This window comes from Cervus canadensis, chromosome 1 (genome assembly GCF_019320065.1).
Source record: "Cervus canadensis isolate Bull #8, Minnesota chromosome 1, ASM1932006v1, whole genome shotgun sequence".
Classification (NCBI taxonomy): domain Eukaryota; kingdom Metazoa; phylum Chordata; class Mammalia; order Artiodactyla; family Cervidae; genus Cervus; species Cervus canadensis.
In genome coordinates this window covers 7,280,738-7,489,977 of record NC_057386.1, presented here as the reverse complement: position 1 = coordinate 7,489,977, position 209,240 = coordinate 7,280,738, and the positions used below count along the sequence as shown (strand labels likewise).

General features: G+C 51.6%; 12 protein-coding genes, 2 non-coding genes and 1 pseudogene across 30 annotated transcripts; 10 read left to right on the top strand and 5 right to left on the bottom strand.

Annotated features, from left to right (window-relative positions):
* Positions 1–10,705: 10,705 nt before the first annotated feature.
* Positions 10,706–31,375, top strand: EXOC7 (exocyst complex component 7). Of its 5 annotated transcripts, XR_006268160.1 has the most exons (21): positions 10,745–10,881; positions 11,075–11,140; positions 12,284–12,468; positions 12,659–12,764; positions 15,141–15,363; positions 17,877–18,044; positions 20,887–20,979; positions 21,895–21,963; positions 22,944–23,089; positions 23,339–23,491; positions 23,716–23,814; positions 24,201–24,263; positions 24,516–24,582; positions 26,083–26,148; positions 26,442–26,562; positions 26,761–26,856; positions 27,643–27,706; positions 27,926–27,967; positions 28,075–28,208; positions 28,456–28,617; positions 29,465–31,375. XR_006268160.1 is itself a non-coding variant. In XM_043461397.1 (20 exons), exons 1-20 carry the CDS (start codon positions 10,822–10,824, stop codon positions 28,556–28,558), a joined length of 2,124 nt encoding a protein of 707 aa, XP_043317332.1. In that variant the 5' UTR covers positions 10,706–10,821; the 3' UTR covers positions 28,559–28,635. The 5 variants fall into 5 exon arrangements, 4 of the variants coding, with proteins under 4 accessions (XP_043317332.1, XP_043317352.1, XP_043317345.1 ...); XM_043461397.1 differs by lacking the exon at positions 29,465–31,375 and having other exon boundaries at positions 10,706–10,881; positions 28,456–28,635; XM_043461417.1 differs by lacking the exons at positions 20,887–20,979; positions 29,465–31,375 and having other exon boundaries at positions 28,456–28,635.
* On the bottom strand, positions 13,395–13,501 carry LOC122425038. The gene has a single exon (XR_006264661.1). It is a non-coding gene; the product is annotated as a U6 spliceosomal RNA (small nuclear RNA).
* On the bottom strand, positions 28,631–33,040 carry ZACN (zinc activated ion channel). The gene is made up of 9 exons (XM_043461440.1): positions 32,947–33,040; positions 32,744–32,868; positions 32,554–32,598; positions 32,304–32,410; positions 31,890–32,059; positions 30,983–31,107; positions 30,663–30,870; positions 30,397–30,561; positions 28,631–29,777 (listed from the first exon to the last, which is right to left on the bottom strand). The coding sequence occupies exons 1-9, from the start codon at positions 33,038–33,040 to the stop codon at positions 29,587–29,589; spliced, it is 1,230 nt and encodes a 409-aa protein (XP_043317375.1). The 3' UTR covers positions 28,631–29,586.
* Positions 33,041–34,252: 1,212 nt separating this feature from the next.
* Positions 34,253–36,919, bottom strand: GALR2 (galanin receptor 2). The gene is given in 3 exon segments (XM_043469453.1): positions 34,253–34,434; positions 34,437–35,116; positions 36,453–36,919. Coding segments are annotated over 3 exon segments (1,152 nt in total). The 5' UTR covers positions 36,821–36,919; the 3' UTR covers positions 34,253–34,330.
* A 6,085-nt stretch (positions 36,920–43,004) lies between these two features.
* On the top strand, positions 43,005–66,822 carry SRP68 (signal recognition particle 68). Its single transcript, XM_043461312.1, has 16 exons — positions 43,005–43,208; positions 44,776–44,842; positions 46,825–46,938; positions 49,884–50,079; positions 50,675–50,757; positions 51,003–51,112; positions 51,451–51,533; positions 51,837–51,977; positions 58,410–58,508; positions 59,442–59,506; positions 61,719–61,875; positions 62,752–62,846; positions 63,317–63,446; positions 65,041–65,116; positions 65,555–65,607; positions 66,026–66,822. Exons 1-16 carry the CDS (start codon positions 43,034–43,036, stop codon positions 66,251–66,253), a joined length of 1,872 nt encoding a protein of 623 aa, XP_043317247.1. The 5' UTR covers positions 43,005–43,033; the 3' UTR covers positions 66,254–66,822.
* Positions 66,823–75,943: 9,121 nt separating this feature from the next.
* Positions 75,944–94,413, top strand: EVPL (envoplakin). The gene is made up of 22 exons (XM_043461268.1): positions 75,944–76,338; positions 78,676–78,775; positions 79,363–79,517; positions 79,634–79,760; positions 80,710–80,835; positions 81,037–81,075; positions 81,176–81,337; positions 81,423–81,530; positions 81,708–81,803; positions 83,231–83,356; positions 84,238–84,384; positions 84,695–84,849; positions 85,015–85,112; positions 85,411–85,583; positions 86,958–87,136; positions 87,232–87,370; positions 87,499–87,692; positions 88,033–88,183; positions 89,296–89,379; positions 89,503–89,613; positions 89,713–89,805; positions 90,722–94,413. Exons 1-22 carry the CDS (start codon positions 76,241–76,243, stop codon positions 94,160–94,162), a joined length of 6,102 nt encoding a protein of 2,033 aa, XP_043317203.1. The 5' UTR covers positions 75,944–76,240; the 3' UTR covers positions 94,163–94,413.
* Positions 94,414–94,945: 532 nt separating this feature from the next.
* Positions 94,946–99,337, bottom strand: CDK3 (cyclin dependent kinase 3). Of its 4 annotated transcripts, none has more exons than XM_043461344.1 (8): positions 99,200–99,337; positions 98,438–98,568; positions 98,031–98,108; positions 97,830–97,950; positions 97,558–97,728; positions 97,373–97,474; positions 96,897–97,100; positions 94,946–95,668 (listed from the first exon to the last, which is right to left on the bottom strand). In XM_043461344.1, exons 2-8 carry the CDS (start codon positions 98,551–98,553, stop codon positions 95,543–95,545), a joined length of 918 nt encoding a protein of 305 aa, XP_043317279.1. In that variant the 5' UTR covers positions 98,554–98,568; positions 99,200–99,337; the 3' UTR covers positions 94,946–95,542. The 4 variants fall into 4 exon arrangements, with proteins under 4 accessions (XP_043317279.1, XP_043317287.1, XP_043317262.1 ...); XM_043461352.1 differs by lacking the exon at positions 99,200–99,337 and adding an exon at positions 98,784–99,161; XM_043461327.1 differs by lacking the exon at positions 99,200–99,337 and having other exon boundaries at positions 98,438–99,161.
* On the bottom strand, positions 99,301–125,470 carry TEN1 (TEN1 subunit of CST complex). 3 transcript variants are annotated; one of them, XM_043461383.1, is made up of 5 exons: positions 125,323–125,454; positions 120,536–120,590; positions 116,700–116,796; positions 112,860–113,017; positions 99,301–99,645 (listed from the first exon to the last, which is right to left on the bottom strand). In XM_043461383.1, exons 3-5 carry the CDS (start codon positions 116,786–116,788, stop codon positions 99,524–99,526), a joined length of 369 nt encoding a protein of 122 aa, XP_043317318.1. In that variant the 5' UTR covers positions 116,789–116,796; positions 120,536–120,590; positions 125,323–125,454; the 3' UTR covers positions 99,301–99,523. The 3 variants fall into 3 exon arrangements, with proteins under 3 accessions (XP_043317318.1, XP_043317300.1, XP_043317308.1); XM_043461365.1 differs by lacking the exon at positions 120,536–120,590 and having other exon boundaries at positions 125,323–125,470; XM_043461373.1 differs by lacking the exon at positions 120,536–120,590 and having other exon boundaries at positions 125,306–125,442.
* Positions 125,471–125,477: 7 nt separating this feature from the next.
* On the top strand, positions 125,478–149,051 carry ACOX1 (acyl-CoA oxidase 1). Of its 3 annotated transcripts, none has more exons than XM_043461283.1 (14): positions 125,478–125,757; positions 126,048–126,207; positions 136,173–136,333; positions 138,633–138,740; positions 140,048–140,167; positions 140,311–140,426; positions 140,834–141,003; positions 141,973–142,135; positions 142,698–142,888; positions 143,155–143,334; positions 143,469–143,574; positions 143,710–143,853; positions 144,028–144,234; positions 145,094–149,051. In XM_043461283.1, exons 1-14 carry the CDS (start codon positions 125,649–125,651, stop codon positions 145,139–145,141), a joined length of 1,983 nt encoding a protein of 660 aa, XP_043317218.1. In that variant the 5' UTR covers positions 125,478–125,648; the 3' UTR covers positions 145,142–149,051. The 3 variants fall into 3 exon arrangements, with proteins under 3 accessions (XP_043317218.1, XP_043317227.1, XP_043317235.1); XM_043461292.1 differs by lacking the exon at positions 136,173–136,333 and adding an exon at positions 129,991–130,151; XM_043461300.1 differs by lacking the exon at positions 125,478–125,757 and adding an exon at positions 129,991–130,151 and having other exon boundaries at positions 126,069–126,207.
* A 1,240-nt stretch (positions 149,052–150,291) lies between these two features.
* On the top strand, positions 150,292–171,009 carry FBF1 (Fas binding factor 1). Of its 3 annotated transcripts, none has more exons than XM_043461245.1 (30): positions 150,292–150,364; positions 150,881–150,963; positions 151,995–152,022; positions 152,626–152,667; positions 154,635–154,728; positions 155,355–155,415; positions 155,971–156,021; positions 156,599–156,740; positions 157,255–157,332; positions 157,895–158,014; positions 158,332–158,470; positions 158,588–158,721; positions 159,428–159,524; positions 160,695–161,141; positions 162,099–162,197; positions 162,541–162,629; positions 162,794–162,852; positions 163,530–163,781; positions 163,911–164,011; positions 164,137–164,343; positions 165,066–165,173; positions 165,272–165,411; positions 165,499–165,617; positions 166,579–166,701; positions 166,786–166,971; positions 167,394–167,570; positions 167,648–167,785; positions 167,986–168,103; positions 169,351–169,460; positions 169,991–171,009. In XM_043461245.1, exons 2-30 carry the CDS (start codon positions 150,961–150,963, stop codon positions 170,072–170,074), a joined length of 3,546 nt encoding a protein of 1,181 aa, XP_043317180.1. In that variant the 5' UTR covers positions 150,292–150,364; positions 150,881–150,960; the 3' UTR covers positions 170,075–171,009. The 3 variants fall into 3 exon arrangements, with proteins under 3 accessions (XP_043317180.1, XP_043317190.1, XP_043317170.1); XM_043461255.1 differs by having other exon boundaries at positions 160,692–161,141; positions 163,626–163,781; XM_043461235.1 differs by having other exon boundaries at positions 160,692–161,141.
* Positions 165,927–166,029, top strand: LOC122425382. The gene has a single exon (XR_006264829.1). It is a non-coding gene; the product is annotated as a U6 spliceosomal RNA (small nuclear RNA).
* A 4,698-nt stretch (positions 171,010–175,707) lies between the features above and the next one.
* On the top strand, positions 175,708–180,225 carry MRPL38 (mitochondrial ribosomal protein L38). The gene is made up of 9 exons (XM_043461220.1): positions 175,708–175,868; positions 175,998–176,177; positions 177,061–177,195; positions 177,275–177,483; positions 177,958–178,030; positions 178,199–178,244; positions 179,133–179,291; positions 179,533–179,669; positions 179,880–180,225. Exons 1-9 carry the CDS (start codon positions 175,802–175,804, stop codon positions 180,014–180,016), a joined length of 1,143 nt encoding a protein of 380 aa, XP_043317155.1. The 5' UTR covers positions 175,708–175,801; the 3' UTR covers positions 180,017–180,225.
* Positions 180,226–181,598: 1,373 nt separating this feature from the next.
* Positions 181,599–186,312, top strand: TRIM65 (tripartite motif containing 65). Of its 3 annotated transcripts, XM_043461187.1 has the most exons (6): positions 181,599–182,071; positions 183,061–183,156; positions 183,403–183,636; positions 183,722–183,896; positions 184,034–184,099; positions 184,812–186,311. In XM_043461187.1, exons 1-6 carry the CDS (start codon positions 181,676–181,678, stop codon positions 185,384–185,386), a joined length of 1,542 nt encoding a protein of 513 aa, XP_043317122.1. In that variant the 5' UTR covers positions 181,599–181,675; the 3' UTR covers positions 185,387–186,311. The 3 variants fall into 3 exon arrangements, with proteins under 3 accessions (XP_043317122.1, XP_043317141.1, XP_043317133.1); XM_043461206.1 differs by lacking the exon at positions 183,061–183,156 and having other exon boundaries at positions 184,812–186,312; XM_043461198.1 differs by lacking the exon at positions 184,034–184,099 and having other exon boundaries at positions 184,812–186,312.
* Positions 186,313–186,933: 621 nt separating this feature from the next.
* LOC122442030 lies at positions 186,934–188,980 on the top strand (annotated as a pseudogene).
* Positions 188,981–193,020: 4,040 nt separating this feature from the next.
* Positions 193,021–197,555, top strand: TRIM47 (tripartite motif containing 47). 2 transcript variants are annotated; one of them, XM_043461169.1, is made up of 6 exons: positions 193,021–193,813; positions 194,765–194,860; positions 195,168–195,398; positions 195,552–195,750; positions 196,227–196,301; positions 196,587–197,555. In XM_043461169.1, the coding sequence occupies exons 1-6, from the start codon at positions 193,124–193,126 to the stop codon at positions 197,225–197,227; spliced, it is 1,932 nt and encodes a 643-aa protein (XP_043317104.1). In that variant the 5' UTR covers positions 193,021–193,123; the 3' UTR covers positions 197,228–197,555. The 2 variants fall into 2 exon arrangements, with proteins under 2 accessions (XP_043317104.1, XP_043317112.1); XM_043461177.1 differs by having other exon boundaries at positions 193,023–193,813; positions 196,230–196,301.
* Positions 197,556–209,240: the final 11,685 nt, after the last annotated feature.

Here is a 209,240-nt window from a genome sequence, read left to right as displayed (position 1 = left end):
TCTAGGCACACGGGCTTCAGTGGTTGCAGCTCCTGGGCTCTAGAGCACAGGCTCGGTTGTCGTGGCTCACGGCTTTAACTGCTCTTTGGCAGGCGGATTCCTCCTGAATCAGGCGTCGAACCCATGTCTCCTGCCTTGGCAGGCAGATTCTGTACCACTGAGCCACCAGAGAAGCCCTGATCCCCACTTTTGAGGTAAGAATGCCCCAGGTCACTTCATTCTCAGGTGTTAGGAACAGTCCCTTCTCAAAGCAAGAGGCCACCCTTCTGTCTCCCAACTTGCCACCTTTTCCCTATCTTCTCTTCCCCATGGATCCCCGAGCCAGGAAAGTGATGAAGGGGGAAAGGGCAGGAGCTCAGGCTTTGGGGGTCATCCCCCATCTGTCCAGAGCACATCCCATTCCACAGGACCGGCCACTCCTGGCTCCCGTGACTCTCAGGATGTCTGGAGGGGTCCCCCCGGGATGGGGTCCCATGCTGTCCTGGAGCAAATGGGTCAGGCCTCCTGCAGAGCTGGGCCCAGCTCCTGCCCATCACGCCCCACCCACCCAGGTGCTCTGGGCACCCAGACCTGCAGAAGGAAGAGTGAGAGGAGGGTGGGAAGGGAGGCCTGGGAGGACCGGTGGGGGCCGGTGGGGGCCGGTGGTCAAGAGTCAGGCGAGCTTCCGTCCCCATCCCTGGCTGAGGCCCAAAGGTAAACAGGTGTATTTGGACTCCCGGCAGGGGACAGGGGGCTGGCCCCGCGGGGCAGGCCTGGGCCTGCCAGAGGTGGGGATGTGGAGAGAAGCCTGCTTTAACAATGGGTGGCAGAGTGGCCCCGGGTCCTGCTGACACATTCTTGTGTGCTGAAGAGGAAAACACAGGTCACAGGGAGGGAAGGCATTGGCACCGGGGAGGGGGCTTTGGGAGGCCACCCAGGCGGGGCCTGCATAGGCCAGTGTCAGCCAAGGAGGTGCCTGGAAGCCCCGGGGGGTCACCTTCCTCCTCGGGCCCCAGTGTCCAGCCCACTCCGAGGCTCCTGGGTGGGGACAGGCCGGAGGCATCGTGACTGGCTTGCTGGGGCCTGAACTTTCCCTCTGTCACGGGCGGGCAGGGACCAGCTGGAGGGTACTGTCCCCCAGAAGCCAACCGGACGGTACAGCAGGGCAGGGAGCGGCAGGGTACACGTTCACCAAGCCAGGAGGCTGGGCTGCAGGTCTGGCTGTCCCCCACTCCAGCCCCCAGATGCCACTCTGAGGACAGGACGGCGGGGTCTGAAACCCAGACCCTCTTTTCCCTGGAAGGAAGCAGCTTGCTGAGTTCCCAGGAATGCAAGCGCTCCAGGAAGTGGGGAAGCCTGGCGCCTTGCCCGCGGCCCACACCACCCACGGTCCCTGAGGCCCTTTGAAGCCGCAGTGGATTGCCAGCAGTGCTCCCAGTGCTGCTGTTTGCCCAGGGAATTAAGTTGAGGCTGAGAGGATGCCAATCTTTCTCCACCCCTCACCCAGCTGCCCACCAGCTCTGTCAGTGGCTCGTCCCTGCCCCCACGCTGCGCACCAAGCCCTGTCCCCAACCCTAGGGGCACCCGATTCCCTCCAACTTGCCTAAAGTGAACCATGGACAGGGGGTCGAGGGCTGCGGCAGGGTGGCATACAGACCCCACCTCTGAGAGTTTTCATTCTCAGGAGCCCATGGGCCTGTAGACCCCTGCGGGCTGATAACCTGAAGCTTTCCTATATCTGCAGCATCAAGGACAGGCCCCAGCTTCTGAAGCACTGAAGGAATGAATGCACAAATGAATGAACGAATGAAGGAGCCAGCTGAGCAGATAGACAAAAGGTAGAAAAACAGCCAAGTCGCTTCGACAAAATGTGACCGAAGACAGTAAACACTAGCGGGGTCATGGTCACTGGGCCCAGGGTGCTTCCTGATGCCCTCAGGGGTGCAGAGCATTCTGTCCTGGGGGGGCCTTTGAGGAAAGCCCCATGCTGCCCTTTGCTGATCCTGTGGGTCTGGGTGGGGTAATAAAAGAGGGAGGGGGGCCCTGATGCCCACTGAAGCTGAGTGGGATGTGTGGCAGGTGTGAGCCAGGTGAGGGGGGAGGGGGAGGGGATACCGGAGGAGCGACTGGAGGGGAGGGATGGAGAGAGGTGGGAGAGGCCTGGCCTTTCTCATTCTTATCTGCTCCTCCAGTCCCCAGCTCCCCTGGGGCTGAGACCCTGGGAATAAGGACCACAGAGGCCCAAGAGGCAGGGCTGGTACAGTGGAACGGGCATTCAAGCCCCCTCTCTCCCATCTTTTCTTACCCCACCCAAATCCACAGGATCAGCAAATGGCCTTTGACCTGCCTGCACCTGGCTACAAGGTCACCAGGTCAGAGGGGTGCCCAGCTCATCTGTCCCTGCGGGCCCCACCCCGAGGGGCACCAGGATGGGCCACTGAGCTTGACGGCCTTGGAGCCCAGCTACCCAGAGTCTAAGCTCAGGCTGGGAGCTCAGTGAGGGGCCTGAGAGTCCCCCGTGCCTGCTGTGTGGCTAAAGATTAAGCCTGGCCTGGCAGAGACTGCCTGGGAGGCTGGGCCTGCGCTGAAACTGTGCCACAGGGCCGGGCGCGCTTGGGCCCGCCAGTTCAAGGGCAGTTTTGGAGAGAGGCGTGGGGCGGGAGGACCTCACAGAGGGCCAGGACTCAACCCCCAACCACATTCCCCCGGCCTCCCTAGGCTCCCTACTCCACCTGTGGGTTCTGTTGGGAGGGGGACACTGAAGGTCTCCCAAGCAAAGAGGAGGAAAATCACCAACTAGGCCCACAGGAGGTGGCGACCCCCACCCTGGCCCCCCACCTGAATGGTCAGCTCATAAGCTCTGCTGTCCTGGGGCTCAGAAAGCTCTTCTCTGAAGGACAAGTCACCTGCCAGACTCCTCCACGTAGATGGCCCACGGTGACCTCCAAAGGGACTCGGGAAGAGACAGGTATGAGTGACAATCAAAGATGTGGCTACACAATGAAATGACCCCCCACCCCGGGGAAAATGGAGGGTGGTTTGAAGGAGTGGAGAGCGACAGACACCTGTGGAATTCCCAGGGCGTGGGTAACCATGTGAATTAGGAAATGAAGGAGAGCCGCCTGGGAGAGGGGAGAGGTGACCCTGGCTTTAGCCCTGTCCTGGGGAGGTCACCCCAAGTCCTTCAGTGGAGAGAGCGGAGTCTGTCGGTTAACCAGTATGGTGCTCCAAACCGGAAGGAGACAGAGCCAAGACTAAGACGCAGTCCCCCGGGAGCTCACGAAGGTAAAAGCTGTCGCCCAGGTACATGGACTCTTCCAGAAGTAGGATCGAAGAGGAGAGCAGAGGGTGAGGACAGAGCCTGGAGAAGGGCCACCCTTGGGGCAGGAGGGAGCCTCTTACCTCACCCCCGCCCTCCCGGCCCCCTAGACACACCTACACAGACACTCCTGTTCCTGGAGGCGGGCCGCCCCACGGAGCCCGCAGTGAGAGTCAACAGGTCAGGGTGGGCTCGGAAGGAAGCCAGCGTTTGCCCCGGAGGGCTCCCGGCCTCCCACGGGGCATCTCATTAGCACCATGGGGGTAGAGCCCAGAGTCTAAGAGCAGGTGGCAAACTCCAGAGCTCAGAACAGGGCAGAAGGGAGGAGAGGGTCAGCTGTGGTGAACACAGGCCCAAGGGAAGCTGTTTTAAGATGAGGTGACTTGCGTGTGCCTGCAAGAGAGACGGGGCTAGCCCGGGGAGAGGGTGGATCGCAGATGCTGGGAGAGCAAAGGAAGGGCCCCTCTGGTGGGAACAGGAGGAGGTAGGAAGGGTGAGCCCTGCCCCAGCCCAGCGGAGCAGTCACTCTGCAGCGCCTCTTGCTTCGAGAGGGAAGATGGTGATGGTGGGGAGTGGGGTGGGGAGTCAGGGGCGGGGGAAGGGGACTATGCTGGGGTGCTGAGAGGACTGTGGGGACCTCTGATTCCAGCTCCAGCTAGTGTAGAGTGCAATGGGTGTAAGGAGGAAGGAGCAATCTGGAGTGACGTGGTAGGGCACTCAGGAACCCGGAGACAGAAAAAAAGGAAACAGGAGGGACTTCCCTGGTGGTCCAGAGGGTAAGACTCCAGGCTCCCAATGCAGGGGTCCGGGTTCTATCCCTGGTCAGGGAACTAGATCCCACATCCATCCCGGCGACTAAGAGTTCACATGCCACACGCAACAAAGATCCCGGCAACTAAGACCCAGTGCCGCCAAAATAACTAAGTAAATAAACAGAAAGGAGCAAGTACACGGGGTAGCCAGCCATGGCCTCCTTGAGACTCTGCAACCAACGTATCAGGTCCACAAGATCTCCTGCCTCCAGCTGGCAGGACTCCAGGGGATTTCCCACCTGCAGGGAGGACGCCCCGGTCCCAGGTGCTAGAAACCCCGGTCAGACATCACCTGGTTGCCTGGTCAATGTTTCCTTACACCTGTGGACCAGAGTCTGCATGGGCACAAATATGGGCAAGACCTGGTCTTAGAGAGATTTCCTGACCCCCGGAGTTGGGCAGCGAGGTGGTCTTGCCAGGATAACTCTCCAGTTTCACTCCCAGGATCGGGCAGAGTGGTCTTCTCAGGCCTGGGAGGCCACAGGGAGAGGCCACTCACTGTCCTCTGAGACCGGTGGGCGGTGGTTGTCACTGTTGGCTGAGTGGGGAATGCAGCATGAAAGGGAAGGGAAGGGGGAGTCAGGCTGGGGGTACAGAGAGTTTGAGGCACACAGTTGAGGGACGGCTGGGAGGCTTCTGGGTATCGACGGATGATTCTAGGAGACTTAGCTTTGGAAAGGCACCCCAGTGTGTGAGCAGACCCCAGGCAACCCCTCCTGCCCCTGCCCCCACTTCCCAAGCAACAACCACTCGTTTGACTTCTACCACCACAAGTCAGTTTTTCCTATTCTAGAATTTCGTATAAATGGCATCAAACACTTTGTACTCTGTGTTTGGCTTCCTTCACTCAACATATCAATTTTGAAATTTAACTACCTTGTCACATGCAGCAGCAGTTTGTTCCTTTTCACGGCTGGGTAGTATTCTACCAGTCAACTACAGCAGTTTGTTTATCCATTCTCTACTTGATAGATATTTGGGCTGCTTCCAGTTTGGGGCTATTGTGACTAAAGCTTCTGTGAACATTCTTGTACAAAGCATTTTGGATTTTTTTGGTTTTTTGGTTTTTTTTTTTTGGTCTGAACCATGCAGCATGAGGGATCTTAGTTCCCCAACCAAGGCTCGACCCCAAGCTCCCTGCAGTGGAAGCCTAGAGTCTTAACCACTGGACCACTAGGTGAGTCCTAGGGTGTTTTTTGTTTTTTTAAATCCTTTTCAGGACTTCCCTGTTGTTCTGAAATTAAGAATCCAGTCTGCCAGTGCAGGGGACATGGGTTCTGTCCTCTTCCCATCTGATGCTCATGCCCTTCCTCTGCTGCCAGCACAGACTGCCCACCTCGGGGCTCCTGACTGCTGCCCGGAGTTCACGTTAGTTGGGGAAGGTCGTGAGCTGAGACCTGAGCTCCAGGAACCGTGGTGGGTTGGCTGGGCCCCTGGCAGATCCCAGGATCTACAAGCCTAGGCTCTGGGGCAATGCTGGTCTGTTTGCCCCCTTTGCAGGAGGCAGGGGGCACGTGGAATGGTTCTCAGTCATAGAGGCATAGATGTTTAGTCTGCAGGAAATGTTGAGAACCTTCCAGTGTCACCTGCAGAAGAGGAAACTGAGGCACAGAGAGAGGACAGGGCTCTGAGGGTGTCAGCACAGATGGGTTGGCTTCTCCTGGGCACTACTGCCTGGGGGACCCACCTGGACCTCTGCCACCTCTCCACTCACTGCCATCCTCCAGTGCCCTTGATTTCACCATGTTGGCATTGCGGGCCTCACCTGCCGGATGGGGAGCTCCAGGAAGGCAGAGGCAGTGCCTGGTTCTCCATGGCACCTGCCAGGAGCTGGGAGTGGCACATGGTGTGAGCTCAACAGAGCACTGCGGAACGGATGGAGGGGGTGGGAGCGCAAGCCCCATTTCTCAGTGACTTAGAGCCAGAAGCCAGCGCTCTGAGCTGGGCAGACTGGAGAGCCAGGGGAAAGACGGCTCGGTCTGCCCTCCCTGCCCTCAGGGACCCCAGGCCTTGCCTCCCAGCTCACCCCTCCTCCTTGGCCTTATTAAAAAAGCCCCTGTTGAAGATGTGATTGTGTGTGTTGCCCCGCAGGTGGTATACATGGAGAACTGCATATGCTGATCACTGGTCTCTCTGCTCATTCATTCATTCAATGAATACCTGAGGGATGGGAGGACCTTTCCATGGGAGTGGTGGGCACACACACAACAGAAGACCAAAATCACAGAGCAAGTGGGTCCCAAGAGTGCACTTGGGGAATTTCCTGGTGGACCAGTGGTTAGGACTCCACACTGCAGGGGGGGGCACAGGTTTGATCCCTCGAGCAGTGTGTTCAAAATAAGAAAAGAGAAGAAAAAGACACTTGAATGAGCTCACTTACATTTGGCATTCAGAAAAACCACCAAACTCATAGAAAAAGAGATCATATTTGTAATTACCAGAAGCAGGGGTGGGCCAAGGGGGAAGTGGAGAAAGGTGGTTAAAATGGTACAAACTTCCAGTTATCAGATGAACAAGAAAGAGAGATGTAATTTACAACACAACGACTCCAGTTAACACTGCTTTGTGATAGAAAAGTTGTTAACCCAGTAGATCCTGAGTTCTCCTCACAAGGAGAACTATTTTTTTCTTTACTTTGGATTCTATCTGAGATGACAGATGACAACTAAACCTATTGTGGTAATCATTTCACAATACAGTTGACCTTTGAACAGCAGGGGTTAGAGGCACTGATCCTAGGGCAGTGGAAAATTCCCATATAACTTTACAGTTGGCCCTTTCAATCCACTGTTCTATTGCGTACTATCCTAGTGTATATTCACTGGAAAAAGTCCAGGTGGACTCCCATAGTTCAAACCCATGCTTGCTGTTCGAGGATTAGCTGTATATATAACTCAGCCACCATGCTGTACACCTTATGCACTGATGTATGTCAATTACTTTTCAGTAAAACTGGAGACAATAAATTAATTTTAAAAAGCCAGCAGAAGGGGTCCAGGGCACCCTGCTCAGGCTGTGAGCCCCTTAAAGAAGGCTCCCCTCCCTTTCTCTCTCCTTGCCTACAGGAACCCTGAGGCTAATGAACAAACGATTTAACCTGCCCCCTCCCCACAAAGATCCACCTGCCTCGCAGGAGGGCCTGGGTGGGGGTGCTTCCAGGCCCCTGCCCGAAGGCAGAGGGAGGCCGTAGGTCTATCCATCCGGCTGGGGTCTCCACTCCCCCAGGGGTCTCCACTCCCCCAAGTCCAAGGCCGGCCGAGCTGGGGGCGCTCGGAGGCTCAGAGAAAGCGCTGAGTCACGTTCAGGGCACACGGCCCCCAGAGAGCCGCGCCTTTGGGGCGCGGGGCTGCGGGAGCGCGCGGGCGCGCCCGAGGCTGCAGAGCGCGGGGGCGCGGAGGCGGGGCTGCGGGGGCGCGCGGGCATCCCCCTTTGCCAACCGCCCGGCCGCTGGCGTCCTCGGTTGCTAGGAGTTTCGGGCCGAAGTGCAGTGGGTGCCAGCGCCTGACGTCACCGCTGCCCGCCGGTTCGGGGTATAGGGGGAGGGGGCACCCGCAGAAAGGCCCGGAACGCCCCCCAGCCCCCGGTTTGTGCCCGTCTTCCTGCACGTTCTCTCCTCCGTGCCCTCTCGAGTTTTCCTCATTTATTTGCTGCCCGCGTTCCTCTCCTTTTCAGGGCCCCATTTGCCACCCCCCCCCACCTCCTCCTTTTCTGTTTCTACCCATCCATCCACCTGTCTTCGGCCTTTCTCCTCTTTTTCTTGCACCCGCTGGACATTCTCGGAGGTTCCAGGGGGCGCGGTGGAAAGGTACCGATGGGCATCGGGCGCCCCCTCGTGTCCCACTTGGCCCAGCCTGGCCTCGGGCCTGGGAGAGGGCGGACATTCGCCGCAGCACCTTGATTCAAACCAGTTTACTCAGAGGACATTCAGCTTACAGTGTGAAAATAATGTTAAAGCTCACCTGAAAAAAAATAAACAACGCATCTTTTCATTCTTTTCCTATCTACTCTTTACTAGATATGGCTGCTATAAATATAATAATGGATTCACATTTCACAATGGATTTTCTTGAAAGTCAGACTGACAGCTTTGCATAACAGCATGCAGAACTCCCAAGCTACCCAGCCTGGGGAGGCAGAAGGCAGCAGTCTCCTGGCCGGCTGTGTTGACTCAGCGCAGCTGTGACCTCTCTGGGCCCGACCTTCCTCCTCTGCAGAAGGGAGATGAACAGCTGTGCCTGACTTGTAAGTTTATTGTGAAGATCAGACAAGCTAATGCAAGGTGGTGCCTGTAACAGAGCTCGGCAAACAGAAGGCTCTCAAATCATGGGAGTTGGCTACCAAACTGCACTTTGTTGTTCAGTCGCTAAGTCGTGTCCGACTCCTTCTGACCCCGTGGACTGCATCACACCAGGCTGCCCGACTTTCACTATCACCCAGAGTTTGCTCAGATTCATGTCCATTCAGTCAGTGATGCCATCTAACCGTCTCATCCTCCGCTGTCCCCTTATTTCGCCTTCAGTCCTTCCCAGTGTCAGATCTTTTCCAATGAGTCAGCTCTTCACATCAGGTAGCCAAAGTATTGGAGCTTCAGCATCAGTTCTGCCGATGAATAATCAAGATTGATTTCCTTTGGGATTGACTGGTTTGATCTTGCTGTCCGAGGGACTCTCAAGAATCTTCTCCAGCAACACAGTTTGGAAGCATCAATTCTTCCATGCTCCGCCTCCTTTATGGTCCAAATCTCATATCTTTACATGACCACTGGAAAAATCACATGTCTGACTATACGGACCTTTGTCTACAAAGTGCTATGTCTGCTTTTTAATACATTGTCTAGGTTTGTCATAGCTTTCCTCACAAGGAGCAAGCAAATTGCCCTTAGAGAAGGATATTTGAGAAAATACAAAACACACATGTATATAGTTTACAAAATTGCAATGAGAAATAAAAAGCTCAAAGTATTTGTTCACAGCCATAAAGGATTTCTTCTTGAGATGAAGTTATTCATATTTTCTGGAGCTTCTACTGTGGGCTGGGTGCTGTTCAGAGGGGTTAAGTGTTGAATGAAGCTGTCAGGGCTGGTCCACCTGAGCCCAAAGTCCTTTCCACCAAAGCTGTCTAGTCCACTTTTCTTTTCACTGGCTGATAACAATTTAAACTTTTCCTTTCACTTAGTTCTCATGACTTCACAAGGACCACCTCAATGGAGTCATCCTAGGTGTCCTTACACAAGGATTCTGCGTTTTTATCTCCCTCATCTGCAACAGGGGTGCGCCTCCCAGATATTTCCTTCATCCGTACTTTCACGGCCATCAACCAGATCTGAAACTGTCCTCCCGCCCCAACAGAAAGCTGCCCAATCCCCCTCCAGGTGCTCAATCCCACCTCCTTTTTGTGGAACTGGGCCCTGGGAGAGCCTTGGGAACCCTATAACTTGGCGCCCCCCAAACCGTCTCACCCACAAGCATATGCTTCATTGTCTGTCTTCCTGTACCTGGATGCCTCAACAAAGCTGCGCAGCCACTCACCACCCCAGGGTGGGACCAGAGGCAGGGTGAGCCTCTGCAATGGAGGAGGGAGTAACACTAGGTTTTGCAGCAGCTGTGTCTGTGGTGAATCCAGAACATTCATCCCCGCAGGAACCCTGATCCAGCGTCACCTCCCTACCCCTGGCTGGCCCGGAACTAATTAGAGGAGACTCTGGGCAAAGGAGCTGAGACATTCTGGCACCTTGCAGGAGGGTCCCTACCAGCCCTCCAAGCCTTTCTGATTTCCCCGGAGGCCCTGTGAGAAACGCTCCCATGTGTCTGAGTACCCGCAGACAGGCCTCAACGTCTCCATCACTGAGAACACCACCTGGGTCCCAACCCCTCGGACAGGTCTGGGCTTTTTCAGCCTTCCCTTTGCACTGTTTCCAGACCTGGGAAAACACACCGCTGAAGCCACTCTCTACCCCCAGCCCCGTCCTTGCCCCCAGCAAATAAAACCATACATCTCTCTCCAAAACAGACACCTTAGTGTGGAGCTTGGAGCTTCTCTGTGGCCCCATCCCAGTGCCCGGGAAGAGTGCCCCTAGAACCCCTCCTACCCCAGGAATCTGGCCGAGCCCCTCACAAGTCGGGATTGTAGTTGTGGATGCCGCTGGGGCCATGGGCGACCATTCCTTGCCCGGGCCAGGACTTGCACACAGGGCCCATTCCATGAGAGCATTTAGGGCCGAAGAGGGACAGGCCCCTTGGTCATTAAATGAACACACATTAGGCGCCTGCTGTGTGACAAGTTCTGTGCTGTGCTTTGCGGGGGGGACGCGACATCTGTGCCTGCATCCGGACTTCGATCTAGAGAAACGAATTCGTTATTGATCTTTGTGAAAAGAGTCGGCCTTCCCACGAAGACGGCAAGTGAGCTGTAACTGTTGTGCCAGCTGCGGGACAAAACACCGCTAGAGAACCTTCTCTGATGAGGGTGGCAACACGCATCAAGATGAAACCCAGCCGCAAATCCCCGACACACCCAAGATGGCCACCTGTCGGGTCCCCCGTCCCTGAGTTCCACGAGGGCGCACTTCCGCCTGCCACTCCCAACATGGCGGCAAGCGCGACCCGGGGAGGGGCCACGGGCGGAAGTGGGTGTGACAGGGACGGGAGCCGAGAGGGCCATCTGAAGGGAGACACTGGGCTGTGGGAGCCACACGCAGGGAGGGTCGAAGTCATGATCCCCCCGCAGGAGGCGTCCGCTCGGCGGCGGGAGATCGAGGACAAGCTGAAACAGGTCGGGCTGGGGAGGTGGGGGAGGAGGTGAGGGAAGGGGCCGAGATCCGGGCCGGGCGTCTACTCAGGGAGGTAGCAGGAGTGGAAGGGGGCCGGGTACCAGGAAATCGGGTCGGGGCGAGGCTGTGGAGCCGGGATGCGGTGGTCTCTAGCTTCTGGTGATGTCCTCCCCTCCCCCCCCCACCCCCCCGCAGGAGGAGGAGACGCTGTCCTTCATCCGAGACAGCCTGGAGAAGAGCGACCAGCTCACCAAGAACATGGTGAGTAACCCCTCAGCTGGGAGGGCCTCCAGACGCTGGAGCGAGAACACTGCGACTCAGTGGTTTTGGTACCTAAAGCCTGAGGGTTCTAGTCTGGGTGGTGATGGGTGGTAACGTCTGGGTTTCTCTAGCAACAGTGTTACACTTCTCTTACACTCTTCCCCTCGCCCGCCCCTTCTCTGAGGATGCTGCAGCCCTCCACTGGCCTGGACTTTCTGCTTTCTGCCTAAGTTCTCCATTCTAATCTCTCTCCTTCCGCAAACATTTAGTGAGACTTACTTAAGTGGGCTGGGTACTGTCCATGCGTCACCCTCAATTCAAGTGTGGGTATCACCGGTGGGGTTACCACTTCTGAGATTACTGAGGGCAGGAGACTCAGCTGTCACTCTGGGGAGCTGGAGGGGTAAAATGAGCCAGAAATCAAACAGATGTGGAATCTAGTCCTTGCCCCTCCACTTATTTGTGTGTGGCTCCTGACAGGTAACTCTGAGCCTCAGTTACCTCCTCTGCTAAAATAGACGATGCCAATCTCCAATGTAGCTGTGAAGGTCATGGAAGCTAATGCATGGAAATGCCTCTTGCACAGTATCTGGTATACAATAGGTACTCAATAAATATGAACTTCCTTTCTTATTCCTAAAAGAGACTGGAAAACCCAAACTGAGTAGCAGATAGAAATGTGGGTATGTATTCAGTAACACAGTCCTCAAGTGCTAGTCCTTACTTAATGAGATTTAGCCTTAGAGAGAGGGGGTTTGAAGGTACCAGGAATGCATTTGAGGCTACTCTGTATGAAACGAGTTCCTGTGTAGTCTAGGAAAGCATCAGAGAGAACAGAAATTGAAATCTGGCTTTAAGGGGTGGAAGGGAAGCTATCCTGAGGTGATTTTCTAAGGAGTTAATGTAATGCTTGCCTTACCTTCAAATCAAACTTCAGCCAATTTATTTGGGCCACCTCTGATGTATCAAGATGTGGTAGGTCCTGGGGATACAGTGGGGAATAGGTATACCTTGTCCCTCTCCTCTTGGAGCCTACTGTCTAGAAAACCAGAGAAAAGGTAGCAAATGCTGAAGACCTGGCAGGTGGCAGAAGCAGTGCTGGGACAACCCTGAGGCCTGAGAGCAGGGGGCTTCCCCCCGCAGGTGTCTATCCTGTCATCCTTTGAGAGTCGCCTTATGAAGCTGGAGAACTCCATCATCCCTGTGCACAAGCAGACGGAGAACCTGCAGCGGCTGCAGGAGAATGTCGAGAAGACCCTGTCCTGCCTGGATCACGTCATCAGCTACTATCACGTGGCCAGTGACACTGAGAAGATCATCAGGGAGGGGTGAGCTTGGGCCAGAGGGTCACATTCCTAACGCCTCTTGGACCAGTGGGCTTTGGAAGAGGGGGTAGAATATATATGAGCCTGGAGTCCCCTGTGTTAATTCTGTTCTCCCATTTCCAAATACCATTCCCTTAGTCCTTCCTCTTCATCTTCCATCTGCCCAGGCTAATATGGCTCTTCTCCTTTCCAGGCCCACAGGTAGGCTAGAGGAGTACCTGGGAAGCATGGCCAAGGTTCAGAAGGCTGTGGAGTATTTCCAGGACAATAGTCCAGACAGCCCAGAGCTCAACAAAGTGGTAAGGGGCCAGCAGAGTGACGTGTGAGGTTGGGAGACACCAATCCCTGCCCGGGTCTCGTGAGTGACACCTGAAGCAGCTGAAAGATAATATAGTAGAATAAACAGAAGTATATAGTACTATGCACATACTACAGACATTAAAATCTCTGTTTCAGGAATTACAGGTATACATTTTGATTGCATTTTAATAATGTAACTAAATTATAAGTTGTTGTTTAGTTGCTGAGTTGTGTCTGACTCTTTTGCAACCCCATGGACTGTAGCCTGCCAGGCTCCTCTGTCCATGGAATTTCCCACGCAAGAATACTGGAGTGGGTTGCCATTTCCTTCTCCAGAGGATCTTCTCAAACCCAGAGATCTCCTGCATAGGCAGGCAGGTTCTTTTTTTTTTTTTTTTTTTAACCTTTTAATTAATTTTTTTCATTTGTGTTTATTAGTTGGAGGCTAATTACTTTACAATATTGTAGTGGTTTTTGCGATACATTGACATGAATCAGCCATGGATTTACATGTATTCCCCATCCTGATCCCCCCTCCCACCTCCCTCCCCACCCCATCCCTCTGGGTCTTCCCAGTGCACCAGCCCTGAGCACTTGTCTCATGCATCCAACCTGGGCTGGTGATCTGTAAAAATATGGAACTCTTCACGAATTTGCATGTCATCCTTGTGCAGGGGCCATGCTAATCTTCTCGGTATCGTTGCAATTTTAGTACATGTGCTGCCGAAGCGAGCACCGGGCAGGTTCTTTAACACTGAGCCACCAGAGAACACACATTACAAGTTACCTATGAAATATACATTTAACATTTGATTTTTTATAAATGCATGGTTTTTTTTTTTATTGTAGTGAAAAATGCATAATATAAAACATACCATTTTTAACCACCTTTAAGGGAACAGTTCAGTGACATTCATGTTGTTGTATAACCATTGCCACCTGGCTACACAGAAGACTGACAGGATCAGTACATTGTCATGCCAGTAACCCAGAGGGGACACACCAGTATAACCAGTATACTGCAACCCATCAGTGGGCAGCCTGGACTCAGAGATTGGAATGTCAGGGGTTGGAGAACTTTGTTCTTGAGGGTCTCTACCAAGTTCAGATCACAGAGTGATGAGCTCTGTGCTAGAACTTGGGCATGGGAGTGGGCTAGAGAAGGAGAAGACAAAAAATCTATAACTCCGGGTTTACCCTAGAGGACTTACTTTTCAAGTAAGCAGAAACACTCCAACTCCTCTATTTTAAAGCATCTTTATTGAGATATAGTTCACATACCAACAAAATTTTACCCATTTAAAGTATAAAACTTAGTAGTTTTAGTAATCAGTAATTTAGTAATTTTAATAATCACTGAGTCATGCAACATCCCTGGAATAAATTTCATAACATATTCATCCCCTGTAAAAAGAAACATATTGGCAGTCACTCTTCTTCCCTCACCTCCGCCATTCACCCTGCCACTAGTACTCACTCATCTGTTTTCTTTGTACATTTGTGTATTCTGGACTTCTGTAAATGGAATCACACAGTATGTGACCTTTTGAATCTAGCTTCTCTCAAATAGTCTGTTTACAAGGTTCATCTGTGTGGTAACATGTGTCAGCACTTTGTTCCACTGTGGGGCAGAATAGTATTGCATTCTTTGGATCTACCACAGTTTGTTTGTCCATCCATCACTTGATGATCACTCCACTTTTTGGTGGTTATGAACAGAGTTGCTATGAACGCTTGTGTACATACTTTTGTGTGGGCATGTTTTTGATTCTCTTATCTGCTCTGAATACCTGTCACTTATCAGATACATGATTTGCAAATATTTCCTCTCGTTCTATGGATTGTCTTTTCACTTTTTTTTGGGGGGGGGAGGGCAGTGCTCACAACATGGCATGCAGGATCTCAATTCCTTGGCCAGGGATTGAACCCTCACCTCCCTCAGTGGAAGTATGGAGTCTTAAGCCTTGGACAGTCTGGGAAGACCCCTCTTTTCGCTTTTTTGATGGCATCATTTTCAGCACAAAAGTTTTTGACATACAATTTAACTATGTATTTTTTCTTTTGCAAACGCTTTTCTAACAACATAAATTAATGGTGGAATGAGAAAATAATCAGCTGATGTCTGTAAGCACCTACTTCTTGTAAAACTCTGGGTTTCACCTGCAAGCATACATTTTAAGAGAACACAAGGGAAAGAAATAATCAGGGAAGGCTCCCGAGCGTTTCTTCTCTGGGAAAAAGGAAGTGAAGGCGGAGGAGGCGCGAGCCCCAGAAGCAGGAAGGGAAAGGAAGGGTATGGGGAGGCGAGGGCTGGCTGAGTGCTGGAGCGGCTGAGGACCCTCATCTTTCCCTCCTTGCCTCCCTTCGCCCCACAGAAGCTGCTATTTGAGCGGGGGAAGGAGTCGCTGGAGTCCGAGTTCCGCAGCCTGATGACCCGGCACAGCAAGGTGGTGTCCCCAGTGCTCATCCTGGATCTGATCGGTGGTGAGGAGGACCTGGAGCTCCAGGAGGAGGTGCCCCTGGAGCACCTGCCCGAGAGCGTGCTGCACGACGTGGTCCGCATCTCCCGCTGGCTGGTGGAGTACGGCCGCAACCAAGGTGAGGCGGTCCGGGCGCTGGCGGCAGGCCAGAGGGAGTGGGCCTCCCCTTGGTTTAATCCACTTGCATGTCTTTGATAAGGAGTTTAGTAGGAAGCAGTGTGAGCCGTAAATCCCTAGCGTATGTGTCAAATTGTGAATCTAGCAAATCCAAGCGTTTCTTTATATACCTTCCTTTCCTGTTTCTTTCCTTTTTTTTTTTTTTTCAATTAATTATACAAATTTCAAATGGCACAGAAAGGTTTAGGTGAAAAACAGAAGTTCACCTGCCCACTTCCCTGATGCCTACAGCATAACCCAAAGATGAATACTGTTAAGGTTATTTACACCCTTCCAAAAAAAACCTTTGTTTGTATGTGAGAGAGAGAGTAAATATGTGGCTGTCTCCCCCTCATTCCCAGGCGGAAGGAAGCACGCTAAACACTCTCCAAAAATTGTTTTCTGGTTTTTGTTTTTAACTTAGTGACATGCCTTGAGAGCATTCCATATCAGTACATGTATATCTGCTTCATTCTTTTTGACAGCTGCGTAATATTCTGTGGTGTGTTGGTCCCATCATTTCTTTGACCTGTTCCAGGAATTTTTTAAAAAACTCCTGAGTTAAGCAAAAATTTAGAAAAACTGATGAATATTCAGTTTTAAGCTACTTAGTCCTCCACATTCTTCTTCCCTTTGGTAATGCATACACGTACCAAGCTGTCAGTGTGCCTTATCACTGTCCCCCTCCTTCTCGAGGACTGGGTCTCAGGGCTGCCTGTACCAACCACACAGGCTTGTCTGTGGCTCACGAACTGCACTCTGGGAGCCGAGGGGTTGGCAGGAGCGATCCAGGGTCTCCCTTGGGATAAGGGAGGCCAGTGGATGCCTCCAGACCCCTCTGCCTCCTTCAGCCAGAGCCTCTGTACTTTGGTCCATTTTTAATGCTGGTGACACATTGGTTCAGAGCTACCATGGCATCTGTATCTTTTTTCCTCACTCATTTGAACTTTTTTTATTTTCTAATTTTCCAGTGTTGATAAAGTGCCAGAGTGAACATGCTTGTCCTGCTTGCTCTTCTTATTTAGGAAGTACTTTGGGTTATTTTCTCAAAGGTACAGTTATCAGGTAGAGCTGTCTGAACAGATCTGTAACCTTGCCATCTTATGTTCCTCTCCGGGCAGATGGGGCCAGTGGACTGACCGGTGGACAATCCTCCAGCTTTTTGTTCTTCCTTAACTTCATTTATCTTAGCTATTTGACTGGGCTATCATGATCCTCTAGTTTTTTAAAATTTTCACTTCATTCACAGCTAAAGAATGATCTGTTTTTTTCATTTACTGACATTTATTGTCTCTTTACTGCCTATACATTGCTCACATCCTTTGCATGCTCAGTCACTGAAGTCATGTACAACTCTTTGCAACCCCATGGACTTTACCTCACCAGGCCCCTCTGTCCATGGGATTATCTAGGCAGGAATACTGGAGTAGGCTGCCATTTCCATCTCCAGGGAGGACTTCCTGATTCAGGGATCAAACCCCGGTCTCCCACATTACAGGAAGATCCTTTACTGACTGAGCCACCAGGGAAGCCCAAGAATACTGGAGTAGCCTATCCCTTCTCCAGGGGATCTTCCTGACCCAGAAATCACATCCTTTGACCTCTTACGAAGTTGAAGCTGGGTGTTAAGTTTGTATTTTTTTTAATCTAAAAAAAATTTCCCTGGAGAAGGAAATGGCAACCCACTCCAGTATTCTTGCCTAGAGAACCCCATGGACAAAAGGGCCTGGGGGTCTATGACCCATGGGGTCACAACTTAGTGACTACACCACAACAACCATAACAACAAACACACAATCAGGCAGATTATGATTCAGGGAAATACCTTTTCATGAAAACGTGGCATAAAATGGAGAATGAAGAGACCTAGCAATGTGGAATGTAGAGTTTTGTAAGAAATTAAAATGTGAGTATAGAATAATAGTTGTTAATATTCAAACAATAAAGTCCATGGCTAAAGGGGAAAAAAAAAAAATTTAACCAGGAATTCCCTAGCAGTCCGGTGTGTTAGGACTCTGCTTTCACTTCTGGGGGCCTGGGTTCAATCCCTGGTCTGGGAACTAAGATCCCACAAGCCTCGAGGTGTCGCCAAAAATGAACAAATAAAATAAAAAATAAAAAAACCTTACTTTCAAAGGGAGCTCTCTGGCGGTCCAGTGGTTAGGACCCTGCTTCCACTGTAGGGAGCACGAATTCCATCCTTGGTCAGGGAACCAAGAACCACATGCTGGGTGGCACAGCAGAAAAAAAAAAAACAACAACAGAAAACAAAACTCACAGCTAACTAACTGTTGGTTCTGTTGGGGGATAGTTTCCCTCATAAGACTTTGCCTGATTTGGGACGAGGACGCATTGGGGGCTGCTAGGAAGAGGTTCACAGGTAGCAATAGCAGGTACCCACTGCTGCCCTGAGGAGCTGTGTCCGGAGGGGAGAGGGAGGGTCAGGGACCTCATCTGTCTCCCGTCTCCCCTCAGATTTCATGAACGTCTACTACCAGATCCGCTCTAGCCAGCTGGACCGCTCCATCAAAGGCCTGAAGGAGCATTTCCGGAAGAGCAGTTCTTCCTCCGGGGTCCCCTACTCCCCCGCCATCCCCAACAAGAGGAAAGACACACCCACCAAGAAGCCAGTCAAGCGGCCAGGTGAGCCCCCACCCGGCCCACCTCAGAACCATCCAGAGGGCCACATGGGACCTGGGTTGCCCAGGCCCCCCCTGGGGTGAGCAGCGTCGGCCCCTCTAGAGCTTGTCCTCACAGTACCCCTGACTGTAGGTACACGGGACAGAAGCAGGTGTCTGCCCACCCAGCAAGGCCTGGTCCAGGGAGCTCCTTTCTCGCGAGTCTGGGGGCTGCCTAAGTGTCCTTGGAGCGGAGGGTCTCAGGCCTGGAGAGGTGGGCTGATGGGCGTGCGGGGGCAGCCACTCGCTGGGCGCCCTGGGCCTCCCTCCGTCATCTTGTGGAAAGGCCAGGCCTGCCGCCACCACCAAAACCGTGGAATGGGCCACGGGCAGGCACGGCGGCCTTTACCTTCCAGGAAGCCCAGACCGCTTGACGTGCGTGACACGTAGTTAAAAAGTGGAGAGGGGAGAGTGTACTCTTTCATCCATCCAGAAAAAAAAAAAAAAACCCAGGCCATCCTCGCTGAAGGACACAATCGGGCTTTTGGGTTCTGCTCGAAGCTCATGTCCAGCCGTGGGGAGTCGGGGGAGGGTCGCTGAGGTGCGAGAGGCCTGGGCTGCGGGTGTCCTGGGCGAACAGCTCACTGTCTGGCCTTCTTCCCGGCATCGTGTGCCCCGTAGTCTGTGCTCTAGGTAAACAGTGTCCCCGTGTGTCATCTTCCGCCTGGCAAGCCTGGCTGTGTCTAGCTGCTGAGAGGTGTTGCCCCTGAGAGCCTGGGGTCTTCCGGGGTGAGGGACCGCTGCAGACCCCAGGGAGAGAGAGAGCATGAGCGAGGCCAGGGTCTGCTCCCGCCTCGGCCCACCCAGTCCAGCTGCTGTTGCCGGCACATGCCCCGAGGCACGGTGGGACCGTCCTTCGTGACAGCGCTTTCCTTCCTTGCCCCTCAGAGAGCAGGGTTGCCTGTTCACGGTAGCCCTGAAAACCCACTCCTCCTCAGGCCTTTGTTCAGGGTTTGGAGATGCGGCAGAGAAGAGGCTGCCCGCAGGCAGGGTACCAGTGGGCAGGGCATGAGGGAAGCCGGGGGCCCTTCCCCTCCAGCGTGGATGTCCTGACCGCCCCCCGGGAGAACCGACTGCAAACTCTGCTAAGGCTGCCTGCGTGGCCACAGCTGCCCGCCACACGGGCCTGTCTGTCTCTCTGCCTCGGCTTAGTGAAGCTGTGGGGCTCCTCGGGCCTCGGCAGGCCTGCGCTCTCCTCCCCTCTCTTTCTTCTCCGACGGGCACCCCAGGACCCGGACTGCATCCAGGAGCACTGCTGGCCCTGTAGGGGAACTCCCACTGGACCTAAAGCAGCCTTGGCTTCGAGCCTCCCGAGAGGACGACCGTAGCTGTGAGGGTCCCTCTGGTTTCCGTGGGGTTTCAAGAGTTGTCAGGAGCTGGGGGTGGGGGGGCTCAGAACTGATGTCGGAAACTAGGGAGGCAGCCCCCTGGGACGTGATTCCCAGCTCTTGAGGAGCGAAGCTGGGAGGCGCAGTGGGTAATGAGACACCGACCTCGGCATTGTCCGAGGTTACTTGGGCACCTGATGGGCTTGGCGGCTGCCAGATCAATGTCCCCAGCCCACATCCACACAGACATGCTGGCGAGGCTCCTGAAGGCCGCGCAGGCCCATCTGTTCCCTCTCGGCTGTGGGGTCAGGAAACCGATTGGTTCATTAGTGGGGCCGCTTACTGCAGACGGAGAACGCGGCGAGACAGATGCTGAACCGGAGCCTCAGACTCGTGTGTTAGTAGCTAATTGTGGTTGGTGCGCATAGAGAGAAATGTCCCACCTCCCCCAGCCTTTTGGGGAGCTGCCAGGACCCAAGCAGCCTCACTGTGTTCAGAGATGCCGGGGTGGGGGAGCATCCAGGAGTCCCCAGGGGAGAGGGACCCGAGTTACCCTCACGGGTGCCTCCCCTGCCCCCAGCTTTGTTAACGAGGCAGTTGCACAGATCTGTTTTGAATGCTGTTTTATTTCCCCCCACGTGTTCTGCCCTGAGCTGTCTCGCTCCCGTAGAGGCAGCTGACCCGAGAGGCTGTGGGCACCGCAGCGTTGTTTTCATTGTTCTCACGTGTGATACTAACTGTTGGTTTTTTCCCCCCATGCCAAGAGCATGCCCCTTTTCCTGCGGCTCTCCCCCTCCAGCTCTCTGTGTGGTGGCCTCTGTTAACTTCTCCTTGGCTTTTGAGCCATTCCCAAGAGCTCTGATGGTTCGGGTCCCTCCCCTGGTGTATGGGCCACTCTGCCTCTGGATCTCCAAGCCTCCCACTGCTGTCCCTGGAAGCCCAGTCCCATTTCACCACCTCCTGGGCTTCCTGCTTCCGGTGGGCTACTGTTTGGCCGCTTCTGGCACTGAGCATGCCCGGAGAACTCGGCCTGCCCTTTGGAGAGGAACCGAGGGCCTCGAGGTGCCCCAGGATCTCCCTTTCTGGGTTCGAGAGCTCCATGACTTGCTCCTCTGTCCCAGGGCCTATAATCTAAGTGCCACTCAGTACTGTTGTTTTTTTTTAAATTTTTGGCTTCTCCTGGTGGGTCTTTGCCCATCTCATCTCCTTCACCCGCTGCACTTCCTCAAATGAATGCAGACCCAGAACCATGAGGGTCACTGGGAGAACCAGGAGCTCCCCTGGGGGAACAAAACATCTCCTCCGGCAGGGCCTCTAGCGGTCCCGGGAGGGGCCCACTGGGAGCGATGGCCACCGGGTGTGCTCACTGCTGGGGGTGGGCGCGGGCCTGGGGGAAGGGGCCGGTGGAGGGCTGCTGCTGTTTTCTCTTGCTCATTTCCTAGGTCTTCTTGTCTCCTCTCTGTGTGGCTCTGGTGACAGGGACGATCCGTAAGGCTCAGAACCTTCTGAAACAATATTCCCAGCATGGTCTAGATGGGAAAAAGGGGGGCTCTAACCTCATTCCTCTGGAAGGTAATCACCCCGTGTTCCTCTCTAGTTCCCTCCTCCTTACCGTGTGTCCACTCCCGTGGCAGGGCAGAGCCTCCACCCGCCCCCCGAGGGCCTCTGGCGCAAGCCTGAGAGGGGCGGGGGGCAGGGGGGTAACTGAGGTCCCTAGGGCCGCCGACCCCGCTGGCTGGCTCGGGAGCTGCCTTTGTGGTCTCGGCCCAGTCCTGTCTGGCTGACAAGGCTCTGCCCCACCCCCGGAGGCTTCCCGCCCCCTCCCCATCCTGTCTCTGTCTTTCTTGTCTCCTGTATGAACTCTGAGACAGAAAGTTCTCTGTCATGGGCAGCCCTTTCACGCTCAGACCAGCAGTGGCAAGACCAAGCCGGCTGCCCTCTGCCACCCCCCGCCTTCAGAAAGGGGACCATGTGCTGTGGGAGATGGGCAGCCTGTGTCCCCCCTGTCTCCCATCAGAGGGGGACAGCCCTGCCCCGGTGGACCAGGTCCGCCTTCAAAAGAATGACCCTGGGGGACAAAAGGAGCCTGTCCCCATTCATTGGGCAGTGACATTTCTCTAACTGGACCTCTCCTCAAATACGGTGAGACACAGCTCCTGGGGCTGAGCATCAGACTTTCTGCGGCTGCCGGAAACTCTTCAGAAACCCTCTGTGGTCCTCACAGCTTTCTCAGCCTCCGGGTTTGGGGAAACCGGCTCCCAAGGGTGGTCCAGGCACTGCAAGTCAGGCTTGAAACGGCTGTTCCCGAGTTGGTCTGAGGCAGAGGAGGAGCTCAGAGCCCTCTCCAGTACCCCCCACTACACCCCATCTCATATCCCCCCATGGAGATTGAGGGCTTCTTCTCAGCAACCCCCCCCCGCAACCCGAGAGGCAGCCGCCCCACCCCTGGATAAACGCTGCTTGTGTTTGCGGCCGACGTCTCGCTAGGTCACGAGCATGATTTCCGAGTTAAGCACCTGTCCGAGGCCCTGAACGACAAGGCCGGGCCGTTGGCTGGTGAGTACCGCAGCCCAGCCCGCGGGCCGCCGCCGCCACACTCCCGGCCACCCCCTGGAGGGCCCGCTCCCGCTGCCCAGCTGGCCTCCGCTCCGAGGACGAGCCAGGCCTACTCGCCTCTCTCTGTCTCCCCGGTCTCTCCCTTTCTCGGGCACTAAATCTCCCTGCCTCTCTCCAGACGGGAGTGCAGGCTGGGCTCTCGGGTCCTGGGCCGAGGGCAGAAGCTGCAGGCGGCCCCCTTGGAGGGTAGCGAGCACCCGCACCTGACTCCAGCAGCAGCTCCAAGGCTCTGACCCCCTCAGAGCCCGTCCCTTGGCACGTAGCATCCGGTCACCCGCAGACACCACTGCCCCAGCCTCCAGTACCGTGGAGAGACCCCCCGCTCCTCCAGGGGCAGCTGACAACCAAGCAACCCTCCCTCTGGGGCTCACGTGGCCTGCTCTCCAACTTTGATTCCATGTCAGCTAGCCTCAGAGACCAGGGCCCACCGCCTTTTCATACATTCCAGAAGGCCTGGCCAGGCCGGTGTCTGCCTTCAGAGGCCCAGCATCTTCTGAGATGGCGCCCGCCTCCTTGGGGTGGACATTGCCACTTGCCCATCCCTGGGTATCATCTCCCCAGTACAGTTCAGAATCCCCCGTTCTGGGGTCAGACGTGTCTTCTCATAGGAAGTCGACTGAAGGGTCTTCTTGTCCTTGAATCCATCTCCCCAACACCTCCTGTACCTGACACTCTGGGACGGTAATACTGCCCACAGCAGAGCAGAAAATGAAGCTCAGACAAAGGCTGGACTCAGCCCCTGTTTTTCCCCCTCCAACCCTGGCGGCTCTGCTGGAGTCCTCTCAGCTTTCTGCCAGCAGTCTCCCCATCTGCTGCCAGTCTGGCTGCAGCCAAGGAGCTGGAGAGATTCGCGGCCCGCATCCCAGCAGGGAGAGGGGCTACCCCAAACCAGTAGCTCAGGGGCCCTACTGTCCCCCCAGGGAGAGACGACATGCTGGACGTGGAAACCGATGCCTACATTCACTGCGTCAGTGCCTTTGTCAAGCTGGCCCAGAGCGAGTACCAGCTGCTGACGGACGTCATCCCTGAGCACCATCAGAAAAAGACCTTCGACTCTTTGATACAGGTCTGGCCCCGCCCCGCCCCGACCGGACGCCCCGAGTGAGAGCTATCCCTGCAGAAGCTTGAGTCTGGGCCAGGTTCATAGCCCTTAACTCCAACCACTGCCTCCACCCCGATCCTGGGGCCTCTGAACTGGGTGGTGTGTCCTGATTGGAGGTACACTGCCCCCATCACCCTTCCAGGTGCCCTCACCGGCTGTGGGAGCCGGCTGGCTGCCCCTCCCCTGAGCCCTGCCCCTGCCCCCCTCTCTCAGGACGCTCTGGACGGGCTCATGCTCGAAGGCGAGAACATTGTGGTGGCTGCCCGCAAGGCCATCATCCGACACGACTTCTCGGCTGTGCTCACCGTCTTCCCCATTCTGCGGCACCTCAAGCAGACCAAGCCTGAGTTTGACCAGGTGCTCCAGGTACGTGGGGGCAGGGGAACCCTTGGGGACGCTGCCTAGCAGGGCCTCCCAGAAGAACTGCATTCTTGGCCTCAGCCTTTGCTCAGAGGGGGAGCAGCGGCAGCTTCCCCGGAGCCCTGGGTGGGAGGTGCTCTCGGGGGAGTGAGAAGAGACAGTCCCCAGGGCGGGGGCTGGGAAGGCACAGGGCTCTGGAATCCTGTGCAGCCACGTGGCTACATCCGCAGGGCACGGCCGCCAGCACCAAGAACAAGCTGCCCAGCCTCATCACCTCCATGGAGACCGTGGGAGCCAAAGCGCTGGAGGACTTCGCCGACAACATCAAGGTGCCCCTCCTCTGTCCACGCCACCCAGGCCGGCTGGCGGGGCTGTGGGCAGGGCCACTGGGGACCGGGCTCAGGAACTGCTTCTGAGAGCAGGCCTCCAAGCGGGGCGGGCCTGCCCTGCAGGGAAGCCGGCCGGCCATGCTGCCAGTCGCCTGTCAGTACCCACGGGCCTCCCTTTCTTTCCCAGGGGGCCCACGGGCCTCCGTTTCTTTCCCAGGGGCTCCAGAGGCCCCACCGGAGGCATCAAGCTCCTGTAGGTCCGTCTTGTTCGCTTTTGTGCCCGTTGGGGTGTCCTGACACCTGTCTGCCAGGAGGTGGCGCTGTGGGCCCACAGGCTGGGGCCTGCTTAGGCGCTGTTTCAGGGACTCAGGCTGTCTCTCCCACAGAACGACCCAGACAAGGAATACAACATGCCCAAGGACGGCACCGTGCACGAGCTCACGAGCAACGTAGGTGCTGCCGGGGGCTCCTGGGGTGCGGATGGCAGGTGGGCTGGGAGGTGCTGCGTGCCCCTGCAGACAGGGCGTTTCCCCAGAGGCCAGACCCACAGGGTGAAGCAGGAAGCTTGCTGACACCCGTTTCACCAGGCAGCCGCCTGCCCTCACCTGTCCTGGAACGGTCAGAGGGGATGCACCGTGGGGGCTGATCCAGCCTTTGGGTCCTGCCCTTGACCTACTTGGCCCCGCTTTCTCCCCACGCAGGCCATCCTCTTCCTGCAGCAGCTCCTGGACTTCCAGGAGACAGCGGGTGCCATGCTGGCCTCCCAAGGTACTTGACATCTGCCAGCGGGGACCCCCCCACCCCATTCCTCCCTCCGGGCTGGAGACTTGGGGTTAGCCCCCCAGGGGGCAGTGGCCCTCTCTGGAAGAGGAGATTCCCCTCGCCCTGGGGGTTGGAAAGGAGATGTGACCTGTGGCGGGACCCCGCCTCCCAAGCCTCTTGGGCCATCAGACCCAGCATCAGGAGAGCGGGGGTCTGACCACCTGCCCTGGCCTCCGTCCCCTCCCGGCTCCCTCTGCTGTCCTCGCCCTGGAGCGCAGAGCCCACTTGTCTGAAAGTGTCTTTCCTGCCCTGCTGCCCCCTCCTTCTGCATTTCCCCACCTCCTCTTGTGTTGCCTGTCCTCCTACCTGGTCTCACATGGCTGAGCCTTTGAGCGGGCTTGGCTGGCATCTCAGGGCCAGCCTGGTATCTTCCGTGATGGGGTTGGGAAGTCAGCACGTGGGGAGGCGCGCGCTGAGACCAGCCCTGGGCCTTCCCGTACCCCGCATCCGGGGGGCAGCCTCTGGCCTGTCATTCTCCCGATGTCCACTTTCCAGTGTGTCCCTAACCTGCAGGGGTCCAGCCTGGGCTGTCCTGCTGTCTCTGTCCCGGCGTTGAGGGGCGTGGGCTGCTTGGCTCGGGTGTGGTGGCCGTCTCTAACCTGTTTTGCACTTTGCATCTTTCTCCCTCCTTTGTCTCCCCCCTTCCCCTCTGTGCGCACTGCCTCTCACTGCGTAGTTCTTGGGGACACATACAATATTCCTTTAGACCCCCGAGGTAAGCAGCAGGGCTTGGCAGCCCCATCCTCCCCCTCTGAAGCCCCGTGGGTGAGGTTCCCTGGGGACAGAGGCCCCTGGACAGGCTCAGGGCCCCAGTCGGAGCGGGGTCAGAGGGGCACGGTTCCTTCAGGGTGCTCCTGACCCTCTCAGCTCCCTGACCACCAGTTTCTGTCTCTGGGCTTCTGCAGACAGCATCCTGCTGTGCCCAGCACCCTGACTACACCCTTTGGGCTGGTCCAGCACCTCCCTGTCCCCTTCTTCCACTCCCCACCTCCTTGGCTGCCTGCTCTCTGTGGGTAGGACACCTCTGGTCTAGTAGAGGAGGTTATGGGCAGTAGGGGAGAAGGTGGAGAGGCAATCAGGAGCCTATTCTAAAACTCTGCTGCTAACAAATTGGATACGTGGGCCTTGTAGGTACCATCCAGCATGGGTCAGGGACAGGGGCTGTCCCACGCCCATCCTGCCCATCTTTCTGCTGGTCCTTGGGGGTCAGCTCATTAACCCCACCACCCAAGACCATGGAAGGGCCTCCCTGGATTCCAGGAAGAGTCCTGGGAAGCTCTCCCCTCGGTTGGAAGGGAGCCCCGTAGCACAGGATATACATAGCTCTGTCCGAGGAAGCCTCGGGCCCCTCCCAGGGTTTCCCCAGCTGCTCCCCGGGCCGAAGGGAGGCCAGAGAGGGTCTTGGCCGCTGCCACCGCTGCGGTAACAGGACTTCTCCTCTCACAGAGACCAGTTCCTCCGCCACCAGCTACAGCTCTGAGTTCAGCAAGCGTCTGCTGAGCACCTACATCTGTGAGTGCTCCCCACCGGCCAGTAGCCCCGGCGCCCGCCCTCCCTGCCTTTTCCCTCCCTTTTCCTCTGTGTGTGCTCCTGCTAGTCCTGGTCCTACTCCTGAGGGCCCCCCACCCCACCCCGACCTTTAGAATTGCAACCTAGCCTCTGGTTGGGGGGCTGTGGGTGCTGGGCCAAGGGCTCCCAAGTCTGGCAGAGTCTTGGGTCCGGGAGGGACAAGGCTCGACAAGTGAGAGTTGGCTTGCGGATCAGACTGCCATGGTTGGTAGGTGACCACATCCTTCCCTGTGCAGGTAAAGTCCTGGGCAACCTGCAGTTGAACCTGCTGAGCAAGTCCAAGGTGTATGAGGACCCGGCTCTGAGCGCCATCTTCCTGCACAACAACTACAACTACATCCTCAAGGCCCTGGAGAAGTACGTGGCCACGGGGGCTGCTCTGCGGCTCTCACCTGCCTCTGCCCGGCCTCCTGGGGATGGCCGTGCCCCCTGGTGTCCCGGTGGGGAGGGCACCCCTTTACTCTTGGTGGGCCCAAGGCCCAGGGAGGTGGGAGGCAGGCCCCGCCGGCAGCCTGTTGGACCTCCTCTCTCCTCTCCCCGCTGCTCCCACCCCAGGTCCGAGCTGATCCAGCTGGTGGCTGTGACCCAGAAGACTGCTGAGCGCTCCTACCGGGAGCACATAGAGCAACAGATCCAGACCTACCAGCGCAGGTGGGGAACCCCCCCCCCCGACCCCGACCCCCGACCTGTGTATCCACCACTCACGTTCCTTCCCAGAGCCTGGGGACGCCGGCCCGGTCAGAGTGGCATCAATGTTAGGGAACTGCTGCCCCATGGACCCCAATCCTCTGCTTTTTAATCACATTTGTGGGGGGGTGGGAAGCCCCCTCCCACTCCCTACTCCTTGGTGGGGAGGGGCGCTTTGCCAGCCTGTTGAAGGGTCGTCTGCCAAGGGTGATGGCTCAGAATGGTTGACTGTCAGAGATGTGGGTAACATCTTGGCCAAGCAAAGAGCAAGGTCGCAAGGGCCCTTGGACTTGGCTGAGCCTCGCTCTCCGGGGCTGTCTCTGGTCCTCTCCTCCTGTTTCCTAGTTTGTGTGTCTCTTTCCCTTTGGGTGTTTCTTCCCTGTGACTGTATCTCCTTCTTCCTTCCTGTTTATCTGTTCTCTGCGCCTCCTTTGTCATCTGCTTCTCCATCTTAATTGGCCGTGATACCGACGTGAAGTGCAGTTGGTAGTGCTTGATCAATTTATTGAGTGCTCTGTTTCCTGTCCTTAATTTTAAAAGCGAGCAGCTTGAACATTTTTATTCCCAAGGTGGGGAAAAAAAATCTCAGCTGTGTTCTGCTTAGTTTTGACCCGGACTGATCCTTGCCCTCACCACCTATCCCAGTAGATCAAGAGATTTTTTAAAAACAAAACCATCCAGCCCCAGGAAAGGGAGCAGGCGCCTGAGGCTGTCCATTTTCTGCCCTGTGCTTCCCTCCCTGCCTGGCAGTTGGTTAAAGGTGACTGACTACATTGCCGAGAAGAATCTACCTGTGGTCCAACCTGGAGTCAAGGTGGGCTGAAGGCCTGGGCTGGGATGGGGAGGGATGGCTAGTGCTTTGTGTTGTCTCTCTGGGAAAAAAAATAAACAGCCAGGATGAGAAAGCAAGGATGCCTGTGGCCCCGAGGGCAGAAGGGAAGGAGGCTGGGTGTGGGTGTCGGGGGAAGGAGCCAGGGGCAGGGCGCCTCTGCTCTGAGCTCCACTTTGTCTGCCATCTCCCCTCACCCCCCAGCTTCGGGACAAGGAGCGGCAGATGATCAAGGAGCGTTTTAAGGTAAGTCAGGATCTTCTCCCCTCTGTCAATTGATGCCGCTCCTGTAGCAACACAGACCCAAACATTTGTCTCTGGGTCACTGCTATTTCCCCCTGTTTGGTGGCCAGGGTTTCAACGATGGCCTTGAGGAGTTGTGCAAGATCCAGAAGGCCTGGGCGATTCCCGACACGGAGCAGAGGGACAAGATCCGCCAAGCCCAGAAGAGCATCGTTAAGGAGGCCTACGGGGCCTTTCTAAGCAGGTGAGCTCTCCACCTCTGCCTTCCCAGCCCCACGCGCCCCCTCTGCCCCAGCCAGACCTCTGGGCTCTTTTCCTTGAGAAAACATGGAGAAAGGGTGGTGGGTTCGGGTGGCAGACCCAGTGCCCATGGCTTTGGTGTGGGGCCAGACCAAAACATGACTGAGGGGCACCCCGTTAGGAGGGCCTTAGGCTGAGGCAGAGCTGGGGAGGGGCTCGGACTGCCCCCGCTGACCTCAGCGCCTGGGCAGGTATGGCAGCGTGCCCTTCACCAAGAACCCGGAGAAGTACATCAAGTACCGCGTGGAGCAGGTGGGGGACATGATCGATCGCCTCTTTGACACCTCGGCCTGAGCGGCCGCTGCCCCTGCCTGGCTCTGCCAGAGCAGCTGTGTCACTGGACAGATAAACAGGTGTGGACTTGCCTCTGGGCCGGGTGAGTGTGGCGTCCTTTGCGACAGGGGCCTTTCTCTGCCACCCGGCCAGGGGCCCCGCCCCCAAGTCCTGGTCTGCCCTTCCTCTCGCAGCCCCCATTCCCTACCCAGGCAGCGCTCTCCCAGGACTTTGGGGTTCCTCCACACCTTGGGGTTCATGACCCTGACCACAGCCTGCAGCAGCCATGGGATGGCTTCAAGAAGAGAAGGACAGAGAAGGGAGACGGAGGTCTGTGCCCACAGCTGCCTCACGGGACGGGAGGAGGAGGGCTGCTGAGTAGCCCTGCCTCGGGCCAGCTCGGGACTGGGGTGGAGAACGCCCTTCAGCCCAGGCCTGAGGGTCGGGCTCAGAGGAGCAGGCCACACCACAGCCCCAGGCCCTGCAGAAAAGCAAGGGGGTTGACCTGCTCTCAGACTCAGCGCAGAAAATGCCTGCCCCATCCCCACAGTCCTGCCGCCTGGGGGGTTCTGCCCCCGAGGTGAGTCCCGGTGTCTGGAGTAGAAGTGCTCTCCCTGCCCTCTGAGCACTTGGCCGGAATTCACAGAAGGGGTCCTGACCATCCCGGGCCTGTCTCTGGGGCTCCAGTGCTCCTGGCCCGGGGCCAAGCAGCAGCGGTTGCAGGAGCAGTTAGGTGGTGTGTGGGGACGGGGTGACCAGCAGACAGTGGTGAGACGGTCTGGAGCAGAGCAGGGCTCGGGGACGTGAGATGGGGCCCCACCTACTCCAACAAGAGTGAACAGCTGAGTGCAATGAAGCCAGACTCCAGAGGCGCCCTTGCCCTGGGCTGATGTGTTTATTCCACACTCCTTGCTTATGTGCTAACAGGAAGGAGAGGTCGGGGTGGCCTGGGGTCCTCCAGGCTGAGGGGAGAGAGTCCACTTCCCTCCCCCTCCAGAGGCCCCGTCACAGCCCTCGCCCCCCACGTCTGCAGCCCCGGACCCTGCCTGTTACAGCCTGGGCTGCCCGCCATGGGGTGCAGCCGCTCCAGGGGCTGGGTCGGACTTGCACGTCGCCCACATCCAGAGCACAATGAAGATGAACTGGCTACACGCCACCCCCACCACATACACCTGGAAGAAGATGTGGTCAGCAGCCTCAGCCCAGCTCCTCCTGGACCCCTTCCCTGCTCCGGGGGCTTCTGTGTGGACAGGAAGAGTAAAAGAAGACATACTGCACGCTCTGCATGTGCACAAGGGTGAACCCCAGAGAGTGCTAGTCTGTGTCCCCCTGCATCAGAGTCACAGCTAATGAACATTCGGGTCTGGCCCCTTCTAGATCATTGTGAGTTGAAGAAATGCCCTCTGAGACAGGCTGTACAAGGCACAGGGTTATCCTGTGCTAAGTCACTTCAGTCGTGTCTGACTCTGTGTGACCCCACGGACTGTATCCCACCAGGCTCCTCTGTCCATGGGATTCTCCAGGCAGGAATACTGGAGTGGGTTGCCATGCCCTCCTTCCCGACCCAGGGATGGAACTCACGTCTCATGTTTCCTGCATTGGCAGGCGGGCTCTATACCCCTAGTGCCACCTGGGAAGCCCAGGGAGTCTGAAGTCACTGGGCCTTAGGGAGGCTGATTCTGCTCCCTGGTCCACACCTGCTGCTTCCAAGCGCAGCCACGGTGGAGTCCGGTCAGCGGAGCCGGCAGAGATGGGTGCAGGAACCTCTAAAGAGCCCGGTGACCTGCAGCCCCAGTCTGCCAGCTCTGCCCCTAGGCCTGCGCCTCCACCCACCAGGAAGGGGCCCCAGCCCTGCCCACCTTCAGGGTTAGGCCCTGGCTTCCCATGGTCTTGCTGCTCCCCATTCAGCACTGGATTGCAGCTGTCCTCTGCCCTGAGGTTGCCCCGGGCCAGGAGCCCGGCCAATAGCACAGTCTCGGTGGTGCTGACAAAGAGCAGCAGCAGCAGGACGGTGAAGTAGTAAACTGGAGAGGGGGTGGAAAAGAGAGGTCAGGAGCCAGGCCTGGCCTCGCGGGCCCCGGGACCTGAGCAGAGGCCCCGGGCCGAGCGAGGGCAGGGGCCTTACCTAGCAGCGGGTTGCAGGAGGAGGAGCTGGGCAGGGCCTGCATCATGGAGGAGTGGAAGACAAGGTAGCTCAGAAGCAGGGTCACCTTGTAGGCGATGCGCTCAGTCTGGAGGGGCAGCAGCCCCCCACACAGGTCAGCCAACAGCAGCGCCTCCCCGGGGACCAGGAGCGTTAAGATGGCCTTTAGCGCTGTGTTCTGCAGGCGCAACTGGAAGGAAGACAGGGCGTTCCCGGGGTGGGGATAGAACAGTGAGCTCATGGCCTCTGGCTGTGCATCCCCAACACCCTCCTCGGCCCTCGGTAGCCACCTCCCAACTCACCGTCACCTGGAAGCAGGGTACCAGCTGCTGGGATGGGATTTGGATTTTCAGATCCTGAACCATGAACTCCCTCTTGACACTCACAATCTCGTTCACCGCGTGGACTTGGAACTCCAGCTCCGTCACTGAAGCGGGAGGGGTGAGAATGGTGAACTCAGAAAGAAATACCCTGTGCCTCCATGTCTCTTGGGAGTAGGGGCAGGGATGGACTGGAGCCCGGGGATGATGGAGCCCTCAGATGGTTGCTGGGGGCAGACTTGGAAGCTGGTCTGTCCAAGGGCTTTCCAAACTGATTTTGCAATACCCCAAGTTTTCTCCACTTAGAGGAAGGGCCATCTCAGAGTCCTAAAATGAATTTTCATTGTAAAAATAAACGCACTTTGCACCACTTCACAGAGGGGCAGGGGACATGGTCACATACTCACTCACCGGTATATCATCTCACACCTGAAATACTCGGATTCATGGGGTGGCAGCTGTGGTATTTCCCAGAGGGGAGGGATGGAAGGGAAGGTGGGACTACGCTGCCGAGATGAACATCACCTGCTGAGTTTGTGGGATATTCAGTGGGTGGCTCCACCTTCAGGATGTTTCCAGGAGCGAGGCTGCAGCAGCCTGCGGCTCTGGGCTGGACACAAATGTGCAGTTTGGCCCTGGCTGCTGGGAGCTGTTGCTTTGGGGGTGAGGGAAGAAGATGAGGGGCCCACAACCTACAGCAGGGGAGGACCGGGAGATGCGGCCGCTATTCCAGTGGGAAGTATGGAGTGAAAGAAGCGTGCCCAGGCCCCCTAAGCCGGGGGGTGGATGGGTGTGAACACAGGCCCGGTCCCCCAGGTCAGGCGTTAGCTGGGGGCCAGAGGCTTCCCCTCCCCTCTCCCCTCATCCCCCAGCTCCGTCCTGTCAGCACCAGTGCTGCTGAAAGCGAAGAAGCTGAGGTGGCAGTCGCTCTGGTCCCTGGGGAAGTGGAAGAGCTCAAAGTCGCAGTTGGTCTCCGTGGTGAGGGCCAGGTGGAACTCGATGCGGCCGTCCCTGTCTACTCGGGCCTGCGGGTTCTTGTCCTGCCAGTTCACCCAGAGGCTGCAGAGGGACGGGCACCCCCTCAGAAGGGGGAGGAGGGGGGACCCCAGCATGTTCCCAGCTGCCATCCACTGCCCTTGGGGTTCTAGAAGGTAGGGCCCCACAGGGCCCGGGAGTCGTGCCAGTGGTCCGGCGGGGCCACCAGGAGGGGGCTGTTCAGTAAGAGGACCTCCCAGCTCCAAAGGAGTAATAGCGAAGACTGCGCCTGGCCCGTGCTGGGGAAAACACCCCCCGCCTCACTTACGCCTCCCGAACAGTGAGTCTCGGCATCCAGAGCACGTCCCAGGGCAGCGTGACTGTGTTCTGCTGGTGCCCAGTTGAGTTCAAGGCCAGGCGTGTGTCCAGCCAGGACTGGGGACACAAGGATGCTACTAAGGCTCCCTCTCTCCGTGTATATGTGCCCCTGGGCTTAGCAGGTTGACAAAGGCCAGTACTTCCGTGCTGGACGCACAGGGGTCTCTCCCTTCCTCAGCCCCCCCACCATGGATGCTCACCAGCCGAAGCAGCAACGTGGAGGACACTGTGTACCGGAGGATGTCCTAGGGGGGGAGGGGGGAGCAGTGTGTCACCTCGGGGGTGGGCGCCATGTGGCAAGAAGGCAGGAGACCCGGGCGTTCACTAGGCTGAGTCCTGTTCCATCTCCAGCTCAGTACTTGGGGGCCCCCGGGTCCTCAGGACACTCACCACGTTAAACACGTTGGACACGAACACATGCACATCCACCACCAGGGGCTTGCTTCCGTTGCTCGGAATCTGGATGGGATCCGGAACCTCCTGGGGCGAGTTGAGGTTGGAGAAGGATGGCCAGTCTGAAGGATGGAGGTCGAGGTCACCCTGTGCCTTGGGACCCAAATCCCAAAGCTCAAGGCCTTATGCTATCTACCTACCAAACGCTGGTGCGCTAAAGCCCTGCTGATGAGCCAAAGGCTGAGTGGTTCCCAGCCCGAGGAAGGCGAGATGGAGCAGGAGCCGCAGGGCCATCATGAGAGGCTACGCGGAGGGGCTGGATGGAGCAGCAGCGCCTAGGCTACAAGCTCTATTTCAGTCACTTCTCTGGGGGACTGGGCAGTCGGTTGGAGGCAGTTGTTCTGTGCAACGACCCTGGAGCCTCGGACTCGGCACACCTGCACCCCAGGTTCCGCAAACACCCAAAGACAAAGCTCAGGACCCAGCCCTGCCCAGCTTGCATCTGCCCAGGCTTCCAGGTCCCTGCTCCATTTCCACCACCTGGAACCAGTGTTCACATTCAAGACGCCAAGCAGATGAGGCAAGCATGGGGCCCCTGCCTAAACACACACACACCTTTCCCTGACAAGGTCCTGCCAATCTGGGCAGGTGCAGCCTGGGTTTCCACAGCAGGCACCTGCCTGGCTAAGTACCCAAACCCTTACCACAGTGCTCTGTGTCCAACCATGTGAAGGTGGCACACCCTTGAGGGTTTCCCTGCCTCTCCTCAAACAACTCATTTCATGTAAAAGGCCTTGGCTCAAGGACTCCAGAAGTGGGGCAAACCTGGGGACAGGTAGAGGCTAGCTTCTGACCAAAGCCCCTGGGGTATTTCTGTTTCCCGCGGGATTCTCAGGCTGCCCCAGGCCAGCAGTGCCTTAGAAACGCCACTGTGCACCCTGGAGCAGGACCAATCGCTGTGGGGGTGACTTTCCTAACCTAAGGATAAACCTGCCTCGGAGACCAGGTCCCAGACAGCTGCAAGGAGGGAAGGAAACTCAAGGGCTGAAGGTGGTTAGGTTGGCGTGACTCCATAGGGCCTCAGAGAGCTGGCAACAGGCGAGGACCCGCCACACGCCTGTACACAAACGCTAATGAGAACACATAGTGTCCAAGTCTGCCAAGCCTGTCATCAGCTGACTTGTCCAGCGCGCTCCAACAGTCAGCTTGCTTTTGTGCCGCTCACTGGCAGCTGGTGTTTCCTCGGTCTATATACACCTGGCGCGTCCAGATGACCACGTGCAAAGAGCCTCAGGTCATCTTAGGTCGTCCCACGCTCCCCAGCATCCATTAGGGATTTCTACGCGGATTTTAACTCTGCTGCCTTAGGTGCAGGCCCCTCTCTTGCACTCATCCATCCAGAGCTCCCCTGGGAAGTCCCAGAGGCTTCTCACCGGGGAGCCTGGGGCCCCTGAGACAGGCAGAGACAGCGTGCCGCAGCATGTGGAATGGTTCACGCGTTTTATTAACAAATGAAATTCCCTCCACAATCCCCCAACCTCTGACTCCAATCTTTCAACACCCAAGCGTACCCCCTAAGTGCCCTCAGGTCAAATTAACTGTCAAGATGCCTCTGGGTCCCTCCAGGACAGGTCGGGGACGGGGCTGGATGACTGGCCGCGGGGAGGCGCCGGCACAGGGGCAGAGGGCCCAGCGGCCTCGCTCACGTGCGTCAGGTCAGTGGACTCGCGCTCCAGCACGCTGCCGCCGTGGGGGCCCCGGGGCGCGACGCACACGCGGCCCGAGGCTCTGCGTGGGGCGCGGCGCAGTAGGCCCGCGCAGATCTCTCGGAAACCCCTGCGGAAGTGCTTGGAGACGAGAGCGTAGACGATGGGGTTGACGCAGGAGTTGGCGTAGGAGACCAGGTGCGAGAGGATACGCAGCGCGTAAGTGGCGCGCGTAAGAGGGAAGCGGCCGAACCACACGCAGAGGATCAGCGCGTGGTGAGGCATCCAGCAGAGGCAGAAGAGTGCGGCCACGATGATGATCATACGTGTCACTTTACGCTTGGCGCGCCGGGCCCCCGAGCCGGCAGCCACCGGGTCGACGGCGCGCCAGAGGTAGCGCAAGGTGCGCGCGTAGGTCAGGCCGAGCACCAGGACCGGCAGCAGATAGCTGAAGACAAAGGTGCAGAGGTCCATGGCGCGGCGGCGCGGCGCGCTCCACGCCGGGTGGCACACGGTCAGGTTGGCTAACCGGGACTGGCGGTAGTAACTCAGGTACGGCCCGGAGAAGAGCAGTGAGAGCCCCCAGATGAGACCGATGGCCGCCATCGCGTTGCGAGGCGTGCGCAACTCGCGGGAGTGCAGTGGATAGCGGATGGCCAGATACCTGCGGGTCAGGCCAGAAAGCGAGACGTCGGGTGAGCCGGCGGGATTCGCGGGAGCAGGGCCGGACGCCTCCACCTCGAGTCCCACACTCACCATCCGGGAAGTTCTCTAGCGCAGCGTAACGCCGCACAGGCCCGGAGGGCGCCACAGCATCCCATCCCGGACACCCTCAGCCGTGCCCAAACGTGGGGCCGGACTCGGCAGCAGGAAAGGCTACTCATTTGTTCTTTCTGAGACTACGATCACTGTCAGACTCCACCCGGGCGGGCACCCGCAAGATTAAACCTACTTCGGGGCTCTGGCAGGCTGTGATGACTCACCAGTGATGTTGCCCCCAGAGGTAGGACCCAGGCGCACTGACGCTCTAAGAGACAGCCTGGAGACGCCTCAGGCAAGGTACAGAGGGGATTTCTTGGAGAACCCGATGCTCTGTAGATCCCACTAGCGCTATGGGGACTGACACACTTGGCCCTCAGTGGAACTGGGGGGCGGGGGGAGGGTGTCCGTGCATGGGAAATGTGGCTTCACCTCGCTGCCTGTCCAGTGAAGGAATGTGAGGACGGAGGGGGTCAGGGAGATAGCAGAGTCAGACCAGGATTCATCCCGGTGTCCTTCCAAGCTTCAGCATTCAGGGGGACCCTTGGGCCCACTCCTCTCCTGCCCTTGACTCCAGGCCTGTTGGTAGGGCGCAGAGGTGGGGTGGGGTAGGGTGGGACCAACCTAGGGTCCCTCGGGTGGGCTTGCTTGGAGTTTGGCGTGGGCCCTCACCAAGGGCCCAGATTCTGCAGTCGGGGCCAGAGTAGTCTGTGCCGAGCAAACTGTGGTTTGGAGGCCAGAGACTGTGGTTTGGCGGCCAGAGAGATGGAGGTACCTGAGCTTGACGAGAGGAGTCAGACTGCTGGCTTCAGGCACGGGGTTACAGGACAGGCCACTCTGAGCAAATCACTTCTAAGCCCAGTTTGGTCTCTGAACTGGGTACAGCAATCCCTCCTGTCCCAGCCTCCCAGGGGCCTTGACCCTCAAAAGAAACTCAGCATGGGAAAACGCTTCATACCCGGAAATGCTATGCTTTTTCAGACAATGATGGGCTGAAAAGCTGAGGTGCTGAGTTCCTGAGGAGCCTGGAGTCCCTGAGGAGGCACCTAACAGACACCAAGGTCCCCCATTCTCCTTCCTCATTTTCCTCCAACACACCTGCTTGTCTTTCACTCCCTCCTGGTGCCCCTCCCTTCCTAGCCTTCTTTCTCTCCTCTCTGCACATCTCTCCTTGACCCTCAAGTCCAGCCCCCTTCCTCAGCCCCAGCCTGCGTGCCCGACCCCCTGGGATGCCAGCTCACCGGTCCAGGGAGACGGCGGCCAGCGTGAAGCTGCTGGCGTGCATGGTGAGGAAGATGAGGAAGTGCACCGCCTTGCAAAGCAGCGACCCAAACACCCAGTCGTCCAGGGTGTAGATGGTGGCCTGGAAGGGCACGCAGCATAGGATGAAACAGAGGTCGGCCACGCCCAGATTGAGGATGAACAGGTTGGTGGTGCTGACCGCCTGGCCACCGCGAAGCAGCACGGCCAGCACCAGTGCGTTGCCTACGGTGCCCACGAGGAAGATGAGCGCAAAGAGCGTGGGCACGATGACCGCCTCAGGCTGCCCGCTGCCCCCGCCTCCCGCCTCGCTCGTGTCCTCGGTGTCCAGGCCACCCGAGCCATTCATGGTGCCGCCGGCCCCGGGGCTGCCTGGGCTCTGGCAGCCGTCTGGGTCCTGGCGAGCGCGCCGCTCCGGGGGCTCCAGCCGCCGCAGCGCCCGGCGCGACTCGGCGGAGCTGCGGGCGGAGTGAGCCTCGCAGCGGCTGGGGCAGGAGAAGGGGGTGCGCTGGGATCAAGGGGAGGAGCGAGCCGCCGAAGTGGGGGATGATCCCGCTGGCGGCCGACCGCGCCGGGGGAAGGGCTGCCCAGGGGCCCCGGTGCGCCCTGGCCAAGGCACAGGCAGCCCACCCCGGGGTCGAGGGCCGAGCGCGTTTCTGCTCCCCGGCCCTCCGGCGTCGTCGGCGCGCTCCAGCCTCCGGCTGCGGGCTGTACCGAGCTGAGCAGCGAAACGACCTCCCGGGCAGACGCCGGAGGGACCGACCGCAGGGACCTGCGGGTGCGCCTGCCGTCTACACGGCGCGCTTCTGTGCTTCCCTGCAGCCTGGCGGGCGCGCCGGACCTCCCGGGGCAGGCTGGGGGGCGTCCTCCAGAGAGTTCCAGGTGCCCCCTAAAGTGTGGAGGTGGGGGTGACGAAGAGTGGGGGCGGATTGGGCGGGGGGGCTGCAGTTTTCCCGACCTGGCGAGTGGGATGCCATTGGCGCGTGCTCCACGCCTCTTCCCGCTTTTAATTCCCAGGAGCATCGCGCCTCACAGGAACCCCAGGGAACAGAGGAGGGAAAGGTGGAAGGATTTCGTTCCCTTCTCCCCCCTCCTGAGCGTTTCCCACTTCAGGTCAGTCCAGTAAAAGTTTACTGAGCATCTTCTGTCTGTCAGGCTCCGTTCCTGGCGCCCTGCCTCCGTTTCCTCAATATTACAATATGGGCTAATAACACCTTCTAGAGGGCTCTGATGAGACTGGGAGGAGATGTATGTGTGAAACCTGAGGCCAGTTGGTAGAATCTGAATGAATCAAACTCTTCTCTTTTTCCTTACTCTGTTCAGATATCCAACAAGGTGAAATAAAAAGGAAACACAAACCAGCAGAACTGAGACTTCCCCAGTGGTCCAATAGTTAAGACTCCACACTGCCAGTGCAGGCGGCCAGGGTCATGGAACTCAGATCCCGCAGGCCACATCTAAGACAGGCACAGCCACATTAAACAAACAAACTGCAGCAGAGCTATTGATATGCATCAGCAGCATTTTCTGAGATAGCCAGGAGGGTGTTTAGGTTGCAAAAACACTTAAATATTTATTTATGATGTTGATATGTTGGTGGTTTAGTCGCTCAGTCGTGTCCAACTCTTTGTGACCCCGTGGACTGTAGCCTGGCCAGGCTCCTCTGTCCATGGGATTCTCCAGGCAAGAATACTGGAGTGGGTTGCCATTTCCTTCTCCAGTCCTGTTCCTGGGGTCCTAGTCAAAAACTTCCTTTTTCCACTCCCCCTAACCCAGAACCTCAGCCTCAGGAGCCCAGCTGCTTGCTCCTCTCAGTAAGGAAAGCTTATTCACACCTCTACCCTGCCTGCTTATTCCTGGATTAGGAAGATAATAACCATTCATTTTTCTGAGATGCTTGCCATTCATTTATTCAATACACATTTATAGAGCACCTACTCATTTCCAGGCACTGTTCTGGGTCCTTGGGACTTACCAGTGAGCTCTACAAAGATCAAGGCCCTTTGTGAGCTTCCTTTCTAGCAGGGGAGAGAGACAATAAATGTAACTCAAGTTATTAATCAGTTGATAAGTACTTGCAGGAAAAGTAAATTATAGAGTGAGGGAACTAGGAGTACTGGAGTGGTGGTGATGGTGCAATTGAAAATGTGGTGGTCAAGCAGACCTCATTAAGAAGGTAACATTTGAGCAAAGACTTGAATGAGGAGAGGGAGCTAGCCTAGCTGATATCTAAGGGACTTGAATTCCAGATAGAAGAGCCAGTGCACAGGCCCTAAAGCAGGAGTGTGTTTGTGTCCCTAAGCAAGGAGGAGGTATGGCTTGAGTTGAATGAACAAGGAGATTGGTAGGAGAGACCGTGAGAGGCACAGCATGCAGGATTTTTTTCCATTGTGAGGAAGGCTTCTAGTCGGAGTAAAAAGAGAAGCCATGGCAGAGTTTTGACTAGAGGACTAAACATGATCTTACTTTAAAACAAAAAAAAAAGGCTTTATTGCAATATAATTCACACACCATGCAGTTTACTCATATACAGTGTTTATTTGCTTTTTAGTATAGTCACTAAGTTGTGCAAACATCACCACAATCAATCTTAAGACATTTTTGTTCCTGCCAAAAGAAATCACCTTTTAACCGGAGTCCACCACTCTTTCTGTCTCTATGTATACAATCTCTTTTCCAGCCACCCACAGGATTTTCCAGGCCATTTTCTCTTCCAGGGGCTCTTGCCTACCCAGGGATCGAACCCAAGTCTCTTGGGTCTCCAGCTTTGCAGGCAGACTGTTTACCACTTGAGCCTTTAGGGAAGCTCTAAAAGGTTCTTGCTGTCAGTTAATTACAGGTTGGAGTTTCCAGAAGGGCATTTTCTTTTCTTGATAAGCACTCCTACACTAGCCCCGAACTTTCCCCGGGCTCCTCTTCCCCACTTGAATCTATAGCTTTGCCTGCTCCATACATTTTATATGAATGGAATCACACAAGTGACCTTTTGTGTATAACTTCTTTCACTTAGCCTATAGTTTTCAAGATTCATCTGCAATGTTATCAGTAAGTACTTCATTCCTTTTTATGGCCAAATAATGTTCCATTGTGTAATAATTACATTTTGTTTATCCAATTCATTTGTTGATAGACATTTAGGAGACTTTTTTTTTCCCCCTTCTCCCCACCACCCCCCCTTGCCATCACCCCGGGCCATGTAGGATCTCAGTTCCCTAACCAGACAAGATTGAACCAGTGCCCCCTGCTGGTTCAGAGCAGGAAGTTTGGAGTCTTAATCACAACTACCGGGGAAGTCCCACACTTACTTTTTTTTTTTTTTCCATACTTACTTTTTTAAAAAAACTATTATTTTTTTTACTTTGCCAACAAAGGTCAGTCTAGTCAAAGCTATGGTTTTTTCAGTAGTCATGTATGGATGTGAAAGTTGGACTATAAAGAAAGCTGAGTGCCAAAGAATTGATGCTTTTGAACTGTGGTGTTGGAGAAGACTCGTGAAGAGTCCCTTGGACTGCAAGGAGATCAAACCAGTCCATCCTAAAGGAAATCAATCCTGAATACTCATTGGAAGGACTGATGCTGAAGCTGAAACTCCAATACTTTGGCCACTTGATTCGAAGAACTGACTCACTGGAAAAGACCCTGATGCTGGGAAAGACTGAAGGCGAGAGAAGGGAAGAACAGAGGATGAGATAGATGTATGGCATCACCAACTCGATGGACATGAATTTGAGCAAGCTCCGGGAGTTGGTGATGGACAGGGAAACCTGGCGTGCTTCAGTCCATGGGGTCGCAGAGTCGGACATGACTGAGCAACTGAACTGATAATTTTTTAATTTTTTAAAAAAAACTTTGGCCATATTGTATGGCTTGTGGGATCTTTAGTTCTCCAACCAAGGACTGAACCCGCGCTCTTGGCAGTGAAAGTGTAGAGTCCTAACCACTGGACTACTAGGGAATTCCCTAGAAATTATTTTTAGTCATGGTAAAATATAAAAAGTTTGCCACCTTAAACATTTTGTGTGCAGTTCAGTAGTGTTAAGAATATTCACATTGGTGTGCAACCAATCTCCAGAACTTTTTGATCTTGTAAAACTGAGACTCTATACACATTAAACACTATCTCGCCATTGCCCCTTCCTCCAGCCCCTGGCAACCACCATTCTACTTTCTATGAATTTCACTATACTACATACCTCATATAAGTGGAATCCTACCATGTCTGTCTTTGGATGACTGGCTTACTTAGCACAATATTTTCAAACTTCAATCATGTTGTAGCAGTGTCAGAATTTCCTTCCTTTTTAAGGCTGAATAATATTCCATTGTAGGGATTAGACCATATTTTGCTTATTCCTTGAGGGCCACTGAGTTGCTTCCATCTGCTGGCTATTGTTAATGCTGGTATAAACGTTGGTGTACAAATATCTCAAGACCCTGCCTTTAGTTCTTTTGCACATACACCCAGAAGTGGAATGGCTGGAGCATATCGTAATTCTTTTAATTTCCTGAAGAGCTGCCACACTGTCTTCCACTGTGGATGTACCACTTTATATTTCCACCAAACGTGCTGCAGTTATAATTTCTCCATATCCTCACCAATACATGTTATTTTCTAGTACTGTTATTTTAACAATAGTAGCCCTTCTAATGGATGTGAAGTGATGGCTCATGGTGGTTTTGATTTGCATTTCCCTAATGATTCATTCAGAAAACTAAGATCATGGCATCTGGTCCCATCACTTCATGTCAAATAGGTGGGGAAACAGTGCAAACAGTGTCAGACTTTATTTTTTTGGGCTCCAAAATCACTGCAGATGGTGATTGCAGCCATGAAATTAAAAGACGCTTACTCCTTGGAAGGAAAGCTATGACCAACCTAGATAGCATCTTAAAAAGCAGAGACATTACTTCGCCAACAAAAGTCCGTCTAGTCAAGGCTATGGTTTTTCCAGTGGTCATGTACGGATGTGAGAGTTGGGCTGTGAAGAAAGCTGAGCACCAAAGGATTGATGCTTTTCAACTGTGGTGTTGGAGAAGACTCTTGAGGGCCCCTTGCACTGCAAGGAGATCCAACCAGTCCATCCTAAGGCACATCAGTCCTGGGTGTTCATTGAAAGGACTGATGCTGAAGCTGAAACTCCAATACTTTGGCCACCTCATGCGAAGAGTTGACTCATTGGAAAAGACCCTGATGCTGGGGGGGACTGGGGGCAGGAGGAGAAGGGGACGACAGAGGATGAGACAGCTGGATGGCATCACTGACTCGATGGACATGTGTTTGAGTAAACTCCAGGGAGTTTGTGATGGACAGGGAGGCCTGGCGTGCTGTGATTCATGGGGTCACAAAGAGTCGGACACGACTGAGCCACTGAACTGAACTGAATGATTAGTGCCTATCACCTGGTGGCTCAGATGGTAAAGAATCTGCCTGCAGTGCAGGAGACCCAGGTTCAATCCCTGGGTCGGGAACATCCCCTGGAGAAAGGAATGGCAACCCACTCCAGTATTCTTGCCTGGGAAATCCCATGGGCAGAGGAACCTGGCGGGCTACAGTCCATGGGGTCACAAAGAGTTGGACATGACTGACTGACTAACACTCTCCTTTCTAATGATTACTGCAGACTTACTTCAAAAATGCACCATTTCATTTAGTCTTCATAACAGTCCTAATTGGAGCTTCTCTGGTAGCTCAGTCGGTAAAGAATCTGATGGCAATGCGGGATCTGTGTTCCATCCCCGGGTCAGGCAGATGCCCTGGAGAAGGGAACAGCTACCCACTCCACTCCCACATTCTGGCCTGGAGAATTCTATGGACAGAGGAGCTTGGCGGGCTACAGTCCATAGGGTCACCAAGAGTCAGACACGACTGTGCCACTTTCACACATTCACAGATGCGGGAAGAAAGGTTTAGAGAGAGATTCGGCTATTTGCCCAACATCTCCCAGTCGTGACGACAGAGCCAGAATTAGAGCTCGCAGTGCCATATTGCAGAGCAAAGGTTCATAGTCTTCCAAAATTCAACACTTTTTGCTCGGACTGCTCAAGCGCGCCCCAAAGTCCAAAGAAGGGCACAGATCCCCATGCAGCTGAGAGTTCCTGCATTACGGCCGGCTCCAGAGGACGGCGCAGACAGAGGCTGTCCCCTCCCAGGCGGGGTGTTTCCTTCCTTAGGGTGGGAATCCCATCTCCCAGGTTCCCAGGGAGGAAGACACTCCGGGAAGCAAAGGTCTTATCCAACGGGGTCTCCCGTGCAGGGATGCAGGAGGTGGGGGCGGGGGGAGCGTCTCAGGGCCCTCCATCCAAGGAAGGCTGCCTCCAGGAGACCTTAACAGCTACAGCGTCCTCGCGCCTAGAGGGCCCCCAGCCCTAATCCCGCCACCGCTGCTGACCCAGAATCGCCGTCCACGCGCAGGCGCGCTGCCGCAAGTGGCCGTTGCCTGCGGGCAGGGCCGTCGGCGGCGGAGTCCGCCGCTATCCCGTCAGCCAGTCCGAGCCGGCCGGGCTCTCCACCCGCGTCGTCTCGCCTCCTCTATCCCGTCCTGCTCTGCGGCGCAGGGGCAAGATGGCTGCTGAGAAGCAGGTTCCCGGAGGCGGCGGCGGAGGCGGCAGTAGCGGCGGGGGCAGCGGCGGTAGTGGTGGTGGACGTACCGCCGGAGGAGAGGAAAATAAGGAAAACGAGCGGCCTTCGGCTGGCTCGAAGGCACACAAAGAATTCGGGGATAGCCTGAGTTTGGAGAGTATCCTACAGTAGTCGGGCCTAACTCGGCAATGACTACGTGTCGATCTGGCGGGCGGGAGAGGCGGCGGGTCCGGCGCATCCTGGGCAGGAGAGGCCGAGGACTGCACTTCTTCTCGCCCCTACTTTTGGGCACTTAACAGTTCCAGGGTCTGCTCTTCGACTGGCTTTTCTTCGCATCTCCTCTGCCCTCCGCGCTGGGGAACGTTCTCTTTCAGGCGGCACCAGAAAATGGGGCAGTTTTCGGCAGTTTCCCCGCAGTTGCCCAGTTTGGGGGGTCTGGTGGTGGGGCTGACACTGACCACTGTGATGAACTTGGCACCTGGGGCCGCTGAAGTGGGGAGAAGGAAACTGCAGTCTCGACGTTTTGGCTTGATAGTTCTGTCTGACAGCCGTCGGAGAGTGCATAGTAAAAAGTACAGTTTGATGCTCTGCAAGTGGAGGCGAAGGTTGACTGTTCCAAGGAAAAAGCTTATTGCCCATTTTGAATATAAATCATAGAAGATTGTTAAGGTTACTTGTGTAGTTCTCTTAATATATCTCGTAGGCATTTTGTCTTGTCGAGAGGCATTCAGATGAGCTGTTGAGGAATCGGTTTCTAGTTTGCATCAGAGTGTATCACAGTTGAGTGTTTCTGATATTAGTTTGTGGCTTTTTGAAATGAAAACGTAAGCAAATTTCTGAAATAGTACGTTTAGCTTGACTTTTTAACATACTAAAGTTTTTCAGCAGATTGAAGTTTTACTTTTTGAACTGGTGATATCCTTCCAAATGGATGTTAGAATGCTCTGATTTTACTATAGATCTTGTACATGCTGGTCTCTTTTTAGTTGTTGAAATAGCCTTTTCATTGTTCAGTGTTTTAAAATATACCTATAAAGAAGCATTGAGGAAACTTTAAAAGAAAACTAAAATGGTAGGCAAAGGTCATTGGACTTCCCAAAGTTTGGGACAGAATCTTAAAATATTTTAAAATTCTTAGAGAGGAGAATTTGGTCAATGCTTTTTCTTTGAAGAGAAAAACTGGTATTTTAATACCAACTGTGGCCTGCTGTGGTTGGCATGTGCTCACCTTAGGCGCAGACAGCGTCACAGCTGTTAAGCAAAGTCAGGTTTGGCAGGTGTAGAAGGTTATGCAAATAGAGTAGTAGTACACGTCATTTATAACCTGAATCTGCTTAAATGAGTAAAAACACTAGGCCCAGGTGTAAATCACTGGGAACCACCCCAAATGTAGTCAGCATTTATCAGTAGAATCCAGCAGCTTTATATTTAAACTGTTGGGTCTCATTAATCCTCAATGACTAAGGATGCCCTCCTTTTTTAGTTTGAAGTAGTAAATGAAAGTTCAGGCTATCAGGTTTTTTACATGCTTAGCCCTGTCCTCTGACAAGGCAGCTATTGAAAATGGTCACTAGAGATTTCACTAGTTAATGTACTAAGCATTTTAGAAATGTTTAATGAGCTGTGATTTGATACAAATATAGATTACTGGTACTAATACGGGTGAATGTTTTGGATTATTTGGATTCTTGGCACTGTAAGCTTTTCCTTAATCTGGACTCTAGTTCTTCAGATTATAAAGGAATCTCAGCAGCAGCATGGCTTACGGCATGGAGACTTTCAGAGGTACAGGTTAGTATCACTTGCAAGGTGTATAGACATCTCTGGCTTTTTCAAATTTGGTTTGCCTTTGTTACTACCCTCCCTACTGTGCCTTACCAGAAAGTATACCTGGAAAGTCTAATTCTTATATTAAATCCTCAAAAAGATACTTGATTTTCAAATTTAAAAAGAGCTAATCTTTTTATCCATTTTGCCTTAAGATGTTGCAGATACATGGAAGCTTCGGGCAAAAATAAGGAATTATGGTGATCTTTTTTTTTTTTAAATATAACCATGTTACAGAATCTGGGTTATATCCCAGCTCTTGGCATTTGCTATTCTGATTCCTGTCTTTGTAGTTTTTTTGCTTTTTCCGGAACATGATCTTTCGTGTCCAGATTCTCTCACCTAACATATTACTCAGTGGTATTCCATTGCAGGGGTGAACCATAGTCTGCTTTTATCCCCCAGTTGAATGGCTGTTGGGACTCCAATTTTGGATTTTCTTTTTTCCTAGTTATTATTAATATTTTTAATGTTGGGTTTTCAATTAGATTTTTTGGTAGTAAAATATAACATAAAAATGACTTTGTGTACATTTTAGTCTATATTTCTGTCTTTCAGTACATAAATATATTTGTGTATGTGTGCCTACCAAATAGTATTTTTGTTCTTCTAGTCTCTTCCTACGCGTTTTTCCCATAAATTTGCTCACATTGTGTACACATCTTTGTATCCTACTCTTTTGCCAAACATCATGTATTAAGTATTTCTCCATGCTTGTAAAAATGTTCTGTACATGTGATTTTTATTAGTTGTGTTATAACCTGATATATATCTATATCAACTATATAGACATACCATAGTTTATTTACCTGTTCCCCTGAGTTGGTTATTTATATGGTAGCCAGTTTTGTAGGCTTAAAAATTCTGTTCCCTTGAATCTCTGATCATTCCTCTTTGTATTTCTGATTATTTCTTTAGTGTAAAAGTAGACTGTCAGTTCAGGAAGAATGAACATTTTTAAGGATCTTGATAAATGGATTGCCAGAAAATTTTTACCAGTTTACATTTCTAGCCATAATGTGTGTGTTCCATTTGATTTTTATGTAAAAGGGTAAGTGATAATTAAAGCATGATTATGAATTGAGGAAAAAGACCTATAGTTCATAGAGTCAGTCATACTTTTTTTTTTAGTAACCTGTTCCTTGGTAGCTTTAAGACTGAGATGTTGAAGTTACCGTTTAAATATCATTTTATATTGTAAATTTTATGCTGTTTTGAGTAAGAGTGGTAAAATTTTGCATGTATTTTTACGCTAGCTTAGTCAAGATACTTTTATTGCGCATATATATGTTAGACACTATGCCAAGACACTGGGAGAGATTTGAAAATAGAATCATCTTTGTACTCAAGGAGTTTATATTAGTGAGAGATTAAGAACATGATTATATTCTCAGACTATAGTAGAAGTAAGAATTAAAAACTGCATGAGTACAGAGAGGCTTGGCATAAGAGGTGATGTTTATCGTATTTCTTGGTGATATCCTCGTTCACCTCATTTTTCTTCAGATACTCTTGTAGTTCCTTTTTCCATGTCTTCCTTGTCATCACAGTCTCCGTCAGGATGCCGCTTCTTCCCTTTCACATCCATCAGAATCCTACTCATTCTTTCAAAGCCCACCATAAGTCCACACCAGGGAAGGGGGTTAACAAGAAGGGAAAGGTTACTCGGGTCACTTTCAGTTTGCCATTTTCTCTTCATGATTCTCTCCAACTTGAGTGTGGTTCTTTGAGAATGGGTACCGTGTCCTCTGTCTCTTCATGTTTTCTGTAACACCAGTCATACTGCCTTGCATGTTTCCATTCAGTAAACATTTGCAAGAGGGTGGTGGTATCTATAGCAACCATAAATAGAATATCCCAAACTTTTGACCTTGCCTTATTATAGAACTTACTGTTGAAAGTACTGTCAGCTTAGCTGAATGGTTTTTGGTTGTGGTTTTTTACAGGGGCTACTGTTCACGTAGACAAAGACGTCTTCGGAAAACACTCAACTTTAAGATGGGGAACAGGCACAAATTCACAGGGAAAAAAGTAACTGAAGATCTTCTGACTGATAACAGGTATTGACTGCTCAGTGCTGAGTACATCTTGTTAATGCATTTATTGAACAATTACAGTGTGACAGATGTCGTGCCACACACGAGTTATTTCATGTGGTTTTTGTACCAGCTCTGTGGAATAGGCATCTTTACTACTCCTCCATTATGAGGAAACTGGGACTTCCCTGGCGGTCCAGTGGTTAAGACCCTGCACTCCCAATGCAGGGGATACAGGTTCAATCCCTGGTCAGGAAATTGGGATCCCACATGCTGCACGGCATGGCCCAAAAAACAAAACAAACAGAAAGCAGGCTCAGAGAGACTCTGCAACATGTTCAGAAATAACTGTGGTGGAATGGTAAATGTGGAAGTCAGTGATTAGACTAATAACCTAATTGGTTATTAGGTAAGGGTTCCAGAATGCAAATTTCAGTGTCTGTTCAGTTCAGTTCAGACGCTCAGTCGTGTCTGACTCTCTGCAACTCCTTGGACTGCAGCACGCCAGGCCTCCCTGTTCATCACAAACTCCCGGAGTTTACTCGAACACATGTGCATCGAGTCGGCGATGCCATCCAGCCATCTCATCCTCTGTCGTCCCCTTCTCCTCCTGCCCCCAGTCCCCCCCAGCATCAGGGTCTTTTCCAATGAGTCAACTCTTCGCATGAGATGGCCAAAATATTGGAGTTTCAGCTTCAGCATCAGTCCTTTCAATGAACACTCAGGACTGATGTGCCTTAGGATGGACTGGTTGGATCTCCTTGCAGTGCAAGGGGCCCTCAAGAGTCTTCTCCAACACCACAGTTCAAAAGCATCAGTCCTTCAGTGCTCAGCTTTCTTCACAGCCCAACTCTCACATCCGTACATGACCACTGGAAAAACCATAGCCTTGACTAGACGGACTTTTGTTGGCGAAGTAATGTCTCTGCTTTTTAAGATGCTATCTAGGTTGGTCATAACTTTCCTTCCAAGGAGTAAGCGTCTTTTAATTTCATGGCTGCAATCACCATCTGCAGTGATTTTGGAGCCCAAAAAAATAAAGTCTGACACTGTTTGCACTGTTTCCCCATCTATTTGACATGAAGTGATGGGACCAGATGCCATGATCTTAGTTTTCTGAATGTTGAGCTTTAAGCCAACTTTTTCACTCTCCTCTTTCACTTTCATCAAGAGGCTCTTTAGTTCTTCACTTTCTGCCATAAGGGTGGTGTCGTCTGCATATCTGAGGTTATTGATGTTTCTCCCGGCAATCTTGATTCCAACTTGTGCTTCCTCCAGCCCAGCATTTCTCATGATGTACTCTGCATATAAGTTAAATAAGCAGGGTAACAATGTACAACCTTGACGTACTCCTTTCCCGATTTGGAACCAGTCTGTTGTTCCATGTCCAGTTCTAACTGTTGCTTCCTGACCTGCATACAGATTTCTCAGGAGGCAGGTCAGGTGGTCTGGTATTCCCATCTCTTTCAGAATTTTCCACAGTTTATTGTGATCCACACAGTCAAAGGCTTTGGCAAAGTCAATAAAGCAGAAATAGATGTTTTTCTGGAACTCTCTTGCTTTTTCGATGATCCAGCAGATGTTGGCAGTTTGATCTCTGGTCCTCTGCCTTTTCTAAAACCAGCTTGAACATCTGGAAGTTCACGGTTCACATACTGTTGAAGCCTGGCTTGGAGAATTTTGAGCACTACTTTACTAGCGTGTGAGATGATGAGTGCAATTGTGCACTAGTTTGAGCATTCTTTGGCATTGCCTTTGGGATTGGAATGAAAACTGACCTTTTCCAGTCCTGTGGCTTTAAATCTGTATATCTCAAGTGAAATCTGGCCATGTGTAAATTACTGCATAAGAGTTTTGTGTTTCATTGCTGAATGTATACATGGTTGTTAGTATGACAGGATTACCCTATCAAGCAATATGTATGAATAGTCTGTGGGTCATTTTCTCAGACTTACTTATTTGGCTGCACCAGGTATTAGTTGCGGCATGCACGATCTGCTTCCCTGATAAGGATGGAACCTGGGCCCCCTGCATTGGGAGCGTGAAGTCTTAGCCATTGTACCACCAGGGACGTCCCTCTGTCTGTATTTAAACCAAGAGCTCAAAAACAAGAGATGCCAACTTCACCTTTTAAAAGCAAGATCATTTACATATGTGTAACTCAGCCATAAAGAGGAGTGAGATCTTGCCATTTGCCACAACATGGATGAACTTGGAGAGTATCATGTTAAGTGAAGTTAGAATACCGTGCATTCTCAAGTCTATGTGGAATCTAAAAAACAACTGAACAAATAAAACAGACTCATAGAGAACAAGTTGGTGGTTGCCAGAGGCAATGGAAGTAGGAAGGAGTCGGTAAAATAGGGGAAGGGGATTAAGAGGTAAAAACTTCCAGTCATGAAATAAATGATTCATCGGGATGTAATGCACAACATAGGGAATATAGTCAGTAATACCTCATACCCTGCACCTGAAACTAATGCAGAATTTTAAGTCAGTTATACTTCAGTAAGGGCTTTCCAGGTGGCACGGTGGTAAAGAATCTGCCTGCAATGCAGGAGATGTAGGTTCGATCCTTATGTCAGGAAGATCCCCTGGGGAAGGGAACGGCTACCCACTCCAGTATTCTCATGGAAAATCTCATGGACAGAGGAACCTGGTGGGCTACAGTCGATGGGGTCACAAAGAGTCAAACACAGCTGAGCAACTAACAACAGCAAGTCTGGGTTTGCCAAGTTTGAGGTGGTAGCAGGTTTTTCCATGAGATGTGTCTGGTAGGTGGTTAGAGACCTCCTGGAGATGCTGATTTTGGAACCATGGTTGATACTGTGAGAAGAGCAACTCCGAGGAGGAAAGCAAAGGAGGGCCTAGGGAAAAGTTGAGAGACCGAAGATTGTTCCTCAGACGATATCTGAGTCTGGTGCTCCTGGCCTTTGCTGTTCAGTCGGCCTGTTCTGTCTTTGATTTAGATACTTGCTTCTGGTTCTGATGGATGCTGAGAGAGCCTGGAGCTATGCTATGCAGCTCAAGCAGGAAGCCAACACCGAGCCCCGAAAACGGTTCCACTTGTTGTCTCGCCTACGCAAAGCTGTGAAGCATGCCGAGGAGTTGGAACGCCTGTGTGAGAGCAATCGTGTGGATGCCAAGACCAAGCTGGAGGCTCAGGTTAGTGTCATAACATCAGCTTTGCTTTATTGTGGAGATTAGAGATGTGACTTTAAAAATAATACAGTTAAACAGAACAGAGTCTATTCCATTGTATGTTGGTAATCAGGAGAGGAAAAAACCTAATCTTGCTTTTAAACGGTGAAGTTGGCTCTTGTTTTTGTTTTTGAGCTCCTGGATTTTAAGAATTGGCTCTAACTTTTAAGAAAGCCCTTGCTTCTTTTGACGTGTATGTGAAAGACTTGTATCTGGGAAGTTCACAAAGTAAGAATTTTGTTCTTAATGAGTATTTGAAAAGGAATGGAAGAGATTTCAAGTTTACATTCAATTTATGATGCTAATGGTATAGCCCAGAAGTGGGTTGTTAAGTAAAATAAAGAGAGCAAATTTTCTTTATTTTGAAGTTCTCTCCTGGGAAGTAAATGAATCATAAATTACCCATGGGTCACATTTTATTAGTGAGACACATTTTTTTATTTTTTTAGAATCAACCTGAATATCTATTCTTGATATCAGAGTTTGAAGCAAGTAGAGGTTGGGCTGTACCCTGGTTCCTGGGCATTGAAGCAGTGTCTCTTTTCCCGTCACCTCACAGGCTTACACAGCTTACCTCTCAGGAATGCTGCGGTTCGAACATCAAGAGTGGAAAGCCGCCATTGAGGCTTTTAATAAATGCAAGTAAGTTCTGGCCCAAAGGCTGTGGCCAGTTTTGATAATAGTCACATGCAAGCTGCAAATCAGCCAACGATTGCTTCTGTGAAAGTAATTGCAGTTTCTTTCTTTTTGCCTTCTCTTGAGAAATGTGGATTGTTCTCTTTCAGCCTCAGAATTTGCCAGTAGTTCTGGTAGTTGATCTGTGTTCCTTTTGAGTTTATTTTCTTAAAGCGAGGCCGCTGTGACCTGTGATGTTCCTTGCCTGGCAGGACTATCTACGAGAAGCTGGCCAGCGCCTTCACAGAAGAGCAGGCTGTGCTGTACAACCAGCGGGTGGAGGAGATCTCGCCCAACATCCGCTACTGCGCCTACAACATCGGTGAGCGGGGCTGTGCGGGGCGGCGACAGGCGGCCTGCGGAACCTGGAGGACGGTTTTAACTGTCCTCCCTTTCCCCCGCGTCCATCTTTGGTGTGGGTTTGTGTTGATGAAAAGAGCACAGTTATTGGAGTCAGCTCTGCTCGACATCCAGAAGGCAGTTCCCTAGCTTCAGTTTTGGTCCCGCCGTATCTGTGCTCACCCAGAGCCTTGTGAAAGGACTTAGGATTCATTGAAACGTGCTGGTGATGGGGAGAAGCTTGGAGTTGAATCTGAGAGTTCTTGAGGAAACAACCAAGACCCTTGAGGATTTTCCACTCAGTCTCTCTCTCTTTCTCAGGGGACCAGTCGGCTATCAATGAACTCATGCAGATGAGATTGAGGTCTGGGGGTACTGAGGGTCTCCTGGCTGAAAAATTGGAGGTAATCTAGTGTGCACATTCTGTGAAAGGTCTTCAGTTTGAAAAAAGTCCAGTAAAAGAAGTAACACACAATCCCCTCATCCAGAGATAATTGCCATTAATATATGCATATTTATATCTGTATTTTTAATGAAAACTTTTTGTCACCTTTTTTTTTGCCGTGTCTTGTGGGATCTTAGTTCCCCTGCCCAGGGATATGTAATATGTTAGTTACAGGGAGAGACAAACAATAGTTCCCAGTGAACTTCACCTTGATCACTCACATCCACAGTTGAAGCTTTAACATTTTATAACTGCTTTCTAGGCATTGATCACTCAGACTCGAGCCAAGCAGGCAGCCACCATGAGTGAAGTGGAATGGAGGGGCAGGACGGTTCCCGTGAAGATCGACAAAGTGAGGATCTTTTTACTGGGTTTGGCTGACAACGAGGCCGCCATCGTCCAGGTACGGAGCCGGGCCCTGTTCTGTTCTCTCCGTGTGTCTCCAGGTTGTCCTTGTGTGTTAAGATGTGATACTTTGTTGCTGTTTAGGATTTGGGTGACTATCTCAAGATGCATGCTCTTGAATAGAATTCTTTTGAAAGCTGAGTTTATTGAGGAGTTTTTCTGTGTAGAGGCCAAAGAAATTGAGAGTGACACTCTCAGTGAAAATGGGGGCAGCGAAGGGCTGCTTCGAGTCAGGGGTGGCATTTGGCCCAGCAGGTGGAGCAGCAGCGTGGTATTGTGTCTGGTGTCTCTCTGACCTCTCATCCTCTCCTTCCAGCCCTGAAGGGTCACCTCTTGTCCCTGAGACTGCCTAGCTAAACCCGATCAGCTTGTTTTACGTGTGGTGTTTATGCAGTATTCATGCCGAGCCGTACGGCCCGATGCTCCTGCTGACATAATTATTACCTGATTGTGGGTGTGAACAACCAGATGAGTTCCAGAAGAGAAGAGGTTTTGGTGATCCTGGCTTGTATGGAGTAGGCAGTGATGGAGGCGTTTTTAGAGCTCCTTCTCTGTATCAGGCGAAGAACATCTGAAAAAGAGACCACACCTCCCTGTGTCTCCAGCCTCAACAGGGGCCAGCGGCATTTCATTGGACTTCACAGCAGGCTGCTGTCCCCAGAGGGATATGTGTGTGAGGCGCTTTGCTAGTTGTACTGGTTGGTTGTGTTGAGTATCCAGGCCTTTCAGTGACTTGTTCCAAAGTGGCTCGTTTGGTTGGGGGCAGCTTTCAACAACTGAAGGATTTCTTTGTGCCTTTTGTCTGTATTGCATATGGCCCCTCACCTCCCCCTTTATTTGCTTACAGGACAGAAGATTAGAACAGTACCGGAAAGTTGAGTTTTCTTTCATCTAAAAGACTAAACTTTTTCTGAGAGCATTTCATTGGCACTTAACAGTAGAGGTCTCTCTTCTTGACTAGGGCTGATAACAACCATTTAGATTATGCAACTGGGTTTTCCCTTTAAAGTGATACATATTGGAAGGAGGAAACTGCCACAGTTCTGTGCCGGGCACTAGTGACAATGGGGTAGGAATTCTGGATAGAATGGGGTGGGGGGTCAATGGGGGCAAATAAAATAGAGACACCTTAGGAACAGGGCCACAGACATAGATTAGGTAAAGGACAGGACAAGTTAACATTTACTAAGTAACTTTAAAAGTTATTCATGTTTACCATTTATACAATACAAGTGTTTATTAGATCAACATACAGTCTGAATTCACATATTACCTGGTAGTCACTTGGACAGAGACACCACAGAGAAAAGCAGGGAGTGTAATGATCCTCCTCTATGTCCTGGATACACTACTTAATGGTCTCATGTATTTCTCTCTCCCACCCTGTGAGGTGGGTGATACTCATTTTACAGATGGGAAAACTCACCTGTCCATAACCATATGTCTGATAGAAGGGAGTGCCTGCATTTAAAACCGTGCCCTTTTGATTCCAAAGCTCATGTTCCTTGAAGTTTTCCACATAGTCTTAGATTCATCAGGAAGGTTAGTAACAGGATCGTTTTACTTGGCTTTGGTGAAGAGCTAAATTTAATTTCACTTAATAGAAAAGCAGAGTCCTGGGCCCCTGACTGAAAAAGCTGAATCTTAATAGAAAAAAGTAGTCCTTCACAGGAGAATCCTCTTTAGAAGGTTACTGGGGGGAGGGGTTTCCCACGTGGGAGGAGAAGATACAGTCATGTTTTATCTGAATTTGTCTTTCCTTTGCTTTTTTAACAAATAGAGAATAATAATCTAAATGGGGGAGGTATTTTTGCTTTATTCATAAAGTAATTCAGTTTGGGATAAATTAGACTAGGTGAAAAACATTTCATAATTGCACATGAAGCTGTTGCCTTTAAAATTGAAGATCACCTCAATCGCATGGTGACTAGTTGAGCTTTGTGCACATACTAAAACGATTACTCTCAAACTCGGGTTTTAGTGTAGGTGAAGGGCTGACTTCCGGACCTCCAGGTCATAGTCCCCCTTACAAAGCAGTTCAAAGAAATCCCCTAGTGGTACAGTGCTCGGGAGTCTGCCTTGCAATGCAGGGGATACCAGTTCAGTCTTTGGTCGGGGAACTGGGATCCCACACACCGCAGAGCAACTGAGCTCGCACACCTAGAGACTGGTGTGCCAAAATGAGAGATCCCGCATGCCCCAACTAAAACCTGATGCAGCCAAATAAATAAATACTAAAAAAAAGTTCAAGATTGGCTAACATTTTCATAATATTGGCAAGAAAAAGCAGTGACATCATTCCAGCCTTGAATAGATGAAGATACTCATGGTCAGTCATCTCATCGCAACTGCTGTTAGTTCTGTGTTCCCACCTCTCCTTCAGTATGCGTGTTTATGTTGTTAAATATATTCTTTTTAAGTCCTTCTTTATACAGATAATGGCAGATGTCTTTTTTAGGGTGGGTGTCAGGGTTACACATACCTTGTAAAACAAGTTTGGAGATGTTCCCTCCTGTTTTCTGAAAGAGTATGTAACTTTTTGTTTTCTCCTTAAATGTTTGTTATAATTCACTAGTGATACTATTGGGCCTGGAGTTTTCTTGGTGGGAAGATTTTTATAATTTGTTTTTGCTTGTTTTAAAAAAAATATAATTCCTTTACGAGTTGGAGGGCTATTCAGATTTTCTGTTTCATCTTGTGTCAGTGTGGATTTTATTTTTTAAAGTAATGTATTGATTTCATGTAAATTGTTGGTTTTATTGACAGTTTATAATATTTTATCATTTTAGTGTTCGTAGAATCTGTAGTGTTATCTTCTATTCAGTGCCTGGTTAATGTGCTGGTTGAGGTGAATACAATTAATTGTGGTCTTTAAGGATCTTACGGTGAATAAGGATCACTTGAATATGCGAGACCTTTAAATAATTTGGTTGAGCAAAAAAAAATAATAATAATTTGGTTGAGCAAACAAAATGTGTATTAATCCCAGGAATCCCATTAAGGTTTTAACCTTAAAAACAGTTACATGCCTAATATGCTGTATCACACATATACCAGGTCAAGCCAGTGAGAAAATTAAGTACAGCATCCAATGAAGTTTGGTTAAACCCTTAGGTTTCAGGTGTAGCTCTGTGGCTGATTATCTGTGAATTGAATTGAAATGAATGCTGGGTTATTACGCATGGAAAAGGCCCTTTGGCTATTCGGGGCTAATCTCCAGAAGAACTGCTTGCTCATTGGTGCACTTGGCAGGTGATTTGCCAGTTCTCCATGTTGTATCGAGTTTTTTGCCCAGGAGACGGGGCTTTTCATTGCAGTGTTTCCCACCCTCTGGGAACTCTGTTGGAGGAATCTGGTAGACCTCCACTTCTTGGTTGCTTGTAGAGGTTTTTGTGACCTTTAAATACTAAAACAACAGTTTACTGAAAAGCAAGAAGAAAGAAAGAATTCAAGGAGATAATACTAAACTGCAAAGACTGGAGCTGAGGCTTAATCAGCTGCCAAAATCCAGCTGCCACAGCCTCCTTTTCTTTAGCCAAGTTTTAGGTCTGCATGTCTCTAATGTTGTCTTACTTTCTCATTTGTTTTTATTTTGCTTTGTTAATACTTGATCACACCTGAATTGTCTTGGTAGTGATTTGAGGATATCAGGTGGCTGGGGGCGGGGGCAGGTTAAAAATGTATAGGTTTGATGATTCTTATCCTCAGGTTATGACTAACACTTTAATATTTGACTGGAAGGAGATCATATCTTCTTTTTGTTAAAAAAAAAAAAAATCTATTTTTACCTGAGGTTTGTGTCCTTTACTCAATTTCTGTTTTTTCCTAGACCTCACTGCCGAGTGAGGCTGGGCTGCCATCCCCTTGGTTCTCCTACCGGTGTGGCGGAGAATGTGTTGGACTCGCCTCTCAGTCACACCAAGTAGAGAAGTGAAAACAGCCTGGGAGCTCTGTCTTTAAGAGCCAGGGGTCTCACCTCAGGACACGTACAGCTGGTTTTCCTCAGCCTAGAGATGTGCCTTGGGGCTGTGGAAAAGCACTTCTGAGAGTGTTTGAAGTTTTATAAAGATTGACCTCAAGCTTGTTTATTAGGACTGAGTAACGCGTTACTTCGGGGCTGCGGGATTCTCCCTGTCACGGGTGCACCCGGGAAGGTCCAGGCCGCCCACACGTCCTGCAGGGGGTTTGCCCGTGTGTGCAGGAGCCGGTTCTCGTTGGTTCGCCGGCAGACCTGAGCCATTTGCACGTGGGTTCTGAGGGAGCCCCCCTCTGCATAGACGTGGAGAGGTGTTTCTTGTTCCACTGTCCCTTCAGAATTATCTTTGCCTCCGAGACAGGTTTACAGAGTAAGAGTGTAAGTAGCAAAATGTGTTTCAGGCTCCCTGTGTGGACGTTTTGCCCAGCCCAGGGAGAACCGTGAGAGCTTCTGCTCCAGAGATGAGTGGTCTCCGTCCCTGTGCAGTGTGGCTGCATACGAACAACACGGCCGACTGACAGCCCCTGATCCGGGTCGGCCTCTCCCTTCATTGTGCTTTAAGACCTTTGTAAGATTCCCAGGGGAAGCGGAGGGGAGACTTGCTGCTCCTCAGTACCTTGATGCAGAGGTTTCCTTGTTCAGAGGGAGCGAAGGCAAAGGCAGTAAAGACGTACAGCGTTTCTGCGTCGTATTAATTTTTTTCACTTGAGCCATTCCTTCCCTAGGAAAGGAGGCAGGTCCCACGTAGCTGGTAAAACCAGTTGGCTCTTTTCTTGTACTTAAACACTCACTGCCCCAACTGCTGAACCCCTCCAGTGTTCAAAGGGTGTTGGTGGCATGCTTGCTGGATTGCACGGTACCAGGCTGGTGCTGGAGTTCATCTTGCCTGCTCACGGCGCGGCTCTGGTTTGTGTGTGGCTGGTCCAGGTCTGTTTTCATGTCTTATTCCAGTTGTCAACTCTGCAGCTGCCCCGTTCCACAGGATTTGTACTTTGAAAAATTTGGCTAGTTTGATTAAATGAGTACGAAGAGTCTTACTGACTTGAGATCCTAACGGTGTTTCATGTGAAGTGTGTTTCTCCAGATCCAGGCTTTCTGGTACGGTAGCCACCTGAACACATACGGCTGTTTAAATTGATTAAACTTCCAGGTGCTCAGCAGCCACCTGTATCTAATGACGCTACACTGGACCTTGCAGGGACATCACCGTCACAGAAAGTTCTAGTGGACAGCCCCGCTGTAGCCTGCAGTGTGTTAATGGAGTCTGGGTTTGCCTTTATAAATTTATAGAATAGCCATGCCCATGATTTGTTCCTAAGTTACTGAACAACAAGAAAGTCAAGTAACTTATAAAAGTGTGTTTGATTTATATTGGGTAATTTACAAGGAAGTTTTGTTGTTTTTTTTTTCTTCCCACACTGGAAACTAGGAAAAACATGAGAGTTCTTAAGAGAAGAAAAGGTTTTTCTGAAGGCCCCTCCCAACCATATCTTAAAGGAGTGGGCAGTACTGGGTTTTCTTTTGAGCTTTTCTGGAGGTCAGTTGAATGTCAAGAGATCAGATTGGATGTTAGTTTCTGTGGAAAGTCAAATATAATCATGGGAATGTTGAAGTTCTAATGTCAGAGTGGGTCTGCCAGTAACACAAGTTCATCTCCTTTCTGCTTTTTGTCCATTCCCACCTGCTTAGTCAGATTCTTTAGAATGATAATGTGGTTTGGCAGGTATTCAGTTAGTGAATCACTTTTTGCCTTATCCCGGTTGCCTAGCAGAGGGGCAACACCCTGTGCTTTGCAGAGACTGTTATTAAATGCTTGTCAACTTCATCTGCCCTGAGATGTTCTCAGCGTAGCCGTATGGAATACCTCCTATATGCAGGAAAACCTCATATGGCATTTAGGAGAGAGAGATATCTTTGGTTGGTTATTGACTAGTAATGTCACTCATCTAGTTGGGGCTTAGAAGAAATCCGGTATCTACAACCCTGTTGGGTTACGTTTGCAAGGGAAAGGAACTTGCGCTGTGCTTCAGTGTGAGGGGGCAGTGCCCCAAATCCAGTCCATAAGGCTCCCCTGAGATGCCAGGTACTGGTCCTGAGCACAGGTGGAGCATCGAAGGAAAACAGTGGGAGGTTCTATGGTAGGGGAGAGATGAAAGCCTCTGTTGGTTGACAGTTTAGATCAGTTGTATCAATGCTTTTTCGGTATGTTCACTTTACATCTATATATACTCGCATCTCATTTCTGTACAAATTAATGAATAAAACCATAAGAGAAATTGTATATGATGAAGAATATTAACAGTTGAAATGATCTCTGATCCAGGCTGTTTTTTGGTTGGATGTGTGTATTCGTGTCTAATGGGAGGAATCAAAGCGCTATCATGCCCTCCTCCCATCAGAATACCATGACTTACTCAAAAAGAAACTCTTTCACCACCTTCTGCCTTTGTTTAGGCTGAGAGTGAAGAAACCAAGGAGCGTCTGTTTGAATCCATGCTCAGTGAGTGTCGGGACGCCATCCAGGCCGTGCGGGAAGAGCTCAAGTCAGATCAGGTAGGACTCTCAGCTGAGCCCCCAGCTCTTGCTCTGAGCTGAGGTCCTCTTTGGTCTGTGTGTCGTCTTCCCAGAGCAGGGACTCTCAGCTGCCATTGTATTTAGATGTGACGATTGGCTGACCAACAACAGAAGCCTCTGGGCTCCACCAGGTTGAGAAACTCTTTTCCCTCTGTCCTGCTTCTAATGGCTTCATGTTTTACCTGTTGAGCCTTTGGTCTCAAATCCATATCTCCAGGTGGATTTCTCCAGTGCTCCCTTTTTCTAATAATATCACTGTGATTCATTCAGGCATCTAGGCTGAAAACTTCAGAACAATTTTTGTCTTTCTTCCCTGTTGCCAAAAACTTTGTTTATTCTCCCTTTGTAATTTCCCTCTCCCTTTGTCCATTCCGCCTGTCTCTAATGAGCTTTCTTCTATTATGTCTGGACTCTTAGAGAAGTCTCCTGATTTTTCTATCCAGGCTAATCAAGAGATCCTTAACTTCACCACATCTGTAAGGTCTCCTACCGTGTAAGGTCACATCTTCACAGGTTCCTCCCTTTAGGGGCCATTATTCAGTCAACCACAAAGGCAAGAGCTGACAGCACAAGGCATAGAACTTGGGTCTAAGACACGGGTCCTAAAATGGAGCCATGGACTGTGGACTGTCTGCTTTAATGCTTTGAGTGTAAACACTGGACACAGTGGACTAGAGGCCTTACTGGCCATTACTCTGAATTCTCGTTCAAGTCTGGTTTTTCTTTGTCAGTGGAAACTGCGTGACCTTGTCGTTGTAGAAAAGCCCAGGAGTTCTCTGATATTTGAGGACCTCAACTTACTAGAGTCTGTGCCTGTGTCCCAGCGCACTTTGAGGTCCACACCATTGAATGAGGTGGTCAGAGCCAAGGACGTAATCAGCCATTTTATCTCTACCTTTTCACTTTCTGCAGAAACAGAGAGATTATACCCTAGATGTGGAGTCGGGGAAGGTATCTAATCTTCAGTACCTGCACAGGTAAGAGATGTGACATTTTTACTTTTTAACCTTACATGATATATCATTGGAACAAAAGAGTATGCACAGTGTTTATGTACATTGTAATTTATTGATGCATATTAAAATGTGAATGCATCTGCACATTTTTGCATATGTGATTTGCACATGTATATTATTCTAATATCCATATAATTTCCCGTTTTTGTACAACAGAAGAGCTAGAATGTAACCAATAACCTTGAAGCTCCCTGTGCTCCCCTTGTTGAGTCCTCCCCCTCTTCTAGAGCTCACTGCTCTCCTTCTAGGAGCTCCAGGCTCCTAGAGTGACTCTTCTCTGTGTTCTGAATGTTTTACGTTGTCCACATTTAAGTTCAAGTTCAACTGAACTTTAATTCCTTTTTTTTTTTGATTTTTTTTTTTTTTTGAACTTTAATTCCATCTAGAGTTTATTTTTGAGCGCGGTAAGGATCCGTGTCACCTTTTTCCACGAGGGTGACGGATTGTTGCAGTGTGTGATTTATGACCAGTCTGTCCTTCCCCGCTGGTGTGTGGGCGGACATTCCACCCTCCTTGCATGCTCGCTTTCTGGACTCTCTTCTGCTCTGCTGATTTGTTTGTCTGTACTGACACCAGCGTAGTGATTTACTGTAACTTTATCATGGGTCTTGGTGTCTGGTCCACCCCCACCAGGTTTCTCAGGCACATCTTGACTGTGTTTCTCCCTTTGCTCTTTCATATGCATTTTCAAATCGCCTTGTCAAGTTTAAGTTTTTTAAGATAGATCATTTTGTTTCACAGAAGAAAAGAGGAAGGAAGAGTGACATTTTTGAAACTTACTGGGAGAAATAAAATTCCACTTCTCCTCAGGTGCTCTTTCCATGTGACCTTGAAATTCTTAATGTCTTAGTCACTGCTTACAACTTTTTAGTGAACCTGGCAATATTTTCAGTCATTCCCAACCGTCTCCCCCCCCCCCCGCCCATTTTAATAAAAACAAAACCAAAAAAAACTCCTCTCCCTGCCTTAATTTCCGTTCTTAGAGAATTTGGTATTATGTCACATTGACTGCCTTATGGTTCAGATGCACAGAGTATTAGCGGGAACAGCCCTTATCTCCCTTTTGTTTCAACAAGCCCATGAGAAAAACAAGACTTTAGGAGGTTAGGGGACGTATTGGTAGTTAACAGCCACAAAGAGGTAAAGGCAGTTGTCAGCCTCCAGCCTTGAAAAACCGAGAGAGCTTCAGCAGGGCTCAGGACACTTACAAATTGTGAAGCCCCATTGCCCTGGGATCTATCTTCCCGCCTCCACATGTAGCTGGTATAGGGATGGTGATCAGTTAGGACCAGAGGCCAGCTTTGGGGTAGATTAAAGTCAGGAATCCAGTAGCTCTTGTATTTTAATAAAGCCCTGGTATCTTAATAAAGACGTATCTAGATTCCTGTTCCACTCAGTGAATAACAGTTATGTGTTTTGAGAGTCTGATTTTTCTGCAGAGCTCTAGGAAAGCCCATCTCATGACTTTCCCTCGTACTTCTCAGATGCAGCCACTTTTGGGGATTCCCTGGTGGCCCAGTGGTTAGGACTCTGCACTCTCAATGAAGGGGGCACAGGTTCAGTCCATGGTCAGGAACTAAGTTCCCACAAGCCTCTCGGTGCAGCAGCAAGAAGAAGGGGCCAGTTTTAATTCTTTAACAAACTCTTTGGTATTTACCTCCATGTCTCTAAATGGCATGTGTATGCTGCTACTTCTTGATTTTTGGCTTTTAGCATTTATTACTGCTTTCTTCTACAGCCCTCTCACCAGTTCTACTTCCGCTCTCCACCCTGACCCCTCTGGCCTTCCACCTGACTCCTACTCAAGTGCTCTCATTTCCAATGCTATTTTATTTATTTAGTCCTTATTTCAGTAACTAGCTTGCTGTCCATCTCTCGTCTTAAGGACCAGCAATGTCCTCTGAAATTAGTAACTCTCAAAAGATACAAAAGATATAATTCAAGTTAAAATCAAATTTTGTCATAAGGTCTCATACGGGTCCCCTGCAAGTTCGCCACGGAACAGCAGCCAGAGTCGAAGGCCCTTGGAGGTTGAGGCCCAGGCCTTGCAGCCCTGCCGTGGTCACCCCTCACCCCCGCAGCTCCCCAGGGCAGCCCAGCTTGTGGTCCAGTGCTCTTCCCAGCACATCCGCTTCCCTGAGCATCACCTGAGCTGACATGTGGTCCATTCCAGCTACCTGACTTACATCAAGCTGTCAACAGCGATTAAGCGGAACGAGAACATGGCTAAAGGGCTGCAGAAGGCCCTGCTGCAGCAGCAGCCGGACGATGACAGCAAGCGCGCCCCTCGGCCCCAGGACCTGATCCGGCTCTATGACATCATTCTGCAGGTGACCCCGGAGGACTGGGAAAGCCTGTCCTGTGTGTGGGTTGGATACAAAATGACATGGTAAAAGGGTTGTGAGAGCCAGGAGCTGTTGGTGACTCAGTGAAAGACAGAAGTTCTTATTTTCATACCAGTTCAGCTGTCCATGAGCGTGATATCCAGACATATTGATGTGTTTTGTTGTTGTTTAGACCCTTAGTCATGTCCGACTCTTTTGTGACCCCGTGGATTATAGCTCACCAGGCTCCTCTGTCCATGGGATTTCCCATGGACAGAATACTGGAGTGGGTTGCCATTCCCGTCTCCAGGGGATCTTCCCAGCCCAAGGATCGAACCCATGTGTCCTGCATTGGCAGTTGGGCTCTTTACCACTGAGCCACCAGGGAAGCCCGTGTGGATGTGTAGACATTCGTAAACCCCTGGTATTCCTTCACGGAGCACTTCCCTCTGCAAGCTGGTCGCCCACATGCCTTGAGTGTCCTGGGGCCTGAGGCCATGCTGCCTCGGCTCCCTGGGAGCTCATCGGTGAGGGAGTTTGAGACCCCTGCCCACAGTCAAGGTGTCTGTATAGGTGCCACACAAGTGGGCTATCCGACATGAGAGTTCAGAACCAGAGGGATCCCCTCCAGCCAAGAGAGTCCAGGGAGTCTCTGAAGAAGGTGAATCGTGACAGAGAGAAAGAGGCCACGTGGGCTTTCAGTGTCAGGAGGGCAGAGGTGACGCCAGATGTGGCTGCAGCCGAGTCACTCATCACAGACGTCCCCGTTATCTGAAGCCCAGGCTCGCTCTGTCTGCCCACGTCTGTTCTTCCAAACCTTCTGTCAAACACTCAGTGTGGGTCCCCCTCTTCATGAGTTTTCCTGTTACATCTGTTGTGCAGAATCTGGTGGAATTGCTCCAGCTTCCTGGCTTAGAGGAGGACAGAGCCTTCCAGAAAGAAATAGGCCTCAAAACTCTGGTCTTCAAGGCTTACAGGTAACTTTCCCTGGGGTGGGCAGGGTTCCTCTCAACCATTGGAAGGTTCTAGAAGCCTTGGGAGCATGTCCCTGGAAGGTTGGGTTTTGGTTTTTGAAAGACATGAGCAGAGATGAACGGTTATGACCTAGATGTGTGGGCAGTGTAGGTAGCATTTGCAACGTCCCTCCTTCCTACCTGTCTTCAGCTTCTTCCCTGTGCCTTTTGGGAATCGCAGCTTTTTTGCAGAGTTAGCAGTAAGTAAAAGACAGTGGGTCAGCTTTGGACCTACACTGTCAGCTCCAATTTCAGGGAGGAGTCTGTGGGTTAGCCTGGCAAACTGGAACAGTGAGAATGGTGAAATCTCCCACCCCAAGGAGTGAGCCTGACGTTAAGAGACTTGACAGTTTATTTAGCCTAAACAGCAAGGAAAGCCTTGATCTTGGGTGATTGTTGCTTAAGAATACTGTGGCTCTTTCCTTCCCCATCAGGTGTTTCTTCATTGCTCAGTCCTACGTGCTGGTGAAGAAGTGGAGTGAAGCCCTTGTCCTATATGACAGGGTCCTGAAATACGCAGATGAAGTGAATTCCGACGCCGGGGCCTTCAAGAACAGCCTCAAGGTAAGCCAGTGGCCTCTTCTGTTTCTAAGCCCTGAGCAGTTGGCCGTGAGGCCGTGGTGCCTTCTCAGGCGGGTCCTGCTTGGTCAGCCATGGGATGTGGTGAGCCCGAGTGCCCGGGAGCTGTGGGTGTAGCTCATGGCAGCGTTCCAGGCCTGAAGAGGACCCGGGCACCAAGACAGCCTCCGCCCGGTACACTGCCCCAAAGCACTGTTCTCAGGCTCGGCTCCCTGCTGGAACTGCTTCCAAGGTGGATGTCTGGCTCTACTTGATGTGGGATGAGAATTGGGGTTTTTATTATATTTATTTACTTTTTTGCACTGGGGCTTTTTTAAGCCCATCAATGATTCTACTCTGCAGCCAAGTGGAGAACCACTTGGCTCTCCACACGAGTGCGTGGGGACCGCCAGCAGCAGCATTTGGGAGTTTGCTAGAAATGCAGATTCTCGGGCCAGGGTCCAGGTCTACCAAGTCTAAAAGTGTATTTTACTTTAGCAAGACTGCCAGGTGATGGAGTATATGTCAAAGCTTACGTGCCGATCTGGTTTATTTTACTGATTTTTGAATGACAACTAGAGTTTTAAGCTTATGGACTGCTGTGAGGTCACAAGAGAATCTTAAAGCACTGGCCCAGGGGACACATGTGTATTTTACAAGTAGAAACTATTCAGAAAAGTGGGGCTAAGGTTACTGTTACCAACGTTACAGCCAGTGTGGGAGTGTCTGCCTGGAGCGGCCCTGGGCTCAGCAGTAGAGAAAACTCTGGTTTCTGCCTTCAGAGAGCTTGTGGTTTTGCTGCAGCCACAAGACTTGCCTAGGGCCCACCTCCGAATAGAAAAGAAGGAAGCGAAATAGGAGTGGGTGGGAGCCGGGCGTGGGCAGTGGGAGGGGTGACCAGTGTGGCGGCAGCATCGGGTGGGGTGTTGTTGGAATGTGATGACAAACCAGTGTGGACGGTCTATCTCCAGAGAGAAGTAAGAGGGGTTTCACGAAAGCCCATCTGCCCTAACATGCCGGGGTTTAGGTTAGGGGGGAACTAACAGGAAACAGGCGTGAGGGGTGCGGCAGTATCCAGACCTGACCGATCATTCCAGATTCTGCCGAGTGAGAGGCTGAGGCAAGAGAAGGGCCGTGGTTAGGGGCTGAGGTCCTCGAGCTGGGCGGCCGAGCTCTGGGTCCTGCCCCGCGGCCACCGGGGATGTGACTGGACACGTTCTTTGGCTTCTCTGTGCTTTGTCTTCTCACCTGTAAAATGCAGGTACAGACTGTCTCGGGATTATCATGAAGATGAAATTGACAGTTGTGTGGACTGCTTAGGGCAGTGCCTGGCACATAATGCATTTACTGTATGATAAATGTGTTAATGTTATCTTTGTCATTATTATTATTTCCAGGCAGTATTACTTAAGACATGGCATAGATTTCTCTCCTTGAAACAGGCTAGTTTCTATGTATTGTTTTTTTTTTTAATAGGGAAAATGTTCAAATTACCTGAAATCCCTGAAAACACCAGTGGGGTTACTTAGCTCAGGTTAGTTTGGTGCCCCTCTCTGGCCCGGCCTCGGCTCATGGGTCCACGTTTTCCTCGTTGTTACAGGACCTGCCGGACGTGCAGGAGCTCATCACACAAGTGAGGTCGGAGAAGTGCTCCCTGCAGGCAGCCGCGATCCTGGGTGAGCCATGCGCCTCTTCCCCGCGGCCTGTGTCCCCAGACTCCCCTTCTCTGCTGCTCCTCTTCTCTCCCACTCCCTCCGCCACTGGCGTGAGACTGAAAGGGGTTGTTTCTGTTCATCTGTGAGATTTTAGTTTTTTCCTGCCATTTCCTCTGCCCCAGTGAGGCATCGGGTTATGTGGAAGAATCTAGAGGAGCCCTGGCGTGCGGTCCCCCTGCCTGTCCCAGGGAGCCGTGCCCGCTGCGCTGGGCTGAGCACGTTGGTTCTGGGTGTGTGGTCTGTTATCGGCACAACTTGTCTGCTTCGGGTTGAATAGGGCTGACTCCCTGCAGACGGGCTGCCTTTACCCCCAGGGTTTAGAATCCAGGTGGGTGACAGGTATCATTCCAGCCTGTTGCATTAAGCCCATGTTCTCACTGAATCCTGTGAAACTTTCAGATGCAAATGATGCCCACCAAACAGAAACCTCTTCCCAAGTCAAGGACAATAAGGTAAGTCTGGGCTGTGGGTTTTGAAGAATAAAGAGGGTTTCGTGACTCCCTAGGATTGTGTACTCATCTATAGAGCAGAGGACCCTTCATTTCTCAGGGAACACCCTCCCTTCCCCGCTTCTTTTACTAAGGACCTGAAAGCTGCCTGTGTGAGGTGTGTTAGGTGTCATGTAAATGGTCCCAAATTAAGTTAGGAACCTGCTTTGCGCTCTGGCTAGGAGCTCTGGCTCTGACTCAGACATTGGACAGGCTTGTAACCCACTCCAGCCCACCACTGTCAGCCTCTCTAGATTTCAGTGACTCTCAGCTGTAAAGAAAGTGAGGACATAACCACCCCTCACAGGAGGTTTGTGGGGATTGAATGTTCCGCCGATGGGCTGCGATTCACTCTGGGTTCCTGCTTTGGTTTGACTTCCAGCCCCTGGTTGAACGGTTTGAGACCTTCTGCCTGGACCCTTCCCTTGTCACCAAGCAAGCCAGCCTGGTGCACTTCCCGCCGGGATTCCAGCCCATCCCCTGCAAACCTTTGTTCTTTGACCTGGCCCTCAACCATGTGGCTTTCCCACCCCTTGAGGACAAGTTGGAGCAGAAGACCAAGAGTGGCCTCACCGGATACATCAAGGGCATCTTTGGATTCAGGAGCTAACCAGGCTCTTCCCTGGGGCAGGGGGCGAGTCTGGCTCTCAGTCTGTGTTGTGAGAAACCCCGGCAGGTCCAGGCCCGCGTTGGCCCAGGGCAGGAGTACAGCATCCTCACCTGCCTTCCCGTGTCTCGTGTGTTTGTACACTTCGCTCCCACCCCGTGTGCTAGGAGGACGCCCTGCCGTCCTCTGGTGGACGTGTGCAGGGTCCTGTGTCCTCCTCCCCGGGGGAGGGGCCCCTGCCTCCTGGTCTCGTCTGAGCCACGGTCAGGAGTGGTCTCGTGGGGTCCACAGCCGGCACGGATGGGGGCTCGCATGCTTAGTCGTGTTTCTTCACTACCATGGATTTGAATGAACTCACCCTTGCTGTGAGCACCCAGGAGCCCTTCAAGAGCTGGTCTGAGACGAGGAGACATTGGCAGCGTCACCCCAGGGTTACAGTCAGCCTTATTCCCCTCCACCTCCGAGCGAAAGTTAAGAAGTTTCAGAACAAGCAAAGAGCTCTATTTTTAGAAGAAATATGTTATCCTCAGAAATGATGAAAACAAATCTTCTATTAAAAGGCAAAGATGCTGGCTGCTCTGCCCGTTCTTTACACTCCCTCTTTCCCGTCTGGCCCCGGCTCTCTCCTTGGGAGCCTTGTTGCAAAATCCTGTCCTGTCACGTGCTTCCTGACTTCCTGGCAGCATGGGTCTGTCTGATGCCTGATAAGAGTGTAGAGGCCCTACAGGATTTTCCCACCTGTGATTTTTATATGCCATCATATTTTAGTCAGTTTCCTTCCGCACGCTTGTTTTTCCTTAGTCACTTTTTTATCTCTATTACAGCATCAACAATAGAATTCCCGAAAGCAAGGTCAGACAGCAAGGAATAAAAGTGACTTAAACATGAGATGCATGAAGCTCTGTGGGCTCAGTGGTGCTGCTGCCTTCCCGGTGGACTGCGGAGGGGCTTGCCGGAAGTGGTGGGAGGGGGAGCAGCTGTGTCGTCAGACCTGAGCGTTGGCTTTGCAGGCGCTTGGGGAGACACGCTCCTCCCTCTGGGGTTTGCTTTGGGTCAGTCAGCCTGAAGAAGCAGATTTTTTTCTTCTAATTGGAAGTTTCATCGTCTGTGCTGTACACGTTAGGGATATCCTTTCCTCTGTCTCTGCCTCCTGAAGGTACAGCGCAGATGATCTTAGGTCAAGGTCCTGGATCTGGGTCCCGAAGACCCAGCCAGTGTTCCTGACGGGCAGTGGGCAGAGCGCCGGGGACCGTCCTCTCTCAGCCCCATCCTGCTCCCCAGCGCCCTTGGCAGTCCCAGGCCTGGGGTCTAAGGTTCTGCACCTCCCTCGCCTCTTCTCAGCGCTGACCTGGGCCGCAGCCACAGCTGGGGTGTCCTGCAGCCTTGGGAACGCAGTTCGGGGCCCGCTCTGTGGGCAGCCCTCCAGCCAACTTGGGCCAGTGTCTGTGGCGCTGTTTGTGTGGGGGGGTATCCTATGATAAGGATAGAAAATCTTGTTCTCATCTGGGAAGGTGTCCGTTTGTCTTGCTCAGAGTGGGTCCTTCCAGGTTTTCCTACTCGAGTGCTGGCAGTGAGGGGGAGCCAGAACCCTGGGTTGGTCATTTAGACTGAGCCTTTTCTAAGCTTTCTCATGAAAAAAAAAACACACCGTGAACTCTCCACATAGTGTCCCTGCCAGCTGCTCTTCAGCTTCTGAGGCCGTGACCAGACGTGTTTAGCATTAAAAGCACATATTTACCTGAGAAGACAGACCTGGCAGGGCCGAGGTCACACTTAGCTCTCACGTCCCTTCACCTGGAATAGCCGGACATTGAACAGGCTGTGTAACTGGGGGGCAGAATCCCATCCTGTCTCAGGCCCGGGAGCGGCTGACACGTCTCACGGGAACAGGTTCAGAGTCGGGAACAGGTTCAGAATCAGGCCCGGGGAGTAGCCGTCTTCGCTGGGTGGGTTCACAGGATGAATCCGCAGAGGCCACCCGGTCCTGCCTTCCCGGGGAGTGGAGGTGGGAGGTTGCGGGTGTGAGAGAGGGAAGTGGACACACTGCCTTGGGCGGGTCTGTCCTGCTGCTTCGGCTCCCGTCCCTCCCGCAGGATGGGCAGCGGTCCGGTCAGCAGGATGTGGTCATGGAAGAGTTGTCTGTCTCCCCAGATCCGAGAGGGCGAGGGGAGGCTCCGCTGAGCCTACACTTTGAGAATGTGCCTGAGGGCCGCTGTGTTCCTGCTTTTTATTTTCTTACCTGTGAGGTGGTGACGGTCTCAATCTGCAGAAACATTAGAGGTCAAAGCTCACATGCAACCAAGAGGAATAAATGCTGAACCTTGGATAGGAAAGACATGATTTGGCCAAGTTTGTCATCCTTAACTGTGTTGGCTTTGTTGGGGTAAAAAGGTAGTTGGGGATGGACAGGCCCTCCGCTGCTCAGTCTCCTGGCTCTTTCCGTTTCGCATGCACTGTTTTGCTGTACTGTCCAGTTTTCCATTAAACTAGGTGAGAATTCTTGGAGTCCCTGTTTGAAATGAAACACTGACAGACTTGGTTCCACCTCTTTCCTCCGGTTGCAGCCTGAGCCTTTCATCATGGCCAAGAAGTGACGGCCTGCGGGGCAGTGCACCCATCCACCCTCAGTGGCCCGGACCCTCACTGGTCTTTCTTCCCACAGCTGAGGCAATGGCTCCTCCGAGCCCCCCGGAACGGATGCTGGCTCCAGGGCAGGACCTGTTCACTGTCGTCGCTGTGGTGATGCTGGTCTTTCCCACACTCGGCATCAATTATACACAAAAGCTAGTTGATCACATGATTCTGAACAGCACGCGGCTGTCTACAGCTTTGAGAAACTTGGAACCTTCAGAGGTCTTAGGAAAATGTCCAAAGATAGCAAAAATATGTGTGAGTTCTAATTTTTTTTTTCTTTACTGTTTTGGAAGACACTTGTTGCTACATAGGAGATGGAAACCAGATTTAGCTATAAAATTTATTGATGTTCCAAAGCAAAGAGATAAATTGGAAACTGTCTCCATCCTGACGACACCAACTGGAAGAGTTCCGGCCTGTGGTTCTGTGAGATGCTGGGGACCCTCTGCGTGGGCGCGAGATCACAAATGACCGGCATGGCCTCTTGCTGCCCAGGGGGCTCCCCTCCCTGTAAGCACCGTAAAGGCTCTGCGGACATTCTCCAGCAGTACTGTTAGCTGGTACAAGTTAAAATATAACCTCAGCTGATGAATACTGATGGAGCGCTGTGGGAAACGTTTATCTGACCTTTTGAAGCCGCTAAGGGACTGTGATCAGAGTCACGGTTTGGTTTTGTTCTTTCTGTTTTCAGGGCAGGATCCTGGCGACTGTTCGGAGGCCCTGTGGCCCTGGGTCCGAGCCCTGCAGAGCTTCAAGGCGGTGGCTCTGCTTTCCTTCCTCTGCCACGGCCACTGTCGTCATCTTCATTGTGTTGGAAAGGGGAGCCTTGCTTCTCTGTGGTCCCCATTTTCAGCAGATGGTTTTGTTCACCTCCATTAGCTGTATCCTTCAACCATGTATCCTCACGCTCAGTCTGGAGTTAATCGACCCCTTTTGAAAAGAACCACATCCTTTCTGTTAGGCTGGGCTTTTCCCAGGGACCTTCTGGCAGGAGTAAGTGCAGTTACAACGGGCAGGTAACTGTTCCCTGAAAGCTAGTGATGTTTGGAAGCTCTCACCTTGGAATGGAAGAGGGGTGGGGGTCGTCCCCTGGAAGCCGGGGGCATCTAATTCTCTGACATGCAGAGGCCTTAGTACCTAGTAGGCAGGCCTTGACAAATAAAGTTCCTTCCCTTTGCTCCCCCATGGATGGACCTGGCATTAGAACACCATGCGTGGGGACTTCCCTGGTGGTCCAGTGGCTAAGACTCCTTCCTCCCAGTGTAGGGGGCCCAGGTTCAATCCCTGGTTAGGGAACTAGATCCCACATGCCACAACTAAAGACCCCGCGTGCTGCAGCAAAGATCGAAGATCTCTCATCCCGCAACTAAGACCCAGCACAGCCAAGTCAGTATTTATATATTAAAAACCAACACCATGCTTCTCCCTCCACTGCTGTCCATAGGCGCCCTTCACACCTGAGCCCTGTCCTGGCCCTGACCTGGGCCTCGCGTGAGGAGCCCCTGCCTAGCTGGGACTCAGTCTAGAACAGTCTTTTCTCACTGTAGCCATACCGTCTAAGCCCAGGGTCCAGGCTCCTGTGCACAGAGTTGGTGGGGCCCGCACAGGTGAGAGGTGAGGGACACTCGTGTTCACAGCCGCCTTCTCTGCTCTCGGCAGGGACCGCCTTCTTCCTCTTCCCTCTCCGGGGCTGAGTCTTGCAAGGTCTCAGCAACATCATTAGGACAACAGATGAGTCTAATGAGCCGCCCTGTGTGCTTTTCCATTTCCTGACAATAAGGACTGATTAGGAAGGCTTACCCCTCAGCTCTGAAGACTTAATAGTTCTTCCTTTTTTTTTTTTTTTTTGTTTGTTTTATAAATCTTTCTTCCTGAGACCACTGAGATGGGGCTTGGTGCATCTGAACCCCTGCTGCTTTAGTTCAGACAGTATAACTATCCCCAGCTGCTGGACTGGGCTATTGACCTTTCTAGAGAGAGAGTGTGTGTGTGTGTGCGTGCCCATGTGTGCACACTGTTGACCTTGCAAGTGTGTGTGTATTTGCCACCCAGTCGTGTCCGACTCTGTGACCTCATGGACTCTAGCCCACCAGGCTCCTCTGTCCGTGGAATAATTCTCCATTCCAGAGAATACTGGAGTGGGTTGATATTCCCTTCTCCAGGGGATCTTCCTGACCTGGGGATCAAACCCGGGTCTCCCACACCGCAGGCAGATTCTGAGCCATCAAGGAACTTGTGAGGGACATGGCTAAGCCGCCTCCATTAAACCTGAACTTCACGATAGGGCTGCATTTCCCCAGACCAGGCTGTTAAGGCTCCTCACTGTCTTCAGGGTGACGGGCCCAGAGCCCCTCGGCAGCTTGGGGAGACCTAGAGGCCCCGCGGTGAGTGTGGGCAGGCTGTAGACTTCTAGAAGGCGGGCACGGCGTGTGCAGCAGGCTGCTGTGTGGCCGGGAAGTGTGGGCTGTACCAGCACGGGTCCCACGGGGGAACTGGGGCCTCTGTGACCCGAGGCTGGGGAAAGGGAACCGTTCCCAGGGAGGGGCAGACAGCCAAGGCCTCCTTGGCCTTGCCCTCCCAGCCAACTCGGGACCTGAGGACTCCCGAAGTCCTTTCTGTGTTCTCTGTCTCGCCACCTAGTATGGGGAACCTTGTTCTCTTGACATGGGCAGGACTGGGTTTGTTGGAGTTGCTTCCTCTAGACTCTCCCTATGAGAGGCCCAGAAGGAATAGCCAGCTCCTTTTTCTGCCCTCCCTGTTCTAGTTGGGCAAGCCATGGTCACTTGCTTCTCTCTAGGCCAGTCTTCGGCATTTCTTTTTATCAGACTTGCTGGGCAGACTTGCAGCCAAGAGAGCCTCCTCCAAATGGCCTGGTGGATTCCTGGGGCCGCAGCCTCTACCTCCCCCGCCTCCTGCGGACAGAAGGAGGCCCAGGACTGCGCCCCACCCCCCAGCCCTCGTCCCCTCTGCCCAGTCGGTGAAGGCGCCTCGGCTCCTCAGCTGGCCAAGGAAGTGTTACCAGCCAGCTCGGCTCCAAGGGTCTGCTAGCAGAACTTTGTACAAACACAGAGGGCCATTTCCTGAGATGGCCAAGCTTGTCCTGATCCGGGAGATATGGGAGCCTGACAGGTTATGGCTCCCAGGGCAAAGTCGGCAAGTTGCTTCCGCAAGGAGCAGCAGGGAGCAGACTGCCCCTCCCTGCAGGACCCCTAGAGCGGGAGGAGAGAGTGGGCAGCCTAAGCCAGCCACCCTGGCACAGTATCCAGGCTGCCACCCTGTTGCCTAGCTGCGTGCACACGTGGCAGATTCCCAGCTGGGAGCCACAGCGCTTTCAGCTCTGATCACCCTGCGGCTTCGGCCTTGGGCCCCACGAGCTGTGAGTGGCCCACATGGCTTGCCCGGAAGCACCAGGCTGGGGCGTGTGAGTAAGCTGCCCCTCAGAGTCACAGCGCTGAAGGGCCTTCCCTGGTGGTCCGCTGGCTGAGACTCCGCACTCCCAATGCTGACTTTGATCCCTGGTTGGGGAACTAGATCCCACACTGCGCAACTAAAGATCCCCCCATGCCCCAGTGGAGACCAAAGATCCTGCTTGCCTCAACTAAGACCTGCCTAACCAAATAAATCAATAAACTTCAGGGGGGAAGAAAAAGTCACAGGGCTGGAGGGAGGTTGGGGACCCTCAAACACCTGAGGGTGTTTGGGGATCTTAAACATCTCAGTCCGCAGAGGGAGAAGATCGTGCCGGGTGAGGGGAAGGGCCTCAGGGGCAGGACGGGAAGCCAGGTCCTGGGTCTCCTTCCTGGTTCCAAAGAAGATGCGGTAGAAGTGAGGCCCGGGAAGGCTGAAACAGGGCACCAGTCCGGCTTCTGGGTCAGAGCTGTCTGATACAATTATAATGTCAGCCACAAATGCAAGTCTTATCTGTAATTTTCCATTTTCTAGTAGCCATGTTAAATAAAAATAGCAACACCCCTTCCCCCAAGTGAGGAAAGCATGAGAATCCGTGACCCTGAAGAGCGCCCTCAGTGACCACACCGGCGCTCCAGACCTCAGACGTCCCACCTGCAGAGCTGGAAGCAGTAAACTTCAGCTGTTTGTAAACCAAGAAATAAAAACAATAGGTAAAATCAGTTTTTTAAAATAATGTTTCATTTAACACAATATATCCAAAAGATCACTTTGGCATGTAATCAATATGAAACTCCGCTTTCCTGGGGGCTCAGGCAGTAAAGAATCTGCCTGCAATGCAGGAGACGCAGGTTCGATCCCTGGGTCGGGAAGATCCTCTGGAGGAGGGCATGGCAACTCACTCCAGTACTCTTGCCTGGAGAATTCCACGGACAGAGGAGCCTGGTGGGCTACAGTCCATGGGGTCACAAAGAGTCGGACACTAACACTTTCACAACCTAAAACAGTATTGAGATATTTTACATCCTCTTTTCATACTAAGTCTTTGAAGTCTGGGGTGAATTTTGCACTTACAGCATCTCTCAGTTCAGACTGGGCACATTTCAAGGGCTGAAGAGTGACAAGGGCTGGGACGGTGCAGATGGCCACCGAGGCTGTCAGTCCCCTCCCAGCCTTCTAATTTTTTTTCTCAGATATTGAAGAGCTTACATCTTTCTTCGCCCCCATCCTTTCTCCTATGCCCTAGTCTTGGAGGCCAGGGCTCCTCTGAAGAGGAGCATCCCGCAGTGATAGCCTCCTCGGAAACCTGTCTGTTTCTGCCTCCTGCACGCCAGCTGCATCTGGGAGCTATGGTCTGATTTGATCTGATGTTAGACGGTCACGCCGGGAATTCAGCTCTTGGTTTTCTTGCAGTGAATCAGTTCGTCTTAATCTCAGGCGTGTGAGGGCCCTCTGGGATACTTATTTATTTCTGGGGCTGGGGGTGGGGGGTGCTTCTGCAGAGAGGAGGCAAAACTCTAAGGTTCCAGAACTCAGCCTCCCTCCTGTCTTCCACCTGGGGCGGGGTAGGGGGAGGGAAGCACAACTCAGCGGGGCCTCCCCTGGATGCTTCCATTCTTGGAACTGGAGTCTAGACATTCTCCCCCGGGGAATCCAATGACCACCTGCTCCCAAGAAGGGGCCTAGAGTTCTCGGGGAAACAGGCGAGTGGGCTGAGGGCTGCTGTCTTTTGTCTTCGCTCTCCTGGGACATTGCTGTCACTTGCCTGACCTCAGAGATAAGGACGTGAGCCGACTCTTGGGTTTGCTATGAGAAGCCAGTCATTGGACAGGCTCCTGAGCCAGGAAGTCATTTCAACAAATGGGCCCCTTTCTGAGAACAGAAAATGACAGGTATGCCATGAATGGTTAGAAGACAATTGTCACCCGGGACTAACATGGAGAGAGGGGCTAGGGCAGAGGGTGAGTGGCCTCTGGGCCCCGCCTGCCTTCTCTGGCTCCATCTCACCATCACACTCAGCTGGGAGAAGAACCCTGGAAACCACTCTGCTTCCCCGTAGCTATGTCCCTGTTCTGTTAGGTTGGCCAAAAATTCATTCAGATTTTTCCATAAGATAGTATGGAAAAACCCAAATGAATGTTTTGGCCAGCCCAATACTTCCCTGTTGGGTCAAGGCCTCCTGCTCCCCTCCCCACCCCCACCACCACTGTCAGCAGCACCCCCCCACCCCACCCCCAGGATGGGTGACTCCTGTGTCCCTTCTCCAGGGCCAAATTCAAAGGCTTGTTCACAAGATGCAGCCAAGAGACTCAGGCCTTTTCTGCCCCCGGGGGGCATGTGGCCGGTCTCGGGCCTCTGTCCCTGGTCTCCCCAGTCTGCTGGGACCCTTATCTGTTCTCCAGATGTCTTCTGCCCTCAGCTGGGCCTGCTAGGACGTCCCAGTGCTCCTAACCCAGCCTGACTGCATCCTTCCCCTCCCCTTGCTCCCCCTCAAACCCTCTCCTTCCACCAGAACTGCAATGGTTCCAAGGAATGTCTCCAGATCTATTAGGAGGGACTTGAGCTGGGCCAGTGAAATGAGCTCCTGGAGACGAGGAACCCACGCCTTTCTTGAAGATCCTGGGGGCCACTGCGGGAGAAGGCAGCTACCAAGATGACCTCCCTGGCTGGCCCTCAGTGTGAGGAAAAGAGCAGTAAACGGGTACTGCTGTTCGACACTCCATCGGACTCCAGAAAAGCCACCAGGGGCCACTTTGGGGAGGGAGGAGAGGCAGGTCGGAAACCCAAGTAACAGTGGGTTCCCAGGGCTTCCCTGGTGGCTCAGTGGTGCAGAGTCCGCTGGCAGGAGACACACACCCCACCCCTAGTCCGGGAAGATCCACATGCCTCAGAGCAACGAGCGCACCACTACAGAGGAGCCCCCGCTCGCTGCAACTAGAGAAAAGTCCGGGTGGCAACGAAGACCAGCACAGTCAAAAATAAACAAAATAATTTTTTTAATGAAACAAAAAACAGTGGGCTCCCAGGAGGCTCCACCAGACCCTGGACTCAGCAGCACCCGAAGGCTAGTGCTTGGGACCCCTGGGGGAGTCCCGGCCCCTCTAGAGCTGGTCTGCAGCTCTGAGGATCCCAGCAACGCACGTGTGACTGCATCTAGCCCCGGAGCCACAGACAGATGGGAGAGCCAGCCGGCCAGGAAAAGCGTTCTGCGGCACCGTGGGGTGGGGCTCCAGGGAGCGGGCTGGGTGGTGTCCACTGTTAAAAGGTACCTTGTGCCAGTTGTCCGGGGAGAATGCCCCCTGGCAGCCCCACCCTGTCGGTGGAGGACATGGAGCAGAGACCCGGACGCCCTGGGGGTGAGCAGAGAGCCCGGGGTCCCTCCGCCCACCCTGAACTGGTAGGGAGCAGCCCCTGGCAGAGAGTCCTGGGTGAAGAGGTGTGCCTGATAGCAGGGTGTTGGCTCAAGGTGTTTATTAACCCCAAGTTCTACGGCCGGGCCTCCATCTCTGAGCCTGCGTGTGCACACGCGCGTCCGTCTGTCTGGAGCCCTGTCTCCCCTGGGCCGAGCTATTTCCCAGTCTGGGCGTGATCACGTTGGCTCCCTCTGGCTCTGGGCATTGGGTGTAACAAGTCCAAACCTTCTCTGAGACTCAGGCAGGGCCGGGCGCCCCGCCCTTTGGGCTGTTCCCTTTCCTCCCAAACTGGTTGTGCAGGAGCAGGACGAGTGTGGTGCGGGGAGTCGGGGTGCATGCGCGCAGCCCCGGCCCCCTCACCGCCTCACCTGCAGGGAGGACCCGCCCAGAAACTGCCTGCCTGGTGCCTGGCTGCCCCACCTCGCCAGAGCCCAGCTGAGCAGCCAGCGAGGACACACGCCCGCTGCCCGCTGCCCGCTGCCTGCCCACCCTCGCCGGCCGAGCCCAGCCCGAGCCCACACCTGCCTTCAGGACCATGTTCAAGGGGCTGAGCAAAAGCTCCCAGGGGAAGGGGTCCCCCAAGGGCTCCCCAGCCAAAGGCTCCCCCAAGGGGTCCCCCAACAAGCACAGCAGGTGAGCGTGGCCGGGGGTGGGGGCCGGGGCCAGGATGGCTCCAGACCCAGGGGCTCCAGCCACCTGGAGGCAGCAGGCCAGAGCCGGGGACCAGCCCAGTGTTGGCATTTGGTGTCCTGAGGCTAAAGACCCTTGGGGTGGACTCTCTTCCCAGCCCAGGCCCAGCTCCAGCCCTGGCAGGGGCCCAGGCATGGCCTGGAGCTCCCCCAATTCTGGGGGTTGCGGCCTGAGGGCTCTGCAGACAGGCTGGACAGGGACCTGAGCTTTGCTCCTCTGCTGGGAGGTGAGGAGGCTGGAGAGCACGGCCCTCCATCCACTGCTCTGCCCTCTAGGCTCCACTTGCCCCGGGATGACCCGTGGGACCTGGGCACAAGATGGGCAGAAGGACTGGGGCCAGAGAAGCCGAGGGGTGGGCAGCAGAGTGCCCAGAGGCAGGGAGGCGGGGCTGTGCTGCTCCAGGTCCAGGCTGCCGCTTTCCCCACCGGCTGGCACCTTGGGCCTCAAGAGCTTTGTCATGGAGTTGAGATGATTCCTTCACCGGGTGGGTGTGCGGACGGGTGCTGCGGGGAAGCGGGAGGGGCCCATGGACCTGGGACGTCTCAGAGCCTTCCTCAGCTCACCCAGCTCTCTGCGGGGGCCCCAGCCCGGCCCCCCCCCAGAGCCCCACACTCTGCAGACAGACTCGGGCAGCCTTCTTCCGCTCATTGGCCATCAGCCCCCTCTGCTGGGTGGAGGCGGCAGCTCGCCTGGGGTCCCGGGTGTGGAGGTGGGGGCCGAGATGAAGGGCCCAGCACCCGATAGGAATCAGGGCGAGGACACGGAGGCTGGGCTTCTGGGCGGACAGGAAAGACGGTGGTTAAGACTCTCACTGGCGCGACCTGTCCCCCTTGGGGCTCTGGGCCCTGCCCAGGGTGGGATGGGCTCCTCCTGGCGGGAGCAGCCCTCCCAGGATTCCGGACCTGGAGCTCCCGTCCCCAGGGCGGCTCCCAGTCATCTCCTTCCCCTCGGCCCTGTCCTCCGGCGGCAGCCGCCCCAGGAGGGCACATCAGTCCCCTTCCCTGCAGTCCGTTTGTTCAGCGCATATTTATGGAGCACCTACTGTGTGCCTATTTATGGAGCACCTGCTGTGTGCTGGGACTGCTCTAGGCCCTGGGGATGCCATCATAAGCAGAATTGACAGGTCCCTGCTTTCAAATCCCTTTAGAGGAGTAAAAACTAACACTTACCGGGTGCTGACTCTGCACAGGACCCACACAGTAACACGGGGAGGAGGTGGATATTAGTAGAGCCTTGATGTATAGGTGAGGCGCCTCAGGCCCAGAGAGGTTAAGTAACTTGCCCGAGACCACACAGCTGCAGTGACAGAGGAAGATAAAAACCAAGCTGTTGGTCAGAGTTCTTTCAGACTGTCTCTTTGTGGCACGGCCCTTCTGCTTGGAGGGGGCTTCTCCTTGGACCCCTGGGTCAAGGCCCAGCCCGTGTTGCCATCCCTCCCCGGGGACGGTGACCCCACAGGGTGCTGTGCTCCTGAGGCTTAGACCACGCTCTTATTAGGTCTGCTTGACCCTCTAGGTCCCAGAGAGTGAGCTGGAGCCCCCCGCTGGCGCCCTGTAGAGGCTGGGAGAGGGCCCTGGGAAAGGACCCCGGTCTAGGCTCATCCTCTGCTCCTCCTGGCTGTGCTACCTGGAGCCAGTCAGGTCCCAGCTTGGGCTCTGAACCTCCGAATCTGGAAAGTGTTGGGGTTCCCTGGCAATCTCGTGGCCCACCTCCCCCACCGGGTGCTGTGTGTCTCCTCTGGAAGCTTGCTAACCCCAGGCTCGGCAGAGCCTGGGGCAGCGGTGGGGAGACAGGGCTGGGGTGGGAGGGAGCTGAGCTGGGGGACTTGCTGCTGCTCCTCTGCCCCCAGCCAGCTCACCCTCCCCAGGATCCAGCTGTCACGTCTCAGGGATGAGGGGCTGAGCCAGTGATTCATTTGCTCCTCTGCGGGCTGCCTGCCCTCCTGCCCGAAGAAGCGGCAGAGAGCAGGGTGGGGTCGGGAGGCACTTCTTTGACGGGGAGATGGCAGCTCCACAGTGCCACCCACACCCAGGACCCTCATTTTCTGAACCCTCACTGAAGGCAGCACTCCCCTGCCCAGGACTGTATCTCACAGAGATTCCTACCAAGAGGCCAGGGCTCCCCAGGTTTTGACTCCACACCCGCAGGGCAGTGAACTCAGCTGTAGGGCAGGACGGGGTGGGTGCAGGCAGGGGACCCCACCCGGGTGGGCAGACCACTGCCCAAGGGAAACAGGAAACTTTGCCAACCACCCTGCCCTCTGTCTCCACCCCTCATCAGAGCTGCCACTCAGGAGCTGGCCCTGCTGATCTCCCGCATGCAGGCCAATGCCGACCAGGTGGAGAGGGACATTCTAGAGACCCAGAAGAAGCTGCAGCAGGTGAAGCTGGGGGCAGATGGCAGGGCGCGGAGGCATGGGGGACTCATTGCCATGCCTGGTGGTCCCAGAGGTGCCCACTTGCCTTGGTAAAGATGCACAGACGGTCCTGTCCTTCCCTGGTCACTCCCCAAACACAGCGGGAGCCAGGGCTTGGCACGCCTTCTCTGGGGGGCTCCCAACGCCATGCCCTCCCGTGTCCCTTCATTGTCATCGCAGCACCCCTTCTATAGTGACATCAAAGCACAGCTCTTCACCTGATGTTCGGGGGCCCTTGACCTGGTTCTGCACTACCTGCTCAGAAAAACCCCATTTTCCATTGCACCCAAGGCTTCCTCTAGGCAGGAGCGTCTGTTCCTTTTTTCTGAAATGTGCTCTCCTCACCACTTCACCCCATCCCCCAAAGCCCTCCGCCTGCAGGAAGCCCTCCCTGATTGCTTCCTACACGGGAGTCAAAGGGCCTCCCCTGTGTCCCTGAGTCCAACTCACTGGTGCTCACACCTCTCCCTCTCCCGGTGTGGGCCAGGCTTGGCCAGGGTCCCTGGGGGAGCAGGGGGCCTCAGGCAGCAAGGACGCTTTCCCTGCCTCAGGACCGACAGCACAGTGAGCAGCGCCAGGCCCTGCAGCACCGGCAGGAGGTGGGCCGCAGCCTGAAGGAGGCCGAGGTGCTGCTGAAGGACCTCTTCCTGGATGTGGACAAGGCCCAGCGGCTCAAGCACCCGCAGGCCGAGGAGATCGAGAAGGAGTGAGTGTGGGGCAGGGGGGTGGCAGCAGCAGGAGCTGGGGGCCCAGGATGGAGGCACTGGGGGTCCCGGGGGAGCCTCAGACCCGGCTCCGACCTGCTGACCACTTCCTTGGCAGCATCAAGCAGCTGCACGCCCGGGTGACCCAGGAGTGCGCCGAGTACCGCGCCCTGTATGAGAAGATGGTGTTGCCGCCCGACGTGGGGCCCAGGGTCGACTGGGCGAGGGTGCTGGAGCAGAAACAGGTCAGGGGTCACCCAGCAGCCATCAGAGGGCGACACAGGGCTGCGTTTCGTCAGGGGCTGATGCATGCTTGGACCTGGGTGGGGGCTGGGTCTCTGAAAAGGGAGGGGGCAGAAGAGACCGTGCAATCTTGGAGGGCTTCCTGTAGGTGGGAGAGCTCGATTGGGATGGGGTGAAGTGGTGAGGAAAGGATATTTCAGAACAAAGGAACAGAGGCTCCTGCCTGGAGGAAGCCTGGGGCACGATGGTACAAGGGCTTTTCTGGGCAAGGAGGGAGAACCAGGTCAAGGGCCCCGGGAACATCAGGTGAGAAATTGTGCTTTGCTTTCATGACAGAAGGGGTGCTGTGATGACAATGAAGGGGCAGGGGAGGGCGTGGACAGGGCAGGGTGTGTGCAGGCTCAGGAGCCAGGCTGGAGGCGTCCAGGCAGGAGGCAGGGCGGAGCAGGGAGATTTTCAGAGCTAAGCCTTGAGACCTGGGGGCCAGTGGGATTCAGGATCCACAATTACGTGACCCGGAGGCCTCAGCCAGAGCCACTGGAGACTAGCATTTTCCCCAGGGTGTCCCATGTGGCGCTAGTGGTAAAGAACCCGCCTGTCAATGCAGGAGACGTAAGAGATGCAGGTTCAATCCCTGGGTTGGGAAGATCCCCTGGAGAAGGAAATGGCGACCCACTCCAGTATTCTTGCCTGGAGAATTCCATGGACAGAGGAGCCTGGCGGGCTACAGTCCCTGGGGTCGCACAGAGTCGGACACGACTGAACGACTTAGCACGTGCCCCAGGGTGAGCTGCAGCCATTCACCCAGGCAGCGTCTGGCCTGTCCACCCTCTGCCCGAATGACCAGCTCCATCCCCTGCTGATGAGGATGCTGGGTGGAGGGGGAGGGTGGGTGTGGGGAATCCCCATCCCAGGCCCCGTGGCAGAGCTGAGCGGCCAGCTCTTCTGCAGAAGCAGGTCTGCGAGGGCCAGTACGGACCGGGCATGGCGGAATTGGAACAGCAGGTTGCTGAGCACAACATCCTGCAGAAGGAGATCGAGGCCTACGGGCAGCAGCTGCGGACCCTCGTAGGGCCGGTGGGTGAGCCCTCGGACACATGCCCCTGTTTGGCCCCAGCCCTGGTTCCCTTTCTCCCATCAGAGCCTGAGCGAGGTCTGGCTGGTCCTCGGGGACTGGGGATGGAGGAGGGGCAGGGGCAGCCCAGGGATGTGGGGTGTGTTCTCCCCTGCACCGCATCTCTCACTGGGCCTGTGTTCTCTCCCCCTCGGTCGAGACAGGACGCGGCCACCATCCGGAGCCAGTACCGGGACCTCCTGGTGAGCCCCAGGGCAGGGCCGGGCCGGCGGGCTGGGTGGGCTGCCTGCACCCTTCCTGGGCGCAGCCTGACGGTGCCTCTCTCCGCGCATCCGAGAGCAGAAGGCGGCCTCGTGGCGAGGGCAGAGCCTGGGCAGCCTGTACACGCACCTGCAGGGCTGCACACGCCAGCTGAACGCCCTGGCCCAGCAGCAGCAGCGCATCCTCCAGCAAGACTGGAGCGACCAGCTGGCCGACCCTGCGGGCGTGCGGAGGGAGTACGAGGTCAGCGGGCGCGGGTAGGGGCGGGGTAGGGGGGCGAGGCCGCCTGGTCCTCACTGCCAGCGCCCCCGCCTCCGTCCTCTCCCAGCACTTCAAGCAGCACGAGCTGCTGAGCCAGGAGCAGAGCGTGAACCAGCTGGAGGACGATGGGGAGCGCATGGTGGAGCTCGGGCATCCGGCTGTGGGGCCCATCCAGGTGCGAGGCCGGACACTCCCTGCTGCCTCGGGGACCCTCGGTCAGGGAGCTTTCCGGGGAGGCTGGGGAGACTGGGCCCAGGCCAGCGGGAGCAGTGGGCAGGGCCGGCCGAGTGGGCGGGCGGGTGGACGGACCGGGTCGGGGCGCGGTCCGAGGGCTCTGCACTGCTGCCCCCAGGCCCACCAGGAGGCCCTGAAGTTGGAGTGGCAGAACTTCCTGAACCTTTGCATCTGCCAGGAGAGCCAGCTGCAGCACGTGGAGGACTACCGCCGGGTGAGCCGGGGCGGGGCCGGGCGGGGGCCACGACACGCACCTCGGGGGCGAGGCGCCTCATAAAAATGACAGAGCTAAAAAAAACACAAAAACAAAACACACAAACAAAAATGACGGAGCTCCGTCATTGTGACTGGGTCCCAGGGGAAAACAACGTCACCCGTGAATTCTCGACAGGGTGATGTCACTCCTTGGGGGGGTGAAGGTTGTTTCTTGAAAGTGGAAAAAAAAAGAACTTTTTTTTTTCATTAAAAAATAAATCACAGATATGCATACGTAAATGATATACAACATATCTGATAGTAAAGTTTCATGGCAATGATGGGGAAAGTAAAGGACAAAAATGTCTAAAAAAACTACTTAGAGGTACGTCTCTGGTGACCCAGCAGTTAAGACTCTGCACTCCCAATGCAGGGGGCCCGGGGTTCACTTCCTGATCAGGGAACTAGGTCTCAAGCAACTAAGAGTTCTGACGCCACAACTAAAGATCCCACACGGACAACCAAGAACCGGCGCAGCCAAATAAGTAAATTAATTTAAAAAAATTTTTTTTAAAAAAAAGCTCCTTAGAAGGTGCAATAATGAAGCAAGAGTTGAGAAACATTGATATAATAGACTACAATAGACAACAGTCCTGTCTATAAAAATGACAATTTTTGTTTTCTGAAAACCAAAAAATAAAAAATATACATCCACAATGGGGACTTGTTTTTCTTTTTTTTGGCTGTACCACACAGCTTGTGAGATCTTAGTTCCCCCAACAGGGATTGAATCCAGGTCCATGGCAGTGAAAGGGACCTAAGCTGAGACCTAAGCACTAGACGACCAGGGAATGCCCAATAGGGACTTTTTTTTTTTTTTTGGTAGTTTCCAATTAAAATGGTTTATATATTTGAGAGAAAAAAGAAAGCAAAAGTTTTCCCTTTTTCTTTTTTTTTAAAAGGCATTTTGCACTTGGATAATATTATTATATATATATGTATAATATATATAGTGGAGATATATATATATATCTCTCTCTCCACCATGCATTAGCACATCCACTGACGAGAATTCTGTAGTATCACCCAACTGTGGGCTGTCCCTTTAAAGCACACGCCTAGCTTCTGCTCAGAGGCGCCCTGGGCACCCACCCCTGGATCCCAGCCAGGACTCCAGGTGTTGGAGTGAGTCCTCCAGGACGGGCACCGCCCTTCATCCGAGCAGGAAGGACGAAAAACAACGTGTTCTACGACACTAAAAGAAATTAAGTTCAGTGACCCCAAAATGCCTGATTTGCCGAGCACTTCAGTTAGAAGGTCCCCTCGCCTGGATAGAAAGGCCGACGGCAAGTGGCACTCTGGTTCAGCCAGTTTGGGTTTAGCTGGTTTGCAGGGTGGCAGGCGGTAGGTGCCCCAGCTCTGCTCCTGACCGCCCACCGACCTCAGTTCCAGGAGGAGGCCGACTCCGTCAGCCAGACCCTGGCAAAGCTCAGCTCCAGCCTGGACAGCTGGTACAGCCCTGCCCCGGGGGGCCCGCCTGGCGCCCTAACAGAGATGCTGCGGCAGCTGGAGGTGAGATGGCCCCCGGCCCCTCCCCGTACCCACTCCTGGGCACCGGGCCTGCATGGGTGTCTGGGTTTCACGCCTCCAGGGTGCTTAGTCCTGCCTGGATCCCCTGCCCTGAGGGCGGAAGGAGGGGGTTCACTCCAGCCAGAGGAGACTCGTCTGTCAGCTGCAAGCCCTTCCCACCTCTGGACCTCACTTTCCTCACCTGTAACGTGACAGGGCTTCCCAGGTAGTGCTAGCGGTAAAGAAAGTGAAAGTCGCTCAGTCCTGTCTGACTCTTCGTGACCCCATGGACTCTACAGTCCATGGAATTCTCCAGGCCAGAATAGTGGAGTGGGTAGACTTTCCCTTCTCCAGGGGATCTTCCCAATCCAGGGATGGAACCCAGGTCTCCCGTATTGCAGGCAGATCATTTACCAGCTGAGCCATCAGGGAAGCCCTCCTGCTTGCCAATGCAGGAGACATGAGAGACATGGGTTCGATCCCTGGGATGATCCCTTGGAGGAGGGCATGGCAACCCACTCCAGTATTCTTGCCTGGAGAATCCCATGGACAGAGGAGCCTGGCAGGCTACAGTCCATGGGGTCGCAGAGTTGGACACAATTTGAAGTGACTTAGCACACATGCACTCACAATGTAACAGGGACTGCCCTGAAAAGCTCCGAGACCCCTCCGGCTCCCACTCTGGAGGCCTGGGGCTTGGTTGCTGGGCAACCCCCTACCCCACCCCAACCAGCAGACTCTAGGATCATGGGTGCCCAGGGAGGGGCTCGTTTTACATTGCTGACTAAGAGACCCTGTCTTCATGATGTCCAGGACCCCTTCCTGGCCCTCCTGGGGGGCACGGGTGGGGTTGGCCTGAGCCCCCATTGCCTGGGTCACTGCAGGCAGAGGAGAAGCAGCTGACCATGGCTGAGAAGACTGTCAAGGACCTGCAGCTGCAGAGCCAGGGGGTGGCCCCTCTGCCCCAGCGAAGGAACCTGCCCCCACAGCTCCTGCGCGTGGATAGCATCTGTGACTGGGACTCAGGAGAAGTACAGTCTCCACCCGCCCGGCTCCTCAGGGGCCCTACCCACCCCCAGTCCCTCCCCTGCCCCCTCCTACCCACTCCTGCCAATGCCCCGCCCCACCCCCACCCCACCCCTGCCCCAGCATCACCCACTCCAAGCCCTGTCCAGCCCCTGGCCGGTTGCTGTCCTGACCCCGGCACTTCCTGCTCCTCCCTGGCCCCATCCCTAACCTCTACTCTACTGGCCTCTACTGGGCCTCTATCCCTTCTCCAGCCTTGCCCCTAAGCCTGCATGGGCCCCTCCCCACCTCCCCGCCCCCTCCGCGCCCCAACAGGTGCAGCTGCTGCGGGGTGAGCAGTATACACTGGTGGACAACACTGACCCGCACACCTGGGTGGTCCAGGGCCAGGCAGGCGAGACCAAGCGGGCCCCAGCCGCCTGCCTCTGCATCCCAGCTCCGGACCCTGAAGCCGTGGCCAGGGCCTCCGGGTGGGTCCCCCTGGGGACCCAGAGGGGCAGGAGGCAGGCTGTGGACCCACCCACACCAGGCCCTGTAGTTTGAGGCCGTTGCCTGCCCTTTGCCTAAATGTGTGACCGCGGGGGCTGGGGGACAGCATGGGGGAAGGTCCTTCACTGACCGCCCCCTTTTTGCAGGCTCACCTCGGAGCTGCAGGCCCTGAAGCAGAAACTGACCACAGTCCAGAGCCGCCTGAAGGCCAGCGCCAAGGAGCCCTTACAGCCCAGCCAGCAGGGTACCGAGGGCTGGCTGGGGAAAGAGGGAGGCGTTGTTGAAATAGGAGTAGATGCCTACTCTGGGTTTAGTGGGGGGCTTAGTCTAGCCGGGGGCTGCCACGGGCAGGGGTTGACCCTGAATTAAAGGCTCTGCTCTGGGGGTTCCATTCCCTGGGTTGGCAAGCCTGATGTCCCTCCCTCAGGCCCACCACCCTCCCCAACATGGGACCCTCTGCGGGCACTCATGGAGGGGCCCAGCAGGCAGGCAGGCAGACACGAGGCAGGCTCTGGACCCTCAGAGGCACTCTCCACCCCCAGCTCCAACCAGCTCGGGCCCAGCCGACCCGCAGGCCCAGAAGCTCCTGACACAGATGACCCGGCTGGAGGAGGACCTGGGGCAGATAGAGAAGCAGGTGCTGGCCTGGGCCCGGGCCCCGCTGAGCCGCACCTCACCACTCGAGGACCTCGAGGGCCGCATCCAGAACCACCAGGTGGGTGAACCAGGGCAGCTGGGATAAAAAACGGTCCAGCCCTGGGGAGGCGGGCGAGGGGGCAGCTGCAGGCCCCCGAGGTGGAAGAAGCAAGCAGGCAGTCCAGGGCTCCCTCAGGCTCCTTCCCATCCTGGCTCTTCCCCTGGCCTGCTCTGTGACTTTGGGCAATTCACTTAACCTCTCTGGGCCTTGGTTTCCTCATCCCTGAAAATGGGCTTGTGGCATCTTAGGGGTGGTTTCTCTGGAGCAGCTGGTGGGGAGCCTCCCTGGAGAGTGTGCAGGGGTGTAAACATAGTCACAGAGGACTCAGAAGTGCTAATGGTGAAAGTCATCCCTTCCCACACCCGGGGGTGGGGGGGGTTGGGGGGAGAAGTTTGGGTTGTATCCTTCCAAACCGGTTTCTACTCAAATATATTGTTTGGATTTAGTTTTTTAAAAATGTGAAGCATGTTGTTCACATGATTGTGCAACTCGGGTTTTTTTTCACTGCGCCACATTCTGCAGCGTTTCAGCTCGGTCAGAGGGCCGACTAGGGGAGGCAGGGCTCCAGAGATGGGAGAGGTATTTCAGATGGGGTCCTGGGGGGCCAGGCGAGGAAGGAGAAGTGGCAGAAGCAGGTACTGTGGGGCGACAGCCTGGACAATACCTCTGCCCATGCCAGGCCCAGTTACCACTGCCCTGGCAGGGCACCTGGCAGATCTCTATCTCCAAATAGGTACTTAGTTTGGGGGTTTTGGGGGGGGCGGTGTTTTTTCTATTTATCGGCCGAGTGCAGCATGTGGGATCTTAGTTCCCCGACCAGGGATCAAACCTATGCCTCCTGCAGTGGAAGGGCAGGGTCTTAACCACTGGTCTGCCAGGGAAGTCCCCGGTCCTTGGGTTTGGAAGGTCCTCTTCCGCATCAGGGGTGTTGGGGGTCCAGTTAGCCTGGAAGGTGGGCAATATGTGGTGTGGAGCCAGCACTAATGGATTACGGAATCGATGAGTGAATAACTGATAAAAGAATCAACAAAATCATAATCCCAAGTGGATGGAGCTAGGGCTTTGCTGCTTGACTGGGGGGAAGGGGCAGGGAACTGAAGGTTTCATGAACAGGGACAGTGATGTGAAGACCAAGGTGGGTGAGAGCTCCTGACTCACAGGGTCTCATTTCATCCTCCCATCAAGCATTTTGTAGATGAGGAGGCCAAGGGTCAGAGAGGTTGACCTGCCTACAGTCATCTACCTGCAAGCTGAGCCCGAGCATGTCCACCCCACATTCTGGTGGCCTCACAAGCAGAGTTAGGTTGGCAGAGTTAGGTTGACATAACAGGAGAGCTGGGTGGAAGCCACTTGCCCAGAACCAGAGATCCTGAGATCCCCGCTGCCCCGCAGGGCACAGCCCAGCGGCTGCAGAGCCTGGGAGCAGAGAAGGAGGCGGCCCAGCAGAAGTGTGAGGCGTTTCTGTCGGGGCAGCCCTCAGGGCCTGCTGCCCTGCACCTGCCCGTGGTCCTCAACAACGTCAAGAACAAGTACAGGGACGTGAAGGTTCTCTGCGGCCTCTACGGGGAGAAGTGAGTGCCCGGGGGGTGGGGGCCGCTGGGCGAGGCCTCGGGGGTGCGGCCAAGGCCAAGGCCTGCGTCTCACCCTGGGCCTCCTCTTGCGACAGAGCCAAGGCCGCCCTAGGTCTGGAGCGGCAGATCCGGGATGCAGACACGGTCATCCGAGGCTTTGAGTCCGCCCTGGCACAGGAGGCCCCCATCCCCGCGGGCCCGGGCGCGCTGCAGGAGAGGGTCAGCGAGCTGAAGGTGAGGGGCCGGGCGGCCTCCTGGCAGGAGGTGGGTGGTGCGTGCTGACCCAGGAACGGGGGGGCAAGTGGAGGGTGGGCCTGGCATCCACTGAACCACAGGGTACGTTGTGTCCCCTCCTGCCCCAGCGCCGGCGGAGGGAGCTGCTGGAGCAGCAGGCCTCTGTGCTCGGGCTGCACCGCCAGCTGAAGGCCGTCGAGCACTCGTGCGGTGCGCTGCAGAACAATTTCCACGAGTTCTGCAAAGACCTGCCGCATCAGCAGCGACAGGTGCGGGCCCTCACCGACCGCTACCACGCCGTGGGGGACCAGTTGGACCTGCGGTGAGTGGCCGGGCCGCTGGGGCTCACGAGTGCGTGGTGGCCACGGCTGACGAGCTGTGGGGCCTTGGACGGGTGAGCGCACCTCTCTGAGGCTCAGGTTCCTCTCCTCTAAAATGGGATGATAACAGCATCAGCCTCCCAGGTGGTGCCTGGCAGAAAGTGTCCGGTCCCTCTCTGAATGCCCAGCTCCAGCCACTGGGCCAGAGTTAGAGAGGATCAGCATGGCGAGTCAGTCAGGCCTCCTGACCTGTCCTGGGGACGGAGGAACCCACCAGCCTCCTCCGCGCACCCCTCGCCTGCCCCCCGAGGGCTGCTGTCACCTGTGCTCCTCCTCCTGCAGGGAGAAGATGGTGCAGGATGCCGGCCTCACTTACCAGCAGTTCAAGAACTGCACAGACAACCTGAATGCCTGGCTGGAGCGCCTGCCCCACAATCAGGTGCGGCCCAGCGACGGGCCCAGCCAGATCGCCTACAAGCTGCAGGCACAGAAGGTGAGGAGCTGGGGCTGCAGGTGGTGTAGGCCGCCCGCCTCTCTTACCCAGAGCTGGATCCTCAGGATAGGCCCAGTTCCCTGGCCGCCTTCCTAACAGGGAGAGCAGCCTGTGCGCGTGTGACCCGCCCTCTGGTGGCCGGTGTTTTAATGACCTCAAACCTCAGACCCCAGAGGCCAAAATGCTACACTCTGTCCAGGGTGGCTCAGACGGGAAAGGGTATGCCTACAATGTGGGAGAACTGGGTTCAATCCCTGGGTTGGGAAGATCTCCTGGAGAAGGAAATGGCAACCCAGTCCAGTATTCTTGCCTGGAAAATCCCATGGACCGAGGAGCCTGGTAGGCTACAGTCCATGGGGTCGCAAAGAGTCAGACACGACTTCACTTTCACTTTGTCCATGGAAACGGCCAGCCCTTCTCTGTCTGGCCCGAGGTGGGCAGTGGGCTTTGTGTTCCTGGAGGTACAAACTCCTACTTCATCCTCTTCCTCGTATCCTACTAATGTTGCTGTCGTTCAGTCGCTAAGTCATGTCCGACTCTTTGTGAGCTCGTGGACTGCAGCACGCCAGGCTTCCCTGTCCTTCTCTATCTCCTGGAGTTTGCTCAAACTCATGTCCATTGAGTCGGTGATGCCATCCAACCATCTTGTCCTCTGTCGTCCCCTTCTCCTCCTGCCTTCAGTCTTTCCCAGCCTCATACATGCTAGTAATGAAAAGGGGCTGGATACAGCCTGGCCCTCAGGCAGCCTGCAGTTTTGGGGGGAGGCCAGTGCATCTCAGGCCATGACGCTGATAAGTGCTTCAGTGGAGAAGCCAGAGTGCTGTGTGGGAGCCCTTTGTAAGGACACCCATGGGGTCAGGGCAGGTGTTCTGGAAGGAACTGACACCCAGCCTAAAGCCTGAGGAATAAGCAGTATGACCAGTATGTGTGTGTTGAGGGGTGAGATGTTTTGAGCAGAGGCCCTGGTGGGTCATGGCCGGGGGTGGGGTGGGGTGGTGGAAGGTAGCTTCCCTCAGAGCGCTTGCTGCCCCTGGGTGTTGCTGGCTGCCCGTGGGCCTGGAGGTGAGTCCAGGTGCGCGGGGGTCCCCTGACCCTCCCTCCTGCCCTGGCAGAGATTGCTGCAGGAGATCCAGGGCCGCGAGCCGGACAGGGCCATGGCATCCCGCCTCTCCCAGCACCTGCAGGCGGCGCTCCAGGTAAGCAGTCCATTCAGCTCCTCCCTCTTTATCTCCCCCTCCCCCCTTCCACCAGTCCCCTTCTCCCCCTCCCCCAGCTCTCCCCACTGACAGCCAGTCTGTGTCCTTCCCCGCCATGCTCAGGACTACGAGCTGCAGGCAGACACCTACCGCGGTTCCCTGGAGCCCACCCAGGGAGGGTCGGCCCCCAAGAGACCCCGAGTGGCTCCCCTGCAGGACAGCATCCAGGCCCAGGTGAGCCGGGCTCTGTGTTCCTCATTCCCGGGATGCCAGCTCTGCAGCCTCTGAGGGAGGAGCTGACGCTGGCCCACCCCCTCCCTTTGGCCTCTCCAGGAGAAGAACCTGACGAAGGCCTACACTGAGGTGGCAGCTGCCCACCAGCAGCAACTGCACCAGCTGGAATTTGCCAAAAAGATTCTGGAGAAGGTATGGGGGTGATGTCCACCCTAGGCAGCCTGGGTGGGTGGTCGACCGGGCAGACTTCCCTACCTGCTCATGCTGCAGCCCCGGGACAGGCTCAGCGGCCTGAAGGAGGGCTGGCTCTCTGCCTCCCCCAGCAGCTCCTCCAGGCTGGTTTCCTTCTCAGAATGTAGTACCAGGAGATGTCACTTGGTACAGTCACGGCTTGGTCACTGGGTAGCACCCCGGTGGGGACAGGAGAAAATCCCGCAGTCTTCATCCTCAGGACCCAGCCCCAGTGGGCAAGAGGCCACCCAGGTCTCCATCCCCGGGAGACCATGAGCCGGGAGCTCTCCATGACTCTCGGTGACTGGCCAAGGAACTGGCCAGCCTCCTCCCACCCAGAGGTGTATCCCAGGATCCCCCAGAGGAGCACAGGCCCATTTCTGGGAGCCTGGGTGGAAGGGGAGCAGGGAAAGGTTGGGAAGGGAGGACCTTCTTGCTTTCACATTCTAGTGCAAATGCAGCCTGACCACTGCCTTACATCCTAGCACACTGGGCTTTGATGAAACCTCTTAAAATCCTACCTTCAAACACCTCAGATCTTCAGTTCCACCTCCCAGGACCTCCTGGGAAGTCTCAGAAAGCAGGGAAGGGTCCTGATCTCAGGAGGGTGGGGTGTTGTTGTTCAGTTGTTCAGCCGCTTATTTATATCGGACTCTTGGTGACCCTACGGACTGTAGCATGCCAGATTTCTCTGTCCTTCACCATCTCCTGGAGTTGGCTCAAACTCAAGTCCATTGAATCAATGATGCCATCCAGCCATCTCATCTTTTGTCGCCCCTTCTCCTCGTGCCCTCAATCTTTCCCAGCATCAGGGTCTTTGGCCAGGGGCTTATCCCTTTCCTCCCCTTACCCAGGATTCTCCCCTCTTCCTCTGCAGAAAGAGCTCAATGAGGACATCCAGGTGATCCCTAATGCCCAGCAGGGGTCCGAGAGCCCAGCCCGAGTGGGCAGGGAGTCAGAGGCCCTGAGGTCCCAGCTGGAGGAAGAGAGGAAGCGGGTGGCCCAGGTGCAGCGTGAGCTGGAGGAGCAGAGGAGCCAGCTGCTGCAGCTGAAGACCCAGCGGCCTGTGGAGAAACTGGAGGAGAAGGAAGTGGTGGAGTTCTACCGGGATCCCCAGCTGGAGAGCAACCTGTCCAGGGTGAAGTCCCAGGTGGAGGATGAGGGCAAGAAGCGGGCTGGCCTGCAGGCAGACCTGGAGGCGGTGGCCCAGAAGATCATGCAGCTGGAGAGCCAGAGGAAGGCCACGGAGCCTCACCTGCTGACCAAAGAGGTCACCCAGATCGAGAGGGACCCCGGCCTGGACAGCCAGGCGGCCCAGCTCCGCGGTGAACTCCAGCTCCTGCAAGAGGAGAACACGGCCGTCTCGGCCCGGCTGGAGGCGCTGAAGGCGGAACTGCTGGCCCTTGAGCAGAAGGAGGTGAACGTGAAGGAGACAGTTGTAGTAAAAGAAGTGGTCAAGGTGGAGAAAGACCTGGAGATGCTCCAGGCAGCCCAGGCCCTGAGGCTGCAGATTCAGGAGGATGCGGCCCAGCGGAAGGGGGCAGAGGATGCCGTGGCCAAGCTGCAGGCTCGAGTTGTGGAGCTGGAGGCGGCAATCCGCGCCGTGGAGCCCAAGGTGATCGTGAAGGAGGTGAAGAAGGTGGAACAGGACCCCGGCCTCCTCCAGGAGGCATCCAGGCTGAGGAGCCTCCTGGAGGCACAGAGGAATGAGAACGAGGTGCTGGCCAGGGAGCTGAAGGAGCTGTATAGCAAGCACAGCGCGGTGGAGAAGCAGAAGCCCCGGGTGGACCTGCAGGAGCGCGTGCAGGAGACCTTCCAGGTGGACCCGGAGACGGAGCGGGAGATTGCGCGGCTCCGGGCGGAGCTGCAGGAGACCGCCCGCAAGAGGAGCGGGGTGGAGCAGGAGGTGGAGGGGCTGCTGCCCGAGCTGGCGGTGCTGCGGGCGCAGAAGCCCACCGTGGAGTACAAGCAGGTGACGCAGGAGCTGGTGCGGCACGAGAGGAGCCCCGAGGTGCTGCGGGAGATCGACCGCCTGAAGGCCCAGCTCAACGAGCTGGTCAACGGCAGCGGGCGGGCCCAGGAGCAGCTCATCCGGCTGCAGGGGGAGCGCGATGAGTGGAGGCGAGAGCGCTCCAAGGTGGAGACCAAGACTGTGAACAAGGAGGTGGTGCGCCGTGAGAAGGACCCCGTCCTGGAGCAGGAAGCCCAGCGGCTGCGCCAGGAGGTGCAGGAGGCCACCCAGAAGCGGCGGGCGGCTGAGGACGCGGTCCATGAGCTGCAGAACAAGTACCTGCTGCTGGAGAGGCGACGGCCCGAGGAGAGGGTGGTGGTGCAGGAGGTGGTGGTCACCCAGAAGGACCCGAAGCTCCGCCAGGAGCACAGCCGGCTGAGCCGGAGCCTGGATGAGGAGGCTGGCCGGCGGCGGCAGCTGGAGCGGGAGGTGCAGCAGTTGCGGGCCACCGTGCAGGAGGACGAGGGCCGGCTCAGCTTCCAGGAGGACCGCAGCAAGAAGCTGGCCGTGGAGAGGGAGCTGCGGCAGCTGACCCTGAGGCTCCAGGAGCTGGAGAAGCGGCCTCCGGCGGTGCAGGAGAAAATCATCATGGAGGAGGTAGTCCAGCTGGAGAAGGACCCGGACCTGGAGAAGTCCACGGCAGCCCTCCGGCAAGACCTGGCCCAGGAGAAGACCCAGGCGACCGAGGTGCATCGGGAGTGCAAGAACCTGCAGGTGCAGATCGATGTGCTCCAGAAGACCAAGGCGCAGGAGAAGACCATCTACAAGGAAGTGATCAGGGTGGAGAAGGACCCGGTGCTGGAGGGAGAGCGTGCCCGGGTATGGGAGGCGCTCAACCGGGAGCGCGGGGCCCGGGAGAGCCGGGAGGAGGAGGTGAGGCGCCTGCGGGAGCGGGTGGAGAGGGCCGAGGCGCTGGGGAGGACCTGGGCGCGGGAGGAGGCCGAGCTCCAGAAGACCCGGGACCGGGCGAGCCAGGAGTGCAGGCGGCTGCAGCAGGAGCTGCGGGAACTGGAGAGGCAGAAGCAGCAGAGGGTGCTGCGCCTGCAGGAGGAGTCCAAGCTGCTCAGCCAGAAGACGGAGAGCGAGCGGCAGAGGGCAGCCCAGCGGGGCCAGGAGCTCTCGCAGCTCGAGTCGGCCATCCTCCGTGAGAAGGACCAGATCTACGAGAAGGAGCGGACCCTCCGGGAACTCCACACCCAAGTGAGCCGGGAGGAGCTCAACCAGGAGACCCAGACGCGGGAGACCAACCTCTCCACCAAGATCTCCATCCTGGAGCCCGAGACGGGGAAGGACATGTCCCCGTACGAGGCCTACAAGAGGGGCGTCATCGACCGAAGCCAGTACCTCCAGCTGCAGGATCTCGAGTGTGACTGGGAGGAGGTCACCACCTCGGGCCCCCATGGGGAGGAGTCTGTGCTCCTGGACCGCAAGAGCGGGAAGCAGTACTCCATTGAGGCCGCCCTGCGCAGCCGGCGCATCTCCAAGGAGGAGTACCATCTCTACAAGGACGGCCAGCTCCCCATCAGCGAATTCGCCCTGCTTGTGGCCGGGGAGACCAAGCCCTGCCCCTCCCTCTCCATTGGCGCCATCATCTCCAAGTCCCCGCTTGCATCTCCGGCCCCCCAGAGCACCAATCTCTTCTCTCCTGGCTTCTCTCTCGGGCTCGGCGAGGACAGCTTCCCCATTGCCGGCATCTACGACACGACCACGGACAACAAGTGCACCATCAAGACCGCCGTGGCCAAGAACATGCTGGACCCCATCACCGGGCAGAAGCTGTTGGAGGCGCAGGCGGCCACGGGAGGCATCGTGGACCTCCTGAGCCGGGAGCGCTACTCCGTGCACAAGGCGATGGAGCGGGGGCTGATCGAGAGCGGCTCAACTCAGAGGCTGCTCAACGCCCAGAAGGCCTTCACCGGCATTGAGGACCCCGTGACCAAGAAGAGGCTGTCGGTGGGCGAGGCCGTCCAGAAGGGCTGGATGCCCCAGGAAAGCGTGCTCCCGCACCTGCGGGTGCAACACCTGACCGGGGGGCTCATCGACCCCAAGAGGACCGGCCGCATCCCTGTGGCGCAGGCCGTGCTCTCCGGCATGATCAGCGAGGAGCTGGCCCAGCTCCTGCAGGACGAGGCCAGTTACGAGAAGGACTTGACAGATCCCATCTCCAAGGAGCGACTGAGCTACAAGGAGGCCATGGGGCGCTGCCGGAAGGACCCCCTGAGCGGCCTGTTGCTCCTCCCAGCCTCGCTAGAGGGGTACCGGTGCTACCGCTCAGGCTCCCCCACTGTCCCGCGCTCCCTGCGTTGATGGGGGCCGAGCAGTCACAGGGAGTGATTGGGGATGGGGAGGGGAGGATGCACGCACCCCGGGCCCCTGGAGCAGCTTAACCCAGGGGAGTGGGTCTTCCCTCTGACTCCTCGATGTTCTGTTTCTCACGCGTTCTCGGTGTTGGACTCCCTCCCATGACTTTGGTAGCCCCCGACCCATCCCCTGCGCCAGCAGCTCTGCTTCCCCGGCTCCTCCCTCACCCTGTGCTTCCAATAAACGAATTCTCCTGGTGTCTTTTTTTTTTTTCTTTTACAATAGTAAAAGATGTTTATCAGTTTTCACGATCAATAGCCAGATCAAAAAAAGATAATTCCAACCGCAAGCCATCATGGAAATATGGTTAACCTAACAGTATAAAATAATTACATACAGTTTGAGGGGGTTGAATGAGGTGGTAAGTGGAAGTACACATTTTCATCTGCCCGGCTAGTCTACATCTTTTTGCTGGTTTCTCCTGGTGTCTTGTTCACGTTTCAGAACAGAGTCGATATTTCTGGAGCGTGGGCAGGAGGGACGGCACTCCTACGTGAGGAGAGGACACACCCAACTGGCCCTGCTGGGAACGGGGACTTTTAGAGGACAGCGGCTCCTTTCACTCCGGGAAGGACCTGACAGGAGCAGGTCATGGAGGATCAGGCCTTCCCCGCAGCCAGCTCAGGGCCATGAAGTTCAGGGCAGAAGCTGTCTCCAGCCCTCTGTCAACCTCCCCCTTGTTGGCACGTCCCTGGCGTCCCCCGAGAGCAGACAGAAACACTAGAAAACTCAGGAATACATCACTTTTACTTTCTGTTCTTAAAGCCAGAGGCATACAAACGTAAGCATATCTGCAGTGATGAGACAGCTACTTAGAACATCCGACCGCCTCCTGAGATCAGGAAAATGGCCTCTCCCCCTTGCTCTGCCTCCTGTTTTAACGTGGGACTCTTAACTGGAACTCAACTCTTCCCTCAAAACATTTTAAATCCAAAAAGACCAGCTGGGGGGGGGCGACCCCTTCCTTGGGGGTCTTGCTCTGCAGCTGAGGGCGGGGCAGCTGAGGGGTGCTAGGAGAGCCTTCCTGGCGGCCCAGGCAGGCTTTCTGCTCTCCTTGGCACCTGCTCTCCTTGGCACCAGGGACCGCGCCTCTAACCGACCTCCTCGGGCAGGGGGCTTCTGTGCCCCCATCTTAAAAAAGCAAACCCAGCAAACAACACAGGAACTTGCTAGCCTGTTGGCAGGACTAACCCAAACTCAGTCCTCGGACAGCTAATGCCAAATTGCTCGCTCCTCAAGTGTGTCCCCTTTCTTGGGGAGTGAGTGGGGAGGCGGCGCAGGACAGCAGCTGCAGAGGGGCTTTGAGGCGGTAGGCCTCGCATGTTCTCAGCGGCAGAAACGCTCCAGCACACACTGGTGGGGCGCCGAGGCGGTCCCGGTGGACGAGAAGTACGGGTGGGCCAGGGCGGCCTTGGCTGAGATCCTCCGGCTGGGGTCGTACTGCAGGAGTTGCTGTGGAGAGAGGAGAGACCGACTGGGCCCCGGGTGTGGCCAGGGCCCCATAGCCCCAAAGCAGCTCCCTTCAAACCCAGAACCGCCCAAAGCCACTATCTCCCAGCTGGAAAACCAGTTCCAGACACTCCTGAAATCGGGGGACAAAGACTTTGTTCTAGTCCAGCCCTGTTGAGTCACCCCCTGTCTCCTTCATGCTACTGAGGCTGAGTCAGTCGCTCCTCTTCCTTAGAGAGCTTTCCAGGCTCCAGCCCACTTCTAGTCGAGACAGACCTAAGTATCAGGAAGAGGGGCCAAGCATGTCCAGGGAGCATGCTTGAGAGTGGGGCAGAAACAAAAATCCCTAAACCCAGCTGGAGGGCAGAAGGACCTCCCCACCTTAAAGCAACCAGGATGCACGGTGAGGAGGCTTGGTAGGAAGTCCACGCCGCCCCCCCAGCACTGGGTTGGGAGACGCACACAGCCATCGGGAAAGCGGGGCACACAGCATGAAGATGAACTTGCTACCCTGCCTTCCTGTGACCCAACATCAGACTCAAGAGAAAAACATGCTCCGAGTCTTTGGGGGCAAGAATGGATGCCTGGACCCCTCTGGGCATCCAGGCTGGGCCAGCCCAAGCGGTCAAGAGGATATACCTGGAGTGGTGACTTAAGACTGGCGGGGGCTGAGGAAGTGGGGGAGGGGCAGCCTGCTCTGAATAACAACCACAAGAAAAAATTACCGAAACACAGGACAACCAAGAGAAAGGGCACCTATCACAGTATAGGGCTTCAATCTGCCTGCCAGTGCAGGAAATGCAAGAGACCTGGGTTCAATCTCTGCATTGGGAAGATTCCCTGGAGTAGGAAATGGCCACCCACTCCAACATTCCTGCCTGAAAAATCCCATGGACACAGAAGCCTGGTGGCTACAATCCATAGGGTCACAGAGAGTTGGACACGACTGAGTGAGCACACACATACATCACAGCGTAAAAACAAAGGTAACTAGAAGAGAGAAGTTTTAAAAAGGGTGACAAACATTGGACTTATTGTGGGAGAGGCCTCCAGGTGCAACTGATACATGCAGGGACAAGCCAACTGTGTACAGAGGTCAGAAAAGAGACCGGTTTTGCCCCAGAAGGAGCCGGGCTTACATAAGAGGCTGGATGACAAAGCAGACACTCCTAGCGAGAGCAGCAGCTGGCAGGAGGAGGCCCTGGCCTCCCTGCCGCCTACCTGTACCTACCAAGAGCAGGTCCTGGCCCTCTGGCTCCAGGTTTGGCACAATCTCCTCCAGCCCCTTACTGGTCCACTTGGGGAAACTGCCCTTATAGTCAGGCAGCTGGGTGACTCCTGGCCACATGGCCTCACTGGGTGTCCCCAGGGTCCGAAAGATACGGAAGAGTTGGTCAATCTCAGAGTCGCCCGGAAACAGGGCTCTGCGGGTCACCTGGAATGGGGAAGGGAAGAAAGCGTGGGGTCTATTCCCTTGTCATACAGAACCCAGTACCAGACGAGAAGCCAGACCAGGGAGACACCTTCCAGACATCTTTCCCAGGACTGTGCTAAAAATCCTGACCTTTTCTGGAAAAAGACCTTTAGCCCAATCCCAAACATCCCTTAATCTACTTTTAACAGGAGAATCAGAGCCCCCACGTCCCCCCTACCCCAGGAGGACCCTGCCTGTAGCCTCCCTATGGCCATGTTTATCCCTCTGTCTACCATCTCTGCAAAAATGCAACCGATGCTCCAGATATCCACAGCTGTGGAGTAGAACTTGCAGCCCAAGAGGATCTCGGGGGCACGATACCAGAGTGTCACCACCTGGGGGAGCAAGAAAACAGCATCATTCAGGGCGGCTGGGTGCACAGGTGACGTCCCTTCTCTCCCCCTCTGTCCCCTGGTACCTCATGGGTGTAGGTGCGCAGGGGCACCCCAAAGGCTCGAGCCAGTCCAAAATCAGCCAGCTTGATGGCCCCCAACTCATTGATGAGCAGATTCTGGGGCTTCAAGTCTCGATGGATGACCCGATGCGAGTGGCAGAAGTTCACCCCCTGCAGCAGCTGGAAGAGGTAACTCTGGAACAGTGGGCAAGAGAAAGAAGGAGCTGGCAGAGCGGAGGTGGGGTGGAGGCTGACTGAGGGCGCCCTTGCTGGTCAGCCCGTCCTTCTCCCCGTACCTTGACTAGGTGCAGGGGGAGCTCAGAGGCCGGGGTGGAGTCCATGTACTTCTTCAGGTCTTGGCTGAGGAACTCAAACACCAGGTAAAGCTTCTTCTCGCTGTGAATCACGTCCAGCAGCCTGGCCGGGTGGCACCAGTCAACACGTGGCTCCCAGTCGTGCTGGGACAGGTGAACCGCCCCATCCCCTGCCCGCCTCACCTGACGATGTTGGGGTGCTTAAGCTCTTTGAGCAGGGAGATCTCCCTGATGGCAGTGCTTGGGACCCCCTCGGTCTCCCTGGAAAGGAGAATGCAGCAGTGCAGTGAGAAGCTGGGCAGGGTGCTTCTGCCAGCGGGGTGGGGAGGGTTGGGGGGTGTTTCATATATAACATTACATAAGGATGGCCACCTCCTAGCAATGGGACCCTCCTGGGCACATAATTATCACCCCCAAAGGCCCAGGGCGAAGACTGGTCAGGATGAGGATGAGGGCTGCACCTGTGTGGCCCCCCTACATGAATGAGCAGCAGCAGAAAAGGAGTCGAATACAAAACTCTGAGATGAGGGTCAGGCGAATAGCTGGGTCACTCCAAACCAGGGGGTCTCAGAGGCTACCCTGGCACTCACAAATCCAGCCTGATCTTCTTGAGGGCCACGAGCTGCCCAGTCTCCTTGTTCTTGGCCTTGTACACCACCCCATAGGTGCCCTCTCCAATCTTCTCCACCTTCTGGAACACGTCCATGTCCGCTGAGCTGCCCTGGAAACAGACGGCGCCTGGGGCGTTCCCCCTAATGCCCAGAACCCCTGCTGCCCCTTCAGCCTCCAGGGCACACCCTGCCGGGCCCCCACCCAGGCCCCCAGGGCTCCTGAAGACTGTGGCTCCCAGGGAGCCACCCTGCTCTGCCGGCCAGGCGGACCAGGCCCAGGCCCAGCTCCCACCCTCCACCCCAGCCCCAGCCCATCCCCAAGAACCTATCATGGAGGGAGGCTGCAGCCCAGGCCGGGCAGTGACCCCCAGGCCCCAGGAAGCAGCTGCTCCAGAGCCGGGCTACGGAGCGCAGGAGGGTCCAAACTTCCCCAGCCCAGCACCCGCCCCTGCCCGGGTCCCGGCCCCAGGGTGGGAGGCTGCCCAGAGGGGCCTGCCCTGGGGGGGCCCAGGGTCAACTCGGGATGGAGGTTAGGGGTCAGGAAGGGCTTCAGAAGTCACAAAGCCGCACTAGGCCGCGTGGCCAGGGAGAGGGGCTGGGCCCGGCCTGTTTGGAGATGCTCGGCCTCCTGAGGGCAAAACCTTGGCAGGAGCGGCCCCCGCTGCGTCCTGGGCCCCTCCACCCGGTCCTGGGCCACCCACCGCCAGCAGCCTCCCCTCAGGCCCTCAGCCCAGAATTCACCAGAAACCCTGTGATCCTGCGGCCTCTCTGCCAGGCAGGCTGCCTGCTCCGAGGCTCCCCCTCCTGGCCCCGGCCAGCACTGCACCACGTGGACGCGCTGCTCAGTCACACCACCAGGCTTTATTCACGGGGACGTTCTGGAACTCTCCAGGATCCACACGAGGCCCAGGGCCCCAGCGCCCGGCCTCGGAGCGCTAGGCTGCCCTCCCCTCGTCTCTCCAGACAAAGGCTGTCAGTCGGGGGATGCTCCTGCATCTTCTCTGCAGCAGCTCCAGCGTCTGGCCGGCGGGAAAGCAGCATTGCCAGGAGCTCCTGGCTTGCTCCCTACTGGCCGCTATCCCTCTCTTGCTGGTACAGCCTCTGCTCCCGGATGGCTTGTTCTAACAAGGGGAGGTTCATTCCTTCCACACACGTCAGCACCCGGGCCTTCACCACGCAGCTTCCGTCTGAAACACACAGACACCAAGGCCCCGGCAGGGTCAGCAACGCACCCTTCAGAGGCGTTCTAACTGTTTCTCCTCAATTTATCCTGAGTCCTGAGTTTGGACAGAGAGTCTGACAGGGCAGAGGTGAGAAGGATGGTTTACGGATGCTGGCAATTTGTATACTTGGGCCTCAGAACTGTTGGGCCCGCCACACACTACAGACATGGAACTTAGGGGGATAGCCTGAAAAGTCCACTTCTCCTGGGAGAAGGCCCAGAAAGATGTGGCCTCTGCTCCCCTCTTTCGTCATCCTAACTCCCGCCAGCTTCTCTGTAGGGCTCAAAGGCCCAGAGTTGAGGAATGGTCTCTATCACATCCTAGTTCTCCATTTGTACCAGAGGGCCCCTTGGCATCATGGGAATTGAGGCAAAGAGAACCCCACATTGAAAAACAAATTTATTTATTTATTCGGCTGTGCCAGGTCTTAGTTTCAGCACATGGGATCTTCTGTCTTCTTTGCGGCATGTAAACTCTTAGCTGCAGCATGTGGGATCTAGTTCCCTGACCAGGGATCGAACCCAGGCTCCCTGCATGGGGAGCATGAAGTCTTAGCCACTGGACCACCAAAGAAGTAACCCCCTATTTCTTTTTTTTAATGAATACAGTTCCCAACAAACACAGAAGACTTTTAATGATATTAATAAAGCTCCTTAATTGTTTCCCCCCCACCCCCAGCCATGTTGCAAAGCATGTGGGATCTTAGTTCCCTGATCACGGATCAAACCTCTGCCCCCTGCACTGGGAGCATGGAGTCTTAACCACTGGACTTGCAGGGAAGTCCTGAGAACCCCATATTTAATCAATCCAAGGGGAGAGTCTAGCCTAATAGGGGCAGATTACCCCACCCTGGACAAGCGGCTGCGGGTGCTTCTAGCAGATGCTGTGGTTTCCCAATGCAAAGGTTTGTTAATGTCCAGGTGACACCAAACAGGAAGGACATCTGGAGTTTGTCCTCCTAACTGTTTTTGTTTCCACTACGTTCTCTCTGCTCTCTGAGCACGTCAATGAATACAATAAATGTTCTAGAACATTATCCTGTCCTCTTTGATGCCGTTTTGAGATAGAGGCATCCTGTGGTTAGAGTCTATGCCTAACCTTCCTTCTAGTCTAGGCCACTATATTGATTTAACACAGCCCGACAGCAGAATTCAGAGGCTTGGACTGTATAAATTTCAAACTTTAATATAGGAAGATGAACTCATTTGAAACAAGAGGTTGTCTGTGTGTCGTCAGCTTCTGTTGCCCCAGCACTTGGACTGCAAAGGCTGCTATGCCTAGATCAGGGGGGCATGGGGCTGTCCATCTTTGAAAGGTCTACATAAATGGAATAAAAGAAGAACATCTGAAGAGCAGGGGCGAGAGAAAGGAGTTGATGAGGTCATTTAAGGTAATTTCTTCTTGCAAAGATAAAAAGAACCTGCAGCAAAGGAAAAGGGGCTGATAAAAGAGCAAACAGAAGCCAGTGGGTTGAGGTGTGAGCCTGAGATAAGGAAGGGATGATATGGAAAAAACAGACCTTTTAGGAAGTTTGACTGTGGAGGCAGGAGGGTCATAGCCAGGTAGATATAAGGCCGAACTTGACAGCTTATTGTTGCTATTATTTTAATACAGAAGAGACTTGAGTGCTTTATATTCTGGGAGGGAAGAACCACTGGTAATAGGTTAAGGGTTCAGCTGAAAAAGCAAAGCCCCGGTAGGAGGGCAGGCGTTCATAACAGCACCGGCGCTGCGCCCCAGGCAGGAGGGAGCCTCCTCTCTCCCAGACTGGAGGGAAGGAGCTACTGATGGGCGTGGTTGTTGTCCTTCAGTCACTAAGGCTCCTGGCGACCCCATGGCCTGCAGCACACCAGGCTCCTCTGTCCTCCACTGTCTTCCAAAGTTTGCTCATGTCGGTGATGCCATCTAACCATCTCAACCTCATGGACGCTGATGCACATAATTATAGGGAAGACTGCTGCTGTGGCCTCAGTTTAACGTGGGATGTAGGAGGTGAAGGAGATGTACTGGAAAGGACAGGGGAGGTGACGATGTAGGGGTTCCTGTATGATAGGTGAATGTCTAAAGTAGCTGTGGCAGCTTGGGGGCTGGGTGGGGGGGCGGGAAGGGGACTGATGAGGACACGTAGAAGGAACTCTAGGCAGGTCCCCGGAAAGACAAGGGCCCACAGGAGATAACAGACCTTGAAACCAGGGGAATCCCTGGAGCTTTGTGAACTTTCTACATCAACAGTTAGGTGGGACCTGGGACCTGGCAATCAAATTGCCAACATCCGTTGGATCATCAAAAAAGCAAGAGAGCTCCAGAAAAACATCTACTTCTGCTTTATGCTAAAGCCTCTGACTGTGTGGATCACAACAAACTGTGGAAAATTCTTAAAGAGATGGGAATACCAGACCACCTGACCTGCCTCCTGAGAAATCTGTATGCAGGTCAGGAAACAACAGTTAGAACTGGACATGGAACAACAGACTGGTTCCAAATCGGGAAAGGAGTACGTCAAGGCTGTATATTGTCACCCTGCTTATTTAACTCATATGCAGAGTACATCATGAGAAACGCTGGGCTGGAGGAAGCACAAGTTGGAATCAAGATTGCCAGGATATCAATATCAATAATCTCAGATATGCAGATGACACCACCCTTATGGCAGAAAGCAAACAATAACTAAAGAGCCTCTTGATGAAAGTGAAAAAGGAGAGTGAAAAAGCTGGCTTAAAACTCAACATTCAGAAAACTAAGATCATGGCATCCGGTCCCATCACTTCATGGCAAATAGATGGGGAAACAGTGGAAAAACAGTGTCAGACTTTATTTTTTTGGGCTGCAAAATCACTGCAGATGGTGATTGCAGCCATGAAATTAAAAGACGCTTACTCCTTGGAAGGAAAGTTATGACCAACCTAGATAGCATATTAAAAAGCAGAGACATTACTTTGCCAACAAAAGTCCATCTAGTCAAGGCTACAGTTTTTCCAGTGGTCACGTATGGATGTGAGAGTTGGACTGTGAAGAAAGCGGAGCACCGAAAAATTGATGCTTTTGAACTGTGGTGTTGGAGAAGACTCTTGAGAGTTCCTTGGACTGCAAGGAGATCCAACCAGTCCAGGTGACTCACTGGAAAAGACACTGATGCTGGGAGGGATTGGGGGCAGGAGGAGAAGGGGATGACAGAGGATGAGATGGCTGGATGGCATCACCGACTCGATGGACATGAGTTTGAGTAAACTTCGGGAGTTGGTGATGGCCAGGGAGGCCTGGCATGCTGCGATTCATGGGGTTGCAATGAGTCGGACACGGCTGAGCTGAACTGAACTGTTGAGAGAAGTCTCTTGAGTCCCTTGGGCTGCAAGGAGATCCAACCAGTCCATCCTAAAGGAGATCAGTCCCGGGTGTTCATTGGAAGGACTGATGCTGAAGCTGAAACTCCAAAACTTTGGCCACCTGATGCAAAGAACTCATTTGAAAAGACCCTGATGCTGGGAAAGATTGAAGGTGGGAGGAGAAGGGGACAACAGAGGATGAGATGGTTGGATGGCATCACAGACTCAATGGACATGAGTTTGAGTAAACTTCGGGCATTGGTGATGGACAAGGCCTGGCACGCTGTGGTTCATGGAGTTGCAAAGAGTCAGACACGACTGAGCAACTGAACTGAACCGAATTGAGAGGGCGGAGACTGGGGCTTAATCAGGAATGAGCAATGGAAGGTGGGGTTGGAACTTCTGCTAGGAAAGCGATTGAAATGATAGCAAGATCCAGCTGGAAGGGAGAGGAGGTGGGAGAAAATGGAGTCCAAAGTCTTCAGGTCCCCAGTGGTGACGAGGCAGAGGGCAGAAAGATACTGAGGGTGGAACCCAGTTTCAGATGGCAGAGGCAGGTGGTTTTGGGTGTGGAGGAAGCATGGGGTAGAGGTGCTTGGAGGCAGAACTGGTTACTGCAGAGGTGGAGGGGGAAGGTGAGGGGGACAAACTTGAAGAGCCGGCTAGATTTCCAGCCCCGCCTCTGGGTTCTGGGACTTGCGTGACCTGAGAGGCTCCGTGTGGGAGGGCAGGGGGGGAAGTGCTGTCGGGGACAAAAGCTACGTTTCAGGCAAGTCCCAGAGAAGGCTAGAGCATAGGAAAGGGGCTTGAAATAAAATAGTGACAAAAAGTAGCAAAATATAAAAACAAAACAAAAATAGTGAACTATAAAAACAAATGCTTTACAGACTGGGAAAAAGAATTTTCAGCAAAGTACAAACCTTGAAAGCATTCCTCTCTTTAATTTGGTAACTCTTTACTGTGGAAGAGCTCAGAATGTCACTTCTGTTTTAAATAACAGAACTGGGGAACTGTGCAAGGAAATGTCATTTGGATTATAACATTAGGAAGGTTTGAGAGGACACACGGAAGGCCTCCAAGGGGCAGGAAGCAGCAGTCAGGTGAGTGGAAACCAGAAGAGGTGGGACTTCTGATGAGAGCCCCAGGGCAGCCTGCCGCTGTCGCCGAGCAACGGAGCAGATGGGAGGCCGCGTCCTCACCCCGTAATCACTGGATCAGAAGCCCTGAGCCCTGCAGGGTGTCCTGGCCTGCTGGAAGGGACATGGCACTGGCATTTTCTCTCCTTTGCCTACAAACATTTCAGAAAGATGACCAGGCAGCCTCTTATCTCTGCTCAGAACTGCAGACCTTGCCATGGGGCAGGGCCTGTGTCTGGTTGACCTTTGTGTCCCCAGAGGACTTTGGACCCGGCTGGGGGCCAGGCATGCCACCCCAGGCCGGAGGTCAGCAGCCACTGCAAAGCTCAGCTCACACTCTGCCCTCCCTCCTCACGGCTGTCTTTCTTTCCTGCGTCAGTCTCGAATGATGAGTATGTATGCCTCAGAAATTAGAAATTGAGGGAAAATTTTTTTTAGGAAAGAAAAAAAAGTACAGATGGCAATGAAAAATAATGAGAAATGGGAAACTATTTGGGGCCTAGGAAAAATGCTGCTGGGTTATTGATTATAATAATAATATTGATTATTAGTCAAGCTGCTGGCTTGACTATTAAGCTTCCTGGGTTGGTTGGTTTGTTTTTTTGTCAAGCATACCTCCTAGCAGGGGACTTCCCTGGCAGTCCAGCAGTTAAGATTCCTCACTTTCAATGCAGCGGGCGGGGTTTAATCCCTGGCTGGGGAACTAAGGTCTCACATGCCACATGGCATGGACAAAAAAATTTTTAGAAAGTTAAAAAAGAAAAAAAAAAAGAATACATCAGAGCGGTACTGTCTGTGTTCTCCTGGTGCGTTACATCAGAGGCCCACAGTTGATGGGTCAGCTATTTGTAATGTTTGATCAACAGGGCAGGCCTGACTCCAGTGCTACAGTCCCCACAAACTTCCACTTAAATATTTGAGCAGCCAGTGATACCGATCTTCACCTGGGTTTATTCTTGCCTCTGGGCTAGAATTTTATCGTTTCTCCTATGCTTATTCACCGTGATTCTTCTCTAAAGAACTTTTCCTGAAATAAAATCCATTCAGAAAAAGGCAGGATAAAATCAAAGGGAGGAGAGGCAGGTTTAATGCAAGGAGGAGGAAGCCAACAACTCATTCCAGACCCATGGTCTCCAATAAATGGCATTTAAAAAAAAAAGAAAGGAAGACAGAACTGTTACAAAGACTTGGGATATGTAACCCAAAGGCAAGGCGTGGATTTTGTTCACCTCCTGCTTTTCAACTTAATTTTTTCTAAAAAGCCATTTTGGGGCCGAGGAAGGGAATGAACAGGGACAAGCTATGTCCTAGAGTATATCAAGGACTAGCTATTGATTTTGTTGGGTGCTTTCGTGATTTTGTTAGAGATACACATTGAAGTATTTATGGATAAATGAAACAATGTCAGATTTGCTTTAAAATACATCAGCAACATAAGTAGGTAAGGGACTTCCCTGGTGGTCCAGTGGTCACGCTCCCAATGCAGGGGGCGAGGGCTCGATCTCTGGTTGGGGAGCTAAGATCCTACATGCATCACAACGCAGAAAAAGAAAAATTAAGTAAGTGCATGTGGGCGATGAAGACACACATCAGTGGAATACAGATCTCTGCTGAATCTGGGTGACAGGTATGTGGAGGGTCATTCTACTTTTGTGTGTATGTTTGATTTGAAAATGTTAAATTTTAAAGAGTTATTTGGATTGAACTTTATTCAATAACTTTATTCAAAAGTTATTGGACTTTACAGTTTTTTCCATTTTTCTTTCCACAAATAATTCTACATGTCCACTCTAGGCCCTGGTCCCACCTTTGTTTCAACCTCTATCTCTGTATCTGCGATCAGACCTTTGAGTTCCAGATACTCAGCACTCAACTCCTAAGAGCTCCCAGGACTTCCTGCCAGAGCCAGGAGTACAGGAGGGAGCCTCGGGTGATGTGGGCTGAGGTCAAAGTGGAAATCATTTATTCCAGGTCCTTTGTCCTCAATTCCACCCCTTCTCCTGATACTTCTTTCAAATCAATTAAGAGGGAAAGGACTCTGAGCTCAAAGGCTTAAGCCTGAATAAAGATTAACTTTTATTAAACCAAACATAATTAAAGTAAGCTCCATTTAATTGCTTTCTTCTAGTGCATTTCATCCAGAGTTAAAAACTACTGAAACTTCTAGAAAGTAAGTTGGTACTGTAAATCAAGAGATATATCCTTTAATGGAGCAATTCCACTTTTAGGAAACTACCCTGAAGAAATAATCAGAAAATGAACAAAGATTAGAACACAAGGCTATTAACTGTAGTGTTTTTAATATACATCGAGATAGATTTTTTAAAACTGGGTTCTATCAATGTATGACAAAACCCACTGAAATGTTGTGAAGTAATTAGCCTCCAACTAATAAAAAAAAAAAAAAAAAGATAAAAAAAAAACCCAAAAAACTGGGTTCTGCTCCCTGCCCCGGGCTATAAAGCAATATATTTTCATTGTAAAATGCTAATAAAAGTACAGGGAATCCTATAGTTCTACCACCCAGACATAATTACTCTTAACATTTTGGTAAATAATATTTCAAACTTTTGTATGTATAAAAATGTCCATCTAACAAAAGTGAGATCAAATGATACACATTGTTTTATAAACTGCTTTTTCTTTAGTGAAATACTATGAACATCTTTTCATGTCAATAGATATAGATTTATAACACCATTTTTGATGGTTGTATAATATTCTCCAACTGAATATCACATAGTTTTTTAATGAACTAATGTACAGTGAACTTATAAGAGCAAGAAATGGAAACAACACAAATGTCTAATGCTTGTGTGAATTAGTGCATGTCAGGAAGTATTTAACAAAAGGCTTTCTGTGTGCTGTTTTGGATCTGTCAGGAACCCTCTGGCCCTTATTGATTCCTGAACATTCAGGAATTAAGAGGAGAGACACGCCTTTCCCGGGGCTGAGGAATCCAGGCATTTCTCATTACGGTGGTAAGTACCCTCTTCCTTTTTATGAGCCATACGGTGAAAGGTGATTGTTTGCAACTCTCTCTCTTTGATAGGGATCGTCTTACGTTTTGTAAGTCTGGAATTTTAATCTTTGTCTTTGCTGAGAAGAACCACCTTGTAAGACAGTATATATGCCCACGCCATGTTGATTAAAACACCTTTGCTCCATCAGAGCTTTGGTCCCCGTGTCTGTCTTTCTTTCTTTCTATTCCTTCTTTTTGCCTTTCTCTCTCTCTATTTCTGGCTAATTCCTTGGAGCGTGGAGGCCCGCTGACCTCCCTTTCTTGCCCGGGCTTCTAAGACCCTCTCGAGAAGGCGCACTGTGCCTTCACCCACTCGAGAGGGCGCCTGGTGCCTACGTGCAGCAGCGCGAGCCCTGAGAACACGGCTCTATTGGCTTTCCGCGTAAACCAGGGGATACCAGCCTCTTTCTCTCTCTTACTCTCGGAACCACTAGGTTCCGGCCCATTAAAGGACCAACAAGCGCTGTCAGCCTCTTCCTCTCTCTTACTTTCTTATCTTTGACTCCGGACCACCAGGTTCCTGTCCATTAAAGGACCAACAAGTGGCACCCGAACAGGGACTCTGGTACACGTGGCTTCGGACGGAGTGACCCCCAAGGCCTATTGAGGCCGGTAAGTACTAAGACACGGGGCAATCGGCTGGAAAGCCCCCTCACTTTTCTACTTTACTTTATTACTTATTTAAAGTCCAGGGATTTTCGGTTTCACACCAGAGAACAGAGGCTTGCCTTCAGACAGCAGTTGAATGTAACCCTTGGTTCCCTAATGAAGGTAGTTCCTATAGATTTCTGGCCCCTATGGGCTCTCATCGAAACTGTGATTCTGCCATCTCAAGGTAATTCTAGCCCTCCTGATATTCGGCAACAGGCAGAACACTTATTACATGAATATAAATTAGACGATGATACCTTACAAAAGGCGCAATTAGAACAACAAAAGATACTTCAAGATTTTCCTACTAACCCTGCCCTGGTTGCTCCAAGGGCTCCTCCCCTGCCAGAGGGCACATATCCCAATGTCCCTCCCTCTATAAAACCTAATGATTTTGACACTCCCCTAAGACACCTTTTAACATTAAAACTGACAACACCTTTCTGAATAACAATAATCTACCCGCTTCCCAACAGAGGCTTTCCGAGTTGCCGGCTTTGCAGTTGCAAGTCTCTGAAGCTGAAGGTTTCTCTGCCTTTCCAGTTTTAAGAAATGTTGATGCTCAGAGGGGCAAATAACACCTCAATATAAAGGTATTAACTTTTTTCACATGCAACAAATGAAAAAGGCTGTAACTATGTATGGCCCACATTCACCTTTTACTAGAGAGATTCTAAATGCTCTGGCGTCTAATATTGGAAACTTTATTCCCCATGATTGGCGAATTTTAATAAAAGCTCTCCTTAAACCAGGAGAGTATCTTCAATGGACAAAGTGGTTTCAAGACATAGCCAGAGATCATGCTAACAGAAATGCTCGAGCCGGTGCTCCCCAAAACGAAATTACTTTTGAAATGCTAACTGGCACCGGACAATTTGACACTATAGAAGCTCAAATACGATGCCCTCCTTTGTTGCATGACCAATTAAAAACAGTGGCCCTTGAAGCTTGGGATCGAATTACTCCTCAAGGGGAGCCTACAGGTAGCTACACTAAAATATTGCAGGAACCTAATGAAAAGTATGCCAATTTCTTAGCTAGATTAGAAACTGCTATTTCCTGTACAATAATTAGAGAAAAAGCTAAAAAGCAGCTAGAGAAGTTACTTGCTTATGATAATGCAAATCAGGAATGTCAAAGGGCTATAGCCCCAATTTGTGATACAGGGACTATTTTGATTATTTGAAGGCTTGTCACAATATAAGATCAGAAACTCAAAAGATGCAAATGCTAACTGAAACAAAAAAGAAAAATACCTTAAGAAAGGGAAATGAAGGATGCTTTACATGTAGAGATAAGAACCATTTTAAAAAAAAGACTGCCCTAAAAAAGTAAAACAAACAAACAAACAAACAAAAACCTCCAAAAATCTGCCCTCGCTGCTGTAGAGGAATGCATTGGGCCAAAGAGTATAAATCTAAATTTGATATTAAAGAAAAACCTATTCCGGGAAACTCCAAGCAAGAGACCTCCCAGGTCCCCTTCAACAAAAATCAGGGGCAAATTCCATCTTTTCCTTCAAACCCTCAACATCCGGCAGTGTTGCCCTCGATATACCAGCCCTAAACTCCTTTACCCTCAAGCAGTCCTCTCTAAAATACCTACTGGACTTTTTGGGCCCCTGCCCCCACAAACCTTCAGTCTTTTATTGGCCAATCTAGTTTGACTTAACAGGCAAAAAGGACAGGGGTCTCCAAAAAAAAAAGGCTGCAAGTGTCAGACATTTTTCTCTCTCTTAAGCAGCAGGAAAAAACAAATGAGAGATAGATATATATATATATATATATTTTTTTTTTTCTTCTCTATACAAATTTAAAAAGAGATTTCTCTTAAAATACTGTGTTGCCATAATGACACCTGGTTTCACTTAAAGTTAACTATTCTCAAACCCTGAGTTAACCAATGCATTTTTCTTATGGGAATGTTTGTCTTAAGCTATGTTAATGTGCTATACATTTACCCCAGACTCTGTCTTCAAGTTGGTTCTGCCTAAGACTCAGAACAGACTTGACAAACTGGTATGTTTTACTCATGCAAATGTTCCCTTAAGCTATGTTAATAAAAGTATATTTGCTTGAAAACCTGCCTTTCTTCAAGATTCATGTCAATCATTTTGTGGCCTGAGACAACTCACCTGGTGCTATAAGGTTATGTCAAAGTGCATGTTGTGGGTGAGGGGCCTGGTGCTATTCTCTTCAGTTTTGAGACATTTCCTTTCTCTAATTAACAGACTGCTGGTAGTTATATGACACCTGGCTAAAGACGAACAGGGGGGCACTCTTTCTGCCCCCTTCTGATGCCTATGTCAGAGGCTTTCTCTATCTCCTTTATACTTTATTTATTTATTTTTTTTTATTATTTTTTTTTTTGTTTTTCTCCTTTATACTTTAATAAAACTTTATTACAAATAAGTCTCAATTTGAGAACACATTACAAACATATACTGATTTCCAAATAGCTTTTCTGGAATGTTTTGGAAAATTTTCATTTCATTATCCTTCTGGTAAGCTGTGGAATTTCTTCAAAAATACTGAATTTATTATTTCTCGCATTATCAGCTCACAGCCTATACCACAAGCTGAGGTTTTTTATATAGATGAGACTAAAATCACTCCATATTTTTGTTGTGACAAGACACAGAACCGAGGAGCATACCCTCGCGTGACAAAGTCCTTTCATTGCCTGGGCCCAGGAAAATTACACATAAACGTCGGCCAACAAACTTGGGCTTTCGTCCTGCCTCCAAAAGAAGACTTTCGGACATTGCTGCCCTTTTTCTGTCTGTGAACCATGTTTACTACTGAAACTTTAGGGAAAGAGTTAGGGAAAGAACAAAAAACATTATGTAAAAGGTTACTAACACAACCTGGGAACATTACCATGACAAAGAACTTCTTGGCTGACACCCTCCTCCTCCTCCTCAAATCATCCTCGATAAACAAATTGGGCCTGAACTAGAGACATATAAAACATATGGAAACTTGCTGCCAGCACCAAAGAACTTGGGACTCGGACCGGACATTTCACAGAGACCAGTCGTGGTCATAGTAACTATTTCTTTTTCTATAATCAGTCATATTTTATACAGGCCTGTGTCCCACTTCCTTTTGTTATAGCCATAAGAAATTTACAACTTGATCTGTAACTTGTATTAATTACCAATTTTGTGTTACTCCTGTTCATTTCAATCATAGTACCTACAGCTGGGAACAAATCAAATTTCATTTACTTGATAATGCCTCTCTGAATGTACAATTACTGCAGAAAGGAAATCTTTAAAACTTTTTCTAAACATCTGCCCTCTTCCACTAATTTGGAAACTTTACCTGAACAAATTATCCGGGCTAGACCCACAAAGATGGTTTCAAAGCATCACCCACAACATCGGGTCTAAAACTGTAACTTTGGTAATTGTCTTGATAGTTGTATTTGTTGTTTATCGTCTCCTTTCTATATGGTTGGTTAATATTAACCAAACTCATTTGGTCAGGACCTCTTTTTTTTTTTACAAATATAATAAAATAGGGGGAATTGTCAGGAAGCATTTAACAAAAGGCTTTCTGTGTGCTGTTTTGGATCTGTCAGGAACCCTCTGGCCCTTATTGATTCCTGAACATTCAGGAATTAAGAGGAGAGACACGCCTTTCCCGGGGCTGAGGAATCCAGGCATTTCTCATTACGGTGGTAAGTACCCTCTTCCTTTTTATGAGCCATACGGTGAAAGGTGATTGTTTGCAACTCTCTCTCTTTGATAGGGATCGTCTTACGTTTTGTAAGTCTGGAATTTTAATCTTTGTCTTTGCTGAGAAGAACCACCTTGTAAGACAGTATATATGCCCACGCCATGTTGATTAAAACACCTTTGCTCCATCAGAGCTTTGGTCCCCGTGTCTGTCTTTCTTTCTATTCCTTCTTTTTGTCTTTCTCTCTCTCTATTTCTGGCTAATTCCTTGGAGCGCGGAGGCCCGCTGACCTCCCTTTCTTGCCCGGGCTTCTAAGACCCTCTCGAGAAGGCGCACTGTGCCTTCACCCACTCGAGAGGGCGCCTGGTGCCTACGTGCAGCAGCGCGAGCCCTGAGAACACGGCTCTATTGGCTTTCCGCGTAAACCAGGGGATGTCAGCCTCTTTCTCTCTTACTCTCGGAACCACTAGGTTCCGGCCCATTAAAGGACCAACAAGTGCATGTGTGTGTGTGTGCATGCTCAGTTGTGTCCGACTCTTTGCAACCCCATGGACTATGGCCCACCAGGCTCCTCTGTCCATGGGATTTCCCTGGCAAGAGTACGGGAACGGGTTGCCCTTTCCTCCTCCGGGGGATCTTCCTGATCCAGGGGTCGAACCCAAGTCTCCTGTGTCTCCTGCATTGGCTGGCAGATTCGTTACCACTGAGCCACCTGGGAAGCCCTGTGTGAATTAGTATATACATCTAATCTATAAAATATTATATAGCCATTAAATACTTAAGAAAAAATTTCAAGACACAGAGGAATCCTTATGAAATAATGTTAAACTAGAATAACCAGATACAAGATGTTCTAGTTATATAAACCATAGGACAAAAATGGTGCAGGGATGGCCAGAGAGGGAGGCAAAGAATCCAAGTGTCCAGGTTTTAAAGTTTTGCAACCTTCTACTCCCGATGCCACAGAGATTCTCCCAGGTTGCTTCTTTTTTATTTCTCTCACCCTGACTTCCTGGCCTCTGACTCTAGCCCCTCTTACTTCTTGGCCTCTTACTCCAACCTCTCTGGGTCTTGGTTTTCTCATCTATGAAATAGCCATAAGATAACTAAGATTAAGGGCTGGTGAGTAGATTAAAAAATTTTTAAGCAAACCACAAGCCTGGCACATTCTAGACCTTCAGAAATGAAGGATTTCTCTCCCCACTTTCTCGCTCCCCTATGGCAGGTCCATTGGGAAGGCGGTCACATCTCTTTCCCTTGAGTCCCTACTGATCTGGAAGGAGTGTTAACCCCAATGAGGGACCCATGCTGGGTTAGAAGCCAGGCCCAAGCACCCAAAAGACTATGTGAGGGCAAGACTTACCCTTCTGGTGCTCCAGTTCCCCAAGGACGGTGTAGAGGGAGCCCAGCTGGGCTTGGAACGGTTCCACCAACTTGGTACAAACGAGGATCGGGTACTGGTCAGATCTGAGTTGAGCCATCAGGGTTACTTGGGACTGGGTCATGTCGTAGCTGCACAACCTGAAAGTCAGGGTACATGGGATCATTCCCATCCATTGACAGAATCACCCCAAGGCTCAAAAGGTTCTGGGAGACCAGGATGTCCATGGGAAAATGTTCAGCCCCACTCAGATCAGAAAAATTAAAGTGGTAGCAACAGAAAACATTGTTTTGGTCTATATAATTGAAGTATAAATTACATGCATTAAAAAACATCTATTTGAGACTTTCCTGGTGGTCTGGTGGGTAAGACTCTGAGTTCCCAATGCAGGGGCCCAGGTTCGATCCCTGGTCAGGAAACTAGATCCTACATGCTTCGACCAAGAGTTTGCATGCCATAACTAAAGATCCCGAGAGTCGCAACTAAGACTCAGTGCAGCCAAATACGTAAAAATTATTTTAAAAAATTTTTTAATGGACTTGTTCATTGACTTGACAAAAGTATCCACTGTGCAAGCGAGAATCCCAATCAAGCTTTGGCACATTTCCATCACCCCCCAAAACCCCCTTGTGCCCCTTTGAACTCAGTCTTCCCACCTCCCACCTCAGGCAATCACTGATCTGCTCTTGGTCTCCATAGGTGAGTTTTCCTGCTTAAACATCTCATGTGAATGGAACCTTATAAGCATGTATCCTTCTGTGTCTAGCTTCTTTGCTTCAGCATAATGGTTCTGAGACCCATTTATGTTTCATGAATAAGTAGCTTGCTCCTTTTTGTATTGCTTGTTAGCACTCTGTTGAATGGACTAATACATTATTATTATCCATTTACCAGCTGATTTAGTTTGCTTCTGAACTTGTGCTGAACACGTTTTCGTTTCTCGTGGGGAAATATCCAAGTGGGATTTTTGGGTCGCATGGTCAATCTGTCTGTTTAAAGGAAACTGCCAAATTATTTTTCAAAGTGGTGGAGTCACTTTGAAAGTCACTTACTTACTTTCCCCCCAGCAATGTATGAGGGCTTTAGTTACTCCAAATCCTTGTCGGCACTTGATATGGTCAGTCTTTCAGCCACTTTAGTGGGCATGAGATACCATATCATTGTGGTTTTAATTTGCATTTCCTTAATGACGCATGACGTTGACAAATTTTCATGTGTTTATCTGCGATCTGGATAGCTTCTCTGACAGTGTTTGTTGAAATCTTTTACCTATTTAAAAATTAAGTTCTTTATTAGGAATTTCTTGGTGGTCCAACTGTTAGGACTCCGCACTTCCACTGCTGAGGGACTGGGTTCAGTCCCTTGTCAGGGAAAAAAGACCCCATAAGCCATACGGTGTGGCCAACAAAAATAAAAAATATATAAATAAAAATTAAGTTCTTTATGTTCTTATTATTGGATTGTATGAGTTCTTCATATATTCTAAATACAAATCATCTGTTGAATATATACAATATACATACACACATCACTCCCAAACATCTCCCAGTTTGTGGTTTGCCTTTTAATCTTCTTGATGGTATCTTTTGATGAGAAGCTTTTAATTTTGTTGAAGTCCAAATTTATTCATTATTTCTCTTTTATGGCTTTTGTTTTCTGAGTCCAAGAAATCTTTGCCTACCTCAAGGTGTATCTGAAGATCTTCTATTTTCTTCTAAACAATTTTATGGTTTTAGCTCGTACACTGATGATCCAGTTAGAATAATTCATGTGTGTGTGTGCTGTGGGGTAGGGATCAAGGTGTTTTTTAACCTCCATAAGAATAACCACTGGACCCGCCAGAGAAGTCCCATTAATAAGTTTTATATCCATGCTCCTAAACATCACTCTTCTTTGGGGCCACCCAGCCCCCAAAGTACTTCATGCAGTCAAGCTCTTGGAGGTGGAGGCAGGGGGGAGGGTAGACTCCCACTGCCACACACCTGCTCTGATTCCATGCTGTTAGAGAAGGTTTTTGAGAGTCCCTTGACTGCAAAGAGATCCAACCAGTCCATCCTAAAGGAAATCAGTCCTGAATATTCATTGGAAGGACTGATGCTGAAGTTGAAACTCCAATACTTTGGCCACCTGATGGGAAGAACTGACTCACTGAAATAGACCCTGGTGCTGGGAAAGATTGAAGGTGGGAGAAGGGAAAGACAGAGAATGAGATGGTTGGATGGCATCACTGACTCAATGGACATAAGCTTGGGTAAACTCCAGGAGTTGGTGATGGACAGGGAGGCCTGGCGTGCGGCAGTCCATGGGGTTGCAAAGAGTCGGACATGACTAAGCGACTGAACTGAATTGATATGTCTCCAAGACAGGCCCCAATGATTCTATTTTTTTTGTTTGTTTGTTTGCACTGGGTCTTTGTTTTGGCATGTGGGCTCTTCCTTGTGGTTCTCAGGCTTAGTTGCCCTGCAATATGTGAGATCTTAGTTCCCCGACCAGGGATGAAACCTGGGTCCCTGCACTGAAAAGTGGATTCTTAGCCACTGTACCACCAGGGAAATCCCTCCAGTAATTCTTATATCCTGGCATGCACATCCCTGTGTAATCTCCTATCACCCAAACTAGTGCTGACTTATTTTTTCTTTTTTGGCTGCTCTGTGTCTTAGTTGCTGCATATGGGATCTAGTTCCCTGACCAGGGATCAAACCTGGGCCCCCTGCATCAGGAGCTCAGAGTCTTAACCACCGGACCACCGAGGAAATCCCTAGTGCTGACTTATGTAACCAACAAAACATTGCAGAGATGATCTAGAGTGATTTCTGAGATGAGGTCATTGACACTGTGGCTTTATCTTTGCTGGCTCTGTTGAGTCACTCCTTCTGGAGAAAGTCAGCTGCCAGATTATGAAGACCTTCAAGCAGCCATATACTGAAATCCATATTTTGAGAAAGTGAGCCTGTGTGACGAGAGGCAGCATAAAACTGCCCAACATGTGAGTAAGTCCCTGTAGAATCAGATCCTCTAGCTGCACACCAGCCTTCAGATGCTAGCAGCCCTGGCCAACATCTCAATTACAATCTTCAAAGCCAATCTGAACCAGAAGCACCCAGCAAAGCCATTTCCTAATTCCTGACCCATGGTACATATGAAAAAAATAAACTTTTGTGGTCATTTGAAGCCACTAAACTTGGGGGCGATTTGTTACCCAGCAATATGTGACTAGGGGCTTCCCTGGTGGCTCAGAAGGTAAAGAATCCGCCTGCAATGCAGGAGACCGAGGTTCAATCCCTGGGTTGGGAAGATGCCTTGGAGAAGGGAATAGCTAACCAGACTAGTATTCTTGCCTGGAGAATTCCATGGACGTAGGAGCCTGGCGGGCTACAGTCCATTGGGTCACAAAGAGTCAGACATGAGTGAGTCACTAACACTGCACTGGAATATGTATACTAACACAGTATATATGTTTATACACATATTGTGTGTATACACACCCATGTATACATATAAACACACATGAAAAAGCATGTATTCAAGAAAAGGTTAATGGTCGGTGATTTTTGCTGGCTTTCTTTACACATTTACAGATTATCAACATTTTTTACAATGAATATACATTGATTTTTTAAATATTCTTTAAATAATTAGATAAAATTGTAAGACTTTTGTTTTTTAAAACAATTTTGAAAATATAGTAAGTTTAAAATAAAAATAAATCATTTAAAATAATTAAAAACATATAATTTAAAAATAATTTTTAAAATATATTAAAAGACTCAATTTTATTTTAAACACTCCCCCCCCGCACCACGTGAAGAAAAACATTCTCACCTGCCAAATGTCCTCAGTGTGTTCCCATCAGGAACTTGGCCAGCACTGACCTCCCAGGGGAAGAAATAGATCCCAGGTTTGGGCAGCATTATTGCTCCTGTAACCAAATAGTTGACACAGATTTTTGAAGATAATGACAAACCAAGCCAACCATGAGATGGAGATTAACAGATGTGAGACCAGCAACACCTGAAAAGCTAGTTCCAGGGGGAGGTGTTTTAAAATTTAAAAAGATTTTTTGATAGATCTATGTGGAAAGTGTTATTTGTTGTTGTTTAGTCGCTAAGTTGAGTATGACTCTTTTGTCACCCCACCGACTATAGCCAATCAGGCTCCTCTGTCCATGAGATTTCCCCGGTAAGCATACTGGAATGAGTTGCCACTTCCTTCTCCAAGGGATCTTCCCGACCCAGGGATAGACAGAACCTGTCTCCTGCATTGGCAGGAGGATTCTTTACCACTGAGCCACTTGGGAATCCAGAAAGTGTATTATTCCCACTCTAATTCCTATGCAACCATTTCCCTCCTCAAGCCCCTAAAAGGGTCCGTAAAAGGCAGATAACAATATGACTTCTGTCACCCTAGTATGAAAACTCTCATAGCCAATACATAACGAATGAGTATACTTTATTTCCTTTCAACTTTATTTACAAAAACATGCATGCAATGAGTTGGCTTGGCCCATGCTGATGTTTGCCAATCCCTGCCAAGGTGAACCTGTTTTCATAAAATATTTATCTTTTTATTATGCAAATAAAGACAAAGATGAGTATATCTTTATTTTCCATCTATATTATAGTATACAAGCTGTTCTTGATTTTTTTTTCACTTCATATATTTTGACACTTTCATAGTTGTACATAAAAGATGTCTTCACATTTTTAAAATAAACTTTATGGAGAAGGAAATGGCAACCCACTCCAGTACTATTGCCTGGAAAATCCCATGGATGGCGGAGCCTGGTAGGCTACAGTCCATGGGGTCGCAAAGAGTCAGACACTCCACAGACTATACCAGAAGGCTCTGGCGTCCTGCTGTTTATCTTCCATGCAAACTTTCTGGGTAAAGAGGTCATTGCTTGCCTCTGTGGACCATGTAGTGTACAAGCTGTTGTTTTAAATGACAAATTTCAACTTCCTGTTTTTCTGGGCAGTCATTTTGTTTACTGGTTCAGCCCTGTAGCAGGCCTCAATAAAATGTTCATAAGGCTGACGGAAGCACCTTCTACTGAGGTTAAGTTGCTAATAGGTGCGTACAGAGTACAGCTACAGTGACCAGAAAGAATTGCAAGAGTTACTCTTAAGACCTATTTCTAAATACTCTGTGAAGCAGTTTGGATTTCTGGCACAGCTAACATTTCCAAATTTAAAGTTTCTTCTGTAGGCCTCTTGCATTGAAGGCCAGTCATCTGTTACAGTCCCTTAAGATGGGACACAGCGGGTCTAACATAAAACGCAGATGTAAGTACTTGTGCAAGTAAAAATAATAATAATAATAATAAAAAATAAAATAAACTTTTATTTTTGAATGATTTTCATTTTTTTCAAAATGTTAGATAAATGCGGATTTAGGACTAACTAAAGTCATCCTGAAAATGTTGGCCTTCAACTGTTTCTGGATTGGACAAGCAAGTGGAGATCTGAACCAAGAAAATGGTAATTAAATAATTTCAAGATCCTTCTGAAAATCAGATGACACAGCTCTACTCCCAAAGTTTAAGGTAACCTGGAATCTTGCACAAGTGTTTGCAATATCCTCTGGCAAGGAGGTCATGCGGGATGGTTGTTGACCCATGTTCCACGGTCACGTCAGTGTCGTGTGCCAAGAATGAGTTTGGCCAACGTAGTGGAGAAGCAACTTATTCAGGGGTTCCTTCCAACACAGACATCCTTCATAGCTGCAACCTTTGAGGGAGCTATCTAGTTACCAGAGACAGCTCCCTAATCGTCTCTGGCCTGAGAGAGAAGCAAAAAACAGAACCAAACCCCTAAAACAGTCAAGAGAAGGAAAAAAATATAGTGGTTGTGCTTGTTGATAATGAGGACAATCCCATCCAACCTAGCAAATGCTGCAACTTGAGAATCTTTTTTAAAGTAATTCTTCCACTCTCAAGTACCATGTATAAGTTAAACTATAAGTAACTGGGTCATTAATTTTTATTTTTAAAATTACCATGCAGAAGCACTGACTCTTTGAGGGTGGGGAGGAAAATCCTTTGTAAATTTTTTTAAAGTTATAATTTTATTTATTCATTTATTTTGGGTGCATTGGGTCTTTGTTGCTGTCCCTAGCTGTAGCCCGTGGGAGTTACTCTTCATTGCGGTGCATGGGCATCTCATTGCAGTGACTTCTCTTGTTGTGGAGCATAGACTCCAGGCATGCGGGCTTCAGTAGTTGCAGCACACAGACTCAGTACTTGTGGCTCCTGGGCCTAGCTGCTCCTCCTTAGGCAGAATCTTCCCAGACAAGGGGTCAAAGCTGTGTCCCCTGCATTGGCAGGCAGATTCTTATCCACTGTACCATCAGGGAAGCCTTCTTTTGTAAATTTTAACCTCAATTTTTTTTTTCAAACAAAAGTTGCTATGTGTTTATTTAGATATTTCTGTTGACTTAATAAGCACAGCTGGCTCCATAAATCATTATCCATATATTATCGCACACTCAAGAACGTTTCTGTGAAGATATATCAGAACAGGCTTCTCCTGTGGCTCAACTGGATTTCAAATAATCTCTCTAGAAATCTGAATAATGGTACAACCTGTACTTCAAGCCTTTTTATTTCTCAAGGTAAAATATCCACTTCTAGGAGAAAAATCCATGGTATGAAAAATATTCCTTTTAACAACTGGGAAGTTTGAAAATACTGTACAGGAAGGGTGGTGACCCAATCTAACTGCTTCTTTCATCTTTTCTGAAGGAATTGCCCAGGTTTCTGCAGTGGGATTGAAGATTGAGAAGTAACACTTAAAACTAAGTTCATCATAGCTTTTGTCGGCTTAGGACTTGTTTTTTGTGGACAAGAAACTTTATTATACATGTTTACCGGTCCACAATTAGAACAGGTTACTGGTTTACCACAAAAGGGTAAGGATATAACTCAGGAACAACCAAAAAGGAGAGATGCATAGAACAGAGGAGGTGGGGTGGGGTGTGGCGCTTCTATGCCCTTTCCTGTCACTTGCCCAGCCCATCCCTATGTTCACCAACCCAGAAGACATTCATTCGTGTGTTTAAAGTTACAATTCTGTTAGTCTTATATCACACAATGAATCGCCCAATGCTAAAACTCAAGTTATGTCACATGATTTGACCTATGGCCTCAAAAGATTCTATCACATGGGGATTACTTCCAATTTAAGTGTGATCTCAACTAAATTAATTTTACAGTGACCAAATAAAATGACTATTTATGCCTTTAAAAGTTTTGCAATCACCAGAGTAAAAGTAAATTCAGGGAAGAATCATCAATGGATGTGAAAAGTTATTGGGTAAAAGTCTGAAGAACAGGTTATTTAGGGACTTCCCTGGTGGTCCAGTGGCTAGGACTCCATGCTCCCAATGCTGGGGGCGCCAGTTCAATTCCTGGTCAGGGAACTAGGTGCCACACGCTGCAACTAAGAGTTTGCACGCCTTAACTAAACAGCCTGCAAACTGCAACAAAGGTTGAAGATCCCGCACAATGCAACTATGATCTGGTGCGGCCAAATAAAATTTTTTTAAAAGAAAAAGAACAAGATATTTATATGGTCTCAACAAGTATCTCCCCCACAGACTACTTAATAATTACAAAGGGGAAAACAGTCTAGTTTATAATGAAGAAAATGAACAAATACAACCTTCACGTGCCTCCTGGATGTGACGCTCAGAGGACACATTGCTTCTGTGATATTCCTGTAGAAAATGCATAATCTGAATCTAATCATGAAGAAATATCAGACAAATCTGAATTGAGAGACATTCCGCAAAGAAAGTGTCAAAATCATGGAAGACAAAGAAATCGCTCTAGTTAAAAGAGACTCAAGTGATGTTAGATCGCATCACCAACCAGGTGGACATGAATTTGAGCAAACTCCAGGAGACAGTGAAGGACGGGGAGTTTGGCACGCTGCAGTCCACGGGGTCACAAAGAGTCGGACACAACTTCAACAACAACAACAACAACAACAGAAGTGACAGGACAACTGTTACGGGTGGCATTCCTGCACACCCCCCCGCAAAAAGTAAAGTTGAAGTCATAACCCCCAGGACCTCAGAATGTGACCTTCTATAGAGAATCCTCAGAGGTAACCACGTTAAAATGAGGTCATTCCTGAGGGCCTCATCCAGTATGACAAGTATCTTTCTAAAACAGGAAAAGTCTGGACAGGGACAGACATACACAAAGGGAGGAAGCCAGGTGAAGATGAAGGCAGAGATAGTACACAAGCCAAGGAACACCAACGATTGCCAGCAAGCTGTCAGAAGCTGAGAGGCATGAAGCAGGTTCTCATTCACAGCCTCAGAAGGAACCACCCTGCTGACACCCTGACTGTACACTTCTGGCTTCCAGAATTCTGAAACAACAAATCCCTGTTGCTTAAGCCACTTGGTCTGTGGCGCTTTGTTATGGTAGTTCCAGCAAACTAATACAGCTAAATATTAACTCATGATCCATGGACCTTGCCTGGGAGGAAAAAACTGTGATAAAGGACTTCACTGGACAATCGTAAGTCCACAGAAAGGTTTGGAATAGTATTGTATCGACATTGTGTCCTTAATTTGATAACTGCCATTCTCCTGTTCACGTCTTCCATTTACGTGGGTCCTTGACAGGGAGAGGAAATAGACAAAAGAGGATGATGTTTCAACCAGAACCAAGTCCTGTGGCTTTAATACCACCTACCAGCCACCCTCTCTATCTCTTAGAGCCCCATTGTCTTCTGTTTGCTCAAGCCCAGGAGTCATTCTTTTTTTTTTTTTTTTAAGTATCTATTTATGTATTTCTTTCTTTTTTTGGCTGCTCTGGGTCTTAGTTGGCACACAGGATCTTTGCCGTTGCCTGGGGATCTAGTTCTCTGACCAGTGACCCAACACAGCCTCCCTGCATGCGGAACTTGGACTCAGTCACTGGACCATCTGGGAAGTCCCTTGTTGTTCAGTGGCTAAGCTGTGTCCAAATCTTTGTGATCTCATGGACTGTAGCACACCAGGTGCCTCTGTCTTCCATGATCTCCTGGAGTTTGCTCAAATTCAAGTCCATTGAGTTGGTGATGCCATCTAACCATCTCATCCTCTGCCACCTCCTTCTCCTTTGCCTTCAATCTTTTCCAGCATAGGGGCTTTCCCAGTAAGTTGGCTCTTTGCATCAGGTGGCCAAAGTATTAGAGCTTCAGCTTCAGCAAAAGTCCTTCCAATGAATATTCAGGGTTGATTTCGTTTAGGACTGACTGATTTGATCTCCTTGCTGCCCAAGGGACTCTCAAGAGTCTTTGCCAGCACAGTTTGAAAGCATCAGATCTTTGGTGCTCATCCTTCTTCATGGTCCAACTCTCACATCTGTACATGACTGGAAAAACCACAGCTTTAACTATATGGACCTTTGTCGGCAAAGTGAAGTCTTCGCTTTTTATTATGCTGTCTAGGTTTGTCATAGCATTCCTTCCAAGGAGCAAGCATCTTTTAATTTCATGGCTGCAGTCACCGCCCTCAGTGATTTTGGAAGTCCCTTAACCACTTCTTATTATAACTGTTAAAATTACAAGTCTCCATTGGCCCATAGTGCCACTTGGAGTCTGTGCCTGTTTTGCCATCACCCCTCCTCCAGCTCACCTTCACCTCAGAACTACACATTTGCTTTGTCGCAGACTTGAACAGGCTTCCCCACACTTTCACGTGGCTGGGTCTCTCTCCTCAGCTCTCAGGCTGTCTATCTCCTTGGTAAGACCGGCCCTGTCCACCTCATCTAAAATGGCATTCTCTCCACCCCTAGTCACTCCATCCTCAGTGCAGTCCACTAAATAATAGAATTTCAAATAACAAGATCTGTTTTCTTGATTAATGTTGATGTCTCCCACTAGCTTATCAGTTCCATGAGGGCCATGACTTGGCATACTCCCTGGTATAGCCCCTGTGCCTGACAGTGTCTGGAAAATTATTAAATATTTATCAGATGTATGGATATATTCATGAAGAAGAGAGTGAAAACCAAAACCATTTACCCCCCCTACAATCAGGCCATTCACAGAGAACCCAGACTACATCTTACTGCCCACATTAACTTAACTTCGTGGTGTTGAGTCTTTGTTAGCATCTTTTACTATTCCCGACTGTCCAGTCCAGAAAGAGAGTTTGAATACCAACACCTAGCTTGTTCACTGAGATTTTTTGAGTTGCCCTTTCCGCTAATTTTGACTGTTGTGCAGTGGTTTGTACCAAGTCTTAATCAAAACCCTGAACTAAGAGACTCATCTTAAAGAATTGATGCTTTTGAACTGTGGTGTTGGAGAAGACTCTTGAGAGTCCCTTGGACTGCAAGGAGATCCAACCAGTCCATCCTAAAGGAGATCAGTCCTGGGTGTTCATTGGAAGGACTGACGTTGAAGCTGAAACTCCAATACTTTGGCCACCTGATGCAAAGAGCTGACTCATTTGAAAAGATCCTGATGCTGGGAAAGATTGAGGGCAGAAGGAGAAGGGGACGACAGAGGACGAAATGGTTGGATGGCATCACCAACTCAATGGACATGGGTTTGGGCGGACTCCAGGCGTTGGTGATGGACAGGGAGGCCTGGCGTGCTGCGGTTCCTGGGGTCGCAAAGAGTTGGATACAACTGAGTGACTGAACTGAACTGACTATGGAGTAGGAAATGGCAACCCACTCCAGTACTCTTGCCTGGAGAATCCCATGGACAGAGGAGCCTGGCGGGCTACATACAGTCCATAGGGTCACAAGGAGTGGGACATGACTTGAGTGACTTAGCACAGCACAGCAACTTGGATTAGTTTTTTGGTGCTCCCCTTTACTGTGTTTGAAGTGAATGCCTCACTCACTTTACCTTATTCTCAGCACTGTTATTAAAAACTGATGCAATAAGAAACAGATTATTAACTAGATAGCTTTAAAAACACGATTAGGAAAAAAGGGGGGGGGGCGGAATTAGCATGTTGTTTAAAGTTACAAAGGTAAGTGAGAGATAAAGGAGATGGGTAGTGTGCCATATCTTCATTACCATGGCATAAGGTCAAAAGATAACTAAAGTGAGCAAATCAAGAAATACTAAGTATTTTACTTCAATATTTAGAAATCAAAACTAAAAACACAGTTTATTATGATTAAAAGTGGCTGCCTCTGAGGATGAGGAAGTTCTGCTTCTCATTAAAAATCCTCCTATTCTAACATTTTTTAATGTGTGCTTTTTACTACTTTGATGAGGAGGATTGTGAAAATGAAAGTGGATTCCAAGACCTCTAAGCACACCTGGTGCTTCCCAGGTGACTCAGTGGTTAAAGAATCCAACTGCCAAGGTAGGCTCGGCAGGAGATGGGGGATTGGATCCCTGGGTGGGGAAGATCCCCTGGAGGAGGAAATGGCAACCCGCTCCAGTATTCTTGCCTGAAAAATCCCTCGGACAGAGGAACCTGGAGGGCTGCAGTCCATGGTGTTGCTGAGTCAGACCCAACTGAGCACACACAAGCACACTGGCAATTTGTCTAAGTCCACACTCAGTAGTCGTGTACGGATGTGAGAGTTGGACCATAAAGAAGGCTGAGCACCCAAGAATTGATGCTTTTGAACTGTGGTGTTGGAGAAGACTCTTGAGAACCCCTTGGACTGCAAGGAGATCAAACCAACCTGAATATCAATAAAGGAAATCAATCCTGAATATTCATTGGAAGGACTGATGCTGAGGCTTCAATACTTTGGCCACCTGATGCGAAGAGGCAACTCATTGGAAAGGACCCTGATGCTGGGAAAGATTGAAGGCGGGAGAAGGGGAGAGCAGAGAATGAGATGGTTGGATGGAATCACCGACTCAATGGACATAAGTCCGAGCAAGCTCTGGGAGTTGGTGATGGACAGGGAATGCTGGAGTGCTGCAGTCCATGGGGTCGGAAGGAGTCGGACAGGACTGAGCGACTGAACTGAAGCCCCCACCCATGCCCATAAAAAACGCGGGGACGGGGGAGCGCTAGCTATCTCACGGCTCCCCCGCAGCCTTCGCCTCTGGCAGCAGAGATGCTATTCTCTTAACAAGTGATGGTTGGAGCCTCTCATCAGTGAGACCTTTTGCCTCCACTCTTCGAGGGTTTTGGGAAAACCCTACGACCTCCCCGAGCCAACTCAAGGAGCCGCGGCTCACCCGCTGCAGCCTTGGAACCCCCCCTCCCCCTCTCACGTCCCCGGGAGGACTTGGCGCACGGACCCGGAAGCGGCGGCTCGGGCGGGTCTGGGGCGCAGGCGCGGTCCTCCTCAGCCGCGTGGTCCCGCCCCTTCCCAACCCCCAGGCGAAGCTGTGTGGGCGCGCGGGCGGCCAATGGCCGCCTCTTTCCGCCCCGTGGGACCGCCTGACGAGTGACGGGTGGGTTGCTGAGAGCGTCTCGGTTCCCCCCACGCCCACCACCACCACCTGGGCAATTCCTTGACCTTCTTCCGGGGTCCGCTTGTCAGAGGGCTGCTCTGAGGCGCCACTGGCCGAGAACAGGGGACTCGCCCGCCCCGGCGGCGCCCACAGCGGCACAGCCACCGCCTGACGCTCCGTCCGCTATCGGTCACGCGCCTTGGGGCCCCGGTGAAGGAGAAGGGGCGGGCCGGGGCGGGCCGAGGCGGCCGGGGGGCGGGGACTCGCCTTGTACTGGGGCGGCTTTTAGTGCCGGCCCCGCGCCGGAGCTACGGACTCCCGCTGTCGCCGCTGCCACTGACGCCGGCTCAGCCGCCGCCTCGGCCCCCCGCTGCCTCAGCCGGCCGTCACCATGAATCAAGACCTGCAGAAAGAGCGGGCCGGCGCCAGCTTCAACCCGGAGCTGCTCACGAATGTCCTGGACGGCAGCCCCGAGAACACTCGGCGTCGCCGAGAGATCGGTGAGGGCAGCTGGCCAGGCCTCCTCCCCTCCTTTCCCGAGCAGAGTTGGCGGTTCCCTCCGGGAGGAGTCGGGGGTGTAGGGCCCTGTAGGGCCTAGGCCACAGCCTCTGGCCTAGCTTTAGGGGAGCCACGGGACCCCCGCACTTCTAGGGGAGGCTGTGGCGGGGGGAATCGCCCATCCTGAGAGAGGACCTCTGCCCATGAGTCTGAAACCTGCTGTTATCCAGAGAGCTTTAACGGAGCCCTGAATTACTTGCCTTCCTCTTGGTACCCTTTAATTCCCTTTCAGAGAACCTCATTCTGAAAGACCCAGATTTCCAGCATGAGAACTTGAATTTCCTCAGCCGTAGCCAGCGTTACGAGGTGGCTGTTAAGAAGAGTGCCACCATGGTGGAGAAGATGAGGAAGTTTGGCATCGCAGATCCTGATGAAATTTTGTGGTTTAAAAAGTAGGTATGCTTTAGCTTAAGAGCGAGGGCCTAAGCCTGAACCTTGAATTCGCCATCTGTGGTATCCTTTTTCATAGTGTTTGGCGTTTGAAGACTCAAATTCACATCTTTTCATGCCATTTTAAAGTTCTATGTGTGGACAATAATGTTTACTTTGATATTTAAGCCTTTTAAAGGGCTGACGTTTGTGGAAAGCTTGTCGTTGAGGTGCTGTAATTTTCTTTCTCAAGAATCATACACATACGGTCCAGACCTCTCAATTTTGAGCGATTTAAATGTAGAATGACTTTGCTGCTTCTAAGAAGGAGGCCTGCTAAATTTAGAAGCTGAATTTAGAAGGATGTTTTCCGTTGCAGAGACCGAACATTAAATATTTTGGAGCAGTAACAGATTGTATTTTCATATAATAATGTAGCTCTTGAGTTTAAAATAATGGAAAATATGGATGGATGAGGAAGAACTTTAGTCAAACCTCAGAATGGATATGAAGTATTCTGAGAACCCCCAGCTTTGTTGAATCTGGTGAGGGTATTTAAATGGCCCTCCTGTGTAAATGAGACCTCATAAAAGTGGTCCTACTGCTGAAAAGAGTATGTTCTTTTTTCAGACCATCTTTTTGTTGTGTTTTTAGTTAGAAATAAGACACACTTTTTTTTTTTGCCTTTATGTAAATATACACTATAATTGCATAATGTTAGTATGATTTTTTGACTTGCAGCATCTCATTTATTATTGGGCATTTCCTGTTTTAGGTCTCTACATTTTTGCAGAACTCCAATATTGTCATCAATAGAGAGTAAATGATTTAGATGGTACATATTTAAGAGCCAAGAACAATGAAACAATGAAACATGTACAGGCTCTTGTCTTTATGTTGCAGTAGGCATTCCTCCCTTACACAACTGCCAACTGATACTACATGGTATCTGTTTTTGAGTTTTACCTGGTTATTATTGTCAAGAGGAAATTTACTCCAGACCACACTCAGAACTTCTTTCCATTTTAGTTATAAAAGCAGAGTTAATTTCGTAGTCCAGTCAGAGTACTTAGTAACGTCCAAGTGCTTCTTTTTTTAAAGTTTGTAACTTGTGGCTGTGAGGATATTGAGGTGGAGTAACTCCTAGAAAATTACAGTTTTCTGATTTACCTGAATTGAGTTTGTGAACTTATAAAATTAGTAAAATTTGATTTTTCCTTAAAACAAGAGGTTTGTTTTGTTTTACTTTTAAATGGCTGCTGCCGTGTGTTTCAGAGTTAGATTTCATAATCTGTGGTGATGTGTAATGTGTAACTAGGCTCCAGTGAAGTCACAGTGACATAGAACACAGTCCTTTGTGTGAGTTAAAGATCAGGGGACACCAGCCAGGTTTTTTTGCTTTTTTTTTGTTTTTTTCTGTATTATATTTTATGACTCAGGCCTCACTATTTGGGAAAAAGACAAAATACAACCTTTGGCAGGCCCTTTGATGTCCTTTCAGTATTTCTGGGATATGACAGGAAGATCAATGTTTGTTAGAGAATGTTTCATTAGTCTTGGCAATTACTGAACACCATCGATTGTTACTCACACTTGTGTTTTATATATCACTAACAAACTTAACTGTGATGTACCAGTAATTGTCAGATACATTGGATGTCTTAAATGCTAAAATTGGCTTTGGGGAGAGGGATGCTATAATTAATGAAGTATAGTAATATTTCTCTTTCTAGGCTTTTGGGGCATTTACTGGTCTCTTTTGTATCCAGTTTCCCTATCACAAAATGAAACATGAGAATATTTTGAAACTGACTAAAATATTAGTAAAGTACTTTGAGTTTTCTCAACTTAAGCAGTAGAAGAATTCTTCTCTCCATTCCTTGAGAAAGTAAGACTTTGCTGTTTGGGGTATATACAAATTCCTTTCCTGATCTCCTTTTCTGTAATTTTGTCTTTTAACTATACTGTTGGCTATGTAAAAACTAAAGTATTTTTAAAGTAGCAAAATTCTAATGCGAACCAGTCATGATTTTTTTTTTTTAATCCTTCTTAGGTTTTTTAAAGCTAGTTCCTTGAAAAGCGTCTTCAGGGAGGATTAAACATAACTTAAAACAAGTGCTCAGATGTTGTTCTTTAGTTAACTTCAAGAGGCCTCAAAAAAAAATCTCAGTATGTCAAAAACATAACTATTTGACAGTCTTTATTTTGTGTCACATATTTTTTCCCTCTCAGTTTTCTAGAATTAATTATTTTGTGTCAACATCAGCGCTTTACCAACCCAGAGCCTCCTCATTTCCAATAAGGGAATGGCAGTGTCTATATTGCTACTGTTTTTAGCAACTAAATTACTGCTTTTATTTCTCAGAAATTCTTGCAGGTTCATTTCCTCCTTCAATAAAGCATGGCTATTAGGGAGTGCTATGGTGCCCTTGCCTTTGAAAGGCCAGTTTTTACATTTACCTCCACATTATCCCACCTTAGTGAGATGGGTATGTTTTTTGCAAAGCATCTTGCTTCTCTCTGTAGAACAGCTGCTGTGAGAGTTACCTAGAAACTCACTTGCCTCTTCTGTTCCTCCGCCTCCTTTGCCCTCTTTCTCTCCTTGCAGTCTAAGTTAACGTTTAGTATTTGTGTGAAAATCAGAGAACTCAGGGTTAAAAAGCATTTTTGATGTTGGCTAGTCCAGGCACTCCTTGAATGTTTGAATCTGTCCTCAGCACCGTTTTTTTTTTTTTTTTTCTTTTTTTTCTGACTCTTTGTGACCCCATGGACTGTAGCCCACCAGGCTCTGTCCATGGGATTTTCCAGGCAAGAATACTGGAGTGAGTTGCCATTTCCTTCTCCAATGTCCTCAGCACCCTTAAAAGGTGGTGGTATGATTTTAGGGCCTCCCCAAAGGTGAGTTGTCAGCCTACCCCCTCATTCTCTTGAATTTATGCTCTGGTTGCTCTACAGGCCAGGACAGGGTGGTGGAGACACTGCTTTCTGTCCATCCCTTGAAACCAGCATGAGGGTCAGTTAGATGATGCTTACTTTGTGCCTTAAGCTGTTTATACAGATAGAGCTGACAGAATAGACCCCTATAAGATCTCTAACCTGGCATGGCCGAGGCTGACCAGTGTATATGACTTGTATTGACTACTTCACAGATTCTTTTAGGGGAAAATCATTAAAGACTGAATTTCATTAAAGTTCGAATTCCCTTAATCTGGACTAATTTTCAGAGACCCTTTGTGATTTTTAACATATTCACATTACCTGCTTTACCCATCTGTAAGCTCTGAAGACCTTTATAGATTTGTGCTTTGGCCCCAGAATGTATACATACTATCCTGGACATTTGCTTTGGTTACTATGGAAAATAGTTTAAATTATTCTTCTTTAGGACATTTTGTTAACAGCTCAGCAAATGTAAGTGTTCTGTGGAGTTTCTTTTGATTTTCAAGACAAGTAAAGCCTAAAAATAAAGCAAAAACGCACACTTATGTTCCAAGAAATCAAACCAACAAATAACACCAATAAAATAATAAAAGAGGTCTGAGGCTAAAACATGGGTAAAATTTGCTTCCTGGATTAAGTGTGAAACTCAGAATCCTGGCCCTGAAATGACTAGGGGGAGAAGAGATACCACTAGATTTTGCTGTTGGCTTTTTAGGTAGCATATGATAAATATGAGTCTTAATTTCATAAGAAAGGGGTTAAGTTTGTCGAACCATCATCCTCCGGGCCATACGTGTCTGGCAAGAATGGTGGTAGAATGCAGTTTCTAGAATAAGGCTGAGAACCTTTTCTTTTCTCTCCTGTAGACTACATTTGGTCAATTTTGTGGAACCTGTGGGCCTCAATTACTCCATGTTTATTCCTACCTTGCTGAATCAGGGCACCACTGCTCAGCAAGAGAAATGGCTGCATTCATCCAAAGGACTCGAGATAATTGGCACCTACGCCCAGACGGAAATGGGTCACGGTTAGTCCACATTTGAGGGTCAGTGGGTAGCCCAGTCAGGTCTTCAGTTAACAAATGACTCTGGGCATTTGACTTTTTTTTTCCCTGTTGGAATTTTATTATTAAATTGATAAATCTTAAAGTTCAGCCTGTTTCCTCATAGTTTATTTCCCCATAAACTGGTCCAAGATGCTGGCCTGAAAGACCTATCATTGTTATTTTTTACCGTTGATGTGTACACCCAGTTAAAATGGGTGTTGAGCAGTTTGGAAAGGTGGGGTTGAAAATATGGCCAAGTGCTCCATTGTGTGGGTGTCTTATTTAAAGACTTAGTTGGAAGTTCTTAAGAGGCTTCATGCCTCAGCAACATGTGGAAGATGCTTTGCTTTAATGAAGTTAAAAATGTGGATTTTAATGAGGCAGAGGGTTAAAGTGGTGAAGGCTGCTAGGGGGGTTGGAAAAAAGTCCGTGATGCTCTTCATTTCATTTCTTTTAATTCATTTTTCTGTACCTGCCCATGGACTTTGAATTAGCAGGAATTCTTGGTTAAATTGTTGTGAAAACTTTTAAAAAGTTTTTGTGTTTGGTCTTGTGAAACAAGTTTGTTTTCATAGACAGGGCCACTGATGGGCTTAAGGGTCTTGAATTTGAGCTGCCCAATGTCATTCCTAATTATCAAAATGTTTCCCTCATGTAAATAAAGGAAAGCAAAGAAAAGGAAGGAGGAAAGGATGCAGATATCAGGGACATTCCTCTTTTGTGTTTGATTTGGTGCTTTTTGGCTTGTGAATTGGTTTAAGTAAATGTCCTTTCTCATAATGCCTATGGGCACTGCAGATCCTGGTCATGGGACAGTATTATGAACACCCTGCCAGGCACTCCAGGATGGTCAGCACTGAGATGACAGACCTGAGGGAAGATGTCCTCAGGGTAGAAAGATCACATTCCTAAAGTGTTCCTCTCTTGGAGTGTGTGTGGGTGTTTCGTAATCTTGAAATAGCTTTGTGGTACAGAATCCTTTTTTGTTTGTTTGTTTTCAAATTCATCATTGAATTTATTTGACTTTAAGAGGCATACTGTTTGCCAGAGACATTAGATGTAAGCTACTGTGAAACTAAATGAGTCTGATCTGTCTGTCTCTTGTTGGTCTGTCTTATCCTTCTGCCTCTATTTATGAGGTATATTTCCCATGTATATTTGAAGGAAGAGAAGAAGAATTGAAGACTTAAAACTTCATTGGTTTGAGGAGCCCCGAGGGTTGGATTAAGGTCCTGTGTTGCTCTGGGCAAGATTGTATTTGTTAGTTTTCTTTCCTTTCTTCCTTCTAGTTTCTGAATGTTTTCTTGTGTTTGAAACCAACTTTGTCTTAATCTCTATGGTTTATTAGAGAACAGAGGTTTAAAATTAGGTCTTGTTTCTTGCTGGAACTTTGTCAGTTCATATTGTGCTTCTCTGAGTGCTGTTCTTTTCCTAAAAAGCCAGTCTGTTGGCTAATTAACATCCCATGAGAGTATAATCTTATCGAGAATATATAAAAAGTACTTCAGCATCAGTGGGATTGGAAATAGAGCAACTTGTACAGGATGATGATTTGACTACTTAAATTCTGAGACTTTGAAACATTGGTCAACAGTGATTATCTCACGTTCTTACTGTAGCTGTAACATTCCAGTTTGGGATTCTTTGCCTCTAGGAAGCCTCTGAGAAGTGAAGAAACTTAAAAGTACTCAATCATATTCCAGGATCCTCAAGAATCTTAAAATTCAACCACCTGCAGAAAATCTAGCTCACCAGTGTTCTCTCTTCCTTCCTTTAAACACACTCCTGTCTGTACAGGCACACAAGCCCAACACATACTGCGTCTGTGGATCTGGCCTGGACCGAGGAGGGTACCCTCTCCCTGGGGCTCCATTGTTAAAGAGACTGTCTGGGACATGGTCTAGGGTTAATTATCTCCTGACCATATGTCTCTCCAGGTCACAAAGCAGATAGTGTCTTGGTCGTCATGATCATATCAAATTCTGGCCACTTCATAGGGATTCTTCTTGCCTTTTCTGTTATTGTTATAATTATTAAGGGAAATAGAGCTTCTGTAGTACATACTTATCATCCTTGAGGATGCTGCAGTATCTTTGCAGATTCTCATCTCTAATACTAAAATGTGAAAATACTCTACCTTTGAAGCTTGAAAAATAGGTCATGCACTTGATCTTGTTCAAGTCCCTAATCTTCCTCTTCCTGGATCTCACTGCTCTGTCTCTCCAATAGCCTCCCATCCTCTTTTTTCCCAGAGTGATTCCCTTCCCTGTTGGCCTTCCCATGAGACTCGCTCTCTGGATATTCTAATTTCCCCACTGTTAGTAATAACAATATAAACATATTTACAAAAGCTGTGTTCTTTGGGTTATGCCTTTGGAATATCTTTCTCAGAGATGAATGACTACATTTGAAGAGAATGAGCACTTTATAGATTTTGTTGCACAAGACATGGAATAGGTTTTGATATATTTAGTGTACTCGTGTCTCCTTTGTCCCATCAACATGGTGACTTTGGTTTTTTGCTACTTTATATCTATCTAAGAATTAAAGTTTTCATTTACCAATGCTAATGAGCTTGGATATTACTCTCTGCATTTCATATGTATGAACTGGCATTTTCTGAATCGGCATGTTGATCTTAGAAAATGATATTGTTTCTGTAGGTTCTGTTTTATTAAATGTATTGGCCTCAGTGCATCCGTCTCTGACTAGGTATAAGTTTTCTTCTCATATCTTGGGTAATTAGCTTCCATTTTATTCCCTTCTTTGTTTGTTGAATTTGTGTTTAGTGTTTTTACTTGTGTGTGATACAGTGACCGTCTCAGAAACAGTGTTCATGTTTATTAACTAAGAGCTCTTTCACTTGATTACGTTCTTTCTAGTTTATCTTAGAGTTTTGTAAGTTTCAATTTATTTATGGAACCTTAAATATATTACATTAATTTTTTTCTTTCTGTTTTCTCTAACATTATAAGCTTTGGCTCATTGTTGTTTTAAAGATATTTAAGAATCTGATAGAAAAAAAAAATCTGATAGGATAAGCCTACTATTGTTACAGCTTATGTTTCAAGATATATGTATTTAGTGTTCTTGCACACTTATCTTTTTGATGAATTCTGATCTCAATTTATCAACTTATAGAATATATTCTATAGGAATTTAAAACCTGTGTTACATTAAATCCCAGTATTTCCTTGGGAAGTATTAATTTTCCTTCGTACTCTGAGCTAAGAATTAGTGATTTCTGTTACTCGGATCTTTCATTCATTCTACTAGGTATTTATGTGTTTTCATAATTAAATCTTTAATATTCTAAGCTAACTTCTTTAAAATTTAAAATTATTTTGTTGCTGTTATAAATCACCTTTCTCTTTAATAGGATTTCTATTTGAATGGTTCTAATGGATAAAAATGAATGATTTTTTTTTTAGCCTATACCTTTTCTAAATTAATTTATGATTGATGGTATTGGTGTTTTGTTGATTTCCTAGGATTATAATCATGCTGTGCATTGAGTTGCTATTTTGATTTCTTCCTTTCTCATATGTTATTAATCTAATCGTTTGTCCTCACTACTGGCCAGCCTTCCCAGCCCTGTGTCATGTAGGAGATACGGGGAAAGCCTTTTGGTGTTAATCCTTTTGAAAGAATTGACTGCAGCTCCTTACCAAGTAAAATGTTGGTGCTTTGCAATTATAAAGTAAATTAATTTAAAATAATTTATGATCTTTATCATGCATAAAGGTTACAGCAAGTATCAATACTTGATTTAAATCAAAAACTACCCAGGTAACTTTGTCCTTGTAACGTTTCTACATTTCCTCCACTTCTGAATAATCCTTACCCTAATTACAAGAGACGTTTTACTCCTGGAAACAACTTTCAGCTTCAGAACAGTTTGTGATGATAGTAGTTTTCCCCCCGCCCTTCTCAGTGTGCTCTGTGGTAACCCTTGGTGTTGGTCATTATTCCCTGATATACACCTGCCCATGATGAGTCTGAAGGGTGCCTCAGAGCGACCTCTCCTTCACCAGGAATTGCTCTGGTTTCTAGCCATGGAAAAGTAGGCTGTCAGCACTGAGAGTGGTTAGCCTCAGGCCACAACTTTTGGCCGTAGTTCAGAGTTCTCTTCTTATAGCACAGGGCACACGTTTAATTTTTCTTCCTGCACACCATTCCTTTAAAAACAGGACAGTTGACATTTCTGTTTGTGAGTGAAAGGTACTCTCTCATCCCAGGAATGTTGTTTTTCCAAGGATTTTCCACAATTTAAAAAAAAAACAAAAAACTTTTTATTTTGAAATGACTATAGATTCATGCTGCTGCTGCTGCTGCTACTAAGTCGCTTCAGTCATGCCCGACCCCATAGATGGCAGCCCACCAGGCTCTGCCATTCCTGGGATTCTCCAGGCAAGAACACTGGAGTGGGTTGCCATTTCCTTCTCCAATGCATGAAAGTGAAATAGATTCATAGGAAGTTGCAAAAATAGCCCAGAGACATCCCATGGACCTTTCACTCAGTTGCCACCAGTGGTAGTATCTTACAGGATTTCCAGTTTGATGCTTCCAAATCTTAACTGGTTTGGCAGGTCTTTCTAATGTCCCCACCATCATCCTCAGCCCGGATTACACTAGAAGACATGATTAGACTATGAGATTCTTGTCCTAATTTTGCCATGATCTTTTTTTTTTTTTTTGGCTGTGCTTTGAGGCCTGTGGAATTTTTAGTTTCCCAACTTGGAATGAACCTGTCCCCTTACTCTCATTGGAAGCATGGAGTCCTAACCACTGAACCACCAGGGAAGTCCTGCCATTATCTTTCTGACCTGAAAACACTTAATTCATCTCAGCTTTTAATTTCTTTGTAAAATGAGGAAGTTATTCATGCATTTTTTGATTTTCATGTGATTGGTTAGCTGAAAGCTCAGCTCACCCCAGCCCTTGTGAGAAGACATCACAGATCAGCTCTCACCTAGAGCACCCTCCCCCTGATTATTTTCCTCCTCAAGTGGAACAGAGAAGTTTTGAAACTGAAATGTTTAGGCTCATTTCTAAGATAAAGAACATAGTAAGAGCAACATAGAATTGATTAGTTTAGAGCTGGAGTTTAGATAAAATGCCAGTAGCATGCAAAATTACAAAGCTGTATAGTATTATTTCCTATTAGAAATAAATTCACATAAAAGTCTAGGGCACTTGCAAATTTTAAATGGAAAATAATGACTTTAGAAATTGGATTTTAAATGACAGTTAACATGTTTATTGTAATTTTGATAATTCCCATATGACTGTAATGGAGCACTTGTTATGCATGAATCTGTTATTTGTGAATATCATGATCTTCACTAAAAATTGCATGTCTTTTTATTTCTGAAATTAACTATTGGGGTGAAGAGCACCGTCAGTTTTTGTATTAAACTGTTTCAATAGCATGTGGCTGGTATTTTAATGAATCCGAATGAAATGACCAAAATTATGTGGAGAATGTGGATTAATGCTGGATGTTTTATAGACAGAAAAGATTTCCAACCCAGAAACATTATTATTAGATCCTGGAAAAATTTTTTCCAAGAGAACTTCTGTGTTCTCCCGTCTCAACTTTTCATTAGAATATATGTCATTGTACAACTTCAATTCTCCATTCCATCAAGCCTCTTCAGAATTTTTATTTACCTCAATTGCAAGGCTGTAATCCTTTGCCTTGGTCACATGGTCTTGGCTGCACAGGCTTTGGAATCAGTTTCCAATCTCTGCCAAGATTAGTTATTTTAGAAATGCATCACATTAGAAAATACTTCTCACCAATTTAAGAAAAATGGAAGTAACCAAGAGTTATAATGTAATACAGAAAGGGGCAGTGCTCCCATCCATGATGAAGTCTACTCAACTAATTCATACTTAACAGAAGGTATTTTTTTTCTCCTTCCCTTGCTGTTTGTTCAAACTGCTGATTCTCTCACACCTGATGACTCTCAAACACCCATCCTTGGTATTTCTTTGAAGCTTTGTGCATCGAGGGCAGCCTGGGCCTCTGGATCTTCACTTGGGCATGTTCCTGCCCACCTTGCTGCACCAGGCAACCGAGGAACAGCAGGAGCGCTTCTTCATGCCTGCCTGGAACTTGGAGATCGTTGGCACTTATGCCCAAACAGAGATGGGTCATGGTATGGTGCATTCAGTCTACCTTCTGGGTTGGGTGGGGCTCTGCAAGCCTAGCGCACATGGAGCGTCCATCACATGCCAGCGGTGGTGTCTCCACAAGCTTTGTGAGATCTGTTTAAATGCAGTCTTTCTGCAGCGCTCCAGGTTTTCACATGTGTAAGTCTTGGCATAGACAATGCCTTGGTCAGCAGAAATTAAAGCTTATGTTATCACAGATATACTGATTACTTATTCATGGTTCCCCTTCAGCAGATCAAGAATTAAGAGTTAGGTCTTACTTACTAAGTGGTTTTTCAGGTTCACTGCATTTGTACAGAATTTGTATAGAGTCTGAACCCATCTCTTTTTCTTCATTACTATGATTCCCTTTGGTACTGATACCTTAATGAACTTACACATATTCCAGAAGAAATACATGTTAATAGCATGTGTGCTAAAGGGAAGTGAGTGGCTTATATAACCAAAACATGCAGCATTTTTTACCTTGACATTGTTTGTGTTGATTCACTACATTCAGTAAACTTCTAAAGGTGGCTTTGGCCAAAGTTTAGTAAAAATAAGATAAGTTGTACTTCCAGGTAATTGATTTCACATTCTGTATGTATCACCTTACTTTTTTTCTTTCCATCCCCCACCTACCTTTCTCTGTGAACTGGATGGGGCTCAAGCTGGTGGCTATTCCTGGTAGCACTCATTCTGTATTGCTATTTGTGTTTGAATGGTATCCATTCATCTACTTCTGGCTTCTGTTTGCCTACTCAGAGGTTTCAGAACAGCTGGTCTAGTGTATATTTGCTCTTTGTTCCTTATTCCTGTAACAGCTTCATCTTAATTTGATTGTTCATTTGACTTTCAGCTTCGATGCTAAAGAGTATTTTACAGGATTTTCCTAAGACACAAAGTGAAATACTATTTGGTTCAGTTGTGCATTTGAAAACACGCTTCTGGCATTACCTGTTGTATAAAAATTTCTTCTTTGGTGAAAGGAGTCTTATTGTCTGATTCCTTGATTCCCACCCAGGGGAAAGTTGTTGATCACCCATAAAATAGCCATTTCTGTTATTCAACATGGAAGTTTCTGAATGTTTTACAATTAATTTTAAGTGGTGAATGAAATCTGGCATTATCAAAGCAATCGGGTAAGAAGTTCTCATCATTGACTTCAGGATAGGGAGAGGGTCACTTAGAACATTTTTCTGTAACTTTTTTCAAAGAATTTTGGCACATTTGTATTAGGATTTAAGGGCTTGCCTGATAGCTCAGTTGGTAAAGAATCTGCCTACAATACAGGAGACCCCAGTTTGATTCCTGGGTCAGGAAGATCCACTGGAGAAGGGATTGGCTACCCACTCCAGTATTCTTGGGCTTCCGTTGTCGCTCAGCTGGTAAATAATTTGCCTGCAATGCGGGAGACCTGGGTTTGATCCCTCCTAGAGAAGGGAAAGGCTACTCACTCCAGTATTCTGGCATGGAGAATTCCATGGACTGTATAGTCCATGGGGTCGCAGAGTCGGACCTGACTGAGTGACTTTCACTTTTTCATTAGGATTTAAAACACAGATCCCATCCATCTCCAATAAACATGAAAGTGGTGAACCAGTCAGGAATAAATGAAAGCCTAGTGTTGGAAGCCTGCAGGGTGAACTTGGACCTTATTGTTGGACTTTTAGAAATTTAAAAAAAGTCACCATTTCAGGTCTTCTTTTCCCCATAATGGTTATAACTTTTAAAGTTTTAAAACTTGTTTTCCTTTCTAGCATTCACTCTGAAATAAATTTTCAGTTTACGAGAACTTTAGCTGCAGTCTCTTCGTGTCATGTGTTATCTCATTCTTTGTTATAATACCGAATTCCAGAATGTTGAATTGGTGTGGTAGACACAATACAAATGAGTTGAAATTGGCACACCGACAACTTAAGAGATGCCTTTAAAAGGGCAGTTAGCTTCCCTATTAAAGTCATAGCCTGTGATCTCAGGAAACTATGATTCTTATCTGTCTTTATCATTTTCTTTTGGTTGAGGTAAATAAATGTTCCCTATCCACTGCTGTGCAGTAAATCAAATATAGAAATGGAACATGCTTGACATTTTTATTTTCAGCTTAATACGAACTACCTGATTTAAGCATCGGAAATTCAAGATCTTGGTTATCAACCATTTGTAGCTCATCTACAGATGTTTTATTTTTAGAGTTGTTACTCTCTGAGATGCTAGCACTTTAAAGGAACTGGGCAGGAGATTTTACCCTGTAACTGTTTTTTCCCATATTCTATCTGAAGTAGGTATAATTCATTTCCTTAGGAACCCATCTTCGAGGCTTGGAAACCACAGCCACTTACGACCCTGAAACCCAGGAGTTCATTCTCAACAGTCCTACTGTAACCTCGATCAAGTGGTGGCCTGGTGGACGTAAGTGAATTTTTTTTAACAGTAACTGGTTGTTTTGAAGACTTATTATAACATTGTGTTTAGAATGTAGAGCTTCTATGAGAATATAATTTTGAAATATAGAAAAAACTCTTATGGCTTAAACTATGCTGAGCTTTTCACATTCTCTTGTGTTACCTGTTACAGATATTTATACACTTGTAAAGTGCAGAGGACAGCTGTCAATTTTGCTGCTTTTCATACATTTTTATCTAAGCATTCCTTGTGTTAGTGTAACTTCCATAATCATCATTTAAAGTAATTTAGTATTCCCAGTTTGGTTAGTCATTTATGTATTAAAAAGTATTTGAGGGACTTCCATGGTGGTTCAATGGCTAAGACTATACCCTCCCAATGCAGGGGGCCTGGATTCAATCCCTGGTCAGGGAAATAGATCCCACATGCTTCAACTAAAGATCCCATGTGCCGCAACTAAGACTTGGCACAGCCAAATAAATAATCAAACAGAAATAGAAATGAGTATTTTTAAAAAAGAAAAGTATTTTAGTTTTTAAATTTTTGTTACAAATAGCTTTGATATGAAATTTATTTAATATTGTCTTCTATTCTGAGTTATTATTTTAGGATACATATATTTCAAATGAAGGATTTTGTTATCCACATTATATATTTTAATATGTGGTATTACATTTTGATAAGGAAAAAAACTAGCATGCAATAAAAGGGAAATATTTCTGGATGCACTAACCAAAAATCTCTTAAAGCAGCTGTATGCTATAGTACAATGGGGTGTTCTGCATTGGTGGAATATTCTCTGTCTTTGCTGTTCAGCGGGGTAGCCACTGGCCACCTGAGCACTGGAAATGTAGCTAGCTGACTGAGGGACTGAATCTTCTATTTTATTTAATTATAATTAATTTAAATGTAAATAGCCACATGTGGCTAGTAGCTACTGTTTTGGAAAGCCCTGCCTTAAGGGAGAAAAAGGAAGTAATTTAATATTCTATGATTATCCTAAAAATGTCTTTATGTAAATGAATGAAAAATAAGTAGAACAAGTAAAACTATCTTCTTTAAAATGCTATCAAATTAACATGTTGTCTACTTTAAACTTAGATAATGTTATATGTCAATTATATTCCAGTAAAAATACACACACACACACACATTTTTAAAATGAAGGCTTACTTTGCCAAAATGTAATGAATTTTGCTATTGATGGAATCTTTGTCTTACAATTAACATATGTTTTTCTCTCTTTTGTTTTTGTCTTTTGGAAATGTAAAACGTTTGCTCACTTTCCTCTCTTGTTCTCTTTTATGTTGTAGTTGGAAAAACTTCGAATCATGCTATTGTACTTGCCCAGCTCATCACTCAGGGGAAATGTTATGGACTACATGCCTTCATTGTACCTATTCGTGAACTTGGGACCCATAAGCCTTTGCCAGGTTAGGATTATCTAATGTTGAGATGGAAAATTAAACCAGTCACTATCTTCTACAAAAAGTATAATATATTACTAAAGAAGAGGAGGGGAGCCAGAAATTCCAGAACATAAAACACCGTGTGACTTTCCTTTCATCTGCGGTAGGTATTACCGTAGGAGACATTGGCCCCAAATTTGGCTATGATGAGATGGATAATGGCTACTTGAAGATGGACAGCTATCGTATTCCCAGAGAAAACATGCTGATGAAACATGCCCAGGTACAGTGAGATGGAAAATAGGAGCAGACGTGTCAGACATGGGGGTTTCAGTGGCCGTTGATAATCACAGGGTTGGAATGGTCTGTCGTTTGGAAGGTAATAGCAGATTTTTTTTACTTCTGATGATGCTTTTATTGTGACCATGAACTCAGATCAGTTGACAAGTGTGAAGAGCATGTCTTGGTTTGCTAAACCAGTGGGGCTCACACTTTAGCATACATTAGAGTCGCCTGGAAGGCTGGCTAAAACCTAGGTTACTTAGCCCCCAGAGTTTCTGATTTAGGAGGTCAGGGTAAGGACTGAGCATCAGGTGGTGTTGATGCTGCCTTTCTGGGGACCACATTTTGAGAATAAACTGCCACTTGGGTTTAACAGAAGGAAGCATCCGTCTCATGTTCTTTTTCCAGGTGAAGCCTGATGGCACGTACGTAAAACCCCTGAGTAACAAGCTGACCTACGGGACCATGGTGTTCATCAGGGCCGTCCTCGTGGGAGAATCCGCTCGGTGTCTGTCTAAGGCATGCACCATTGCCATCCGATACAGTGCCGTGAGGCATCAGTCTGAAATCAAGCCAGGGTAAGGGTAAAGTCTGAGATGAGCTCAGTACTAAAGGTCTGGCGTGAACCCCATCCAGATATCAAAATTCCCAAATGTGATGTGGAGAAAGTGCATTTATTATAAAATTAGCTAGGATGGCAGTGTACTGGGTCTGCTACTTAGAACTTAAACTTCCTTAAGTGGAAAGATGAGAATAAGCACCTAATTATTACTTTTTAACCTTCTAAGAAAAACGATAATATTACTAGAGCTTTATAAGTGAAGTGTTCAAAACACTGAAGGTGTGGTGTGAAGGTTCTAATTGCTGCTAACAATCACAAATTGGATGTGGTGAAAGTGACATTAAACTTGATTCCCTGTTGTGTTCCTGGGCATAGTTTGTTCTTATTACTGCCTACTAATTGGGCATGACTCTTTGATAAACGTTTTACTCTTAAAGAAGGAATAAAGAAATTGGTAAGAGCAGACTTTTTTTTGCATGCTCAGTGGACCTTCTTAGACTTTAAATATTAAACTTAGTGCGCTGGGTCTTCTCATATTAGTGGTCAGAATATAGTTTATTCTACCAGCTACATCCTTCAACATTGCCTTCCTCCTGTGAAGTTAACAAAGTTTGGTTCTGTATGTTGCCATGAGAATACTGTTTTCATAGTCAAACTGGAAAGACTGGAAAGATTAAGAAAAATACGAATGTCAACTAGAAAATCCTGTTCATGTGTTCAACAAGGTGGTTCAGAGTGTGGTCTTCTGTAGCCACAAATAGCCTAGATTTAAATCAAGAATCTGTGACCCCAGGTAGGTTCTTAACCTCATTTTCCCCATCTGTAAAATAGAGCTAATAAAAATCACCTCACAGGATCTTTGTGAGGATTAGATAAAGTAATCTATCAAAGTGCTTAGTCCAGAATCTGGCATGTAGTGAGCTCTGTATAGGCATTTATTTATTTATTTTTGTTGGTTTGTTTTTCCTTTTTTCATATACTTTAGTGAACCAGAACCACAGATTTTGGATTATCAAACCCAGCAATATAAACTTTTTCCCCTCCTGGCCACTGCCTATGCCTTCCAGTTTGTAGGCGCATACATGAAAGAGACCTATCATCGGATTAATGAAGACATCGGCCACGGGGACCTGAGTGAGCTGCCTGAGGTCTGTGTCTGGTCTCTGTCCCTTGTGGGAACCCTTCTCGTTCATACTTCCTGTGGGGTCGTGTGCAGAGAAAATTAAACATTGGGATACCTTGAAAAGAATCCATATTTTTATGGATTTATCCATGTTTTTAAGTTTCAGAATTACTGTACTATGTTGGTCCTTTATTGAGCAAAAAAAGTGGTGCCATTTTTGGCCACATAGAACAGTTCAGAAGGGAATGTGGTAATGTTACTAGTTTAGACTAAATATTAGTTTAATTATTAGTTTAAACTAATCAGATGAGGATATTTTTCAGTTTACATACATGGCAAGTGATTTGTTTGGTTTTTGTTTATTGAGTTTTTTTGGCCACACTGGGCATCTTGCAGGATCTTAATTTCCTAATCAGGGATCAAACCAGGCCCCTGGCAATGACAGCACAGAGCCCTGGATGCCAGGCAATTCCCTGGCAAGTGATTCTGCAAGTGACAGTTTCTATTAAGTGAGGTTCAGTGTGTCTATTTGGAATGCAGGCTGTCAGCACCACAGACATCCTGATGGCCTGTGCTTCCCCCTTCAGCTTCACGCGCTCACCGCTGGGCTGAAGGCTTTCACGTCCTGGACAACAAACACTGCTATTGAAGCCTGTCGGATGGCCTGTGGCGGGCATGGCTATTCTCACTGCAGTGGACTTCCAAATATTTATGTCAATTTTACCCCAACCTGCACCTTCGAGGGGGAAAACACTGTCATGATGCTGCAGACGGCCAGGTAAGAATCTAAGTCATGATTTCTATCCTGTGTTCTCAGGAATGTCCGAGTCCTTTCCACTGATACCTGTTCCCATGTTTTCTCTTTGCGTTATGTTTGTTCCTGAAAGATGTCATTTTGCCTTCCATCCTGACCCAGGATGTTTATCTTGTGCTCAGACTAGTACGAAACCCTGTCACATAGTTTGAAGTCATTACAGGAGTTCATCTTATTTCTGTTTCACGAGAAGCACAGTTACTGAGAGCATGTGTCCTGGTGACTTCTAGGTTCCTGATGAAAAGTTACGACCAGGTGCACTCAGGCAAGTTGGTATGTGGCATGGTGTCCTACTTGAATGACCTGCCCAGCCAGCGCATCCAGCCACAGCAGGTGGCCGTCTGGCCAACCGTGGTGGATATCAACAGCCCCGACAGCCTGACAGAGGCGTACAAGCTTCGAGCAGCCAGGTGAGTGCACCCACAAGAGCTGGGACCGGCGCTGCAGGGGCCTCGGGCCCGGGGTCTAGGTGGGAGGCACGAGTATTCACCGTCACCTTCTTGGGCTCCAGTTTTCCAGGTTTTTTTTTTTTTTTAAAAAACAGATTAGTAGAGATTGCTGCTAAAAACCTTCAGACTGAAGTGATTCACAGAAAAAGCAAAGAGGTAGCGTGGAACCTAACGTCCATTGACCTTGTTCGGGCAAGTGAGGTCAGTGATGGTTCTCCTCTCCGCCCCCCCCCCTCCATCCTTCACCAACCTGCCTCATTTTCTTGGTACAGAAACCTTATCACTGTTGAATCTTTTTCAGAGATTCTTACATTCTGGTGTTTTCCTTATATCTAGGCACATTGCCACTATGTGGCAGTTAAGCTCTTTACGGAAAAAGTCCTCCAGATTCAAGAGAAGTCCATCCAAGCTGTCCTAAGGCGTTTGTGTCTCTTGTATTCTTTGTATGGAATCAGTCAGAATGCAGGGGATTTTCTTCAGGTCAGGATTTTCCAAGTTTAAGTCCCTTTATTTATTTACTTCTTAATTTTTTATAGAAAATAATTTTGGTTTACTTTGTAGTTGTGCATATATGTGTGTCTGTATATTCATAAACATCCATCTGTATACGTACCTTATAACGTCTGTGCTTGCTTGCTCATTTCTTCCGTTTAGGGGAGCATCATGACAGAGTCTCAGATCACCCAGGTGAACGAGCGCATAAAGGAGCTGCTGACTGCGATTCGCCCTGACGCAGTCGCTCTGGTGGATGCATTTGATTTTCAGGATGTGACACTGGGCTCTGTGCTTGGCCGCTATGATGGGAATGTGTATGAAAACTTGTTTGAATGGGCCAAGAAATCCCCACTGAACAAAACAGAGGTAAAAAAAAAGTGTCTTACACCTTTTGAAGTTATTCAGTTAAATATTAAGGCAGGAAAGCCCTTGGAGAATGACCACCTGTGGAAGCTTTGCGAGCTCTCATGACCACTTCAGACAGTCCCTTTATTTGAGAGAAAGGTTCTGAAGGGAACAAGATCTTTCCTATAGTATGTGGGTTTTTAGTTTCCTTAACTAACAACAATTCAAAAATTTCAAACATATACACAAATAGAACATTGCAGTGCATCTCCCTGTACCCTTCCTTGATCGTGTTTCAACAACTGTCTGCTCATGACCAGTTGCATTTCATCTGAACCTCCCAACTGAGAATTATTTTGAATCAAATCCAAGGTATCAGGTAATTTTATTCATAAATATTTCAGTATATATCTGAAAGATAAGGATTCTTTTTTTAAAAAAGCATAACCACAGTACCATTCTCACACCTAAACAAATTAACAATAATTCTTTAATATCATGAACTAGCCAGTCAATGTCCAGATTTTTCCCACTTAGCTCAATTCTCCCCCCACCCCCCTTTGATTTTTTTGAATCAGGATCCAGATAAGGTTCAGATAATTTTTCGATTAAAAGTACGTTATTTTGGGACTTCCCTGGTGGGCCAATGGTTAAGAATCCACCTTCCAATGCAGGAAACGTGTGTTTGATCCGCGGCTGGGATCCCACATGCCGTGGGGTGACTAGAGAGCCCTCGTGCCACAACTCAAGAAGCCCCTGCACCACAACAAAGGGCCTCTGAGTCACAGGAGTCAGTGCAGCAAAAAAAAAAAAAAAAAAAAAATGCTATTTAAATTGCAAGCTCCTTCTCAGTAATATTTTCTCTCTCCCTTCCCTGCAGGTCCATGAATCTTACAAGCACCTAAAGTCACTGCAGTCCAAGCTCTGACATGGCTTGATGATAAGTGCAGTCTGCCCCTGAAAGTAGCTGTTCTCCTTACACCTGTCACACAGATCTGCATGGAATCTTGATCAAATTCAGAAAAGCTGTAGAGCAAGTGATAAATTGACCCTTTCCTCTTTTTATAAATGAAAAAAGAAAATGAGCAGATTTTGCAAATTAAAGGAAAAAACCAGATGTGTTTTACAAGTGCAATTAACACTGAAAGAGACTATTAAGCATTCAGAAAAAGCTTTAAGAAATGCAGTGCAACTTCCATCTGTATTGCTGCTGATCCCAGGAGGCCAGGACTTTTGATAATTAGTAAAATTTAACTACTAAGTAGTTAATTATTTTCACATCTTAGTTGCTAATCATTGGATATACAAGTGTTTTTAAACAAAGGTGTTTTTTTAAGCAGGTAGAACCCTTCCAAGCTTTCTTGCTCATGTCCTAACACAGCTGCCAGGGGCCCCGGCTAGAAAGCATGAGTGAAGAAGAGAGACTGGGGAAAAGAAACTAATCAGGAAATCTGTGAGTTCGTGCCTGACGCACTGACACCTTTCCTGCCTGCTTGCCCTCCTTTATTGATGTATTGCTCCTATCTTAAGTGTTCACAGTAGCATCTTTCCAACCTGAAGATTTCTTGAGCACATGCTCCTGCAGGGTCCTTGCCCTGTGTAATTCAGAACTAAGCTTCCGTTGGAGGGTTCCCTAAATGGTCCTCTAGTAGAACTATAGCTCCCTTTGCCTCAACTTCTCAGGAAGAGGGAGGCAGTCAAGTCATCTCTACATATAACTTTTGGCAACTGATGAGATCTCCAGATCAGTCATTTTGATCTCCCTCTCCTGCGAAAGATGCTAAAGAAAGGAGAAAAATAGTCACAGTTCCTTCTTAGAAGAATAAGGGCGTGGAGAGCTATCAGTTATGGTTACTGTAACTTTGGTGACCATGGTAACTATGTTTTCTAGAACAATCCAGATTTCCTGTATTCTGGCACTCTGGCAGAAGCCATTAAAATGCTTGGAGGTTACTGTATCTGGCCTTGGAAAAATAAAAGCATCACTCATTGCCTCTTATACCCAGGAAAGTCCTTTGGACAAACCATGTGTTCTGATTTTTTAATCAGAAAATATAATCATTGAAACAGTGGCTAAAGGATAAATGGAAGCTCCATAGAATGTTTCTTATGGTGTATCTGGTTTTATTTTCAGTATGTTTCTAGGAGCTTTATCTGACTTGCTAAATTGTCCTTTCAGCTGAGTCTAATTTATACAATCATTCTATATTTAAAAGCTAAACATGTATCTCATGATGAATTTTTTCTTCAAATCAATGTAAAACAAATCACTTAATTTTTTTGTTGTTGTTAAATATATTTGTAACCTCTGTCTCATGAAGCCAGTTGTTCTAGAGTCAGTCTTGAGAATGTAGTATGTAATTCCCTTCTTGGGACCTTACATAAAATCTATCCCAGTGAAACTAGTAATAGGAGACTTTAAGGTCCAGCAGAAGAAATACTGCCTTTTGACACAAGCCTTAATCTTTCCAACAGGAGAACTAATTGATAATTGTGTTAACATTGAAGTAAAAAAGCACTCTGTAAATCTCATATGGGTATCTCTTGGGACTAGATCAGATTCTGGGAAATAACAGTAAATTCAGATTGCTTAATATTAACCTGTTAAATATAGAATTGTTTCCAGTTAGTGGTTAAAAATCTTATTCACAGAGGGCTAACCCATGGCCAGGACATGAGGGTTTTTGAAATGACACCCACACAATCCAGCTGCATAGGTCTGGGATCTAAGCAGTTTGAAACATGGTGGTGGACTCTGCCAGAGCCACCTTCAGCCCAGCACCGTGAGTTTTATTTAAAAGCTAGATCTGATATTGACAGTATTTTTATTAACATTGGAATACTTTGAACTTTAGTCACTGTAATTAAAGAATAAAGGTACCATAAGACCTAAAGAATTTGTCACTATCAAGATGGAAAGAATGTGCCACATAAAATTAGACTTAAGTTTAAATTATGAAGAATTTTAAGATGTAGATTTAGGTAACACTAAACAATAGAAGGAAGGAAGGAGTGAGACCTGCCTGAGCAGATAGCCCTAAACCTACCATGATGCTGTCTTTGTAGAGGATCTGGGTGCTCTGTCCATGCAGGAATATGGGTTTGTTGGTTTCTCATAAAGCAGCAGCAGACCCAACTTGCTGTCCCTTAGAAGCCAGACTTTGCCACAGATAAGGTTGGTTCTGTTGGGTTCTTTTGTGAGCCATTTTCATAAAGAGACAAATTTCAACCTAATCTCCAAAATGATGATAAATCTGAGCAGAATTAATGTTTCTATTTGGAGAAGGAAGTGGCAATCCACTCCAGTATTCTTGCCTGGAGAATCCCATGGTTGGAGGAGCCTGGTAGGCTACAGTCCACAGGGTCGCAAAGAGTCAGACATGACTGAGCGATTTCACTTTCACTTTAATGTTTCTATTAGATGATACTGACATAACCCTTTGAAGATTCATGAGGTTTTTGCTGTTTGTAATGGATGAAGTTTGCTACATCCTGAAGTATTTGGATTTCTACTTCATATCTACTCAACAGACACTGAGGTATACTTCAGTGTTTGGACATAAGTGACCTCAAAGCACAGTTGGTCCCAAAGCCTTTGCGGGCCTTCCTGTTCTTGTCTTCAGAACATCATACCACTAAGTAGCAGTTTATCTTCAAGAACATCCACTTAATTGCAACATTAACCATGTTCACATACTTTCTGAGAACTTACTGGTTGTAATTTCAGATAATATACACCTGGAGGCATTTAACCATTTGTAACATTAGCGTGTTATTAGAACTCAATTCTTGGATTTTCTACAGTGCAAGGCTTTGGTTGGGGAAATATTGATTCATAATCCTTGAGTTCTCTAGGGAACAAAAATTCCTCTAATGACTGCTGCTCAGAGTCCTACCCCTTTCTGAGTTCTTTCTATCCATCTCAGTTAAAAAAAGACTAGATGCAGATGGTATTGTGCAAGGTATGCCTGGGGTTATAGATTGTCCTCAAGCAGTAGCTGCTGCACCAACTGGAGAGGAGCCTTGCCAGGAAACTGATGATTCTACTTGAGGCCAAGAGTTGAGTCTCCTGACTGAAAGGTTTTCATGGAAAAATGCAGAGATCAACTAATTGAATATTTATTATTCCATTCCTAGAGGATTAGACCAAGTCACGGTAAATGAATAAAATGTCTTTTCATTTTAAAATACTGGTAGAGTTTTTGCTTATAGCTCTCCAAACTCAAATTTTCATTATTATTCCTGTGGTCCATGATAGTAAATATAGAAACATATAAGGAAATTTTAGGGTTATCAGATGTTAGCCATTGCAGATTGCAAATTCCTAGGTTTCAGGGAATTTTTTATTTTTATTTTGTCTTACATGTAAGTGGATTATCTTGAGGAAAATCATGGAACATTGGGAGGGATACTAAGAATTCTGAAGCAAAACAGTTTAACCACGTTACTATCAACTTTCACAGATTAGGTAACAACGTGATTGTCCATCCTCTGCATAATATTCCAACTGGTGACTGATTGCTTGTAAACATTTCCAATTGCTATGAATTCAAGGAAATTACTTTGGTGCATATAATTTGCTACCTTCTTACCCCTTTAACTGTCATGGTTTGAGTTTGGTTCCTACCAGGTGAAGTGTATTCAGTATGTATTGTTCCACATGCCTGGCAGGACATGTCAGTGAAGGTGGGAGTACTGGAGGAGGTGCACAGGTTGAAAGACTTGAGTCATGGTTGGACAGTGGTGACCCACCAACCTTCGAATAAGCCAAACCACTAACCCCATCTTCCTTTGTAAAATTGAAAAACCCTTAATAAACTCTGTAATCAACACAAAAAGTGTTACTGTCTTTATTAGGTGGTGGTGTTGGGTTTCATCCTGGCTTCACAGCTTTGGTTTTCATAACTGAAGGTCACAGCCACTTTCCTAGTCTTTATGGTTTCACTGCCCATCAGTTTTCCACTCTTGACACATTTCTCAACGCCCTCCACCTTTCCACCAGTCAGCCCTCAAAAGGATGCTGAAAGAACTTTTTTTTTTTTTTGGCTGCACCGTGAAGCATGTTCGATCTTACTTCCTAGACCAGGGATCGAACCCGTGCTCCCTGCAGTGGAAGTGCAGAGTTTTAATACTGGGCTACCAGGGAAGTTCCTGGAAGAAAGTTAAAAGTTTGGTTTGGGACCTACATGGGCTTTCCTTGTGGCTCAGCTGGTAAAGAATCCGCCCGCAATGCGGCGGGACCGAGGTTCGATCCCTGGTTTGCGAAGATTCCCCGAAGAAGGGAAAGGCTACCCACTCCAGTATTCCGGTCTGGAGAATTCTGCAGAAAACCTCGGAACCCAGGTACCGTCCGCTAAGCAAAGGGGCGTTCAGGCAGCTCCTAGCAACACGCCCAACGGCTAAATTGGCCGCGGTGCGCCGACTAACGGCCGCGGAGGGGCACCCTGGGAAGTGTGGTTCATTCCAGCTCCCCATACTCCCTTGGCTCTAGCAGGTGAGCAGGTTTAGGACTACAACCCCCAGGATGCACCGCGCCTCGCGTTTCTTCCGGAGGCCGGGCGACTGAGAGATTGGCGTCCGTAGCGCTCCGAAGCTGGAGGCCTGACTGAAACCGGCTGGAGTGAATCCTGGACCAGCAGCTATGTCTGGGACACGTCCCAGGGGCTGCGCCTCCGAGGGGAATGGCACGTAACCGGGGGGCGGGGAGCGTGGGGAGGATTTCAGGGGCTGGAAATCGTAGGCTGCGCTCGGGATTGAGATGGGCTGGGCGCGTGGACAGAGGAGGTGACACCGGGAGGGCCCTAGCTAAAGGATTTTAAAACGCCTGGCACGGAGTTGGCCGTGCACAACGATGCGATGGTCCTTGTGGTCCTGAGGCCTTTGCAGCCTCCCTTAGAAATTCCCACGGTCTGCGAGGCTGGGACAGGATCACTGGGAAGTGGGAGACGCTCCTAGATGTGATAGGAGACGAAACACGTTGGGACTTGTAGGTCATGAACACTGCTATTACAGAGAAGGAGAAACTCGGGCATTCAGAGTGGCCCCTGGGCAGTAACCCCACATTAACTTTGCATTCTAGTAACAGGACAGGCCGGCACCAGACAACTAGAGCTGCCCACCTCCTATTACTTTCTTCCAAGCTGTGCCAAAGGTCAGTTTGTGTAACTGTTTGAGGAGCGGGCGGGAAAGAATGATAATTCTGGGGAAAACAGTTCACCACTAATGGAGCGAGTTGGATTTACAGTTAAAGGGGGAAATTTTCCACCGATTGTGAAAATACTCTCAAGGAGTAACCGGCTTTCACATCTGTTCTGTGTGCTGATTGCTGCTGCGAATGTAGTCCTGAGTGTTGCCTGGAAAGGTGTATTGACCACAGTGCCAGACCCCCACCTCTTTTCTAAGATGGGGACTTGCCATTTTCTGTATCCTCTTTCAGAATAAGGAATGAGGACCACTTCACTTTTTTCAAATAATCTCCAAGCCTTGAAAAGTTACCCAGAACACTTTGCCTCTCATATGAATCACCCACCATAAGGAATGTTTAACTGATGAAAATAGGTTTTAACCTCTTGAATGGGTAAAGTGAGAGAAGGCTTTATCAATCTCTGACTCAAGCACTGTTAAAGCCAAATCGTTTGTGAGCAGACACTTTAATTTTCTTCATTAGGGAGGATGAGCCTGACAGGCAGAATTCCAGTGAGCTGGACAGCACTGTGAAGGAGCTAGAAGCAGCCCCAGAGCCTTGAGATGGTAAGCAGAACGCAGAGCAGTTCAGTTCAGTAGCTCAGTCGTGTCCGACTCTGCGACCCCATGGACTGCAGCACGCCAGGCTTCCCTGACCATCACCAACTCCTGGAGCTTATTCAAACTCAATGTCCACTGAGTCGGTGATGCCATCCAAACATCTCATCCTCTGTCATCCCCTCCTCCTCCTGCCTTCAATCTTTCCCAGCATCAGGGCCTTTTCCAATGAGTCAGTTCTTCACATCAGGTGGCCAAAGTATTGGAATTTCAGCTTCAGCATCAGTCCTTCCAATGAATATTCAGGACTGATTTCCTTTAGGATGGACTGGTTGGATCTCCTTGCAGTCCAAGGGACTCTCAAGAGTCTTCTCCAACAGCACAGAATCAGAGTACGTGTGTGGAAATGGGAGTCTACCCTCCCCCCTGCCTCCACCTCCAAGAGCTTGACTGTATGAAGTACTTTGGGGACTGGGTGGCCCCAAAGAAGAATGATGATATCAAACTTATTAATGGGACTTCTCTGGCGGGTCCAGTGGTTAAGACTCTGCTTCCCAATGCAGGGGGCATAGATTCTATCCCTGGTCCAGCAAGCTGTGTAGCATGCATAAAAGAAAAAAAGCAACTTCTTATTAAACAGTAAGCAAGCATCTCTTTTGAGCCTCTGAATATCCATTTGGAAAGCATTTTTATGTGTCTGTCACTGATACTGAACAGTCAGAGACATGGATTAGAGGAAAACGTTACATCCTGGGAGGGGTTGTATGTGGCGTCTGGAAATCTGGGGGAAAGAAGAGACTTCCACCCTCCAGATGGCACCCACTGTGGCATCCACTGCTGGTTTGGGGTGGCCTTTTTCATGCTCTGAATGAGTATTCTGAGAAACTCTAAGAAAACCATAAAGGGCATCTGTCCCCAAATGCCACTGGCGCTCCTTGTCCCCATCTTTGCAGAAGGCAAGACAATTCATTTGGCATTCTGGGTTTTAGTGCACATTCACTGTCTGATTTTGTTCATGGAATTTGTTTTTCCCTTTTTAGGCACCAAAAACCAAGAAAAGATTGAAAGGTGAGTGGGGATGAAAAATCACCCATAAGCCAAAAATAATTCCCCCACCTTGGGTCCATGTAACTTAGAAGTGTCTGCCTGAATGTTCTCAGTGAATGTTCTCAGTGAACATCTCTTTTTTTGTGTGTGCCAAGTCTTAGTTTCAGTACTTGGGATCTTTAGTTGTAGAATCTATTACCGTGGAAAATTCTATGGACAGAGGAGGCTGGCGGGCAACAAAGTCCATGGGGTCACCAAAAATCAGATGCGACTGAGCATGCAGTCACTAGTTCCCTGACCAGGGACTGAATCCAGGCCCCCTCCCTTGGGAGCATGGAGTCTTAGCCACTGGGCCCCTAGGGAAGTGCCTTGGTGTGAGTCTTGCTGTTTTCCCTGTAATCCCAGAGGCAGCTTGTGCTTTCCAACGGAACTCCCTATGCTGCCTCACTGGCCCTAGGAGTAATTCAGAAATAAATAACAGATGGGACTCAGGGAAAAATCCTTTTTATTGGGCTCTGTATCCAGAAGTATCCAGGTGGGGTATCCTGGATGAGGTCTCAAGCTATGAGGCCCTAAAGGACCCTTCTTTCCTCCTGAAGTCACAGTGGCCCTTTTCTGTTCTAGACTCCATCGATGATGTCCTTGGTGACCTCCTGGGAGATGAGAGTAAGTGCCCTTTCCCCAGAACCCCCTGATTCAGGCTTGCTCTCTCTTTTATTAGCTGAGATATAATTCACATAAAGTTCAGTCTTTTATAAAGTGTACGATTCAGTGACATATAGTATATTGACAGAATTGTGCAGTCACCACCACAGCCGAATTTAGAACATTCTCATCACCCCTTAAAGAAACTCCACACCATCAGCAGTCACTCCTCACTCTCCTCTCCTCCACCCCAGGTAGCCACTTACTTAACTTTCTTTCTCTATGAATTTGCCTTATTTTACATTAAACGGAATCATACAATACGAGGCTTTTGCATCCGGCTTCTTTTCCCCTTCCACGTTTTCGAGGTTCATCTGCACTGTAACATTCCTCTCTTCATTCCTTTCCATGGCTGGACAATATTCCACTGTTCTATACGCCCCATTTTGTTTGGCCATTCATCAGTTGATGGAGGTTTGGGTGGTTTCCACATTTCAGCTAGGCTATTATGAATAATGCTGTTATGAGCAACCATGTACAAGTTTTTGTGTGGGCTTATGTGTTCAGTTCTTTCTGGTGTAAATTTAGGAGTTGAATTATGGGATTATATGATAACTCTATGTTTAACTTTTTGAAGACCCGCCAAACTATTTCCCACAGGAACTGTACCTGTCAGGGAATGCTTGACGGGAGGATTCCTACGTGCTGTCTCTCATGAGTCCTTTGTCCCTCTTCAAGCGGAACAGCACGCTGCTCCCAGGGACTGAGGTCATTGTGTGAGGCAGGCTTGGGTCTCCTTTAGTAAACATTCTCTTTAGGACAAAACTGCTTAGTCTCGTTCCCCTTTCTTGAGATATGGATTGTGTCCTGACCTTGTGACTAACATTACCCCTTGTTCTCTTGGTAACGGTTGCTGTACGTTTGGTTTTCTGATCTCTATCATTCCCGAAAGAAGTTTTTTGTACCAAAGCCTATATATACTCATAGGAAAATCATTAAAGCACCTTTGCTCCACCAGAGCTTAGGTCCCCGGGTCTTTTTTGTCTCTCTCTCTCTCTCTTTCTCTCTTTCACTTTCTTATCGTCGACTCCTTACCACAAGGTTCCAGTCCATTAAAGGACCCCAACATGTACCATTGTACATTCCCATCAGCAGTGTAAGAGAGTACCAATTTCTCCATATTCTTGCCAGTAATTGTTATTTTCTTTTTCATTATAGCAATCTTGGAGAAGGAAATGGCAACCCACTCCAGTATTCTTGCTGGGAAATCCCATGGACAGAGGAGCCTGGCAGGCTACAGTCCATGAGGCTACAGAAGAGTCAGACACAACTTAGTGACTAAACAACGACAACAAATAGCAATCTTAGTGGGTGTAAAGTTAAATCTCATTGTGATTTCGATGGGCATTTTCCTAATGACTAATGATGACTAATGAACTTGAACATCTTTTCATGTGTTTCCTGGCCATTTATATCTTTGAAGAAAGGTCTATTCAGATCTTTACCCAGTTTTCAAACTGAGTGATTTGTCTTTTGATTGCTGGGTTTGTAAGAGTTCTTTCTGTATTCTGGACACAAGTCCCTTACCCTGTGTGTCCCTGTCTGCTGCACTGAGAAACAGGGCTTTGGGGTCAGCAAAGCTCACCAGCCACAATGTGGCCGAGATTCCCCCACCTTGGCCCAGAAGCATGCACAGAGCACAAGCCCGTGGACGATGGAAGTGCGTTGTTTCTGCATTCCTGTTCGGGGGCAGGAATAGCCTCTTGATTTGGCACCAGTTGGGTTGACTTCCCGCTTGGAAATATATGATGCCCTCCTCCATGCAGGTTTTTAAGAGACCTGCCTCAAGGGTCAGTTTCCTTCCTCCAAAAAGGCCCCTCTCTCAGTAGGAAAATGTGGGAGACAGCTTGGTGGGCAACTTGCAATCCATTCCATCTCGACTCCAGTTCTCTGTGGCCGAATCACATCTTTTCTTTTCTTTTTTTCAGCAACACCACCTGAGAAGCCTGTTAAACTAACGTCACGTGCCAGAGACCCCCCAGATGTAGCCCAGGCACCCCCTCCCTCCGGGCTTCGACCAAAGTGAGCACGTGGGACCGCCCGGGCATCCAAGCCCCATTTCAGGCCGAATGCTCCTGCTCTGCCCCCCCTTTCCACTCACGGTGGGTCCTGCTTGTAGGGCCACGAGCTTCTGTCCTCCCTTCAGCTGCGGGGCAGCGGAGGATCCTAGAGGAGTGGGAGTGGAGCTGAACTGGAGGTCAGAGGTTCCGGCTTCTAGTCCTGCTTACTGTGTGATGTTGGGCAGTTCCTGAAGCTCTCAGCCTCCGTTTTCTTACCCTCGGAATAAGAGGACTGACCTAGATGCTTGACTCTCAAATTGGTGGCTCTCAGATTGTTCTTCTGAACTTTCTCCACAGTTGTGAGACAGGGAGGCTCTTTGTGAGTGCTCCACTCTCCACCTTCATTTTAGCTCAAGAAGTTCTGTTTTTCTCTCTTACTTGTCTTTAAAGGGATTCTACGTTTTTAAAAAACTTAAAAATCATCACTTTCGGTGATTTGTGAGATTCCATTCCGCAATTCTGTCCTTCTGGAGAAGAGTCTGTCTAGGTTCACTTAGCCCCTCTAAACTCCTTCTCCTTCCTTGAATCATCTTGTGCCCTGGGGACCGTGGGGGTGGGGGTGCGGGTATAGACTCTGCTCCTTTGCAGGTCCCTCCTGAAAGACGATGCCTTCATCACCCTAGCAGGCCTGGCAGAAGCTGATGCCGAGGTGAGCCTGGCCCATTCCCTCGTCATCACCGGCTCTTGCTTACCCCCAGAGGCAGTAAGACGGCTGTTGTGTCCTAGGGGCTGCCCACAGAAGGTTTAGAAGTCCCCACAAAGCCAGTTTGTTCTCAAAACAGTACCCAAGGGCTGCCAGGTGGACTCAAAGCAAGTCCTTTTCATTCCTCCCGGTGAGATGAGCTAGAAAGGAGAGCTCCAAGCAGCTGCTGAAGGCTCGGCAGTTGCCCTTATAATGGCACTTCCCGTAGTAAACTCCACGCTATCCGATCACGTGGAGGGAAAGTAGCCTAATTTGTTTTGTGATGGCCGTGGACTTCCTTTTGGGAGGACCCGAAAGTGGCAGCGCTTTCCACAGCGTGTCCACAGCTGGCCAGGTTTGACTTCATATAACGCCTGAGCACCAAGTGAGGACAGAACCCTCCAAATGATGCTCCTCCCCTCATGCTGCTCTGCTCCTCCCCTGACAGAAGCCAGGCGATAAGGGTCCTGAGGTTTGTGGGGCCTTGACCAGCATGTCTCTCCTGACCCTCCTGTCATGTAGGTTTCAGACATCTCTGATGCAGACCCGCAGGCTCTGCTGCAGGCCATGAAGGTAAGGAAACAGCTTTGGGGAGATGGGCTGGGTTGCTATTTTACACCACGCCTTCGTTCTCCCTCTTGTTCTTTCATTTATTTATTTATTTATTCACTGGCTGCACTTCACGGTATGTGGAATCTTAGCTCCCTGACCAGGGATCAAACCCACACCCTTCCCTGCAGTGGAAGGCAGATTCTCAACTGCTGGACCACCAGGAAATTCTCAACCTTGGGGAACCTTAAACCCCAGGACCCTGCTGTTTCTACTGTTTCTACTGCAAACAGCTTCGGCATTTGTTAAGCTTTTGTGAGAAGCTGCTGAAAGCAGGTTTGAAGCTCCCTGCCATTTTCACCTCAAGGCGGCAGCTGCTCATGAGGGCTCGTGGAAGTTACCAACCAGAGACCTTTCAGCTTATCTGAGACCGACTGTGTGGAGCCTTTGGGTTCCGGCCCTGCCTCTGTCCTTGTCCTGTGACCTTGTTGGGGTCGGTCCCCCACCCAAGTCCCCATCTGTTCCACGTGGAAGTTGGGGGCAGCATCCTTACCAGGCTGCTGAGCACGTAGGGCTTCCTCCCTCCTTTCTTCTTTTCCAGGACCTGGATGAAATGGATGCTGACCTCTTAGGTCTGAAGAAGTCAAATCTAGCCTCTAACAAAAGGCCTGCAAAGGGCTCTGGGAAAGAAGAGCCGCCTAGTCCTCTTAAAACCGCCGGTGTGTTAACCGCCAATGAGAAAGGCGAGTAGGACATAGCTCCTCGAATGAGGAGACACTCTGGGGGTGTGGGAGATGCTTAGACAGAAGGCCTCGTGCCCTGTGGGTTTTCTCTGCCTGGAAGCGGGGAGACCAGGAGCTCACTGTGTACCTGTGTGTTGGAGTGTTTATGGTTGAGGAGGGAGATAGGTTGAGCTTCCCACCCCTCCTGCCCCAACTTCCTCAGACTGCTGGAGAATCCATTTGAGTTAAATTGGAGAATTTTATGGTAACTTTTGCATCACCCCAACCCCTGTACCTGTTTGGAGCAACTTGTGAATAGAGGGCCGAAGGTCACTCCCAGACCTCATTTCCAGGCCAAAAGCCTGATTGAGAACCAGGGCGGTAGAGACCTCTCCCACGGCTGTGTCCGTGGCCACAAGCCCTCAGCCGCCAGATGGAAGTACACAGCAGCCCAGGGGTCCCCGTCGTGGTGTGGCGACATGTAGGCCAGAAGCGACCCGGTCCTGTGACCTGGGCTCCTCTTTGCTCCCTGTAGGAGATGCCGTTCCCACCAAGGACCTACCTCCATCCCCCTCCAGCTTTGGGCGTCAGTACAGGAAGTTTTCCTTGGAAGGTACCGCAGGCCTGCAGTCACGCCTCTAGGACACTTCACTTTGATCGCTGGCAGTACTCGTTTGCCCCAGGGCTAGTCACTCTGTCTGTCAGATGCGGAGCAGACAGCTGGTGCTGTTGATCTTGTTCCTCATGAATTGAGGGAGGGACTAATTGTGCCCCACTGGCTGGGATATCTGGGCACTTATTTGCATGGACTTGGAAGCCAGGGATCAAACTGAAGATTATAAAGCGTGGGGGAAAGACCCTTGCCCTTCATGCACTCCCGGACATTTTACTTCCCTTCTCCAGCCTCAGGAATGTTCCTAGAAGGCTGGTGCAGACAGCAGAGCCTGGGGCAGTCACGCTGGAATGCGGGCCCCGGGCCGCTCTCCCTGCTCCCTCTCCCCTGGCCCACTCTGCCCTGTATCGGGGCCCCGCCACCCCAGGCCCTCAGATGCCGAGCGCCTTGCATAGGTGTCAGAGCAGCTACAGCTCTCCGGTCACTAACTCCCCCAGTGCAGCACAGCGCCGGTTTTCCTGAACTCAACAGTCTTCCCTTTGCTTCCCCTTCTGCCTGTGAGGTTCGGAAGACCCCCTGGCAGGACTTCTCTCTGATGATGAGGAAAGAATCCCCAAGAAGCTGCCCTCCACGGAGACGAAAACCTCTTCCAAAAAGAACCCAGCCCCGGTCAGAGATCACGGTAGAGTGGGCTTGTTACGTTCCCAGGGCTACTGCAGTTGACTCACTGAACTTCCCAACACAGATCCAGAGACCCCACCAGGCAGGGAGCAGAGGTCTCAGATCGTGGACCAAGAGGTCATCGGTCTCTGGGAAGAGGGAGGGGAGAGGGGATGGGAGCACCCGGGAGTGGGGCTGGGGGAGTCAGGTGCCGGGTGGGACCAGACGCTGCCGCTGCTGTTCCACTCAGAGGTAGAGAAACGCCCCCTCGGCCCCTTCAAACCGCACAATGGAGGACCGGAAGGCTGAGGGCACTGTGCCCTGTGTTCTGTTTCTTAGGGCCCTCTATCCCTCTAACTCCTGGGGACACTCCGGTCCGAAAGAAAGAAGAGTTGCTCTTTGACGATGGGGACGACATCATGGCCACCCTGGGGTTTGGAGACAGCCCCAAGGCAGAGGGGAGGCAGGCGAGCGACCAGTAAGGGTTCCTGGGCATGGAGAGTGCCACCAGGGAAAAGTGAGAGGGAAGGTACAGTGTGGCCCCCCCAGGAGCCCCTCGTGGTCACAGGTACCTGCCCTGTGTTCCGTCCTGTAGGGAAGGGCCCCTCCCTGCCCGCTCCAAGCTGGATGAGCTGCTGGGTCGGGGCCCTGCCTCCAAGCTCCTGGCCCGGCCAGGCACCGGCGAGCACAGGGAATTCAAACTGGACAAGAAGTACCAGCGGCCACAGGGTGAGGAGGCTTGTGGGGTGGGGGTGGAGGGACCCCAAAAGAGGTGTTTACCAGGAGCCATAATAAGAAATAAGCTTTACATCGTGACACACACACATATTATATTATTCATGTTTATGAACTGGGTCCAAAGTGTGAGGAAATAATCATCACCATGTTCAATTCTCTGTTGTTTTTTTTATTTATATGCTCTTTGATTAATAAATTGAAGTAGGAAATGGCATCCCACTCCAGTATTCTTGCCTGGAAAATCCCATGGGCAGAAGAGCCTGGCAGGCTACAGTCCATGGGGTCTCAAAGAGTTGGATACGACTGAGCAACTAAGCCCTTTGACTACTAAATATATCAGTTGTAACTTACTGGTTTCTCAACCTGCTGATAGGCAGCAGCTCACAGTTTGAAGGATGCTGCCCTGGCCAGCGTTGATCGGCTCGGAGTCCTTGGTGGGACATGCGCACTCACCCGCGGGGGTTGGGGCTGGGTTCCTCAGGTGCACTTTTCACAGCTCCCGGTGATGTTCCGTGTGCTGGGACTAGAGGTGTAGACAGACGCCCAGCCCCTCACCTGGCTGCCTCTGCCTCTGCGTCCCCATTACTCGTCTTAGCCATCAAGCTGCTAGCTCAGCCCTTTTCAAACCCAGCATTCTGCAGCATTCACAGAAGAGGTTGACTCCCCTGCTCTAGATCACAGGTTTCTTCGTTCACAGACAAAGACACCTGGGGTGACGAGGACTTCACCTTTGGGGCCTACCAGCCCACCGTGGGCTCCTCCGAGGGCCGGCAGTCCCGCCGGCAGTCTGTCAGGTAAGCGCAGAGGCAGGCTGCCCGCTGAGAATGCCCATCCCACCACCAGGCTTGTTTGGGAGGCACTAGACTCTGGGCACCAAAGGAGGGGAGTGGCCAGTGCCCACCAGTCCAGGCCATAGTCGGGATGGCCCCCGAGCAGGAGCGGACCCTGGATTCTGCTCCCAGCCTCCTTGGAAGAGTAAGGAAGAGGTGGACTTGACTCAGCTGGAAGCCCCAGGAAACCGGAAACTGCTGTGACGTCAGCTGACCTCCTTCTCTGTGAGGAACACCCAGACCCAGGGGGAGCAAGAGTGAACTTTGAGCAGCAGCTTCTCAGACTCAGCTCCCCAGAACCCCGGCCCTGGGCTCTGCCTTGACCATTCTAACGGTGGTCTCGTCCCAGTTGGCGACAAAACGTTAAGCTAGTGGATGGACTTTTCTGAATTTGGAGATTTTTTTTTTTCTCCCAGCGTATATTTTAAATTTTATATTTTGAAATAATTTCAAACTGATGGAAGAGTTGTGAGAACTGCCTCCTACCCTTTCTCCAGATTCCATGGTGTTAACGTTATGTCATGTCGGCTTTCTCAGTCTCTTTCCATCTCAGTAACCTTGCACACACGTGTATCAACTGTTCCCTTAAACCTGAGAACCTGCTGCCACCTGCCATAACTCATAGAGTGAAGCGAAAGTCGCTCAGTTGTATCCGACTCTTTATGACCCCATTGACTATATAGTCCACAGAATTCTCCAGGCCAGAATACTGGAGTGGGTAGCCTTTTCCTTCTCCGGGGGATCTTCCCAACCCAGGGATCGAACCCAGGTCTCCTGCATTGCAGGTGGATTCTTTACCAGCTGAGCCATAAGAGACAATGGCCAAATGAATGAATGAGTGATGGAAAGGCTGGAAGTGCTTGACCAGGCTGATTTTTCTCTGGGTGTGTGTGCCCGTGGCTGGTCCTGTTCGCTGCAGATGGATTTGTCCCTGGTTTTCGTGACTGAATCAAGGCGTTCTACAGACCTCGCTTAGCTTGCTGCGACTCTGGCCACACAGGGCCCCAGGCATCCTGACCCCCTTATTGTGGGCCCCCTAGTCCCCCCGAGCAGTGGAGGGAATGGCCCGCCAGGGGCTCTTGGGACAGGCTGCTTGCCCTGCCTTAGACTCCCCTCTTCTCTGTCTTGAAGTAGGTTCTTAGATGGCGGCACAGACCTCAAGGGAGAAGCAGGCTCCAGGCAGAGCACCCCCACAGCCTCCAGCCCCACCCAGCCCAGGAGGGGAGGCGCTGACTGGCTGGGCCTCAAGGACGACGTCTCGGACCTGCTCCCCCCATCCCCAGGCAGGGAGGCTCGGAGGCGCCCCCCTCCTGCGAGCCAGCATTCCGCCCCTGTCCGCCACTCTGCCCCGGCCGGGCCGCCCTCCTCCTTGGGGACAAAAACACCCACCGAGGGTACTGGCCCTCCTGCCAGAGGCAGCCAGCCTGCGGAGCCAGGAGCATCCGAGAAGGAGGCAGGCCAGGACTGGCTGAGCCACGCGCTGTCCCGGAAGAAGGCCCAAGGCCTGGCCAGAGAGGAGCGCGCCGCAGGCTCTGAGGGCCGGCACTCGGCGGGGGCAGCTGGCCGGCCGCCTTGCCACAGGTAGGGCTTAGGCCACTGTCTCTCCAGAGGGAGGGCTTGCCGCCTCGGCGCCTCCATCAGCAGCGCCCCGTGTGCTGACTGCGGGCAGAGTGCAGTCTCAGCTGTGCTTCTCCCCCACTTCAGGAGCTGGGGGGCTGCTGCCACTCATGCCCTGTTGCCGCGGGGCCAGGCGCTGGCCTGCTTGGGCAGGAGACCCCGGGTGCCCTCGTGGGGCTCCCACAGCCTTCCTGGTGCCTCCCAGCAGGGCTCTGTCCACAGCGCCCTCGGGCTGGCAGGACACCCGGCGTCCAGTGGCTCTGCTGACCAAGCTAAAGGAGGCGACATGTGTGGGGGATCACTCGTGCTCTTGGGGAGTGTTCGAGAAGACAGTGGCTGCCAGGGGGCTCCTGGGGGAGGCTGTGGAATGTGGGGGAAGGACAGGGAGCGCCCCAGAGGGGGCTGGCAGGGCCAGGACCATCGAGAGGAAGCTCTGCGTCCAGAGCAGAGGGGAGGCGAGGTGGGCAGTTGTGTGACAGGCTGGGATGTCACCCCGCCCTGAGGTTGAGTAAGCGGGGAGGGCGGTTTGGACCCAGACCTGAAACTGAAGGTAAGGGAAAGCTTCCTCACTGGCCCTGAGAGCGGAGAACGACCGGGAAGAGCAGACGGAGACGAGAGGAACCACGGGGCGCTGGAGCCGGTAGGCGAGTGAGCAGGGCCTCAGTGGACGCTGCAGGCGTGGCATGGTCCACAGCTTCCTTAGATGTTACCAGGTGGTTGCCCCCGGGAGGGCAGCAGAAGGCCAGGGGCTCAGACTGGGAGAAGAACTCCCAAGATGGGATGGTGGGAACAGGAGGAAGGTGGAGGGGGCTGGGAAGAGGGGCAGCCATGCAGCTTCCCTTCTGGGCTTTGTCCCAGCCCGCCCTCGTCCAGCCTAAGCCGGACCTTCTCCTGCCTTCATATTAACAATTGCTTTCTCAGCCAGCCTGCTGCCAGCACCCAAGAGCTCGAGCCAGCAGCCGCCGGGGAGATCCCAGGAACAGCAACACGGGGGCCACGGTCCCCGCCTGCCCCCTCTGGGTACGTCCAGTCCCAGGCTGGGCTGCAGGCAGATGCGGCGCAGGGGGGCCACCCCGAGCCCCGGTCCCTAGAACAGCAGGCGGCTCTGCTGGGCTCCACGTGGTCAGTGTGGTGTATGGGATCCGAGACCACACACGAGACCCACTAAGTCAGGGGACCTGAAGCCAGATCCCCGTCCCCTTTTCCAGCTGGAACCCCCTCTTAGTAAACTACCAGCCTTCAGGCCTTTCCAGTCTATGACTTGACCCTGGCCTTCGCCTTTCCTGCCAGACCAGCCCTCCCCTTCTCCCTGCATCCTTCACAGCAGGCTGCTCACCTTGCCACCCCCGCCCCATGTCCACAGGTCCCCTGTGACTTGGAACAAGGCCACCTTGGCCCTCCATGCAGGTGACCCTAAGAGGGGACGAGCCCCTGGAGACCACTCTGGCACCGGTGTGTGTTCTGCTTTGTTCGGGAGGTTAACTGGGTGGAGGAGAGGCACTGAGAGCTTCCTTCCTGGGTCCCTGCAGACAGACGTGAAGCCAGGCTCTCCTGAGCACACACCTAGACTGTGGGCCTCCCTGCGCCGCCTCATTTCTGTGCTGTTGATTTTTCAGAGCCTACAGTTGTTTTCCCGAATTCCCAGGAACCCTCAGGGCCTTCTGTGCCTGTTCAGGTAGGGAGGGGGAACAAACAGGCAGGCCCGTGGGGCAGTTCTCCTGTGCTCAGAGGCAGCACCTGCCAAACCGCCAGGAGGAACGTGTTGTCCTCTCAGCCGGCTCCCCCGTCTCCCCACCAGCACTCACCTGCCTCTCCCGGGTAGGGCTGGGTGTTCACTTGCCGGCACCAGCGGAGAACTGAGGTGACCCCCAGGCGGAGGCAGCTGAGAGTGCTTCTCGCAGCGCGCCAGACCCAGCTAGCCTCTGCTCTGTCTAGAACACCTCCTCCCTTGCTCCTCCCACCACCCACGTTGCCCAGGTGCAATAGCACCTGGGACCCCCAGGCCCGAGGAGGCCTGGCCCCACAGGAGCACCTGTGGAGCGCTTCCCCAGGAACCCGGAAGCGCCTCTGAGATGGTGGGTGGGTGGTGGGCAGCATGCAGGACCCAGAGCATTGCTCTGCATTGGGACTTCAGGCCTGACAGCAGGGCCGGGGTCACCACCTTCTGTTGTAGCTGGGACTTTGCAGGGACCCGCTGTTTATCTGGAAGCCCTGCTGGGAGGATGTTGTTCTGAGGGCGTGGGGGAGACTCATTTTCCCCAACCTGACCTGAGAGGGGAAGGACAGGGACCACATGACCCTCCAGGCCTCATCCTTGGCCTCTGGGTGTCATGACCCTGTCCCCGTCTCCAGCCACAGGCCAGGAATGGAGCCTGGCAGGTCAGAGGTGAGCTCAGCTGGGCTCCTGTCCTCTACCTGACGGGGCACGTCCCTCCGCCTCTCCTCCAGTCCAAGCTCCCGGAGTCCCTGGCCCGGAGCCTGCTGCCCGGCCCCGAGTACCAGCACCAGCTCCTGGTGGCACAGGCTCAGCTTCAGAGCGGCACTGCCGAGCTCCAGGCCACCCTCCTGCAGAGTCAGGCCCGGCTGGCGGAGCTCGAGGCCCAGGTGAGGGGCAGAGGGGCAGCGGCTTCCAGGCAGGGCTGGTGGGAGGGTGTGCCGTGAGGGCTGGCCGGCCTCCCCAGGCAGCCTGAGAGACTCTCCACACCATCCCCCTCCCTCCACGCCACGGCCCAGGTGCGGAAGCTGGAGCTGGAGCGGACCCAGCACAAGCTGCTGCTGGAGAGCTTACAGCAGCGGCACCAGGCCGACCTGGAGCTCATCGAGCATGCTCACAGGTACCCTGCTCCCCCAACCCGGGCTGCCCGTGGCTCAGGGCCAGCCCCAGATCAGGTGCCCTGAGGGGCCCTCAGGGTGGCCGCCCTCCCCTTCTGAGCCGCATGGTTGGGTGTGCTGTTGGCAGGAGTCGAGTCAAGGTGCTAGAAACATCATACCAGCAACGGGAAGAGCGGCTTCGGAGCGAGAACGAGGAGCTGTCTGCCCAATATCTGTCTCGCTGCCAGGAGGCCGAGCAGGCCCGCGCTGAACTCACGGCCCAGCACCAGCGGCGCTTGGCGGCCGCTGTGCAGGAGAAAGACCAGGAGATGGAGCGGCTCCGGGAGCTGCAGCGGTGAGAGGGGGGCTAGGGGCCGGCTTTGGGGGTGGCCAGAGGAAGCCAATTGCCCTGAGACCCCAAGCTGTGGGCTCAGCAGCCTCTGTACAAAGGCTTGACCCCTTCCCTTCCAGATGAAGACTGAGAACTGAGGTCAACCTCACTGACCCATCTCACGAACCCCTCCACCCCTAGTGGGGATCCCCCCACTCCTTCAGAGTAGTCAGGGCATCCTGGCAGGGCCTGAGGTCACTGGTTATTCAGGCAGGGCCCGGCAGCAGCAAGCAACCCAAGCGCTAATTAAGCACAGGTTAACCAACCCGTCAGCCAGACCACTTGAGGCTAGCGACTGCATCAGCCCTGGAGAAGGTTGTGCCTGGCATGTGGATCTGATTGCCTTTCCAGAGGAGAGTGAAACTAAAGAAAAGGCACATGAAGGGGTCAACCAAGGTGGGCTGAGTCGGCCTTTCCCCATGGCTCAGATTGGCCAGACATGAAAGGGTTGTCGGGCCCCCTGTCAGGTGTCCTTGGCTGAATAACAAGGAATCTGCCCCCAGAGAGAGGATGTGGCATTGAGGCACCAAGACAGATAAAGAGGCAGAGGGGCCAGGGAAACGGAGGCAGTGCCTGGGGCCGGGGAGGAGAGGCCACGGAGCACGGACTGCCCAGAGCAGCGGTCTCCCAGATGGAGCTGCCCAGGATATTCACTGCGCCGCCCTCTCGCCGCCCCCGCCCCCCAGGGCCTCCATCCTGGAGATGCGCAAGGACCACGAGGAGCACCTGCAGCGGCTGAAGCAGCTGAAGGACCGGGAGATCGACGCCGTGACCAGCGCCACCTCCCACACAAGGTAGGCTCGCCATCAGGCTCTGCTCCCCCAGTGGGGCAGGGCGGGGGGGCCCCAGACTTCATGACCTGAGCCCCGCCCCCCGCACGCTGCACCTCCAGGTCCCTGAACAGCATCATCGAGCAGATGGAGAAGTTCTCCAGCAGCCTACACGAGCTGTCCTCCCGCGTGGAGGCCTCACACCTCAGCACCTCCCAGGAGCGGGAGCTGGGGATCCGGCAGCAGGACAAGCTGCTCCAAGGTACTGGAACCCCTGGCTCCTCCGTCCTGTCCCCGCGGACAGGAAGGCAGGCGGGCGGGCAGTGAGCACCCTGTGGGCCGCCCCCAGCGCTGCAGGAGAGGCTGAGCCGCCAGCAGCGGGACATGGAGGAAGAGCGGAGCCGGCTCCAGGAGGTCATGGGAAAGATGGAGGCACGCCTGGGCGAGCAGAGCCGGCTGCTGGAGCAGGTGGGGCCCGTCCTCCTGCCCCTGCTGCGGGGCCTGTCTCCCCAGCACTGGGCAGCTGTACTCTGCCCTGGCCTCCTCGGCGCTTTTCCTGTCTCTCCTGCCCCTTCCTGCCTCTGCAGGGGCTCCCGCTTCCCCAGCCTCCAGAAGCGCCCCCAGCCCACCCCGTCCAGCACCTACCCACTCATTACTGATGCCATCGCCAATGTGACTTTGGGAGAAATGCTTTTGTCTCCTGAGCTGTCTTTAAACTCCCTTCGTCTCTTCCATCTGTAAGAGCAGGCTTTGTGCTTTAAAAAATCATGCCCTTTCGTGCTTGTTTCAGCAGCACATGTGCTAAAATTGGAACAACATAGACAAGATTAGCATGGCCCAGTGCAAGGACAGGCAAATTGGTGAAGGGTTTCTTTCATAATCTAATAAATGGTGAAAACAATTGGCTGCACTTGTGGGGAAAAGAAAAACAACTCACATTGACCCCTACCAAACAAAAAAGCAATTCCTAAGAGAATTGATACAGTAAATATTTGATGAATTCAGAAATAGTAATAACCTTTTCTTTTTTTGTACAAAGTTCTAAGATGATTCGTTTCATTGAAAAAATTAAAATAACTGGCAACAATAAAGAAAAATTATCCAGTAGCCCAAGCTAGCCACTGATGTGACATCACAGATGCCTACAGACCTGTCAGTGTATGGACACAGATGTTTTTATATCCTGAACCATGCCCTTTATATTCCTGAACCAAGCCCTTTCAGCACTTTCCTCAGTGCCTGCCTCAAACCAGTCCCCAGGCTCCTTCCCATTTTTACTGCTCAGGAAAGGAGGTGTTTGTGGCATAGCGTGGGAAAAGCCAGATGAGGGTGGTTTGCCCAGCTCCCCGTGGAGCATTCAGGCCTGTCTGAGGTGCAGGTGGAGCCTCCAGGGGCCAGCGTGCTCAGCCCTGACCCTGCCGGCCCGCAGGAGCGCTGGCGGGTGCACGCCGAGCAGTCCAAGGCCGAGTCGGCACAGCGCGCTCTGGAGGAGCAGAGGAAGGTCATGGTCCAGCAGACAGCCATGGAGCGGGAGGAGTTGGAGAGAGCCAAGGTGAGTCCAGAGGCACCTCGCTGGGCTCTGTCCCTGACGTCAGGCCCAGGGGCGCTCACTGGGGCCCTCGCACCCTCGCCGCAGAGCGCCTTGCTGGAGGAGCAGAAGTCCGTCATGCGTAAGTGCGGGGAGGAGCGGCGGCGCCTGGCGGCCGAGTGGGCCGAGTTCTTCGCGCAGCAGAAGCTGAGTAAGGAGCGGGCCGAGCGCGAGGCGGAGCGGGCGCTGCAGGTGGACGCCCAGCGGGAGGGCACCCTCGTCAGCCTGGCCAAGGTAGGACCCAGAGCCTCCCGGATGGTGGGAACCCCCCACAGCCCTGCCCTTCTCCCCACCCTGGCCCTCACGGTCTGCACCTCCACAGGATGGTCAGCTTAGGAAAGCAGGCAGTGGTAACAAGAGTATAGGAATTGAAACAACCACAAACATATCATAGTTACAACTTGCTTTTAGCATCCTGGTGCTTTATACTCATTTGCTCTTTTAATCCTCATCACGTTCCCATGACTTAGATATTCTAGAAACGAAGAAACAGATTCAGAGAAATTGAGCCCGGGGCTTGGCCCCAGGTCTCCCACCACCTCCTCCCAGAGTCAGGGTGGAGTTCAGCCCCAGCAATGAGGCAGGGCGACCTGCGGGTCCCCAGAGCCCAGTTCAACTTCAGGAAGGAGAGTGCAGCCAGGCTTTGCCATCTCCAGGAGCAGGCAGAGCTGAAGATCAGGGCCAGCGCGCTCCGGGCCAAAGAGGACCAGCTGGCAGCCGAGAGGGAGGCTCTGGAGCGGGAGAGGCAGGAGCTGCGTCTGGAGAAGGAGCGGGTCAGCGCCGCTGCCCAGCGCATGAGGCTGCGCGCCGAGGAGGTGGAGAGCATGAGCCAGGTGCCAAGGCGCAGCTGGGGATGGGGGGGCGGGGCGCTGACCTCCGCCAGCCCGGCTGACCCCGTAGCCTCCCCCAGGTGGCCTCGAAGAAGTACCAGGAGGGGGAGCGGGCCCTGCGCGAGGCCCAGCAGGTGCAGTCAGAGCAGCAGGCCCGGCTGCAGCTGGTGCAGGAGCAGCAGGAGCAGCTGCGGCAGCAGGAGCGCCACGTGCACCAGGCAAGGCGCCTCCCGGAGGCTCTGCCCCCGGCACCCCTCCCCGGCACTCCTCCCCCGGCGCCCCTCCCCTGGCACCCCTCCCAGAGGCTCTGCCCCCGGCACCCCTCCCCCGGCGCCCCTCCCCCGCCACCCCTCCCCCAGCGCCCCTCCCCGGCCTTCTGCCCTCACTGCTGTGTCCTCCTCTCTGGGGGCCGAGACAGGAGCATCTGAGTCTAGCCCAGCAGCGGCTGCAGCTGGATCGTGCCCGACAGGACCTGCCCGCCAGCCCAGTGGGGCTGCTCTCCAGGGCCCAGGACCCCGCAGCCTCTGGCCTGAGTGGTAAGTAACTCCGGGAGGAGGGGACATCGGCTCAGCTCGCCCACTGGGCAGAGCATGCCGGCAACATCCTGCCCAGCCTCCTGTGTGCTCAACATAGGAGGCAGCTTAGTTTGTTTTTTTAAAACCTAAGTTAGTTATTTTTATTTCATTATTATTATTTTTTGGCTCTGCTGGGTCTTTGTGATGGCACACAGGCTTAGTTGACTTGTGGCATGTGGGATCTTCCCAGACCAGGGATGGAACCCAGGTCCCCTGAATTGGAAGGCACATTCTTGACCACTGGGCTATTGGGGAAGTCCGTAGCTTAGTTTTAAAGTCATCTTATTTCTTTTTTTTATGCTAGTAATGCATGTTATAGAAAAATAGGTCAAAAATAGAAGAAGGGAAACTAGTTTTTAAAATACTTCCCTCAGGACTTCCCTGGCAGCCCAGTGTCTGAGACTCCAACCTCCCAATGCAAGAGGCCCAGGTTAAAACCCTGGTCAGGGAGCTAGATCCCGTGTTCTGCAAATAAGTTTCAGCACAGCCAAATAAGTTTTAAAACGGACTATGCTTATATTAAAAAAAAAAAACTACCTTCAACCCACTCTCTAGAACCACTTTATAAACATTTTGGTGCATAATATTCTAGACTGTCGTGTGTATGTTTTTATTTTTTTTCTTTTTTATTTTATTTTATTTTTTGTGTGTGTATGTTTTTAAAAACAAAATTGAGTTCTTGAGGTGCTAGCCCACACCCCCTTTGCCTGGCAAAGAAATAAAGCCACTCTTTCTCCTCCATTAAAAAAATAAATAAATAAAAACATGAGATTGCATCATATATTGTTTTGAACCTTTATTGTTTTCAATTCAGAAATATTCATGGAACATATTTTCATGTCAGTAATTAAACATTTAACTCTTAATCCACATCATTTGCCATTATGAGTTGTCCTATATTTTTACTAATTTCCTACTGAGTGTTTTTTTTTTTTTTGTCGATAAGGTAACTTACGTAGCACTTCAGTGGAAATCTTTGTATAATACATACATCTCTCCCCGGTTATTTCCCTCAAATAAATTTTCAGAATTGAACTTAGCAGCTGAAATCCTACGAGCATGTTCCAAGGCGCTTGAAAGCTGGATGTGCCAGGAAGGTCGATCGGGTCGCACCCACCCGCAGCAGTGAGAAGGCCCCAGGATCCAGCTGTGGCTGTCCTGGTCTCCTGTCACACTGCCCCCTGATCCCGTCCTCCTCTGCCTTTCAGCCACGGTGGCACCTGCCCCCGCCGTTCCGCAGTGCAGCCAACCGCTGGTCGGCCTGGGCCCCTCACACCTCTACGCCAAGCTGGTGCTGCTGAAACACACAGCTGAGCAGGTAAGCGTCCCGGAGCAGAGGCCACCCAGGCCCACCCACTGCCCCTGGACTCAGGGCTCCTCGTGTTCACAGTGGGGACCAGAAGCTCAGGCAGAGGCAGGAGAGAGCACAGCCTGGCCCCGGGGAGGGCCGAGCCCACGCCCCTCCCGGCGGAGAGCAGCGCGGGGCAGGTAAAGGACAGGCCTCGCAGACGCTCCCGGTGTCACTGAGGGAGCATTTCCTGCCCGCCAGGCTCTGCGCTGTGCCTTGTCAGCCATCCCCCTCCCGCAGCCCTGCAGGCACTGTACAGACAGGCCGAGAGAGGGACCGTGTCACGTGCTGACAGGTGGCCTCCCCTGGAGGGAGAGCTGGTGCATTCCCTGCCCCACCCCCGCCGATTCCAGAGCCAGGCAGAGCCAGGACAGGACTGATCGATCCACTGACCCCCAGGGTTGCCTCATGCCCAGTCCAGTGATCCGCATCCCTGTCCACAGAAGTGGGTGCAGGAGAGAGAGCCAGAGGGCGACTGCTCACCCAGCTCTGCCTTTCAGGACCGCGACTTTCTGGAAAACGAACAGTTCTTCCTGGAGACCCTGAAGAAAGCCTCCTACAACATGGCATCCCACTCGTCCTGAAGGCCCAGCTGCCTCCTCAGACCCTGCAACTGACCCTCTGGCCGCCAGCTGGAAGCAGGGGCGCCCGGGAGAGCCCCTCGATGCCCAGGGCCTAATTACAGCTCTTCCTATGAACAGGGTGCCAGCGGGTTCTTGCAAGCCCTCCAGCCCATGCTGGTGGGTTAGGTGGGCGCACCCAGGCCCCTCAGACACCCCGGGAGGCAGCGGCCTCTGGGGAGACGCCACGCTGAGGGCACGCAGCCCCATGACACGGTCAGCGGCAGCTGTGGGTCTGCTCCGCACAGACTTCCAGCCCAGGACCCAGGGTCTGGCTGGGCTCTGTGGGCCCCTCGGCTGTGGATGGTTTTAGAATCTTTTCACCTGGGTCTCTCCTGAGGCAGTGGGCTTCTCTGCTCCCTTGCCACAAGGAATGGCTGACAGAGAGCATGGGGTCTCCCTGCTGGTAGGGATGTAGAGTCGGGCCACACGTTACAGGGCCGCAGGGGCAAGGAGGGCGCCATGCCCGGCGCTTTTATGTCGAGCTCTGACATGCTCTTGGGGCTCAGCCAGCCCATCCTGCCCTCAGGCTGGCACACACAACCTGTGCCTCGTTCCCAGCTGCCAGGGCAATTGACTCACTGGCACAGACCCTGGGCTCATCGGCTTCTTCTAATACACTCCCCTGAGGGTGACAGGATGTGGGGAAGGATGGCAGGCTTTCCTCCGTGCTGCTCCCTGGCCACAGAAGCCCAGTGGGTGGGAACAAAGATGACAGAGCAAGCCCCTGCCTAGGAGGGTACAGAGCGCCTGGCTGCTGCCCGAGGTTGGGGGCATTGCCCTTCTTCATGTACGGGCAGAGGGCCAGGGCCCTCCAGAGCGGCACCAGGAGAGGGGTGAGGGGGTTGGTAATTGTCTGCTGCCCAAGGACTCAACTAATAAAATCACAGTTACCAGAACTTCCCTGACAGTCCAGTGGTTAAGACTCCACACTTCCACTGCAAGATGCGCAGGTTTGATCCCTGTTGGGGGAAAAAGAAAAATCAGCAGTTACCTCGAGAGAGGCTTCTGTCACCTCCCATCAGAGAGGACCGTCCAAGGAGCAGGAAGGTGGAGGAGGGCAGTGCCCGAGGGGGGCGTGAGTGGGCCCAGGGGTGTCTCTGCTCTTTGAGAACAGCCTCCAGCAGGATCTCATGTGTTTACAACCTTCTTCCTGGACCCACTGAACTGCTATATCCTTCATGACTGGGTTCGCAGAATTTGCCACAGCTCATCAGAGTTGGAACTTATTTATCAGAAATGTTTGTTCTGTAGGGCTGTTATTTGCTCTAAAACTGATCGTGGCTGGGACCCTCCAGCCACCCCCACTCTCCTGGCTGGACCACAGGCTGGAGGAGGTGTGATTATCACCCCTACTTCACAGATGAAGGGACTGAGACTGGGAGGTTAAATAACCTGCCCAAGGCAGCAGCAAACAGCCAGACCTGGGTTTGACCTGTGCTTGGGCAGGTTCCAAAACCCAGAGTGCTCAGCCACATCACAGCTGCCTCCTAGAAAAGTGTGCTGCACCCAGAGCTTCTGTGAAGTAGAAGATCCCCAGGCTGCTGCTGGGGGTAGTGCCCACACTGAGAAGGGAAGCATCCATGTGCCATTAAAAGCCTTGCTGAAGCTTGGAATTCAGTCCTCTTAACACTTTTAATGAGTTCCCACCTGTGTGATGGGCTGGGGGCGTGGCCTAGGAGAAGCTGGCATTTAAGCAAGCACTTGACAGATACATGGGTGATCACAGGAGGTGATCACAGGTGATGACACGCTGGAGGCTGTGCAGAAGCCCACAGCGAATGAGCTTAGAATTAGGGGGCAGGTCGATGAGGCTCTGAATACCTTGTTAAAGTTTGAGCTTTTACATCCAGGGCAATGGTTATTCATAGAAGGATTTAAAACAGGGTGGAACCATATTTGTGGGTTTTTTAAATTAATTTTTGGACTGTGCCACTGGGTCTTCATTGCTGCGTGCAGGTTTTTCTCTAGTTGTGGTTCGTGGGCTTCTCACTGCAGTGACTTCTCTTGTTGCTGAGCTGGGGCTCTAGGGCGAAGGCTTAGTGGATGTGGTACATAGGCTTAGTTGCCCCATGGCATGTGGCATCCTCCCAGATCAGAGATCGAACCCGTGTCCCCTGCACTGGCAGGCAGATTCCCACCCACTGGACCACCAGGGAAATCCGACCATATTCGCGTTTTAGAAAACCTACTGTGGCTGTGGGTGGAGCCCAGACTGACCAGAGCGGGCAAGAGTGGGGACAGGGAAGCACTGCAGCGGACATGGCGCTGGGGGACCTGGTGTCTGACACGGAGGGTCAGGAAGGAGAATATGTCAAGGAAGACCCCCAGGTTCCTGGCCTGGGCAACTGGGTGCCCATGAAACAGCCACATGGAGACACTCCACGGGCACTGAGTCATGGCAACTCTTTACCTATCGCCTGGGACTGCTCTGAATCACTGTCCCCGGCGTTAAGGTGTGGCAGGTGGCTCACTCATCCCCTTTCCATTACCGTTCTCCTAGGCCACAGGCGGCAGAAGGCTGCTCACAGGAGGGTTATGTACGTATCTGCTATCTTTTTTTTCCCCTTCAAAATGATAAACAACTCCACAAGGGCATAACCTAGATGTTTCCTGTAGAGAGAGAAATATTGGTAGAAAGTAACAATGATAAAAGACACCGGTGGGGCTGATACTTTCAGTTTCAAGAGTTATTCATGTTTATTATTTGCTTCAAGTTGACGCAATTGGGAATCCATGCTTGGGCTTTTGAATTAAATCCCAGTGAGCCCCCCTCTTAGAAGGTTCTAGGACAGTGAGAGAACGGAATGTTTTTCAAAAGTAAGGAATAACTGGAACTACCCTGTTGGTCCAGTGGTTAAGACTCCCAGCTTCCACTGCAGGGGACATGAGTTTGACCCCTGGTCGGGGAACTATGATCCCTCATGCTATGAGGTGTGACAAAAAAAAAAAAAAAAATGCAGAAATAAATCATCTTTTAAAAGAAAGTAAGGCATAATGGAGAAATAGGGGCCACCGGATTGACCAGCAAGCTCTGTGCCTCTGCCCCTGGAGATCCCGTGAGTCTTCAATTCTAGAGGGGCAGGCTGGAGGTGGGGGTGGGGGTGGGGGTTGGAGGCCAGTAGAAGAGGATTCAGAGCAAAGGTAAAAGATAAAATAGCAAAGGAGCCAGGTGTAAACACGCAGGATGTTAGGAAGGTAGGAACCCCTGTGCTCCTGGCCTGAGGCCCGGTCCTGCTGTGTTTACGGAGCCTGTGGCTCTGCTGTTGATGAGCAGGATTTCGCAAATTAATAAGCAGTGGCTCCTTCAGGGCAGAACTGGGTCTTTCTGGCCTTAACGTCCAGCAGCTGTGCGCTGACGGGCGCACTGGCATTGACGGTGAGTTCAGCTCTTCGGCTGCTGTGGATGAAAACCAAATTCAAGGCGTGGCCACTTCCTGCTGGATGAAGAGACCGCTCACACCATCTCTGTGTGAATGTGAGGGTCAAGCTTCTGCTAGTACCAGAGCAACTGAACAGGTCACCAACCCTGGTTGGGACATCAGGGAAGCCTTCCTGGAGGGACCACTTGACCGGGTCTAGGAGGTAACTTCGCAACAGGGGGAAAGGTAAGGAGAGCAAGGCAGAAGAATCAGCATGTGCAAAGGTCCTGTGCAGGGGGAGAAAAGTGCTAAGTAATTGAAAAATGTGAAACCAAGTCCTGGTAAAAACGTGTTCCCTTACCAAGTTTATAATTAATCTCTCAGTCCAAAACTTTATTCCTTTTCCTTTACCTTCTGACCTCAATCCTGTGCTAACTGGACACTAATCAAACAGAGTCAAATGACTAAAACTGCTACTGTTGATAACATCATTAATATACTAAAATTGCTACTATAGATATCACTGTTAATGTGCAAACTTTGACTGTTTCTCCAGGACAAGATGAGGTAACAGACCCCCTCAAGCCATGGACCACCTGGCTAGAGAGTGATAAACCAGAAACATCCAGATACCCAAAACTTCAATTAAGAAATGTCATGGGGGGTGGGATGGGGAAAAAGTCACAAAATGATAATTAACCCCACCTTCTTTGTTCTAGCCTTTAAAAAAAAAAAAAAAAAAACCCTCCGAATTCAAAGACCAAGTTGGGGTAGATCTGAGGCTTGTCTCCCACTCCCCTCCTTGGTGTCCGGCAATAAGTCTTTACTTTGCCACAAACCAAACCCACTGTCAGAGTCTGGGTCTGCATCATGTGCACACAAGCCCTTTGCTGGGTCACCAAAGGGTTGGTGTCATGGAAGCCTGAATTCCAGGACAGAGGAGCCAGAGCAGAAACCACTCCAGGTCACTGAGGTGCCAAGTTTTATCTTGTTAGAACCGGATCCCAAGAACAACACAACCCTGAAAAGGTTTCAGTTCAGCTGCTCAGTCAGTCGTGTCTGACTCTGCAACCCATGGCCTGCAGCATGCCAGGCTTCCCATTCCATTACCAACTCTCAGAGCTTGCTCAAACTCATGTCCACCGAGTCGGTGATGCCATCCAACCATCTCATCAGGCAGAGGCAAAAAAACTGGAAGTAATCAAAAGCTAACACATATACCACAGTTTTGGAGGAGGAAATGACAACCTATTCCATTATTTTTGCCTGGAAAATCACATGGAGCCTGTTGGGCTACAGTCTACAAGGTCGGAAAGAGTCAGACACGACCAACCAGCTTGAGCACACATACCACAGTTTAGTCTTCCCTAGGGGCTCAGACAGTAAAGAATTCACCTGAAACGCAGGAGACCCAGTTTCCACCCCTGGGTGGGCAAGATCCCCTGAAGGAGGAAATGGCAACCCACTCTGGTATTCTTTCCTGGTAAATCACATGAACAGAGGACCCTGGTGGGCTACAGTCCTGTAGGATCACAAAGTGTAGGGCAGGCCTGAGCGACTAACACTTTCATACCACAGCAAATGCTTTATGTTAATTCATTTAATACTTAACACCCTTTATGAGATAAAGCACTATTACTACCTACTTTCTTTCCAAGTGAGGTAAACTGCAAAGGCGAAGGGAAAGTCACATCCTAGAATATGAACGCAAGCAGGGGGACTCGAGGCCCTGTTCACAACCCCTACCGCTGCCCGTGCTGCTACACCACTGCAGGGGCTGAGCACGCCGCATTCAGGGGTTGGGAGACCCTTGAGAACAACACGTGTCCGATCCTTTGCGACCCCATGGACTATACAGTCCATGGGATTCTCCAGGCCAGAATACTGGAGTGGGTGGCCTTTCCCTTCTCCAGGGGATCTTCCCAACCCAGGGACTGAACCCAGGTCTCCCACACTGCAGGAGGATTCTTTACCAGCTGAGCCACCAGGGAAGCCCAAGAAAACCCAGATCCCCTCAACGGGCAGACCTTCTCCAGTGGAGGCGGCTACAAGCCCGGCCACCCACCCCCAGTCTGTGTCGCCCCCTGGTGGCCGGCGGCAGGCATGGGGCGGGACAGCCCGCAGCTCCGCCCCGCCGCCCACTGGGTACTTCCGAATCAGGGGAGCCGGGTACCCGCAGCCACCTCCAGCCCGGAAGAGGACGACTTCCGGCCCAGGACGGGGGCGGGGCTCCTAGGACGCGGGGGCGGGGCCTGCGCCAGGCGCTCAGGCGCCGCTCCGGCCACCTCTGCGGGGTCCTCGGAGAGGCGGCGCGCTGGCCTGAGGGAAGATGGCGGCCCCCTGGTGGCGGGCCGTGCTGAACGGCAGTCGGAGTTGGCAGGGCTTCAGCACCTCAGGTGAGGGCTGTTGGGGGTCAGGGGCTCTTGGAGGTCCCCGTCCAGCCGTACCCTGGGGCTCGAGCCGGCTCCCGCTCCGGGCCTCCGCGGGGGCCGGGGCCAGCCTGATGTCCTGCTCTCCTCCCGCAGCCGCCCTGAGCCGCCGGGCCGCTCCTCTGGGGCCGATGCCCAACGAGGACATCGACGTGAGCAACGTGGAGCGGCTGAAGAAATACCGCAGCTTCGACCGCTACCGGCGCCGGGCGGAGCGGGAGGCGCGGGACGCACACTGGTGGCGGACGTACCGGGAGCATTTCGGGGAGGAGTCAGGTGGGGGTGTCCGGAGCTGGGCTGTGACCCCACCGCCTTGGGACTCGGAGGCTAAGGGGGGTGGATTCCGCCGGCGTGCTCCCGGCCAGCATTTTTTCATACCTTTTGGCCCCCCCTCCTTGGAAAATTCTCTTCTTTCATTATTAGATTTCCACCTTTGATCATTCTACACCGAAAGTCCTTTCCTGACCAACCGCCCCCGTCCCAATTCAGAGTTGGAACTCCCCTCTGTGCTCCTATGACAGTGTTGATGTCGCCTTGGGCACAGTGCATCCTGACTCTTCGCTGCTTCCCTCCCAGACTATGAGCTCTCTAAGGACGGGGATCCTGTCTCCCGTGACCACCACTAGATCTCTACACCTGCCACAGATGACCAATACTTTGCTGAGTTAAATTGAAAGCCCCCGGGATGGTGACTCGGGGACCATGCACGGACAGCTGTTAACAGGCTTGAAGGTGATCCCAGCTATAATTAGGTCACCATCCGCCTGGGTTTCCCATGACCTAGACAAATAATACTCTGAAGGAGGAAATGGCAACCCACTCCAGTATTCTTGCCTGGAGAATCCCACGGACAGAGGAGCCTGCCAGGCCACAGTCCATGGGGCCGCACAGTCAGACACTACGAAGCGACCTAGCACACACGCATGCAGACAGATGTAACCTTGTTTAGGGATCAGAAAATAGAATCTCACGGTGTATCCAGTTTACTTAGTGACTGGAACGAGTCCAGATCTGTGAAGCTGACAACACGGTATGTTTTAGTTTTGTGAATTAAAGGCCAAGCTTTAGTAGCAGAGTTTGCCTAGTGAAAGGAAAAATATGGACAGGGAGCTTAGCTAAGCCCTGATTCCACTTTGTCCAACACGTCTTCCCTCCGCAGATCCCAAAGACAAGGTTGACATTGGGTTGCCTCCACCTAACGTCTGCCGGACCAAACAGTTGTTGGAACGGAAACAGGCCCTGCGGGAGCTTCGGGCCAGTGTGGAGGAGGAACGGGCTGCTCGCCTCCGCACAGGTAAGCCTTCCCGAGGGAGGGGGTCCTGGGTGTGTCCCTGCCCCCACCCTGCATCCCAACCAGCATCATTCCTTTCCAGCAAGCATTCCCGTGGAGGCCGTGCGGGCCGAGTGGGAGAGAACCTGTGGCCCCTACCACAAGCAGCGTCTGGCCGAATACTATGGCCTCTATCGGGACCTCTTCCACGGGGCCACCTTCGTGCCCCGAGTCCCCCTGCATGTGGCCTATGCCATAGGCGAGGACGACTTGGTACCTGTTTACTATGGCAATGAAGTCACTCCAACTGAGGTAACTGCTGGCCCCTGTGTGCGCAGACACATCCCACCATGAGGCCAGAGACAGCTCCTTTTTGAAAGCATTTACAGAGGCGGTTTTCATGGTGGTCAAGGGCACAAGCACAGCGTCTGTGTGAGCTCGCCTGGGGTTTTCTTGTTCTCTGTCTCTTTTTGATCTCCCAATAAACAACACCACGATAAAGTAATCACAAAGAAAGAAATGTAAAATAAAAGAAGCTCCGTCAGAGTGCCCTCCCGGCCATTGGCCTTCTTGTGGTTCAGATCTCTGGGTAGGCAGCTCTGGAGGGCTCTTTGGATAAGTCTTTGCTCACTTGTCTCTCAAGGGACTGTCCAGGGCACTTGGTCCAGAATGGGCTCTTCTTTCTCCAGGGCTCCCTCAGGCTCCTGCCCTCCAGAGTAAAGGTCTGTTTAGAACGGCTTGTCCGTCCCTCATGGGGTGACAGCGCCCTCGTTCTTGCCCCACCAGGCTGCCCAGCCCCCGGAGGTGACCTATGAGGCAGATGAGGGCTCCATGTGGACGCTGCTGCTCACCAACTTGGGTAAGGGTCTGGGGGTTCCCAGGGACGCCTGCCTCCCTCACCTCCCTCGGGAGGCCCTGAGGAGCCGGGGAAGGGGCCGGGTGGAAAGCTCCAGCCCCAGCTCCTTCCAAGGGAGGAGGAGGGAGGGGGCAGCAGTGCCCACAGTCAGTGGGGTGTGTTTGTGTGTAGATGGACACCTGCTGGAACCAGACGCCGAGTACGTGCACTGGCTGGTGTAAGTACCTGGGATAGGGGTGTGGCTCAGTGTTTGAGGAGGTTCTGGCATCCTCGAAAGAGCTGCAGTTGAACTTGAGTCTTGGCTCCACCATGGATCAACCACCACCTCCCAGCCCTGGAGGTGGTCCCTCACCTCTGCTTCCTGAGGGTGTCAGGGGCCCTGAAGGGTGATCCGGGGGCTGATCAGGGTACAGAAGAAAAGCAGGCAGTGGGTTTCGGCCCCTCCCACAGGCCTCTCTGTCTCTCTGAACTCATTTCCTCCCCTGTGAAGCTAGGGTCGTGTCACCACGTGCCTTAGCCACTCTGAGGGGCTCAGGGACATGGGAAAGGAGACCATGAGAGGCCTCTGGCACCTGTGGGCTGCCTTTTGTTTGCTCAGTGGCCTTTGGTTCCGAGCACCAGGCCTAGAGGCAGAGGTCAGGCAATTTTATCCAACTGCAGTTACCACCCTGTGCAGCAGGCCCTCTGGCGAGTTGTACCTGGGGCAGGTACAGCGGCCATCCCAGTGCCAGGCTGGGCAGACATTCCCTGGCAAACCCAGAGCCTTCGGGACATCAGGAGCGAAGCGGTGGCATGGCTCTCCCGCCTGAGCGGCCGTGCCACCCCACAGCCCCCCGGCGCCAGGAAACCAGCTGCTCGAGCTTGCTCTCATCCTGACGGTTCCTGGGGCTCTTGTTGGCCTCTGAGCCCCTACTTTTCCCCCCACACGACTGCTCTCCATCTGAGGGTGTACAAACGCTTTTCTTCCTATCTGATTGTGTAGTGGAGATAATCTTAGGGTCCTCCTGGGGGGGAGTTGTAGCAATCTCTAGGGAGCACTGGGTGGGGATGTTCCTGCTGCTGCCTGCGGCGAGTGGCAATTAACAGAGGCTTTTTCTCCCACCAGCACCAACATTCCGGGCAGCAGGGTAGCTGAAGGACAGGAGACGTGTCCCTACCTCCCCCCCTTCCCCGCCCGAGGCTCCGGCTTCCACCGCTTTGCCTTCCTTCTCTTCAAGCAGGACAAGCCAATTGACTTCTCCGGGGACACCCGGCCCTCACCCTGGTAATTGGTGCCTCCCCACCCCAGCTTCCCCCAGGCTCAGGCCAGCTTCCCAGTAACGGTCAGTCTCCCTCAGGTCTCCTCTCTCATCACTTGGGCCTTGAGGCGAGCAGAAGGGTAGTTGTGCTGTGCTAGGCAGACCCTAAAGGGCTTCTCAGCATTGCCTATGGGACCAGAGGTGGCGTGTGGGGCTCTGGTCCCCCCCCACCCCCCGCAACTCTCAAATGCTCCCCTCCTCCTACAGCTACCAGCTTGCCCAGCGGACCTTCCACACTTTTGATTTCTACAAGAAACACCAAGACGCCATGACCCCAGCTGGCCTGGCCTTCTTCCAGTGCCGCTGGGATGACTCAGTCACCCACATCTTCCACCAGCTGCTGGGTAAGGGCAGAGTGGGCAAGGGAGAGGGGGCGGCTGGTCTGAGTGCACAGACCTCCCCTGACATGCCAGGAGTGCCTGTCAGGGGAGGGCCACCAGCAGGCGTGCCATTCCCGGTGGGCTGGCTGGGCAGTCCCCCAGAGCAGGCAGACAGACAGACGGGCTCAGGCCAGCAGCAGTCCACACCCGGGCCTCTCCTTCACTCTCCTGCAGACATGCGCGAGCCTGTGTTTGAGTTTGTGCGGCCCCCTCCTTATCACCCTAAGCAGAAGAGCTTCCCCCACCGGCAGCCCCTGCGCTACCTGGACCGCTACAGGGTCGGTCAGGAACCCACCTACGGCATCTACTAACTGACCGGAGTGCCCCACCTCAGGGCGCACTGGGTTCCTCAGGCCACCCTGCTGGGCTCTGCAGGCGGGGGCGATAGAGACTCAGCGCCAAGGGGCCAAGCACCGGGCTTCTCCTGCCTGAGGCCGCCTGCTGCCACCCTCCCAGCAGGCTCAGGGCGTGGGGGGGAAGAAGGCTGGGGGTAGGGTTTCCAATAAAGATTTTTGCTGTAGCTGGTCTGGGTTTATGTTCTGGCAATGGCCAGAGCGCCCCCTGCTGGAACCCTGTTGCTTTATTGGCGGGCAGAGGGCTGCCTCCCGCCCTGGGAGGTGCCCCCTCACCTCTGCTTGCTGAGGCTGTCAGAGGCCCTGTGATCCAGTGGCTGAAGAGGTGTACAGAAGAAATGCAGGTGGTGGGCCCTGGCTGCTCCCACAGGCCTCTTGAAAGAAATTTTCCAGCTCTGGGCATTGACCCCTCGCCAGCTTTTCTCAGGCTCCCAGCCTCCAGATGCTTTGAAACAGGTTTGTCAGGTGGGGCACAGGCAGGTCTCAGAGGTCTCTGGACACACCGCCCTGTTCAGGGCCCTGGAAGCTCCTGCATGCTTGCTGGCTGGTTAGGGTATTTCTCTTCTCTAAAGGAGAAGACTGCTGAGGAGCCAGTTAAGAGATCAGAAAGAGAAACTATAAACATATTACAAAACAAGACAATACGAGGTTTCCTGCATTGAAGTGAGAGGATGTCCTGCCTCTCGCACTGGCCCAGCACACTGCCAGGGATGGTGGGTTAGTGGTCAAGACCCCCTCTGCTCAGCTGCAGGGGAACCAACTCTCTTAAGAAGTGGGGTTCCAGAACAGTTTGGACCTGCAAACAAGGAACTCTCCCCACACAGTATTCCAATTGCAGTTGAAGACCTTTGAGTTTCCATTAAAGGGGGTAGGGAGGAACCGCTGTTTTCTGGTCTCTGTCTCTTGGTAACCAGACATTCCCACCTCACTGTTTATTTTTTTATTTTTTTCTTTCTACCTCACTGTTTACTTTAAAAGAACCAAAATTAGGCATAGCCTAGAGAAGGGAGACATCCTAGTCTGGCAAGTGCCTGACACTCAGCTCAAGGAAAAAAGTGCCGCAGAACCCCATGGGTCTGGAGGGCATTTAATGAGCATCAGCTGTGTGCCCAGTGCTCTGCCAGGCAGTCCCACGTCGTGTCCTGATTGATTTAATGGCCAAAACCCCTGGGAGGTAGATAACTGTTGTCAGTGTTACTTGTGTTAGATTTTCAGAAGAGGTTCTAGTGGTGGCCCTTAGCCAGGAGGAGGCTTGAAAGCCCAACTAGTCTCCCAAGGCTCTAGTCTCCAGAACCTGGGGCCAGATCCCCTGCACGGGAGCTGTTGGAGTGAGGATCTCGGGAAGGGGATGAGGTCCCAAGGTGGGACCAGAGAGAGCTGGACCCCGTCTCCCAGCCTGGGCGGTAGAAGGCAGGCAGGGGCGCCTCGGAGCCGGAGCCGTAGGCGCTGGGCGGAACGGGCGTGCTGCGGCGGGCAGACGCTGGGAGTGGCGGCTGGTCTGGTCGGACGGGAAAAAAGGTGGTCACCCGGCGGGTCCTCGCTCCGCCCGCCGCACCCACACCCCAGCGCCCGCGGTCCCTTTAAGAGGCCCCGGCCTTCCTTCCGCGCGCCGCCGCCATGGCCGCGCAGCAGCTGGAGGAGAAGCTGACCTGCTCCATCTGCCTGGAGCTCTACAAGGAGCCGGTGACGCTGCTCTGCGGCCACAACTTCTGCGGGGCCTGCATCCGGGACTGGGGGGGCCGCTGCGAGAAGGTGTGCCCCGAGTGCCGGGAGCCCTTCCCTGACGGCGCCGAGCTGCGCCGCAACGTGGCTCTGAGCGGCGTGGTGGAGGAGCTGCGCGGCACGCCCGGCCCCTGCCCCGATCCCGGCCCCGGCGCGCGCTGCCCCCGGCACGGCCGGCCGCTCGAGCTCTTCTGCCGCACCGAAGGCCTCTGCGTGTGCTGCGTGTGCACCGTGCGTGAGTGTCGCCTCCACGAGAGGGTGCTGCTGGACGCCGAGCGCCGGGCGCGCGAGGTGACTCGCTGGGGATCCGCACAGCTCTCTGCGCCCGGGCGGGGACGGGCAGCTTCAGCCGCGGGCTTAGCCCTGTTTTGATTCCGGGTTGAGAGGAGGTGGCGGTCAGGACACGGATGCTTGGAATAGAGATGTCAGGGCCGGTGCCAGGTCTAGGGTAAGGATACGGGAGTGAGTAGCTGGGATGGAGTGAGGAGGTCAAGGAGCCCAGAGCCGAGTGCTGGAGGACAGACAATCCCCGCGGCTGCTGAGGACGCAGTCAGGACAAGAGGTTACTGCCTTGGGGGCTGAATACAGTGCACGGAGTGCGGAAGTTTGCTGGGAGGAATAGGTGGTACAGCTGGACGGCAGAAGCTCTGAAGGAGCTAGAACTTGGCTAGCGGAGGGGCAGTGATGCTGGGGTGTGAGGGCAGGGCTGCGCCCTTGGGGGAGAGTCAGGGTGAACCAGGAAACAACTGCCCTGCCCCTTCCTACCTCCAGCATGTTGTCCTGTGCTGGAGGCTCTGCGGCTCGGACCGAGGCATGAGCATTACACTTGGGAAGATCCAGTCATCTGGCCAAGTTACGAACTTCCCTGACCTGCTTCCTCATCTGTGAAGCGGGGATAACATGGGTCTCTCACTTCAGGGTGTCGCCGCAGAAGCAAGACAGACTCTTGACCGGGTGCAGGGCCCCAGGTCCTAGCGGGGGTGCTGTCCTGCAGTCCTGAGAGTATAACCATGTTGCTCGTGTTCAGCCCAAGGTTTCTGTACCACCCGGGCACCACTCTGCTCCTGGTGGGGCAGGGTTTTTGTCTAGGCCTCCCTGGGACCCTGACCCAGTCAGTTCCCCCAGGGCTCAGAACCAAGGCTGATGCCCTGTGTGTGGGTCTCACCCGGGTGGCACAGAAGGGGAGTCTGAGCATCTGCAGGTGCTTGCTGATTGACTGAGGGGGGACTTAACAGCCAGTCCTGGCCCCCTCTTGTCACTCATCCCTGGGGGGCCCACAGGCCCAGCTGAGAGCCACGCTGGAGGTCACCCAGCAGCAGGCCGCCCAGGCCAAGAGGCAGCTACAGGAGCTGCAGCAGCGAAGCAGCCAGATCCAGGTACCAGGCCTGTCCCCCAGCCACCCCCCCCCCATGTCCTCGTGCGTGTCCTTCAGGCAGCCACCAGCTGGCCCCTGGGACACTGGGCAGTAGGCATGAGCCACCTTGAAAATGCCTCCCAGCAGCAGGAAATGAAGAGCCAGGGGGTGGGGGGCCGAGAGACCTTGGCTCCCCAACTCCCCACCCTTCAGCCCAGTGGGCAGCCCAGGGCCCTGGCTGTCCTCAGCTCCTCCTGTTCCCACCCAGAACTCAGCCTGCACCCTGACCTCCGTGGTCTCTGGCAAGATCAGCCGCCTGCTGCAGGCCCTGGAGTTGCAGCGGGCCAGGGCTCTGAGGGACATCAGTGTGGCCAAGACCCAGGCCCTGGAGCAGGCTGAGGAGGAGAAACAGCGCCTGCAGCGCCACCTGGAGGCCGTGTCTCTCTGTGATCACAGGATTCGCCACCTCCTGCAGCATCTGGATGACCAGACCTTCTTCCAGGTACCAGGCCTCTGGGAGGCAGGCAGGGGGGCCACTGCGCCTACCACTTGTGCCCGGGCTTACTGCAGCTGTCCCCTGCGCTCAGGAATCACAGCAACTGGTGCCCCCAGGCCCTCTCGGGCCACTGACTCTCCCACAGTGGGACGAAGATCAGCAGCTGGGCGGTCTGAAGGAGACACTGAGCCAGCTGTGTGCCCTCCTCCTGGAAGAGGGGGCTCACCCCGGAGGACCAGCTGAGGCTGCTGACTTGGGCTCCGTGGGTAAGGCTGATCCCAGACCTCTGCCTGCCCCTCTGGGCCCAGCAACCCTCCCACTGGGGGTGGGAATGGAGTCAATGGCCTGGCCCCCATGAGCGCTCCTCCTGATGACTCCCCTAAAACCCTGCTTTGCCCCGTAGAGGCCCCAGGTCCCCTGGCACCAGTCCTGAGCCCCGTGTGTCCACTGAGGAGGAGACTCTGGCAGAGTAAGGAGGCCTAGAGCACACGTGTGTCTGCACCTGTGTGAGCATGTGTGTGTGAGTGCATTGTACGTACATGAGGGTACGCGTGTGTTCATGTGTGAGTGCATTGTACGTACATGAGGGTACGTGTGTGTTCATGTGTGAGTGCATTGTACGTACATGAGGGTACGCGTGTGTTCATGTGTGAGTGCATTGTACGTACATGAGGGTACGCGTGTGTTCATGTGTGCACTGTGAGCACATGTGTGTGTCCCTATGCATGTTTCGGGGGGCACCAACTGTTTCCTAACTATTCTGTCCAGGAAACCTGTTTCACGCCCCTCCCTAGGGCTGGCCTTGCCCCCACTTCCCCGCATACCTGTTGCAGGGTGCACACCTCTTACACATGCAGCCTGTGTAGCGTTTAAGGAGATTCTGGGTGCACGAACCTGGGATCGATCACGATTCTTCCACTTACTATGAAGTTAGGTTAGCTTTCTGAACCTCAGTTTTCTCATCTGTGAAATGGGCCTGATGGAAAGTTCCACCTCAGGGGTCACACAGAGGATCAGATGCTGAGATGATGCCCACGTTCGCTCAGCTTCCAGTGGCCCCCGCAGATGTCTGGGGGCCCGTCGATGGAAATTCAGCTGCTGCCTGTCCCCTCTGAGGACAGAGTGATGGCCAGGCACAGGCGCCCTCACTCGCTCACCTTCCATCCGCCTCTGCCCAACAGATTATCGCAACCTGACCTTCGACCCTGTCAGCGCCAACCGCCACCTCTGCCTGTCTCAGCAGGACCAGCGGGTAAAGCACCTTCTAAAGCCCCGGGGCCCAGACAGGCCAGGCAGCTTCGAGCTGTGGCAGGTGCAGTGTGTCCAGAGCTTCCAGGCCGGGCAGCACTACTGGGAGGTGCGTGCGTCCAGCCACTCGGTGACGCTGGGCGTCGCCTACTCGGAACTGACGAGGCGCAGGCAGGGGCCCCACACGGACAACATCGGCCGCGGGCCCAGCTCCTGGGGCCTCTGCGTTCAGGAGGACTGCACCCAGGCCTGGCACGACGGGAAGGCCCGGCGCCTCCCAGCCGTGTCAGGGCGGCTCCTGGGCGTGGATTTGGACATGGCCTCTGGCTGCCTCACCTTCTACAGCCTGGAACCCAAGACCCAACCCCTGCACACCTTCCATGCCGTCTTCACCCGGCCCCTCTACCCCATTTTCTGGCTCCTCGAGGGTCGGACCCTGACCTTGTGCCATCAGCCTGAGGCCACCCTCCCTCCGGGGCTCCGGGAAGCGTCCTCAGGGCTCAGCTGAGGAAAGCAGGGGATGAGTGCCACCCACCCTGGTGACCCGGTGCCTCCATTCCCGTGGGCCCCAGAACTGCCCCAGCTGCTCCCCTGGGGACCTGAGGCCACAGCTCTGATGGGACCAGTTGTTGGCTGGAAGACCGACTCAGGAGCCGGCTGGGCCACGTGGAGAGAGAGGCGGGAGGAAGCCTCCAAGCTGGAGTTCCCCTTCCCCTCCTCTCTGAAGGGGGCGGGGCTCAAGGGAGGAAGGTGGGAGCCCAGTTCTAGGGCTGCCTGGACCTCAGAGGACCGCGCGGTGCCCAGGTCCCGCGGGGGCGCGCACGCAGCGCAGGACGCACCACAGCGGGACGGAGTCACTCGCCGGGCGACACCAGTTTACCTCCTGCCGAGACAGCGTAGGCCTCGGAGCAGAGGGTTCCTGGAGGCAATCTTGAGAAGGTTGATTTTTACCTTCTCCCTCCTCATCTCTTTTCTATTTTCCTTCACATTTTGGTGAAGGAGATAGTTTCGTCTTCTCTTTTACTTTGTACATTCTGTGCTCATATTCTATAAACAATTGTGTTTTTCTGCATCTTTTATTTAGCATAAGCATTTTCCACATTGTTCAAATTTTCTCCCTGAATGACCACAACATAAATGGTCATTCTAATGACAAAGACAAATCTTATTTATTTTTTGACAAATTTTAATCAGAATTTGTTTACCCATTATTGGACTTTCTGTTTGTGTTTCTGGAGGTGAGGGTGCTGGGTCATTGGGGAGCAGTAATTTTGTACAAGAAAGTACTTCTTGATCAGGGTAATAGTGCCAAGGATGTCTGCTTTCTAATTTTTTACACTGTACATGCATGTTTTATATACTCATGTATAAGTATTTGACAATAAAAGCTTTTTTAGAAAAGGATAACATGCAAAAACACACACTCCAAAAATTACAAAATATTTTTATATTTCTATAAGACAGATTTCCCTCCCTACATTGTCACTGGTTCCTTATGCTGCCACATTGCAGACTCCACCTCGTGGCCTCACTTATCAGTTCTCGGGTTTAAGGGCGGGGCCAGGCCTCTGATTGGTGCAACCTGGGCAAGGAGCTTCCAGAAAGATTCCTAAGGTTGGGAGGTCTGCAAACAGGGTAAGATGGTTCTAACCCTGGACCGACAGTGTGACAGCTGGGTTAACAGCAGGAGCTGAAAGCCCTGGCAGGGTAGATACAGGATTGGGCTGGCCAGGTAGCCATTATCACTGGCTACCCCAGTGGACAGATTCTAACCATCCCTCCTGATCCCAGAGCCCCTACACAGATGTCCAGCTAGCCAAGCCCACAGAAAGAGGGACAGAGAGAGGAAGAACAGCCCTCTCTCTGCTTCCATAGTGAAAGTGTCTTGGGTCACTTAATCTATGGATTTACTCTTTTATTGGGTTGTTGGTCCTTTCCACGTTGTCCTGTGGGAATGTTCTATACTGTGACCATTGACTTTTGTTTACATGACACTACTGCCTTTGGGGGGGGGGGGTGCCATTCCATGTGGCATGAGGGACCTTCGTTCCCTGACCAGGGGTTGAACCCACTTCCCTGCACTGTGAGCTCAGAGTCTTAACCACTGGCCCACCAGGGAAGTTCATATTTTTATGAACTCCGTAGAGTGCTATGGAGCAGTGTTCCCCATGTCAGTGTGAGGGCGAGAATTAACTCTCCTGGACAGTTACTTCAGATTAAATTCTCTCAGCCCTGCTGATTCTACAACTCTCCACCTCCTCACCAGGAAAAATGCCTTGGTGCAGAGGGAGAAACATGGGCTCTGGGGCATAACATTTGTAAAGGGGACACATCTGATGAGCCTAGGAGTGTTTCCAGCATCTCTGCTCCACTCCTCACAGTTTCTGGGCATCTGTGAGGCAGAATCAGGGGGGTGGGCATAGGAACAGAACAAGAGAAGGGAAGGGCAGGAGAGATTTTAAAAGACAGGGGCCTCTGGGGCTGGTGGATTGGAGGCCAGAGAGGGGAGGGGTAAAGAGAATCAGAGGCTATCCTGCCTGTGGAGGGAGGAACGGAAAGGAGCAGCATGGTGACCAGGAAATGTGGCTGCAAGTAACGCAGGACTGGAAACTAGAATACAATGGAGCCAGGTCTTTGAGACTCTGAGGGAGGAAAGGATTTCTATTCAGAATTCCATACCCAGCCAAACTGTCAATCATGGGTAAAGCCTGAACATAGACATTTGCAGACACTTCCGCATCCATTACCAGGAAATTCCCAGAGGATGAAATTTTCAAAAATAAAGAAATAAATCAATGAAGGGAAGGGGAGCCCCGGGATCCAAGCAATGGGGAATTCAACATAAAGGAGAAATGATAAGGAATCAAAATCTTGCTTCCCGACGGTGATGAACTTGCCATGAGAACGTGCCTCTCGCAAAGGATCTCCTTCATCCCTCTCAAGAAGAGGAGAAGAAGAAATACCAGAAGAAGTGCCTCGTGCAGAGCCCCAATTCCTATTTCATGGATGTGAGATGCCCAAGATGCTATAAAGTCACCAATGACTTTAGCCACACACAAACAGTAGTTTTGTGTGCTGGTTGCTCTACTGTCCTCTGACAGCCTACAGGAGGAAAAGCAAGGCTTCCAGAAGGATGCTCCTTCAGACAGAAGCAACACTGAAAGTGCCCTGTATCAGAACGAATGGAAAACCATCCCAATAAACACACTTTGGAGATATATATATATAGAGAGAGAATCAATATATATATACATATAATCAAAATCTCCAGAAATACGAGCACAAACATCCAGATGTTCAAGCTCACACCCGTGTGCTTTAGGGATATGGAAGTAAGTGCTAGAAGAGACAGAAGGGTTGAATCTAGTTGTCCATGGGAGCAAGAATCTGAAAAATGTGGGATACAGGACTGCAGCTTTTATTATATGCCTCACTAAATTGTTTTATTTTTCAGATACTCTAAATATATTATTTTGAAATAAATACATATGTTTTAAAGTACATCAGTAGCATAAAGAAGAAGTGCTGTTGTGGGATATGGCTTGGTTCCCATTTCCTTTTTCCAGAGATTCAAGCAAAGCTAAGCTTGGCTTGCTAAGTACTATTGTTTGTTCAACTGCTTTTGCAATTCATTTTTGTTTCTGCTTGACTTCTTCTTTTTTAAGCAATACTGCAGCCAGACAGGGTCATTTATGAAGTTTAGGATCATTTTCAGGGTGCACGTTCTGGGTTTAAGTTCTGCCTCCTCTGCAAGACTAGGTGTGTGACCTCTGGCAAGATATGTAACCTGTTGGAATTCCATCTCCCCTCCTTCATGAGAGTCCTGGGGAGGACAGAGTGAGATGCAGCCGTGAGCAGAGTGTCAGTTACTTAAGAGCCAATTCATTTCAAGAATAATGAATATAGGGTTTCCTTGGTGGCTCAGTTGTAAAGAATCCAGCTGCCAATGCAGAGAGTTTGATCCCTGATCCGGGAAGATCCCACATACCGCAGGGCAATTAAGCCCGCAACTACTGAACTAGTGCCGCAACTACTGAAGCCCAGGAGCTCTAGAGCCTGTGCTCCACAGCAAGAGAGTAGCCCCTGCTTGCCGCAACTAGACAAAAGCCTGCATAGCAGCCAGCACAGCCAAAAAAAGAATAATGAATATATTGGGCAACTTTAAAAGCTTCCATAATGGAAATGAGATATCAAAATGCCACCACCCTGACAAATCACATCTCCAGGCATTCCTGAACAGGCTGTGAGGTGGGGAGCGGAGGGAGGAACTTGTCCCCTGTATGTACCCCCAAACCCGAGTGGCACCTCCTTACCCTTCGAGAGCCAAGCAGGTCTGTGGTCTCAGCAAGCCCAGGCAGCCTGGCTGCCAAGCCTCTGATGTCTGAGCCTCTGAACCATCCCTCATCTTGGCAGACAAGGGACAATCAAGATCAAGTGCTCCTTGTGGAAACTACTTATGGAACTCATTACACGCCTCTCTGCCAAACCAGGCACACCCAGGCTGGTTCACCCTGCTGCTCTGCCCAGAAGGTCTTTTCCCACCCTAGTTTCTGCACGCCTCCGAGCCGTAGCTGTCTGGGAAAGCCCAACTCAAATGACACTTCCTCCACAAGGCCCTCCATGACTTCACCCCTACCCACTTCCCACAAACTCCTCGGGAGTGGAACCCACCCCTCTTTTAATATTTAATAGACCTTAGTTTTCTTCTCTCCTTCCAGGAGGCTCTGCACAGCATATTTTTAAAGCAGATTTTATATTTTTATTGGAGTGTAGCTGTTTTCCAATGTTGTGTTGAGTTTCTGCTGTGTAGCAAAATCAATCAGTTATACGTATACACAGATCCCCTCTTTTGTGGATTTCCTTCCCATTGAGGTCACCGCAGGGCACTGAGTAGGGTTCCCTGTGCTGCACAGTAGGTTCTCATTTTATGCATAGTAGTGTATACGCTTTACATTGTACACAGTGAATCCCAATCTCCCAACTTGTCCCACCTCCTTCCCCCGGGTAAGTGTGTTCTCTATATCTGTGACTCTTTTTCTGCTCTGGATTTTTTGTTTTTTGACTGAGCCTCATGGCTTGCGGCGGAGAAGGCAATGGCACCCCACTCCAGTACTCTTGCCTGGAAAATCCCAAGGACGGAGGAGCCTGGTAGGCTGCAGTCCATGAGGTCGCTAAGAGTCGGACACCACCGAGCGACTTCACTTTCACTTTTCACTTTCATGCGCTGGAGAAGGAAATGGCACCCCACTCCAGTGTCCTTGCCTGGAGAGTCCCAGGGACGGGGGAGCCTGGCGGGCTGCCGTCTATGGGGTCGCACAGAGTCGGACACGACTGAAGCGACTTAGCAGGGGCAGCAGCAGGGCTTGCGGGGTCTTAGTTTGCCAATCAGGGGTTGAATCGGAACTACAGCAGGGAAAGCACCAAGTCAGCGCCTGGACCACCAGGGAATTCCCCCTAAATTCGACATGTTTAACCCAGGGTTTTGAGGACGTGGGGATCCTCTTTATTTTCAATGTCCTCTAATGGTAATCTAGCATTTCTTTCTATTACGAATGGAGAAAACACACCACAGTGATATTAGCCATAGCTATGACTTGTCACCAATAAAAATGACAGATTTTTCATAGCATATTACAGAAGTGACAGAGAACTTGAAATGTGCTTACATCGTCACTGTCTCAAAAACGTAGTAATTCTCAGGCTTTCATCAGATCTTGTTATTTGTTCTTGTGTTAAAGAAACACAGATATAACTTTATCACAAATTTGCTTTCTTTATATTTTGTACCTGTATTTCAATGTCATTGATTGCCATGGAACCCTGCATATTTTATTTTGTGCATTTAAAAGCATTACTCTGGGGACTTCCCTAGTGGTCCAGTGGTTAAGACTCCACACTTTCCCTGCAGGGGGCATGGGTTCGATCCCTGGTCAGGAACCACGATCCCACAGGCAGCACAGTGCGGCCAAGACATAGAAAAATAAACGTATAAAAATAAAAACATTACTCTGGAAAGACGTCTGAGACTACACTAGGCTTTGAGAAGGGCCCTGGAGGAATCAGAAAGGCCAGTCCCACCTCTATGTGGATCAGCCCTCTCCATCTGTGTATTCCTTCCACTTTGGCCTGTCATCGCAGGAGGTCTGCAGGCCTGGGTGTAGGAAGCATTGCCTCAGCTATTTTATTAGTTTTTAATGAATTTTTTAAACATAATTTAGGTATTTTTGGCTGTGTTGTGTCTTCATTGCTGCTCGGGCTTCTCTCTAGTTGCGGCGAGCAGGGGCTACTCTCTAGCGGCCGTGCACAGGCTTCTCTCGTTGCAGAGCACAGGCTCCGGGGCGCTCGGGCTTCAGTAGTTGTGGCACGTGGGCTCAGTCATCGCGGCTCCTGAGATCTGGAGCGCAGGCTCAATGGCTGTGGTGCGGGAGCTTAGTTGCTCTGTGGTATGTGGGATCTTCCTGGATCAGGGATCTAACCCGTGTCTCCTATACTGGCAGCAGATTCTTTACCACTGAGCCACAAGGGGAACCTGTTTTATGAACTTTTAAAATAGTTACAAGTTTACAGAAAAGTTGCAAAGATCACTCAGAATTCCCCTATACCTCCCTGCCAATCTGTCCTTTTGCTCATATCATGACTATGGTACATTTGTCACATTGAAAGAGTCAATATTGATACATTCTTATTAACTATATTCCATCACTTGTTTGAATTTCCTGTTTCCCCCTAACACCCTTTTTCTCTCTCAGGAACACGTCCAGAATACACAGGACATTTAGTTATCATGTCTCCATGGACTTCTCTTGGCTGTGATGATTTTTCAGACTTTCCCTGCTTCTGACCTTGAGAGTTTCAAGGGGTTCTGGTCAGGCACTGTGTAGACTGTGTCTCCATTGGGATTTGTCTAAAGTTTTAATCATAATTAGAGTGGGGCTATGGGTAGGAAGACCACATCATATCAACAGTACTTACTGCCCGACATGACTTATCACTGTTGCTGCTGACCTTGATCACCTGGCTGGGCTCGTTTTCATCACTAGACAGTGTCAAGTTACTCTTCTGTTCCCTTTGGAAGAAAGTCACTCTGCACCCTCCACACGTACAGAGTGGGAAGCCATTCTCCATCCTGGAGAATGTGCCAAAACTGTTTAGAATTCCTCTGAGTGGGAAATTTGTCTATTCTCCCTCATTTATTTATTTATCCAGAGATTTATTTATAACAGCATGAACTCATGGAAGTTTATTTTATACTTAGGGTTACAACCCAGTGCCCCTTTAGTTATTTTGTTGCCATTCTATTTTTTTTTTTTTAATTTAACATTATGGAGGTATAGTTTACATAAACTAAAATGCACCATTTTAAGTGCGTAGTTAGACTAGTCTCACCAAACGCCTCCACTTGGGGAACCCACAGCCCGAGCCCCTGGCACATCATATGAGTGTCCATGGGCTGGATCTGGATTCCTAGGACAGTGGACTTGGAGGACGACATCAACTTCCCATTTTAAGTTTAGAGAAGCCCAAGTTCCCCACCCGAGGTAAACAAAGTCACTAAGAGGCAAAAACATATGCCCATCAGCAGTTATTTTTCCCTGCAGCTCAGCAACTTTGTCTTTTTTCTTTTTACATTGATTTGGCTGAGCCAGGTCTTGGTTGTGGCACGCAGGATCTTTGATCTTCCTTGTGGGCATGTGGAATATTTAGTTGCTTAGTTGCAGCATGTGGGATCTAATTCCCTGACCAGGGATGGAACCCGGTTCCCCAGCATTGAGAGCACCGTGAGTCTGAGCTACTGGACCACCAGGAAGTCTCAGCACTCAGCAACTTGGCTAAAGGTGCTGCGGAGGGGTCTGAAGCGCAAAGGTGCCTGCCTGACACCGTGCGGTCGCCCAGCCCCTCTGGAGGCCTTCGCTGGCCATGGGGTGGGCCCCCATCGAGGGTCATGGAGGGGTGAATTCCTCCCCTGCTTTCAGTGCGGCCCCTCCAGTCGCCTTCTCTGCACCCCCTCTCACTGCTCTTTCCTCCAGGAGCCCCTAGGGGTCAGACTGGGGCCCAGAGGCCACCCCACGCTGTCCGGGCTGGGGCCGGGTACTGGCCGGCCTTTTGCGCAGGGGGGCGGTACGAGCCGCGGGCGGGCGGGGGCCGGACCCTTGGCCTCTGTCCCAGGGGGCGGCGCCGCGTTGCGAACGGTCCGGGTCCCTCCCAGGCGCGAGCGGCGCAGGCGGTGCGCCGCGGCCGCGGAGCCATGGACGGGAGTGGGCCCTTCAGCTGCCCCATCTGCCTGGAGCCGCTCCGGGAGCCGGTGACACTGCCCTGCGGCCACAACTTCTGCCTCGCCTGCCTGGGCGCGCTCTGGCCGCACCGCGGAGCGGGTGGCGCCGGCGGCCCCGGAGGCACGGCCCGCTGCCCGCTGTGCCAGGAACCCTTCCCCGACGGCCTCCAGCTCCGCAAGAACCACACGCTGTCCGAGCTGCTGCAGCTCCGCCAGGGCTCGGGCCCGGGGCCCGGCCCCGGCCCGGCCCCGGCCCCGCCGGCCCCGGCCCCGGCCCCCGAGCCGGCAACACCCAGCGCGCCGCCCAGCGCCCCGGAGCCGTCGGCTCCCTGCGCGCCCGAGTCGTGGCCGCCCGGCGAGGAGCCGGTGCGCTGCGATGCGTGCCCCGAAGGCGCCGCCCTGCCCGCCGCGCTCTCCTGCCTCTCCTGCCTCGCGTCCTTCTGCCCGGCGCACCTGGGACCGCACGAGCGCAGCCCCGCGCTGCGCGGACACCGCCTGGTGCCGCCGCTGCGCCGGCTGGAGGAGAGCCTGTGCCCGCGCCACCTGCGGCCACTCGAGCGCTACTGCCGCGCCGAGCGCGTGTGCCTGTGCGAGGCCTGCGCCGCCCAGGAGCACCGGGGCCACGAGCTCGTGCCGCTGGAGCAGGAGCGCGCGCTCCAGGAGGTAGGGCGCGGGCGCGGCGGGCGGGCTGGGGCGGGTGATGGGCCTCGCGTGCCGGCCGAGGACCCCTCATTGCTTTGCCATCCTTAATTCCCCTGTCTAACCTGAGGATCTCTGCGGTGCTTTCCAGCCCTGACCGTCATCCGCTCGCTGTGGGACATTCCTCTCGGGATGAGAATGGGGGCTGGAGGGACCCAGTGAGAACTCGAAACGGATGCAAAAATCGGGCTGGAAGACTGAGGCTGGGGTGGAGCCCATGGTGGGGGGAGGGGCCAGGTGGGGTCCGCAGAGTCCCCGGCGGCCGCCGGTCCCTCTCAGATCTGCCTGGGCTGAGGGTCTGGATGGGTGTGGCAGACGACAGGCGTGCGGCAGAGGCTGGACCGAGCATACAGACCGCTCTGTCCGGCTCTTCCGGGGGCTGGTGGTGGGCGCATGTGCTGGCTGTTCGGCCCCGTTACCTCCGCCCCCAGTTTCCTTTGGCCCCCGGCCTGGTCTTGGCGCTTCTGGCCTTGGGATTTTCCGTCTCTCCTGCCTGAAGTGGTGACTCATAAGGCCCAGGGGATTTGCCCGGAATCCCCATTTTTCAGGCTTGGATTGGGGACACAGACTCTTGGGGGACAGTGATTCCCAGACAGTTTGAATGGCGGCTTGCACAGGGCCCCTCCTCACGGAGGGAAGTTCTCAAATCACAGTGAGCAACATGGAGGACCCGGAGGGCCCTGGACTTGCTCACCAGTTAAAGAGGGGAGGCAGGCAGCCCACAGCCCACCAGCCTGCCCTCTCCCAGGCATTCAGAAAGGGCACCAGGCTGGGCTTGAGAACCCTTTGGTATATCATCACCATTCCCAATCCACCTGGACCCAGATACCATTCCTGGTCACCCCCACCCTCCCCCTTGGTGAGGCCCGGGACCCTACTTCCAGACCCCTTTCTCCTCGAGGGTGTCGTCCACAGGCCGAGCAGCCCAAAGTCCTGAGCGCTGTGGAGGACCGCATGGACGAGCTGGGCGCGGGCATCGCTCAGTCCCGGCGCACGGTGGCCCTCATCAAGGTCAGATCCCGTCCGCCCCCGCCCCCGTCCACCCCTGCCGCAGGCTGCCAGTGCTGTGAGCTTTCAGCATGGCACCGTCCACCCCAGAGAAGCCCGTGCCCAGGGCACGGCCAGACTCCACTGAGCACGCCCGCCTCCCCCCTGACCTGGCGCAGACCCAGGGCAGGTCGGGCTGGTGACTCTATCCACCCCCGCCCTCAACAAGACACGGTGGGAAGGGGGGGGGGTGGTCTGAGAAGGTGGCCAAAACGTCGTCGAGGTGTTACCTGTCCTCACTCCCCGCCTCCCACCCCACCGTCCTGTGCAGAGCGCAGCCGTGGCAGAGCGGGAGAGGGTGAGCCGGCTGTTTGCCGAGGCTGCGGCCGTCCTGCAGGAGTTTCAGACGGAGGTTCTGGGCTTCATCGACGAGGGGGAGGCGGCCATGCTGGGCCGCTCCCAGGGCGACCTGCGGCGGCAGGAGGAGCAGCGGAGCCGACTCAGCAGGGCCCGCCACAACCTCAGTCAGGTCCCCGAAGCCGACTCAGTCAGCTTCCTGCAGGTGAGCGCAACTTCGCGGGCGCGGCAGGCACCGAAGCTGGGAGGCGGCGGGGGGGCTGCCTTCGGGGCTGTGCCGGCCTCCTGGCGGAGCTGTCTCCTGCCCGGAGGAGCTGCTGCGGCCCGGCTCGACCTTAAGGGCATCTGTCTGGCACAGGAGCTCCTGGCACTCAGGCTGGCCCTGGAGGAGGGGTGCGGCCCTGGGCCCGGACCCCCGAGGGAGCTCAGCTTCACCAAGTCCTCCCAGGCTGTGCGCGCCGTGCGGGCCGTCCTGGCTGCGGCCTGTTCCAGCCAGTGGGAGCAGCTGCGGGGGCTGGGCGGTGATGAAGACGGGCTGCAGAAGCCGGGCACGGAAGGTGGGCGCCCCCCCCCCCCCGCAAGTGACTCACCCTTCCCCAGGCTCCCCGCACAGGGCCCCAGGCCCGGTGCCCGCTCAGGAGTAGAGGATGGAAACTGTGCCTTGCGCAGGGTGGGACCCCAAATCCTGCCAGGGACTCGAGCCACCACCCTGTAATCACGAGTCAGCTCCTTTGGCCACAGCCCAGGGGGCAGAGAGGGCCTGGCCTGGCACACCCTCTGGCTTCAGAGGGGCTAAAGCCCAGGGAGGATGTGGAGCAGGGCGGGGGTGGGGAGGGGGCATTGAACAAGGACCAGGCACTTGTGTGAACACAGGGTACTGTATTTGGGCATGTGCCTGTCCCCAGGTGGCCTGGGGTGCTGGGAGGATGGAGGAGGAGGAGGATTTCAATCACAGGTTCAGAGGGGGGTCGCCTTGCGCAGCCCAGCCACAGGCAGCTAGGGAGACCCCCTCCCAATGTCTCCTTTTTGGTAGCAGACGCTGAGTCCCAGGACCCCGACAGCACCAACAACCTAGAGAGTGAGGCTCCCAGGGATTACTTCCTCAAGTGTAAGTTGACACCTGGGCTCGCCAGGATGCTCACCTGGGTTCTCCCAAGGCTGCTGGGCTGGGCCCTAAGTGCCCAAGGGCCGGGATTCCTGTCCCCGGATCAGGGGGTGAACTAGGTCAGCTCATGGGGGGCTCCCCGCAGTGGCTGAATCGTGCCGGTTGCAAATGACGGGAGAGGTGTTTGGGGGAGGTGGGCCCTCGGGGAAAGGCAGGCCCCTTGGGGAAAGGCTGCCCCATCTGACCCTGGACCTGAGCCCCACGTTTCTCTCTGGCCCGTGGGAGCAGTTGCCTACATCGTGGACTTGGACAGTGACACAGCCGACAAGTTCCTGCAGCTGTTTGGAACCAAGGGCGTGAAGAGGGTGCTGTGTCCTATTAACTACCCCGAGTCGCCCACCCGCTTCACCCACTGCGAGCAGGTGCTGGGTGAAGGCGCCCTGGACCGGGGCACCTACTACTGGGAGGTGGAGATCATCGAGGGCTGGGTCAGTGTGGGCGTCATGGCCGAAGACTTCTCCCCACAAGAGCCCTACGACCGGGGCCGGCTGGGCCGCAACGCCTACTCCTGCTGCCTGCAGTGGAACGGTCGCAGCTTCTCCGTCTGGTTCCACGGGCAGGAGGCACCCCTGCCGCACCCCTTCTCGCCCACTGTGGGGGTCTGCCTGGAATACGCCGACCGAGCCCTGGCCTTCTACGCCGTACGGGATGGCAAGATGAGCCTCCTACGGAGGCTGAGGGCCTCCCGGGCACGCCGGAGTGGCACGCCGGCCTCCCCCGTCGACCCCTTCCAGAGCCGCCTGGACAGCCACTTTGCAGGGCTCTTCACGCGCAGGCTCAAGCCCGCCTTCTTCCTGGAGAGTGTAGACGCCCATCTACAGATCGGGCCCCTCAAGAAGTCCTGCATATCCGTGCTGAAGAGGAGGTGATGTGGGGGCCCGGGGCCTCCTCCCATCACTGACCCAGCTCCCAGGAAGCTTGCTTCTCTGCACCCCTGGTTTGAACCAGAGAAGGCACCAGCCTCAGACCCCCACACATTCCCCAGTCTTCTCATTCCTAGAGGCCTCCACCTTCTGTACCCAAGGCCTTCCACCACTCAGGGAGGAGGCCCCCCAGACCCTGTCCCCCTGCAGGCCTTGTTTCTGGGAGAAGGCAGCTTGGACATTTCCAGGCTACCCTGATCCCCCCTCTCCCAGGTTCCTAGGACAGTGCCTGGCACATAGTAGGTGAGCAATAAACGTTTGGTGTATGAACGACTCCCTTTTCTACCCTTCTCTCGTGCGTGGTCAGTTGTGTCCCACCCTTTGTGACCTCATGGAATGTAGCCCTCCAGGCTCCTCTGTCCATGAGATTTTCCAGGCAAGAATACTGGAGTTACCATTTTTTCCTCCAGGGGATCTTCCCAACCCAGGGATCGAACTTGCGTCTCCTGTATTGGCAGGCGGATTCTTTACCACTGAGCCACCTGGGAAGTACCCTTCTCAGCATCCACCAAGAATTCCCAGTACTTCTCATCTTTCCTGATCTGGTCCTGAAAGGCAGGAGAAGGGAGCAAGGCCCTGGTCCCAGGATTCCTACTGGGCGGGAGAGCCCTGGCCCAGGAAAAGGAGGCTGAAATGGGGTGCCTACCCTTTGCACACCCCCTACTCCCAGGTTCTGAACAAGGAGAGCCAGAGGTGGCTTCCCGGAGGGGTCCAGCCCCACAGTCATTCTGGCTGCCCGCGTGTTTGCTTTGGATGGTCTGGTGCCCACCAGCTATTTTCATCCTTGTTGCTATAGCCTAGTTCTGGAACCTGCCGAAGGGTGTCTGCCCAAGATTCAATGCAGACCTCACACCCAGCAAAAGCAGGGAAGGACTCCTGGGTGTGGGCAACAAAGTCGGAGACCTAGAGCTGTTTTCATATGCACACCTTCTCAGCTCACGAGGGCTGCGGCTGAACCAACCCCAGGGTGTGGCCGGAGCTGGAACGTCTTCCCTAAAAGGACCTCTCTCTTCCTTCGAAGGCTGCCTCACATCTCTGCACCAGCTTCAGCCTGCGTGCTGATTTCAAGGCAGAGAACTTGCTCCCTGAGGCTACAAGCTGTGTTCCCAGGCCAACCTCCGCCGCCCGGGGGCTTCTCGGTGACTCAGGTGCACCCCAGGGAGGGCCAAGCCTGGAGAGCAGGGGCAGACAGAGGCCTCTGAGCCCGGGCCTAAGGTCAGGCGGGACAATGGCTGAGTTATACAGCCAGACAGCAAGGCCATACAAGTTCTGCCCCGGCTGCCTCACCAGCTAAAAATAGCCCCTCCCACAGAGCCTGCTGGTGCCCCACAGCCAGGATGTTGTTTTTCCGGGCGGGGCCTGCTGGCTCCTGGGGCTCTGTGTTCTCGGCACGGTTTCCTTGACAGCCAAGGGCCCCAGCTCACCGGGGCCGGGGGGGGGCGGATGGGGGAGGCTGCGCCTCCACGTTGCTGTGGCAACGTGGACCAATGGGGAGTCCCCTCACCTCCGGAACCCTCCCACCTTTCACAGAGCCCCGCCCACCCCTGCCCTGGCACGCCCCATCCCACTCCTCTTACGAGACCTCTCAGGCCCCTGATTCTGCAGGGTCCCGGCATGCCACGGAAAGTGAGTTAGATGGACGAGGCCCCTGCACAGGACTGGTGCTTCCTTCCTGCAATTCAGGCCTGACTAGTCAAGTCTGCAGCCACAGTGTCCCTGCCACTTGCAGAGCGACTTTGTTGTTGTTCAGTCTTTAAGTAGTGTCCGAGTCTTTGCGACCACATGGACTGTAGCCCACCAGGCTCCTCTGTCCCTAGGATTTCCCAGGCAAGGATACTGGAGTGGGTTACCATTTCCTCCTCCAGGGGACCTTCCCGACCTAGGGATTGAACCCGCGTCTCCTGCACTGACAGGCAGATTCTTTACCACTGAGCCACCTGGAAAGTCACCAGAGTGGCTGCCAGCTTCCAGAGACTCACAGAACCTTGCACACCTCAATCTCAGATCCCAGTGTTAACATTTACAGCTCAGAGCAGGGGACCAGCTCACCCAGGGCTGCACAGCTCACAAGAAGTTGGCTGAGGCTGACCCCAAGTTTCATTGTCATCCCCAGTCTAGAGTATTAGCTGCAACCCTGCACTTCCTCTCTGATTGTAGGATCATACTAGAGCGGGAGAGATGGGGTGTCTGTGAGCGTCTGTGTGTTTCTGGGTGTATCTCTTTGCCTATGTGTGTGTTTAGGTGTCTGTGTGTGCCTCTGTGTGTGTCTGTGCTTGTGCATTAGTGTATAGGTCTGCCTGGGTGTAGCTGTGTGTGTGGATCCAGCCCACTGACTTTTCCAACATGCTCTGAGGACATCTGGAGCTCTGAGGGGGGACACTGAGGCACGGCAGGCTGGTGGGGTGGGAAGGGATACCAGGGGGCCAGTCCCTCACTGCCCCTGCCAACGCTTTATAATCAGAACAGATTTTATGCAAGATGACTGGCAAAAAAGAGAAGCTGTTAAAAAGACAAGGTTAGAAAACCATCGATCTAGTCCAAACCTTTGTTTACCACCACCAGTTGCAGATGAAAAAACTGAGGGATGTGCTTAGAAATGTCTACACACACACACACACACACAGACACACACACACACAGACACACACACACAGACATACACACACACACACACACACAGACACACACACACAGACATACACACACACACACACACACACACACACACACACACACAGAGGCTGCTTCCCAGTGCTGTCACCTGTGGAAGAGCTGCTCCCGGCCCAGACCCCAGTTTCCACGGCCACCAGAGTCCTTTCTTCCAGAGCGGCCTGAGGCTCTATAGTTTCCAAAGCTCCCGTGGGAGCCGGGCCAGTAACAGACATTGGCAGTGTGTGAAGAGTGTGAAGGGTCGTCGGAGGCTGCGTTGCTATTAGCCGAGTCTGGCTCCTTTGGGCCAGGCGGGGAGCCAACTGCCACTTGAGCTTTGTTTCTGTGGGAAAATGAGCCCTGAAATTCCAAACAACAGGCTGATCAATGGACTCAAGCATCTCTCCCCTCTTGGCAGCTGCAGACGGCTAGGTCCTGCACCCCTCCCTGCTCCCACCATACTCCCACCCCTGATTCCAGGAGGAAGGGGGTAGACACATCCTCCTCCCTCCGTCTCCTCCCCTCTCCTCCCGCTCTTCCTCCTCCAGCCCACTCAAGAAACTCACAGAAGTGCCTTTCTTCACTTCCCAGGCACAGGGTGAGGCTGGACTGAGTCTGTGGCTAAAAATGAGGGCCTGGCCAGGAAGATGGGGCTGAACTGGGAGGGGCAGAGGTTTGCAGTTGTCTCTGCTGTTGCTGGGTTTTCTCCCCTGGGAAGAAGACAGCATTTAGCTGCAGGGTCTGTGTCCCATTCAGCCCCATACCTGTCCCCCAAATCTGGGCTCCCTGTCCACCGATGCCAAATAGGAACACGGAGACAGAATTTGGAGGAAATAGAAAGATGGCTTAGAGGCTTCCCTGGTGGCTCAGTGGTAAAGAAGCCGCCTGCAAGGCAGGAGAAGTAGGTTTGATCCCTGATCCAGGAATATCCCACATGCTGTGGAGCAACTAAGCCCAAGCACAGCAACTATTGAGACTGTGCTCTAGACCCCAGGGCCTGCAACTACTGAGCCGTGTGCAGCTTCTGAAGCCTGCATGCCCTAGAGCTCTTGCTGCTCAATAAGACAAGCCATGGCAATGAGAAGCCCGCGCACGGCAACTAGAGAGGAGCCCCTGCTGTCTGCAACTCGAGAAAAGTCCACACAGCAACAGCCAATAAATAAATTAATTAATAATAACAATAATAAAAGGAAGATGGCTTAATTCCTCTGCCATGCATGGGGGAAAGATACAGCAGGCTAGCACCTCAAGGACTGTACCCCCCTCCTAGGGGAACTGAGAGACATTATATAGCCTGGGTTTCCTGGTTTTAGGGTAAAATCAAAGTAATGAAGGTCTTGTGTTTTTCTTCTTCTTGCGTTATTTCAAAACAGTCCGGTAACTGGGTTTATTTGTCTCTGGGTTATCTGCCTTTGACCTTCTTTCTGAAATGCAAATAGCGATAAGGGGTGATTTGCTTCCACAGAGTGAGGAGAGAGGAAGCACCAGGTGCAGGATGTAATAAACATAGTATCGGGGGCGATAGGTTAGCTTTGTGAAGGACAAATCTAACAGACACTACAGATTAGCGACAGGAAAATAAGACTAGGAGTGATTAAGTCTTTCAGGCCCATTTAAGTTTCTTCTCTAGCCTGTTCAACGTTCTCTTTACTTTCCTTGTTCTCAGGAGAGGAAACAATTCATTTCCATTTTTGCTGCAATACACTCAACATTTGATGCCAATGTTCAAAATCTAGAATACGAGGTCACTCCTTTTCTGCACCATCATGTCTTCCGAGAGATGCCTAAGAACTGCAGGGGGTCCTGAGTGGGTCCTCACAGGCCCCACCTGGGTGCAAGCCTCAATCTGCTTCCCAGCATCCTCAGTGAATTGGCCGGGGAGGCGCTCACAGCCTGAGCACAGAGACCGGTAGGAGGTAGTCTTTGAGGTCCTGGGTACTTTGTCTGTAAATGACACTCAGTTTTAAATTTTACTCTGTAATATCTCTGATCTGGCTATAACATAAAGAGTAGCACTTCTCTGCTCCAGCAGTGGAGAAGAATGGTTTTGTGTGTGAGTTCTGGAATCACAAAGTCTGAGCTAAGAATTCCACTTTGGCCATTTCCTAGCCATATGTCTTTGGGCAGGGTACTTAGCCCCCTCTGTGCCTTGATTTCCTCACTAGTAAAATCGGGATAATAATAGAAGCGCAAGGACTTCCCTGTCGGTCCAGTGATTAAGACTCCTCACTTTCAGTGGAGGGGGCACGGGTTTGATCCCTGGTCAGGGAATTAGGATCCCACATGCTGCTCGGGGAAGCTGAAAGAATAGCAAATAAGTGAAATAAAAATCTGTGAGTCTAGACTGCTAATGATTGGTACTAGTTTTTAAAAATAATAGTAGTAGAATTCAAACACAGATACAGAGAACAAACAGGTAGCTGCCAGAGGGGAGTGGGTTGGAGGAGGCAAACAGGTGGGAGAAGTTCAGAGAAAAGCACATAGTGTTTTTTTGAGGATGAAATGAGCTATTTAGGCAAAGTGCTTGGCACAAGTCCGGCACAGAGTGAACCTTCAATACGTGTTACTGGTGTTATTCTCTTGAATGCAGTATTCGGGAGTTGTTCCTGCTGTTATGTCCACAGTGAGGCTCCCTCTTTCCCTACCCCATTGATGATTATGATGCTCCCCCAAGCACTGTTATTTATTCTCTGTCTTTCTTCACCAGGACCACTGGCAGCACAGTAAATGGTTCTTGGAAGCTTACTGGTGCTCACTGGGTGTCATCTGTGTCAACCATGCTGCTTAGTCATACGTGTACATGTCCTGATTCTAAAATATTCTTAAAAATAAATTAAAACGTGTAAACTTATATTTCAAAAATAAATAAAGCTGATACTCTTGGAAATGTTGTCAGTCCTTGGGGAACTCCATGAGTTTGTTCTTTGGGAGCTAAGATTAGTCCAGACTACATGTGTCAGGATGCTCCATGTGGCTCCACCCACTAAGACGGGACACTTTCCCTCACTCACTCAACAGTATGTATTCAGTGAGGAGTGCTGTATTCAGCGCTGGGGATACCGTGGTGAGTAATCCCAACAGAGGTGCCGGAGCCACACACCCGGCCCCATGATAGTAGTAGCTGTAATAAGTACTGCACAAGAAACGGGCAGGGACTCCACCCCTGGGATACACCCAAAAGAACTAAAAGCAGGGACTCAGATGCTTGTAAACCCATGTTCATAGCAACATAATTCACAACAGCCTAAGGGTGGAAACAACCCAAGTGTTCATCAATGGACGAACGGGTAAACACAGCGTGGTCTGAATACACAAAAGTCTTAAAAAAGACTGAGATTCTGACACATGCTATCACATGAATAAACTTTGAAGACATTACGCTAAGTGAAATAAGCCAAATGTGAAAGGACAAATCTTGTGTGTTTCCACTTATACAAGGCACTGAGAATAGGCAAACTGATAGAGACAGAAAGTAGGAGGGGGGGTTCCCGAGGGCTGGGGGCGGGGGGATTGAGGAGCTAGTGTTTACTGGGGTCAGAATTCCCATCTGAGGTGTTGCATAAGTTCTGGAGAAGGATCATGAGGATGGTCTCACAATAATGGGATTGTGCTTAATGCCACCGAACTGCACACCTAACGGTGGTAAGTTTTATGTGACGCAGCCGTATATTTTTACGCTGAAGAAAAGTTTAAAAAAAAAAAGAAAAGTTTTGCCTCTGCTATATTACAAAACGAAATGAAACACAAATTTTCCAGGGACAGAAATTTTTTTAAAAAAGGAAATTAGACAGTGGTCTTGAGAAGGGGTCCTATCGGGGCTGGCAGACAGGCATTTTCAGGAAAGACCTCCCTGAAGGGCAAGGAGTGAGCAAGACAGAGAGGATGGGTGTAGGCTCGGGACTGGGCCAAGCACCCAGGGACCAAAGTGTTTTAAGGAAGGCAAGTGGTGTGAAGTGGCAGCCAGGCCTGGTGGGGCAGAACCTGGTAAGGATTCTGGACTTTAATTAGGAGGAATGGGCAGCCCATGGCAGGGTTTCACATGGGTAAACAATACAATCGGATTTGAAAGTTTGAAATCACTCTATAGGGAATTCCCTGGTGATCCAGTGGTTAGAGCTCCATGCTTCCACTACAGGAGGCTTGAGTTAGAACCCTGGTTGGGGAGCTAAGATGGCCCATGCCTTGCGGGATGGCCAAAAAAAAAAAAAAAACAAACCCAACCCACTCTATTATTCACGTGAAAAATGGTTTTTAAAGAAGGAAAAAACAAAGGGATGAGAGAGATCATGCCTCTTTCCAGGGAGATGGAGAGGAGCCTCCCTGCCCCCCACCCTCTTGGAAGGAGGACCCAGAAATAGCAGGAAGGGCCCCAGACCCACAGAAGCCCCTCCGGACGCCTCCCTGAGCTTCCTCCTGTAGAAGGGTCCCTCCAGACACGACTCCTCGGTGCTGAGGTGGAGACAAGGTCAGAGGTGATGCCTGGGTCTTTCTGGCTTTCTGGGATGTGGGAGGCACAGAGGGGAACTTGAGAGCAGGGGCGTTGTGTAAACACTCCCACAGCAGGAATCACTCAGAACCGGCCTTGCAGCTGTGCCTGGGGATACTGAACTCCGCAGAGCAGGGAGGTCTGGATGGGGAACCGCCGGGTGGAGCTCATCTCCATAGCAACCAGAAACAGCCGCAGACAGGCCCTGGCTGGGCTTCCTGACGGAGAAGCAAGGAACCTGTGTTACCGAAATACCCGCGGCCAAAATGACACGCCCTGAAACAGCTCACTTCCCATCACTGGCGCCCCACGTGGCGTCTACTGCTCCAGCTTCGAAGCCCAGCCAACCAACAGCAGATGGCAGAAAGTTGAGGCTTACCAAGAGTTTTCTTTCTCGATGATGACTGGCTGAGTGAAGGAAAAAAATGCAGTGTATCGAGTATGAAAAGGCTCCATAATGCTCAGGTATAAGAAATGTCAATTTTGGTAATTTTCCTAAATCATACAAATTGATTATGAGCTGCCCTTCACTGAGAGGGTAAGAAATTCAATCTCAGGACTTTTTTTTTTTTTTCGGGTTTGAGGGTCTTCCCCTCAGTAGAATGATAGTCTGAGTTTATACAGTGCCATTGGAGAAGGAAATGGCAACCCACTCCAGAATCCTTGCCTGGAAAATCTTAAGGACAGAGGAACCTGGTGGGCTGCAGTCCATGGGGTCACAAAGAGTTGGGCACGACTGAGCGACTAACACTTACTTACACTATACAGTGCCATGTGATGGAAGGGGGCTTCCTGGATGGTTCAGCGAGTAAAGAATCTGTCTGCAATGCAGGAGATGCAGGTTCGGTCCCTTAAGCCCTGGAGGAGGAAATGGCAAGCCACTCCAGTATTCTTGCCTGGGAAATCTCATGGACAGAGGAGCCTGATAGGCTACAGTCCAAAGGGTTGCAGAGTCGGACACGACTCAGCCACTAAGAAAAGAGCACACACATGGGATAGGAAAGCATCTCCACTGGGGCAGCAGCTGAGATGCTCGTGGTCTGAGCCCCAGTGGTCCTTGTATGGTGAGCCTCCTCTCCCCCGGGCCAAGCATTTGGAGATTGTGACCAACTGTTGTCTTTCTCCTCCAGCCCCACTGTGTGAGTCTGCTCGGGTTGAGCAGACTAACAAAGTAACACAAACTAGGTGGCCCAAACAACAGAAAAGCATTGTCCCCCAGCTCTGGGGAGGCCGGAGTCTGAGATCAAGGTGTTGGCAGGGTCGGTCCCTTCTCAGGCAGAATGTGTTCCAGGCCTCTCCCATAGCTTCTGGGGGTTTACTGACAATGTTTGGCAGTCCTTGTAGCACTCTGCCTTTGTCTTCACATGACATTCTCCCTGTGTGCATAGCTGTGCCCAAATTTCCCCTTTTTATAAGGACACTAGTCATGTTGGACTAGGGCCCACTCTAATGACCTCATCTGAACTAATTATATCTACCACAGCCCTCCTTCCAAATAAGGTCACGATTTGAGGCACGAGGGGTTAGGATTTTGACATATGCATTTGAGGGGGGACACAGTTCAACTCACAACATCCACCCTGTAAACAGGGCTCTGGGGGACAGGGGCCTGCTGTTGTTATTCAGCAACTCAGTTGTGTCTGACTCTTTGCGACCCCATGGACTGCAGCACGCCAGGCTTCCCTGTCCTTGACCATCTCCTGGAGTTTACTCAAACTCATGTGCATCGAGTCAGTGATGCCATCCCACCATCTCGTCTTCTGTTGTCCCCTTCTCCTCCTGCCTTCAGTGTTTCCCAGCATCAGCGTCTTTTCTAATGAGTTGGCTCCTCGAATCAGGTGGCCAAAGTATTGGAGCTTCAGCTTTAGCATCAGTCCTTCCAATGAATATTCAGGATTGATTTCCTTTAAGATTGACTGGTTTGATCTCCTTGCAGTCCAAGGGACTCTTCAAGAGTCTTCTCCAACACCACAGTTCAAAAGCATCAATTCTTCTTTATGGCCCAATTCTCACATCCATACATGACTACTGGAAAAACCAAAGCTTTGACTAGATGAACCTTTGTTGGCATAGTTATGTCTCTGCTTTTTAATACGCTGTGTAGGTTGGTCATAGCTTTTCTTCCAAGGAGCAAGCATCTTTTAATTTCATGGCAGCAGTCGCCATCTGCAGTGATTTTGGAGCCCAAGAAAATAAAGTCTGTCACTGTTTCCATTGTTTTCCCATCTATTTGCCATGAAGTGATGGGACTGGATGCCATGATCTTTGTTTTTTTTTTCTTTTTTTTTTGATCTTTGTTTTTTGAATGTTGATACAGGAGCTTTGGACGCTGCCTTTCTCCAGTACCTGCTGCTCCCTGCCGGGTTCTGCCAACAGGGGGCAATAGAGGGCCTGCAGGGCGGAGAAGGAAGGGGCCGACTGCCTCCCAGCTGCTGGCTGTTTCGTCATCACTGGAAGGCTTCCTCACCCCGGAAGGGGCAGTTCCTTTGTTGCTGTTTGGTCGTTTAGTCGTGTCAGACTCTTTTGCCACCCCATGGATTGCAGCCCACCAGGCTCCTCTGTCCATGGTATTTCCTAGGCAAGAATACTGGAGTGGGTTGCCCTTCCCTTCTCCAGGGGATCTTCCGGACCCAGGGATGGAACCCGTGTCTCCTGCATTGGCAGGCAGATTTTTAACACTGAGCCACCAGGGAAACGCAGCTGCAGTTCCTTACCAGCAGCTAAATGCAGTTTGCCATTTTCCCACCCCTTGCAGAACTAGCTACCCTGAGCCCCATTTAGAGACACCGGCGGCAGCAGCAAGTGTGTGCCGGACTCAGAGCATTAGGTTTTAGTCCCCAGCGGCGTTTCCTTCAAGCTCCTATGTTTTATTATAATTATTCCGACTTGCTCTTTGGTTCCTCCAGTCCTAGGTTCAGGTACCTCTGGGACACCTTAGAATTATTTTTTTTCACCTTTTCTGTTACATAGCGACCTACCTTTAAAACAACACAGCTACTTTATACCTATGTTAATTCTTTATACTGAATTCTCTGTTCAGATAGCTGGACCCTTTCACACAACGCCCCCAAAGCACACTTCAGGACCTCCATTGACCACAACCCACCTCTTGGGACTGCTATGCGGGAGCAGGACAGATAAAGGGGGGGGAGTGGTTGGAGGGGTACCACTGGAGAATTCCCCAAACTCTGCTCCAGTTCAGGGATCTGGAAAGCACCCCTTCCCTCTCTAGGTCCAGTCATTGTCATCTCCAATCTCCAGCCCCTACAGCCCCAGTCACAGATAGTAAGCTCCAGGCAAGAGCCTGGGGCTTTGAACCTTCAGGGTGTGTGATAACGTCTGTGTTCAGCCAGAGCTGGGAACTACCTTACTACCGTCAAGGAACAGGAAGGCTTGCCTGCCCTCCTGGTTGAGAAATGGAAAAAAGCCCCTCAGTCTTTTGAGTCTCCTAGCCCTTGAAGAGTGAAACAAAGATGTGACACCTACAGACAAACTCTCAGCGGTGCCTGGGGGAACAGGGAATAAGGATCCACCTGCTGATGCAGGGGACACAGGCTCAATCCCTGGTCCAGGAAGGGTCCACACTGAAGCCTGTGTGCCACAGCTACTGAGTCTACGCTCTAGAGTCTGAGAGCCACGACTAATGGGCCCGTGCGCCCAGCACCTGTGCTCCGAAACAAGAGAAGCCCACCAGGAGCCTGCGCGCCGCAACAGAGTAGCCCCCCACTCACGGCAACTAGAGAAAACCCGAGTGCAGAAACGAAGACCCAGTGCAACCATTCATAAATAAATAAACAAATACTAAGAGAAACAAAACTCTCCTCCTACCAAGAGGATGAGAATGACCTAAATCTCACCGACACACCCTTTAGTAAACTGACTGGGGACCCGTCAGTATGGGACAGTTTCCGCTCCAGGAGTTGGGTGGATGCAGGTCCCATCTCTGGCGGGCTAGGGTGGGGAACCTGGTGGGGTATTACTCACATCAACTCCAGCACTCTCCTCCTGTCCTCTCCTCCTCGTCCCCCACCCACACTACCCTCATCCTTCCTTTTGGAATCGGAGTTTTCAAAGTGAGGATTACGAAATCAATTTAGGGCACAAGGATTAGCAGATTTTAAAAGACAATGTATTACAGAAAACCTCAGAGGACATCACAATATAACATTAAAATTGTCTCAGTCCTGATCTGTGACTCTTTTTTTTTTCCTTTTTAGGTGATACACTTCACAGTCTCCTTCTGGGGAAAAATAGCATTCATGACAAAATGCTTAAGCAATTTTTAGTTTATTTACTTTATTCTTGAGGTATAATTTATAATGTGTTAGTTTCAAGTGCACAGCAAAATGATTCAGTTATACACACACACCCATGTGTTCTTTTTCAGACTCCTTTCCATTATAGGTTACTACAATATATTGAGTATAGTTCCCTGTGCTATACAGTAGGTCCTTTCTGTTTGCTGCTGTTTGCTGTTTAGTCGCTAAGTGGTGTCTGACTCTTTGCAACCCCATGAACTGTAGCCCTCGAGGCTACTCTGTTCATCAGATTTTCCAGGCAAGAATACTAGAGTGTGCTGCCATTTCCTACTCCAGGGGATATTCCTGACCCAGGGATCAAACTTGTGTCTCCTGCTTGGCAGGCGGATTCTTTACCACTGAGCCATCTGGGAAGCCATACAGTGGTATATGTAGTATATGTTAACCCCAAACTTCTAATTTATCTCCACCTCCACCCCCGACATGGTTCAACAATGAACTGCCCTTGAGTCCCTTAGTGTGGTCCTGGAAAGGATCTGTCCTGTCCACCGCCTGGGAGCAGCCC

Coding starts and splice junctions, on each gene's coding strand:
- EXOC7 (XM_043461397.1), top strand. CDS start 10,822: ATGATCCCCCCGCAGGAGGCGTCCGCTCGGCGGCGGGAGATCGAGGAC. Junction 26,563..26,760: donor ATCCTCAAGGCCCTGGAGAA/GTACGTGGCCAC, acceptor CTCCCACCCCAG/GTCCGAGCTGATCCAGCTGG. Junction 27,707..27,925: donor TGGTCCAACCTGGAGTCAAG/GTGGGCTGAAGG, acceptor CTCACCCCCCAG/CTTCGGGACAAGGAGCGGCA.
- ZACN (XM_043461440.1), bottom strand. CDS start 33,040: ATGGCCCTGCGGCTCCTGCTCCATCTCGCCTTCCTCGGGCTGGGAACC. Junction 32,599..32,743: donor TGTCCAACGTGTTTAACGTG/GTGAGTGTCCTG, acceptor CTCCCCCCCTAG/GACATCCTCCGGTACACAGT. Junction 32,060..32,303: donor AGACTCACTGTTCGGGAGGC/GTAAGTGAGGCG, acceptor GTCCCTCTGCAG/CCTCTGGGTGAACTGGCAGG.
- SRP68 (XM_043461312.1), top strand. CDS start 43,034: ATGGCTGCTGAGAAGCAGGTTCCCGGAGGCGGCGGCGGAGGCGGCAGT. Junction 44,843..46,824: donor GGAGACTTTCAGAGGTACAG/GTTAGTATCACT, acceptor GGTTTTTTACAG/GGGCTACTGTTCACGTAGAC. Junction 58,509..59,441: donor AAGAGCTCAAGTCAGATCAG/GTAGGACTCTCA, acceptor CACTTTCTGCAG/AAACAGAGAGATTATACCCT.
- EVPL (XM_043461268.1), top strand. CDS start 76,241: ATGTTCAAGGGGCTGAGCAAAAGCTCCCAGGGGAAGGGGTCCCCCAAG. Junction 81,338..81,422: donor GCGTGCGGAGGGAGTACGAG/GTCAGCGGGCGC, acceptor GTCCTCTCCCAG/CACTTCAAGCAGCACGAGCT. Junction 81,804..83,230: donor ACGTGGAGGACTACCGCCGG/GTGAGCCGGGGC, acceptor CACCGACCTCAG/TTCCAGGAGGAGGCCGACTC.
- CDK3 (XM_043461327.1), bottom strand. CDS start 98,790: ATGATAGGTTCTTGGGGATGGGCTGGGGCTGGGGTGGAGGGTGGGAGC. Junction 97,951..98,030: donor AAGCACCCCAACATCGTCAG/GTGAGGCGGGCA, acceptor CCACCCGGCCAG/GCTGCTGGACGTGATTCACA. Junction 97,729..97,829: donor TCCCCCTGCACCTAGTCAAG/GTACGGGGAGAA, acceptor CCACTGTTCCAG/AGTTACCTCTTCCAGCTGCT.
- TEN1 (XM_043461365.1), bottom strand. CDS start 116,788: ATGCTGCCCAAACCTGGGATCTATTTCTTCCCCTGGGAGGTCAGTGCT. Junction 113,018..116,699: donor ACACTGAGGACATTTGGCAG/GTGAGAATGTTT, acceptor CCTGACTTTCAG/GTTGTGCAGCTACGACATGA. Junction 99,646..112,859: donor GGAACTGGAGCACCAGAAGG/GTAAGTCTTGCC, acceptor TGTGTGTTTCAG/ACGGAAGCTGCGTGGTGAAG.
- ACOX1 (XM_043461283.1), top strand. CDS start 125,649: ATGAATCAAGACCTGCAGAAAGAGCGGGCCGGCGCCAGCTTCAACCCG. Junction 140,168..140,310: donor GACCCATAAGCCTTTGCCAG/GTTAGGATTATC, acceptor CATCTGCGGTAG/GTATTACCGTAGGAGACATT. Junction 141,004..141,972: donor CAGTCTGAAATCAAGCCAGG/GTAAGGGTAAAG, acceptor CATATACTTTAG/TGAACCAGAACCACAGATTT.
- FBF1 (XM_043461235.1), top strand. Junction 157,333..157,894: donor CAGGAAGTTTTCCTTGGAAG/GTACCGCAGGCC, acceptor TCTGCCTGTGAG/GTTCGGAAGACCCCCTGGCA. Junction 163,782..163,910: donor TGGCGGAGCTCGAGGCCCAG/GTGAGGGGCAGA, acceptor GCCACGGCCCAG/GTGCGGAAGCTGGAGCTGGA.
- MRPL38 (XM_043461220.1), top strand. CDS start 175,802: ATGGCGGCCCCCTGGTGGCGGGCCGTGCTGAACGGCAGTCGGAGTTGG. Junction 177,484..177,957: donor ATGAAGTCACTCCAACTGAG/GTAACTGCTGGC, acceptor TTGCCCCACCAG/GCTGCCCAGCCCCCGGAGGT. Junction 178,245..179,132: donor GAGTACGTGCACTGGCTGGT/GTAAGTACCTGG, acceptor TTCTCCCACCAG/CACCAACATTCCGGGCAGCA.
- TRIM65 (XM_043461187.1), top strand. CDS start 181,676: ATGGCCGCGCAGCAGCTGGAGGAGAAGCTGACCTGCTCCATCTGCCTG. Junction 182,072..183,060: donor CCGAGCGCCGGGCGCGCGAG/GTGACTCGCTGG, acceptor GGGGGCCCACAG/GCCCAGCTGAGAGCCACGCT. Junction 183,637..183,721: donor ATGACCAGACCTTCTTCCAG/GTACCAGGCCTC, acceptor CCCTGCGCTCAG/GAATCACAGCAACTGGTGCC.
- TRIM47 (XM_043461169.1), top strand. CDS start 193,124: ATGGACGGGAGTGGGCCCTTCAGCTGCCCCATCTGCCTGGAGCCGCTC. Junction 195,399..195,551: donor ACTCAGTCAGCTTCCTGCAG/GTGAGCGCAACT, acceptor TGTCTGGCACAG/GAGCTCCTGGCACTCAGGCT. Junction 196,302..196,586: donor CAGGGATTACTTCCTCAAGT/GTAAGTTGACAC, acceptor CCGTGGGAGCAG/TTGCCTACATCGTGGACTTG.